Here is a 216,575-nt window from a genome sequence, read left to right on the forward strand (position 1 = left end):
ATTGCTTGCAGTATTTTTTTGAATTCTATTGTTCCGCGCAATTGTTCGGTTTGTCAAATGCCTAATGATGCCAGCGTGTTGGCATTTTGTTGGCATTTGAAATGCCATTTTGAGCAAAGGAATCCCCTTTTCTGGCATTTCAAATCAAACAAACGAAGCAAAACAAAGAGAAAAAATGACATTTTTGATTTTTTAAAGTATTTGCACGTTTTTTATTCAGTTCTTTCTATAGATTGTAAAATTTGCAAGATTTGCCATAGCCTAGCTCTACGGCAAAAAGTTTCAGTCTTAATGACTGCAGTTTTTGAGAAATTCCATGCTTTTCATTGTTTGATCTGTCAAAGTTGAACTTGAGGGAATCACCTTTTCAGTAACGACTCTAAAAAGACGATTCCTTAAATGCCATGACAGAAAATACAATGGAAAAGCTATTAAAATCGAATCCCTCGTGAGTAAATGCCAAATTACAAATGCCAGTTGGTCTAAACGAAGCCAAAAAACTCTTAAAAAATTTAAATAAATTACTTTTAAATTTGTAATGGCATCAAATAAGCTCTAATAATGTGTATTTTTCAACAACCAACATGCATGATTTGGTAGTAAAAGGCACAAAATCGTGAAAATATTGTCTCCCAATAGTGCCAATAAAGAAATTAAGTCCTCGCAAAATCTTTTTCGGTGATGAGCTCAACCGCGAATTTTAATCCCCGCGAAGATATACCCTTATCCCAAAGTAGTCAATTTTTTCAACATTTTAGATAAAAGCTTGTGATTTTTACCCACTCTTGCTTCTATATAATGATGATAACGTAAACCGAAAAACTTATTTATTATACGAGGGGATAAATATTGATCATTAAGATTGATTTCTTTTGTCGTTCTCTTATCTGAAATCATAACGACCAAAAACCAATGAAATTTCAGTCGTCCCAATGTTGGGGCAACTGACTAGTGAATCTTCCTGCGTGCCCAGGCAAAGCCAAAAAATGAAGTCTGCCAAACTATACCAGGTCACTTATCAAGGATATCCAGTCTATCTATATTAGTGGCCCCTGGGCTACAGACTGCCCTGCTCGTACCACAACCTTGTTAAAAACCAAAACGTATTTCCATAAAAAATATTAGTTTGTGATCAAAAGATTTTCTTGACTTGACGATGTGAAGTTAACACATTTCTGTCAGAAAAATGTAAATCACATTATTAAAAGTCAACATTGTATAAGTCTGTTGTTGTGGTGAAATTTGAAGCGAAAAACTGGCTATATATATAGTTATGATCCATCATAACATTCTTATGCTTCATAAAACAATATTTATCGTTAAGGTTGGAAAAAATCTCAAATTTTAATAAACGAGGGGTGATGGGGCTTATTTGCCGAGGGGTTGGGAAATGTACTTTTTTGATAATTTGCGAGGCTTATGACGTCATACAGCCTTAAGTCCTGAATTTTAGGACAAAATGTGCTCGATTTTAGCTTGAAACTTGCTTAGTATGAAGATTTTAAGTTCAATTTAATACAGCCTTAAGTCCAATAAATGCCATTTTAGAGCCTCTAGAGCAACCTATTAAAACCTCTTTTTAACCACAAAAAGATAACTATAATGTTCCCATAATATCAAAAGTATGGACTCTTGGCGTTATTTATTTCTTAGTTATCAGCAAATGAAACCTTTAAAGTCAATTATAGTCCGGGAGCCAAACCCAAAAAATGGCATTTTGCTTAACCCAAGATTCTACAGCATAAACTATACATTTTTGGAATCCTCAACTATCCTAGTTTTGGAAATTGTCGGTCCCCAAAGCTAACTCCTGGTCAATTTTTCATACTGGGCCCGAGTTTAGGGGGTACTTTTTACCCTTTGTAAGGATTTGTTAAGGAAAATGCCATTCAAGGGTGATATAATTTGCTGTATCTAGTCAATCAGTTGACCAATTGCTTTGAAACTTTGCAAACAGTTTCAAGGTAGGCTGATAATTATTTTCGGCAAAAAATTTTTGTGAAAAATTATTTTTATAGGTTTGCCTGGGGAAAAAAAGGGAAAATTTGGGTACTTTAACTAAATTTTGACCCTTTTTAAGTCTGGGACCTACCCAAACAACTTTTAATGAGACACAAACTAGGTGTTATGATAGACCTTGATGCAGTACATCAGAAAAATTTCAAACAGACAGTATTTAGTATTATTTCAGGGCTGCAGGGGGTAAAATTGCCCATTTTTATGGGTTTTTACCTTATTTGAGCAATTTTCACACTAATCACCACTTCTTGGTTATAACGTCATCAAAAATAGTTTTAACTTGATTTTCGTGTAATATATCCTGAAAGATTCCAATGCTGACTTAAAACTAACAAAACCAGGGTGCAAATGGACAAACCAGGGGTAAAAATGCCCATTTTAGGCGATTTTTATCGTTTTTGGACCTATTTCACCCATAAAGCGGTTTTATGGTGTACCAATTTTATTTCTGACCACTTAAACAAGGATAATTTTGTAGTAGGAGCAATGGGAAAGTTATTTGTGGTTTTCATTGTCTGTAATCAGGGTCACTTTGGGCAAATCAGGGGGTAAATACACCACTTATTGGTAGTTGTTGCCTGAATTTGGATGTTTTTATTGTATGGTAACCTCAAATTTATGATGAGATTGAAACCAGTTATATACCCTTCAGTCATTTCTTAGTACTTTTGTTGACAACTACACAAAATAATGACGGATTTAAAACTTAAGTTATGCCCAAATGATAACATTTATTTGACGTAATTTTGTCAGTTTTTGCTTTGAGATTCCACTATATTGCTATTCAGAGCTTCCCAAAATGGTCCCTGTATTGGTTTTTAAGTAGAATAGTTATTTGGAGCCTAATAATTTGTAAAATATTGTTAACTTGGGTAGAAATAAAAGTGCTGTGTCATTGTTAAGGCCTGCTTTGATGAAAGATTTTCTAATCGTTTTGTGAAAACAAAACTAACGGTCCTCTGCATACTCATAATGTACTACATACTCATAATTTGACTGATCATTTTTGTCGTTTTACTGACCTTTTATTAGTAGCTAGTCTCAAGATAATAATTCTACAAGTAGCTGGGACCATTTTGGGAAGCTCTGAATAGCAATATAGTGGAATCTCAAAGCAAAAACTGACAAAATTAAGTCAAATAAATGTTATCATTTGGGCATAACTTAAGTTTTAAATCCGTCATTATTTTGTGTAGTTGTCAACAAAAGTACTAAGAAATGACTGAAGGGTATATAACTGGTTTCAATCTCAAAATTTCATAAATTTGAGGCTACCATACAATAAAAACATCCAAATTCAGGCAACAACTACCAATAAGTGGTGTATTTACCCCCTGATTTGCCCAAAGTGACCCTGATTACAGACAATGAAAACCACAAATAACTTTCCCATTGCTCCTACTACAAAATTATCCTTGTTTCAGTGGTCAGAAATAAAATTGGTACACCATAAAACCGCTTTATGGGTGAAATAGGTCCAAAAACGATAAAAATCGCCTAAAATGGGCATTTTTACCCCCTGGTTTGTCCATTTGCACCCTGGTTTTGTTAGTTTTAAGTCAGCATTGGAATCTTTCAGGATATATTACACGAAAATCAAGTTAAAACTATTTTTGATGACGTTATAACCAAGATTAGTGGTGAAAATTGCTCAAATAAGGTAAAAACCCATAAAAATGGGCAATTTTACCCCCTGCAGCCCTGAAATAATACTAAATACTGTCTGTTTGAAATTTTTCTGATGTACTGCATCAAGGTCTATCATAACACCTAGTTTGTGTCTCATTAAAAGCTGTTTGGGTAGGTCCCAGACTTAAAAAGGGTCAAAATTTAGTTAAAGTACCCAAATTTTCCCTTTTTTTCCCCAGGCAAACCTATAAAAATAATTTTTCACAAAAATTTTTTGCCGAAAATAATTATCAGCCTACCTTGAAACTGTTTGCAAAGTTTCAAAGCAATTGGTCAACTGATTGACTAGATACAGCAAATTATATCACCCTTGAATGGCATTTTCCTTAACAAATCCTTACAAAGGGTAAAAAGTACCCCCTAAACTCGGGCCCAGTATGAAAAATTGACCAGGAGTTAGCTTTGGGGACCGACCATTTCCAAAACTAGGATAGTTGAGGATTCCAGAAATGTATCGTTTATCCTGTAGAATCTTGGGTTAAGCAAAAGTGCTTATTTAAGGAGATATAGGATTTGGCTCCCGGACTATTATCTCAAAATGGAAAAAATTGACTTTTAAGGCTGTCTTGAATTGACACGGCGAAGTGAAATCAGGCGATTAAGAGCAAAGTAAAAACCAATGTACAGAATGACCGTGAAAACACAACTATGAGTCAAAAGTTTGTATATTCACAAAATCGTATTTTGAGTTTGACTTTGACTTTTTAAAGACGTACATTGGTGTAGCAATGGAAAAATAAAAAGGACTATCGATTTATATGTTAAAACTTTGTAATATTTTGTAATAAGTCTGTATGATAGAGTACTTTCTGATATTACATGTTTTAAAAATCCGAAAACAGGCTCAGAGATGCTTAGGTCGAAAGCTTAATAAGGCTGAAAAAAATGCTTGAGGGATGCTTATATCCTAATACTTAATACTGCTTATATACTGCTATACTACTATAATACTGCTTATATCCATACTACAAAGTAGCTTATACTTTTTTCATAGGCTCGAGGTAATGCTTTAGCATATGCTTAATTTTTCTCCATATCTGAACCTAGATATGCTTACAAGTGCAATGCTTATAATAAAAAAAAACATGTATGGTGACAAAACACGCACAAGTTTTTTTATTGAACGACGTGACTCGATACTTTCTTCCGGACACCCTGTAGAATAGGAAAAGAACAGTGGATTTTAATTTGAATTATGTTTCAGATTATTATTATATTTTCATTAATTTATACGATTATCAGTTACAAAATGATACTATATTTACATAATATACATATACTGACAGAGTGCTGAGTCAGCATAACTTTCGAGTTGTTTGTAGCCCCAAATCGTCCTCCATTAACACTTCAACACGCATGCGCTAAAACATGAGAAAGTAAAATCAAAATAACTAATAACTCTATACAAATATAAAAGTGTATCCAGATATAATTGGCAGTGGAAACAAGAATGGTTGTAACTTTTGATATTGAAATATAATTGTGGAGATGTGGGAATTTTTTTTGCTTGTTTAAGAGGGTCAAAAGCGCTATGTTTGAATGTATTTTTGATTGAGAAATTCGCGATTTTTAGCGGTCAAATTTGCGATTAAAAAAATTGAGCTTTAATTTCTATTTATGCTAATAACATTTATTTTTACACCAGTGGTAGTTCAACCTTAGGTAAAGAAGGTCAAATTTCAAGGCAAAAGGAAAAGTCCTTCGGAAGATATGGAACCCGAAATACCTTTGGTAGCACTTTTCTGTGAAACATCAAATCTCCAACTTCTTACTAAAAACGGGGGTAGTATGTTCAGGTATGATAAAGCAAATCTTTACTCAAGCTTTGTGAACAAAAGAATAAGACAATTTCCTTACCTGTTCCTTGACCAGCGAGTCTTTGAACTTGATCCTAGTGGGAATGGGCGGTAAAAGACTTTGAAGACGAACCGCCTTAATGGCTGTTTGTTGTGTATAAATCAAATGGTTGATTTCTGCTGTCTAAAAAGAATAGAATGGGTTTTTTCTGTTGAGTCTTTGATTCGTCAATTACGATATTCATATCGAAAACACCTTGGTGTTTTCCAATAGTGGTAAATTTCAAAAAAATTTCTCTAGCTCGAATTTCTCAAATTTGTCACTACCGGCGAAAACCGATATATATATATCTCCAAAGCTTGACTCTAGAGGAGTCATTCACAGAATTCCCTAGGGAATTTCCCTTTGTCCACTTCTTGGAATAATATTAGTCCCTTTTTATGTTTCATTTTTTTTTATTTAGTATTTTCAACACTTGCTCTCTTGAGGTCAGATCTCTGATCTTCACCATATATATGTGAAGAAATTCAAAGAATTTCTGTCCAACTATCTTCTTTCAGGAGATTTGGGTGGCAGAGCAGCATATGCATTTCGTCCTTATTAGGACTCGTCAGCACTGCATACTGCACCCTGGCTAGGCAGATCGAATTGCCTAGCATCTCACGCCATAAAACCAATTGTGGCGCAGACTGAAAGAACAACGAAAAGACTGAAACGTAATTCCCAGTATAGTAATAGAAAGAAAATTTTCAAGAAAGACAATAGTTCTTTTGGGAAACATGACGGCCTATCGAGTAACAAATTACTCCACATACCTTACTTTTCCTCAGCCAATAAAAACGTGATAATTATCTTGTCTCTAGGTAACTGTTGTGGAGTAATTAGTTATTCAAAAGACCGTCGCGTTCTCCAATTCAACTATTATGGTTGAAAAGTAGCTAATGTAAATTCTCAGTAAAAACACAGTACTTGAAGTTTCATGTTGTACAAGCATCACACTAAATCAGTACTTAGATATAAGTTAATGCAATGAGGTTAATTTACAATATTTTCTGGAACATCAAAACAACGGACTCTTATTTCTGACCCTCATATCAAACAAAAGCGAGGTGGCTGGTAAGTCGTCTAAATAAGTTCAAATAATACTCACAGCTAAATATCTGCTTCTTTGAACAGGGTGAAGTTTCTGTAGCTGTCTTTCTGTGTATTGTTTCCAGTTCCTGGCTTGGAACTTCTCGTCATCTAATATGTCATCACGTTCTTTAGCCTATTATAAGAGCAAGATCAAAACTGAATTCAACTCATTTTGTTTTGAATACAATTTCAATGATTCTTCTTGAACACATAATAACAATCAAATTAATTTGAAGTAGCTTTATACCGTTGGAAAGATGATTTGAGAGGGAAATGAATATAATTCATGAAAAAAAAATGACACATGAAGGATAAAAAAAATTTTTTGTCTTTTTTATTAAAATTCTTCTTTTTCCTCTGAATAGTGAATAACCTGCCAAGGGTCTGATCAGATGACTAATTATACCATATAGATATCATAAATAATTTTTTTTTGAAATACATACCGCCATTTTCAGCGATCTTTTCCATCTAAAACTCTTTCAAAATGTTTCTAAATTGAAAGAACAGTAAATTTGCGGTTTGTTAAAAGTCGTCCCTCCTTAGAAAATAATAATAACACTAAAAACTTCCACAAACTTGCCCCGCTGCTCATTGAACAACACACTGCTTCTGATATTTTGCGTCTCCTTTGTTTATACTGATAGATTTTAGGGGGAAACCTTCTGTTCTCACTCAAATATTTCCCCTTTTAGTATTAGAAAAATAAAACTTCTTGTAATGGTAAAACCTATTCTGTTTGACGTCATTTTTGCCCATCATCAAGCATTTTTAATGGCAGGATAATTTAGTAATACCTTGATAGCTCAAATATCTTCTAATTTTTCAAATATTTCCCGTTTGAACCTGCACATAGTTTTATGTTTATGTTTTATGTCAGTCAGGAACAGGCAGTTTGCACCCTAACTGGGTTTTTCCAAATTGGTCTTTACTGGGGGTATCTAAGGCAGTCGCAATGGCCGCATTAGGTTCCCCTTTTAAGTAAATGTTTTTATAGGTTTTTTCGAAGCGTTATAAAGAAATGAGATGGGGCATTGACAGTGTCCAACTTGCTCTAAAAATTAAACAATTTTAAGGCTTTTCACTTCAAACTTTCACAAAATAGTTATTGCTATAGGAAGCAATTTGAATTTGAAGTGTTTGTTGAAAATGCTGACTTCAAGGAAGCTGCCCCTGGGGGGGGTACTACCCTTGTCGACTGACGGGGGTGCTCCGCTGAGGTTCGAAAAATGGACCCTACATGGGACTCGAAATTTGCGAAAAAAGTGACCCTGAATGGGACTGAAATTCCAAAATTTTCTCAAATTTTCTACTTTTTCCCCAAATTTTGCAAAAAAAGGCACCCTACGAGGGACTGATTTTTCTGTTTTGGTGTTTTTAAGACCCTACCTGGGACTCGTGGAGGTTAAAAAAGGTACCCTGACCAGCGGAGCATCCCCGTAACCCATCTTGCACTAGTACCCCCCCCCCCACCGGAAGCTGCCTAACTGAATAATTCTTACCCACATACAAAATAAATAAAGGGAACACTAAAAGACTTAGGTTAAGCAAGGTGTACTTTATTGTTCTGTTATTCTCTCTTTCATTTCTTAGAAAAATTGCTGATTGTGGATGAAAATTACGTCACACGGAATCGGTCTACAATATATCTGCCGTGATCTGACAAAAGGAAGTAACCATCAATTTTTGAAAATTCATATTTTTGCAAAAATCAACTCCTAAGAGTCCAGCTTGTGTTTTCCAGTAGTTAAAATTTCTAGTAAAAGACTTCTTTTTATCAATTCTTTTTGGACAAAAATTTCATTTTATTTTCTGACAAAAGAAAGTAAGTCACTTACTGAGATAGGAGCTTGCATCAGTGGAGGCTAACATGCTTAGCCCTCAAATGAATGACCTGTCTGGTCATTAAAATACAACTACGCAGATCCGCTCGCAGCTCTACTCTACCATTTTTGTTTTGATTTAACTTTGTATTTTAATGACCAGCCAGGTCTTTCATTTGAGGGCTATGCATGTTAGCCTCCACTGATGAAGTTATATACCCAATCTCACGGTACTTCTTTTTATAGCCTGAAAAATGAAAATTGATTGCAATATTTTGCAGTTTACTTTCTGACAAAAAGAAGTAAAACTTTAAAATTTTTAGCTTGAAAGAGCTTGAGTAGAGTAAAACTTGTGTAGATTTTTCCAAAATCAAGATAGTAAACTCCTTTTAACTCCTTCCTTTTTAAATTTGGCCATTGGAAACTTGATTGAGGTAACCTCCATCCTTCTTGTTGATTGCAAATACATCATCGCGCCTGTAGCTGTAGTAGTGTAGATGAGGGTGACTAAAAAAACTACCATCATCTGCTCTAACTTGGGACTATCTGACAAAACATGCATGGGACGGCAATTCGGCCACCATTTCCACCGAACCTCCAAAGTCATTTGATTTCATGAGTTAGGGGTCACTCACATATCGATTCTTCCCACGACTAACGTCAAATTGACGCGAAGGGGTGGGTGGGTTAGAGTCTTTGACGCTAAGAAATTTCACCAGAAATATCGATTTTTAATACGTTTATTCCGTGAAAAATGTTACTTTCCATATTCTTTTCCTCCTTTTACATACCTAAATATTCGTTCGCTTCGCTATTTTACAGAAATTTTAACCAAAACAAACGGCCTGATGTTTACGTCTCGAGTTCCTTTTGTTCAGACGGTCCGCACGGCCCGGTCTTTTTTTTGTGAAATGCGGCTTTTCTGTTGATTATGATTATGGAGATAATTAATTCCGGCAACTTTCTGAAAAAAGTTTAGAAATTATCTCCATTATTTTTTAAGGGGACCCGTCCATATTCATTTGACAACGCAAAACGTCAAATTGACGTTATCCTCTGAACCCCTCCACCCCCCACAGATAACGTCAAGCGATGTACTGATGTATACCAAAAGTTGTAGCCATTTTTCATCAAAGTTTTCCCGTTCCGTCGCAAAGTCCGTACTTGGTTGTACCCGTGCGTGTATGTGTTCTTTTAACTAATGACCTTTATTTAAAAAGAAATTAAAAGCTCCACTTGGCGCTAGGTCCGTGCCGTGCTTTAGGCGTACCACCTTCTTTGCCCACTTGTGCGATGTGGTTCGCTCGATCGCGCAAACAATGAAAATATGATGTAATGATATCATAGCGCGAACCAATGGGATTATGCGAGCAGCAAATTTTCATGTACTTCATACACGAATATGTTTTCGAAAGCTTATAAAGTATATGGTTGGTGGTTACAAATATCCGCAATTTTCACAAAAAGGTATACCTTTGATTTCTTATAACGTCAAACCTAACTTTTGAAACCCCCCCCACCCCCTCATAACGTCAATTTGACGTTTTGCGTTGTCAAATGAATATGGACGGCTCCCCTAAATGTAAACTGCCTGAGCAAGCCGTAGCGAAATTAAAGATGGCTGACGAAACAAAGATGATAGTGAAGGAGAAAATTTTCATCGATTTTTGATAATTTTTGAACTTTGACATTAAGAGGTAGGGGTGGGGGGGTTTTCAAATTAGACTCAATTTGACGTTAGTCGTGGGAAGAATCGATATGTGACCCCTTAATGAACGACGTACTAAAAAATACACAATTTCTCTTTCCATTCACAGTAAGTGAAAATACAGACCAGATATGCAACAGTCCCATGTTTCGACCAACCGTCCCGAAGTTAGAGCAGTTGACGGTACTCCTACTATAGATCTTTTTTCAAAGAGGACGTCCTGTTGAATAATTATGTAGTCCAGCCATAAAAGCAATGATAGAGCCATGTATAATTACTGTATCATGCATATTGTAATAATTATGCATGGTTTTATCATTGTTTTTCTGCTGGACTACATAATTACGAAAGCATCCAACGAGGACCTTTTTTTAAATATCTGTTTCCCAGACATAGCCTTCCTGGAAAATTTGATCTGTTGGTCGAATATTTCAAAAATCTTATTCCTAGAAATGAAGATCTGTTTCTCCGCAAAACTTAAATTTTTAATCTCAAAGTATCTTTCCTAGAAAATTTGATCTGTATCCACAATTATCAGAATTAAAATTTTGATCTGTTTTCCCAAATAGGATATCTGTTCCCCTCTCCTGGAAATTTTCATCTGTTTCCCTTTCTTTTTGTTATTGATATCTGTTTCCCCAAGAAAGTTCAATCTGTTTCCAATGCAATATCATCTTTTTTGGAAACAGATATCTGTTTCCCAATTTATTATGTTATCTCCTAGAAATATTGATCTGTTTCTCTCTGATGACGTCATCAGCTAGAGCGGGGAAACAGATAGTTTTAAGGAAAAGGTCTCTCCTAGAAAATCGGATCTGTTTCCCCATTTTTCAAAAAAAGCTCTCTCCTGGAAAAGGGAAACAGATATTTCGGGGAAATGGGCTCGTTGGCTGCTTCTGAAATTATTCAACAGGGTGGCCTCTTTGAAAAAAGGTCTATACCAGACCCCCGCGCTCGATAGGATCGATCATCGGAACGGCTCGATGACGGATCGATATGTGATCGATGGATTACTTATCGATCCGGATAGGAGATCGATAGAGGATCGATACTCAAGATTTTTTTAAGCTTATGATTAGTTATCGATCTATCATCGATCTATCATCGATCTTTTATCGATCTTATCGACCCTATCGACTCTTTCTAAAAATCGAGCTCTAATATTAATCGATCTTTCTCGCTATCGATTACCTATCGACACCTATCGATTACCTATCGACACCTATCGATTACCTATCGACACCTCTACCTGAGGACGGGGTGAATCGGATACCCGGGGTGAATCGGATAATTTGTTTAATCGCCTCTCATACTTTACTGACGATGTCTTTTTCCATTCTGTTTTCAGATCCCGTTCACTGATCGATCAAGCTATCGGAAAAATATGGTTTCGAAGATTTGGAACATGTTCTTCGGAAATTGAAGAAGAAAACCTTCTGATTTTCGGACCCTTTTTTGAAATGCCGAATAAGAAATAATGAAGCGACCGTGATTGGAGATTTCTTTGGCATTGTGTTCTACTAAAGCCAGTTGTACACAATCTTTGGTTCACTAAACAAAAAACAATGTCTATTCTTCGTATTTTCATTCTAAAGTTAGGGCGGAAAATTGTTCGCGTTAAAACGCGAATCGCCCATTTGCGCCCCATGTTGAAGGCGTTGTTAAGTGATACGGAACCGAGAAATGGAAAGTAGTTAATTATTGAATAATTAAAAAATATCAAATGCCGTCATCATGTCATTTTTAATTACTACTGCCACACTATCCCAAGAGGCTTGTTAGTGTTCAGAGTAGCTAGGAATAAATGTTCAAATGTTAATAGTCACTCATTATCCATTGTTGTTCATGTGAATACAATGTCTTTGTATATTTGTATAGTGATAATTTGGGAGTTTATATGTTATGTATTATTTTCCAGAAGAAGATAGTGGGAAGGGTAAGGCTACAAACACTTTACAACAGGATAAGAACGTTTGTTAAAGAAATGGACGCCTCGATCTCTCGTCCTTCCTAGGAAATGTCTTTGACGAAAGGGATTATTTCTAAAGGCTTGATAATGAGACATGGTACAGTATGAAGCAAGACATAATTTCCCGTTCGTTCATATGCTGTTCATTCTCTCGGAGGTCTCGCATCTCTGACTTAAATCATCTCTGACTCTGAGACAGGGGTGCAAATATTTCTGCAAGCGGAAATTGGAAAAAGGGGCAAAAAAGTATGACACGGTGGAGCCCCTTCCTAGTGGAACAATTGGCAATAAATAATCGGCCAGGTGAGAAAATATGCCCCAGACATTTAAGAACCCGAGAAATTTTTATTTTCTATATTCCTTACCATTTTTTTATCCTTCATTTTCCCAAAGGGTATAAAAGTTCTTATCGGGCACTGAGAGAGACAATGTTATAAAGTATTTTCTTTCGCTAAGAAAAGAATAAAAAGTACATATTTTCCAAATAAGAGCTTAAAAAGTTTGCTGCCAACTACGAGTATACTATGCATCTGAACATTGAATACCATATAGAATTAATACTGTCTCCTGTCTTTGTGTTCATGGCGATTCCACGCTTGTTCTGAATTCTTTAAGTGCCACCTCGAGTGCCACCGTAATACCCCTGTCTCAGTAACTCAGTGAAATTTTGAAATCGACCATCGGAGAAGTTATGAAACAAGTAAAACGTTACACACACCGGGTCTGTATTTGTAATCTCTTAATTCTCGCTGGAGTACGGTAAAATTCACTTTTAAGCATTATTCCTAGAGTAGAATTCATTAATAATTTTTTTTCGATTTTGACCGAGTTGACCTTGTTGGCGTAGAGGTGTCAAAATACCAACAGTTCTCCAAGGGCCATAACCTTTGATACAAATACTTTTGCTTGCTTCGTTTTTGTATTTTTGGAATCTTCCTTAAATTCTGCGTCGATCGGTAGGCAATTTGTACGCACTTAAAGAAGAACCAAGGCCAGTGGAGCCTCTGAAAGTCAAACTTTCGATGAAATTAAATGAAGTCAAATTTCTGAAAATGGCTTGACAGTGAACGTGTTAGAGTTAGGTCATTCTTTGTAATTTTTTCACCGGTTTCCATCGAGACGGGATCTGTGACCGGGTCACTGATACAGGGGTGTATCATACGTTTTCTGTTATCATTTTGTCGACAAATCTTAGAGTTAACTAGAGCGTTATTGATAATCTTCTCCCTCTCTCAAGTATCTAAGATTGTTCAGTACCACCTGAAATAACGGGGAAACAAAAATATACGATGATCAGGTTAATTTCTCTACTCTTTTTATCGGCTCAGCTATATCACACCCAGTATCGCTGCGTAACTGGAAAAAGTTAGCTTTCCATGGGGCATTAGTAGAAGTCCAGTGGATACTTGAGACAGGGGTATTCTATGGACGCTAAACGTCAAAACAACGTTCTTTTATAACGTCCGTAAAACAACGGGATATGTATTCGGGCGAATTTTCTATTAACTTAACCTAGCCTGTGAATGTGAAGAAATAAACAGAGGTGTGGGTATGCTAGACTCTTCTGGGATTAAAAGAAATACGCACCTGCTGGGTATGATATATTTCTGCTTTTAAATTCAATGATATCTATCGTAACCGCGGAATATAACGACCATATAACTAACGACCATGTGTTTGTTGACTCTATCGGTCGATGCTTCGATGAAAATTTGATATTTTCGTAAGTTTTCCAGTTTCTCTAATGTTCTTCTTTTTTAATCATTTATTTACTTCTCCCTTTTCATTTTCTCTGGAACGAAACGCAAGCGTTAGATAAAAAAACAAACTTGGATTTAGCTAATGTAGTCAGACCTTTCAGAGACGTTTTATTTTCTTACATTGCACTTTCTATCGTGCATTCAACCAACACTTTTCATAGCGCACACTAATCAAAATTTTATCATCAATGATACTAAACGTACTACCCAAGTATATATCCCTTAGGTATTACATTTTTATGACGCTCCATCTAATGAATAATTGCTTTGTGAAAATTGCATGAATTCAAATTATAACTTCGGCAAAACGTAATTTTTGAAATATGGTATTGCTCCACCACAAAATATAGAGAGACTTTGTTTATGTTCCGAATGGCGCCCGTCAAATTCTATCCACTTCACCCCGAAACGAGTGACTCGATTTTCTTGTATTCGATTGAAGATTGTTCCTCGTAGAAGAAACTTTTGAAAATGAAATTTCTAAACTCACGAATTAGACCTCACTCGTCAAGTTCTGCGGTATAATTAGGTGGTAGGTCTCGTCAAGAAGAGGCAATTTGCCCAAAACCTTCCAATTCTATCCGATTCACCCTGTCCTACGGTATCGATCCAACCAAAATATCGACCGTTTTTTTATATTGATTAATCGATGCATATCGATCTAATGGCGTCAAACCGGATTTACTTATCGGTACTTAAAATAAAAATTAAATAAGCTTATTCGAGGATTTACGGGTTCGTTCGATATATGATAGATGCATAATCGATTTATAATCGATGAATAATCGATGCATAATCGATTTATAATCGATGCATAATCGATTTATAATCGATGACGAATCGATTAACGATCGATGACGAATCGATTAACGATCGATGACGAATCGATATACTCGATTGAAATACTAGCTCGATAATGGATCAACGAAGGATCGATACTCAAGACTTTTTAATGGCTGGATCTTCCATCGATCTCCTATCCGGATCGATAAGTAATCCATCGATCACATATCGATCCGTCATCGAGCCGTTCCGATGATCGATCCTATCGAGCGCGGGGGTCTGGTCTATATGATGACTGACTGACGACGACTGGACTGGTAGTTGTTTGGCCGGGTCGGTGTGACTTAGAGATAAAGAAAAGGACTGCCTTTCGATATTGAGTGCTATAGTGTCTTTGAGGAAAATAAACTCACCTGTTTCTTTAACTTTAAATTGCCAATGCATCATTGCAGTAAAAAGAGCATCTCAGATCATCTCTTTTCAGCCGCCATCTTTAAAAAATTCTAAATCGAAAGTGGAATTTTGTTTATTTATGCTGACGACACGCTGACAACAACTATACCGGAATAAAGGGTGTTGTTCCGCTGTTTTGTTTCTCCGAAACTTTACGGGCACTTCTCAGCCAACGTAAAAAGAAGGAAACCGAAAAGGGCACGACGAGCAGCAAATGAGAAAATAATTTTTCCAAATAATAATAATAGCAAGAGGCAGTTAGAGGCTGCTGGCATCCACCACTAACGGACTGTAAATACCGAGCCAGCGCTCTCAAGGGTGTTTTTTTCCCATGCATGTATTCACCCCGGCCCGGGAAGTGCCCACTTTGTAAGCACAGAATTGGGTAGGGGGGGGACGTGCCTTGATCAGGGTCCATTTTTTAGGCTCTGAAGATATCTGACAGTGTCCCAAATCCGGGGGGGAGGTACTTAGGCAAAAATTTTGTGCTAGGTATGTGCGGACGGTAAGGGTCGGTCTTTTTCACCTTTTAAAGTCTCCTGCCGTGAGTATCACAGCGCGAATAAATTCGAGCTGTGAAGACAAAGTTTTTTTTAAATATTTTCTCTTTGAAAACTTGACCTCTGATACTCAGGGTAAAAGTCTCCTGGGTCGCAAAAATCGCAGAAAAATTCAAATTAGTCACTCTAAGAAGGGTCGAAAAATTCACGATATCTAGGAAATTTTTTTTATTTATAGTGAAAAATTGTAAAAGAGTCTCCCTACAATCAGTGCCAGAATATATTGGCACTTTTTGCCTAATATATAGTCAGGTAGAATAGCATAACTACCCAGACAAAAATGGAGTAGAGATGGAATTTTGCACAAAGGTCCAGGAACATGTCAGGAATCACCAAAAAAAAGCCTCACCCCAATGAAGATGGGAATACCCTCAAATCCATAATGGCGGACATGGTACTTTTTTCTACAATTAATCAAGAGGGGACCCTTGATAACTGATTTTTAATTGTTTTCAAATGTCAAAAATAACTAGACAGCGAGATTCCTCTCGATGAGTAGATAAAGAAAATGGGGTCACTTTTGAAATTTGGACCACGTGATCCTGAGATATGACCTCTAAAGTCCAAAAAATGACGATTTTGATGACGTCAGCATTTTTACTGAGATGGATAAATTGGTACTTCGACAAGCTCATCATGTAGCCCTGATCACGGGCTTTCAGAAATGTTTAGATCAGCCGTTGGCGAGATATAACGATTTTAAAATCGTTTAAAAATAAAACGCTTATTTTTGCTGAGTCAAGACTCGCCAACAGTTGGTTTAAACATACTAAACCATATATTTTTCTAAAAGCCCATGATCAGGGCTACATGACTAGCTCATCGACGTTCCAATTTATCCATCTCAGTAAAAATGCTGACGTCATCAAAATCGTAATTTTTTGGACTTTAGAGGTCATATCTCGGGACCACGTGGTCCAAATTTCAAAAGTGACCCCATTTTCTTTATCTACTCATCGAGAGAAATCTCCCTGTCTAGTTATTTTTGACATTTGAAAACAATTAAAAATCAGTTGTCAAGGGTCCCCCTTGATTAATTGTAGAAAAAAGTACCATGTCCACCATTATGGATTTGAGGGTGTTCCCATCTTCCTGGGGGTAGGGCTTTTTTTTTGGTGATTCCTGACATATTCCTGGACCTCTGTGCAAAATTTCATCTCTACACCATTTTTGTCCCGGTTTTGGCAGTTTATGACCTAATTCTACCTGACTAATATGTAATATCATTTTTCGAAAATTGAAGTTCGAGCGAGAAAATTTCAGGCCTTCAACTTGATTTCATCGATTATTTCGATCTGCTGGGAGGGATTTATTGGTTTCTAGGCTATATTGCAAGTCCTACTGGACCATTTTTGAACTTTTGGATCCTCAGATCCTAAGGTCCTTCTAAGTCTTAAGTCTAGCGTTAAAACTCAGAGTTATAACTCTACCCTTCGAACCTACTTTAGAGCACTTACAAATCGATTGTGGTTTCAAAACACCCCAGTAAATTTCCCTTTTGTGCCAAGTATTTTGTGACTGATTGTAAGGGTAAGGGATTTTTCAAAGATCGAAGAAAATTTTCAAAAAAGTCTTACTAAGGGTCACCTTTTCAACAAAAATCATTCTCTTTACTAAGGATCGGTTTTTGAAAGCCCCATACCCGCACATACCCCTCATCTGCCAAAACCCACAATTCATGGTGCTAGAATTCTAAAAAACTTTAAAATAGCCAAACTTGCAGAAATGTTGATGTGTGTTGATGACACATAGGAGGGGAAGAAAGGACCTTATTCGCAGCAATCTAAAATCTTACTAAAACGAAGTTTTTCAAATTTGTCAGTGGGTCCAATTGACCCTAAAGTGACTCTAAATGGGTCCAGGGCACTCAGCTGTGACTCTCGAGGCCAACCCTGACCCAAACTGGTAGTGACCCAATAAGCGACAAATACGTCATTAAAGAACGTCACAATACGTCACTAAAGAACGTCACATTTTCGTCTAATCAAAAAAATGGTTTAGGCCCTCCACAACCCCGACCGAAAAAGTGAGTCCACCCCTCCCGGATTATTTGAATTGGTTCTAGCCATTAAATATCCACTACCGGTTGAAAATTACGCATGCGCAGTATTATGAAATAAAATTGCGAGAAAGGTCCTTAGATATTATGAATCTTTATCGATTTTTTGATGACGTAAGCTACAATTGGCAAAAATTGATTTTGGCTTAAAAATAATGTATGTCATCAATTTTCGGAAGTTTTTTTTCCTTATAGTTGCATTTTCATAATGCTCCAATCCATGATATTCATGACGTAATGTCTTATACGGAAGCACCCTAAATAGCCAGGACGTTTTGCCACTATAGTTTTAGTGTTTAAAATTCAAAAATGTGGCAAACGCCCGGTCTTTTTTGGGTGCTTCCGTATAAATGTTACTTCAAGAATATTACAAATTCATAATATTCCAACACAAAATATTTCTCGGTTTTGTCATCATTCATAGTTTAAAAGAAAATTTTATTTCTGAAAGGAAAAAATGATTTTCAAAAAAAAAATTATTTACAAAGGGTCATGTTTTTCCTCACTTAAAATAAAAAAACAATAATTAGTTAGTCTACTGAATCTATCGTGTCCCTTTCAGGGATATTTTCTTCATTAATACACATTAGACATGCGCACTCAAATCTTTTCATATTTAAATAAAAATTACAAATTTGAAGTAAGTTTTTTGTATTTTTTTCCAACGATATTTACGAATTACTGACAATCATGGCTGTTATTGGTCAAGCCATCAGAGAAACTTCCATGGTTGGATACTCCCCAGCCGGCACACAACGTCAAAACAACGTCCATTTGACATTCATAACGTCCAAATAACGTTATTTGAACGTTAAAACAACGTTGTGTACCAGCTGGGTCTTCACTTCATCACTACTTTTCTACCTGCTTCTCACCAAAAATTCTTCTTTCACCGCTAAGATTTTGAGGTTTTAATCTTTCTGGCTCCTTCTCGCGATGCCGTCGAGTCGCGAATAAAAGGTCCCCGAACGAATATACCATGTCTCTTTTTCCGCTCGTAGCGACGCCATTTTCGTAGCATGTCCTGAAGAAAAATCAGAAAAAATGATGAAAAATACACATTGTTAAGGACGCAGAGGCAGGTTTGGCACTACGGTCAACTCTCTCTAATTCGGGCTTTATTATTCGAATCTTTCTATAATTCGAACTAAAATATTGGTTTCCTCAGCTAGAAATTAGTATAAAATAATTTCTGTAATTTGAATAGACATTTTTCTGTTAATTCTTCAAAAATCATCCCTATTTTCCAGAATAAAATATAGAGGTTTTTAAAGTTACATTATTTCCGCCATTTTGGAAGCAACGATTTGCTTCCATAATGGCGGGAATTACGTAACTATACTAAACATGAAAATCCTCTATAGGAAAACTGAACCAAACTTTTTGACAGTTTGAGAAAAAAACATTAATTCTTACCCTTCTAACAGAGAAAGATTGAGAAGCTTTCAAGAAACATTCTTTGGCGCCACGACATTTTCTCATATATTGCAGTTGTGAACTCAATTCCTTTTGAAAGTCAGCCGTCATGTTGTCAGCTTTATTGTACAACTAAAAAAAAAATGAAAATAGAATCAATACTTCCGTCCGATTCTGAGCCTCAGCCAATCAAGATAAAAGACAGAAAAAAAAATCCGTGGACTGTGGTCGAATCCTAAATCCCAGGCCTGACGGAACAACCGTAAAAATGGGGAGGCTGAGGGCTAAAAATGAGATAAAATTTGGTAGGAATTTGAGAAAAATATATCATTTGCTTAAAAGTGGGGATGCTGAAGTCTTCCCAGTCTCCTCGCTTCCACTGAGCCTGTCTACTTTCTTTAGAAAAGTAAAAAATTCATCTGTATATCACCAGTTATCCTCCATGGCCACAAAAGAATGAAGGACGAAGTACGCGCAATATTGAGTAGACTAGAAAGCTAGTCTGTTAATTAATCATGTCAGAGGGCGGGAACATAAGGCGGCAGGCGTTTGCTAGAATAGGAGCTGCTAGGACAACGAGCAAAGGTTGGTGAGAGGCTGCTGATTGCTGCTTTCAGCCCTTGCCGCCGCCGCCAAAATTTCTTCCTACGCTTACCTAACTCCTACGCTCACTTTTTCCGTGTGATACCGTTCCAGCCCGACTGGCGTGCCAGTCTAAATATTGAGAAAAAATACCTGATAAGGGTCTGTTTGCATATCGAAGTATTCCACGAAGCCTGTCCAATATTCACAGTAGAGGAAATTATGCGTGGAATTGATGGTTCTTAAACACCAGTATGTACTGTTCGCTGTGTTTGTGCATGCTACGAATTCTGGTCCTGGAAATATACAAGATTGAAAAAGAGTCAAGTCAACGAAGACAACTGGTATAAAAAAACATCGTTCAATGAAGCACTTTATCAGCCCTTTTTACGCTTGCTCTTATTACCCTAGTGAGCACCTCGTCAAATACCGGGATTTTTCATCCCCGTTTCTTAGTTAATTGCGTAAAAAAACGCGGGTGGCGTCTAGTATAGGCTATTTCACCCCCAAGGCTCCACTTTTTTCATATTAAGCCCGGCCCAAATTTAATTCCGATCGCTTACGCTGGTCCCTATTACATCAGCGACGAAATAATGTAAAAAAGGCTTGTCTGTAAACAGCCTAGTCAGTACCTTCCACTCAACCAATTTATTTTACTGATGGATGTGACACAGTTTCCTTCGTGAGCACTATCAGAATCATAAAGAAGTGAACTTTGGGACTGGGTTCAAGTTTACTATATCGTCCATTTTGGCCCTTGATGTGCATTTTGGTAGCCGACTTCGACCAATGACCAATTTCGTACCCAGGGCCACTTGTATCACTTTGTGATTTTACTGATGGAACGTGATACAGCTTTCGTGAGCGTTATCAAAATCATCAAAAGCGAACTAAGGGACTGGGTTCGAGTTTGGTTTGAGATTCAACACTTACCAGTCCAATAAGGGGGAGTCTTCCAATGTTTCTTACTCATTGAGAAACAATTCATTTTGTATCCTCTTCGCTTTTTGGAACTTTTCTTTCTCTCTTTCTTGATCTTCTGTTTCTTTTCACAAATACAAGATGAGGTTGTAGTGGAGTTGTTACTAACCGTACTTTCTGTGAAAATGAAATGGTAGAAAGTGTTGTGTTTAAAATACTGTTAAAGGTTTTGTTTTTAAATAAGAGTGATATCGTTTGCTTAGGGGCCGTCCATATAGTACGTACGCAAAGATTTTCCAAAAATTTGATACCCCCCCCCCCTTGTACGCAGAGAACAATAGAAATTATGTCATTTAAACAATAGATGTACGCTTTTGCTAAACCCCCTCTCCCCCTTCACTGCGTACGTACTATATGGATGGCCCCTTACTCAACAATTTTAATTTACTAGCTTTTTCACATTGGATCGACCCGGATGTGCAAGCAAAATTTGTCAGAAAGAGGAAAAGAAACACTTCTTTGCTTATATCAGCACAATATGACAATAGGTAGACACTGTCCTGATATGAAATATGAGTCTGATATAAAACGGGAACACTTATGGAAAATGAAACCTTTAACAGTGGTAAAAGCATTTTTTTGTCTCAGAGGAAAATAGACAAATTGGGCAAAGAATCTTTAAATTTTATAGAATCTTGCCGGATTTGGAAACGGAGAAGCTTCTCTGGCATGGAAATCTGTCTGGGACGGAAGAACTTTGTACACTGTTGTTAATTCTTATTTCACACGTTTTTTTTATAAGAACAAACTATATAAGAACATAAGACTTTCATGACCAAAACGTTGAGAACAAGTTAAGAACATTTTAAGGCTTTGTACTGTAGACTCTAAAATACCCAATTTCTTAGGAAACTGGACAAAAATGTTCAAAAAATGGGGAAAATAAGAACATGTTAAGAACATTTTTAGGCTTATAAAACTAAAAAGCTTCAAAATTTTTGGATGTTCTTATAAAAAAAACGTGTACTGTCAAGAATGAGACAAAAAGGAGGAACAAATATTCTTACCATCATTTTCTTTGATCAACAAATTAAACTGTTCTTCTTTGTAAATCTTTTGCGTCAATCTTTTCTCCAATTTTTTCTTAATATTACGATTTTTCGTCAACTTTTCGCGTTGTTTTTGCCAGTATTCCAACTCTTGAAGTTTTCTCTCGATCTGTTTGTCTAGCAGCATTTCTAATTTTCGTTTTTGTGAAATTGTTGCAAGTGTTTGGTTGATGAGGTTGATTTTCTGTTTTGCTGACGTCGTCAAATTTAATGGCTGACCTTTCACTGCTAGTGAAAAAAAATGAAAATGTTAATTTTATATACGGTTAAATAATAGCGAGATTATGTATCAGAGATATTCTACGGCTACGATTGCGGGGCTGCACGTACGGGTCGTCACAAAAGGCGACATGTCGTTGTCTACTTTGTTCTGTACGGGAAAAACACCAAAACACCGTATAAGCAAAGTCGACATGCCGTACGTCAAATATCGAACTTGCTTTCACCCGCCATTACTTGCCTTACTCACCATTTCCCTCGCCACTTTAACTGTAGCCGTAGAGATCTCTAGATACATAATCTCGCTAATAATATACAAAGGGGGTCTCAAACCCCCATTTAAATTTCATCTTCCTAATTTTTAAAATTTCCCGAAACCACACAGTGGCAGTTTAACAAACCTTTAAATACGCATAAAGCTAGACATTTCAAACCCCATATTTTATTGGACAAAGATACTCACAAAATATTCGAAAATCAAGAGCATGTTAGCATGTTAAGAACATTTTTAGGCTTAAAACTCAAAAAGTTAAGAACATCCGAAGGCTTCAAAAATTTTTAATGTTCTTATAAAAAAATTAAGGTGTACTTACCCGGTTGAAGCAATTCTTGTTTTGATTTGAGAATGTTCTTGAAATATCGGAGACCATGTCTTTTGATTCTTCGTTTTAATCTTTCGAACTGTTGTTCAAGTTGTTTCAATAATGATTTGACTCGATTCTCTTCTGCCTCGCTTAACGTTTTCTCTGTCTTCTCTAGAAGAATGAAAACCAATAAATACCTTATCGGGGAAAACTTCGTCGGGGAAAATTTTCGTCGGGAAAAATTTACGTCGGGGAAAAATATTCGTCACTTGCTGGTAGTTGGTAAACGCATTAAGGCCGGGGAAAATTTTCGTCGGGGAAAATATTCGTCACTTGTCCAAAATTTCGTCAATTTTCCCCGACGAAGTTTTCTCCGATAAGATAGTACAGTCAACTTTCTCATATTCGAATCTTTCTATAATTAATATTTGTCCCTTCCACTAGAGATTAGTACAAAATACTTTCTGTAATTTCGGTAGCGTAAGCAAAAGGGGCACACAATTTGTGTAGGAGAGCAAACTTTCATGACACAGTAATTATCTTTTTATATTATGAATAGAAAGTTACTGTGTCATAAAAGTCTGCTCTCTTACACAAATTTTGCGCCCCACCTGTCTACGCTACTGAATTTGAATAAGATTTTTGGCCCCTTGAAGATCGAATTAGAGAGGGTTAACTGTGAAGTCTATCAAAAGTTGAAGTCATTTTCAATTCCACTGCAGATTATTTTGATATGTAATAGGTTATTGAGGTTGAGCCAATCACGTTCAGTATTTGCACAAGCCTATTACATTTCCCGTTTGCGTTCGCTAGAAATATAACCTTATTACTAACCATCTCTTGTGCAGGAACATCGTTCGGTTTCACTCACTTCCACAGAGCATTTCTGAACATAGATCTGATTGCCGCTTGAGTAGCAAACAATTTTCTTCTCAGGTGTGCATGGGGGTTTAGGATATCCATATTTCAAACATAATTTCTGAATTTTACGCAGTGAGGGAAACATTAAGGTATCAACTTCTTGAGATTTAGTTTCGTTCAAGCCGACCGGTTTCAATTTTCTGAAAGAGATCGAATAAAATGTAAAACCTCATGAAAACCTAATAGTAGGGGGAAATTTGTTCGTTTTTTTGAGGTCGCTCAATTTTTTTAGTCAAAGCATTTGTTATAAAGTTTTGGAAGGCTAAGGGGTAGGGGAATCAAAATAACTTGGTTGCCAATTTTATTTCGGACACTTTGTGCGATTTTGTGTGACGATCTCAGGCAAAAATCATAGGGTCAAAAATTTATGAAAATTTTGGCTTGAGAAAACGGAAACCTGTTATATACTTTTGGAAAGCTCTCAAAAAATCAAGATTAGAGATATATTGCGAGTATAGGTGATTTCAGTACCTAACTTTCCAAAAATGCATAACAAGTGCTTTGACTAAAAAAATCGAGCGATTTTACAAATTTCCGTCTACTATAAAATCTGGTGCCAAGATCGATAATTAGTCGAGCTAAGGGGCTCACTACGAGTTTGATCGAGTTTGAGAGTGAAGAGAACGAAAAACCAGAAAATTAAATATCAGTTCCGCTCACGGTCGGGAAATTAGGAAATTTACAACTTTTTCCCCTTAGAAAATCGAAGTTTGACAAATTTGTCCCAATTAGGCTCGTAAAATTCATAATTCCTTTTTTTCAGATCACAGCCCTCGAAACCTAAAAACCCTTTTTGATTTGAAATGCAGGCATTGAAGATTATATTCAAAAACTAAATTATTTGCACACACGATAAACATACAAAAAATTATTACCCTCTTTCAACCAGAAACGAATCTTTCCATATGGGCTTCATAACACGCCTGATCGTAAAACAAAAATAAACTGGTTAGTGACATTAAAAGAGAATTGTGGTCAAAGCACGGTTTTTCGAATACGACGGAAAGTGAATTTTATACAGCAAATTAGCATATATTCTTGAAATGTTGATGAATTTTATACAGCAAATTAGCATATATTCTTGAAATGTTGATGAATTTTATACAGCAAATTAGCATATATTCTTGAAATGTTGATGAATTTTATACAGTAAATTAGCATATATTCTTGAAATGTTGATGAATTTTATACAGCAAATTAGCATATATTCTTGAAATGTTGATGAATTTTATACAGCAAATTAGCATATATTCTTGAAATGTTGATGAATTTTATACAGCAAATTAGCATATATTCTTGAAATTTGATGAATTTTATACAGCAAATTAGCATATATCTTGAATTTTGATGATTTTATGCAGCAAATTAGCATATATTCTTGAAATTTTGATGAATTTTTATGCAGCAAATTAGAATAATATTCTTGAAATGTTGATGAATTTTATACAGCAAATTAGCATATATTCTTGAAATGTTGATGAATTTTATACAGCAAATTAGCATATATTCTTGAAATTTTGATGAATTTTATGCAGCAAATTAGCATATATTCTTGAAATTTTGATGAATTTTATGGCAAATTGGCATATATTCTGAAATGTTGATTGAATTTTATACAGCAAATTAGCATATATTCTTGAAATTTTGATGAATTTTATACAGCAAATTAGCATATATTCTTGAAATTTTGATGAACTTTATGCAGAATTTAAAGACGGAAATGGCCCTATATACTTCATTATTGAAATTAGTAACCTTTTTTCTTTTTTAACTAGTTGAAAAAATGACCCTAAATGATGAATAAATCATCTGATAGGCTTGCACAACAAATGACATAAAAACATAATGATTCGATGGGCAAAATATTAAGAACAAGTTAAGAACACTTCAAGGCTTCACGGGCTACAAAAAGCCAAATTTCTTAGGAAATACTCGCAAAATGGTGAAAATAAGAACATTTCTCAAAAAAAGTTAGGAACATCCGGAGGCTTCAACAATTTTGCATGTTCTTATAAAAATGTGTAAGATGTTTGTCCTGGACTTGAAGGTGAATTCAAGCAAGACACTGAAACAAAGAGAGTTATTATGAAGAAAGTAATATATTTATAACAAACTTACCCATTGATGCTGTTATAAATGGTTCCGACGGCCACATCCATCAAACTTGTTCCGTCCATAATTTTGTTCGGTTTGGCGCCTGCAATGTCTAAGAAGGTCGGCGCCAAATCAATATTTAATGCAATTTTTTCTCTCCTGTTTTGGAAAAGAACATGTTTAATGACAATTCTGATTTCGTAAGAATAACTCGCTTCGGCCTTATAGTGTTAGCTTGATTCAAGATTCGAAATTGAGACCATTTAAAATTCGTGTTTTGGCCCAAATATTAAAAAAATTTTTGATTACGCCGAGGATTTACGATCCCAAACCTCTCAATTTAAATCAGCGCAGTTGACAACTTTAGGTACCTTTTGAACATTTTCGACATAGAACAATACCGTCGCTTGGGTTAGGATTCTACTTCCACTTTTCTAGCGGTAAAAAAAACAGATTCTAGGAAGTTGAAAAATAAGCTTCGGAAAGTTAGGCAGTTTTCTCCCTCAACACAAGATTTTCCGTACTTTTAGAAAAAAATGTCTGATCTTATGCCAGCTATCCCGGGAAAGCCAGTGGAATCTTAGTTCTAGAAGAGAAATCTGGGACGAGATGGAGTTTTTACAAGCTCTTATTTGATTTGGTTGGTCGTTAACCAATAATAAAACAACTTTTTTACTTTTTCTAAGGAAAGCGTTATTTTGATTACTTCAAATGACCAATTATTAAAGTATCTTATAAAAACTTCATCTCATCTGGGAAATCTTACTCTAAAATACGTAAATAAACTTACACCTCTCCCTTGGGAATTTTCGGTCCTCGCATGTACAATGGTATTCGAATATCGGATTCGTACGGCTGTGATTTCCCTTTCACTTGGTTAAACTGACCAAGGTGATATCCATGGTCAGATGAGAAAAACACATAAGTGTTGTGTAGTTGTCCTGTTTTCATTAACATGATGAACAGGTTTTCGATCGCATCGTCCAAAGCGAGAAGGGTGATCAGCCGTTTACGATGTAGAACATCGGTGAATTGTGACGTCACATTATTTAGAGGCGGCGTGTTTCGAATGATCCAATGTTTATCGAGTGAAGTGAAATTGTAGTTAGGATGCCTGAAATACAGGTAAAGAATAGAGAGTATGCTTCAAAACCTGGTTATTTGGAATGAAATGGGTTATAAGTTATCAATAAAATTTCTAATTATTTAAGAATTCGAATACTTGATTGATCAAATTTGACGCCCGCACGCCCGTCTGTCCGCCCGTTCAGACAGTCAGACGTATAACGGAAACCTCAACGTCCTCAAGATAATTTCGTGAAACGTTCGTGCATTAAATAATATTTTTGAGAGAATAAGGAATGTCGTTTAAAAAAGGAAAAAAATATTACAAATTTAATTTAGGAAATGACTTCCTCTCTATTATTAGAAAATGATTTGTGATGATTCATCATTGCGTATTGGGCCATTCCATTAAATTTCCATACAGGGGGGTGGACGAACCTTTTGAAATCAAAAAATATTTCTTGGAGATGTGTGGATACCTCCTGGAAAATGGAAAAATTCGCAAAAAGCCTTTGAAAAAATTCTTTTCATACCTTAAAGGAAAAATGAAAAAAACATTCTTTTAGACCCCCTGTAAATTTTTCTCAAATTACACCCTGGAAATGTTCGTCCATCCCTTTATTGATATAAAATGGAATGGCCCATTAAGATAACTTTGGCCTCTCTAAACCACTAGATATATATTATAAATATTGGACATGTTGAGTTTCTCTTACCCTATTTAAGCCTTTATATTTCATGGTTCAGCAGTAAAAACAACCATTATTTTAAGATATTATTTTGCTTCAAGGGCTCTAGTTTGTAAAAAAGCTCTACCTAGTATTTTTAAGACCTTTGCGTTTGAAACTCGGAAATAGGCGAGAAGAACCCAGCTGATATTTTTGTATTCCATAACTTTTTAAACGAGTGTCTGTAAAAATAAAATTACGTAGTTTTAGGCAAATGTTTAAAACTCTTATTGGCCCAGCGCTAAGCGAGTGGGCCTTTCATTTGCAACGTTCTGTTCGTACGTGTGTGTGTGTCTGTCCGTCCGTTTTGGTAGAAACGGCGCTTAAAACCAGTACCACACATTTTGCCGTCTGGATAGGGAAAAGCTTGCTAAAGTTGGATACTGGCTATAAAAGATATATTTTCTGATTCCGCGCTCCTTCAAAACAATTTTCAAAACAAAACAAGATGGCGGTCGAAGCGAGGACTGGAGGAGGTTGATTCATACTTTCTTGAACATTTTCTTTGCTTTTAGTGGTCAAGAGATTTTCAAATCAAAGAAATTTTGTGAAGGTTTTTCTTTATAAACCTTTTTCAACATTCTGCCATATCTTATAGTCTTTGCTCAAGTTTTCATAAAGTTTTATGAGTGAAATTCTACCTTAAATCACTTTCATTTTTAGTTTCTTGTTTTCAAAAAGACTTTATTTTTAGGAAATAATGGCTTCTGATATAGAAATAAATAAACTGAAATGCAGCTCATGTGTAAATTTGAATAAGATTGGAACTTTTTTCTTGATGCTACAGAAGAAAAAAGTCACTTCTGGATCTGTCGGTGTTAACAACGGTCAGTACAACAGTGGTGGGACGTGGTATGATTTTCAAACCCAACACATAATTATTTCAAGTAAACTGATTCTGGAATTTGGTAATGGACACTAAAATGGAGCTCATGTGTAAATTGGAACAAGATTGGAACTTTTTCCATGATGCTACGCGTGCGTGAAAATTATTTTTTCTGGATGCTGTCTCGATTGACGAAAGGTGCGGTGGCTTGATTTTTCAAACTCGACACAGAATTATTTCAAATAAGCTGATTATGGAATATGTTAATGGAGACTAACAAGATTGGGAATTTTTTCATGATTCTACACATTAAATAAAATGGTAATTTCTGGATCTGTCGCATTAAAACGGTCGGTCGGTTTCAAACTCGACTCACATCGATCACATAATTATTTAAAGTATGAAGTATATAAACTGATTCTGGAATCTGTTAATGAACACTTAAATGCATCTCATGGGTAAATTTGAACTAGATTGGAACATTTTTCATGGTTGCAATATGCATGAACAGTGAAAATGGTCATTTCTGGATCTGTCACATTAATTGTTAACTCGAACATTAACCACATTAATTTTATTAGCCTGGATATGCAGACCGTAAACTATTTCACCGTCTAGTTTCTGGTTTACCGTCTGGTCCAATTAACATGCCTGCAGGGATATTTCTCCCTGCATATGTGATTGCAGGTGAGTGCACCTTATTCGTTAAAAAGCGCCCACTCACTAAGCAGAATATTTGCGGGATTTTTTTATATTTTTCCAGTTTTTCTATGGGTGCGCATAATTTATGGAAAAAGCTGACCTTGTGAAAAAAGATAAACAAAATGAAAACACAGGTTCATTTCTAAACAAAATGGCTGCTGGAAAGTAGCCTTTATAAAATGTGGCTGATGTTTTGATAGTCTGTCAACAAGGGTTCACTCACAGGCAGTATCAAACAAACTGTACCCGACTTTTTTAGTTACACCGAAACTTTAGAAACTTTGTATTGTTGTTTTTTTCTGAAATTTTGAGTCTGGATACCCAGGCTAGAATTTTATTGGAAAGTTGAATGTAGCTGAAGACATTTTCGCGAGGGGGGTCTGCTGCTAAGGCCTGGTAAAATATTTTATTGGCCAAAGACTGACGTTACAGGCAAAAATGTAAAGGCAAAAATTGGGTAAAAAAATTGACGATTTTTGAAACTCGTACTCTTGGGTACCTAATAGCTGCCCCCCCCCCCGCAAATAAATTTTTCGAAAATAATTTTCTACCCAGGACATTCTTATTCCAACCCCCCCCCCGCTTATTGATCTTTGCAAAAATGTTTTTAATAGTTCCCTCTTTTGTCCTAATTCTGCTGTATTACATGTTTTTTTATAAGCATAACGTTTATAAGCATACCAAGACCTAAATTTGTCTAAAAAATAAGCATAATACAAGCATATTACTGAGCTTGCTTTTGAGGTGTGTAAGTGAAAATTTGTTTTTCAATTGCAAAACGTAATGACAAATCTTAGTGTCATTACTTATTTCCCTATCCTCATGTATAGCAATGACAGATTTTGGAAAAATTGGAGACTCGAATTTTTTGGAAAAATAAGCATATGATAAACATACTTCAAGCCTGAGTCTAAAATATCTCTAAGCATAACTGAGCTTGTTTCCCAAAAAACATATGCTTATAAAAAAACATGTAGCCTCCTTTTCAAAAGTTTTCCCCCACAGACATTTTTATTCAACCCCCCCCCACTTATTAAGTTTTGAGATTTTTTTTTTTTTCCACCCCCCCCCCCCCCGCTTATTCCAAAACCCCCAGCTATTAGGTACCCGAGGAGAGTATTCAACCGGATGAGCCTTATTCGCCTGTGTAGTCCCGGTTGGTAGGGGACCATTCAATAAAATTTCAAGCGTATAACCAATGAGAAGTACCGCGGTTATTTTGAAAATTTTTTTCCTGTCTTCACTTTGATCCATGTCAACGGGGTCATACATTTGCTGTTTTGTACGCTCGATTTCAACACGTTACTTTTCGCTGGGCCTTCACGCCCAACGGGCTTCTTGTTCTTTTTAAATGAACATGTTAAATTTTGTTGAGGCCCTCTGTTTTTATTTTGTTTCTTTTTTATATGATACTTTAAGCTTGAAATTGTTCTGATCTTGTTCTCATTTTCAGGGACAACGTTTTAGTATTTTTAAGGTTTTAGGCTTTGTATTATTGCTTCTTTGCCTCCTCTTAGATTGATTGAAATTAAACAATTCCAGGCTTGGTATTGTCCTTAAATTGTTCTTATTCTTGATGATTTTTTGAGCCCCGTTATTCTAATAACCAAAGTAAGGTCCTAAGCGAATTAACAGTCCTATAGACTAGTAACTAGTCGGTTATTACTTATAACCTTATAATAAAACTGTCAATCAAATAATGTAAACACTAATTAAATATTCAGCGCGCGTGAGAGAAAAGGAAAATAACCGACTAGAAGCTACTTCCAACGCCTTTTTTTCTTCACCTAAAATCGTAAGGAGAGACAAACAGATTTCTGTATGTCTGACCCGTGCAGGATTGCATTTATTTTTCGTTCTGTTTATTGCGTTTTTAGACATGCTCATTTATTCATATGTTCCCATGTTCAATGTTACTATGAAATATCATTTTGTCAAAAAAGTTGTATGGATTCTCAAAAACCTAAAAAAAGTTGTAAAATTAAACAACGTTTTTTGAGGGAAGTAGCTTCTAGTCGTTGAAATTCAGAAAAGAGACGCAACTTCACCCCTTCGATTCTTTTTATTTGGGGCTTGAATTTTTTGTATATGGGTCTGTTTTCAACGACTAGTTTACCGTTATTCTAATAACCAAAGTAAGGTCCTAAGCGAATTAACAGTCCTACAGAAAGCAGGTCAAATTTAGATTTTTTATCATTATTTTTTTATCACTCAAAAGGAGTTGACATATAATATATTTTTTAATTCACCCTATACAATTATAAAGCTCGGCAAATCTTTTTTTTATTTTGCGTGTTTTGTGCGACAAAAAAGTCGTGCTTTTATTTTTTAACGTTTTTTGACGTTTTTGAAAAATTATTAGCTAGTAACATGATTAAAACATGATTTTAATGAGTTTCCTTAATCTAAAGCGGAAGTCTGGGCAACACTTGAATTTGATTGGTCGTTCAAATTGAACACAATGACGTCATTCAGGAAATAGAGGCTGTAATGAATTACTCAAAACAGCGCTCTATTAAGAAATAATTTGTTTAAAGTAGTGGAAATTAATGTCATTACGGCGCGTTTGATTTTAAATTCCAAAAAATTGGGAAGCCTTTTGAAGAAATTTCTCGCAACGGATATTGGTTTTTGATGTTTTTCAGTTTTTCTATTTATGGTATTGGTATGAACGAATAAGCATTGATTAATTGAGCATTTAAAGGATTAAGCTATAGTATGGTGGAATTTCATCTTCAACGGAAGTTTCTCTCGGTGTTATTGAAGACTAATCGTATTTGTTGTCCTCATCAGGAGCATGCCTTAACAAAATTCTGTGACAGGGTCTGTGACACAGGGGTGTTTTAATAGTCTCATCAACATTTTATCAAGATGCCATGTCTGCTCGGACTTTCCTTGTTTATTCTTGGTTTTTCGGCAAACGGGCACCATGTTTTTATAAATTGTAATAAAATTACTATTTTATTCCCAAATTTTGAATACAATTTTCGTTAAAAAGTATTACCGTAAATTCACGGATTTGTTCGAAGTTTGCTCATTAAAAAAACTGAAATCGCTCATCAACTCGCTTGGTATATTAACGTGGGCTTGAAGTTTCCGAGAAAGCTAAGAACATTAATTCAAGGACGTCAGATTTGACCCCAATCAAAATCTGGTGGTCGAAATAGAGAGCATTAATTAAAAAATAATAATTTACCTTGGTGCTTTGGCGTCGGGGAATTTGTCATAATGGTGCGGGGCCCCGTCTTCTGGACCATGAGGGGCCGAATGTGAGACAACCATGAATAAAGGTTTATCGTTGGCTTTGAGGGAATGTTTTGTGAAATAGTCCATGCGTGCTTTGATCTGTGATGACATTCGTGAAGTAATCTTTCTTATACTCGTGATTATGCCTCTTCAATTTTCCGTTGATATTGAGTGTGTAGTTATAGAAACGACTGTTGCCACGCAACGCGTTCCAGTGGTCCCAACCGGGCGGCACTCGCCCACCATCGTAGTTGTTCAAGTATTTGCCGAAATACGCTGAAATTAAAACATACAATTTATTTTAATTTAAGCAGAAATTTTCCCCGATTTTTTTAATATCGGGAAAAAAGTTCCCCGTATTTGCCAAAATAAGCTGAAAAGAAAAATGTCAAATGATGACGAGTTGGGCGTGAATTTCAGGAAAACACGTTTTTTATAAGAATAAACTATAAAAAACACAAGGCTTTAGTCTGAATCACAGACCCCTATGGATATGCAGTCGACGCTCTCCAATTCGACGTTCTACTATTCGATACGCCCTATGTATTATTCGAGAATATAGGAAGTCCCTGTCAACGAAAAACTCTTATAAATTACGCTCCCTTATTCGATGAAAATCAGATTCCCCTTGAAAATCGAATTAGAGAGCGTCGACTGTTCTTCCTATATAAGAAACTTTTTTTTCGCTAGAGGATGAGCAGAAGCCAAATAAGGCTTTGATGGCCAAAATATTAAGAACAAGTTTAAGAGAGCGTCAAGCAAAGTCAAAACATTCTCAAACCGGTAATGCAATTTCCAATAACATTTAATACTTTAATTTGATTATACTTGGGATGATTGACAGTATGAAATTCCATCAAACCATAACAAAAAATCAAAGTATAAATTTATATAAGCAACTTTGGCCCTTTGAGTTTGAAGCCCCGAAGCGCTAGGCTAAAGAGGAATCAAGAAAAAGTAAAGCATTAAGTTTGACCCGCATTTAGAAATTTTATTTGAAAAACACGCGGGTCACTTGTTCTGAATTTCCCATCCAGGAGTTTTGGACACAGATTCATAGTTTTCACTTGATTTCTTTAAACGGCTATTACCCACAGACAGGTTTCCTGGTGTCGAAATCTTTCGTATACACCCGCTACTCTTCTCGCGTTTTGTGCGAGCCCAAAGGGCTAGATGTCGTGCTTTAAGCCATCACAGGCAAAAAAAATATTGCGAAAGATACTGTTGCTATTGTTTTCATAAACCCGCGAATCTTCTGATTGGTCAAGCTCTGAAATTGTAATGTCACGTGATCTAGGTAGGATTTCCTAACGAGATACGGCACACTTTTCAGCCAAAGCACGCCATCTAGTCATTTGGGCTTGATAAATCTGTGGTTTCGGATCTAGCACCTTCGGGTCTTTGAAATCAATGCTTGGGCCCTAAGCTATGGCACAGTATCGCCCAATTTCATCCTAATTTTCCGGTTACCGAAAAGCATGAAAATTGTGGAAATATTGACCATTTAAATGTGTGCTAAAACAGATAGAAAATTTAATAAATCTTAAGGTTGTTGTGTCGTAACTTTGTGCTTTCAAAGCATTGCTTATAGGACCTACCCAGTTGTCTATCAAAGAATTTTGACAGAAAATTTAAATCAACTGCAATAAGATTAAAAACGATTTAAGCTGATTTTGTTTTATTTTTGTTATAATTTAAAAAGACATTTCTGACAATAAGAAATAAGATTTTTTTTCTTGTGTTAAAATACTGTCCCGTTACGTCTAAAAAAAATCAGACATTCTGATTTTGTTACCTTGGCAACACACAACCAAACATTAACATCTAGGACCTTGAAAAAAATTAAAACTAGATAAAGACGAAAATTTGATTTTAAAGAATTTTATTTCTCACATAATAAATGATTTTCACTCCTGTTCCTTCCGCATATGAAAAACATCTCAAATTTAATTTTTACGAAAAAATAACAGTTTAATCTGATGAGAAATGACGTCATTTTAATTAAATCTCGATAAACCGATGAATAATACATGAGCCCTTTCCATATACCTTAAAGGAAGAAATTTTGGCGGGAATTTAATTTGGCGGATGGCCGAAAAAGTTTTTTAGATGAAATTTAATTTGGCGGATGGACGAAAAAACTAAATTTGGCGGGAATTTAATTTGGCGTTTGCTGAAAATTTTATCCTTAAAATGGCGTAAAAACAGCAAAAAAAATGCAAAAACACCTTAAAAGAGATCATATTTTCAAAAAAGTTTAATTTGGCGGGAATTTAATTCGGCGGATGGCGGAAAAAATAAATTTTGGCGGGAACTTAATTTGGCGGATTCTGGCCAAATCCGCCAAATCCGCCAAATTTTCTTTCCGCCAAAATTTCTTCATTTAAGGTATACATTTTGAGAAGTCTGTGTTTTTAAAATATCAAAATCTTGTCACAGTTAGCTTTCTCTCTAATTCGATCTTCAAGGGGAAAAAATTTTTCTTTCGAATTAGAGAAAGATTCGAATTATAATGAGTATTTAAAATGTTTTATCCTTTGATGAGAATCAGCTCGAATAACAGAGAGATTCGAATTATAGAAAGTTCGAATAAGCGAGTGTTCAGTGTATTTTGTTTTTCCGACAAAGATCTTTAAAAAGGCAGGGTAGCTTGAATTAAACTGTAGGGTACATCATTTGATGCAATGCGCTTCTTTGTGTTACCTATAGTCTGAAAAATCATCCATTTTTAAGGCACGCGTAATCGTGTCATCGTTTATGCTTTCTTTTATAAGAACATCCACATTTTCGAAGCCTTTGGGTGTTCTTAACTTTTTGAAGTTTTATAGGCTTTAAAATATTCTAGCCTTGTTCATTTTGTGAGTATTTTTATCCATTTTCGGGTGTTTTAATGTCCGGGAAGCCTTAAAATGTCCTTAATATTGTTTTTGACATTTTGGCAATCGAAGCCTCATGTTCTCTATAGTTTACTCTTATAAAAAAACGTGCATCGGCAAATTATACAGAATTTATCCGGTTCAGCTTAAAGCTAAACTTTAAGACCTATTTATATCTCAAATTTAAAGCACTTTTTCCTCGATTTTCTATTCTGACTGATGCTTTATGAAGGCCGGAAGTTTTGGTAATGCCCTGCTACGTGTTTATCAAAAGTCGGGGCACTTAAGATAAACTACTTTGCATAATATACTCTGTGTGTGGTCTCGGTCAGATGAGGCCGTCCGTAATATCATACTTGGCGCTTTTGGTGCTAACAAGAGTCAAAAATATGTGTTTTATCATTTTTGTGTACCTTATCGGGGAAAACTTCGTCGGGGAAAAGTGACAAAATTTTGGACAAGTGACGAATATTTTCCCCGGCCTTAATGCGTTTACCAACTACCAGCAAGTGACGAATTTTTCCCCGACGAGAATTTTCACCGACGAAAATTTTCCCCGACGAAGTTTTCCAAGGTGACTAACACAAGAAAATATTTTTTGACCTGACATATTCAAATCCAGAACTACTTTAAAATCAACATTAAATGATGACCTCCGTCAATACACTTTTTTCTACAATAAGAAAGTATATAAGAACATAAGGCTTCGATGACCAAAATTTTAAGAATAAGTTAAGAACATTTTAAGACTTTGTGGATTTCAAAATCGACATTAAGTGATACTCCTCTGTCGATGTTGACAAAAAATCTTACGATGTCACTTCAACTGTGATTTACTGAACAACAAAAATGCCAAATATTCAAGCCCTCTCAAAAATTCTCTTTTCGCATCAGTTTGACTGATTTAAGTGCATGACTAGGCCGGTAAAGTAAGCCGAAATGGTTTATAAACACAAACTCAAGAGTTTTGACTGTTTGACGTCAAACTATCAAGTTCATCAAAATGTTGCTTACATACAGTGTATAGGTTGACCTGGCTCAGCCCCTGACTATAAACTCCAATAGGAGAGGTGTGATTTATGTAAGGGGTTAAAAACAGGATCAATTATACTCGTAAGAAGGCTTCATCGCCAAGCTAGAGTTTTTGTTATATATCCTTACCCAACCTCGTCCCCGTGTATTCCATGCTTTATTTACGTAACTAATTGACACCAGATGATACCCTGGTGTCGGCTGATGCGAGTTCTCCCTCTCAGGGGGGACTAATCAAAACGATGGACAAAATTACGCAAACTAGCCACAATTCGCGAAAATCAATCCACTTAACATAACATTCTATATAAAGAATCACACTTACCGGTCTGGTAACCAGCTTGCTGCATGAAAACACCCATGGTCTCTTTTTCTTCTTTATTGATCCACCCAGGGCCCGAACAATTCTTATTATTGCTATGCACGTGATGATTATGGGTGTATCTACCGGTCAAGATCGAAGAACGTGACGGACAACACAGGGGCGACGTCGTGAAGGCGTTTTTGAAAGTCACGCCCTGTTGGCGTAAAAGAACGTTCGTTTTTCGCATGACGTCAGGCGAGCCTAACGTGACGTCAAGATCATCCGCCATTATGAATATAATGTTTGGTCGGTTACTAAGGTAGCCACGTTTAAATTTCCTGCGGCGACCGCGGCGTCCATCTGTGTTGGGTATGAGTAGCGCAAGTAAAACGCAGGTTATATATAAAAAGTTCGTTACAGTTTCGGAGGAAAATATCTTCATCTTTAATAAATGTTCTTTTATCTTCCAATAAGGATTTTCATAAAATCTCTTTGATAAGCTAAGCTGTGTGCTGGGACAGGTTATGGATGATTTCCTTTATGCGTGGTTCTTTCTTCTGCAAAATAAAGAGAAAGAAAGCGAAAATTAAGTCATGACGACGTAATTAAGACGACATTAAAGTGTCCTGCTTAACGATTTCATCCGTTGTATGAAATATGTAATGGCGAAGGTCAAAGCTATTATTAGACAGACAATACTAGTACTTCATGCAATTTTGCAACTTTCGCAATTGGAAATTTTGAAAAAAAACTTTGAAAAATAGATTGCCGATATCCGATGTCTTTACAGAACGAACATGTTGCTGGATAAGGCCGATACAGTACCTTTTATCCGGACGTTTTTCCATTCATCCAGAGTCTAAAAGTGTACTCAAATTCAATAATCTCAAAACTTAAGGCTTGGGGACACGAGAAGTTCTTTTCGCGTTGGTGCAATGCAACATGCTCCATCCCACCAACACAAGAAAAAAAGTGTGTGTCCCATGGTTTCTTTTTTTGTCTCATAGGACAAAAAGTGAGGGAAATGCCCAAACAACGCGCTAATTTTGTCCACAATGGAGCAAAATTGATTCGAATTAATTTTGCTCCAATGACCCAGAGACAAAAATAAAAGAAAAATAGGGTGGAGACACGAGAAAGCGTTTCAGGTTGGTGGGGTGGAGCATGTTGCATTGCCCCAACGCGAAAAAAAACCTCTCGTGTTCTCGTGCCTTTAAGACACCATAAGACAAAAAGTCAAAAAGTTTGTATAAGCATGGCCGTAGGTAAATCTGGAAAGTTTAACCGCGGGTTTCCATTCCCGCAATCTCCGAATAAAAGCGCTTTCAATGGAAGAAATTATTCTACTTCTGTTAAGCAATCAAAAATCCCAAAATCAAAAAAATATGAGTTCGTGAAAAGAAACTTTTTCTCTACTCGTGTTCAGTCCTTTCAAAACATAAACGACTTGACGCGTTGAATTTAATACATTGTAATCTTACAAAATGGAAATCGCATTAAAAGACATACTTTGTATCCTCCCCTAAGCCTTTCTGATATATTTTTGATGATGAATAAATCTCTATAGATGAAATTTGATTTTAGAATTATATCATTAGATGTTTAGCAAGTGTAGTTAGGTCTGGAATCGTTTATAATACGAATGTAATACAGTAATAATATGGGTGTTCTATGATAATTAATACGATAATTGTTGCGGGGTATGTATACCTTATCTGGGGAAAAAATGTCCGAGTTTTATTTAGTCGGTTTTTTTTCGTCAGGGAAAAATTTCGTCACCTAGAGGCATTTTCGTCACTTTTCCCCAACTAAAATTTCAAATTCGTCACTTTTTCCCGACGAAAATTTCAAAAAATTCGAATTTTGGTTGCGGTATAAGATTTCGGGTAAACTTTTTAGTCGGGAATAAAAAATTGGGTACAAGTTTTGGTCGGGTGATAAAATGTCGGGGAAATATTTCGTCGGGGAAAAATTTCGTCACCCCCTCAAAATTTTCTTCACTTTCCCCCGACATTTCTTTTCCCAGATAAGGTATATGATCGTTATCTAAGAACAAACTATATAAAGAACAGAAAGCTTCAATGGTCAAAATAATATAAAAACGAACGAACGAAGGCTTCAAAAATTTCAGATGTCCTTACAGAAGTAGCGAGTACCTCACTAAAAACCGGGATTTTTCATCTCGTTTCTTAGCGAGTTCCACTTTGACGATTTTCGAAAAATAGAAGCCTTTCAAGTGTTTTGACGCAAATTCGATTGTTTTGATACTGCAGGAGCTTCGAATGTTTAAAGTGACGTCAAAAAATCGAATGCTTGGAGCCCGAAAACATGGGCTCAAAACATTCGAAAAAGTCGCAAAGTGGAATAGACGTTAATTGCGTAGAAAAAACGGGGACGAGATGGAGTTTTTACAAGCTCTTATTTGATTTGGTTGGTCGTTAACCAGTAATAAAACAGTTTTGTTACTTTTTCTAAAGAACACGTCATTTTTATTACTTCAAATAACCAATTATTAAAGTATCTTATAAAAACTCCAGAACATCTGAAAAAACGTCGGTGACGTCCAGAAGATAACGTTCAAAAACGTTAAAAAACAAATAAGCGATCCACAGATATCAATCAATCAATCAATCAAATCGATCATCGATTTGAGCATAGATATAACATATAAAACAATCCATCGTTCAGACGTATAAAAAACAAAATCATATAATTGGCTCAATTTCAAAACGGTATGCAAGCAATCAAATTATCTTTTTCATGCTATGATACTAGAAGTAAAAACATTTTTTAATCAATAATCAAAAAAGATTTCTGATTCTCATGTTCTTATTTTCACCATTTTGTGAGTATTTTTGTCAATTTTCCTAAGAAAGGTCTTTTAGAAACTTCAACTTGTTCTTAATATTTTAGCCGTCAAAGCGTTATGTTCTTATATAGTTTGCTCTTATAAAAAAACGTGTATTTTGCAACGGTTTCAAAAAGGCTCAATACTAAGAATATTCCTATTTTGTTTATATAAACGGTCATAGAACTCCAAATAATTTGATTATAATTAGAAAAGATTTCTCGTTTCTGAACCACTATCTAAAATTTACCTTCAAATCCATCACAGAGTTAACCATTTAGTCGTTTCATAAAGCTAAACACTTCTGACTGTTCTTATAAAATTCTTATCAAAATATTTGATATCGCTAAATTGCAGATGACGTCATCGTGCACCAGACAAGATGACTGAGTGATGAGAAATGACACGAAAAATATACCGCAAAAAGAAGAAAATGACACAGACTGACCTTTCATACACTTTCTTTATCAACCCAGACGGCACACAACGTCAAAACAACGTCCATTTAACGTTCCTAACGTTCGAATAACGTTAGATGAATGTTAAAGCAACGCTGGGAAAATAAAACATTTCCAAGTTGAAGTGACACTTACAGAAACTTTTTGATTAACATTTAGCATACAGATACAGCTTCAGATGTGAATTCTTTAAAACCGGAATCTAGGAAGGAAAGTCGGCTTAAAATCTAGGAAACCAAGAAAAATAACACAGAAAGATTATCAAGAAGTATAAAAATCTCATATCAGCCCTGCCCATTCACTCAAAATTACTTTTACAACAAAACACGACGTTTTTAACAATACAGATTGCTAAATACAGTTGGCGTTCTATTATTCGATGCGCTCCATTATTCGATATTAAAAGTCACCGTCAACAAGAAACTCTCATAAACGACATTCTACTATTCGATGCGCTCCTTTATTCAACGAAAATTCTGCTACCTTGAAAATCGAATTAGAGAGCATCAACTGTAGGTAAAAAGGTCCATACATATTTTGGTGACAGAGTTATACCGAATCATTATATAACAAAAACCAAAGAAAAGATTAGATCAAAATCAAAGAAAAATTTAATCATCTGTGAAAAACAACAACCCAGCCCTCCTATTACCAGCTGGCACACAACGTTGTTTCAACGTTTATCTAACGTTCACAACATCCATATAACGTTAGATGAACGTTGAAACAACGTTGTGTGCCAGCTGGGTTACCAAACCAAGAACATATATAAGAGACTATCCATCAACAGAACACTTCGAAAAAAGAATTTTCCTTGTCAAGAATGTTTGAAAAATGACACTAATCAACATTTAATATATCATCCAGACACTTGCTTCCTATCACGTCCGCAAAAAAATACACAATAGAACAATTAAAATGACATCGATCAGTCAAAAAATAGAGAGAATGTAGAAAATGACAAAATTGACAGAAAAAGCACGCCTTCGTATGCCTTGTACTATTCCTTATAAGAACCTCATTTTGACGATTTAGAAATTTCATCTCAGTATTGGATCTCAGTATAGGATCCAGGTTCCCTTAATAACATTGGAATGAAAGATTTAACTTTCGAGCTTCATCGCGTCAGCCCCCCCCTCGCTAGTTGGGGGGTTACACCCTCCAAAAAGCCCAAAAAGACAAAAAGGGGGGTATGTTTAAAATCTTTAGGGGGACCTAATGTACTTGGGGGAGCTGAAATCTCATCATTTAACATGGGGGCTGAATACTTCATCTTAATGGTTGGCTTCAATTACTCAAATTTTCCCTGCAGCGCAATATTTTTATATGAGATGAGCAAAATATTTCATGTTAACCTTCGAACTGCAACACAATTTTCTAGCCTGGGACCTAAACCCAGGCTGAGGGTATGAGCTTCTTGTTTGAGCTTCAATTTGGTATTGCAGAAAATATGTTACTCTCCTGGGACAAGCGTCAATAAAACTGCACATCATTTAGCCTACCATCCACGCTTTAAATTCAGTTTCATATTTCAAAGGAATGGTACCAACTGCGCTTGGTGAGAAGGTTTTAAAAATTAGCGGTGCGTTTTATCATACGAAACGTTTCATGCCTTTTTATCAGAAAAAAAATAACGTAAGATGAGACTAGACTAATTTGAGACTAGACCATGGTGCAACGCGATGCGACAAATGTTGATACGGTGAGAATCACAATATATCATTCGATGATGATATCATAAGAATATTTAAAAAATAAGAACAATTTCTTTTGATGAAGCCCTGTAAATATAATCAACTCTCTCTAATTCGAACCTCTATTGTACAAGCTTTATGTAATTTGAACTGAAACCATGGTCCCCTTAGCGTTAAATTACTCTCTAAAATTCGAATTTTTCTCTAATTCGAAAGAAACTTTTTGGTCGAATTGGGGAGAGTCAACTAAAACCCACGAAAAATGAGCGCACCCCTTGCCAAGACAAATTAAAACATAAAACACCAGAAAACAAAGATTTAAAAAACATACAAGTTTCCTCTAACAAAACAAACAGTTAAAAGAGAAAATAGAGTGAGTATCGTGATCGCGGTTGCTAAATAATAATAAGTCTTTCTCTATAAACAAAACATTAAAAAAAAGAGAAGTATTTAAAACTGTCTGAGATCCGGTATTCCCTCTGTACAATCAATAAACTATTTTCTATAATGACTGTTGGTTTGGTTTGTTAGTTGGTTGGTTGAGAAACAAAACTAAAAACGAATTTTTTATAAGAACTACTGCAATACCAATTTGTTTTAATGTTCGATTTTTTAGACTCAAAAATAATCTTGAAGTGTTATCAAAAAAGCCTTAAAAGTAATTGCAATCCGTATACATTTTTGTAAATATTATAATCTAAGGCTCGTAATGTTCTTAATTTGTTTTTAGGGTTTTTGGCCAAATTTCAGTCTTTGTGTTCTTATGAAATTATTCTAGCATGTAGAACAGCAGGGCTTAGTAGACTTTTGTATTAGCTTGACATAAACTGTACCAATGGAATCTCATCATTATCCCTCCATTGTTTCTTTTGATTGTCTTTATGAATGTGGTATTACCTTTTGTACACGCTTTTCTTTATAAAAACAAACTATATAAGAACATTAGGCTTCGATGGCCAAAATTTAAAGAACATTTTAAGGCTTTGTAGACTCTAAAACACCCGATTTCTTAGAAAAATAGAGAGAAATTGTGAAAATATGAACATGTTAAGAACATTTTAGGGTTTAAAACTCAAACATTTAAGAACATCTGAATGCTTAAAATATTTTGGATGTTCTTATAAAAATATGTGTCGATTACAATATAAGCTAATGTGTAGAGGGGGTTGATTACAGTTAAGCAACGAGCTTTTAATCTGTTCTGCAAACAAAACAGTTCACAAACTCTCTGAAAAGAGAAAATCAGAGCCGGATAAAGAGGGTGTTCAAAATGTACCCACATTCATGATATTCATGGTTTTATACAGAACAACATAGAATGCACCCCTGAGCTTAGGGGGGCTAAACCATTTTTGCTTGATTTGGGGGCTGTATTTTTCAAAAAACACTGGGGGCTAGCTTGCTAGGGGGGGGCTGAGTGTTGTGTAATAGAACTGGAGCAGAGATGATCGGTTACATATATTTTAAATGATGTTAAAAATCTATGCTGTTGGGAAGGTTTTATACCTCTTGAAAATGTTTTTTGCCTGCGGCGCAATAAATTTATTGAGAATTTTCATGCAAAATTTCTTTGATATTTTGCTTTGTGAAGTTGGGGGCTATGTTTCTAGAATTTAGCCGGGGCTATTTTTCTTAGCCCCCCTGAAAAATGCTGGGGGCTGGACCCCTCTGCACACTATGAACAACCCAAAATGGCCCGGGCGTTTGCCACTACTAGTTTTATTGTTTGAAATTCAAAATTAGTGTCAAGCAAAACAGTTGATAAACTCTCTGAAAAGAAAAAACACAAAGGGTGTAGATTTATAATATATATAATAAATGCAGATTTATACCCAGATTCATGATATTTATGACGTGATGTTTTATACGAAAGTACCCGAAATAGCACAGGCGTTTGTAGGCTGTTAGTATCGATGGATTCGTGCGAGTTTGTAGAGGTCTGCGTCTCAGGCTAGGGCACCTTGACAGTTTCATTGTTTAAATTCAAAATAAGTGGTAAACACCCGGTCTTTTTTGGGTGCTTCCGTATAAGACATTACGTCATGAAGAACAGGTTAAGAATCTTTTTAAGCTTTAAACTAAAAATTTTAAAAATTATAGATGTCCTTATAAGAAAAAACGAGTACTCGACTTTTTCAGGGATCTCTGTTATATTTTTACGGCTACGATATCAAATTTCTTCGAGTCTAGGTTTTGAAGAACACTTAAAACGCTGCTATGTATTTTCAAAAATATTTGTCTCTGAAATACTCTTTCCAGCTCTTTTCAAGATTTCAATACTTAGGTCATACATACTTTTCATTCTATTTTCATTCTCGTAAAATATGTTTAATGTGTCATCATTAGGGCCAATACGTTGGTATTTGAAGTATTTTCATTTTGTCTAAAAGTGACGGGTCAATCTTAAAATAACTTGAAAGAAATTTCTTCTCATTTTAATTGAGTTGTTATTTTTTACCGCTGGTCAAAGTACGTGCGCTAAAGTCAAATTAAAATTGTTTAATTTTCAAACGCCAATATCCGCTAGCATACTTCAAAATGCTGGCATTTACGAGCGTTTACTAAAAGAACATTAGAAGCTAGAGAAATCATTGGATACTTTATTTTTATAAGAACAGTCAAAATTTTTTAAGCCTTCGGATGCTCTTAACTTTTTTATATTCAATCCTAAAACGTTCTTAAAATGTTCTTAATCTCACCATTTTGTGAGTGCTTTGTGTAATTTCCTAAGAGTTGAATGTTTCAGAGTTCTTTAAACCTTAAAATGTTCGTAACTCGCTCTTGACGTTGAAAGTTCGAAGACAAAAATTGAGTTACACAGTGATACATTACAAATATGGCATTGTTCTCAAATTATTCTTATTTTCCAAATTTAAGCATTTTCTTGCGAAAAAAAAGATAATAGAACAAGCAACATGCTGAATGGACCTACCTGGTGATCAAAATCAGATAAAAATAGGACAGCAAGAGAGTAAGAAAGTGTAATGAGCAGCTTGAATATAGGCACTTTTCTGCCCAAATTTGCTCAAAAAATTATTTTTTCGAAAATCGGGTTTCATCAGATTTTAAAGATTACCATTTTACATCAAAGTGCAAAAAATAAGAAAAAAACACCAAGCCAATCTCGAGAAATGCTCATTTTCCCTAAATATGACATAAGGGAATTTCCCCAAATAAGAAAATCCGAGTTTTACGGCCAAAGAAAATTTTCCGGAAAAAAAGGCTTCAGTCGTGTTTTAGAGAAACTTTCCTTTTATCTTTGTCCAAAAAATTTGAAAAAGCTAATGAAGCAATTTCACACAAAGTCCAGAAAACCCCATTTTTAGGCACATTTTGGCCCAAATTTGCCCCAAAAAATTATTTTTTGAAAATCGGACTTCATCAGATTTTAAATATTACCATATTACATCAAAGTACAAAAAATCAGAAAAAAATATCGATCCAATCGCCAGAAACGCTCTTTTCCCCTAAAAATGACATAAGGGAATTTCCCCAAATAAGAAAAACCGATTTTTACGGCCAAAAAAAATTACCCGAAAAACTGCTTCAGTCACTTTTTAGAGAACCTTGCTCTCCATCTTTCTGCCAAAAATCGAAAAACTAATGAAGCAACTTTGCACCAAGTCCAAAAAAAACTTATTTTTTAGTAGGTAGTTTTTGGGCCAAACTTGCGAAAATCCGTATTTTATGACGAAAAAAAATTTTCCGAGAAAACTTACTTCAGCCACATTTTAGGGTACCTTGCACTCTATCTTTCTGCCAAAAATCAGGAAAAATTAATGAATCAATTTTGCACTAAGTCCAAAAAACCTTATTTTTAGGTAGTTTTTGGCCCAAATTTGCCCCCCAAAATTTTTTTTCAAAAATCGGGCTCCGTCACTTTTTAGGCATTGCTATTTTGTATCATTGTGCAAAAAAATAAAAAAAACTAATGAGCCAATCCCGAGAAAAGCTTGTAACAGACGAACGGACAACGGTCAAATTAAAGGACCTTCCGGTAGGTCCAAAAAGATGATAGAATATAATACACACACTTTTCATGATATTAATTTCATCATTCTTTTTTGTATTTTTATTCAGTTTCCAAAGAAATTGAAAATTTCAGAGCCTGCAAAGTCAGCCTAAATGTTCTTAACTTCTTCTTGATATTTTAGTCACCGAAGCCTTATGTTCTTATATAGTTTGTTCTTGTAAAAAACGTGTAAACCAACCCAGAGCAATTTGATTGACTCACTCTTGAAGAAATGCCAAGAAAATAAAGACAGCATTTTCTGATCAAAGATTGAGCACATCCTTTCTTCCCTTATTTGAAGGAAGATTATAAGTCTCCAGGAAGCTCCTACGCTTTTCACCATTTTATGATTATTTTTGTTCGAGTTCGATTGTGTTTTAGAGTCCACGAAGTCTTAAAATGTTCTTAACTTGTTCTTAATATTTTGCCTATTGAAGCCTTATGTTCTTATAGATAAAAAAAAACATGTAATCTAGGAAGCTCCCTCCCTATCTAAATTGAGTACGTCACATCAAACATTATGAAACGCGAAATATGTAAATCACACGGCGTTTCAAACTCAATCAACGATTTCCAAATTGCAAGGTCATTGCCTTCGTCACGAACACGTTTTTTTTATAAGAACACACTATATAAGAACATAAGGCTTCGAGGCCCAAAAATTTAAGAACATTCTAAGAACATACTAAGGCTTTGGAGACTTTAGGACACTACACGTTTTTTTTATAAGAACATCTAAAATTTTTTGAAGCTTTCGGATGTTCTTAACTTTTTGGGTTTTTAGCCTTAAAAATGTTCTTCACATGTTCTTATTTTCACCATTTTGTGACCATTTTTACCTATTTTCTTAAGAAATCGGGTGCTTTTGAGTCTGCAAAGCCTTAAATGTTCTTAACTTGTTGGCCATCGAAGCCTTATGTTCTTATATAGTTTGTTCTTAAAAAAACGCGTACTAAACGGTACCAAGTCAAAAAGAATTCAAACAAAAAGTGGTTTACGATACGAATAAAACCAACAAAAACGGTCGGACTAAAAAAATGTAGTATGAATTTAACCTAACCCTGGTATAAACAACTAAAAGCAGGATCCACCCATTTATCAAGTTACTCCACAACCCAAACTCGAAAACAAAAGAGTGATCATACCTCACCAAAATTCAACCATTTTATTGAGCTAGTCATTAACAGACATAATGACGCATAAATTATGTTATTTATTGACATAATCATCGGTTAACACCTTACAGAGGGCGAGCGGTAAAAAGTGTGAAATGTGTTTCAAAGAGTAAAAGTGAGAACGCAGAAAATTGAGATAATTGCCAAAAATCCTTTGTAAAGACCGCCGAATAGGATAGGTGATGCCAAATCAAAAACACCATGGGAGCTTTTTTCTCAAATTTTTGAATACACATTTTTTTATAAGAACATTTCTTAATTCAACGTAATTCAGGATTTTGTGCAATTGTTTGATAAATTGGGTGTTTTCGAGCACATAAACCTTTGAGATGTTCTTAACATGTTCTTAAGTTATGTTGGCCATCGCAGCCTTATGTTGTTATATAATTTGTTATTATAAAAATAACGTGTATTTTCGTGTTATTTCGAAAATTTATGCGGTCAAACTTTAGTGTGAAAAACAATCAACAATCGAATGGCACTCGTTCAATATATTTCATTGACAGGCGACTCAGGCGACCATAACCCCCGGTTTACAAATACACAGACTTGTTAGTTTTACCAGTCTCCCAGGCCTTACAAGTAGTCAAATCTTTTACACGCTTTTTCTCATAAGACTATACTTTATAAAAATATTTATGATGAATTTGGCCTAAAAATTATTAATATGGTAGGAATACCACCACCATGGAATTTTGAAACTGAACCTAAGAATGCCAATATTAGAGCATTTCACAATGTTAAAAGGTTCCATGAAAATGCCAAATTTTTGCTTGCTTGAGGTATGTATTACATGCTAGATTTTGGCTAGGTTTGGATTTAAACCAAAGAATACCGTAAAAGAATATTTCAGGATGATTTTTCCCAAAAAGTTAAGAATATTCGTATGAATAAAAAACCCCGTTCTTATAAAAAAAGCGTGTATTTTTAAAAAGGCAACTAAACATCATGGCACTTTTTGGTCAAAACAAACGTTTTTTAAAAGGACATCAACATTTTTAAAATCTTTCCAGTTATTTCATTATTTTATATTTTCTTTTTATTTGTTCCAAAAAAATAGGAATAGCAGAGCCTAAACAAAAAATGTACTAGTTCTTTATAAAAAAGTGTATTCTTACCATTATCAAAACGTCCCCCATCTTGATGATATTTCACCAGAAATGTTCTTTTCATTGTTTCGTTTGTCACCAGTAAGAACCATCGGATGGCCATCTAACCACCATCTGAGGGATGAGATTTAGCAATTGTCATTTTCTGATGGTAGACTTTAGTCCCTTCAAACAAATATCCAAGCATATTTTATGTTTTATCTGTCTTTGTTATATTTACTTTTCTGTATTACTATGTCTAAAAGAAAAGAGACAAGATAAAAAAGTTCCTCGTAAGGTAGCTTTTTGCGGGGGTATGGGCAAAGTAGGTAAGCAAGTCTGCGACCACAGTCAGATGCGACCCGAAGACTTTTCTTTCGATAGCTAGCTACCCGAGGGTAGGGGAGGGCGCCACTCTTTCTCCATGAATTGCTCCACTAGCCTTGACCCTTCTCTTAATTGCTAAGCAGAGAGACATCAAGTACCATTTTGAGAATCTTTGGTATGACCCGGCTGGGGGTTAAACAAATAACTTTGCGCATCACAGCCGGATGCTCTACCACTGCACTAGGGCCGCATCATGGGGCAAAACAGGGCAAAAAAAAGATTAGAAAAGGTTCGCTTGCAGGCTAAAAGGACAATATTTTCTGCAAATTTCTCAGTCCTTTTTTCCAATCTAAATTATTATTATAATTTTGACAAAGGTCACAACAGAAAAGAAAGGGCAATTTTTAAAGGATCTCAAGATGTGGAACTTCCAAAGGGTGAAGAGATCTTTAGAAAATATTACCATAATTTTCCCATTGTTTTTTTTTAGAAAAACGTTCAAATAATATACTTACAATAATTAGTACATAAAAAACATTTGTGATAATTCAAAAACAGAAAAATACTAAAATTCATTTTGATAAATATCTACACCTTTGATATAAATGTGCTTTATGTGATCCTACCAATTTTTACCAAGGCTAAATATACCCTTCAAAACAAAATGGACCCTGCCAATATAAATACGAAACATATGGACCACAAAATCTGGCTTTAAAGATTCTATCTGAAATCAATCAAGAGCAAAAAAGGTTGCATAAAAATTCTTGTTTATGTTGAACTTTTTAAGGTTCAATAGCATTACAAATGAAATATCCACTTTTCAGAAAACTCCAATCAAAGATTTTACTTGGCCGGGATTGAAAAACTTGGTCCAGGGTATATAAAGGTTAGTGGACTGGACATGATTTTACAGTAAAATGCATTTTCTCTAAACACCCCAATGCCAAAATTCTTTCAAAAAGAAAAATTATACACCAAAGTCATCCGGGACCACCATTTACAGTTGAAAAAATGACCTTTAGAAATCATCTTTCAGATATCAACAAGGTTACTTTTCTCTTATTTCAATAAAGGTAAACCAGTTCATGATGCTGGTGCTTATCTCAAAAAAAGGCACTCTAATATACTATGGATCATGAGATTTCTTGTTGCATCTTCAACTCATCGGAGTATCATAGATAAGGTCGTTGTTTTTAGAAGAATACTAAATACTAGTGTTGCAACTAGGTTTTATGAATTTGAACGAAAATCATAATTATTTTGTGGTGTTGACCAAAGCTCTCTTACTAGTAAGACGGAAATCGCGTGTTTGCATCTCAACTGAGCAGATTTCTGTCGACAGACAGAAAAGTTGCAACACTGTGAATAAGCTAATACTGAATAAAGACTTCACCACAATATTCCATTCTTCAGATATCTATAAGGTCATTGGTTTTCCTTCTCTTCTTTTCTGTTCGTGGTAGACGACCTTCTTGGTGCGCACTGTAAACCTGTTGAAATGGACATTGGAAGATATTACTGGGTGAAACGTTCCTTGACCAAGTCAGTGATATAATCTCTATGACATCTCTGTAAACCTCTTAAATGAGATTGAGAGTTTTAGATATTGAAAGATATTACTGGGTGATAAGTCCCTTGACCAAGTCCGTGATATAATCTCTATGATTAGCATAAAGGTTCCTATTATAATTATTCTTTGTGTTCATTCAAAAGAAATTTAACTCTATCTATCGATAAAAAGCCGAATATATCAACGAACTTACATCATTTAGAAACCTGTTGATAGCTTCAGTATAACCTTGACATTGCCATGTTTCATTGTGTGTACCTGACTCAAAGGTTTCCATTCGCTTCATGTCAGACTCTGACGTCTAAAATGAAAATTAAACTTTTAATGAGAAGAAAACATTGGGCCATTCCATTAAATTTCCACACAAACCTTTTTCAAGTCAAAAAATATTTCTTGGAAATGCGTGGGTACCCCTCTGGAAGATGGCAAAATTTGCAAAAAGACCCTTAAAAAATTTCATTTTGTACCTTAAAGTGACGGTGGACGAACTAAAATGAGCCTTATTTACCCCCTCAAAATTGCAAAACTATCTTTTATCACCCCTGGAAAAATGAAAAAAACATTCTTTTAGACACCCTGGAAGTTCTGCTCAAGTTACCCTGGAAATGTTCGTCCATTCCCCTGTATGGATATAAAATAGAATGGCCCCATTCATGAACTTGCATGCTATATTGGAGGAAGACTTGGTGGTTTATCTCAAAGGGCCTAGACACGAGAAAAGAGGGTGCTCTATAAGCAAGTGCTTTTATAGGATAGGACTAAAGAACTAGAGAATTTCTTTTGAGGAAAGTGAAAACTTCAGGAGTTCTAGTGTTGCTTCATCTTTATTTATTCAACGAGGAGCTGCTTGAGTAGAGGTTTTCAGAGGCAATAGACTTTTGACTTTGGTTAAGTGTTAAACAGTCGAATAATCGAGTCTCCTTTTTACGGACGAAATATTTAAAAGTAGAATATAAATTAAGAGTAGAGATGGGTTTTTAGAGTGTTAAAATGAAAATAAGGCTTTAATTTAGTATTCATCTCTTACATTATAAAGTTTGAGCATGTGATTTGGAGGGACCAATTGATCAGATAATCCAGAAAGGAATAAAGTTGGTGTCGTTATAAGCCTTACTCGGTTTATTGATAGAAACTGAAAACAAGAAGATAAAAACAATCGATGATATATCGGTGATATAAACAATAGGCTCAGTGAACAAGACAAAAATTTAGCTTTGATAATTGAATAATGGCATCAGTAACAAAATTTCTGGTCCTTCGTGTAGATTAATAATTAACAGTCATACCAAGTAGCTTTTAAGCAAGTAGAAAAACATACCTTATTCTTATAACACCATTCAGGAAGCCCCTTCAAATATTTGAAAAGATATTTCGAAATTTCTGGGATGCTTGTAAAAGTATTTTCAACAATCACCGCAAAAAGGAAATTGGTATATTGTTCTAAGGCAGCAATATTAAAAGCTACAGCACCACCAAGAGATCTACCATACAAAATCAACTTCTGATGGTCAATGTCTGGCCTGCTTAACAAATACTCTAATGATGCAACACCATCTAATTCAAAACCTAAAAAAAAAACAGAAAATATGTTTATCAAAATGTTATTTAGCATCTATCAATACAAAATATTGGAAAACACTCAGGAAACCAAAAAGAAATTATTGCTAGTTTCATATGAATTCTTAATAGGTTAACCCTAAAACAATAGGAAGTCCCCACATACTCAAATGAATTTGATAAAAGACATCTGAGGAAAGAATTTAAAATGGAAAATCTAACTCATCCATAAGCAATACCTTTTTCACTGGGCGATCCTTCACTTTTCCCATAACCGCGGTATTCCAGTAAAAAAACATTACTCCCAGTATATGTATACAACAGGAAAGCATTTGATAACCGATGCCCAATGTTTCCTGCATTACCGTGGTACATAACTATAGTTGGTGCTATTGATAGTCTATTACTTGGTTGCTTCAAAAATATTGCATTTAGCGATACACTATCACGAGTTTGAATATGTAAATTTTCATAAGGGACTCCTAGAAGTCTTGGCGATTGCACATATATCCGTGAATTTTCTGGTTGATCAGGAAAATATAATAACGCATCTTGATAATGATAAAAAGCACCAACAAAAGCGCAAGTTAACAATAACATTGTTGCTATACCCCCATACAACCAGAACAAAAGAAAAACTAATAATAAGCCAATACTACATGCTTTCCAAAAGCGTATAATCAAAATAATAACCAAACGACCAATAAGTTGTATTGTTTTGAATCCAGTCTTTGAATGCAGGGATTCTGGATCTATAAGATCCTCCATATTGTAGGCTTGTTGTTGTTTTTGTGGTAATTGTCTTTATTTTGTTCTAGAAAAGAAGATTAGAGTTACTGTTAGTGCCAGTCAGGCTCTTAATTTTAAGTTTATTTGATTTATCTTTTGTTCTGTAGCGTTTTTTTGTAAATCCATTTAGAAGGGAATTTTGTATGTATAACGTTTATAATTGTCACTTAATTAATATTACTTAATGTCTCATGTGTATCAGTTTACGTCAATTGTATTGTGAATTGTAAAGCATTTTAGTATTGCTAGTCTATTTGTTATTATTATTACCATGATAGTTCTATGTTATGTTCTAAAACTTCAGTAAAGTAATGTTTGTCAGTGGGTTGTTTTTGCAGTTCAAATTACTGAGAATAAAACTCAAGAAAAGTAATAACACAAAGCAGTATAAGATAAAATATAAGAATATCTTATAGTATAATTTTAATTTCTAAATTATGGTCGACTTATATTTAAAAAACATTTAGGGATACCAAAGAAAAACTTAAAAGTATATAACTCAAAGAAAGACTATCTGAGTCATGAAAGAGAACCAAGCATCTTTAAAAAACGTAGATTTTACTTTTTTTGTTCATTATTTTGCTTGTAACAACATTATTATAATGTCAGTGAGTGTGTCTTACTATTCCTGCATTAATAACAATAACATGCATGTCTAATTTGTCATCCTTTTAACCATAAGGCGCAATCTTCTCATTAAACAAAGTAGAATCATTTACTATGGGGTGTGGAGGCTGTAATGTGTATTTCTTTTTTAGATTTGTTGTTCTTTTTAGCAAATGCAAGAATTGTAATGTTGAAGCCCTCGTGTATGTGAAGAAAAGAGGAAACATAATGGCAGCAAAGTAGTGTATCCACATGTGCATATAGCTGACCCATTAGCTTCTCAAATAAAATATATAACACTAAACCGGATTTTTATCTAAATATAACCTGCCGTGGTAGTTATTCATTCCGAATTTCTTAACAAAATATCTAGCTTGAAAGCAAGATTGCTCAGTGCTCATCTAAAGAAATAATCTACCTTTTCAGGATGCAATTATCATTTTGAATAAAATTTTTTAATTTAAAATAGTTTCGCTTTACACAAACTCAAAAGGTCTATTCAAAGCTGACTTGCCAACGTAGTAGGATACAATACCATTTTGAATCCAAAAAATAGCAGCAATGACTCTAATGATTTTTATTCCTATTCTAAGGGACGTTGTGCTCTGAGAGAAATTTCAGCGCATTTTGGCAGAAATGAGGTTTGACGGTTACAAATTTTTAGAGAAGAGCAGATTGCGATGGAGAGCGCTGAAATTTGGCATAGAGACCCTTGAGAATAACTCTATTGGCCTTCCAATAGTTTCAAATTCAAAAAATAACTGCTCTCCCCCACAAGAGCCCAACTTGTCATTTTGGCCGAAATGAGGTTTGACGGTTACAAATATTTAGAGGAAGCACACTGCGACGGAGAGCACTGAAATTTGGCACACACACCCTTGAGAATAAACTCTATTGGCTTCCAATAGTTTCCAATTCTAAAAGTAATCACAGGAACTTCAAAAAGCAAATTTGAGAATATCAAAGGTCAACGTAGAATATCAAACCAACTTCAACTTAATAAAAGGTCTAGCTATACCAAAAAAACTAGCTACTAGTCGCTGTGGAAACTGGTGGAAACCCTCTAAACTACTGTAATGTCAACATCCCTTTTGCCTTCTGATTTCGGCATCCTTTTTTGAGATTGGAATAATATATAGGAAGGTCTGGATCACTAATAAACAAAAGAAACTTTCCTCCCTGATAGCTTTACAAAAATAGTTTTCCATCAGCAATTTTGACCTTCAAATTTTATTCCTATCTCCCAGACCTCATCAATTGAACTTGTTGAACCAATCAAACAATCAAACTAATCGAACTTCATCAAACAATTAAGTTCCTTTAAAAAAATTAATCGAACTCTAAGATTTAAAAAAAAATGTGAGTATTCGATTTTAAAGTTTGATCAATAGATTGCGGTTTGATCAGTTCGATAACCCAATTTTGTTCGACAAGTTTGTGCCGCTCCACCACCATATATTAGCTTCTTCTCAATGCTAAATTCGAAATGTAAATTGGGAAATTACTTCCTATATCTGATTACACACTTTTCTTGTATCCTTTAAACACCAGACAGAGACGGTTTATTGGAGCAGTTTATTGGAGCGTAGTATTTCGTGGCCGCAGGCAAAATCGCAACAAAGGGCAAAATGGTGATCGCGTGCCACAGTAAAGTTTTTGCAAGTGAGGGAAGATACAAGGATTTAATATCATCGAACTAGTAATTGAACTTTTTACTGACCGAGCAAACTAATTGAACTCATTGCTTCTGAAATTGTGAGTGTTTGATTAGGTTCAATTAATTTTATTAATCAAACTTTAATCGTTTGATGGAGTTTGATTAGTTTGATTGTTGGATTAGTTTGACAAGCTTGATTGATCGGGTCTGGTATCTCTAAAGAAGAGGGTGTCGAAATTAGAAGAGGGATGTCAAAATTAGACCAACTTACAGTATATATATCTACAATCGATAGTCGACTCTTTAAGACACATCTACTTACTGAAAGTAATTTTTCTTCAAAGCTTTTCTCAAAAGTGAAATCAGCATTAAAAATCTGAATTTTTGAAGACACACATAGCTTCAGACGATGTCAACAATGTTATAGAACCTATTTTTGTAATACAACAATTGAATTTCATCGAACTAATCAAACGATAACTGTTCGATTAATGAACCAAATCGAACAGTAATCGGACTTTACCGGAAATTACTGTTCGATTATAGTTCCAATAACAATATATATAATTGTACTTCGATTTGCGAAGCGTCTTTACGTCACACAGAACAAAAGAAAATAGCAAAAGAACAAAGGAATTACCCACAGCTATCATTTCGCAACCATGGGGAATCGCAATTTTACGGAAATGGGAATCCTCATATCGAATAAAGCACCTTCTGAAAATTTCATTCTTCCCCATAAATGCGAAAATGAAAAACGAAGAAACTTTTATTTTCTACTGTAATTGTCTTTTTAATCTGCCATGAAATGTTATAAAATTCCTTATTGAATGACACGTTCTCCTACTACAGTAAAGAGGTTTAAAAAATGCTGTAGAAAAAAGAAACTGTGAAAATCGATTACAAAACTTACATCACAACCACGGAGTGCTGACTTTTAGTTTTAATGACTTGCTCTCACTTGTTTGGTTGCCGTAATAAAAAGAAAGTCATTATTGTGACCTTTGAACATGCTTTAAATTGAGGTTCTTCCACTGACTGGCTGTTTGTTTTACGGGGCGGGCGCCAACTACTTCTGCCCCACCCTGATGGCGCATTTGTGGCCACCCTGAGAACGAGTGGTGGTTGAGGTCTACGGAATTGAAATCCAACGCATCGAACAGTTATCAAACACAATCGAACTTTACCGGGATTGGTAATCAAACAGCTATCGTTCAATTAGTACGATGAAATTCAATTAGTTCGATTGTTCGACAGTCTATACTTAAACTCCTATATCAGGATTACAGGATTTGGAGTGCGGTCGATTTTACTTTCGTTTTCAGTGGTTTCACTTTCGATTTCAAGCCAACATCTTAGCAACAGGGTGCTAACCCATAGTTGGGTTTGTGCAAAAAAAAAAAAAAAAAAATAGAAAATTTTCCAAATCCCCTATTTCAATTGAACCATTAAAAAATGAAACTTTTCCATGTTTCACTTTTTTGCACCAATTCTTCAAAATGAAAATATTAAAGAGTTAAAGTTCTTCTTTTATTCAACAGCCCATCACAATGTGCCATATAAACAAAACTCAACATCCTTACAAAAGTTGTCTTTTTGATTTCCCAAACATTTGTCTTAAGCGTTCACTTCCACAATAATTTATGTCATTGCAGTTTCGGTCAGTCCACAGTCGGGTTCAACATATACGCGTGTTTTTATTCACGTGACCGAAGTGCCTACTAAAACAATCCGGGGGTAGGTAAGTGGCAAAGCAACACAGCAGAATATTCGTAAACTAAAGAAAATATCTTTTGGCATTGACAATTATAATATATCACATTATATTTCCTCAATTCAAAAATCAAAAATTCATTTTGCATTCACGAAAAATAAAAAAAGAATTAATATTACATACTAAGGCGCCCCCGTTTTTTACTCTTGTCTAATTTCCAATCTTGGAACACGCCCGTCCGCCCAATATCCACCCAATCAGCTTAAATTCACTTTAATTGTCCTTTGACTTTCAAAAAATAGTATTTAAAACTATGATGAATTTAAATTGCAAAAAAGAAAGTTTGATACTTCATTAGTGAAATATTCAATAAATTCCTAGTTTCAATTTTTAGTGGGCGTTTTTCTAGCGCTTCGTTTATTGCGCAATTTTTGCGTCACACAAACTTTCTTGGCCGCTTGTTATAATTATGCATTGCCAAATTTGGTTCTCCATTGTCAAGTCAGTATCGATCATGGTGACGTCACCTAAGCATAAAAAAGAAAGGATTTCGTCAGTTTTATGCATATATTAATTTGCGAGATATTCTATTCGCCGCGCGAGCGCACTTTTCGTAGACTAGTCGGAATACTTTCTTTTACTCGCGGGATTGATGGTAACTTTTCATCTTCATTATTTTTAAAATGAAGCACAGCCGAAAAAAAACGAAACTTCAGAAAGTTGCGTATTTCCAGTGAGTAAACGATTCTGACAATTAACAAAATTGATGATGATGATTTTTTTTCGGTCAGGCAAATGTCTTGTATTGGGGGTTCTAGTCTTGACCACTAAGCCTACGTGAGATTGAAGCGTTTGGGTAAACGAGACAAAACTCAAAAAAAGCTGGTGTTTTGAAGTACTTCCGTGCAATTGAAATATCGCTGTTTGTGACGCACTGTTCAATGATTTCTTATGGCACTTTGTTGACAATCTAACTCTCACATCAAATTCCCACTTTCTTCAGTAAATTGAAGATGAGAAAAAAACCTAAGCCTTTTATGATATAACTGATTGAAACAAATATATGAAGGGTGGAATTTTACAGCCGCTCTTCGTGCAAGGCACTGAGAGGCTATGGGTATCAAAAAGAAGGACCGTGTGAAATGCAGCAATCTCATTGTTGGAAACTTGATAAACTGCGAAGGAGCGCCAGGAAGCAATCAGTTTATAAGAGACCACTTTCGTTTTTGTTGCAGATTTTGATATATAAATTTCTCCCACAAGGATTACTTGTCAATGTGTTGTGTCAACTCGCCAGTATTGTATTGTTGTAAAGGGAAAGATAAAAGAGGTAAGTCTAGCCTAGTTTCTAATCCTGATGTAGGATTTTAAGCTTAGACTGTTTGATGGTTCGAACTGACATCTTCTGGGATAGCTATCAATCGGGTTGGCAAACGATATCATCCACCAGGATGCAACCTCTCTTATTTTCCCCATATTTTCTACTTTCCTATCTTCTATCCTGATTTTCTGACTTTCTCTAGTGTTTCTAACTGTTTTCTAAGTATTTTTCTGAAATTTTCCCGTACCGGTGAAATAGGTCTCCGACCCCGGCTCGAACCACCAAATCAGTCCTGGCAATTCGGGTCGGCATACGGCAAATGCCGAGGCAAAAGCTGACGTAAATTGGTTTATAGTGTGTTTGCGTCGGCAAAAAAAATGCCGAGGCAAAATTTTTCAAAAGACTTTTACTAAAAATGATAACTGTCGAAACAATCGAAGAACTACAAAATCAATTATAGATCTCCAGCTGTCTGCTTTTTTAAACACAATTTTAAATTTTAAATTGGGGAAAATGCTGAGGCAGAATCCTATTCTGCCGAGGCAAACAGCAAATTTAGCCATTTGCTTCGGCAAAAAAATGCCAAGGCCAAAATAATTGAATTGCCAGGGCTGCAAATGCAAGCAATCTTGGTTTACAAACCCAATGACTAACCGCTAGCGCCAACGAGACACAGCAGAATGCTGTCATTCACAAATACTTATAGTGTGTAATTTACAGACCTTTATTAAGAAAGCTCCCAACCCTACCGGTGCCCCAACAAGGATCCCTACGGAATCCTAAGTTAGGTCACAGGGTACGGATGCCCCTAAGAAGGCCTTCGGCCTTATATTGTGACTCTCGAGCTCCAACCCTAACCCTAGCCTAACTGATAATAACCGTACCCCCATCTAGCAGGGAGGTCGTCAGTAGTACGACACTTTCTAGTCCGACAGTAAAAATGTCCGACGTTGGATTTGACGAATGCGTCAACTTACTTTTTTGTCAATATTCCGACAACAATTTTGTCCGACAACGAGTCAAAAAAAACATATGAAAAACGAAATATGAATCGGAGGCACATCTTTATAAAAATCCAACGTTCCGGATTTTGAGGTTAGGCCCCTAAACCAGACTTTTAAATTTTGGGAAGCTTGTTAGGATAGGCTTTCAAGAGTCAAGAAATTGGATTTAGCTGTTTTTACGACCCTTCTTTAGTGATTTACAACCCTGGTTGGTCCTTTATTTCTAATTATGTCAAAATGCCGCCAAAATGATCTTTTATTAATATTATCTCTGTGAAAAACCCTTATTCAACATTCGACACTCTAAAATCTTTCGTTTTCGGACAAAAGTGACGTCATAAAAAAAGTCTTCCAAATTGTAAATTTATTTTAAAGATTCGGACTATTTCACTGTCGGACTAGATAGTGTCGGACTAGTGACATGCACCCGTGGCCCGTCTAGGTCCGTAGATTGAAAAATTTCACTTGCATCCTGCTCCTGGTGGATGATATCGTCTTCCAACCTATCATCTCAAAACCTATCAAAACACAAATACTAAGAGTAACAGAATCATTTATCCCACCTTCAATCTGTCAATACTTTCGTATAGCATGTAGTGTAGCATATCCAATAAGTTTTCAGGGCTGTTGTGGTGTGCCATTTTGGATTTTGGATTTCAGCAAAATTTGTAGTGTAGGAAGGCCCTTACAAAATCGTAGAAAAACATTAGTAGTGTGAAGCAGGTTTTAAGACTGGCGAGTGTGCGAGTTGTTCGACTAACCGCCAAGCTTTGTTGACCTATTATACCAGAGTAACTCGCCAAGCCTGCGTAAACAATGAGTTTTTCTCCTTTCGAAGCGTTTCGACAGGACAACAGAATTCGACAAGAACTCCATCGCCAGGGTATCTTTTTGGGCATCATTTTCTCTGTTCGTTCATTAAGTTATCTTTAGGTATGCCTACAATGCCACTAAGAGAAAGATATTATGAAAATATGGAAGATAGAAGAAAATCAAGAAGTAGAAGTATTATCGAAAAAGCATATGAAAAGCCATATCAACTAAGATCAAGTCACAAATATCCAGCTACAAGATCCAGCAAAAGATTGAGAAGAGGTTCCTCTGGTACAAGAACTTCTCGATATTCAGATGAAAAATGCATTAGATCAAAGGTTGGTATTTAAGTCTTATGTTTTGTTGTTTGATGTTTACTCCAGCTTTTTCTGATTTCCATGGTCCTTTCCAATAGCAAACATCCTGATCTGGAGTAAAGAAAAAGGAAGAAGAACTTCACCGTCTTCCTGTTTATGATTTTCCACCATTTTTTCATTCACATCATAGCAAAAGGTTCAATCTCAAAACAAAAATGCTTTTCCTGTCATTCCTGTATTTTTTGATGGGATTAACAGTTAGGGGACTCGTCCATATTCATTTAACAATGCATAACGTCGAATCGACGTTATCCTCTGAGCCCCGCCCCCACCCCTTCTCCCCCCACAGGTACAGATATTGGCAAGCGATGTATGCCAAAAGTTGTCATATTTTCATCAATGTTTTCCCGTCGCAAAGTCTGTACTTGGTTGTACCCATGCGTGTATGTGTTCTTTTAACTAATGACCTTTATTTAAAAAGAAATTAAAAGCTCCATCCACTTGGCGCTAGGTCCTTGCCGTGCTTTAGGCGTACCACCTTCTTTGCCCACTTGTGCGATGTGGTTAGCTCGATCACACAAACAATGAAAATATGAAGTAAAGTTATCATAGCCAGTTACATCAAAATGCCTCGAAAATGTCAATATGAAAATTGCGTAATCAGAGAACATATGTCTCGCTCATTATAAAAAGGCCGAGACAAACTTTCAATAATTGGATTGTAACATCGAGTTAAGTCTCTTTTGTTAAGTCACCAGGGGGTAAATAAAACAGACCTTGATACATTTATCGTTCCTTTCAACTTGACGATTCGTTTAAAACTCAGCCTCCTAAATATTTGGGGTAGGTAAAATATCTACAAAGAAATTCATACTTTTCCAACCCGGCGAATCTTTAAAAAAGAAGCAAACAATAAAATATAATTACCCTTTCCAAATAAACCTCTTCGGTGGCGAGCGTGGTCTACTCTGACGTAATTGTAAAATTTATGTGATGGGAGTTTGACATAGTAATGTAATGTTGTTTGGGGAATTATGAAGTTCTCTGGAATTTCGATTGCATTTATTGTCTTTTTTTTTTGCATCCTTTTCCGTGATTACTTTTATTTATATTTTTAAAGACAGGTAAGAAGGAATATTGATGTAACTGACAGTGTAGCTCTAAAGCTCTAAAACAGCATCTAATAACATGAAAACCAGAATATGATTCTTCAATGGGAATCAAAACTATAAAGTGCACTTACAAACATCAATTTGTCAGATCTAACAAAATTTATAACAGCACTGTCATCATTGACAATAAAACAAACAATATTCTGTCAAGAGCCTTGTAAACATTCCAACAACTTCCATCGAAATGATCTATCACAGCTCAGTCTACCATTTTAGCGCGGTCCGAGGATTGAGCAGAGAACTCTCGCAGAGCGCCCGAGCTCCCGTGCGGCGCGCACCGCGGGGATGGAAAACTTCAATCTGTCAATCATTTTCTCAAGCGAAGAGTGCGCGAAGCGATTCTAGCTTTACGATAGTGCCGCGGATCATCAATGGATAGTATTCAATTATCATTATCCCTTTATTTTCATTCCTAGAACTTTTGCAAAAAAAAGGAAAAATAGAAAAGTTGTATTTTTTACTGCTCTATTCACATACTGAATTTGAAAGATCTTCTATGTGGCGTTTTTTTTGCAAACTTCAAAAAACTGATTTTTGTCCCGCCTTTGCGGGATTTTAGCCCAAGTGCTTGAGTGCAGCATAGGGTACAAAGTCCAAATATGCGTTTCCCGTAATTTTTGTATGAAGAGTTAGGTCTATACTGACTGATGTCAAGCTTAACTTTTGAAAACCCCCCACCCCCTCACAACATCAATTTGATGTTTTGCATTGTCAAATGAATATGGACGGCTCCCCTTAGTCACACTAGGTGGCAATCACAAATATCTTTGTTTCACCGCCCGACCGACTCTCGAAAATTGAGTAGAATTGAGTCGGTGAGTCGGTAAATTTGTCAGACTTTTTCTGTCAATGATGTTTCCTTTGTTCAAAATTTTTATTATTGCCAATTTTTTGCGAGCGATTTCTAGCGCATTCGCAGCATTTTGACTTTGTTTATCATTACATGCGCCATTTTGGGTCGGAGAGGTCACACTGTTCAAAGGTCTTGATTTGAAACCACCCATAACACGTGGTTGTTTTGGCTGCTGACTGGCTGGCAGTTTCCTTTAAGAATACACTCCAAAAGGGATGATGGATGATGAAAACCCGAAAATTTTTTCGACCGACCGACCAACCGACTCACTTTTTAGGCCCAACGAGGACGCGAAATGAAGATATTTGTGATTGTAGCCCTACAAGGCAGGATCTGTTCAGTCAGTAACAATCAACTAATTTGTACAGTATGTTCAGTGCCTTATAAACACAGAAATTTCATAATGGTAGCCTATCTATCTATCTATCTATATATTTCATACTAAAAGGTCCTAGGACCCATTATCCGTACATTTGTTTGTTTGAAAAAATGAAATATGAATAAATAAATCAGAATAAAAATGAAATGTTAAGAGCAATAAAAACCCCTAAATTAAAAAAACTCTTTGCTGCAACAAGGTGAAATGAGTGTATTGTATTCACAATTTTGTATACAACCTTATGTATATGTAACCTTGCTACAGTAAATGTTGGATTCTGAAATAGGGCACAGATTAATTTTGATGAATTTTTTATCAATTTATCAATTTAAGGGTTTTTTCATACTTAAAGCTTCTGGAATTTACTCTTTACAGTAGCTCTAAAACATCTAAAATTACAATAAAGTTTAGAATGTTCTAATTTGAACATCGATGTCCCTATAAGGACATCAAAATGGTGACTTGTCTAGACAGTATCCTTATTGGGACAGTGTCCTAATTAGTCAAATGTTCCTGACTGCTGTTTGAGCGCTAAAAAACAAAATGAACCTTTTGCAAGACAGAATGCCATTTTGACTCAATTAATCAACGGTAAAAGCAATATCATAAGTTGGTCTAATGTCGACATTCCCTCTTCTAATTTCAACACCCTTCTTTAGAGATAGGAATAATAGGAAGGTTGGAATCGCTGATGGAAACTTTCTTTCCTTGGCAATCAGAGTGGAAAAAACTTTTTTCTATTAGTGATCCCAACCTTCCTAATACTCCTATCTCTAAAAAAGGGTGTCAAAATTAGAAGAGGGGTGTCGGCATTAAACCGAAACTTTCAATCTTCATAACTTCTGATAGGAACATTTTGAAGTATGTTCATGCTCTTTCCGCTTGGACCATCAGATTTTGATTATTTCTGAAAATATGAATCTAATTGAGGACGTCATCTGGCAGGTGGGCATGTGCCATAATTTGGTGATACTCTTTAAAATTAAGTTTTCTCTAAGCATAATCTGTGCCAATTATCCATTCCTTTGTCACCATCTGAAGTTTTCTTATATTTTTAAGTGCTAACAGACTTCAACTACAGTGGATCTCTTAAGTTTGAAAGAAAGTAGAAATCTCTGTTGACAAGACTTTAACCTTTAATTTAGTCAATTTTGAGGATAAGAATTCTGAATCTGAATGTTAATGTAGGAAAATTCATGATCATATTCTAAAAATACAGTGTCCTTTGCTGTCTTTGGTCCTTTAGTGTTTTTCCACCAAAAGAATTTCTTGATTTCAAAATTGCGCTTGGAGAACATGAATTGAGCTAATAGCCAATGTGGAATCATGTCAGTGAGTTTCCTATTGTTCTCTCACACTATCTCACAAGTTTACGCATACATTTAACAAATTAATGTATGTATGTAAAGCTCCTTCTTTCCACTTGCCTTAAGTAGGGAAAATTGGCCATGTTTAATCATTCACGCAACTAATCAAAAAACATATATGCATTTTTCGTATTATCAGACATGAGAATGCCTGTGTTAGTGTTGCATGTCATTGTGTGGTCTATGTATTCTACTATATAATACAGAAGAGAAGCCAACATGATAGTCGGAGAAGCACAGACAGAAAAACATCAAGAGATCTAAGCTGCAGTAGGACATCCCATTCCACATCTTGCAATAACAACAACAACAACAACACTCAAAGACGATGTAGCAAAAAATCTTCACCAACCCGACATGATTCAACATCCTCCAAGATAAAAAATGACGAGGAGGGACATCTTGTTTATAGAGTGGGAGATCGCCTCCACGAACGCAGATGTACTTAAATACCTTTTAGTTTGTTCGCTTCCCAAAACCATGCTATGCACACAATCTAATCTCAGGTTTAGTTTAACATCAACAATAAAACGAGTTAGATGACTAATACTAGTCCCCAATGACCCTCTGACAAGAGGAATCACTCTATTGGCAGCAAAATACAAGTTGAAAAACCTGTCACTAATTTGCTTGGTCTGAATTGAACTTCATTTAAAGGTGACAGTGACCAATAGGGGTTTGGATCTCAAATGGGTGGAATCTGGGCGCTTCTTTTTTGGATATATTTTTATTGTGTTTTCCTTCTTTATTTCAGATAAAATATACGGCCTTCTAGGAGAGGGAACATTTGGAAAGGTTTTGGAATGTCACGATCGGTAAGCATCATGATTTGTTATTTCCTTCTCAGAAATTTTATAAATGGATATTAAGACTTCAGGCATCTTCTTATTTTTTTAATAGGGGTTGCATCTTCGGTGGGGGGGGCTCAATTTGATTGATGTGAGATTTGTCTTTTACATAAAATGCTCACTTTCAGCATAACCACTTGTCCAAATTTGCTGAAACTTTGGCTACAAGCTTGTATTACCAATACCTAACACTTGTCAATAGCATTTTTTCCAATCACTACAGTATCCTAGGGCTGTTTAGGCAAAAAAGGGCAATTCTGGGCCGGTCTGCAAAATACACAATACAAACATGTGAAAAAAATTTACCCTCTGCCCCAAAAGTTCATGTCACTAGGAGTTTCCTAACAAAATTTTATCAAAAAAAGTTAGGCAGGAGGTCCTTTTTTCGGTATTTTGCAACAATGATGACGCCTCTCCCCCAAGATGCTTAAAGGGTTAATCTAAGTAGTAATTGTTGAAAAACCATTTGACAAACTATATTGAACTATGCAGATTATTTTCTTAATTCTACAATTATTCTAACTTTTTTTTGTAGAAAACACGATCGACAGGTAGCAATAAAAATTATAAAAAATAAAAAGAAATATAGAGAAGCTGCCAAACTTGAAATTGAAGTGTTCAAGCAACTAAGAAAAAATGATCCTGATGGAAAACAGTAAGTCCTGTCCATTTTTTTTTTTTTTCTTCCCCATGTTTTTTATTATTTCTCAAGTTTTAACATCTTTAATGGGGTAAATTCAGAAGAATGTATACTTACTGTATTACTTCTATTAAACGCCCCAGATATTATGTCCCTCCTAGAGGGGAGGCATTTATTTGAGGGGATGCTTATTGAAAAAAAATTTTCCAGTAAGGGGCATTTAATAAATTTGATAAAGGAGAGGGGACCTTTATTCAAAGTAATAGGGTTAGTAGTAACAGAAGTGTTACCATTTATTCTACTAGGTTGTCTTTGTTACAAATTGACCCAATTTTCACTCAACTATAATAACCAATAAGTATTTTGTGATAATTTCAAGTCTGTTGAATACATGACCAGTTTTTTGTAGAGGATTGATTGATTGATTGATTGATTCTTTTTTTCTAGCAATTGTATCAAATGTTATGGAACTTTTCGCCATGGTGGTCATGTTTGTTTAATATTTCCAAAACTTGGGAAAAGTGTCTTTGAATTTATGGTAGGTTAACTTCACTTACTTACATAGTTTGAATATATTTTTTTGTTTAACACTAAAGCATACTGCACAGTTCCGTTTCTGAAGCTTTGTTGTCACTTGAGCATGGGCGGCATTTCTCTGTAAACCCTAAGGAATCGTTACTGGTTAATTTTTGCATAGAGATTTATTTATATTCAATGATAATGTTAATGGGGCATAATGTAATCATTTCCTAAAGAAAATCAAATCCCCATGTTCTAAATAAATTTCTATACAATAGAAACAAGTAAGAAGCTTTGATTTAATGTTTTGAATTTTTAAAAACATCTTGTTTACAATTTCTTTAGAAAGACAATGACTACCAACCATACACATTGAAACAAGTGCAGCATATAGCATATCAACTTCTCGATTCTGTCTGTTGTAAGTTTTCTTCAAGGCTTGCATCTAAATCTTTCTCTTGAAAGTATTACATTTCAATACGTTTAGTGTTCGTTTTTTTCAAGTAGCTATCATTCCATCAATTAGGAGTGCTAGTTTTTAAATAATTTGCAATTGATTTTGAAAACCTGAAAACTATAACAGTACTTTTAATTTTGGTAATAAGAATTTTACAAAATTGCTGAAAGTTATTATGTTTATTTTTTCAGTTCTCCACAAGATCAAATTGACACATACAGATTTGAAACCAGAAAATATGTTATTCGTAAATTCATCTTCACGGTCTATATGGAGTGAAAATGCTGTAAGTAGGGGATGATAGAATTTGAAACAATTACCAAGCTTCGAGATTAGTGTGAAAATAATGTGGGCTTGGTGTCACCTAATCATCCCTATTCAAAATCTACCGAGTTTTTTTGTTTTTTTATGCATTCTTAGCCTAAAAAAGTAAAAGTCATTTTTAGTAAAAAAAATAAGATTTTTGTTTGTTTTACGAACCTTGATTAAGACCTATGGGAGAAGGCGAATGGTCATTGAGACTTGGAGGGATAGTGTTCTCAACATCAAGATACTAGATAGTAGACAATACTTCATTTCCTGCAAACCTCTGAAAAAATCTTCAATTGAAATATTTTTCTTCTTTCTTCAGCGTCAAAATATAAAGATTTTAGACCATTGTGATGTACAACTGATCGATTTCGGCTCCGCAACTTTTGAACACGAGCATCACTCAAGAATTGTTTCTACGAGGCATTACAGAGCTCCTGAAGTCATACTAGGTAGGTTCATACAGTCTCACAGTACACTTTTTTTATAAGCAAGTGTCTGCCTCTTGGTCAGGCTCAAGCATGCTTAAGCTTTCAAAACATCCAGGCATAGCATATGCTTATTATATGCTTATAAATTATTATGCTCTTGATTCACCCAACCCAATTTTTTATAAAATTTTGCTAACACTCGATTCAAATTAGGAAATCTGCAAATCTGAGCCTTTGTATGCTTTTAAGCGTTATGCTTATAATAAATATATGTATGTGATTATCATATTACAGACTTGTGGCTTTAAATTTTTCCTGATGCTTTCTTTCCCAAAACTTGAAAATAGTGTTATTTGTATTAGACTGGGTTAGCCTGGTTTTTACTTAATCTTATGTATGAACATGGGAATTGAAGTCATTCTCTTTTATTATCGACCGATGTCGAGCTTTATGCAAGCTAATGGTGTTTGATTTTAAGATATTACCATTATCACAGGTTCAATCATATGCGAACGTACTACCATTCCAAACATTCTTTCTACCCTTCTTTAGAATTGGGTTGGTCTTATCCTTGTGATGTGTGGAGTTGCGGATGTATCATCTTTGAATTATACACCGGTGATGCCCTTTTTCGTGTAAGTTCCTTCATACAGGAGACGTTAGATTGTATTTATTTTCAAATTTAATTCTTATTTCGAAATCTAGTTCTATCTATCTCTAATTTTCTTAGATTTGTATCGTGAGAAATTGTCTTAGTTCTACTCGGTCAAATTGGGTGGTTGGGCTTTTCCAGAAAAATATTTAATATGGGGGGGTGGAGAATATTAACTTTTTTTGGAAATTTACAATCGAAATTACCCCTAAACAAAGCAAGTTTACCCCCCCCCCCGGACAAGGCAAATTTTGTAGATTTTTCACTACCCCCCGGTAGTTCGATTGCAAAGATTGAGTGAAAATTATGTGACAAAAATCACACACAGTATTGCACAGTACTTAAAGCAGGGGGGGTCAAGCCGTTAGTACAAGACATCATGCCGGTTAGTACCGTGGTGGTATACCTACAAAATTTTCAAAAATCAGTTAGTACTTGATGGTACTAAGTGACTGCTAGGGTGGTGTCAAGTAAAAAATCTAGGAAAACAGTTAATACAAATGAATACTAAGTGCTACTTTTTTACCTTTTCTAGAAAAATATTAAAAATAAAATCCATGGATGGTTTTCCAAAAACTAAGAAGTTGATTGCATAATCCTAAGGATGCCTACAATTTTAAAATCCAAGACACAATTATTTTGGTTTTACTTTTTTCTTTTAGTTTCACGGCGTGTATGGGAGTTCATATATTTTGAAATCGTATAATGTAGTTTATAAAACAATTTATATGAAACTTACAAATAGTAATGACGCTGAAATTGTCCTTTTTATCTGTTTAGATTTGATAAGCTAAGTTAAATCTGTAGAACATTGAAGCTACTATTTTCTTGACTTAGATCGATTTTGAAATTGTAAAAGTTCGTAATCTTGTTCTTTATAAATCATGAAAAAGTATTTTTTTCTGCCTTGATTGAACGCTACATATTATGTTTATGTTTTTGGTTTACGGTGTTTCATTATTGTATCAATTGAGAAGTACTTCGTTATTTGAAACTCTTGTACATATATCGCTGTACAGCGTTGTGTTAAAATAAAATTTTTGATTCATTTTAATTCATCTACCAAATCAATAACTGTTTCAAAACAATTTTGGGAACATGGTTTGACAAAAAGTAAATATCACACTCTCGTTTGATAGGTTTTAAGGGGTGGTCCTTAGTGAATTTCCTTTGAAATCACTTAGTATATTTCATACTAACTGTCAAAGGGTGGTGGTGTGGCCTCTTTCCTCCAAAGAATCACTTAGTAGGCATGATGTCTTGTACTAACTGCTTGACCCCCCCCCCTGCTTAAAGTGTTAAAAAGGTTAAGATGATTTGACCCTTTGTTATTTGTAACGTTTTCCTGACTTTTCAAAGAGAAAATAGGATTTGTTGGTCAGAGACCAACAAAAAGTATTAAATTCTAAAAATGAAACATAAATATTTTTACAATACAAATCATCTATCCACAGACATGTGTTTCGTCCTTCCCAGGACTCATCAGTGCGGCTCGGGTAAGCGTGCATAGACTGACTGTTGTCACCAGAGTGCTCAGAGCACTAAGTGTTGAGCTTCGCATAATCGCTTGTGGTGAACGGAGAAGCAGAGCTTGCTCCTCAAAACAAATCATACATTTTTCTGTTCCTCTTTTAGACGCACGATAATTTGGAACACTTAGCCATGATGGAGAGAATATTAGGGAAATTACCAAAGAAAATGATGAAAGCTTCTGAGTGAGTGAATCTCATGTAATTTTACGTTTACGTGAAGGCCGACATCTTCTTCCATTTACTTACACAGCATATTTAAACAAAAGGAAAAGAACAGCTCTCTCCCTTTTCGGGAGAATATGAAACATTATGAGAAATTCTATTGTTTTTGTTTCGTCAGCATAGAGAAATATTATAAACATCGAGTCTAAGGCAAATACGTACATGCGGTTTCTCAACGGATTCATTATGCTTAATTTCCATACTAAAAATTACAGTCTTGTCGTTTTATTGATTTTTGTCATATCTATGTAAATTTTTATTCTTGTCCGTATAAAAGTTTTGGGGTACTGTAATTTATAAGGTCATGAGCTGTTTTTCTAATTTTGTCGTTTATTTTCTCGATTTTTTTTCAGTAAACAAAAATACTTTCGTGACGGAGTATTGGATTGGGATGAGAAGGACCATAACGGACAATTTGTCAAAACGAACTGTGTTCCATTGAGAGTAAGTTTTTCAAATCCTTAACTGCTCTTTTTGCTTTTTTTTGCAAGAGAAACCTTTTTTCAATAGACTTGCTTCGATTTACTTTAAGGGACTGCGTAAGATATTACCTTTTTAGAAATTTTCAATAACACGTTTTTTATAAGAACAGACCTTATAATGTAAGAACATAAGACTGTAAAATGACCAAAATTAACACGAACAAGTTTTAAGAACATTTTCTTATAATTTCTTAGGAAATCGCACAAAATATGGTGAAGATGATAACATTTTAAAAACATTTTTAGGCTTAACATTTTCATTTTCTAGAAGAATCTAACCCTGATCAAATACAATATACAGTGAATGTTTTGTAGTATCGTTGGGTTTTCAAATTGATCATGAAAAAGCGAAAATATCCAGTTTTCCTTCAGTTGGAGTCAATTGTATAAAATCTCTATTTTTTTTCTCAGGAGACGTTTAACTCGGACGACCGCCGTGCTACAGAAGAGCTTTATCATCTTGTCGACCGTCTATTAACTTACACACCTGAAGATCGGCTGACGGCAAAAGAAGCTCTCTCTCATCCGTTCTTCAGTGAGGATATCTCTGCAAGAAAGAAGTGATATCACGTTTTTTATTCACAAGAAAAATATTTTCGAATCACTTTTGTTGTAAAGAATTGTAAATACAGTATAGTATGCCTCCCATTCAATTTCTTTTATAGTTGAGTAGCTCACATGCAGAGTACACGTTTTTTTTTTTTATAAGAACACCTAAGATTTGGCTGAGCCTGGATGTGCTTATTTTTTTAGCAATTTTCAGCCTAAAATGTTCTTAAATGCGTTCTTAATTTTTCAGACTACTCTAAATCGATAATATGATACAAAATAAAGAGCACTTTAATTTGGCACAATTTGGACAATATTTGACTCTCGACTTTTGAAGATCCACCCCTAAATTCGGTTAAAACTGCTTAAAAAGAGGAAAAAATTGTAGTTTCTTGTCATTTTTTTCCAAACTGAGGCTGGGCATGTTCTTAACATGTTCTTAATTTTTCGACGAATTTCAGCCTATATGTTCTTATAAACTAGGTTCTAATAAAAAAAAAACGTGTACCTTGGTAGAAGATTTTCTATAGCTTTGTGGGTTTTGCAGACCTTGCATAAGTGCAACATTCTTGTACGGTTCAGGTCGAAATAAAACTACAGTTTACTTTCGCTAATTCGAACTAGAGCGGGAAATTTTATTTGTTCGAATTACAGAGAGACTTGAATTATAGAAAGTATTTTAAGAAGGTTTCTCCTGTACGGGAACTGGAATTAAGTTCGAACTATCTAGAAAGATTCGTCAAATGTTAAAGACTTTTCACAAAAAAATTTTCTTTCACTTGAAGTGGTCTGACGGTACTTTTTTTCGGTACACGCTGCATATCCTCTTTATTGTTTCACAACTTCGTTCCCTGTTTATTTTCCTCTAAAGAATCTTGCATTGTAACACGCATGCGTAATTTGTCGTTCTTTTAAACCATATGTAGTTAATTCCCGTGATAAAAAAAAGGAATGAATTCGTAGGGGTGGAAATTTGTCGTTCCATTTGTCTATTTTTAGTAAATGTAGGATCATTTAGATAAACCCTCTCCTGCGTCTTATAAGCTTTTTGATACTTACTGATAGCACCAGATAATTCCCTGGCGTCTATCATCAACGTAAATAAAGCTTGGACTACACGGGAACGAGGTTGATTGTTTCATAAAAGTAAAATATTTCTTTGTCCTCATGTTCCAATATCCTTTTTTAAATTATATAGAAAACTTGTTTGTTTTTATACTACGTTTTTCATACTACTATTTTCAATACAATGAAATGAGTGTATTATATTATACATTGTTATATTGAATGAATGAATAATTAGTCCAAAATATATTTATCCAAAACAAATCGCTCGCATTCGTGTCACTTTTGTCTTGACCCTTTTCTATGTCTTGACCCCTTGTTTGCGTTCAAAGTTTCGCCCGAGCTTTTTTGTACCAGAGCAGCAGACTCGTTCACAGTCCCTTGGTTCACTTTGATGATTCTGGTATTCAAAATATCCGTCTCTTCATAACTTATAATCTTCTTTCATTATGAAATTTAGCGTAGTAGTACTACAAAATTATGTTCAGAATATGTTGGCATTTCTGGGTATTTTAGCGTTTTGTAGAATTTAAACTTCGGGCGAAAATTACATTTTCAGGCTTTCTACTATTTCCATTTGGGAGTGGGTATAATGGCTTCCAGGCTATATTCTCAGCCTAGTCAGACCATTCACAAGTCGTAAGTCTGCTTCCTAACAATGAATTAAGACGCTTAAAGACTACTTGCGGTTTTAAATGAACCTTAACTTGTCTCCGAGTCTGGAGTTCCTTATTTTTCCAGACAGTTCAAAGATCCTTATCGAGTTCCTTATTTACTTAAATATCAGTGTAACTTCGGTAAATTTTCTCTTTTTGACACATTGAATATCGTTTCAGAGATATTTTATCATCTTTTTGTTATTGTAAATGTGGGTAAGTTCAAGTTTAACTCTTAATGTTCCTTATTAACTCGATTTCTTATTCTGAGCCTGAGCAGTTCCTTGACAATTCCTTAACTTTTGGACCATATTCAGCCTCAGGTTCCTTATAAACGTGTCCCTTATAATATATATATTAAAAAAACGTGCACTTACGGTTTTTAAATTTTGCAAGGAGATACCCTTTGTGCCAAATATTACCGAGTTTAAGTATTTGTGTTTTTTTGAGACGGAGACGGGAAACTTCTACCTTAAGTGGATAAATTTTAGCGGGGATTAAACTTTTACCCTCCTCGACTTCTGTGGGTCAGAGCTGCAAGTTTTTTTTCGAAATCACTTCAGTCACTCCGTCGCCCTCAAAAGTGAAAATACATAAACATAAACTCGCTATTATATGGCCAACATTGTAACACTTGTTTCGAGCAAAGTAGGTTTCCTCATCTGATCATCAATGGGTTGAAAGACTCGACTTCTGAAATGCACAGGTTACAAAATTAAAGTCTGAAGACAAATCACGCTTATACTCGAAATTTTTATGTGCTTGTTACATGACATTTATTTCTGACTGGTTCGAATTTATTGACACTAATAATGTTACCAGTCGTAAGTTGTAAAGCAAGTGACATGGGAATAAAATCACGTGAACTTTTTCGATTAATCACGTGTTTTGACTGCATGATATATTTGCAACCCATGTATTGCTTCAACAACTGAAGCGGGGGTATTTTTACATTTTGGTACTCTGTGAGACCGTTTTTGTGACCGCATTTCCAAAACTAATCTGTCTAATCCAGATGAAAACAAATATGTTGTCTGTTTAATTTGTTGAATTTGTTAAAAACATTTCAAACAACTTCTGAATACATCTTCAGCATAAGAAGTGTGCGGCCAATAATTTTCGAAAAGTGATTTTTCAGATGCTTTGAAAGTATGACTAATTTATTTCCAGTCGTCGCGAGTTTGCTAGATTTAAACAAAATAATTTTATTATAGCTTAGAAACTATAATTTTTATCTGGCAGCCTAATAATGTTTTTGAAGAAGATTATGTTCACGATTATTCGTAGCAAACTGAATTTTCATATTATCTTTGTGTTCATGTTTATTATTTTCATCACAAGATCGTTCCGGCGTTGTTTTGAAAGTCATACATCAAATGTACATCAAGGATGGTTTCAGGACATGACTTTTCAACCGCTAGGGTTTCAACGAAGAGAATTTAAACTGAGACAACAAAATCTCTTCAATCTCTTACAGCACGTTACTTCAAACAAATCATGTGATCAAAATGTCGTATTCCTATTGGCTAATCGAAATCAAAAGAGATCACATGACATAAACTATGACTTTTACCAAGATAGAGACGCACTTTATCTAACAGGTCGGAATGAGCCAAATGAAATTATTGTTCTCGAGAAATACCGTCATAAAAATTCAATCGGCAACCTGGTTTTCACAAGGGGCGTTAAAACCTCTAACAACATTCAGCAGAATGTAACACTCTTCACATTAACAGATGTAGAAACCGTCTTGAAAGCCCGATACAAATACCACCATACCTGTTTCTGGTACAAGAAATCTTTTCATCCTGTAATCAACAACCACACGCATTCGCTCCTTGAAATCGCTAGCCGTGACGTGAAGGAAACGATAGTATCAGAGCTAGGTTACTTTGTACAAATGCTTCGTCTGATAAAATCGAGAGAAGAAATCTGGATTTTGAGACGTGCTGCTAAAGTCGTTTCAGAGATTTTTAAAGAAATCATGAATTGGAAGTTTGATCAGATATCGTCTAAATACATTTCGTCTTATTTTGAATATCGGTGTAAACTGATGGGAGGTGAAAATATTGCTTTTAGTCCGGTAGTCAGCACTGGAAAATCAATTCAAAACAGACCACATACTTCAACGAATGTGAATAAAATGTTACTCTCCGGAGACTGGGTTATGTTTGATGCTGGATGTCAATTTAACGGGTATGCTACAGACATAACAAGGTCGTGGCCCATCTCCGGCCGTTTGGGTCCGGACCCGAGGTCAATGATTTATAGGATAGTTCAGAGCGCACATGATGAGTTATTGATGAGATGTCGTGTTGGTGTTTCCCTTGAAATGCTTCATGAGAGCATGTTAAACTTTCTTAGCGAAGGGTTACAAAGTCTATCGCTGATTCTGAAAAATCTTTCATCGAATGAGACACGGACTCATGTGCGGAAATTTTGTCCGCACTTTGTTGGACACCATATCGGATTAGACGTGCATGATACGCCTTCCCTACACAGTGGTATTCCGTTGCAAGTTGGAATGGTGTTTACGATTGAACCTGGTATATATATCTCACTTGGTGCGGACTTTGCTCCAAAAGAATACCATGGTATCAGCATAAGGGTGGAAAACATGATTTTGATGACCAGTAAAGGTGCTGAAGTATTGACGTCAGCGCCCAACCCAACGTTTTGAGATTGAATCTTTTTTTTTAATGAAAGGGCATCACTAATCATAACTTAATTATATTATTCATTGGAAACAGAAAATCTTTCACATAAAACATCGAAATTTAATTTTGAAATTTTTTTGACAATCTTGTTTGCAAGGGTTTGTATTAAAAATTGACGTCATCACAAAATGCTTGCTTTTGAGCTAATTCTACTAAGCTATTAAATATCTGGTGCCTTAGTCACTTGTATTTTGTACTACTTTCAACTCGAAACAAGGAAATTGAATTAATGAAGAAATTGTTATCACCAGCTCATAACTCAAAGATCTGTAGTCCAGTAGAATTATGTAAATTTTCACCAGAACCTGGACAAAATTCCCAACAAGCTAAAATTTTGCACAGAGGTCCCCAATAGGATACTTGACCACCAAAAAAAAAGCCCCATCGATTTGGACATGGGAAAACTTTTTACGGACGATTTAATTTCGGACACGTACGAAAATAAAACTTGAAAAAAAAGTTCTCAAAATATGCAAGTGTCATATATCAAAAGAAAGGTAATTTCAATACGAACAAAAAAGTTGCCTACAAAGAAACCTGAAAATCATCTCACAAAGATTTATGAGGCCTTAAAGTGGGTACATTATCAATAAAAAATAAAGGACAATCGGTCGATCGATTTTAGTTTCGTTTTTCAAGGACCTCAATCAAACAAATCAAAAATATTCCTATCATCGTAAAAGTCATTGAAGGTTTCGTTCTGATTTTCCTCTGTTGTTTCGTTTGTCGTGTCGTATGTTGCTTCGTGTATTGTTTCGTCTGGTATCTCCTCGTCGTCGTGATCCCTTTTAACCTGAGAAAACCATCAATATAAGAATTAAGAAAGAAGCTTTATTTACGCCCCAAATTTCTGGCCCTGCTAGACTTAAATGGTTATGGAATCTTACCGTTTTATTGTTACAATCCATGCCATGGCAATTACCGCACGCAGGCATACATGGTATACCATTTTTTCGGCAAGAGCAAAGATTTGTTCCACAAGGATTCTTAGAGGACATCTTGCATTTACATTTGATAATTTTGAGAATTTCGGGTGGCGCGACTGACTTGATGGTTCTAATTGGACGAAGACCTGTATCAGAGCCCTGCCAACCCCATTTTGTTGGGTCTAAGACGTTCTCATCAAGTTCTTTCCACCGAATCACCTAAATAAGTAACGAAAATGACATCTATTATAGTTCATAAATTGTTTGGTTTTGGTTTCGCACTTGATCAGCCAGAGGTCATAAAGTGATTACCTGGATGTGAACTCTGGCACCATGTTGCGTTGCAGCATCAGATGTGGGGGGCAATCGCTCAGGTTGAATTAATCCTTTGCAAAGCATCTCAAGGTATTTGTTGTATCTGAAGTGGTCGAAATTGAAACCAATTATCATAAAAATATCTGATACATATGGACATTTGAATACTTAAATGTTAGAATGGTTGCATTTTATTGTACATATTACACTGTTATGTAAACTATACCTTAAATTTGAAAGTGATTTATCATGATTTCCACCATATATCTCTCTGAAGGCTTCGATCGAGGCATCCTGAATTTGTTCCTTGGTCGATTGAGAGTCAGTAAAGACTTCAGATACTTCGCCCAAAATTTCTGATTTCTTGATTTGATTAACGAAACTGACTTTGGCCTTGCCACATATAGCAGATGTCGAGTCGCATCCAGTCCAAGCATGGATGAACAAGAGATGTTTTTTTTGTCCATTTAGTTCGTCTTGACAGCTACCAATATCCCAACACTTCTTTGCTCGTTCGGACAGGAACAAAAGTGGTTTCAGGTCTTCTTGCCAGTGATACGCCATCATGACAGCCACGTCAGTGTCATCACCTTCAGCTGGACCACCACCTTCAACTGGACCATCACCTTCAGAAGCTGAAGCAGCTGACCTCTTAAAGTTTGTTACTTCATCATATGAAACGGAGAAGCCAAGTTTAGCCAGGTGGTTTATGAACCATTTGGATTCGAAAGATCTATCAACATCTACTCCAATGCCAAAAGGAATTGGTGCCAACATTGACCTTGGTTTAGCTGATTGTGATATACATTGGCCAATGCTGACTTGCTTTAATTCTGATGGGATGAGCTCCTTTAATAGCCAAAGTAAACTTTCTGGGATCCATTTCTTCAAGTATTCCATGTCCGTAATCTTTTCTATGTCAGGATAGTGAGACTTGTTGGATGCCATTTATAGTTTATAGTTTACTAGTTATATTGCCAAAAGCCGTGTGTCTTGTGAATACGGGCTTAGTTAACTAGGCTAGGTTGGAGCTTGCCCAAGCACATTACAGGCAAAATTTAAAAATATCAATTTTTGCTCATAGACTTCTTAAAAAGGATTTTCAGACTTTTTCGTAATAATATTTTTTGTTCACTGGAAGGTATTCTTTCCAAAAAACCAAAAAATTTTGAATTTTGGCAAATTTTTATTTTTCGATGACGTCATCGTTTTATGACGTCATTTTGCCTTATTTCCTTTATATCTCCTGATATATTCATTTTCAGATATAGGTTGTGACCTTTTTCTTTATCAGTATTTCATGCTCTTTCGAATGAAACAAAAAATTTTCAATTTTGACGACCTTTTATTTTGGTTGCCATAGTAACCAATGACGTCAGTTTCCATGGCAACCGGTGGTCACACCCGGCCCCACCTCTCAAATTTTTATCTTCTACATTCAAGGAACAATATTCAATCACAAAATCCCTTTGCACAAGCTGCTGCACACGGGAAGCTTTTTCGCGACATAGTGGCCCCTACTACAATGGTGTCTGTTTAATTTGTTGAATTTGTTAAAAACATTTCAAACAACTTCTGAATACATCTTCAGCATAAGAAGTGTGCGGCCAATAATTTTCGAAAAGTGATTCTTCAGATGCTTTGAAAGTATGACCTTGGTATGACTAATTTATTTCCAGTCGTCGCGAGTTTGTTATAGCTATAATTTTATTATAGCTTAGAAACTATAATTTTTATCTGGCAGCCTAATAATGTTTTTGAAGAAGATTATGTTCACGATTATTCGTAGCAAAATGAATTTTCATATTATCTTTGTGTTCATGTTTATTATTTTCATCACAAGATCGTTCTGGCGTTGTTTTGAAAGTCATACATCAAATGAACATCAAGGATGGTTTCAGGACATGACTTTTCAACCGCTAGGGTTTCAACGAAGAGAATTTAAACTGAGACAACAAAATCTCTTCAATCTCTTACAGCACGTTACTTCAAACAAATCATGTGATCAAAATGTCGTATTCCTATTGGCTAATCGAAATCAAAAGAGATCACATGACATAAACTATGACTTTTACCAAGATAGAGACGCACTTTATCTAACAGGTCGGAATGAGCCAAATGAAATTATTGTTCTCGAGAAATACCGTCATAAGAATTCAATCGGCAACCTGGTTTTCACAAGGGGCATTAAAACCTCTAACAACATTCAGCAGAATGTAACAATCTTCACATTAACAGATGTAGAAACCGTCTTGAAAGCCCGATACAAATACCACCATACCTGTTTCTGGTACAATAAATCTTTTCATCCTATAATCAACAACCACACGCATTCGCTCCTTGAAATCGCTAGTCGTGACGTGAAGGAAAAGATAATATCAGAGCTAGGTTACTTTGTACAGATGCTTCGTCTGATAAAATCAAGAGAAGAAATCTGGATTTTGAGACGTGCTGCTAAAATCGTTTCAGAGATTTTTAAAGAAATCATGAATTGGAAGTTTGATCAGATATCGTCTAAATACATTTCGTCTTATTTTGAATATCGGTGTAAACTGATGGGAGCTGAAAATATTGCTTTTAGTCCGGTAGTCAGCACTGGACAATCAATTCAAAACAAACCACACACCTCAACGAATGAGAATACAATGTTACTCTCCGGAACCTGGGTTTTGTTTGATGCTGGATGCCAATTTAACGGATATACTACAGACATAACCAGGTCATGGCCCATCTCCGGCCATTTGGGTCCGGACCCGAGGTCAATGATTTATAGGATTGTTCAGAGAGCACATGATAAGTTATTGATGAGATGCCATGTTGGTGTTTCACTTGAAATGCTCCATGAGAGCATGTTAGACTTTCTTGGCGAAGGGTTACAAAGTCTATCGCTGATTTCGAAAAATCTTCCACCGAACGAGACAGGAACTCATGTGCGGAAATTTTGTCCGCATTTTGTTGGACACCATATCGGATTAGACGTGCATGATACGCCTTCCCTGCACAGTGGTATTCCGCTGCAAGTTGGAATGGTGTTTACGATTGAACCTGGTATATATATTTCACTTGGTGCGGACTTTGCTCCAAAAGAATACCATGGTATCAGCATAAGGGTGGAAAACATGATTTCGATGACCAGTAAAGGTGCTGAAGTATTGACGTCAGCGCCCAACCCAACATTTTGAGATTGAATCTTTTTTTTTAATGGAAGGGCATCACTAATCATAACTTATTGGAAACAGAAAATCTTTCACATAAAACATCGAAATTTAATTTTGAAAACTTTTTGAAAATCTTGTTTGCAAGGGTTTGTATTAAAACCCCGGGGGGGGGGGGGGCACTCAAGGTAAATGACCTACCAGACGTTCGGCCCTTAAGGGTAGGTTTTTCATAGTTCAGCTAGTGCACTGTAAGGGTAGGAAATTACAAAACTGCACTGAACTGCACTGAAAGGGTAGGAAATTGTGATAAAAGGCCAATTTTTTGGTAAAATTGGCACAAAATTGGTCAATTTTGGAGGAAAAATTCCACATTTTCTTGGAAAATTGCAAAAATTTTCGCCCTTACGGCCGAGCAATTTTGAAAAAGTGCACTGTAAGGGTATGATTTTTCATGGAAATTCACTGCACTGTAAGGGTCCGATTTTAGAAGCCAAATTTTGGGCCGAACGTATGGTCGTTTTCAGATCGAGTGCCCCCCCCCGGGATTAAAAATTGACGTCATCACAAAATGCTTGCTTTTGAGGTAATTCTACTAAGCTATTAAATATCTGGTGCCTTAGGCACTTGTATTTTGTACTACTTTCAACTCGAAACAAGGAAATTGAATTAATGAAGAAATTGTTATCACCAGCTCATAACTCAAAGTTCTGTACCTTATAAAATACCCTAAATATACTAAAATTCATGAATTGTAAAAATTTTCCCTTTTAAAAAATATAGCAATATGTAAAAGTTAACGGACAGTTGCGAGTACAACATGAGAAATATTTTACGAGTTCCGAGATTTTTTCGTACAATATTTTCTGAGCCTTTACTTTAGGCGAGGAAAATATACGGAAAAAATCCGGAGCGAGTGAAATATTTCTATATTGTACGAGGTCTGATAACTGCTTTATCGGTGACCCAAAAATGCACTTTGTCTTTGTTTTGGGAAAAAGAGCAGGGCACTTTTGTAGCAAAGTGACGTTAGATTGCTTCTACCGCTACAATGTAAAAACATATCTCGTCAATTTATATTTTGTACATGTAAAATACAAGATATATTGTACTCTTTTTAACCAATCAGATTGCAGATATTTTTTGATCGCCGATAAATTAATCATTCCCATGGTGTTCACGCCATGATCATTCCTCGAAATATCAAAATTTCACTCTCTAAAAGACCAAGCGTAAACCAAAAAAACATAATGGCAAATGTCATCTCTTGTCTGTGTTTACGAGAAGAAAAAAAAACCCAAAAAAATTTTTATGGAATAGGCGAGTGTGACGGCTCTTGAAAATCGAATTACAAAACGTCAAGTGTATTATTGACATTTTGTAGCTTTTGTCAACGAATTTCGAAATATAGATCTAACCTGTTGTCGAAGATGCGAGCTCTACTTCCGAGATAATTATCAATCCCCAAACTTCATATCTAGATTTTACCTAATTTTATGTCGGATGGACATGAACTACTAACAACCTCCCCCGAAAGAAATTTTAATAAAGTAATTTCAGTTAGTGTTTCTTCTTCTTCGGTCGTTGCTTAGCAGCTTGTTTAGGTTCATAAATTCCCAACCCAATGATCGCTTCACGAGCCACGTTATTGATTAAGCGGAAACGATCAGGACCTAAGAGAATTCCACCATACCATCGACTAACTACAATAACAATATTTTTCACATCCATAATTTGTAGTAAATGTAAGAGGCGGCCGCCCGCATTCACTTCGCCATCATCTGCGTAATCTTGTATAAAAGAAGTCTCATTCACACCAACTAGCCTGTACGCTACAATATTATGACTAGCCTGTGAAACTTTTTTATTCTGTTTTAGTTTCTTCAGAACAGCTTTAATAGTGAGGTTAAGTAAATCGGTAAAATCACGACGACGAACGAAAATTTAACAGGCTAGTGAGTTTCAACCAATCAAATTTCGTATTTTCACTAGCCTTATACATTTTTCGTCCGTCGTCGTGATTATCCTTGTATGCTTAACCTCACTAATATCAGTAAGTGTATGAACCACGGCTGAATGTCCTTGGAAAGTACTTTTCTTCAACGTGATCGTGTCGCTACTGTGAATTTCAGGGACTGTTTCATCCATAACCTGAGTCGAAGTCTCTTCTTCTTTTTGTGGTACGTCTTGCGTTTCGATTTGTTCGCTTGCATCCTCCTCACGCATAAGGTCTGTTAAAGCTCCTGGGAATAAATAAAAGAAATCTTCGTTTTTCAAGGTAAGATAAAGTGAAATCCTAAGATGTGCACCGCAATCATGACGACGGGTTGAATCTAGTTTTTTTTTATTATTTTCGAGCGGTGCATTTTTTAATTCTCGAGCTAGATTTTACTTGCAATCCGGCGTTTCTGTGAGGAACCTGACAAGGCATCTTTAGATGGGAATATACTTGGTATACTACAACCAATTTTGCTAAAATCTAAACTCTACCGCCACTTTCTTCCTGTAAACCGCCCTGACGCCCTGCATAGCTTATATATTTTCCCACGGTTACTGACCCTCTAAAACGGACGATAGCATCGTCAACTAGGACGGTGCTAGTGAAGAATCTCATCCAGCCGGACTTCCGTCTCAGACGGGAAAGTTGCAGTTCTGAGATACTGGCTTTGTTGATGTCCTCAAAACACAACCGTGAAATATAAAATGACCTACAAACAGAGCTTCTACTTACGTTCACGCTGTTTATCTTCTTCGGGTGATTCGATGAACAACTTAGCGCGTTCGTAGCGTTCGAAAAGATATTCACGTATTTTCTCAGTCCACATGTATAGCACGTTCGTTCCAATATTCTCTTGCCAAATGTTGTCCAGTTCATTTTGGAGTTCACCTAGCTCAGAACCTAAGAAGAATTGGTTTGGAAGAATTTAGTTGGTGAGAATGCAACATGGGAGATTTTTTATCCAAGGCTGTTGGTATCAATGAAGTATAAGCCCGAAGAGCTAGAATCGAATCTCCTTGGTAGGATTTGAAGCCAACAAATCCTACCAAAGTTGTGCGGCCTTAAGCGTTCCGTGTGGTTTTTATACAAATTCCGGATGGAAAGTAAAAATTTTCGCTATATTTCAAAAACAAACAAACAAACAAACAAAGAAATCGCTAAATCCAATTCGTAATAAAAAAATACGGCGTACAATTTAAGGTTTTACTTTTTCTTGCCTGAGAAAGGTTAAAATTCGATTCTAGCCCTTCCGGCTTATATTTCATTGGTTGGCATCCACTAACGGATTCGTGCTCCCTATACTATCTGCGGTTTTATAGAGGATTCGGATTCGGATTCGGATCCTCTCCGAGAAGATTGGCGGTTTTAAAAGTCCTAGCACAGGAGAGTGAACATTTTATCATGGAGGTTTAAAGAAAAATAGGAGTTTAATTTGTCGGTAATTGGTCGTTAAAGTCTTTTGATTTCTTTTATAAAATGTATCAAAAGAAATTCTAAGCTCGCCGGATGAAAAAAGACTCTTTAGTAGAACTCAAGTTTGCTCGGAACATTCTAACTATCAGTATTGAAGATATTAGCTTTCTAATATACGAGAATTAAATAAAACTTAGCCCCACAAAACAAGTTTATGTGCCATTTCGTTATCCGTTAAATTTTGTTTCGAAAATATATTTTCTTAAGATAGAAAATGGAAAGTTATTTATAAGCACACGCGATTTCAGAATCAATTTTTAGACAAAAAGTCGCTGGAGAATATCAAGCAATTGAGCTCACATTGAAGAAAACATTAACTGAAAAACCTTGTCATTTGATGAAGGATTGTCAAGTTTACAGGCCTTTTTTTAGTCAAAATATTTTCTTACATCAAAGTCAGAAACAATGGATCTCAGCTCATCTAATTTCTAAAACTGAAAATGGCCAATTAGATTTCACCAATTGACAAAAGAGCTCATTAAAAATGCACGATACATGAGATTATGATCATGCAAACCTCGTAACTTCTTCAATCGTAGGGCGAGCTTGGTTACAATAGCATACTTCTCCTGTTTTTCTTTGTACCTCCATGATTTGATGTACACTAATTCCGAAAATTATTCACATTTGGCGCAGATAGTCTAAGGTTACGTCACAAGAAAATCAGTCTAAATTCACTTTAGTACTTTAAAAATTTCGAAGAAATCGTCTCTCTTACCTTCAAAGCTAAGTTCAAATTTGTACTTTGCAATCAAGTCCAAATAAAGACTATAACATTTAAAAATGAGCAGACTAGAACATATACCGAGGCAACAATAACTAAGTAAAAAATAAGCACTTTACAAACCTGCTAGGCATTCAGTGTGTATTTCATAGAGAGGTGCTTCTTCACTTGGATAATTCTCTGGCAACAGAACAGAAACAGTGACAGCCCACCATTTGATGTCATCGCAACATATCCTCAAATCGAATGTATTTTCTCCTAATAAGGAAAAGTCTTTACCATATATGGAAGTCAAAGCTTCGATCTCATCTTTCTGCGATTCTTGATTTTCTGTCATTTTTTAAATTTTTTGTTTTTATTTTTCTAAATATGATAAAAATATTACATATAAAGTCAACATACCAATAAACTAAGTTTGTTATGAAGTCAAACCACAATCGAAATTTGCAAAAACTACTTCTAAATGCAGAATGAGATCTATGGGAGTACATTGTAATATTAAATACAGGTTTTTTTATAAGCAAGTGTCGGTCCCTATATCAGGCTCGCATTATGCTTAGCATTCTATTGTTTTCAAACAATAGAGCCATTGTTTAGGTACCAAAAACTGAGCCTGCAGATGCTTATAAACGTTATGCTTATAAAAAAACATGTAAATCTAGCATTAAAGAGAAAAATCCCTGAACTATAATTGAAATTTTCTAATCTTAATTTCAGGCAGTTTTAGCTTCCGAAGAATTTGCCGGGTCTTTTCAGTCAAGTAGTTTCTTCATTGAAATGAAATCATAATGTTTAAACATGGAATGAAATACAAAACAGTACAATCCATGATACATTGTACTTTCTTTCTAAGATATTAGTTAGTAGTTATATTCATATAATATAATATCATGTTACATTGTGTTATATGATGGTTATAATTGTTATGCAATGTCAAATATAATAAGAATATTGTGAGATGAGAAAGTCCGCATAATCTATGTAGTTACATCTAGGATGAATGAAAAAAATGACAGAGACAACAAAAAGAATTACCCCAATTTGAAGCTAGGATAGGATATAAAAAAATAAAATACATTAAACTGACGACATAACATAACATACAAAAAAAATTCTATACATTCGATAATATCAATAATAAACAATAATTAAAGTGTGTCATAACAAAACAAAAGTTATTGAATAACAAGTAGTGATGTGCATATATTACAAAAGTCATTTTGAGCAAAATAAGTGTTGAAGAACATCTAGAAAAGATATTAAAAAAAAACATCATCATATATTACCTTCATATTATGAGGAATCGAAGACAGCAAACTGTTTTAAGTGTTACATAGGGTGTCAAAATTAAAGTTTTTATTTAATTCTAAGAATAAGCTAATTATATAGCATTTTTAAGAAAATATAATATACTTTCTAAGAGTTTTACCTTGATAGCCAGTGGTTATCTAATCTTGTTTACCTAAATATTACAATTGTACAACCCTCTCTATTCTTGATATGTGTAAGTCAATATGAAGTCAATTTTCTAGCAGAAGCACCTGGAAAAACTGATTTTTTACAGATTTTGACCACCATGTTTCTATTTTTAGTAACAGAGAGGGGTCATTTCAGATGTTTCCGTTAGAAAAATGAAGTTATCAAGAATACTCTGAGCCACTACAACTTGATTTACTCAGAAACCAGACGAGCAGCATTCCAAGCATTTCGAATAATCTTCTCAACTTTTGGTGCTTCTGGATGGAAAAGCTCATGAGGTGTCGGGAAAGCTGATCCCGGATCAACTCTTTCGGCTGCTTTGTTATCCTTGTCATCCACAAAGAGTTGTAAGCGATATCGTTGACAGAAACAACAACACAGATGTTCTTCTTTTAATTCAAGATCTTTGAAGAATCGATAATCCATGTACTCGGTGGAAACTAAAACAAAAGAGATTCAATAGAATTTTGGTGATTGAAAAACAAAATAATGTAATCACAAATAGAGAGTTACTGTAATCGTGATTTAAAGACTTGAAGCATATCCAAAAAGTTACTTTCAATCCGAGACGTGTTTTGTACATTACCTCTTTCTGCGCTTGTTGATTTTTCAATTCCTTCTAACTAACTGAGATTGTTGGATCATTAAAAAATAAACCATTTACCTGTTCCGAAATGTTGTCTGCATGGAGGAACTTTACGATAAAAGACGCCTTGACCAGTAACCTTCCAGTAGACGCGACTAACACAACATGGACAGGTGTATCTTCGAACACAATGCCAACAATTCTTACTGTAAGCTGTAAGTGGAAAGAAAAATTTTCTCCGTATGGCAAGTAAAAAAACTAAACAGACTTATAGAATATAAACAGTTATAGAAAAAACTTTAGAAAAAATAAAAAGATTGAAAAACACATACTTTGTAATCAAAAAAATTCTAAAATAAAACTTTTAACAAAAATTTTCAGGTAGAAAGACATACCACATCCTTCGGCTGGTGTTTCCCCACTCCATAATGATGCAGTTGTTTCTAATTCTTTCTTCTTCTTTTTCAACAATTGAATCATCTCCAACATGTAAACACGGTCACCGATAGCTTGGATACCCATCTCTTTCAAATGATCCTACATTGTAGTAAGGAAAGGAAAATAGATAGCTTGGATACCCATCTCTTTCAAATGATCCTTCATTGTAGGAAGGGAAGGAAAATAGATGTCTAATTAGTGGTACATCTTTTTAGGGAAAAGATTAAATCTAAAACATGTGATTAATACCGTCAACTGCTCTAACTTGGGACGATTGGTCAAAACATGGGACTGTTGCATATCTGGTCTGTATTTTCACTTACTGTAAAATCGAAAGAGAAATTGTGTATTTTTTAATACGCCGTTCCTTAACTCAAATCAAATGACTTTGGAGGTTCGGTGAAATGGTGGCTGAATTGCCGTCCCATGTTTTGTTAGATAGTCCCAAGTTAGAGCAGTTGAGGGCAGTGGCGTGGTGGGAAAATTTCTCTGGGGTGGCCAAGGCAAATATGGCGCCCTTTTTAAAGATTTTTTGTTTTTGGCGCCCCTCTCTATACACTCATTATGAACACAAAAAAGGGAGTGTGCGAGCGAAGCGAGCCAGAAAATTTTGAGTTTTTGAGGTGATGAGGGGCGCCATTTCTGTTTTTTCATTTGTCAATCTTTCGATATGGGCGCCTGAAAAATCCTTCTTGGCGTCCCTTATTTTTGGGCGCCCCTTCTCAAAAGGGCTCCGCTGGGGGGCCTGGCCCCCCTGCCACCACGCCACTGGTTGAGGGTAACACATATCAAGGATATGGAACTCTTGCTGTTGATTTGACAAATGTTCTATGACAACAGAACATCTACAAGTTTCAAAATGGCTGGCTCAACGAGACCTACAGCGGACAGAATACATGCTAGAAAATTCAATTGGATGGTATTCTATCTACAGATGAAAAAGCTACAGCACTGTGGCATTCACAGATTTTCTAAATGGAGGGGGGGGGTCTGAAAACTATACTATGCATACTTCTCTTAAAAGCATCAGTGATTTTCCATTGATTTTATTTGCCATGAAGAGCTCATTAGCGTATGTCATGTTGACCCTCTCCAAGAAATTGCTGATCACTTCTTGCACACTCCAAGCTAAAAGAAAACACAACAGTCTAATTATCTATCTTCAAGGTTTCAGCCTCGCCCCCATATATCTAAAGGGCACCTAGGGGAGAAAAAGTTGACCTGACTATACAGCAAGTTCTTAGTATGCTCCAATCTGGAAAGAAGATAACATGCATGCCAGAAATTTTTTTGGCATAGCCTTGAATTGCGTTTTTGAGATCGAATGTCTATGCCAGATATATTCAACAAATGCCTTGTTTTCCATAGGGGTTTGTATTTTAGGGTGTGACAGGATTGAGCCTTTTCTAAATACTGTATTATATTATAACGGTTTTGACAAAAAAAAGAGACAGGGAAATGGTAATTTTGAAATAAGGCGAGACCAATTTGATTAGTTGTTTTACAGACCCAACAGACCTGAACAGACCTTCCTAAAACTTCAAAAATTGAAATAAAAATAAAATTGATTATATGGTAGTACATTTCTATTTTCATTGCTTTACAGACCGCTAAATTTTTAAAATTTTGGTAGTTGTTCCAAGGCTTTGAAAATTTTATGTTCAATTTTCATTTAATCTATGAATTCCAAATTTTTGCATCTTATTATTTTATATTTGGCATTTTTGTCAAGATGTAGTAGTTTTTGCTGCCTTGTTATGAGATTAGGTGAAATCCTTTTATTTTAATTTTTTTGCCAACCAACTGACTCTCTTTTTTGGGTAAGCTTAGCCTGTAAAACAACAAATTAATTTGGCCTTGGACAGTGACTCTGATTAGACTTATTTTTTGTTGGTATTCCTTATTATTTATTTTAATTTTCATATACCGGCCTCTAATGTTAACTCTAATGTCAGCCAAAGTTTTGACAGAATTTCAAACACCTGCTTCTTAGTTATTTTGCTTTTAAAAAGCAAAAAAGTTAAACTTTACCGTAAGTTGGTCTAATGTCGACATCTGTCTTCTAATTTCAACCTGTTTCGACATCCGTCTTCTAATAGACCTTTTCGCCTTTGCGTCCGCCATATTGAATTGTATGCAAAAATTATGGTTGCCGAATTGCCGTGGTGAAATTCCCTTAGAAAGTATGCAAAACATATGCAAAAAGAAAGTATTAAATAAAAACTTACATGCATAATTGGCATTATATTAAAGTGTAATCTTGTAGAAGAAAGATTAAATTTGCTTCTTTTGAAAACTAAAAACAATTATATTCACTCATCTCTTAGAACAAGCACTTCAAAAAACCATAACATTAGACATAAACTCAAACTGAAAAATCACCCGCGAAGGTAAAAAACAATCCTTATTCGGCTGACGGCAAATTATTCTCCTGGGAATAGAGCCGCCAAATGATCAAATCAAAACATTGATGAAGTGTGACGTCATAATTATTGCTTTCAGTTTGCGTGTTTTGAAAGTTTGATGTGTGTACTCCGTCTTCGTGGAATTTTTTAATGGCATGAAAACAGAATATGCAATGTCTTTAAGAACAAATTCCTAAAAGGCTTTTGTTGTTCTGTAAATATTTCCTTTTGGATTAAGAAATTCCATCTTTTATTGTTCTAATGATTATAATATTTATTTATAAGATGCTTTGTTGTCTTTTTAATCTTTGTGTAAACTTGCATATGTTTTGCATACTTTCTAAGGGAATTTCACCACGGCAATTCGGCAACCATAATTTTTGCATACAATTCAATATGGCGGACGCAAAGGCGAAAAGGTCTATTTCGACAACCTTCTTTAGAGATAGGAACAATAAAAACTGCGGAAGGTCGGAATCGCTAATTGAATTTGATTAGCGCAATGAGAGGAAAAAATCTTAAGTCTATCAGTGATTTCGGCCTTCCTATTATTCCTATCTATAGAGAAGGGTGTTGAATTTAGAAGACAGATGTCGACATTAGACCAACTTACGCGTGTAATTACACGCTTATCGAAATTGTTCTGGAACGGGCGGTAAGCGGTAAGCATGCAATTGCACCCTTTATTATTCTGACACGCAATTCCTTCCGAAAGCTCTGTTGAATTTCAAAAGCCTAGGGCATTTTACTCAAAATTTATCGTAGAAGAAGATTGCCCGTTAAACCATGCCTTTGCCCGAATTAGAGAATTCTGATCCCCTTGAAATCCCTAAGCAATTTCAACCGGGGCGGAAGCGGGTGTAAATTATAACCATGCAATTGCGCGCCTACGCCCTCGGAACATAAGCGTGCAATTGAGAGGATTTCCCAGACTGTACGTAGACATATGCGCTGTTTTTGTGGTATAGTGGTCATTGACATGGTTGCTGCACAGGCAACTGAGGTTCGAATCCCATTCGCAGCGGTTAACTTGGCAAGTGAATGAACCTTCGCCCAGGTCAACCCAAGCCATGTGAGGGGAATTGGGTAGTCAGTTCAACGTGCTGACAGGGCGCTAATATTGAAAGCATCTTTGCAAAAATTGGCCTCAAGCTCAAAGCTTCCTGCGACTCAACCAAATAGAAATAGAAATAGAATGAGTAGAGCTAGTCAGAAAAGCTGCCAGACCCAGACATCAACATGTGCAAACTTAAGATTATCTAATTGCTATAATATTCTCTAGTTATTTTCCCTCAGAAAGAATCAGTACTTAAAAAATCAGGCTTTAAAAAGAAAGGAATACCTGCTACTTGTGCTGCATCCAAATTCACAACATAATTCTCAACTCCTGAAGTTTCAGTTGGTTGACTTGTTATCACTCCAACTTTCTCTTCATTTGGATAAGATGTCCCTTGGACGGCGTGGTATTCTTCTTTTTTTACTTCAGTCATTTTGGTATATTGTGGAGAAACTGATCCACTTGCAGCCATTGATTGATTCAAGCTGGTTGGTGTTGCTGGTTACGCTCCGTTTGATCTGACTTGACGGGTTTTAATCTGAAAACTATTTTAAGGTCTGTTGGCATGTGATGTTTTTGAAGTTTATTTATACTTCTATTTGCAAAGAAACTAAAGTCAATCTGAAAAAAATAAACAATTGATCCGGATAAAATCTATAGCTTTTTGGAAACTACAATGAATTTCTGCTTTTATGAAAAAATATGAAAAGAATGGTAACTAAGTACAATGTGGAAAAAAAGCGTTAAAGATTTTAAGACCGTACCATGTCGCGCACAGACTATAAAAACAAAAACGCCTCCTACTTCTAGTCTAGATGGTAGTACTTCGTTTTTCTTGCAAGCTATTGTTTTTGATGCTCAGTCTATTAGAGATCGGGGTAGTAATCTCTCAATAAAGTTGGTGCATAAGCTATAATGTCTAAAACCAAGACCTCTTTTATGGGAATAGTCTACTTAGAGAACTTCTTTAGCCGGTGTGGTCTGTAATTTGTTTACTACGGATCCATTAAAAAATAAATAAAATGTCAAAAAAATGAAAATTTTCTGAGAGGCACAAGCAACAAGAGAAAGAAAGAGAAATCAAAATTACATTCTTCAACATTGTTCAAACATTAAGAGTATTAATGAAACAGTGGCATTTTGATGCATAAATATTGAAGTAAGTAAAGATTAATTGATAACAAATTGATTATTATACCTTTACTGTCTTTATCTCGAAACACAAAAATGTTGGACATATTTTTTGTATGCTTCTTTTTCCCAGCCTGGAAACGGTGCACATCACAATATATTCAGTATGAGCATTGATCTTGGGTCTGAGTGTCTGTTAACTGTTAAAGGATGTAAAGTCAGCATCATTTATAGTATTTTAAAAGGCAAATGAGCAATACCAGACATCCGCGCTCTCGATAGGATTCAGACGTAATTAATCGAACAGTTCGATTACCGAACTAATCGAACTTTGACGGCCCCTGGGGGTCCCGGCCGAGATCCCGGGGGGTCAAATTGGCAGCCTAGACTAATGTTAATTTTTCTTTCAGAAAAAAGACTATAATTTGTTTACCTTTATTCCTGCAGCTTCCCAACATCCAAGCTCTCAAACATCACAAGCCAAATGAAATTACTTTCGATTTCCCATAGAAATTATGCGATGAAAAATCCGGGGGGACTTTTTATTTCCGAACAAGTTATCTTTGCTTATAACGAAATATCACTTTTCAATATATTTGCTAAATATAATGTTTGATTACAAAAATACTTTACACTGTATTTAAAGTTTGAAAAAGTCGACTCTACTATTCTACTTAGCTCTTTGCTTTCATGTCTAACCCCCGTCTCAAAAGAAGTCCCAGAATCCCGAGATTTTTGCAGTTGGGCGTTCAAAACAAAGGCGTTTTTATTTTTCCGCCCACTTACGAATTTTTCTTTATAATAGGCATTTAAAATATCAAATTTAAAAATAATAGTATAAAACCTTATTTTCTACCGTATAGTATTTCTTCTAAAACGAAAAAACAAAATACACTAGAAAAATAAAGAATTTACGAGTGTTTTCAAGCTACTCAAAATGAACTTTCATTCGTCCGCGTCATCGAATTGTTGTATACGTCAAGATCTATTGTCAACCATTGTCCAATCCCGTAAGCGATTGAAGTGCCGTCAGTAATAATCTAAGAAGAGAACAATATCATTATGACATCACACAAATAAATTACGCTGGGAAAGTCCACGAGGACAACATGCGGTCTTAACATTTTTCCCTCGCAAGTTTGGGGGGAAAACGAAAGTACTCTATATTTTACGCATGGGTGTAGTACCCACTTAGTCGAAGTGCTTGGGGGTCAACAAACAGGGAGTGACACAAATAATTGACAAGGTAAAGTTCAGTTCTTACAACTATTTTCTTCTTCTTCATGAAAGACGTCTGCACTCTCTGCCAAGCTTGCAACTAAGAGGCTTTTGCCTCGCTCAACATAAACCTATCAAGGTAGGTCACTACACCTCTCCTTTCCTTCGGGTATTTACATATGTACAGTGCCTTCGCTATTGGCGGTTCTCAGTCCAAGGCATAGATTTTATATACATTAATGACTACTTTATAACTCGTAGTCATCAAGATAACGTGGCGCTTTTCATCGTCTTTTCAGTCCTGAATTTTTACGGTCCACGTCCTCAACGTCTTCCATCTCACTCTCTCCTTCTCGATACGGAATCGTGTCACTTTCGCTCCCCGAAGATGTGTCGTCAACGGGGCGGTCGTCGGGCAATGGTGGATTAATATCGTTATCATAGCGACGATGACGAAACGGAAAATCATCATCCGAGTCGGCGTCGACGTAATTTCGTGTTGGTGCGCGTCTGAAAAACGGATCGCGCTCATGGACTTTCTTGAACTTGTTTGCTGCACGGGTAACAAATTTGCCTTTCGATGTTTCGGCGGTGAGCATATAACCTTTCTTTTTCACCACAGTCAATGGTGATGGGTCGAAAGGAGTCTTGACGGTAGACTTCTTTTGAGGGCGAAGGACTTTGTCCCCTAGGTCGATGTCGATGGGCTTCGCGTGTCGTCGTTGGTCATGGTATTTGGCCATGGCGGCCTTGTAACTTGTATCTTTCTCGAGAACGGATCGATCTTGTTCCTTCTTTTTCATCATTGGAACAGAGGTTGCAATTTGTCGATTGAACAACAGCTCTCCGCTGGTGACTTTCCAGTGGGCTGATGAGAGGAGTCGCCCGTGTACGAAAGAAGATATCTGGGAACCGCTTCTTTTGGGTCCTTGTGTTCGACATAGGCGGTGTGGGCTACCTTCTGAAGCATCTTCATGAAGTTTTCTGCCAGCCCATTCGACGAAGGTTGTTCTGGTGTAATCGGCTGGTGTTTAAAAACCTCGCTTCTTTGCGTAATTTGTAAAGTCGTGCGAGTTAAAAGGCGGACCATTGTCCGTCTTGACCTTCTCTGGATGCCATGATTGCCAAAATTCGGTCGAAATGAGGTTACCACCGTGTCGGCGGCGGTAGAATCTAGCACAGCCACTTCTGGAAATCGAGAGTATTCGTCAATGAGAAGCAGGAAATAGTAATCTTTGGCGATTGGGCCCTTGAAGTCCGAGGCAATGTGTCTCCAAGGTCCTTCTGGCAATTCGTCGTGATGAGCGGCTGATGCTTTTGTTGAGGTGTGTAGCGGCTAAGCATGCAGACAAGATTGTACAAAGTTTCTCCACAAGCTTGTCCATGTTGGGAAACCAAACTTTCGATCGGAGATAACGCTTCATTTTCGATGCGCCTTGAATGCCCCTCATGAGCGAGAGAGCTATCACGTCAGGCTGGCAAACTTTCCGGAATAATGAGTCGTTCTCCTCGTAAAACGACTTGTCGTGCAACTGAAAGTTCGTCGAATCGACTACGTGTCGGAACGGCTGTAAGTCGTTTGCATTCTTCGGAATGTATCCTTTCTCAAGGATGCAAAATTTCAAGCGGGCGAGCTGGTCATCGGCGTTCGTTGCTTTTCGAACCATATCGAAGGTCATAGCGTCGGGGATATCGTCGTCGATGATAGCATTGATGTGGAAGGTTTCCTCACTGGCTTGCATCTTCTGTTGTTCAGTGATGGGCAATGGATGTCGACTGTTGTAATCTGTCGGATTGGTGCTTCCCTTTTCATACTTTACGGTCATACGGTACTGTTGTAACTTCAATCGGTGATTCTCGATGCGAGCTGGGGCTTGTCTTCGTTGATTATTGTACAATGAGACCAGCGGCTCATGATCAGTTATTGTGTCGAATTTCATTCCGTGGAGATACATTCGGTTGGTCGTGACGCCGAAAAGGATAGCTAAGCTTTCACCCTCGATCGGAGCATAGCGTTGTTCTGTCTCTGTTAGCGATCTACTCGAGTAGTTGATTGTTTTGTAATGTCCAGTATCGGGTTCCTTTTGAAACAATGTGGCGCCAATACCCTTCGGTCCTCGGTCAACTACAAGCTTCGTCTTTCGATCGGGTGCCCAGGGTGCTATTACTCGGTTGCTACATAAACCCTCTTTCAGTTTGTCGAATGCGTCCTGACAAGCTTGATCCCAGTGGAATGGAACTTTCTTACGCGTTAGATTTCTTAACGGTGCTGTAATGTCACTGTAAGTCTCTGGCTCTCCAAACATAAAGAGGGCGTTATATTGACACATCTGCAAGAAACTTTTTACTTCCGCTGCGTTGGTTGGTGGTGCGAGTCTGACGATAGTCTCTACTTTCGATGGATCTGCAGACATACCTTCGCTGGAAAACTTATACCCAAACCAAATAACTTCTGGAGCACTCCACACACATTTCTCTCGTCTAAGTGTTAAGCCGAGGGATTGTAATCGATCAAGTAGAGCACTCAAATGGAGGTCATGCTCATGCTGGGTCTCTCCGTAAACTAGCAAATCGTCTTCAATCTGTTCCACACCAACGAGGTCTACAATACTTGCCGCAAACGCTCGTGGAACTCTTGACTGGCAGGTCCAGCACCCATGACAAGACGCTTAAATCGGTAGATGCCTTCGTGCGTGTAAAAGTTTGTAAGTTCTTTCGATTTCTCACCGAGTGGCATTTGATGAAAGAATGTTTCATGTCCAGCTTGTGAAACTTTGGCGCCATTAAGCTTGTGACGCAAGGAATGGACAGTCGGTACGGGAATATGGCTTTCTTTGATGGCAATATTTGCGTGACGCATGTCTAAATTCATGCGAATCTGCCCGGATGGTTTCTTTGTAATGACAACGTTCGAGATCCAGTCGAGGTTAACACTTGGGTCTAACGGGCCTTCGATGATGTCATTGTCTCTAAGTTCTTTGAGATGGCTCGTGACTTGTTTTCTGAAAGCGAACGGTATCGGCCGCTCCTTCTGTATCATTGGTTTGATCGATCCGTCTATATCAAAGTTTATTTCTGATTTATTGAACTTGCCGATTCCCTCAAAGATAGGTTGATGTGTCGATGATTTCAGTCACTGAAGTTGGGACTTTCTCTGGTTCGTTGATGTGGTATACTGGCGTTTCCGGATCATTGGCGTCTCTGCGGCCTTCTGGGTGAATCTCCAATACACCGAGCTCTAACGATGCTTCTAAACCTAAGAGCGGTTCCGTGTGGTTTCCTTCTATCACGTAAACGAGTTGCTCGGCTGTTGCCCACTGCTAGTGGTCAGTTCGATCTTTGCCCTACCCTTCACTCGCAGCAGGTCTTTAGTACCATACGGGCGGAGCTTCACTTTCGATTTATACAGTCTGGTCGTGTTGGCAAACTTGCGAAAGTCTTTTTCTGGGATCAGAGTCTTTCTGCATCCGGAGTCGACTCTCATTTTCAAACACGTACCATTGGCTTCCACATCGATCATTTCAATTTCATTTTGGTCATTCACCAGAGGGATGAAGTTCACGGTCAAATGCGACCCATCAGTTGTTCATCGTCCGAATCACTCGATTCGTCAAGGGCATTAACATCTGTTTCTGGTGCACCAGGACATACTGGCGATTTGGCAAAATGGTGCTTCTTCTTGCAAATCATTGCAACGTTTCCCTTTGCGGGACACTTTCCTTTTGAGTGGGCTTTTCCGACGTTCATATCCGCAAAGTCACAAATTTTTGGGGAACTTTCGGTTTGCTTTCCCCTACCGATCGAATCTCTCGTGATGTTCGTTTTCGGTGGGTCTGGTCTTCTTGGTCCTCTTCTACTGCCGATCCAGTTAAACATTCTCTGTTTCTCAATGTTTTGCGCTTTGTGTCGATGATGATTCTAGCGCTATTCCGTATTTAACGAAATCATCGAAATTTGCACCCCCTCCGCGAGGGCATGTTTCCTGAGCTTATTGTTATTCGTCTGCATCGTCATGGCGTCGCGAGCGGCTTCTTTGCATGTAGGGGCGAATTGCATAGCTTTGCTTGATCCAAAACTTGTGTACCATTCGTAACGCATCTGCCCTTTGGCATCTCGTTAAAAAGTTTAAATACCGGGTAACTTCGTTTATCTGTCCCTTTAAGGAATTTCGATTTTGTCAATTGCGGCTGCTATTATCTTCTGTCGTCACCTTTCCTTCGTTCTCGAAAAACGTTAATCATTCGTCTCCACCCCAGAGTTGCAAAGAGCTTCTTTTTCTTACTTCGTCAAGTCCTCCGTATCAAAAATCCTGTTTGCTCTCTTGATATATTTATCGAACGAATCGAGGCGGCACCCGCGTCTTTTGGGCGTTTGAAGTTGGGAGGGCGAATAGAGAGCGCCTCTGGCGGCCACTTGGATTTGACTTATCGAGACAATGGTGGTTCGATCGGAAGAGCGTAACTTGGAATTTTTCCGGGAAAACTCTGGAAACTACAAGAGTCATTTAGGTTGTTGATCATCTGGAACTGGGTAACATAAGTCTATTCGTCGCCAATGTAGTACCCACTTAGTCGAAGTACTTGGGGGTCAACAAACAGGGAGTGACACAAATAATTGACAAGGTAAAGTTCAGTTCTTACAACTATTTTCTTCTTCTTCATGAAAGACGTCTGCACTCTCTGCCAAGCTTGCAACTAAGAGGCTTTTGCCTCGCTCAACATAAACCTATCAAGGTAGGTCACTACAGGGGAAGTGTAAGAAAGATTTACAAAATAGAAAAGTTTTGTTTTGGGGTAAAGAATCAGTATTGTGAATTTAAGCGAGTTTCTATTTTGCAATTTTTCTACAGAGCCAAATAAAGATTTTTTCTATTGTTCTTGCTCGATTGCCTCTAACGATAAGTTCCGTAGTTATGAGGTTATCGAGACAAAATGTGACGAATTTGCGCGGAAACGAAATTTAACATTAGTCTAGGCTGATTGGTGCCTACTGGTCAGAGGGGGATGTGAGGGTACACATCTGCACCGTTGGGGTCCTTCAAAGTTCCTCAAAGTGTTGTTAAAAGCTGGCAAAAATTACGAAAAATGACCTCCTCAAATGAGACTGCTACACCCCTTTCTCACCAGAAAAAATTGCCGGTGAGCAGCGGTGAGACCAATTGAGGCCTCTACAGCCCTCCACAGCCCCCCAAAGCTCTTCGGACCCCTTCGGATACCCTCTGCCTTGCTCTCCCTCAAATCCAGCACCCTCCATCAGTGCTCCAAAGCCTTTAAAAAGCTTGGAAAGGCTTGAAAATTGGTCCAAATTGGAAAAAATGACCTCCTTTATTTGGGTACCACCGTTGACGGCCCCTGGAGGTCCCGGACGGGGTTCCGGGGAGTTCGATCGGTGCCCACTGGTCAGAGGGGATGTAAGGGTACATGCCTGCACCGATGGGGTCCTTCAAAGTTCCTCAAAGCGTTCCTCATTAATCGAACTTAATCGAACTTTGTATTTTGAGAAATTTGTGAGTATTCGATTAAAGTTCAACAACCGAACTTAGTCGAACATTAATCGGCCAACAAAGTTCGATTAAAAATACCGTTCGATTGGTTCGATAAATTACGTCTGGTAGGATCGATCATCGGAACGGCTCGATGACGGATTTATATGTGATCGATGGATTACTTAACGATCCGGATGGGAGATCGATAGAGGATTGATACTCAAGTTTTTTTAAGCTTATGACGAATTGATTAACGGTCGATGACGAATCGATTAACGATCGATGACGAATCGATTAACAATCGATGACGAATCGATTTACTCGATTGAAATACTAGCCTGATAATGGATGAACGAAGGATCGATACTCAAGACTTTTTAATGGCTGAATCTTCCATCGATCTCCCATCCGGATCGTTAAGTAATCCATCGATCACATATCGATCCGTCATCGAGCCGTTCCGATGATCGATCCTATCGAGCGCGGACGTCTGGGCAATATGAGGCCCTCAGCATCACGACACAACCCTCGACATGGCCCGAGAATTCTCAGGCCAAAACTTTTATTGGAATTCGCGTAAAGCCCGAGTATGACCCGAGCTAGCCCGAGAATTCTCGGGCCACACGCGGGCCACACGCGGGGCACGCACGGGCCACACTCGGGCCAATTTTTTGGAAATTTTTTCTTCGTGATTGTGTGATCAGAGGTCAGAACATGATCGTGATTTGAAAGATTTTGAAGCCGTGATGCGTGATTTGGACTTTTTTGAAAGGGATTCGTGATCACCCAATCTTTTTGCTCATTTTCATGATCGTGATTGAAAGAAAAAAAATTGCATGCTAGCGTGATCAGACTTACCCTTTTTTTTGTGGGTCATTACATATCACCTTGAGTTGGAGCTGAGTATCGAGTATTGAAATTCATCATATCACCAAATCTAATTCTACCCGAAATACTCATTTCATTATTTTACATCTGTGCGAAATTAAAATTAAATCTCGGTTATAGATACCGTATTTCCTCTTTTTAGCGCCGCCCTCTAAGTAGCGCGGCACCTCTGAAGGGGGCGCTTTTTAGAAAAAAGATAAAGAAAACAGCCAGAACTAACAGATTTTTTGAAATTCTATAAAAAGGTCTAAGTTCCTGAATAGTTTTACTATGTTCTGTGAAAAAATCATAACCATCAGTCAAATACTCGTTCATCTATTTAAGATTGAAGACAAAAATTTGCGAAGAAAAATAAACCTTGAGCACAAAAAATGCTTTTTAAAACACTTTTTTCCACCGTAAAACAAATAACTTTTACAGACTTACCTTCCTCAAACATTGAAGAAGCCTCTACTAATTAAAGTAAATGAGATAAGATAAGATAAAACCTTAAAATCAACCAGAATTTACAACCTTTCGTACAAAGCAAAAGACGTGCTTTTCTCGCCGCCATCTTGTTTAAGAATGAGAATTCTAGAGAATTCCATTCGGTTCCAGCTCCCGCGGTCTTTTTTCATCCAATCAGATCGCGTGACTTCACTTTCGCTTTCTCTAGTCCAATAAGACTGCGGGATTTGAGTCATGTGACATCTCTATTAAAAAAACTCGCGCGAATTAAAATAGAAATACAGGGGGTCACACTACTGGCTACAGGAACTGAAAGCAAGCAATTAAGGCCAATATTTTTGGTTTTTCTGAAGGACAAAAGGTACAGGAGGCTTTACCGAAAGAGGGATAAGGCTGGGACAATCTATTTAAAAGATATGGACAAAAAAAGGCACTTTTTTGGGTGATAATTAAGATTTTACTTAGAAACTTTAATTCTCCTACCCCCGTCTCGCCCCCCTGATATGAGCAAGGCAAGGGAACCATGTTGACCACCCCTACTGAAAAAAATTGGAAAAAGCTGGTTTTTGACTGTTTCTGATCCTAAAGTGCTATTTTTGGTAAAAAGCTATGCAATTTAATTTATGTTTGGATTTCTAGAAAGCTTACCCATTCATTGTCAATATATTTTTTATTTGAAAGTAATCTCTTCATGGAATAAAAGATATAGTCAAATCTTGTAGGGTCATTTTTCAAAAAAATTTTGCCAAAATTGATTTTCGCATTTCGCCATTTTACCCTACGCAAACGCACGTCCCCACGTGTTTAAGATAAAAACTGCAATTATTGCTCTTTTTGGAAATTATTGCCGAAAACGGCAATTTTTTCAACGGTTAAATGCTGAATCAGCAGAAAAATAAAAATTTAAATAAATGAAAATTGCCGTTTTCGACAATTATTGCCGTTTTTGGAAATAAAAGTTGATTTTATTATTGAACACGTGGTATTTGACACCCTCGCGATAAGTAGGCCCACTGTGCCTCGTTTAGTTTTGTTATCAACTGGTTTTTGTTGGAAATGCAGATAGCAAAATTGAGTCATATGTAAACAAATTTACAACGGGGGTTTTGTTATCTCTTTCTGGCTATGTTTCCGCATCGATGTAGGATCTTTTAACATATTATTGTAGAACTTTTCATGTTAATGAGCAACGAAAATTGAAAAAATCACTTAAAAATCCGAAAAACCTTTTTCTTTATGCAATTTACTATTTTCAAACACCTCTGACATCTTTGCCCTTAAAAGGACAACACATTTTGCTGATTCAACATTTCATTATTGAAAAAATTGCCATTTTCGGCAATATTTGCTGAAAAGAGTAATAATTGCCGTTTTTATCTTAATCACCCAACTGTCTATTTTTTAGCAATTGATGTTGAAAATCTTCATTGATATCATTAATTTAATTATTTATTTTAATTTTAATAGTCATTCTTATGTAATTATTATCATCAAAGCTCTTTTCAATGATACAATGTTCAAAAACATATATATGCTCTATATTTTATTTGTTTCTCCCGCCATGTGCGTCTTCTCACTCGCTTGCTATCGAAGACCAAAACAGTGCATTTCTCTGTTCATAACTTCTCATGAAATTGTCTTGCAAAAACATGAAAAAATTGTAACAAGCATGAACAATAATTGGTTTTGAATTATCTATTTCACCAGAAAATTACTCTTGAATGTTACAGATTGATCTCAATAATTCTTTAACACATTCACCTTTTATTAATGTATAGTGATCATTGTTTTATGGGATAATGGGAATTAATTTTAGCATTTTTAGCGGTTTTTCGTCAAAATCGCAAAAAATTTTGAGAGTTTTAAAAACCGCGAAAATTAATTCCCGTGAAATAAAATGTTTTCCAATTTTATTGAAAAATTTGAAAAATCCTAGGAAAACGAAGAAATTGTCCAAAAAAGGGCAAAACCGCAAAAATTAAAACCCGCAAAAATTCTAGTATGAAAAAAAAAAAACGCAAAAATTAAAACTCGTGAAATGCAATTTTTCGGATTTTTTTTTTTCGACCGCGTAAATTAGTTCCAATAAGGTGTAATGTTAATGTATTTATTCTTTAAAGTCGAAAAAAAAAGTGTACAAATCTGTACTAGCTTTAAAGCTAATGAAGTTCGACTACCTATTTACATAATGAATCATTCATCATCATTTGTAGAAGAATAGTTTACATCATCTGTGATGCCCAATTGCTGACGATCTTCTTCTGTAGTGTATTTTTGTTTATTATAATCTGATATATTTGTTTGACTTTGTAATTTTTTAATGATGTGTAGTTTTTGTTTATTGGGCTTCCTCTTAACGCGCCAGTTGAAGTCTTTATTGTTATTGCCTTTGTTAAGTTTCTTTGCTTGTACACGTGCATCTCCCTTTATTATTTTCCGTTCGTTGATTGTGAAATCTCCTGTGATACTTACCTGAAAGAAACAAGTTTCTTTCAGCATGTGTAAATTCTTCATGATAAGATCTTTGTCATGCTGACTTTGCCGGGTGACTTTAAGGAGGACGGCCATTCTATGTTTTTCTGTTTCCTAAGCTTGATGAGTAATAATTATTTCCGGAACATTGATGTCCTCCAGGAGTTCTCGGAACCAAATTTTGTCATATTTTACTCTATTTTCTTCTTCTTCCTTATCTGGCTGGGCCTGAATATTAGTTATCTTTGTGCTTTTTAGTAATTTAGGCTTATGTTTTCTTTGATGTCTCTGTCATTATCTCTGCTGTGTGATTAATTTCCTCCTTTATCATGCTTCTTGTCTTTTCCTCCATTTCTTGTAGTTTTCCTGCCAGAAAAATTTTGAGATCATTTTTGATAGAATCACAGGTTTTGGTGTTGGTGTTGACCTCGTTGTTCAGTTTTTGTATGACGTCGTCTTTCTTTCTAAGTTCATTTTGCATCATATGTTGAGTGTTTTTTCCCACTTTATTTCTTAGGTTCTTCGTTATTCGGACGCAGTTTGAACATAAGTAATGATTGTTATAGGATGTCACGAATATTTTTTAGTTGATACAAAGGTAGCTGTGTGCACTCATAATGAATTGATCTTTTACATTTTTTTGCATTCTAAGCGATCCAGGTTTGTCATTGGTACATCTTGACGACCTGCAAGTTGAGTATTTTCATGAATTTTGATGTTTTTCCAGGTTTTTCTTTGTTTTCAGCCATTTTTCGAAGAGCGTTTGCAAAAGCGTCTTATCTAATTGACGTCAAATAAAACTTGGCTCTGCTTGAATTACAAACTTACCTGATGGAAGGCCTAACAGGTTAAATTTTTCTGACAGTTGAATTTTCTTCTTTATTACTCTGACTCTCTTTGGTTTGGATAATGAGTCCTTAAAAGTACCTATTTCTCATTTTGAATGTTGTTATTTTACCAAAGCAACAGTTAAAAAAGCATTATTTTATGCTCCATTCAAAGCACTTAAAAATCACTTGCGGTTTTAAAGTTTTGAGGGAATTCCCCTTTTGCCTAATATTTTGGCGCCGATTGTCTGAGGAAACTCAAAAATGCCAAATTCTGCTCTGCAGAGGGTCTAAAATTACGAGAAATGCCAAAAGAATGAAAAACACCCCTTTTCGGACCCTTTTGAAGCATTTCCACCAAGTCAAAATCATTTTCTTTGAGAAATTTTTCATTTTTTGAAATGGTCTCATTTCAGAAAATTTTGAATTTTTTTTCACTTTTTTAAGCTCTTGAATCGTTAAAAGGGACATTTTAAACCAGAAAATTCTCTTTTAAGTTAAAATTAGACCCCCATTAAATGTTTTGGATGTCTAAATCTCGAGATAATTCATTTCAAGGTGGGCAAATATGCTGAAAAACTGCTGACTCAGCAAAAAATATTGATAATTTTCAATACTTATTAAACCAAAATACATATTTACTGTCATACATTCAGGGGTGATGACTGGTGACGACGTATGTATGGCCTTTAGGGCTGTTTAGGGGCCTGTTTATGCCCAAGAAAAGTCTCTCAATATAGTCAATCAATCAGCTTCTAGTTGACTTCTTTTATTAGAATTAAAAAAACTGAATATTTGAAGTTATATTAGAAATGAGAAATATTTGAGAAAGTGAAAAAAATTCAGAAAGAAGTATTTGAAAAGATAAGAGCATTAAAAAAAATGTAGATGAAAATCTGAATATAAAACTTTCTGACTTCTTGATCTCAAATTGTTACCCCCCCCCTTATTTTGCTTTTAGCTTCCTTCAATACAATGCAATAACTGGAGAAAATCTTTCACTGAACAAAAAATGCTATCAACAACAACAACAACAACATCAAGGAAACGCTGAAGAACTTAAACACAAATAATGTGAGGTAAGAATACTTTATAGTCTTTTCACCAATACTCCTCTGCTAGGAATATCCCTTCCCTTGAGTCTGCCCTTGATTTGTTGTGGGTCTCTGATTTTGAAAGAACCTCACCCAAGAAAGTGTCAAAAGACGGTGTTGCTCAGTAAGGAGTCACTAACGTTAAACCAATAAGCGTTGGTGATAGATAATCGGCGGGAACTCTCCATTGTAGCTTTCTTTTTCTCCATTGTAGCTCAGAATATCAAGAAACGCTACACGTCTTTTTAGATAAAAAATTCTTCGAAGCCTTCGGACGTTCTTAATTTTTTGAGTTTTTAAGCCTAAAAATGTTCTTAACATGTTATTCTTATTTTCACCATTTTCTGAGTAATTTGTGCATTTTCCTGAGGAATCAGGTGTCCTTATCAATGTTCTTAAAATTGGCCTGGCCATCTAAAGCATTATGTTAGTTTGTTCTTATAAAAAAGTGTATCATTCTAAAGTATTTGTTTTGCTTGCATCTCTACTTATTCTAATCTGTAACAATGTTACCTTTTTCTGATATTTTTGTGTTTTTTTTTCTAAGATGAAGTGCCATAAGAATGATGTCATGTTTTCTTGTGGCCTTCACTCTGTTTGATGAAAGTATTTCTACAGTATTTGAGTTGAGAAGCTGTTAAAGGAATTGGTAGATTGATTCTTGTTCCCTTCACTCTGTTTGATGAAAGAATTTCTACAGTATTTGAGTTGAGAAACTGTTAAAGGAATTGGTAGATTGATTCTTGTTCCCTTCACTCTGTTTGATGAAAGAATTTCTACAGTATTTGAGTTGAGAAACTGTTAAAGGAATTGGTAGATTGATTCTTGTGCCCTTCATTCTGTTCGATGAAAGTATTTCAACAGTATTTGAGTTGAGAAGCCCCAGAATTGAAAGGATTGGTAGATTGATTATGGTTATTTGTTGGGATTTACCAGACTTTAAAGGTTTTATTTTTAAATAAGAGTGATATCGTTTGCTTACTCATGAATTTTAATTCGCAAGCTTTTTCACATAAGATTGACACAGTTGTGGAGATTGTTCAGAAAGAGGAATTTTTTGCTTGTATTAGCATAATATAACAATAGGCAGATACTGTCCTGATATGAAATATGTGGCTGGAAAACGGGAACAGTTATGTAAAAATCTGGGATGTACCAGACTTTCAGGGAAAGAAGATTTTAACTAAAGCTCTAAGCTGGGTCATTGTTTGATAAAAGCAATTTACAGTATTTGATAATTGAGGAATATAGATTGATATGATTATTTTGAAATTATGATAACTTTTTAATTATGATAACTTTTTGGTTAACTTTGTGTTTAAAATGTTTGTTTTTTTCTGCTACTTTTTTGGAAAAAGTAGGATTTAAAGTTTAGGATGTACTTAAAGGGGATTAAGAAGATTTTGCAATTTAAAGCTTGATGAAAGCAATTTACAGGTGCAACTAAAATATAACTTAAAATGCAGATTGATGTGCTTTTTCGTTTCGAAACGATACAGCTGTCGATGAACATCGAATTATTCGATTACCGAATCAATCGAACTGCACTTAAGTTTACTTATTTCACTCTTGAACCTCAATTGAAATTAACTCGGGAAATCGGATTTAAAAAAGTAGGGCATTATTCCAAGCCTTCCTCTATTTTTAGATATATTGGTGAATTTACTTTAGCGATATTTTTCTAATAGTTGGATGTGAGAACTTTATAAGTTAGTTGAATTTCTCAAACTAAATCTTGAGATCTTGAGTCGAATCGTATGAAACTTAACGAGACTTTCAATTGAATCAAATCATCTTTTATTTTCTAGTCAAAAATTGTTTAGTCTATGTGACTATCTGATGTTTTGGATTCTTTGTTTGGCGGTGTTGTATGAATTTTTTACTGTAACTCACTTGTAAAAACGTGCGATTTAAGTTTCGAAAAAGAAGCAGAATTTGTCAAGAATAGAAGTACGTAGGGATGTTTCTGTCCTTCCAAGTCTCGGGTAAGCGAGTATAGACTGATGTTGTCACGAGAGTGATCAAAACACTAGTATTGAGAAAGTAAAGTAGTAAGTAAGTAAGTCTGCGACCACAGTCGGAGGCGACCCGAAGGCTCCTCTTTCGATAGCTATCTACCTGAAGGTAGGGGAGGGCGCCACTCTTTCTCCCTGGATTTCTCCACTTACCCTTGATCCTTCTCTTAGTTGCTGAGCATCAAGCAGAGAGGCATCAAGTACCATTTTGGAAATCTTTGGTATGACCCGGCTGGGGGTTGAACCCACAACCTTGCGAACCGTAGCCGGATGCTCTACCACTGTACTACGGTTGGCTTTGAGAAAGTACAGAGCTAAGTAGAGTGTGTTTAAAGATTCTGATGGACACAGAAAATTGTATCCATTCCATTTGTGTTTTCGTTTTTCATAGTACTACAGTACAGTTTGGGGTCGATCTTGGCATTTAGTGTAAAATACATTTTGATGCTACTGCTGGCTAGATATAAAAGTTCTATTGTTTAGAAGCCCCTGCAGTGCACCTCGATCTATATCACTTTCTGATGAACAATGAAGCGATCTTAATAACAAGCTTAATTAAAGTAATCTTAATGTGGAGATATTTTAATTTTCTGAGAACTTTTTTCATAAGTAGAGACTTTCAATCTCTCTTAAGGTACGCTTTCTTTGTACACGTTTTTTTTTATTATAACACCTAAAATTTGACTGAGCCTGGATATGCTTATTTTTTAGCAGTTTTCAGCCTAAAATGTTCTTAAATGCGTTCTTAATTCAGACTACTCTAAATCGACTATATCATGCAAAATAAAGAGCACTTCAAATTGGTGAAATTTGGACAATATTTGACTCTCGATTTTAAGAAAATACATCCCTAAGTTCGGCTAAAACTGGTTGAAAAAATTGTAGTTTCTTGTCATTTTTTTCCAAACTGAGGCTGGGCATGTTCTTACGATGTTCTTAAGTTTTCAACGAATTTCAGCCTCAATGTTCTTATAAACTGGGTTCTAATAAAAAATAAAATGTGTATTTTATATTATGGTTAACCATCTTTGAAATATTAAGTTTATGGTATCAGAAAACCTTTTTTTTATTGCACAACAATTTCCCTTTGTGTTTTACACTTACAAAAAAAATTGAAATCCTATACCTCGATGAAGGAATCTGAAACGCATTAAAAATCTCTACAAAGGAGAGTCGAATTTTTTTTATGATTAGATCGTTAATGGGGGTACTTATTAACATGAAGTGCACTCCTTTCTCTCTTGTCTTTACATTGTATCATTTTTTTTTCTTGTAAACAGTAGTGTTTTATAACTTGCATTGCTTGCCTCACTCTTCCCATCAAAACAAAATGGTAGACATTGAAATGGATTTGTGTTTATGTTTTAAAATTTGCTCCTGTTTTATTATCATTTTCTTCTTATTTCGTGTTGCTATCACATGATACCATTATTTTGGTGTAGAGACCATGAATTCAGTTTCTTACGTGTAAAATGATAACAAGAGTTTAGTTTGTTTATATTATATGTTTATATTATTGTGTTATCTGAAAGCTGGCTTTTCTTCTAAAACTGTATGTCAATATTTACTGATTGAACTAAAGTGCAACAAATTTCTGTGGAACGTTTTTTCTCTCCTCTACATTTTTTTGTGGGTTGAGTTGTTGTTTTACATGGTAGAAGAATTTTAGTGATTTTTAGTAATTTTTAAGGCCATGAAATTATTTTCGAATAGAGTTTTCACGTTTTATCTCTCCTTTATATTTTTGTGGGCTGAGTTGTTGTTTTACATAGTACATAGAAGAAATTTAGTGATTTTTAAGGGCATGAAATTCTTTTCGAATAGAATTTTAACGTTTTTCTCTCCTTTAAATTTTTTTTGTGGGTTGAGTTGTTGTTTAACATAGTAGAAGAATTTTAGTGATTTTTAAGGCTATGAAATTATTTTCGAATAGAGTTTTAACATTTTATCTCTCCTCTACATTTTTTGTGGGCTGAGTTGTTGTTTTACATAGTAGAAGAATTTTAGTGATTTTTAGTGATTTTTAAGGGCATGAAATTATTTTCGAATAGAGTTTTAACGTCTTTTCTCACATTTACATTTTTGAGGGCCGAGTTGCTACAGTAGAAAAGTGACTTTTAGTATTTTTAAGGGTTTTTACTTGTATGTATTCAAATCGAGTTTTGTCATAAGTAATAAATATGTCATACAGAGTAACAGTGACATGGAATTGATAATATAAGAAATACTCAATTACGGACATTCTCTTTTCATGAAAGTTCTTATCTCACACGTTTTATTTTCTTATTAGAACCCAGTTTATGAGAACATTGAGGCTGAACGCATTTAAGAATATTTTAGGCTGAAAACTGCTAAAAGAATAAGCACATCCAGGCTCAGCCAATATTTAGGTGTTCTAATTAAAAAAAACGTGTATGACATTTTGTGACGTTGTGAAAAACAGATCAAGTTTTCCTTGCAATTTTCTTAAATATGTTTTGAGTAGAAAAAGATATAAGAACTTTAAATTTCAATAAATAATTACACTATGTTCCTTGATTAATTTGTATCCATTGATGTTTAAAAATGTATCTTTTTGTAAATTTCTAACTGTAATGAAATTGTTTTTAAGTCAATAAAAACCAAATTTTCTCTGCACAGTAGGCCTTGTACTAAATTAACAACATGATGGTTGATAAAAAATTTTTTCTTTACAGTAAACGGTTTTTTATAAGAACATCTTATTGAGCTTCAACTTAAGCCTAAAAATGTTCTTAGAATGTTCTTAATTTCATTTTGTGAGTATTTTTGTGTATTTTCCTCAGAAATTGGGTGTTTTAGAGTCCATGAAGACTTCAAATGTTCTTAACTTGTTCTTAACGTTTTGACCATCGAATCCTTATGTTCTTATATAGTTTGTTCTTATAAAAAAACGTGTAATTTGCAAATTAATGTATTGAATAGTATCAAAACAGTTGCTTTCAATGTGTATTGTACTTGTATAAAGTAGATATAGAGATGATAACTTTTAAGTCATATTTTTGGCATATTTTTTTTTCAAGTATAGCTTGGATAATTGTTTATAAATACAACGTTAAAAAATCTTTTTGACAAAATTCGAAATCATTTTTCTCGGTGAATTTTGTGAGTATTTTTTCAAAGGTATATGAAAGTATTCTATAGCAATTCTTATTTATGTCAAGTTTACTCTACCAAGGTTTTTCTGACAATAATTTGACCTCTCCATAACTCGAACCCGCACATTTTGTTCGAGTTAAAGAATTTTGAGTTATGGAGTAAGGTTTTTAGTGCATTGTTAACTGGAAGGAACATAAACATTTTCTAGTTAAGGAGACATTCGAGTTATAGAGGTTCGAGTTAGAGAGACTCTACTGTATCATTAAAATATCACCATTTTACTGTACACGCGAGAAGCGAGATTTGACTTTGTTTGTAAGTAAGTGTGAGAGACTGAGAAAGATTATAGACATCATAAACTCTAAAGTGTTTATAGTAACACGTCCTTTGATTGAACTACAATACACATTTTTTATAAGAACGTCAAAAATTTGAAACCTTTGGGTGTTCTTAACTGTATGGGTTTTAGAGGCCTAAAAATACTGTTCTTATTTTCAGCATTTTTTAGTATTTTGGTCTGATTTTCTGAAGCATTGCATGCTTTGTAGTCCGCAATCCTTCAAATGTTCTTGTAGAATGTTCCTAAGTTTTTAGCCTCAAAGCCTATGTTCTTATATACTTGTTATATACACAAACATGTTTTCGAAAGATGGTTTTCAGAAAGAAATGTGTAGTCAAGTTTTTCGTCAGTGTTTCTGTCAGATTAAGTTTGTTGTCTTTTGGGGAGTAAAGTTTCAGATTAGATAGATGGCATTTTGAATCAAACAATTTGCTCTGTATTATCTTTCCAACAAGCAAAGAAGATATCAAAAGCATTAATTCTACTAAAATAATGTGCTTGGCGAAGTAATGAGGCGACTATTCTTCCAAAAATATACACTCCTTTTATACTATGCTCATGATTCATTTTGACCTTTCTTTGTGATGCTTATTAAACTTTAGAGAGCGTTCGAATGTTTTTGAACGACGTCAAAGTGACTAATCACTTAAGTAGTATACATCTATTCTCATATACTTTTTTATAAGGCCTTCAAAAACTTTTGAAGCCTTTGGATGTTCTTATTTTTCTTTGATCCATCTTCCTAAGAAATTGGATGTTTTAGAGCCTTTTTGTATTCTTAACTTGTTCTTAACATCTTGGCCATCGAAACCTTGTGTCCTTATATAGTTTGTTCTTATAAACAAACATAATCTAATAAGACAAGTTACCTTATTTGTCACTCATAAACGTAAGAGTATTAAAATATATTTTTCTGATTTCTCAATGAGTAAGTAATAGTATGGTTTACGCTCTATTTTTTAGTTTTTTAGTTATTAATTAACGAGTGGTTATTTTATGAGAAGGTTTTCACTAATGAATCTTGAACCTTTCTAAGGCAGGAAAAAGTATTTTGCAACGTACTGTATTTAATTTAGCGGTTTTCTTTGTTTTCGAGCGGAAAATTTTACTTTCAATCTGTCATTTGTATAAAAACCACACGGTCCGCTCAAGGCCGCGCAACTTTGCTAGGATTTAGCTGCTTCAAATCCAATCTAGGAGCCATTCGGGCTATTACTTCATTGGTCTTCACGTCAGCTCTAAATAGAGGAATGAAAAATAGTGTTTGAGTGGCTTGTGGGTATATAGTAGAGTCTCCAGAAAAGAGTCTTTAGTTTTAACTTATCTGATTGTACACAAATTCTTTATTTCTACGTGAAGGGATGTCTGTGAAGCGTATTGTTAAAGACACTATTTTATATACCATGATTAAAAAAAAATTAAAACCACAAAACTTTATCATTTTAGTTGCAAGAAAAAATATATGAAAAGACACGAAAATTCAAGATAATTCATACAGGTTGGATGTAAATGTATGAATACTTGAGCGAAAACGTTTCATAAAATTACAAATTTGAACGTGAATAAGTTGATGGTAATTGGTTAAATGAATAAAATACCATCCGAGGGAAACAACGATTCCCCACGGATAACAGATGTTGATAATTGATTTCCCTACCATCTTCAACCATTGGATCGTAAATGCAAAGTTTATCGTCAACCCTCACTGTTGCGCAGCCATCTCCTAACATCAATCACCAGCAAATGTGTCGACAACCACTCCATCATATTCCCCATGTGGATAAATCAACTCCACATGGGGAAACACAATTTTCAAGTAGAGAAGAACCATCAATAGAGACCACACAGACTTCTCATAGGGAGGCGACAAATTCAAGCATCAATATACATCAGAGTTCACCGACTAGGGAATCAAGTAATTCCTCGCCTAGGGGATCAACTAGTTCACCGCCTAGGGGATCAAGTGATTCACCGCCTAGGGGATCAAGTGATTCACCGCCTAGGGGATCAAGTGATTCACCGCCTAGGGGATCAATTGATTCACCGCCTAGGGGATCAAGTATTTCACCAGTTGATACTTCGATTCCCTTTCGAAGAAGATGTCTAAATGAATCACAGACTCCTCAAGCAGGTGACCAAATTCCACCTCGGGAAACTTCAAGTTCTTCTGCAGAAAAACCTCAACCAAAAACCTCGAAGGATTCACACATAAGGACAGAATTTCCGTTCAGGAGGCGATGTTTAACAGAACCACCTGATTCACATCGGGGAAAACAGCGTTCTCCAAAGAAGCAAACAAAAACTTTTCCTCGGGAAACAAATTTTTCAGACAGTGTAGTCAAGAAAACAGATGTCCCTTTTCGGAGGCGGAACTTAGTGGATTCGAAGTTTTCAAATACGGACCACATGAACTCAGGAAGTATAGAAACTGATTTTTCCCATAAGCAAACATATGCTCCAGCTGTGGAAACGAATCCTCTGCGGAAAGATCCCAAACTAAGACAAACCGATACTTGTCAGGACACACAGATATCACCCAGAGAAACGAAAACTACGAAAAGCGAATCTAACAAAGGATCAAAATATTCACATAGGGGAAGAAAAAAATCCCGAGGGGAAAGCAAACAATCCCATAGTGGATCAAAACATTCCAATAGGGAAGCCAAACTTTTACATAGGGAATCACAAGACTTGGATAACGGAGATGAGGTTGTGTTTGAGCGAAGACCGAGCGTGTATTTACTGTTGGAACCGGAAACTATTTTATTGTTTCGTTTGGCAGGCATGAAATTGAAACCTGCTCAGCAGGAACGTCTGTATTGGAATTTGTTGCGACTATTGAACTCTCTAGAAAACGAAGAAAAAGGTTTGTTCACAGATATTGGGCTCTTGTTCCAGTAGTTATAGTTCGTACCCTACCCCTCCCTCTCTGTTAAGGTGGCGATTTTTTTCCCGCATCAAAAGCCCGGAATTTTAGATAACAAATTCCCAACCCCCTGGAATCCTGGGTCTAAATGACCCCCTATTTTTTCACTAGCAAAGTTAGTTCTTGCTAGTATTCTCATTTGAGCTTATTACCTAAGGTAATTTGACGCTACATATGATTTAAAATGTCGTTCTATACTACTGGATGTCATCTATTCTGATATTAAATCCTCCAACATTCTTGCTCTAAGGGCCAAACAGAATTTGTTCTATGTTTTTTACAATAGTCTTAAACTTTCCGGTTACCTAGGCGGGCGGGTGGGCGGTATCTCAAAAATGTTATGATTTGAAAAGTAGGCTTGTTCCGGGTGATGTTAGAAAAAGAACATTCTAACATGATGCCCACAGGTGTCGTGCTTTTATGGTTTTCCGCTGGCGTTTTGCCCTGCATATTATAATCGTTATAGTAGGCAAAAAAAAACGGGCAGTTGAAATAATCAAAAGGACAAGAACCAACAGCAAAATGACGACTACTGACTAGAACAATAATTACGAGTTCAACACCCTCATTTTATACATTTAATAACGATATTACATAGTTTCTACCCCCCTACATTTAGGGGGGGGGGTCTTGGGTCTTGGGTTTTGATGAACCAAAAGCAAGGGGGGTGTTAAAAGTTTGACTTTCCTAAGGGGGGGTTGCCAGTTAAGGGGGGGGGGTCTTCTTACCTAAGGGGGGGGTCTTCTTAGATAAAGGGGGATCTTCCTTGAATTATGACTCTTGTACAATCGTTTCATTTATACTGATTTTCTAAGGGGGGGTGTGAAGTTTTAAATGAATTTCCTGAGGGGGGGTTAGCACTTAAGGGGGGGGGGTCCTCTTACCTAAGGGGGGGGGGTCTTGACCCCTCTAAAAACTATGTATTAATTACGAGTCTTTTGATAAATCTTCAAACCTAATTCTCGCCGAAAGTTGGAGTATTGATGTTTCACAACAAGACCGAAATTATCACTTCACAAAAAGTATATTGAAAAATTCCAATAAAATCTTACAATCAATAACATTAACTCCGTTCTTTTTTTCAATACAGCAGTGAATCATTTAATAAAGTCATTATTGGACTCAAGTCACTTCAAAATAGCCTGAATGTTTGTCTTGCTAAGAGCTTATTTGCTCTAATTTCTCGCTACATTTAGTGTTTAATTAAAGCTCGGTTTACACCAGACATGTTAAGACAGGGAAGGCTTTAAATATTTCCTCCCATCAAACCTGTTAAATCAACAGAACTTTGTGCGTTGCGTCACACAAACTAACGACTCTAAGACATAAGTAAGCTATTCGTTACATTAAGTATAACCTTACATAGACTCCTGTCTGGTGGTACGGGTTACAGCACTGCGGCCATAAATGATCAACTTATTCGCGAGGCTTTTGCTTTTCATCTAAAATATATATTTGAAATCTGAAAGGTTCAAATATTTTTAAAACTGTTGTTATGATTTTCTACCTACAGAATTTTTGTTTCGTCATTCATTTTCGCAATCTTTTCGATTATTCATAAATATCTTTCCAACGTTGTATATCTTTTTATTACAGCATACGAGGGTGCTGAGTAAATGTTAAAAAAGTTAACATATAATGTTGAGACGAACTTTAGTGACTGCGTCCACTAACCTTTATTATATCCCTGGACAAAGTCGCCATCTTTGATCAGAGTTTTTTGAAAGTTGTACCCGCAAAGAAGCCATTGCAATGTTAAATATTAACGTTTAACGGCGCCTTATCATCAAAAGTACAAGAAAAGTAGATCTAGCGCTCACGATGCATTTACACCGCTATTGAGTAGTCTGTTACCATTAGGGAACCACTTTCGAAAAAAACCCGATCAAAGATTTTGCTTTGCCGGGGTTGAAAAACTTTGTCCAGGGTATTAAAGGTCAATGCCCGGCTGGGGGCACTGGGTTTGCGGACTGACGGTATGTGCGGGCCAAAAAATGGCTTTTAAAATTGCAGTGCAGCAAAAATCAGTGAAAATCATACCCTTAGAGTGCATTTCCCCCCAAATTTTCGATCCCTTTCGTGCAAAAAATGGTCAAAATTCTAGCATTTTTGGTCAAAATATCTAGATTTTTCAAGAATTTTCTGAAATTTCTACCCTTACAGTGCATCTCTAGTTTTTCCGACCCTTACAGTGCATATTAAACATATTGGAAAAGGTACCCTTAGGACCCGCACATACCCGTCGGTCCTTTTGCCCAGCTGCCCCCCCCCCCCCCCAGCTGCGGGGGGTCAGTGACTGTATCAACCTACAGTATCCAGGAAAATTTCGGTCTCGTTTCTATGAGATTATTCCTTTACAAAAGCTGGTCATCTACTTGCTATAAAATGATTTTGTCAAAAAACCAAAAAAAAATCAGATCTGATATGTTATTGTAAACAATACTTCTTATACTCTCTCTCGATCGATTTCTTTTCATAAGAAATTTTAAGAACATAGACGTCGCTTAGAATGCGAGGTAATACGACTTAATTATATTGCAATCACTACGGTACACTCCGTATCTGCCCATACAAAACCTGATTAGATTAGACTTTCCTGGTATCCGAAGAAAGGTCAAGTTTTTAAAATGATATAAAACAATTTCGAAAGCAATATTCTCATACTAAAATCATCATTTTTTTTACAAAGTTGTTATTTTTACGTTGTAGGTTTGGTTACATGAGAAGCAAGATTTTCTTTTCGTTTTTTTTTATAAGTGAGTGAGAGAGGAGGTTGACGTTCTATGAATCTAGATTTTAATGAAAAAAACGTGTTGATGTATATAGAGTGACCTTTCACTGTTCCAGTGTTATTTTTAAAAGTCGCCATGAATAAAAAACGTGAGACAAATTTAGCCTTCAAAAACAGACGTTTAACTCAAGCCAAAGACTTTTGGAAACTACTCGGTATGAATAGGTTATGCTCTACTTTGAATAAATATTTTGTTGAACTCTTTGTTTTTGGAGAGATTTTGTTGAGCTTCTTCAGGAAAGAAGATGTTGATGGATTTAAGATTCGCTGATTGGGCCTTGAGAGACAACAGTTCCAGTGAGATAGAATTTTTTTTTGGGTGCTTTGGATTAAAATCATTTTAATCGTTCTTTGGAAAGACGTGAAAATGATTTGCCTTTTTTTATACTTTGAAAGTCAAATTTTTGAAAACCACCTTTCATCCATAAACGAAATATTTTTAGAACTCAGACAGTTCCTATTGGCTTAAACCAAACTTTTTCATTAACCATAGATACAATACAAGGATAGATCTTCTGCTAAAAAGGAAAGAGAAAGGCATTAGGAGGAATGTACTCAAAGTAACCTTTTACCCAAATCAGATTTTACTGCATCAAAATCAGAACCTTTTCACTCTTGTATATTAATACTTTACTACAGCTGCCGTCGATTCAGACCTGGTGTTAAAACAATCGAGAAACTTATCTTACCTTTTCTTCTGAAAATCAATTCTCCATTAAGTTCAGTATGAATGTTCCAAATTCCTTACCTTGAAAGTTGAATATGAATGTTGGTCCAAGCAATACTTGAATAATGTTTGTTTTCTACTTGGGTTAAATCCAAAGGGAAAGCATAATGGGCTTTTCCAGAAATAGTCCGTGCCCCCCCCCCCTGTTGAGGATATCGGATATCCAGGGGGTTAAAAATCTACAAGGGAGCGGATATGTATCCAGGGGGTAAAGTGTTTTTTCAAGAAAAAAAATACGATATCCAGGGGTAAGCATCTTATAAGAGAGGATATCCAGGGGGTTGAGCATATTTTTAAGAGTGGATATCCTCAACAGTGGGGGTGAAAAATTTTTCCTGGAAAAGCCCAATGATTAACCTAACTTACCTGGTGTTTGACAATATTTTAACCAGACATTTATGTATCTGTGTTTCCATAGAGATGACGACATCATACAACCATGGATATGAGGCTAAGAAGGATATCAAACGGAACGATACGTTTGATGGTGGAGGATATGGTATCTTCTGGGATGAATATCATTCTATTGAGCAGAGTCATCCACCTTCATCAAGCATTTCTTCAGCAACTTCAAATACCACTGGTACTGGTGGCTCAATACCACCAGATTCTGAAGATGGAATGTCTAGTGGTGAGAGTTTTAAATTTCATACGTTTTTTTCTTTATAAGCATAATGAGCATATCTAGCTTAAGATATGGCAAAAATTTAAGCGTTGCTAAGTATTACACCCTGAGCCACTGACCTCAAACTATTTGACTGGATAGGGCTACCCGCATATAGGAAGCGCGTTCAGTTTTATCGCTGACTAGTCCGCCATCTTATTTTCAATTCTGGTCTTCAACAGCCCAATTCGAATGTTTTTAAATTCGAATGTTCGAAAATCTAAAGTAAATTGGTGGACTAGTCGACTTCAAAACTGGAGACACTTTTACATGTATATCCTTATCAGCATTGCACTTAAATTTAGCTTTAGATATGGCAAAAATTACCCTAAGCCTACGGAAAATGTTTTTTCTGATTTTGGCTGTTTTTTTCCTGGGATTATACGGATTTTGAAAATTTACTAAAAAAGTTTTTCCGAATCGCTAGTACAGTCACTCTGCCGTCCTCCACACATAAACTCGCTAGTAACATATCATTCATCGCTGTCAAATACTGAAATCATTTAAAGGGATAATCAGATGGTCTGAGATATTTTGCCTATAAATAGCTTCTAGGATTTTAGGAAAAATTTCTAAATTTTTCGGTGTACTTATTTTCCTAACTCAAGTTATACCACTTTGAAATTTTGAACCTTTGCTTGAAAACAATAGAAAAAAGTGTGAAAAGTCCCTGAAAAGTCCCATTTTTCGAGATTTCAAATTGGCATAACTTGAGTTAGGAAAATAAATACACCGAAAAATTTAGAGGTTTTTCCTAAAATCCTAGAAGCTATCTGCAGGCAAAATATCTCACACCATCTGATTATCCCTTTAATAAGCATTCTACTTCTTCTTTTTCCATGACAGATAAAAGCGAACGAGAAATCCAATGGCTGAACGACGTTGGCTTCACAAACATTGCCAAGAAAATCAGAGGTATGTTTTTTATTCATTTTGCTAATGCCTACTGTAAATGCGAAAAAACAACCAATAGCATACCGCAGTGATTTTAAAAATAGGCATCAAAATTACAGTTTGTCCGAGTTTTAATCCCATCATCCTTTGCATTAATTGTTTTTGCAAGTCAATTACACTTATTGACAATACAAAAGTAATAACTTGCACGCATTACAAATCAAGATGAAAAGGATTGTGGGAGTGAAATTCGGTCAAATGTTGAAAGTAATAATTATGACGTTTGAATAGCGGTGTACTGTTTTAGCTATAAGCCCCATATGCTTATATAATCTCTTATTTAGGACTTGAAGCCACTGATTACCTACCTAAGTTGTGCGGTACGCGTGGTTTACACGCAAATGCTAGATTGTGAATTGAAAATCGTAATTAATGAATTTTGCCACCATATTTCTAAAATATACCACTCGAAAACTTTCAGAAATTTTCTATCATGAATAAGGTTAAAGAATCTTTAAAGGAGCATTTTGGATTTATTTTTAATAGAGGAAAACCTATAGAGGTTTGTTCTTTTGTTGAGTCCAGTTATTTCTCGATTTGCTGTAGGGGATATTGCCTCTACATATCGCTTTCATAATGGTGGAAGTTACGTAACTTATAGCAAAACATTAAATGCTCTCCCTTTTCCATTTCACTGCTTTGTCTTCAACTAAATTTAGCAGATGCTTGTTTTCCAAAGAATGCTTATCTCACTTTTCCTTCTCAGCACGCCACGAGATCGATCAGAATGACGACGAGCTAAAGATTATCGCTGCCTCGCTCACCCGGGCTCAGGCGAATGCTGTTCGAAGGAGAATCGATTCACTAAACGAGGCAATTCGTCAACGCAACGTGACTGAACCGAAGAAATTACCTAGCTACAGAGCTTCTTCCACTAAACAAAGGCGGCACGTTAAAGACATCTTCCAAGGGAGTAAACAATCTGGGAAGAAACTGTAAGTGAATCGACTTATTTGTAGCGTGTTATAGTTAAAATTCTTAGTTGTCATTTTTTTTTGGTTCAACCTATTAAAGGTTTTGTTTTTTAAATAAAAGTGATATCGTTTGCTTTACTCATCAATTTCAATTTACAAAATTTTTCACATTGAATTGGCACGGATGTTGAGCAAGATTGGTCAGAAAGAGGAACAGAAAAACATTCTTTTGCTTAGATCAGCATTATATACCAATAGGGAGACACCGTCCTGATACGTGTCTGATAAGAAACGGGAACGTAAGAATAATTCTTCCCTAAGAACAAAAACAAAAATATCTTTCTCCATCTTTAGATGAGAAAAATCTGTTTTTTTTAAGATATACTTTTTACTTTGACTGAAATTGTTTTGTTCGAAACTTCTTTTGTTCGAAACTTCTTTCAAGGTTAAAAGACGGATCATGGATCAAGCGGAATGACCCCGGCGACAACGGAACTCAAGATACGGACGATTTAAACGACGGACAACCCCCTGTTGTACCTCCAAAACCTAGAACAAAGCGCCATAAACACAAAAAATATAACGACGGTATTGTCCAGTTTAGAGTTTAAATTTTTGGGCCATTTAGCTTATTTATATACAAGTTAGACTATAATTTGCTAATATAGCCTAATTTGCAATAGCTCCTGACATGTATACTGTAGTACAATTAAGTAGGAAATTGTGTAGGAAATTAAGCTTCTCCTTTTCCTTGCTTTAGTTTTTTAGCCTTCATCATGAAACCTTATTGTAGGAAAAGTCCTATCCCTGACTTTATCTCCCCTGATAAGATGTATTATAGGCACCCCCCTCGGTTGTGGGGGGGGGGTGGGGTTGAGGGTTTTCAGGTTGGTGGGGGTGGGGTTTACCCTACGAAGGGGGATTGTAACCCTAAAAAGGGGCATGGTAACCCTAAAAAGCAAAAGTTGGGGTAACCGTATGAAGGGGGTTAACCGTATGAAGATGGGGGTAACCCTAAGTAGGTGGGACTACCCTATGCAGGTGGGGCACCTTTTCATTTGGGGGGTTGGAGACTTACACCATATAGTCTAGTTTATCTTTTTTTTCAGAGCCATCATTTGACATTGAAGATGAGAATATTTCAAACGGTCAAATATCACATCATCCGCCCCTCGATGATCCGTCAACGAGGGTGGAAACGCCTTCTCAACGCCCGTCAGAAGACACTACGCCACAACACGATAATTTAGTACGAAGGACTTCAGCTAATAATTTGATTATAATGAGTGGAGAAGAGCGAGAAAAATCTTTTTCCTCTTCGATGGAGAGACTCAACGATAGTCTTATAAATGTCGAATCAAATGAAAGCCATAATTTGAAACCACATAAAAATAGCAGCATTAAAAAACGTGAAACGTTCGACAGCGCTTATTTAAGAAGACCTTCACAGGAATATTCCAATAATAAGAACCACTTATCAGCGCATGATGCTGATTCAGCAAAAGTTCGGCGTCGTCATAGTGACGCCCCGATCGGTAGCCGTGGCAACCAAGAAAAACGGTTAGTCGTCGTGGATAGTACTTATATTAACGTATCTACGGTCGGTGACGGATACACGTCGAAACTCATAACGCCGTCCGTCAAAAGCGGGAAAAACGGACCACCTTACCGGGAAAGATCATCCGAATCGGAAAGTAGTATAACGAAATATAAAACTGATCATGATTCGTTGAAACCTTTTGATTCGTCCTCACTAGACGCTGCACTACCGCAAAACGTGTCTTCGGAGCACAGTCTAAATATTGTACATAATACACCAGAGGCTAGTTCTGATTCTTTGAAGATTGAACAATTACCGAAAAGTATTTCTAATTTAAGTTTAAGGAGTAGTAATAGTTCTATACCAAGTAGTTTGTCGGAAGAACATTTACCGAGCATCCATACCGACGATTTGTCGCCTTCTACCGAGAATTCACCGACGGTTACCGACGGGAGTGCGCTTTCGAATAAACGAGAAAAGAAACATAAACATAAACGTCATCATAAAGAGAAGAAAAAACATAAACATAGAAAACATCATAGAAATGAAAAAGATGATCCAGTATTAGACATTTTAGCTCAAGAGACAACGTCATTTGAAACTACGACAACGACGACAATGTCAACGCCGACGTCGTTAAAAATGACGGTTTCGCCGACTTTAACGACGCATTCGAGTGACGATAATAAAAGTATAGACAGTATGGAGAGTTTAGGCTCACAAGAAAATTTCAACGATTCTAAATACCTCTATAATACGAAACCAAAAACTGTGAATTATAGTAGCTCTGATTCCAATCGCACGACTCCTGAAAAGAGCCTGGATTCACATCTAGGTTCGATGTCGGATTTTTCGACAACTCCGAGGACTCAATCACCGCAATATCTGGAAGGTGACGCTAAACTGGTAAGGATCCTCCCAGTTGGTACACAACGTTTTTTCAACGTTTATCTAATGTTCACAGCGTTCATATAACGTTAGATGAACGTTGAAACAACGTTGTGTGCCAGCTTGGATTTCTTTCTCTTTGATTAAATTCGTGATATTCGTGATGTAATACCGAGCTTATGTATGTGTGCTTTTCAGCGACGGAGACGGTAAGGTTCTAATTTGGCTAGATCCTGACCAACTGAGGACGACGGTAAATAAACCGTAAAAGCCGTCCTCGATTTTGCAGGTCAGAAGTGCGGGTTTTTCCAAATCGCTTCAGTCACTTTACCGTCCTCAAAAGTGCAAATACATAAACTCGCTAATGTTTTATACTGAAGCACCCAAAATAGCCTGGGCGTTTGCCATTAGTTTTATTGTTTGAAATTCAAAATTAATGGCAAACATCTGGATTTCTGGGTGCTTCCGTTGACTACATTACGTCGTGAATATCAAAAATTGTGAATCTCTTTTTGGATTTGCAGTAGCGTAGACAAGAGGGAGCAGGATTTGTGTAGGAGAGCATATTTTTATAACACGGTAAATGGGCTATTCCACAAATAGTCTGTACCCCCTATGTTAAGGAGGTGTGACGTTCAGGGAGATCTGGAAAATAAAGAATCTGGTCTGGTTTTTCGACTGTACAAATCCAGGGTTCACAGTTACAATAAAGTGAAAAATCCAGGGTATGTGTATGCATGCATGTAATAGTTTATTTCATGTTGACGAAAAGGTTAATAAAAGTCAACGCTACTTTACAATTAAAAAAAGCTAATGTTTTGTTGACAGCTCATCGTCGCTGCTGCTGAGACTAGATATTGACAGCTTTTGGTTAGCAAAATTTTTGTTTGGTTTTATCAAGCGAAGGTTATCTGTTCTGGAACTTCCTCTCATACGCCAAATGAAATCACCATCACATTCGGAGTTCCATTTCTTAGCTTTTTCGCACATCTCTTTAATTTTTCTTCTTTCATTGTTGGTGAAATCATCGGTGATGCTTAAATGATATCCAAGCCAAGATGCCGATATCTTTGAGCAGATCCTCAATTTCCTTTTTGTCCTCTTCTTGATCTTTTTCTTTCGTTTCTTCAATTTGTTCAGGGAGTCCATGAATTATGATGTTTCTTTTCCTTGATTACGCACGGAGCGAGCGTTAGCGAGCGGAGTGCGACTCTTTTGGCAAAAGCGCGGGAAAAAAAAGCTGATATGCGGAGTGATAAAATCGATTTTTACCCTTTTTCAGCCTCGTTTCCATTCAGACTTTCGTCGTCGTGTGCAACTGTCTTAAGTCCCAATAAGGAGAATTATCGCCTGTACCCGACTGTCTGTTGGAAGCATTACGTAATGGATTAGCTCCGGCGTGAAAAACAGTAGGATGTTTTTCATACGACGATGAATACGTCATTTCTTCCAGAAACGTCGCTGGAAAATATAAGTATCCTTCTCGATCGGGAAACGTCGCTCGGTTCGGAAGCGTATTGTTGATCGGACCATACTGCCTTTTAACAGTCAAAACAAAGATGGCGGCAAAATAAACAACTGGTTGCTACCGCTCTTTCGCTATTTTTCTTTGTTTTTTATGCTTTAATGAGTTGAATTGGATCATGATTTTTGTGTGATTGTTACAAGAAATGGTTGATGATGAAGTTTTCTTATTATTCCTTCCTGAATTTGATGTTTCGTTTGGTTTGGCATGAGAGATGATGCAATCTCTTCTTGAAAAACAGGATATTTTATCCGGTCGATATTTTATCAACTTTCACAACAAACTAACTTCAATTTTGCCCATATATTTACACAAATTCTAACAAGGCAGTTGACTGAATATTTATGGATAAATCTGACCATGCTATATTTGAAAAATTAAATACTTGTGACATCAAAAAAGTTTGAACTCACTACTTTTTTATGATGGTCAGATGGTAGATGCGACACCCAAGGAAATGGTTGTGGTTGGATATGAACTGGTTAGCTTTAATGTAAAAATTTAAACCCAGAGCAAAATTTACTGATTGATGATTGATGTTTTAAAAATGCAACGTGGAAAACTTTTGGTTGTGAATTTGGACATTTTCTTGCATGTGCGTTTAAAACGTGGAAATTCTTGCTGTGAATTTGGACATTTTCTTCTACGTGCATTTTAAACGTGGAAAACTTTTGGTTATGAATTTGGACATTTTCTTCCACGTGCGTTTAAAACGTGGAAAACTTTTGGTTGTGAGTTTGGACATTTTTTTGCACGTGTGTTTTTTAAAACGTGGAAACTTTTGATGTGAATTTGGATATTTTCCTCCACGTGCGCTTAAAACGTGGAAAACTTTTGGTTGTGAATTTGGATATTTCTTCCATGTGCGTTTAAAACGTGGAAATTTTTGCTGTGAATTTGGACATTTTCTTTCACGTGCTTTTAAAACGTGGAAATTTTTGCTGTGAACTTGGACATTTTTTCCTCTTGCGTTTAAAATGTGGAAAATGTTTGTCTTTAACTTGACATTTTCTTCCACATGCATTTAAAAAATGTAGAAAAATTTTGCTGTCAGGCAAAATTAAAAAAAAATGTAGCGTTTCCGGAATGCGGGTGAAGGAAAAAAGCTTTGATGCGGCCGGCCAGAAAAAAATTTTTATTTGATTTTTTTTATGACTTTAATAATATATAAGATCATTGAAATAGAACTTTAACAATAACTTTTATGTACAAACAGTATGAAGTAAGCCCTGAATATACTAATGTATCAACTACTAACTAACAAACAATTCGTGATCTACAAGTGGGAATATCTAACCAAACTACTTTTATAGCTTAAATGCTCCAACTTGATTTTTTTTATAATGAACTATACTGTATATAGATGAACCCATGGCTGTGGCCAGATCAGAAAATTATTATTTTTCACCCGGTTGGTTTCCAGAAACGCTACATTTTTTTATTTTTGCCTCAATTGAAAATTTTTTCAAGCAATATTCTGGCATGAAGACTTTTTTTTCTTTTTGGAAATTTTGGAAATTATGATTGCCAATTATGTGACATTTTTAAAATGCCTTCTGCTAGGGGAATTTTTTCCTTTCGGCGTTCTTTCAGATTATGAAAATGTTTCCCAGTATAAATGAGATTATTTTTCTTCTTTTGCATTACACTTTTTTTATATAAGAACCAGTAAAATTTTTCTGAGCCTCGACTGTTCTTTTTTTTTTTTTTGCACTTTGAGCTTCTATCATGTTCTTATTAATAGGATGTAAGTCAGGTACTTTAGAAATCATACCCAATTTTTATTACTTTGACCCCTAAATTGAGTGAAATTGAGTAGTTTCAGGCTCAGCATTTTTCTTCAATTGTTCTTATTTTTTGGCGATTTTGAGCCTTATAAAAGTCTTATAAAATTGTTCTTATATTAAAAAAGTGTATGTTTGAAATTATGAAATTGTTTCCCTGTTTTGAAAGTTTTTTACTTTTTGACATGCATTTCAAAAAATATAACTTTTGGATGCTATAATTTTTTACCTTTTTTTTCAATATTTTTTATATTTTACCTTTTCTCCAATATTTTATATATTAAACCTTTTTTCCAATATTTTATATATGAAAGTAGATGCAAAATATTTCATCTATTTTGAAAATATAAATTTTCCTTTGGTTTTCTTATTGTAAAATATTCTCAATTTTTGATGAACAAGATCAATTTTTGTAGATATACATGATTTAAGAAAACGAGAAAAGAGAAAAAGTATTTTAGTTTGAAATTTTAAGATATTTGAGTTAAAAAAACTTCAAAAAAGCAGTTTGTTTTGAAAATAAAATATAAACTTTCTTTTGGTTCACCAGAGTTTGTACATGTTTAAAATGCATTAATAGAAATTTTCCTTGCTCCCGTGACGATCATGAAAATTACCAAAAAAGGTTTGTTCACCATGCAAATATCGCGAAAATAGCCCAAATCATGCCTCGAATTATTTCCCGATCACGCATCACGCAATCGGCTGGGTACAACTTTTTAAAATTTTATCATAAAATGGCTAACTTTCTCATTCCCGGGAAAACATACCTGCCCCGTCTCCGGGATCTTTTTTCTTCTAGGCGTCTCCGGCTAAAATCGGTGTTAAATCTACTTTTGTGGCGTTTTGGTCCTTTTCTTTTACACTAGCAATCGGAAAGTTTCGCTGGGAATAAGGAAGTTCTACGGTATGTAGTGTAAAAAACCTTTCGCTTGCGAACACGAGATTTTCGTATCGTGCGTAACCCCTTTTACAATTGATTTGATATCTCGTTTTTCCTCTCCTCTTCTTTTTGTTCCGCATCAACAGATTTGTTGATTGAGTTTTTTGATTTCGTCGTCTTTCTTAGCAATCTCCTTTTGCATCATATGGTACGTGTTTTCTCCGATTCTACTTTTTAAGGATTTCGTTATTCGCACACAATTATGATATTATACGTGTTAGCGAAGATTTGCAGTTGGTAAAGTGGCAATTGTGTGCACTCGTAATGTACCATACGTTGACAGCTACGGCGTTTGAGTCGATTTTGATTTTCGTCATCAATACACGTAACAAGGGTGCATGTTGCAGTTGTGTTTGCTGCTTCACTCGGTAGATCTTCTTTGAGTTTCCACCATTTTTTGAAGTGTGCTGCAAAACACGTCTTAACTAAGTGACGTCGAAAAGAAAAGTGGGTGGTCAGTAAAACGGGGTCAATAATCCAGGGTGGTCCAAAAGGTACGAAACAAATCCTAGGGGGGTCACCTTTTCCAAAAAAGACCTCCTTAACATATAGGGGGTAAGATTTTTTTCTGGAATAGCCCATTATCTTTTTACATCATGAATAAATAATATTAGTGTCATAAAAAATCCTCTCTCTCGTAAACGAACTTCGCGCTAATCTTGTCTACGCTACTGATTTGATTATCTAGTTTCTGTGTGTGTGATCAATATTACAATGCTTCAACTTTGCCATTATTGCGTATTTATAATATTCATGACGTAATGTTTTCTACGGAAACACTCCAACGGTTTTTGCCAGTAGTGGCAAGTTTTTTCTCTGGCTTAGATTCCTCAAGTTTGCTACTACATGTAATCCCCGCCATTATGGAAGCAAACGTTCGATTTACGTACGGAATTGCCTCTACAGATTCGAACGTTTGCTTCCATAATTGAACGTTTGCTTCCATAATAGCTGAACAAAGTCTCGAAAATTTCATTCATGTTTTTTTTCAGTTTAATAGAAATTTAAAAAAAAAAGAACTTTTCACTTTTTACGAATAAACAATTTTATTTTTCTTCACAGAATGTCGGAGCCGCGTCATCACCTCGTGTACCCCCTGAACGATCTCCACCACAAGAAGCGGCGCTCAACACAGGACCTACTTTTCCGAAACTTCCGGTAAGTTATCAGTAGGTTCGTCTTACAATTCCTTCATTAATAACACGCATGTGTAATTTATCGTTCGTTTGAACCACATGTAGTTAATTCCCGTGATAAACAAACAGAAATGAATGATGGGTGGTATATACACAGTCTCTTTCAGTCGGGGTTGTGGACGGCCAAGTATGAAATTTGTCGCTCTTTTTTGTCGTTTTTTATGAAATTTGTCGTTCTTTTTATCTATTTTTAGTATGGCAGGATTTGTTAGATAGACCCCCTCTTATCGACTCAGGCTCTCGTTTCGATGATAAGAAGCACAGTTGACCCTCTCTAATTCGATTTTCTAGAGAAATATGATCGAATTGTAAAGTGTCTTTTATAAGAGTTTCTTATTGACGGTGACTTTCAATATTATCGAATAATGGAACTGTACTCTGGCGAACAGAATTTCGCATAAATTATCTTAGGTACAACGACTGCGTCGCTTGAAAAACCATTATCAGGGTAATTAAATAAATCCCTCGAGTCTTAAAGTGTTACTTTTAAATATAGCCTTGAAAGCTCTAGAATGTGTAAGTCTTAATAATATATAAAGTAAAATAAAGTGTTTTACTTTTTTAATAGAATCTTAAAAGCTGTAAATTTCTAATTTTTTTTGGACAGTGTTTTTGTAACTTTCAATGTCCTTTAATTTTAGAATTTCACGTTAACGAAAGAGGAATTGGGTCTGACCCACATAGGAGACCTCTCGGAACCTGATATGTCGATCACGCGCCGTTTAGCTCTTATTGAATTGACTGCTCTTTTTGATCAATCTGGCGTCCCAATCAAAACTCGACGAAAACCGAATGTAAAGTTAAAATTGAAAGGTACGATCACTGTTTTTTTTAGCGATGGTCGCCTTAAGATCTCAGACGTCAGCGCTTGGTTCGGAACCCCCGTCCCCGTCCCCGTCCTTTTTCCTATTTTCGTTCAGTCTATATAGACGAGCCGACTGGTTGTGAACCCTGTAAAAACAAATTAAAAGATTGTCTGAAGATCCTAGATTATTGGACTATCGACTGAAGACAAATTAAAATACGACACGAATAACCCCCTGCCCCTCCCTGGACTGGTGTGTCAAGGCAATTATATTCCTTAAACACTTTAATCATACTCCAATAAAAGGAGTACAGCTCGGTGGGTTGCCTTTATACATCACATATTCGATGTGTCATCCACGGGGGGGGGGTACTTGGGCAAAAAGGGGTAAGGGGATGTTGGTCAAGGTAGCTCTTTTCACCTCCAGTCCCATGTAGGGGTTGTGTATATGTATAAGAATTGCGAAGCGATCCAGGCTAGTCACTTATTCGCAAGTTGCAAGCAAAATATTTATAGGGTCACACACTAGAAATTGCAAGTTAAAATAGATTCATAATCAATTCGTAAATGCATAACCCCGCGAAATCCTAAGAACTGCTCAGGTTCAGGAAGACCGAGCCTCTTTAGAGATACACTCAAACACTCAGGTTTACAAAAACACAAAAACACCAAAATAAAAAAATCAGTCCCTCGTAGGGTACCTTTTTTGATTGAGATTTTGGGAAAAAAGTAGAAAATTTTGAGAAAATTTGCGAGTTTAATCCCATTCAGGGTATACCTCATTCACGTCCAACATAAAAAGAAAAGGTATCAGACTAAACTTGCTTTCTCATTCTTTATAGACAACGGTACGTTTGGTGTTCCATTGATCACGCTCTGTTCAAGAGAAGAATCAAAACACAATCCGAACGTCAAAGTGCCCAAGATCCTGCTACAGGTTTGTTGTGATTGTTGGTCTATACCACTGACCTTTATATAACCCTGGACCAAGCAATATCTACCATCTTTGATTGGAGTTTTTTTTGGAATTGGTACCCGAGGAGAAGCCATTGCAATGTTAAAAGTTAACGTCTAACGCCGCTACATCATCAAAAGAATTCGAGGAAAAGTAGACCTAGCGCTCTCGATGCATTTACACCGCTATCGAGTAGTGCCGCCATTAATTCCGATCAAAGATTTTGCTTGGCTGGGATTGAGAAGCTTGGTCCAGGGTATATAAAAGTGAGTGGTCTATGCCCAGCTGGCACACAACGTCTTTTCAACGTTCGTTCACAACGACCATATAACGTTAGATGAACGTTGGAATAACGTTGTGTGCCATCTGGTAAGAGTGGCGCATGCGCACTATTCCTCCCAGGATTGCTCCAGTTACCATTGATCCTTCTCTTAATTGCTGAGCATCAAGTAGAGAGGCATCAAGTACTATTTTTGTATGACCCGGCCGGGGAAACCCATGACTTTCGCATGGTAGCCGGATACTCTACCACTGTACTACGGTCGCTTTAATGCACATTGTTTGGGCAGGGTGAACGTCATAAGAAACGAGAAGGTTTTCAACCAATGACTAGTTTTGAATTGACACTATTAACCTATGAGACGACGAGAATTCTTTTTTCTTTCAGCTGATTGGTTACCTTGAAAGGCATGGTTTACACGAGGAAGGATTACTTCGAGTACCTGGTTCAGCTCATCGAGTGAAGGTAGGCCATTCTTTTGAATCGTCAGGAAATTTATCATTTTATCTAAACATCTGATGTTGACGGTGACTTTCAATATTACCGAATAATGCGGAGTATCGAATAGTGGAACGTCGAAATCATTCAAGATGGCGAATTATTTTGCTTTAAATAGCCAAGGAAAAGCTATATCTAAAATCCCCACCGTAATATTTGGCACAAAAGGAGAATTCCATCAAATTTGAAAACCGCAAGTGATTTTTAAGTACTTTAAAGTACGGTTGGAAAGTAGAGTTTTAACTCTGAGTTTTAACATAAGACTTAAAATTTAGGACCTTAGGATCTCAGGATCTAAAAGTTTAAAAATGTTCCAATAAGGCTGAGAATATAGCCTGGAAGCCACTTAACCCCTCCCAAATCGAAAAATCCAATGAAACAAAGTGGAAGTACTGAAAATGCAATTCTCGCCTGATCTTTAAATTTTGAGAAACGTTAAAATACCCAAAAGTGCGATCGATGAAAGTAGAGATTTTCTCAAACCAATAAGGATAATAAAAATAATGATATTTATCCTTTATTTTCAGTTGATTCGTGAAGAAGCGGATAAAAATCCAGATTTGAGCACTCTGGAATGGGAAGGACGAAAGATGACTGATATTGCCACCTGCTTCAAACAATTCCTAAGGTATGCTACCTTAAGTGGATAAATTTTGGTGGTTTTACCGGTCAAATTGAATTGCCCGTCCGTCAAAAGTTTTTTTATTGCCAGTCCGCCAAATTAAATACCTGCCAAATTTTACAAATTCGGCCATCTGCCAAATAAAATTTTACTATTCCCTATTGCTAGGTTGAATAGGGTGTGGGTCTGTACTAACGTCGTTTGACATCGAATTTTTCAAATTTCAAAGTTTCACCACTACAAAAAGAAAAGCTATCATATCATCGTATCATTTCTTCCTTTGCAATGCAAGGTTGCAAAAACCATCAACATTCACATTTTCATTAACTATTACGCCACCCACCCATAACACCAATACCCACCCAAAATCGCAATCTGGCCAACTGCCAAATTAAGTACGCGTTAAAATTAGTACACTTTAATATTCATGATATGCAACACTGGAGAGTCTTCCAAGAATTTTCAAAAAGTCTTTTTCTATTGTTCAAGTGACGTATTAGGTTGAACTTTTTGAAAATTCTCAGAAGACTCTCCAGTGTAGACGATAGTGTTGCATATCATGAATAAGAAACTCTTTGGCCGATCGATAAAAAAGTTAGCAGGAAAGGTGGTGAAAAATTTACATCAACACGTGCCAACATCTACAGCTCAGAAACTTCAAAAACAAAAACCTCGATTTTAGATAACAAATTTTATCCAAATCTAGCTTGTTTCTAGTGTTTACGGATGACACGTTCTTTAAACATATTTTTGATATGCCTCAACTCAAGATGACGTCATTTTCTTTTAAAAAAAGCACGAATTTTTACAGATTTTGACCACCTTGTTTTTATTTTCAGTAACAGAGGGGTCAAATCCCGGCGTTTAATCCCGGCGACTTTCGGGTGTTTCCGTCAGAAAAATTACTTACGAACATTAAGAATATTTCTTCGACCATTTCTATTTTTCACGAAGAATCCGCCAAATCTCAATATGTATTTCTTTTTTCTTTTGTTTCCATAGAGATCTTCCAGAACCACTACTGACGTACGAGTATCAAAACACGTTCACCTCAGTCGCCGGTAAGAGCTCTTTGCTCCAAAGGCCATTTCACAGTCGAAATGGATCATGGGTAATCAGGACCGATCGCGCTTCCATAACGGGTTTCTGTTGGCCAGAAGCAATAATCTTCAAAAAATTCAAAACTTTGGACCGATAGTAAGTCGTCATTAGCGCGAGTGGTCCTGATTACCCATTACGCTTTGCGACTGTGAAAATGACATGTTTTTTTAAAAGATCGGAGATACTTAGATCGAGTGATTGACAAGACTGAAAAATTCTTGCAGGATGCTTATATACTAAGCAAAATTTTAGAAAAATCCGAAAATCCAGCCAAAAACAGCTAAACAAAAATCATCAAGGTAATGCTTAACAAATGCTTAAAATGTTTACCATATCGGAGACTAGAGCTAAAATAAGTTAAAAAAAATGATAAAAAAGATATCTAGTTTGTTAGCCTGGTACCTGATAAGTTTCTCTCATAGGAGGTCTTAGTTCATTCCAACGCTATGGTATTGGTATTTACTTGATAAAATATAAACACCATGAAGAATGGTGATTGATACTGGACATGTATTTTTCATGGATAAATTTATTGACAACGATGAAAGCTAGCTTGTAAGTTGACTAAAGTCTACTTCTAACTGAACTTTGCTTTCTGACGATTTTGATGGCGGTGAGTCTAGGGAAGTAGACTAGAGGATTTCACCATCTTGGAATTTTTCACATTCACTTTTTTTTTCTTCTAGAAATTCCGGACCGTAAAGTTCAGCTTCAAGCGTTGAACCTACTTGTTGTCCTCTTGCCGCCTGTTCATCAGGAATGTCTCAAAAAGTTACTCGTTTTCTTGAATAAGGTAAGTCAAAGGTTGCTGTTTAGGTCGTTACGCTTCTACCAAATGTTTCAAAAAAATTAAATCGAGGGATGGATCATGTTGCATTGCCCCAATGCGAAAAAAACTTCTCGTGTCCCTAAGCCTTTACATTCACTCAATGAACGGTTCCTTTCCCTCAGGTGATAGCCAACGAGTCGAGCAACAAGATGGGTTTGAACAACGTAGCCATGATCATGGCCCCTAACCTTTTCTTTCAAAACAACGCCAAGATCAATAAAAATGAAGCAAAGAAAGCCGCCGGAATGACAGACGTACTTCGCATGCTCATCAAGTATCAACTCATTGTTTGGACGGTAAGTTGCCATAGTTACCGAAGAATTTTAAGTCATAAAGTTCAGCCCAAGGAAGTAATCCAAATGGAAATTTTGAAATCCCTTATCCGCGAAATTTCTTTAAACAAAACTAACAAAGTGTCAAATAAACTACTTTTTAAATGTTTATTGGCATCAAAGAAGCGCTTATAATGCGTAATTCGAAAACCGACATGCACGATTTTGCAGTAATGATGCGGCTTCGATGGCAAAAATGTTAAGAAAAAGTTAAGAACTACTTGTAGATAGAAACCTTGCCCACTACAAGAAAAGCGTCAATCTCATGTTTGCAAAGTATTCAAATCTCACTTAACCCTTCCCAAATCGAAAAAATCCAATGAGATTAAACTGGAAGTACTGAAATTGCGACTCTCGCCCGATCTTTAAATTCTGAAAAACATTAAAGTCTCCCATTAAACGCTATTAATATATTTAAAAAAGTATACAGGTTTGTCAAGATATTTTGAGCTTAGGGTCAAAGCCTTTTTTAAATCATTTTGTTCTATTGGGGAAAGCTTAACTTAAATTTTTGTAATTATATAAGATATATGGTGAAGGCTTAATATATATAAGTCAATCAAAAGCTGTGTTAAAAAACTTTGACCTAAAAAACGATAATAAGTTAAGCATAATATGTTGATGATTGTAAGCTTGACGGGTAAATAACGCGTGAAGAGCATAATGCGTTCTTCGTGGGTGGGAATCGATTGAATTCATTTTGTATTTTTCAATCTCACAGATACCATCCTTCATGGTCAGCCAAATCCGATTCCTAAACGAGGCTGGTGCCAAGACTAAAGACCCCAAAGCTGTAAGTATGTTCGTTCGTTCGTTCGTTCGTTCGTTCGTTCGTTCGTTCGTTCGTTCGTTCGTTCGTTCGTTCGTTCGTTCGTTCGTTCGTTCGTTCGTTCGTTCGTTCGTTCGTTCGTTCGTTCGTTCGTTCGTTCGTTCGACGTCTTTCTAATTTATGTCTTAGAAACAACTATACTCCTTTATATTTTGAGGGATGACTGATTAGTCAGTAAAAAAACGACATCTATCCTTTTTTCATGATATAGCGTCGAAAGGGGTGAAAGTTGTTCTTTCTTTTGTTTAAAAGTGCTGTGTAAGCAAAAAATAGGAGATTTGTTAAATGATTAGTCCTTGGCTAATACTTATACCAACCAATCAACTTCCTTTATTGTTTCCTTTTAAGTTGAGCAAGATCATCAAAAGACGTCGTTTAGATTCGCCCTCTCATCTCCTGAATCCCGCCATCAAGATGACACGCCCTGGTGGCGGGGGCGGTAGCAGTGGCGACGAGTTGGAGGATTTCGATGAATCGCTTATCATCAGAGTCAGAGGTAATTGATGCTCTTTAAGTTTGATTTTCCCTTACACGTTTTTTTATATAAGAACAAACTTCATAAGAACATAAGGCTTCGATGGCAAGAATGTTAAGAACAAGTTAAGAACATTTTAAGGCTTCTCGGACTCTAAAACACCCGATTTCTTAGGGAAATGGTTTAAAAATGGTCACAAAATGGTGAAAATAAGAACATGTTAAGAACATTTTTAGTCTTAAAACTGAAAAAGTTAAAAACATCCGAAGGCTTCAAAAATTTTGGATGTTCTTATTAAAAAAACGTGTATTTGAAGCTTGAGCTGTGCACATCCTTGAAATAGTTTTTCACACTCAAAAGACCCTTCCACTCAGCAAGATTTTTTGAAGTTTCTATAAGATACAGAACAACCTTTTGACGTCTCTTAACCTGGTAAAGACAACCTGATCCCCTGAAATAGTAGTAGTTTTTTTGGATCTCAGACACACTTTAAAAACGAGACAAATACTCATTTCAAAAACTTCTCTATCTCCACGAAAACCATAATTCTCATGGTTTTCACAACCGTAGCCCCAACATTAAACAAACAAAGCATGGCAATCCAGCTCTCCACTCAAACCACGGTCGCTGAAGTCGTCTCCAAATTTCAATGGCAACGTCAGAAAAGCAATAAAGAAAAGGACGAAATTGACACAAGCCGTCTGCGAATCAAACCACGACAGGATAACGAATTAGCTTTGGTTGATTTGTATTTATACGAAGTTGGTGGGAATATAGGTGAGGAATTCTTCCTATTTTCTTTGTCGTACGGCGTTCTCGGTCAGTTCTTAAGCACTTGTTTACAATCAAGATCGTAATATTTGAGAAAATCTTGACATCTTATAGCCACAAAAGATTGGGTAGCGCTCTAACTTTTGTTGGGAGGAAAGGGTTTTAACTGAGCTTGTACGCTAGACTTAAAAGTTTAAAAATGGTCCAATAAGGCTCGGAATATAGCCTGGAAGTCTATGGAGCCCTCCCTAATTCAGATATTCGATTACATTTAACAGATAGTTCAAAAGCGACTTTCTTGCCAGAACTCTCTAATTCGAATCTCTATTATTCAAATCTTTTTGTAATTCGAACTATTATATTGGTCCTCTCAGCTGGAAATTGGTTTAAATTACTCTCTGCAATTCGAATCTTTCTCTAATTCGAAGAAAATTCTTGGTCCCTTAAAGATGGAATTTTATTTGTGCAGTGATTTCTAGCTTAGGTTAGGGCCTATTCCCAATATGGAAAGGTGTCTGTCTGTCTGTCTGTCTGTCTGTCTGTCTGTCTGTCTGTCTGTCTGTCTGTCTGTCTGTCTGTCTGTCTGTCTGTCTGTCTGTCTGTCTGTCTGTCTGTCTGTCTGTCTGTCTGTCTGTCTGTCTGTCTGTCTGTCTGTCTGTCTGTCTGTCTGTCTGTCTGTCTGTCTGTCTGTCTGTCTGTCTGTCTGTCTGAAGATCGAATTAGAGAACCTGAACTGTACTTACTTTTCATCTTTCTTCTTTTAGGTGAACGAAGGCTTGATTCTTCAGCTTGCATATCCGCCATTTTGCGGGAAAATCCTAACGCGGAATGGGTGTTGAAAAGTGAAATACGGCGGTAACATTACGTAACGTATGACGTCGTCAGATGACGCGGAATGGGTGTTGAAAAGTGAAATACGGCGGTAACATTACGTAACGTATGACGTCGTCAGATGACGCGGAATGGGTGTTGAAAAGTGAAATACGGCGGTAACATTACGTAACGTATGACGGGCACGCAGAAAATGTGGAGAGGAGTACATGTGAATTTACTGTGACGTATTGGAATATCTTTCCTATCGTCAAGAAAATCGACAGACCAACTTCAGAAATTACATTAACCTCGTTCATTGCGTATTATCAGCTTTTTGACTCTTATAGCGCTAGATAATACCCTGGCATTGTCTGTTTTTCGAACACGTAAGATTACGTAATTCAAAAGCAAAACGTCAGATTTCATTTGCACTGCAGTGTAACTATGTAACGTCAGCTTTTTGGACCTACCTGGAGGTCCTATAAATTAACCTGTGTTCGTCCGTCCGTCCGTCTGTCCGTCCGTCCGTCTGTTACCAATTTTTCTCAGGATTGAATCATAGGAATCTTTTGATTTTTGGTACAAAGGTGCAAAATGGTATTGGCCAAAATGTGACGGAGCCCGATTTTCGAAAAAAAAAAATTTTGGGCAAATTTGGGCTAAAAAACGGATAAAAAACGGGTTTTTTGGACTTTGTGAAAAATTGGATCATTAATTTTTTCAGATTTTTTGCATGAAAGTAGGCTAACATCATTGGTAAAAGATGGCTCAAGCAGATTTTTGCAAAAAAATTTTGTTGGCTTAAAAAACGCATGTTTATCTATAAGAATCACTATTAATAAGCATATATCAATGTTCTTAGTCAAATTACTCAATTTTTTTATGAGATAGATGTTTTTTTGCTCATGAGGGCTTACTTTTGAAGAATATGTGTGTTTAGACAGGAAATTTTGGTTGTTTGGCATGGTTTTATAAAAAAACTGACCAAATTCGATATTTTTTTATAAGCACATTATCAATTACTTAGGTATTAGCTTTTCTCGAGATTGGCTCTTTCATTCTTTATGATTTTTTGCACAAAGATGCATAACTGTAAACCCTCGAATGTGACAGAGCCCGATTTTCGAAAAAAAATTTTGGGCAAATTTGGGCTAAAAAACGGCTAAAAAACGGGTTTTTTGGACTTTGTGAAAAATTGGATCATTAATTTTTTCAGATTTTTTGCATGAAAGTAGGCTAACATCATTGGTAAAAGATGGCTCAAGCAGATTTTTGCAAAAAAATTTTGTTGGCTCAAAAAACGCATGTTTATCTATAAGAATCACTATTAATAAGCATATATCAATGTTCTTAGTCAAATTACTCAATTTTTTTATGAGATAGATGTTTTTTTTTTGCTCATGAGGGCTTACTTTTGAAGAATATGTGTGTTTAGACAGGAAATTTTGGTTGCTTGGCGTGTTTTTATAGAAAAACTGGCCAAATTTGATATTTTTCTACAAGCACATTAGCAATTACTTAGGTATTAGCTTTTCTCGAGATTGGCTCTTTTTTGCACAAAGATGCACATATCTATAAACCCTTGAATGTGACGGAGCTCGATTTTTGGAAAAAAAATTTTTGGGTAAATTTCAGCTAAAAAACGGCTAAAAAAAGGGTTTTTTGGACTATGTGAAATATTAGATCATTGTATTTTTCAGATTTTTTGCATGAAAGTAGGTAAAAGATGGCTCAGGCAGATTTTTGTAAAAAAAAGAATTTTTCAACTCAAAAAACACATCTTTATCTATAAGAATCACTATTAAAAAGCATACATCAATGATCTTAGTCAAATTACTCAATTCTTTGATGAGATAGATGTTTTTTTTTCCTCGCGAAGTCTTGAATATGAAAGAATATTTTGGTTTCTAAACGTTTTTTTATAAGAAACAAACGACTAATTTTGATAGATCGTCACTATTTGTGTTCTGAATGATTGTTTACAGTCATGCTGACGTAGATATCAATTATATGTGTTAAATACATAACCAGGTAGGTCCATAAAAGTATCACTTGTTTATGACGTATTGTTTTGAGAAGTTTCCCCTCTCAGAGAGGGGACTCGCATCAACCAACACCAGGGTATTCTCTGGCGTAAATAAAGCCTGAGATACACGGGGACGAGGTTGAAATTACATAATTTTTCAAAGATCCTTAAAACCGAACTTTTTGAATATAACAGAACAGTGATGGTCCTATGAGCCATCATCAAAATGTTATTTTGACAGATGGAAGAAAATTTATTAACACTCGCCACGTTGGAGAGGAAAACGTCTTAATAGTGGATTTTGAAGTCTAACAAGACGTTAGGGCATAGCCCTAAAGTTTTTCACTTTTTCGGTTTTTTATAACCAGGAAACCTTCGCTGGCTCGCGAGGGCTGAGGGTTTCCTGGCTATGTTGTTTAGTACTTATATGAATAAGAAAAGATTTTATAGAATTTGTATGGACTCTATTTTATCAGATTTTTTTTATAAACTGTTTCCTTTTCGTCCAGATATCTTGAAGGGATAACCAATTTTTGTCTTTCATTCTCAAACGAGTCAGTTCAGCTAATTCTGGGCTAAACTGGGTAAACCCATTGAGTTTCAAGTCCGAAGGGTAGAATCTTTAACCTCTAACCTTTCTCAGACAAGAAAAAGGGAAGCCTTAAAAAATGCGCCGTATTTTTGACGACAGATTGAATCTAGCAATTCCTTTGTTTACGATTGATATTTTAGTTTCAATCTGTCATTTGTGTAAAAACCAGGCGAGCCGCTCAAGGCCGCTCAACTTTGGTAGGATTTGTCGGCTTCAAATCCTACCAAGGAGATTCGATTCTAGCCCTTCAGGCTTATACTTCATCGAGTAAACCTTCTTACTTAAGCCATAGTCTATTTTGAGAATGAGAGAATGAGAACTAGGTGGTTATCCCTTAAATAGGTATTAAGATATCTAGAGAGCAAATATAACTAGGTTTCTTGTCTCTAAAGTAAAGAGAAAAATTGTAAAAAAAAGTGAAAAGAAGAAAACTAGCAGCTCTTTATTTCAAAATTATTTTAAAATTTGTAGGTAATTTATAGCTTTTATAATTAATTAAAATTTTGTTAATTGGATGATTTTTTAAACATTTGTTTTTCAATTCTTGTTACCTTTTTTCAAAAGAAATCTAGTCCGTCCGTGGCCAGGTTTTGTTTTTTGATCAAGTTGATGCCGTTTGATTATTGACACGGATGTGGAGCAAGATTAGTTAGAAAGAAGAAAGAAAAACATTTGATTTATCAGCACGAAATCGAACACAATATAACAATATCCGGCCTGATATGAGATACGTGTCTGATATGAAACGGGAACACCTAAAACCTTTAAGTTTTATTGGAAACTAAGTATTTAGTTGCAGAATCTGATCTGTAAAATACCTTTTTCTTTGTTTACTTAACATCGTACTCTTAGGTGCCAAATAAACGCCCCCCTCTGCTTGTTAATTTTTTAATTTTTTAATTTTCACCCCAGACCTTATTAGGACCCCCCCCCCCCCGTTTATTAATTTTTAAGAATATTTTCAGTTGTCCAAATGAAGGCCCCTTTATTTTGCTCCAAATAGCCTGATTTTAGCCTATATCTACCTTATTTTTGGGTATTTTTAGAAGTACAGTTTCCAACCCCCCGGCAATTAGGTCCCCGCAAAGAGATAGAAATTTTCTATTTTCTATCTCTTTGGTCCACGTCCCCGTTTATTAAAATATTGAAAATTTTCTTTTTGTTTATCGAAATTAATTGAAAACAAAACTCTTAAGATATCAAAGACGACAAACTGTCAATCAAAGTTATCTATCATTCAACTCTTTTTTTGATTAGCAGATTTTTTGCTAAGTTCGGAAGCGTTTTGTGAGCCTGATTCGCATCCCCTATATCAAAACTTATCAGAGAGGATGTGTGCAGCCTAAAGGGGGCTGGCGACTATCAAATGTCTGCAAATCGCAGTCTTAACTATTTCAACTAGAAATTTGTACTCCATTTCTTTCAGAGTTCATTTCGTTTTATTATTGCCTCTCTCTTTTTTATCCTTTTGTATATTGTAATCAACGTGTAAGAGCTATTAACGCACAGGCACAGGATGCGACAGGAGGATGGGATCGAAAGTCGTAAATTTATGCATAGATTTGTTACTCTACTCGGGAGTTCTAGGCTCCTCAAAACTTGGCCCTGGGTACCTCTTAGTGCTTGTTTGGGTCCGGGTCATCAGGGTCGAGAAAAGACTACAATCATGGACTTTAATGTTTGAGAACATTGCCAATGGGGGGAAAGGGGGGAGACAGCTTGTAATCCTTTCTGTCTCACAATTTTTGACCTTGATTGTAGATTGCCGTATGACGTAATGTTTATCCATAATAATGGTAGATCAAACTGTGAGCACTTTTTGATAAATAAAGAGATCACTCATCAAATTCATTGTCAAAAAGATTATACTCTCCCGCGAGCTATCTCGTTATTTATCAGAATATCAGGGAGCACATGGCACAGGAAATTTTTTATCGAACTTTTTTTATGATTTTTTACTTTATTTATAGTATCAATTTGGAGAACGAAGAAGCTACATTTGAATCGTGGATTGTTAGTTTTGTTACAGCATCAATTGCAGCCTGAAAAAGAAGGTCATTTTTGGTGGTCATCAGTACAGCAGTCTGACAGTATATGATATAAATTTTATACATATTTTCCGCTGTAAAATTTGACAACGCTTCTCTTTCATTCATGGCTTGGCAGCAGGTTTTAGGTGCCCCCTAAGAATTCAAGTGACCCCTAAGATTTAGGTAACCCCTGGTTGCCAAATATTTTAGGTGACCCCTAAGCCAATGACACCTCAAATTTTTTCGAAAATCCTTTTCATTCAGACAATCAAACAAATACAATAGTTAGTTTAGCTTATTGCTAAATAGAATAAATGCCCTACTAAACAGTTACATCAAAATGCCTCGAAAATGTTGATATGAAAATTGCGTAATCAGAGAACGTATGTCTCGCTCATTATAAAAAGGCCGACACAAACTTTCAATAATTGGATTGTAACATCGAGTTAAGTCTCTTTTGTTAAGTCACCAGGGGGTAAATAAAACAGACCTTGATACATTTATCGTTCGTTTCAACTTGACCATTCGTTTAAAACTCAGCGTCCCAAATATTTGGGGTAGGTAAAATATGTACAAAGAAATTCATACTTTTCCAACTTGGCAAATCTTTAAAAAAGAAGCGAACAATAAAATATAATTACCCTTTCCAAATAAACCTCTTCGGTGGCGAGCGTAGTCTACTCTGACGTAATTGTAAAATTTATGTGATGGGAGTTTGATATAGTAATGTAATGTTGTTTGGGGAATTATGAAGTTCTCTGGAATTCCGATTGCATTTATTCAGGTTGATTTTTTATGACTTCTAATGGTACTTTTTTTAACGAGTTTGATTACTCTGTTCTCACACTTATGTCTTTTTTTTTCGCGTCCTTTTCCGTGATTACTTTTATTTATATTTTTAAAGACAGGTAAGAAGGCATATTGATGTAACTGCTAAAGAAATAAGAGATAAGCTAAGTACTGAAGGTTCATGCCAGATTATCAAGGTTTTGTAAGTCAGGGTGCAAATCCCTTGCCAGACAGATTTTTTATCTAAAGTAATGCAACAGAATTAAAGAATTTTTACAGATAATATATTAGTTACCAAATTTTCAGTTTTTGAGCATATTGCTTAGATTGGGCGGTTCAAGTCCGTTATAACCCCATGTGAACGACATGGATTTTTCGTAACAATTTACTTTTGAAAAACTTCAGGATTTCCGTAACATTCAAGATTTTTTACGGGAAAATCTTGTATTTTCAGAAATTTGGCAAGAAAATAGAGCATATTTTATGGATTTTCCAATACATATGACTAAATAATGAGGAAAAATCCTGGAATTTCCGAAATCTTTTTCAAATTTCTCAGGATTTCCAAGTAAAAAAAAAATCCCAAAAACCCTGTCGTCCACAGCTGTGGTAATGCAGTCTGGGAAATCCTCTCAATTGCATGCTTGTGTTCCGAGGCCAAATTTTTAAGCGTGTAATTACACGCTTATCGAAATTGTTCTGAAACGGGCGGTAAGCGGTAAGCGTGCAATTGCACACTTTATTATTCTGACACGCAATTCCTTCTGAAAGCTCTGTTGAATTTCAAAAGCCGTAAAAATGCCCGTTAAACCATGCCTTCGCCCGAATTAGAGAATTCTGAACCCCTTGAAATCCCTAAGCAATTTCAACCGGGGCGGGAGCGGGCGTAAATTATAACAATGCAATTGCGCGCTTACACCCTCGGAACATAAGCGTGCAATTGAGAGGATTTCCCAGACTGTAATGGTTTTTTTCTGGAACTGCCCCTCAGGCCAGGGGGGGGGTTCCAGCGATGTCTTTCAATTTGTTTTTCAATTGTTTATCTTTATGATACTATTGATAGTACAAACATAGTCAGAAAATCTGCGGTATACTATATTCACTTTCTTATTTGAATGATGGCGCTGCGATAGTTTTTCTCCCCCATCAGAATTAGTAAAGGCAAAATATAGTTGAGCTCCCAGCTCCTGTCCTGGAGCTGGACTAGTATGAACATTAAAATATACATGCAAGTCTGGGAATAAAACTATCCTATATTGAGGATTTCTAACTCATTTCCAGTAAAGTCTTAAAAACCTAGTACAAGACTACCGTGAGTGGTCCTAATCCGACAGCCCTGCCTAAATCTGATGGGGTCTTTCAAAGATACAAACTAAAATAAAAGCAAACCTTTCTCTGTGACGCATGTATCAATTAAACTGAAAAGTTTGATACATTGAACTAATTGAACCAAAACATTGATTGCTTCTTTATACAAAACATAATTTTTTATTAAAAAATTGTTAACGTTTTAAACTCGAGCAACGGATTCAGAATAAATAGAGGTAATTATTATTACAACTCACACTTTTTTTTATCACATTAATTGACATCTTGACATTTTAGTCATCTTGTTAGATGTTTTGTTTCATGAGTTCTTGCAATATAGTTTATTATTCAACTTGGAGAGGGAATCTTTGTAAACATAGAATTTTTTTTCATAGCAGTTATTTGGAGGGTCTGAGTTAGGCAGGGCTGTCGGATTTAAGACCACTCACGATAGTACTTGAACTGATTTTGCTATGCTTGTGATTTTAAGAAAAATGCTAACTTGCATCAGTCAGGCTAGCTCTAAAGCTCTAAAACAGCATCTAACTAGCCGTATTGTATAAGGGTTGCGAAGCGATCCAGTCTCCACCCCAATTCGCAAGTTGCTAGCAAAATAAGAGACACTCTAAAAATCCCTCTAATAAAGCCGCTATAGAGACAGGGTCGTAAGAGCCTTAATACCAAACACACCACATAATCCACGGCGGCACAACACCCGCCGCTGCCAGCGCATCACTCTTTTTTCCTTCTAGTTATTCTAGTGTAAATGGTGCCTTATAATAAAATCGAATGATATTCGTCGAATGACCAAACATTTTTATTCAAATCACGAATCGTCTGTCGAAATCATCAAAACATAAAAATTAAACAAAAACAAAAATGTACAAAGATGGTTTGTTGGTTCTTGGGTAGTTTTGATTTAATTCTTGACAAATTCGACATATTTGATTACCTCCGTACTTCTTTATCATAGAATATCCACTTGATTTTGCAAGCAAGGTAAGTTTCGTTCTTATCTGATATATTCCGATGGTGGATTAGCGGCCGCCCACGCTAAAGCTCTAAAAGGAGCGGGCCAATTTCCCATCGGAGAGGAATAATAGTCGGCCTTTGATGTGCCGCATCCTCAGTCAGGTTCAACAGTCCTTGCCCGTAAACGTAGAAATATTTCAGTTGGACCCGCCAATCCTCGAAAACGAGGGCTGGGTTACCAGACCTCCCGCTACAAAATTTTTGACACAGTCTCACAAAATTCCGTAATGTAAACCTTCCAGATGTTGAAAAATTTCCCGACCTTCAGAGCTTTAGGTTGGAAGAAAATTTCACCATCTGGGTGCCAGATAAGTTTCGTTCACTAAAAGAGCACTCCTTCCGCCCGCGCAACTTGCAAAAACCTCTCATTGATTGACCTTATTTGATATATGATACTTGCTGTTAATAAAAATCGAGGGATAATGAAGATCCTTTCTGTCACCGATCAAACTAATTTTTTTTCATTTAACAGCAAAATAAACATTTAAAACCGAAGAACCACTGCTTAGATTGCTTAGATGCGTGCCGCCCGCGCAGCAATCTGATCAACTTCAGATTCTAAGTCCGTGTTTCGGCTTCCGGCAATTTTTTTGTTGTTCACTGTTAGGGTACACCATTTTAAAACGGCATTTTTCTCAGTCCTAGCTACCAAACCGAGAAAGTTTTCGTGGCTTTAAGCCAAACCATTCAAGGTCATTTTGATAAAATCACCTGTTTGAAGATGTGATTTATATAGCAAATTTTCGCTTGGGATAGAAGTTAAAGGTAAGTGCACAATATAGCAAAACTGCTTCGCTCATAAATTCGCTTCGCAATAACATGAAAACCAGAAAATGATTCTTTGACAGTTATAGTCACACTAGCGTCCCGCCGAAATGCGTATCAAAGATTAATGCTTCGAAAGCGCTATATCGTTTACCTGACTCAAGCAAAAAATGCGCCTGGCGCTTTTAAATGAAATTAACGTTCTCAAAAACTATGAGAAATTGCCTAAAATTTGAGTCATAGATGAAATAATTTGAGCCAAGCCAACCTTGAGAACTAATTTGAAGATCAACTTCCCAAGAAAAAGATCTACGGAGGAGACGGAACCCACCTAGATCCGCGCGCTGCCGGATAGGCTATTTCCCGGAAATTTTGCCGGACCTCAAACACTGACCCATTTACATGTCAGGAATTGTTTTACTTTAGCATATAAACTAGGCCTTAAAAATCGAAGGGCTGTCTCAGGAATTGAATGACAAATTTTGGTTGGTTGATTTTGTTGATTTTGGCTGCTGCACGTTTCATCTTGTTTCAAACTTTCAAGTTTTAATTAATTGTCTTGCGAACTAGATTCAGGTAACTCTCATCCTTGTTGTTGCAAATACATCCTGTAGATGACTGATGTTGTTTTTTTCTGAAAGCTAGATTTCCTAGTGTGACTAACTGTTTCATTGGAATCAAAACTATAAAGTGCACTTACAAACATCAATATGTCAGATCTAACAAAATTAATAACAGCACTGTCATCATTGACAATAAAACAAAGGATTTTCTGTCATAAGTCTTGTAAACATTCTAACAACTTCCATCCAAATGATCTGTCACAGCTGAGTCTACCATTTTTAACACAGAACGCTTGCAGAGCGCAAGAAAATTAAAAAAAAATTTAATCTGTCAATCAACTTCTCAAGTGAAGAGTATGCGAAGCGATTCTAGCTTTCCGATAGTGTCGCAGATCATCAGTGGATATTATTCAATTATCATTATCCCTTTATTTTCATTCCTAGAACTTTTGCAAAAAAAAGGAAAAATAGAAAAGTTGTATTTTTTACTGCTCTATTCACATACTGAATTTGAAAGATCTTCTATGTGGCGTTTTTTTGCAAACTTAAAAAAAACTGATTTTTGTCCCGTCTTTGCGGGAATTTGGCTTAAGTGCTTGTGTGCAGCATAGGGTACAAAGTCCAAATATGCGTTTCCCCTAATTTTTGTATGAAGAGTTAGGTCCATACTGTCAGTGGAGGCTAACATGCATAGCCCTCAAATGAATGACTCAGCCTAAATCCAATCTTTCAAAGATACAATTTTCAACAATGAAATGCTGAATCAGCAGAAAAAAAAAGTTAAAAAAGTAAATAGACGAAAATTGCCGATTTCGCTACTTCAAAACTTCACTATACTTTGCCAGGCTGCATCATTTAAGGCGTGCGATAGCACGCTCACACCTCTGCACACATCTAAAATACCTAAGGAGTGTGATCAATCACACCCCATAAATTTAGATTCCACTACTACTAAAAGTTGTACATAGCACTCCTTATCACACGTCTAAATAACAAAAATTAAGGTTTTAGGAGTGTGTTTGACCACACGCCTAGAAATTTCAAATGATAAAGCCTGCTTTGCTTTGTCTAATCAAGGATAATTCTAGGTTATTCTTTGGACAAATCAAGAACAAAACAAAGTACACCTTGGGAGCAAAAATCCCTGGATATCAGGGGTAAATTGGAATATCCAAAGTTTGTCCTTGATTTTACTTACAGTAGCTTAGATTTACAAGATTGGGCTGCTCACAGATTGTACCTATTTTTTTTCATTACTCTTAAAAATTTAGGGATAATCCAGTTCACCCTGGTTATATCCATAGTGTACTTAGTTTTGTCCTTGATGATTTGAACCCTGGTATGCTTTTATAGCTAGTGTTTTTAAATTGTTGTTATATATACTTACTTCTTGATGCTTTTTGTCTCAACAATCATCCAATTTGGGAAATCCGATGATTGACCATGACTTTGATGCTATATTTGAATCAGCTCTCCTAATGCCTATAAGAGGAAAGTATTTTGGCAGCATAGGCTTGCCGGGTAGTGAATTGAGACAATGGTCCAATTGATGTTTAAAACTAGTTTTGCAGCAATTTCTGAGGTTATGGATGGACTTTGGGAGGGTATTACTCTCAGGTGCCTAATAAAATAAACGTGGGGGTACAAATAAAAGTAGGGGTTGGAATTTTTTCAGAATTTTAAGAATTGTGGGGATCTTAGTAAGCGTGGGGGTTGGAAATTTGATAATTTTTTGAAAATACCCCTAATTATTGGAAGCAAGAAGATGCACATATTTTGAGTGTATGTAAAGTAAAGTGCAGTGTAAAGACGCGACTTTGAAATTAGGTGTCCAATGAAAAATACTTGACAAGAAATTTCTGAATTTTAATAAACGTGGGGGTCCTAATAAGGTCTGTGGGGGTTGGACAATTTTCGAACACCTCAGAGTAGTCTGGTACGATGTTCTGACAGGGAGTCTCTCCATATGTTTTTTTCCGTATGTTGACCTCTTTTAGATAACATTTTCTGTAAACTAAAACTAGTTTTTCTCTGGTTTATGGTAACTGAATTCTGTTGTCAAATTGAACAATCAACTGATATAGTTGGTGGTCTTGAATGTTAATGAAATAAGAATACCTAGCTCATAGTGTCCTCCCCCCCCTGGATTCAGGGGGAATGGGTTTTGAGGTCAAAAGGACGTATAGGGGGGAAAGAATTTTTTTGAAGCCAGGGTGGGGGAAAACGAGGGGGGATTTGATGAAAATTCAATGAAATTCAAATGAAATTTCATTCTAGGCATGGGGGGACTCACCAAAATCAATTCAAAATTGAAAAACATCTGGTTTTATGAGATGATGTTGTGATCAAGAATATCAAGACCTTATTTTCTTAACACCTTTTTTCTATTAATGAATAGTAACATGAGAACTAAAAAATAGAATTTATGCTTGAGGGGGGGGACAGAGAAATATTTGGAGGCAGGGTGGGAAAAATGAGGGGGTATGGAAGATTTCCATTCTAGGCATAGTGGGAGAGATCCTGAAGGTACAGGTCAATAGACCTGCGAAATATATTGCTATAAAATAAAAAAACAAAAAAATAATACCCAAAAAAATTTCAATATATGTACTGAAATCAATTGTTCCAGGTATAGTTGAAGTTTTAGACTTTGAACCCATTTTTTTTCATTCTCAAGAGCCATTCAGAAATAAAGATAAACAAAAGAAGATTGTTATGGATGAAGTGGAAAATGCTGAAGTTCTTCTACAAGGTTCAAATAATGTGGAATTTGATGTAGAAATAGCATTACGTGAAGAAAATAACAATTATCTTAACAGTGCAGAAGGAGGTATTGCTGAAGATTTGGCCTTCATTATGCAAAACGCAGCACTTCATGACGATAAACCAGTTAAAGTTTTGAACATTGCAGATTATAGTAGTAGCAGTGATTCTGATTCTGACGGTGATACCACAACGTCATCATCGTCTGATTTGGAGATTGTTGAGAAACCGAAAAAGCAAAAAGTCACAATTTGCATCATCAGTTCTGATGATGAAACCATGGAGACAGAACAACAAACTGAGACCAACAACAATAACAAAAAAGAAGAAAATATTGAAGACTGTTGCAAATATTTGATGAAGGGTTTAGTTGAGAAAGTTGTACGTGAAGAAAGACGAAACAAAGGGAAAGATTCTGATGACTCTACCGATGATGAAAGCGAACAACAATTCATTACTCAAGATGACCGGTATTTGCAGTAAATTCCCTTATTCTATCTTCAGACCTTGATGTGACAAATATGTTTTGCTATTACAGTTCTTTTTTTTGTACTTTTCTGTATGCTCATTTTGGAAGATAAATTTAGAGACCGTTAATGGTTTAATAGTAGTATGCAGGGTTAAAGCAAGGATCTGTCAATATCTCTTCTTTGTTATACTGTTGGCAGAAGAAGGACCAGGTTACAAACACATTCTTTCTCACAATTTCATGAAGTTAAACATTTGTCTTTTCTTGCAGGGTGAATTTGGCTTCGATTGTTAGCAGCGAAGAACGAGTTGCTAAAGAAATACCAAGAGTTTTACATGAAGTTCTTCCTGAGGTAAAATATAAATAGACGATATCGGATTTAGATAAATGCAATGCATTCTGGTTTCTAGGGACTCTCAAAGGAATTATAATAGATCAATTATAATAGATTATAATTCCTTTGAGAGTCCCTAGAAACCAGAATGCATTGCATTTATCTCAATCCGATATCGTCTATTGGCAGCTGGTTTTAGTCAACAAATTTTTGATAAGTCTTGTAAAGTTTGATCAATAGCACCAACTAATTGGCAATTTATTGTGTAATAATTAAATAGTAGATATATGAATACTGACTAAAACCTTATTATGACCCAAAAACATTGAAATCTACACCTAGGCTAATTGAAAGTACTTTCACTCTGAATAACAATAAAGCTCTCTTTACACCAGGAACTTGAGGTCGAAGAAGAAGAAGTGGAACTATCTACTGAAGATACACTTGTCTCTATTGGCGTTGTCTCTGGTGTTGTCGAAAAAATGAGTACGTGTTCAACCCTCTGTTTTGAGCTGCTTCACAATATTGTCAATCTGTATGTCAAACATATTTGATACATCTCTTTCTCACAAGAAACCTAGCACACAACCAATTTTTGTATTCTATTTTCAGTTGTCTTGGAAGCCAAAAAGGATGCACCAGCTCTAGATGCTGACACTGCACTTTTTCTCAGCAAAGATAAATATCTTGGAAAAGTAATTTATTAGTTTTGTAGATTGAATTTTATTAACAATAAACCTTGGTACACTTCGAACGTTTATCTGATTAGTAATTCTTAAAATCAAACTCCCATAAATTAAATCACAGCTAAACTAATAATAATGTAATACTCCTAGAATCATCAAAATGATTTTCAAATATGCCCCTAGATGCTACCCTCTCAAAAGGTTTGAGATTTTTAACAAATCTTCTTCCCAAAGTGATACTTTAGGTTTCTCATTTAGATATTTTTAGAGATTTGATCTTATTACTTCTTTGATCTTTTGAAATCAAATATCCTTTCATTTTTTAGGTTTTCGACACGTTTGGTCCAGTAAAGACACCATTTTACAGTATTCGAGCACCATCCAAACTTGACTGCACTCAAATTGCCAAGGGAACAAAAGTTTTCTTTGTCCCATTTAATCAGAATCTGACTCGTTATATTTTTGTCGAAGAATTGAAAAAGTATGTTTTCTTCTTGAGTAATTCATAAACTTAGGGTTCAGAGTTTTACTTTCAAGGGAGTGGAGTGTATTGAATAGTAGAGCGTCATTTAAGACAGTTCCTTGTTGAAATTGACTTACACTATAATCGAAAAATGGAGCAAATCAATTATCGAATAGTATAATGTTGAATTAGAGAACATCAATTGCAAATTGTCAGCAAGAGACCCACATGTACACCAACCAAGGGTGCATACCATTTAGCCAAAAACCCAAAAAAGTGAAACAGAGGGTTTAGCAAACGCGTTGATTCATTTAAAAGTTTACCTAAACAGACGGTCAAAGCCAACAGTCTTTTTTCTGTGTTTTCTTTGTTCGCTAAACCGAGGGTTTACCCAACAAACTGCACCATTTGATTTTTTGTTTTGCTAAACCATTTTTCTCACCAAGCACTACACCTTGTTCACGCTAGTTCACTAAGCGCACGCATGCATAAGGCCTAAGCTTTAATGTTTTCTTCAGCTAGGCTACCATTTTGAAATTGGTTGCTGTGACTTCAGGCATTCAAATTCAAAATGGTAAGCGGAGAAGTGTAAGATCCGAGAAATCGAATTAGCAATGCAATAGCTTCTTTGTCTAGGTAAACAAACCCAAACCATTTGCAGTTTAGTGAAACGGTTTGAGTTTGTTGGTTTTGAACATTAAAAGGTATGCAACCCAAGAGAACACACTTTTTCCCATCTCATTTTTATCAAGTGACCATTTTTATTAACCCACCAAAATACAAGCACATAAAACTACTAGGTCTGCCATGGCAATCAACCCTTACTAAAGTCATCTTCAATTGAAATGATAAGGGATCAGTTGATGGACTTTCATTTCCAGGATTGCAGATTAATGCTTGGTAGCCCTAGAATTCATACTTTTTGGACCTACTCCGGTGGAGTGGAGGTCCTATGAATTAACTTTTGTCCGTTCATCCGTTCGTTCGTTATTAGCTTTCCTCGTGATTGGCTCATTAGTTTTTTCTGATTTTTTTGCACAAAGATGTGTAACTATAAACTCTCGAATGTGACGGAGCCCGATTTTCGAGAAAAAAAATTTGGGGGCAAATTTGGGCCAAAAAACGGCTAAAAGCGGGTTTTTTTGGATCATTAAATTTTTCTGATTTCTTGCATGAGAGTAGGGTACCATCATAGGTAAAAGATGGCTCAAGCAGATTTTTTCAAAAAAATTTTGTTGGCTCAACGCATGTTTATCTATAAGAATCACTGTTAATAAGCATACATCAATGTTCTTAGCCAAATTACTCAATTTTTTGATGAGATAGATGTTTTTTTTACTCACAAAGTCTTGAATATGAAAGAATATTTCAAGAGCATGAAATTTTGGTTTCTAAACGTGTTTTTATAAGAAACAAACAACTAATTTAATAGATTGTCACTATTTGTGTTCTGAACGATTGTTTAATGGTCACGCTCACGTGGATATCAATTATATATGTGTTAAATGCATAACCAGGTAGGTCCATAAAAGTATCATTTGTTAAATTTTTATAGATTGAAAGGATCTGATGCATCTTGGAAGAATGACTGCGAGCCACCTCCAGAGGTTTGTCTTTGAGTGTTAATGCTCCTGTTATCATGTTTGTTAAAAAGTTGCCAATCTTACCACCAACAAACACTTCAAAGCTAATCTTTACAAATATGAAGCTGCTGGCTAATCTTGCAAAAGCAATGCAAATAATTTCAATTTTCAACGGATGCGTCTCGAAGAGTACTATCGAATACAGGTATAGTTTGTTGAGGTACCATTGCTAGATCTTGAGATATTTGCATTTCAAATTTTGCTGATTCAGCATATTTGAGCGATTTTGATGGTTTTTTGCTGAGTCACCAAAATTTGAAATGCAAATATCTCAAGATCTAGCCATGGTACCTAAACAAACTATACCTGCATTCGATAGTACTCTTCGAGACGCATCCGTTGAAAGTGGTTTTGAGTGCTGAAATTAATTTTTAAAGTGACGTCAGCATTAAATATGACGATTTTTCAGCCATTATGGCTATTTTCTCAGGGTCTGGTTGACCAAAATTTACAAATGACCCCATTTTGGATGTCTACTCTTCAAGCTCTATCAGATGGAACCATCAAAATTAGCTGTTTAAAAACCTTTAAAATTGACATTTTTAATGGGTCACTGCTTTTTGCTTAGAAAATCGCCTTTCACTCTTTGGTCCATAACTTTTTTTCCCCATTTTCCCCCCTCGTTCGCTCGTATTGGACCTAGCTTTGCTCGTTCCAATACGTCGCGAACTCGGTCGATATTTTGCCAAAGAGACCGGCTTTTCGGTTAATAATCCATAAGCATTAATCTAACCTCACTTTGCCAGGAAAAAGTATCCATGAGCTTAATAATCAAGCATAAAAAGTACAGTTCTTTTGGTCACTGAAAAGAACTACTTTATTGGAACTAATTTTTGCCGAAATTGATTTTAGCCTTTTAGCACAAATTTGAACCCACAAAATACAATTTTTTTCAATTTTATTAAAAATTTGAAAAATCCCTACGAAAATGAAAGAAATTTGTCCAAAAAAGGTCAAAATCGCGAAATGCAATTTTTCTGATTTTTTTTTCGACCGAGAAAATTCCTAGAAATCCATTTATTTTGTTGAAGTTTCATTTAATCCTCTCCTTTCTCCCAAGTTGTTGGATTATTCAGATGATGAACAAGAGAGAGAAGCCAAGAAGAAAGGAAAGAACAGAAAAAGACAAATGTAACAAATCTTTTTTTGTCTTCTACTTAGCAAAATTTATGTTCACGGTCCAAATCCCCGCTCCTTAGAATGTTGCTTTCAGTTCATGGATAGTCAATCCGGCTGGCCGTGAAAGTAATCAAAAGACTGTCTTAAAGTCCTAGATTACTTGGCTATCCACGTAGAATATCTCCCATTAACATGTACTGTTATACGACATATTCATGTCCAAAGTTCAATGATCTTGTTTACTTTCACTTTCACCTTCATTTTGTTGTTGTTTTCATCCAGGTATGAACAGAACGAAGAAAACCAACAGAACAGCAAAAGTAAGAATGGGCTATTCCAGAAAATTTTTGTACATGTGGGGTAGAGGTTATATTGGATTTTTGTCCGGGGATGGTGAAAAATCTGCAACATTTGCCTTGTTTTAGGGGCAAACTTGCTCTGATTAGGGGTAATTTTGAATTTCAAATAAATTTCCAAAAATGTTATTCCTCCACCCTCCATATTCAATTTTTTTCTGGAAGGGCCCAAAGCAAATCAACACCAAATCCTTTGTCATATTCCTCTCATGTTTCTTTATTGGAGAGGACTTTCCTTATTATATCCAAACCAAACCTAGTAATTCTAATTAGAAGTGAATGAATCCATACACATCCTGGATATCGTTTTTCTTTTCAAAAAGTACTCTGAGGCGCTCCTTAGATTACAAAGGTTTCAGGCTCATTACTGGGCGGTACTCTCAAAATTTAAAGTATTAATTCAAAAGACATCTGAAAGGAAAGAGCACTACCCTAGTTTTTTTTTTGCAGTTTTTTAATATTTACTAATTAGAGCATCTATTTTTATGGCTTTATTTTTCATAATAGATGTTCCCAGGGAAAGAATGGCATCTTGAGCGTCAAATTATGGCTGTACTAGTAAACTAAGCTATATGGGGATTGGAGTGGAGCTCTTTAGAGGGCGCTAAAATTAGGATACTCAAGAGACACGTTTTGAAGTACTTGAAATAATAAAATAAAAAAAGTTGTAAGCCACATAAGCGTGTCTTTGCCCATCCATTGAGAAGTACAAAGAAGTTTAATAAATGTTTTAAGATTTCGAATTGAAATTTTGAGACACATTTTTTACTTTGACACGATAACTTTAATTTCTTTTTCTAGAACAACCTTCAGCATCAACTAATCGCAGACAACGAAAAATGAAAGCTATCGATCTCACAAAACATGGGAACCCATTACTGGATCATGCACGTCTAATGAATGATCCAAGAGCCAACAAAGCGGCCGCACTGACGCCAAGAGAACCACCACGACAACAGGAAGTTCCTCTTTGCGACGTCATGCCCATCGAAGTTAATGATTATGACAACTCAAAGATTATGCAAGAATCACGCTTAGATTACGTGTCTCCCTTACACAAAACTAATCCTAAACCAAAATGGTCTAGCAATGACAACAACAGTTCAAGAGGTAGAGGTCGTGGACGAGGCACTGGACCATCGACGCAAAGACAAGGGTCATCGTGGAACAGACAAAACTCTCACGAACAACAGCAGCAACCGAATTTCAACCCCAATCACCAACAAAACACTAATTCACAACCACCTCCTCCTCCAAATGGTCCTCACCAGTTCCATCATCAACCAAATTATTCTCAACCTCCTGGGAACCAATATCAATATCAGCCACCATATAATAATTCACAACCTCCTCCGCCACCACAGAATTACCAATGGTCTCAACAAAATTCCCAACAACCTCCTCATCAAATCCAACACCAAAATCATTATTCTCAACCGCATCCGAACTACCATCAAAATAACTATCCACCACCACCAAATAACTGCCAGCCCCCAAACAACTATGGATCTGCGCAGAGTGGTACACAACCACCCCAGAGCAACTTTCAGCCACCACCAAACATTCCCCAACCTCAAGATAAACCACAAGCACAAGCTCCTAAAGAAAATTCTCAGCCACCAAATGAATCTCAGAAATCGAAAAAAGAAGTTCGTCATCAGTACAATCCGTCTCAAAATCATCCTTTGTTGCGTCATCAATCAACTGGTGAAAAAGGACCAATGAATGACGAGGGACCTCAAAGTCATGGGCCCACTTCGCATCCAAAAAACCAAGGTCCTAATCTAAATCAAAGTCAAGGTCCTAACCAACCTCAACAAAACCAGTTTCCGAACCCGCCCCCACAAAATCATGGTCCGAACCCACCCCCACAAAACCAAGGGCCCAATCCACCTTTGAAAAATCATGGCCCTAACCCCCATCAAGGTCATGGTCCTAACCCACCACCACCAAACAACTATCAAGGGCCGCCTCAACACCAACCTTACCACCCTCAGCCACAAAACAACTTTGGACCACCGCCGCCGCCTCACCAAAACAATGGCTGGAATCCAAATCAAAACAACCCTCCTTACATGAACCAACACCCGCCCAATTATAACGCCCGACCTCCTCAGCCACCCAATCAACAGAATGGAGGACCAGGCTATCATTACAACTACAATCAACAAACCTATCCGAACCAGGGGCAGCCATCAAACTGGAACCATCAACAACCGCCTCCAAATGGGCCACCCAATCAACATCACAACCAGAATTATTACAGCACTCCTCCACCTAATCAAGTACCACCACCACCCAACCATGGACAAAACTTCAATAACCAGAACACTTTTCAAACACACCTTCCACCAAATCAAGGACCAAATTTGAATAATCAAAACGCTCCTACACAAGAGCAAGGTGTAAGGCCCCAGCCACACTACCAAAACCAAGGTGCTTTGTATAATAACCGAGGGGAAGTGACAAACCCTAAGAAAACTACTTCTTAAGAACTTCCAAAGTCGTTTTAAGATGAAGTCAGTGAGTCAGTGTACTCCTGAAAGAGATTGACGTGTATTTGGATGGATTTAAAAAAGTTCCCTTTTGGAACTCTGTACAATGTTTTGTTTTCATGGATGGGGAAGTTTTTGATTGGAGCAATGAGTATCTTTCAACTCTAATTAGTGAAATGTGCTATAAAATAGACGTGGTAATTTGCATTTTTTTTGTATCTGGGATTTCTCAGAAACGCAAGGTGGTATTTACAAGAGTTTTTTTTTCTTAACAAATATTAACATTACTCTTTAAATTCAAACCATAACTTTGATTGATCATAATTAATTCATTTGTGTCATCTCCATGTGGTTTTTGAGGTTTTTTTGCAACCATTTTGTCAAACTGACATTTTGCAGTTTAATTGGTCTGTTTACATTACTTTCCGCGTTCGCCGGTCCTTCTACTTCTTGTTTGTTTGCGCGAAACTTTTTTATGACGTAAACTTTTTGACGTTTTTGTAAGGTCATTGGTCGGTTGAAAAATGAAGCAATTCCATTGGTCAAAATTGACGTAAAGGATGAATAAAGTAGAACTTCCTTCTACTTCTTGTTTGTTTGCGCGAAACTTTTTTATGACGTAATCTTTTCTTCAGGCAAAAAAAGTTAAGAAAAAAACTGTCGCTCATTTCGCGCGAAAGTGGAGTCCGGCCTTTAGAAATTCCACTATTTTTTGACCTCGCGATCTGATGTACGTCTGAACAGAGGAATGTAAAGAGATGGAAAAACAGCTTTTTTGATTACACAAAGTTCAACGATCACTTCTATTGAAAATTCTATTGTAAAAATGTTGATTAGGTCATTAAATGAAAGTCCAGAAAAGACGGCTCGCCATACAAATCGGACGGTTTCTACATGATTTGACGATAAAAATGAAAATTTGTTTTTCCTTTTTTGCCGATTACTAGTTCAATTTTTAAGAATAAGGAGCAATATTTTTACTAATGTATAGCAAAAGAAATTCTTAACGCAATGATATTAAATTGGTTCTTGTAAAACTGTCAGAAGTCGAGTAAAGTCAAGATGAAGTTATAATTTTCTCGCGCTCTAGCTTTCCATATAATGATGCGGTCATAATGCGGTTATATCAATAGAATCGCTAGGAAATTCTGAGCAAGAAGATGTACGTACCTTTTCGTATAGGAGAGGTGTACCCAAAATATAAGCCCTAAAAGTTTGCGCATAATCAGGCTTGAAACAAAAGAATTTTGTCACAACACGCTAATTATGCAGATTTTTTATAGCGACAACAAAAGAAACCTATTTACTCGACATAAACTCCCTTAAGGGCAAGAGACCTGGTATATGACGAGCCGTTTTTCCATTGTTTTCAAGAAGCTGTTTTTCCATCTCTTTACATTCCTCTGGTCTGAATAATCATTTTTGTTGCTAAAAAGTATGTGGACATTTTGAGCTTTCATTTTGAATATTAGGCATCTGGTTGCAGTAAGCTTTAGTTCTAACGTGTGAAAACCAGCCTAATCGGATCTATATGATTTCTATGTACGTGGTTTCCACTTGCTTTGTTACGTCTTAATGTTCTTAAGATTTTTTATACCTTAAGTGAACTAATTTTCGTGTTAACTAATTTTCGTGATACTTTTTTTACCCCAAAAACGCGAAAATTAGCTCTCGCAAAAATTAGTTCCCTTAGGGTAATATATGTTGCTTTTTAATCAGTATCTCCGTAGCAGTTCTTGAAATCTTAGGTACAGATTGTTTTTAGGTCTTAGCTAAAAAGGTTTTTTTCTTATAAAAAGTGTGTATAGAGGAAAAAACGCTATTATATTACCTTACTTAAGTGGTCCTCTTAATACCATCAACTGTCATGTTCGATTCATATCAGTACTTTTGTTTACTCTAAGTTATGCTGTTTCGCAATGCCAAAATCATGAGTCGTTTTTAAAAGGTCTTAAGAACGAAAATTCGATCTTTGAATAAATACACTTGTTTTGACTTTACGTTCGCTCATTTTTAATATAGATAATGCTTTCTATTCAATTTGTTTGCTTTATTTTGTTGTGTTGTTTGAAAGTCATCGTTCTCTCGTATTTACCATGAGTGGTTATTGTCTCTGTTACGAAGTTATTTTTTCATATGGGTATGTCTCTATTTCAATTTACTTAAGGGATTCTCGGATGGTTCGAGTTTTCGAGTTTTTTTTGTCTGTATATTACTTCAATGTTTTCAATGATTCTGAATAAATCCTTCAAATCTTTTTTTTTCTAACTCTTTTTCCAATGTCAAGATATTAAAGTTACAAGTTTTTAACTTTTACCAAGAAAGCATTTAGTATTTCAACATAAGAACCCTGTTCGAACCCATTTTAAAAGATTTTAAATTGTCATATCTCGACATTGTAAAAGGGTTAAACAAGAAGATGCGAAGTTTTCGCTCAGGACTATAGAAAAAAATGTGCAGAAGTAACACTAACTTAATGAAGTAAAACCTGTCATAAATCTTTTCAATATAGACCGAGGAGTTCTGGGGGGCACTAGGTTAGCGAGAGGACGGGTTAGGGTATGTCCCACAGATTTCTGTACAGTTTGGAGTGCTAGATGTCGTGCTTTAAGCTCTTCCAAGCAAAAAAATGTGAATATCGCAAAAAAACTTTGCTGCCATTGTTTTCGAAAACCCGCGAGCTTCTTATTGGTCAAGCGCTGAAATTATATTATAATGTCACGTGACCTAGGTAGGATAACCTAACCTCGGTATACTTTTCAGCCAAAGCACGACATCTAGCCCTTCGGGCCTTATAAATCTATGGTATGTCCGAGGCAAAAATCGAAAATCGACTCTTTCAAGCTTTTTTCACATGTACGTAAAATTTTACTTTAGACCTTACTGAAAATCGTTCGTAAGGCTGTCTTTTGGGAATTTCCCCTCCATTATGTAGAGTTTTTGTTGATTAAGAGGGTCTCAAAACTCTTTGAACGTAAGCAAACTTTACATAAGGCCTTAAGACACTACGCAAGTTTAGGGAAATTCAAGGTCTTAAGTAAAATTTTACGTACATGTGAAAAAAGCTTCAGAGAAAAATTTTTGAAATTCTTTTGAGACCCTTTGAGAGATTATTTTTAAATTTTAGGTGATTTCTCTACTGATTTCAGTCTAACATGTGTTTTTATTTCACTTTTAGTGCCTTAAAAATAATAATAAAAACTACAAAGAAAAATTCATAGAATGGTCAAATTAAAGATAGGAATCATCGGAGGAACTGGATTGGACAATCCAGAAATTTTCACCAACAAAAATGAAGTAAGTGTAACCACACCTTACGGTGCTCCATCATCAAGCCTGATCACTGGCCAACTTCACGGTGTTGACGTGGTCTTACTTGCGCGACATGGACGTCAACACGAGACAAATCCTTCCTCCATCAACTATCGCGCGAACATCCATGCGCTTAAAGAGATCGGTTGTACACACGTGCTGGCAACCAACGCGTGCGGTTCGTTGCGCGATGAATATCGTGTTGGAGACCTCATTATTTTGGATCAGTTCATTGATAAAACCTTCAAGCGTGAATGTACATTTTATTCAGGGTACGAGGGCGGACCGAAGGGCGTTATGCATATCCCAATGGGACACCCTTTCTGTGAAGACACACGAAAATGTATGATTGAGGCAAGCAAAGGATTCGGTTTCTCTTTCCACGAGAAAGGCACTATTGTGATTATCGAAGGTCCGCGTTTTTCTACGGTAGCCGAAAGTAAGATGTTCCGTTTATGGGGCGCCGATTTAATCGGAATGACGACAGTTCCGGAAGTCTGTTTAGCCAAAGAAGCTGGACTTTGTTATTCTGCAGTTGCCATGGTTACTGATTATGATTCTTGGAAAGAAGATGAGCCTCATGTCAGTGTGGAAATCGTGGGCCAGAGGCTACGTGATAACGCTGAGAAAGCGACGAAAGTTTTATTGAAAGCTGTCGAGTTGATAGCGCAACGTGATTGGGATGACGTCATTAAACGTCATAAAGATGTCGTTGACGGTTCAGTTATGTGAATCGCGAAGAACATTTCTTCTATAAAGGTTTCGGCAATTTTTAATACCGAAATTTTCTTTATGTGGGCACTAGGATATATTTTTTGTACGTCAATTGTAGAATGATTCAAATTTAGTCAAATATCGTTTAAATTATCGAAAGTCCCTATGAAAAATAGGGCAGAGAGGCACAAGTGTTTATAATGAGATACACTTTTTTATGTACCATGTACACAAGGTTTCGAATACCAAACAATTAAGAACAAGCTGAGAACATTTTAGGGCTTAATGGACTTCAAAACACTCAGTTTTTTAAGTTTTCACAAAAATACCCGCAAATTGGTAAAAATTAAGAACACTTTTACGCTTAACTCAAAAAGTCGAGAATAAGCAATTTCGAAAAGAACGCCTTGTATTATTCTGTACTGTGCTGTGATCCATATCTGATTGGGCTTTTCCAGAAAAAAATTTTACCCCCACTGTTGAGGATATTGATTTTTCGAAGTATCGAACCCCCTAGATATCCACTCTTAAATATATGCAACCCCCTGGATATCCTCTCTTATAAAGATGTTTACCCCTCGATATCGTATTTTTTTACTTGAAAAGACACTTTACCCCCTGGATATCCACTTTTAAACAAAAATTGTTAACCCTTTGGATATCCGATATCCACGGACTATTTCTGGAAAAGCCCATTACTCAATAACAATAACAATAACACTAACGGTTTCTTTGAGGTCTTTGAGGTCGTTACTGTTCTTTTCTGTCCGCATAGTTTGATAAAAGATGATGCAAGAAAGTTCGAAGATCAGATACACGTTTTTATTTAAGAAACTAGTTTTACCAAGAAGCCTCAATGTTTCTTAAGAAATCGGCCTTTTGAGCCTTAAATGTTTCTTACATGTTTCTAAGCTTTGTCAAGCTTAAAAGACGCATGTCGATACAATAGTCTAATAGACTAATCTACGGTACTTTCCTATTTTCTACATTGATTTTCTGACTTTCTCAAGTGTTTCTAACTGTTATGTAAGTATTTTTCTGGAACTTTGCCTTGATTGGAAGGTTCTTAAAAAAACCGAAATAAAAAATGTTATTTTCTCATTCTCAGCTTCAGCATGTTTCTTAGACGTTTTTTAGTTCTTAGGCATTCTGAGCCTCATAGTTCTTAAAAGTGTGTTTCTTAAAAAAAACGTGTAGTTCTCTCTAATTATAGTAATCTTTGTGTTTTTTTTTCATTCTAGAGAAATGAAACAAATTAAAAGATAATAAAAACAAATTTGGAATTCATAATGCTGGACACTGGCTCTCAGAGGCTAACAATTTGAACATGGAACATTGAGTAGCTGGCGCACAACGTTGTTTCCACGTTTTTCTGATGTTCAGGTAAAATATTTTTTGAATCTAAATTTAAAAACGAAGAAAAACTTAAAATATTACTTTCAAATCTTTTTCAAAACTTTTTCAGATGATAATATTCGCCGGCTCACGAACAAAGCCTGAAAAATTCACAGAAAATTAAGATAAGAACAGCCAAGCATGTGTTAAAATTTACTGGCACTTATAAAAAGAGCGTGATTTAAATTTTAGTTTGGACACGTGACGCTTTTTTATAAGAATCAATAAATTTTAATTCATACTAGGCTGTTCTTAATTTTAATATTTTAATATAAGTAAAATCTTCAATCTTAGGAGATCAGCATTGTTTAAAACTTGACTTGTTTTTTTCGGTCCTCTACCCGCAGGTCTTGACCTTGGAGCGCCTTGAGGTTTGCATATTTTCATACGTGTGTTATTTTCCTCATTAGTACCAGGTGGTGCTGTCAGGAACAATAGCAAAGCAAAATCTCTCAGCAAGCAATTTTTTATTATGCCGACAAGTCAGTCCCATACCCTATATTCGTTTCAGATTGACGGTACATGATGGAGTATGAACAATGAGCGCTTTAGGTGGACCCAGTCAACCAGCAACCACCACCGACCAGGGCGGATCTGGTCAACCAGCAACCACCACCAACCACGGCGGACCTGGTCACCCAGCAACCACCACCAACCAGCGCAAACCCGGACTTAAACGAAGATATTCATGCCAGGGCGGACCCGGTCAATCAGCAACCACCACCGACCAGGCTGGACTCAGTCAACCACCAACCACCACCGACCAGGGCGGACCCGGTCAACCACCAACCACCACCAGCCAGGGCGGACCCATTCAACCAGCAACCACCACCAACCATGGTGGACCCGGTCAACCAGCAACCACCACCGACCAGGGCGAACCTTGTCAACCAGCAACCACCACCGACCAGGGTGGACCCGGTCAACCAGTAACCACCACCGACCAGAGTGAACCCGGTCAACCAGCAACCACCACCGACCAGGGTGATGCTGACACTTGCGTTCGGCATGCAATTGCGAAAGCTATCACACAACATGCTCACGACTATAAGAATTATGATTTTAAACTGGATTATGTTCTTGGTGTCACAGAAAATATCAATCGAACAATTGGCTCGTTGTGGCCGAGTGCGTATGACGGATGGTCGTTTCACGCCATGGACCAAAGGGAAGTTGAATGTGGAAAGAACAAACATTATTCAATAACGACAAAGGTCGAAAAGATATCAAAAGGTAAAATTGGGTTTTCAAGTGGCAGGAACTTTTTAGCGGAAAGAACATTTTGCGATTTTATTTTCCAAATATAAATTTGAAAGATGGGCAGTGGTGTGTTAACGAATAAAATACTGTTTAATTAAATAATCAGTGAAGCCTGCCTATGTGTTTAGATGCGGTTAGAATAAAAGTCAACTGGTATGGCGCGCCGAATTACTTTTTATTACCAACTTTTTTTTCGACATCAACTTTTTTTTTTCGACACCAACTTTTGTTTTTTGACATCAATATTTTTCTGATACCAACTTTTCGTTTTTTGCGACCAACTTCATGTTTTTCATACCATCTTTTCTCCGACACCAACTTTTTTTCGAGACCCGCCGGATACGAAACTTCTTTGGTTATTGTCTCGCCCACCCAACCTGATTAATATAATGTGTGTCTGGGGCTTTAACAAATTGCGCGCCATGTGAAACTTTTCCAGATGGAATTGAAAAAATAGAAAGCCGAAACACCAGCATGAACACTGACTGACTTTAGGACGAAGTCTGGAAGTTTGTTTTGGTCGAAATTGAAGTCACTTCTTATAGTTAAGTACTTTGTGTTTTACTTCAAATTTGGTTTGTGAACTTCAACCCTGTTTAGTACTTTTTTTTGCTTAGAAAAGCTTAAAGCACTCCATCTAGCCCTTCGAGCTTTGCAGAAATCTGTGATCGGATGCGCATGTGCATGTATTTACCGCTATATAATATATAAACGTAAAGGCCTTTTTACACTTTGAGTAATCAACGTTAGCAGGTAATCGAGACATGAGTTAGTATCGGAAAATAAAAGTTTGTAGGAAGGAAAAAAATGGTATCAAAAAAAAAGTTGGTGTCGAAAAAACAGTTGGTAATAAAAACTAATTCGGCGCGCCATAAACTGGACCCTTTCTTTTCTTTTTGTTCCTTCCGAAAGAAACAATTATTGAGTAAATAGTCAATCGTAACTCTGTTTTAAAACTTATAAGTTATAACTCTGGATCAAATCAAGATTTTTAGATCGCGATTTTACCAAAATTAAATCCAGTAAGTTTTCCCCCACTTTGACTGAAAAAAAGTTTTTTTGACAAAAAATCGGGAAAAGGTTGTCACATACCTTCATTTCTGCTTTATCATGTATTGAAATATGTTTAGAAAACTCATCAAATTGGAAGGAAGCTTTGCAGCAGCTTGAAGAAAGACATATCAAGGAAAAGGAAAACGATGAGGAACAAGAAGCACCAAATAAGCTTGAAAATATCGGTAAAAATACTAAAATGATTCTTATACCGGGTGTGCCAAAAAGTATACAGGGCTATCGAGATATTATGAGCTTAAACTCATGCTCAGAATTATGTTTAAGTGTTTAAGTTCTTTCACGATTTTAGCTTATAAGCGTCGCTATGCTTATTAAAAAACGTGTAGTTGGGAGGTTCTCGACTTCAGTTGAGCTAGAATCTGACTGATCTGTCTGTCTGTAACCTCAAAACTTTGGGACAGGCTGGAGTCTTCAAAAATGGTTGGATGTGGCTGAAATTCGACACACTTGTTCCATGGATGAATGTTTTTTTCTTTTTGCAAAAATTTAGATTTTTGGGGCCTGGGGACAAGTTTTCGCCAAAACGAGGCTAAATCTTTAAAGCAGCCTGGAGACTTCAAAAAGGTTGGATTTGGTTGAAATTTGGCACAATTGCTGCTTGGGTGAATACGCTCTTTTTTTATAAGCTTACGGGAAAATCTGGCCGAGGTTCAATATGCTTTTAGCGAAATCTCATTTTCAGCCTTAATTTTTCTTATTTATATGCTTAGACTACGTTTTTTTGATTTTCTTTGGGTCCATGGAAATTTCAAATTTTTAAGTAGGAGCATCGATTCGGCTCAAAACATTACAGTTTTTTTGTAATTTGGCACTGCAGGCGAAAATCTTTGGTCTAAGAAAGCTAGAACAGCTTTAAAAGTAACCCTAAAAAGGTCAGCGTTTTAGAAAAGCTGCACTAGTTTTTTGCATTTCAGGATAAAGGTATGCTTAGTATTATGCTTATTTTTTTACCAAGTTTGAGCTTATGAAAAAAAGAGTGTATGTGGGTTTTTTTAAGACCTGGGCACACAATTTGTTTTTGCTACAACCGGGCCTAACCGGAATAATTTGAGGCATCTGAAGTATTGAGCCCAGTGCGTCGCGCACGTTCGACTATGTTGCTAAGGTTTTGCGGTAATTCATATTGTTTGATTTTGTGCTTACGTAATTCACGTAATATTATCCTCCACATTGTCCGATGATGGGAGAAGAATCTCTCGAAACGTAGCTTAACGTAAATCTCGTGATCCAAGCCACGATAAACTTCCAATATGAATATCACTGGGTCAAAAAACGCAAACTTATTTAGATTATTTGAAGTACTTTAAGGTTACAAATTTTCGTTGGAACTAATTTTCGCTTTTTTGTGGTTTTTCGGCAAAACTGCGAAAATTAGAAACTATGAATTACAAATTTTGCCATTTTTCATCAAAAAGATTATACCCCCAGGAAAATAAAAGTAAAGGTGTCTTGAATAAGACAACACCACGAAAATTAATTCCCGCGAAATGCGATATTTTCGATTTTTTTTTTCGACCGCGAAAATTAATTCCCACTGAAAAATTAGTTTCTGCTAAAAGATGAGTTTTTTTTAAGGTATGCATTGTTCTCTGTGCACTTCTTTTTGCTGCCATGGCATTCTTTCTAATTGGACTAGCTCCCTTGGCAGCTGAGAAAAGAGCCTAATTAGACCGAATAGACTTTAATAGATTAATCATAAGATTTTATTTCATATTTAATAGATCGTGAGAAGATGCTGCCCTCCAGTCGACCTAAACCCCCGAATGGACCACCTCAACCTACACCGACAGCCTGTAAGCAAAATCTTTGAACAATTCTAGACAACAAAATGTTAGCCTTATCGAGAAGCAATCCTCGATCATTCTCAACCTTAGTTGAGCTAGAATCAGGGGGGGGTCAGGATCCCAGATACCAAACTCAGGGCCGGGATTTTATTTCAAATTTCAAAACGTCAAGCTGGTATCGACATAGTATAAGAAAGCCGCGGCTGGAATGATAACATCTGAAATTCTGTCGTATTTGATGACTATTTTTTGATCAACAGATCAGTAATGTAGCATCTTTAATGGTAAATTTTATTGGTTTGTCGTTAATACTTACTTCTCAGTGTGTTTTAGACATAAATGATATACCCTTGTAATACACTTGCATTCAAAATTATTGTAAAGGAAAGATACAATAAGAATTAAACCAGCACAAAATGGCTGTGTGAAAGAGACTTAAAAAATACAACAAAAAAAAGCTCCTCTTTCTCTCGCCACTATTTCAAGAAATCTTTTCGAAATCAATGAAAAAGTACAGCTAGATAACTGTGAAAGGTTCAAGCCGCACCTTCAAACTTTATCGTTCAAACTGCCAGAAAGTTGTCATCTTGAATATAGTTCAATAATTCACTTGGTGAAAAACCATTTTCCCATAAAATACCCTAAAATATGCCAAATTATTAAGTATTCTATTGGTACCGATCAAAGATATCGACAGTAAAAAAAAATTTTGTGAGGAAACAAGAGACGGTTTCAAAAACTTTACATAATAAACGAGCATCTGATGTCTTAAAACTCGAGACAAGATAGACCAGCAATTAACTGAGAAGATAATGTGGTACATATTTCACGGGGCTTTCTTATACTATGTATCGATACCAAAATGAGGGGGTGGGTCCCCCTTTTTTTTTATTTGCTGAATTTGAATTAGTATCTGACTTAAAAAAGTGTATAATTTATTCTTGCTAGATAAAAACTTATTGGAACGTTTACACTATTTACCCTGATCCCGTATAAAAGTTTCTTAGTTCTTTATTAATAAATGTTTTTTAACTTTGCGGCTCTCAATTCCTTCAATCAACCAAAATTCATTCAAAACTAGAGTTGAACAAACTGAAACTTTTTTAGTCGTGGTAAAATTTTCTGTACATAACGTTCATCATATAAGCTATGTTACAAAGACTCTAGGCGGTGCCTGATGCAATGAGGTTTCATCTAGTCTAGTTTATCAACTATTTTTATGAATTTGATACATTTTGCCAATTTAGTTCAAGAAACTTAATTTTCGTTGTGTTAGAATGAGAAAAACTTGTTTTCATTTTCAGGAGTTTAAAGTGTGGTACATAAAATAAGTGATTAATAAGAGGAATGTTCTTTGAATAAAAACATCCACATATTTTGTTTAGCGTCCCTTGTATGCAGTGTCCTATTTATATAACTTCTTGCATTTTTACTGGTTGCCAATTTAGGGGGGTGGGTCCCCCTTTAGGGGGTGGTGGTGTCTACTACTTTCAAATCTCGAAAAGTCAGGTTTTTGGGCCCTGGGTTGGTATCTTGGACCCTGACCCCCCTGCTAGAATCTGACAATGTCTGTATGTCCGTCCGAAAACTTTGGGGCAGCCTGGAGATTTGGCACACTTGTTCCTTGGGTGAATATCTGAGGGTGTTTTTTTTCATTTTTCGAAAATTTTGATTTTTGGGGCCTGGGGACGAGTTTTTCGCCAAAACGAGGCTAAAACTTTGGGGCAGCCTGGAGACTTCAAAAATTGTTCGATTTGGCTGAAATTTTGCACACTTGTTCCTTGGGTGAATATCTGTGGGCGCTTTTTTCAGATTTCAAAAATCTTGATTTTTGGGGCCTGGGGACGAGTTTTTCGCCAAAACGAGGCTAAAACTTTAGAGCAGAGCCTACAGGCCTCAAAAATGGTTGGATTTGGCTGAAATTTGGCACACTTATTCCTTGAGTGAATATCTGGGGGTCTACAACTAGGCCTATGAATAATTTGAAGCCACTGAAGTTGAGCCCAGTGCGTTGCGCACGTTTAACTATCAATGAATTCAAATGGCTTATTCTTTGTTGCTTGAAAAGTCTCAATGACGTCATACCCTTTCCAAATTCATGAATATGGCCCTGACGATTTCCTTAAAATGTTTTCTCTTTTAGACGATGCCAACCCAATGTACGTATTAACATATTACCCAAACAAAAAAGAACACCATTGCGTTTTCGTGAAATCCGTCGTCAATGGTTATTTCAACTGTCTGAACAGTTGGGGTAAATTAGAAGCAGAACCTAAAGTCCTTACCACAGAGAAAGGGAACAAACTATGGAAAATCGCTCTGAAATATGATAAAGCAACCAATAGTCACAGTGAGTACAACACCTTAGCATAATGTGGAAAGGGGTCTGATCCCCCTCCTTGGCATCCTCCTCAACCTTTAAAAATGCCTATCCTCCAAGGATTTTACTTTTTGATAAATAACGCGAGATTGCTCACGGAAATTTTTTGACCTGCATCCCGCGCGATCGTATTTAATCGCCCGTGAGTGTACGCTCTGTCTGCTGTATATGGGTACACTGTATGCAAGAACAAGCTCCTCTCTTCAGTCTTTTAAGAGGCAATCTATATTAAGCTGACCTCGACCTCGACCCTGACCCTTGAAAAAGGCCGACCCTCGACCCTTGGAAAAAAGCCGACCCTCGACCAAAATACAATAAACCAAGGCTGAAACCGAGGCGGGAAGGTCAGCCAATAGAGCTTAGCTAGATAGATTTAATAAGTGGGTTAACAGATGTAAGAGATGTACTGAAACAGAGTAGACTAAAAGTTGAAAATGTACAAAATGTGATTGTAACTTGTTTAAATTATTAAAACAAAGCCTGCGAGGTATCCAACCCCCCCCCCCCCCGAGGAAGCTCAAAGTATACTTCTCTTTAGCATTGTAGCACTGTTTCTATGACATCAAACAATTAAGCTATAGTTCATTACTATAAAATAAAAGAGAAACATAGTGTAATTAAACTTTTTGTTAATTTCATTCCAGTCAGTTATGATACATTTTTTTTGTTGGAGGTAGACAATATCCATATCTGACCAAAGTGGTTATCTAGAATAAATAAGAAAATTGCCAAAACGTCAGAACCAATAAAAGATCCATCAATATTATACATCGAAACTGTACTTTTTGTTTTACTTGATAAAAACGCCAATAACACTTTAAACTAAAAGCTACAAACTTTACACAAGCGCAAACTCCAGAAACACAATTTGCATCAAAAACTTTGCAAAAACGTAGTTCATATTTATAACATTTCAACAGGAACTGTATTTTGGTAGACTTGGTCAAATTACAGAAACCATTTGTCAGTTGTCTGCAAGGCCAATGAGGTACGTAAAAACTGACGCTATTCCAGTCAAAGCCAAAATTGAATCATAGGAATCATCTGATTTTTGGTACAAAGGGGCAAATGGTGGTGGCCAAAATGTGACGGAGCCCGATTTTCGAAAAAAAAAATCTTTGGGCCAATTGGGCCAAAAACGGCTAAAACGGGTTTTTTGGACTTTGTGAAATTGGTCATTAATTTTTCTGTTTTTTACATGAAAGTAGGGTACCATCATAGGTAAAAGATGGCTCAAGCAGATTTTTGCAAAAAAATTATTTGGCTTAAAAAACGCATGTTTATCTATAAGAATTACTATTAATAAGCATACATCAATGTTCTTAGTCAAATTACTCAATTTTTTTATGAGATAGATGTTGTTTTTTTCTCATGAGGGCTTACCTTTGAAGAAATTGTGTCTTTAGACATGAAATTTTGGTTGCTTGGCGTGTTTCTATGGAAAAACTGGCCAAATTCGATATTTTTTTATAAGCACATTATCAATTACTTAAGTACGTTAGCTTTTCTCGAGATTGGCTCTTTCATTCTTTATGACTTTTTTCACAAAGATGCATAACTATAAACCGTCGAATGTGACGGAGCCCGGTTTTTGAAAAAAAAATGTTTTAGGGCTAATTTGGGCCAAAAAACGGCTAAATAACGGGTTTTTTGGACTTTGTCAAAAATTGGATCATTGATTTTTTCTCATTTTTTGCATGAAAGTAGGGTACCATCATAGGTAAAAGATGGCTCAGGGAGATTTTTGCAAAAAAAAATTTGTTGGCTCAAAAAACGCATGTTATCTATAAGAATCACTTTAATAAGCATACATTATGTTTAGTCAATTAACTCAATTTTTTATGAGATAGATGTTTTTTTTTTTCTCGAGGGCGCACCTTTGAAGCATTGTGTCTTTGACTTGAATTTTGGTGCTTGGCGTGTTCTATAAAAACTGGCCAATTCGATATTTTTTATAAGCAATATCATTACTTAGGTATTAGTTTTCTCGAGATTGGCTTCTTTCATACTTTATGATTTTTTGCACAAAGATGCATAACTATAAACCCTCGAATGTGACGGAGCCCGATTTTCGAAAAAAAATGTTTTTGGGCAAATATGGGCCAAAAAACGGCTAAAAAAAGGGTTTTTAAAATATTGGATCGTTTTGATCGATTGATTTTTTGCATGAAAGTAGGTAAAAGATGTGTCAAGCAGATTTTTGTAAAAAAAGAACTTTTCAGCTCAAAAAAACGCATCTTTATCTATAAGAATCACCATTAATAAGCATACATCAATGTTCTTAGCCAAATTACTCAATTTTTTGATGAGATAGATGTTTTTTGCTAACGAAGTCTTCAATATGAAAGAATATTTCAAGAGCATGAAATTTTGGTTTCAAAACGTTTTTTTTTTATAAGAAACAAACGACTAATTTTAATAAATCGTCACTATTTGTGTTCTGAATGATTGTTTAACGTTCATATGCTCACGTAGATATCAATTATATATGTGTTAAATGCATAACCAGGTAGGTCCATAAAAGTATCACTTGTTAAACTTTAAAACAATGTTAAATGAAGACCAGATGGATCTGTTTGTTATGACTGTGCAAGTTGTGACGAGAGTGTGCATGTTGTGTAACTTGACGGTATAATTCATTAAATTCTAGAAACCATTTTTCATAGCTTTCTGCAGTCCGCTTTCTGCAGTCCGCTTTCTGCAAAGTCTGATAAGAGATATGTATAAACTGTTATCGCCATTCATTCAATTCCATCATTCAGTCAAAACGTGGGCCAAGGTTAGAAAAGGTTAGAAAAACACAATCTGCGTCCGGAACTGCGGAAAAATATTTGATCAATTTCAAAAGAATTCTGTATATAGTAATATTTAATATTGATCAATCCAAAGACCATTGTCATAATTTTGCAAGTCCAATAATTAGGAGATGTGATGTCATCATTTGGTTCCCGTCATCTACCGACCCTGATTTACGGCAGCAGGTATAGTTGGGAGTCAGAAAGTTTTTCTGCTTGCTTTGCTGGATTTCCACGTCGACCTCTGCACGCTCTATGTTTACAAGTTTTTAAATCGAAATAGCGAGCCGCTGCTAATGGGAGAAACCGAAAACCAGTTTATCCACGGTTCTCAATTTTTTAATTCGGATCAGTCCCCAGGATTCCCTTTCAACAAGATGTAGCTGCTTCTTAACAGAAAAATATTTTCGACCGACCGACTGAACGACCCCCACTTTTTAAAGTAGAAATGACGGGAACCAAACAATTTTTTGCGATTCGCTTTATCAAACACGTCCAAGTCCAAAAAAGCACGATTACATCCCAGTCTTTAGCAAATTTAGACAGTAGCTGTGCTTTTGAAATCATTATCAAATTCCAATAACATTATAACACCACCAATCCCCCCTAGAGGCAAACAAGAACAAGACGACTTGAAGTCGAAAATTTCGCCAAATATTTGCAAAAAGTATGCTAAAATGCTGGCTCTGAAAAAGCTATTAAGAAAATTACGAGGTGGATTAGAAAAAAAAGGTTTAGGTCGAGTCATGAGAAATGATTCGGACACGGTCATTTTTTATAATGAATAAGCGAGGCTGAACCATATTAAAACTGCTGCAACCAGTGGTCCCATGTCTACCTTGTAAGAACTAATTACCTAAAAGTATATCTCCAGCTATCAGAAGTGATTTGATTTTTATAAAGTATATGCTTATAAGAAAAATAAATGTGCTCAAATTGTGCGTCATCCCTATTGTTTACTTTGTAAAAACTAATTATAAAAGGTATATCACCGTGTTTCAAGGGTTATTGATTAGATTCTTATAAAGTAAATGCTTATAAGAAAAATAAATATGCTCAAATTATGCACTGTCCCCTGTTTACTTTGTAAGAACTACTCTCGGGTACCTTATAGCCGTCCCCCCGCTAATTAATTTTCGAAAATTTTCCACCCAGGACATTCTTACACGCCTTTTTTTTATAAGAATGGTGTAAATCCATTTCATCATGGATATTCTTAACTTTTTTGGGAAAATCATCCTAAAATATTCTTACAGCATTATTAGGTTAGGATCCTAATTCAGACTAGATTTACCCTTGGCGATATCACTTAGTGCCTTGCGGGGGGAGGAGCTATTTATTTTTTCTGTGTTTGTTTTTGTAAGTAGTATATGTTCGTAAGTGTAATGTAGCTTCTCAAAATATATTAAAAAAAAAAAAAAACTAGATTTAACATTTAGTACATACGTCTCAAAAATTCCATGATGATGATATTCTTAGCATATTCTTAATTTTTTGGCCATTTTCATCATGGACATTCTTATAAAGTGTATTCTTATAAAAAAAAGCGTGTATTCCAACCCCCCCCCGGTTATTAATTTTTGGGAAAATGTTTTTGAAAGTTCCCCCTTTTGTCCTAATCCAGCTGCATTAGCCACCTTTTCAAAATTTTTCCACCCAGGACATTTTTATTCCAACCCCCCCCCCGCGGCTATTAGGTATCCGAGAGTAATTACCGAAAGGTATATTTACCGTGTTTTAAAAGTTATTGATCAGATTCTTATAAGATAGATGCCTATATGATAAATAAAAACACCCCTGTCTCTGTGCCCCAGTGGGTGTTGATTACCCAGTGGGGTGAGAATCAAAAAACCTGAAATTCACTGGGATGAAAAATATTATTTCAAATATTGAGTGGGGTGGCGAAAATTTCCTTGACATTCACTGGGGTGAGAAAGAATTTTTTGCATGAGCTAAATTTTGGTTAGCCAGTGTGTTAGACTGTATACCACTCAATTTTATCGTGTTTTAACGATAGAAGGTTTTGGCTCACTTTTGGTTTAGTGCTAGTAAAAATCTGCTTCTTACATGCTACTAAATATCACTAGAAATATCATCTTGATCAGGTGGATCTACTCTTACACTGTAACAGCAAATGTAATGAGGTCTGGGGGAAGGGGGCTATAGAGGAGCAGTACGTTATATCAAATTTTAAGAACTCTGGAACCTAGCAATGTTTAGTCAACATGATTTAAGTAGAGGTTTTTCTTTCAGTATCAACGCATATGAGAAAGCCTCTCGAAAATCTTTCAGGCTATAACCTAGCTTTAAAGAAAGAAAGGTACAAGTACAACTGTGGTTTGCGCTGACAGAAATTTTTGATTTTCAACCCCTCTCGTTTGGCATTTTCTACGTTTTAAAATGACCATGACAATGACCATAGAGGTCGGGTTAAATACAGTTAATATATTGAAGTGGAACATTTGATGGCGAGCGAGCGAAGCGAGCAGATCTTTTTGGCTTTTTTGGATATTTCACATTTAAAGAAGGGGAAGGAGAAAATTCTAGTGGGGTGATTTTTTGAAAGAAAAGTTCTACTAGGGTACGTTAAAATAAGAGCATTTCGAGTGGGGTATGTGTAAACTTTTTATCATTTTCAATGGGGTGTTTTTTTACTACAACATTCCAGTGGGGTGAGTGATTTGTCCAGTGGGGCTGAAAAATTAACCATTTTTGGTAAAAAATTTCACTGGGGTGGCCAGTGGGGTGGATCCCACTGGGTCACAGAGGCAGGGGTGTATAAAATGTTCCCGCACATTATGCCATCCTTTGTTTACTTTGTAGGAACTAATATCTGAATAGTATATTGTCCTACCATCTAACTACAAAGCTTTTCAACCAAATCCTCTTTATTTTAAACGCATAACAAGAGCCGCAAAGATGCGGATAAATATTTCCTTTACAAATGTTAAAATAATAATTGATGTCCTCAAAAGATTTCAAAGTGCTTTACATCTCAGATAACATCAAGCAACACAAGTCCCTAAGAATTTCAAAATTCCATTTATGTTATTGCCAGTATTTACAGGATTATTCATAAGATGACTGTAGGTTCAAAGTAGAGTAGAGCCAAGTTGAGTGTTGTTGAACACATCAAAAGACCTGATTATATAATTATTATTTTAAGCGCTGATTTCCAGAAATATTATATAGCCAAAAAGGTCAAATATTTAAAATGAAAGAATGACAAAAAGGAGAATATTTCACAGTAGGAAACCAAGAAATTTTAATATATTTTCAAAATAATGAGAAATATTTGCATTATACTTTCATATATAAAATATTGTAAAAAATATAAAAATTTAAAGTAACTTTTGGAGTTTTTTGAAATAATGTACGTGCTAAAAAGTAAAAATATTTCAAAACAGGGAAACAATTTCATATTTTCCGACAGAATGCAAAAAAAAAAAATCTCATTTTTATATACTGGGAAACATTTCATAATCTGAAAGAATGTCGATAAAAAAATTCCCCTACAGAACCATTTTATTTTCCAAAAGCATGCTGCAAGAGCAAAAATGTCACATACTTGGAAATCAAAATTTCCAAAAATGTCAAAATAAAATAATTGTCCATGCCGGAAATCACTTGAATTTTCTTCATTTTTAAATGCATGTGGAAGAAATGTAATTCACGACAAATTTTCATGTTTAATGTACTTACCGTCAACTGCTTAACTTGGGACGATTGGTTGAAACATGGGACTGGATATCGGGTCTGTATTTTTCACTAACTTGTTAAATCTCTTTGACAACAAATTTGTTTTGATAACTCCACCAAGTTTTCAATCATACTTCCTTTCATAACATGTCCGATAACTTTACATAGGCGACGATTGGAGAATAGAGAACGCATGCTGCCTAACCCCCTATCGCCCGATGGGATTACCAATAACGCGTGTTAACTTCCGCGCGAGTGATGTCAAACGCTCCAGCGTTTTGCCATTTTTCATACACCGTTCATTAATCAAATCAAATGACTTTGGAGGTTCGGTGAAGAAATGGTGACCAAATCGCCGTCCCATGTTTTGTCAGATAGTCCCAAGTTGGAGCAGTTGATTGTAAGAAAATCTCCAAATTCACGACAAAAGTTTCCACGTTAAAACACACGTTGCAAAAGATCTCTAAATTCACAACTAAAGTTTTCCACGTTTTAAAATGCACACGGGGAAAAATCTCCAAGTTCAAGAAAAATTTTAATTGTACATGTGACGTGATTTCAAATTATTTACATCCATATTCAATGCAATAAACCTTTTAAGAAGTATAACATAACATTCTTCATATTGGGGCCGTGGTGTTCCGGATCCGGTATCAGCTTTAAGATTTGAAATTTATAACGCAACGAGTTTTCACTAACTGTCACTACCCCAGTTAATTCATTGTTGTAGATAAAAAACCAGGGAAATTCAATCATTAACCAGTCATTTTGCTCCATTTAAATTTTTTTAGCTAAAATCAGTTCATCAACCATTCCCATTAATTGTTGCATGACGCATTGCCGTTGGGTGCAAACTTTTTCATATTGCAAGTAGTCTAGTATTTTTCAGTTAACATGGTCAGATTTATTCACGTCACTTGCCTTCGTACAATTATGCAAATACAAAAAAATGATAGTGTGTTGTGAAAGTTGATAAATGTCCTGTTTTTCCAAGACCAAGAGATTGTATATCTCTCATCTAGCTCATTCCAAACCAACAGAATGTAAACGAAACATCAAATCCAGAAGGGAATATTAAGAAAAGTTCACTATCGACCATTCCTTGTGACAATCGTACAAAAATCATGATCCAATTCAACTCATCAAAGCATATAAACAATAAACCAAAGCAAAGATTCCCAAAAGTTGTTGTCTATTTTCTGCCATCTTTGTTTTGACAGTTAGAAACAAAGCAGTATGGTCCGACCAACAATACGCTTCTCAAACGGCCGACGTTGCCCGATCGACAAGGAGAATAGAGCGCCGTACGGATATTTACCACAGACGTTCCTCGGAGAAATGACGTCTTCCGCCTCGAAAAAAGAACATCCTACTGTTTTCACCGCCGGAGCTTGATTTAAAAAGAGACTCATGTACAAACTCACGAAATTGACCAAAACCGAGCGTTAGACTTGGAGGAGAAGAAGAAGGAGAAGAAATTTTACCGTTTTAACAAATATTTCCTATATAATAGGAAATATTTAATAACCACTCTCTGTTTTTCATTTACGCATGTCAAGTAGAACATTCATAAGAAAGAAAAAAAAGAATAAAGTGTTTGTTTAAAGTACAATGAAGATGAGCAAATAATATTAATGATATTTGAATTGTTTCAAAATTGTACGTCTTATATTTATTATTTTTCTTTTTGAAAAAAAAAACGACCACAATATTTATGCATGGTAAGTGTGAGCGAGGAAAGGTAGAAAAACAAATCAAATTTAGTGAGTTTGTCCACCGTATCGAGTACTTTCGTTTTCTAATTTTTTTTCCGATGACACCAACACCGCCGCCGCCGCGAAAGGCTATCGTAATTACTTTCGCTAGGCGAAATTAAAAATATGTTTTTATTGCAAAAACTAATAAAAAGCAGCAATAAAAAGTATCAGAAAATTCAACATAAACAAAAACTTGAGCAAACGGCTTTAAAGCTTCAAAAGATGTAGAAAAAGAATCCCCTTGATGAAAATCATGTGTTTGATTTGCCGAGTTAGAAAAATAAATGATTGAAATTGAAGCTTGCAACAGATTTACACTGGAAATACTTTGGTACAACACTGACTTTTATCACATCTGACTTATCGCTTGAGCCGCCATCTTGAAACACTACATTATAATCTGTAAAAACAACGCACGCTAAAAGTACCCAAAAAGTTAACCCGATCGGAAGAAAGTTTAGAAATCAAAGTGAGATCGGGAAATCGGATTTTTTTTTGCCGTCTTATGATGATGGAAGAACCGAATTTTACATATTTGAATGCTCAGCTTAGGCTGACCAATAAAAAGCCGACCCTGGGTAAAAAATGCTTTAGCGACTTTTATAAGAATTCTTTTGAATGAATATTCCATAAACTGATTATTAGAACACTTAAAGAATACTTTAAGAATAGTCGTCAGTGTGGGGGGGGGGAGAGGAGGATGAGATCATTCTTCACAGGCCCCCTGCTTTTCTGCTTAATTTTTAATATTAGGATATGTCAACCTCATTTTAAAACACTGCAAAAAACTACGCAGGGTCGGCTTTTTATTGTATTTTGGTCGAGGGTCGGGTTTTTTCCAAGGGTCGAGGGTCGGCCTTTCTCAAGGGTCAGGGTCGAGGTCGAGGTCGGGTTAATATAGATTGCCCTTTTGAGACTTTAAAGGAGATTGTGTCCTAACCCCTCAGAAGGTATTTTCTAGTTATATAGGCACTAGCGGGGTTTACAGCCCGTTTGGCTGTAGTCCCCCCTTACTGAATTGACTGAATTGGAATTAGCCTCCGTCTCGGAAGAGGACTGGGCCCGAATTTGCGGACGTTTTCACAGTTTCACTTGCGTTTTCGGCTATACGGCAGCGTTTTCAGGCAGAAAGCAGAGGAAATCTGTGAAACTATGGCAGGGAATGCTATCCTATTTTTCCAGTGTTTCTCAAGATTGGAGCAAGATTATTGTTCTAGAAAGTTCATAAAGGCCTAATAGTCTCAGATTAGTATGATTTCATCAGAAAAAACATTTACACCAAAGCTCCTTATTGATATATAAAGGCTATGTGATGTCATTCATCAGAACAACTTTAACATAAGGGACAAGGACAGTCAAGAAGTCTACTTTGTTGAAAATTTGCACAAAATACTTAGAGAAAATGATACTATGGAAGCCCATTCTATACTCCTAAATGATAGTTGAAAGATCGGCAGTTGAGAGGGTTGATTAAAATAGAAATTAAAGCACACAAAGGTATACATATATATTTGTCCAGAAAGAACTGAAAAAATACTACTGTAGATGAACTAAACTCAAAACTAAAACTTTACCATAAATTTACATTACGACAATTTAAAAATCGATCTTTAATATATAGCAACAAAGAAAAATTATGGCTCAAAGTTTTAAAAACAGAGCTAGTCAGAGCTTTAATTCAGAGGTATAGAGCTTTCAAGATTTGAAAACAGACACTGCATTGGTTTACAAGACTAGAGAAAGATGTCAACCATCCAAACGGTTTTTTCGATTCATGAAAAAAATAAAGTATTTATCAAAAAAAGGTTCTCTTTTTATTTTGGTGATCAATTCCAATAAACAATCATAATAACAGTTTTTTGAAAACCATCCCACAGTGTAAACATTATCAACCAACAAAAAACCCACACCGCCAAAATAATTTCTATCAACAATTTCTTTTAAAATGTTTTTTCCAACATTCTGATACCAATCATGACTGGAAGCATCATGTGTAGAGTGACTGTGTGGCATTCATTGCCAAACAAAACTGACGCCAAGCCAAATCTGTCAATTAAAAATTTCCATGAAAATTATAATCGAATCGAAACTTATCTCGTAAAATACTTTTTTCAACATTCTGGAGGTGTTTTAAGTTAGAGGTATCATATGTAGAGCCAAACAATACATAAAAAGTCATTTGCTATCCCATTTGCCATGAGATATATGAGTCAACAAATCAAACAAAAACCAACAAATCATGTATCTTCACTTTCATGTCACATCGTGTTTATATGGGGGTAACCAGAAATCCAATCCACAAGAAGAGCCATCTTCCTTTATTATAGAGTGTTCCAAAACTATTGGTAGGTTGTTTAGAAGTAAAGAAACCCACACAGTTTGTTTTATTTTAAAGATTTAACTTGAAAACAAACTTCATCTTTCCAGCAGAAACTCACGTGTCAACCTGCTACATAACAATTCTCGGTCGGGTCTGCTACTAACATGTAATAGTTTTATTATAATCGAGTTTGAGAATCCGTAAGGAACTTGTAACACATATTATGTGTATAATTATATCAGTCGACTTGAATCATGATACATTATTTACATTTTACTGGATGCATTTTTGCTGTGAAATTATCCGCAAAATTCGCTGACCGCGTTTCGAGACGGGAGCTAATAAGAGTCATGTTGGAAATAATCTAAAATCATTTTATTAAGAAGTTAATACCCTGACAGGGTAAAATTATATATGTTCATGGCAAATAAAAGTATGGTATGTTTAAACATGCTTGTGGCCGTCAAGTGGCTGAGTGGAGGCAATGAACTGGCAAATACGAGGAAATCATTTTTGAGAGTTCGAATCCTATACTTGCGTTGAAGTTTGTGTTAGTTTGTCAGCATTGACCGAACTTTTTCTGGTTTTATGAGCTCTTATAGATATTTTTGAAAATTTCCGTTAAAATTTTAAGAAACAAATATTTTCTTAAGTAGTGTCACCTCAGTACAGTGTGACTCAAGTACAGTATTTCGAAATGGATCAGATTGGTTAGCGGGTGGAGAGTCAAGAGTCATGAAACACTTCTCTTGAAAATACAGTATTTCAAAACTTTCAACTAAAAAAGATGCATAAAAATCGACCTTCGTCTTTTTTTGTTATCTTATAAACACTTTTTTTCAGAACCACAAGTGAAAAGAAAAGCAAAACTGACTGAATATCTTGCTAAAAAACGATTGACAGGTGCGGGTTTGCTTGCGTGAGTTTTTAGAAATTCCCGTGAGCAATCTCGTTATTTATCAGAATGTAGAATTTTGGACAAAAATAGCTAATAGTACGGGGGAATTTGTAAAATCACTCGATTTTTTTAGTCAAAGCACTTGTTATACATTTTTGGAAAGTACAACTATGTCTATAGAGGAGTCCGAATTTCAATGTTTCCAATTTTTTTTCGGACACTTTGGTGTGATTTTCGGACAAATATGACGGTTTCATGGCCATAAAATAAATTTTTTACCCTAATTTTTCGCCTTTTTTCGACTTTTTTGAAATGTTTTAGAATTTAGACCATAAACTTTTGATCTAGTTGACCAAATTTGACAAATGACCCCTCAAAATTTAAGTTTTTTCATCCTTCCTCTTTCCAATGCAAAACGAATTGATTCTTTAACAGTCCCCAGAACTCAAGAAAGTTCACTCCAAAGAGGGGAACTTTTTCCTGGGACACCCGGTAGTAAATCAGGTTTGCGAGGAAACCAGAAGAAATGTCAGAGCAAAGTTCGAAAATCGACTCTTTGAGAGACTGAATTTCGACGTTTTTGCGACGCTTTGAAAACTATTTTCCAATTTTTAGCTCAAAATTACCAGATTTTTATAAACCTTTCAAATTCAAAGTCATAATTTTTTGACCATTTCAGAGACTCAATTTACTATTTTTTTTGTACCGTATTTTGTACCCCTTTGAGAGACTTTCGAGGGTTTAAAAAGTGATTCCCACATTTTCAAAGGGTTGATAATTCCCCTTGGATTTTGTAAAACGAATTTTGAAGTTTTCCTCTAAGCAAAGTAAACACCGTTTTATTGTTATACACGTTTTTTTATAAGAAAAACTATATAAGAGCTTAAGGCTTCGCTAGCCAAAAACTTAAGAACAAGTTAAGAACATTTTAAGGCTTCTTGGACTCGAAAACATCCTATTTCTTAGGAAAATGGTCAAAAATATTCACAAAATGGTCAAAATAAGAACATGTTAAGAACATTTTTAGGTTTATGGCTTCAAAAAATTTGGATGTTCTTATAAAAAAACGTGTAGGTAGGTATCGATTTCAAAATAGACAATTTCTAAAGGGCAATTGTGTTCTTTGTCGGCTATTACAATCATTGGTTTAGTTTAATCTTTTTATAATAGATTATGATAATTTTCTTCATGTTTTTTGTTTTTTCTAAAGCTGATTTTTACTGCATATTTTTATATAGCCTGTGTTGAGGTAGAAAGTGTTTTTTGATCAAGTCTAGAAGCCTATGTTTTATTAAAAACTTTATTAAAAACAATCCACAAAAACAAGAACGAAAAAACAAAAAAAGAGATACAATATGGCTCAACCCATTATTTAACAAAATAAATTCATTTCTTCAATTTCTATTGTCTGAGAAACTCGAGATATTGAGCTTCAAAAAGCGCAAAAACTGGACAAAACAGCTGCTTCTGGCTGAAAAAAGCACTGTTTTTACGGGTTGATATCTCGAGTTAGGTACAGAAATCACCTACTTTAGGCGTACAAACTTTCGCTAGCAGAAACTTTCGCGATTTTCGCGAATTTTGGCCCTTTTCGCGAAAGTAAATGTCTTTAAAAATTCTAGGAAAGGCATTCGCGAAAGTTTATGCTCGCGAAATCTTTTGACAAATAAGAAAATCTGTAAAACTTCAAACTTTGATTAAAATATAACTTTTATGGCTTTTTTAGCCTGCTAAAAGACTAATAAGTGAAAGGACAAATTTTTCAAGCCAAACCTAGAAGTATTTGTCCCTCTAAGCTATTTTTTCATGTGAAAATTCTCAATTTTACATCTTGATGCGCGAAATTTTATGCTCACGAAAAATATTTTCCGTTAAATTCGCGAAAGTAAATGTCGTGAATTTCGCGATTTTTCGTCCTCGCGAAAGTTTCTGCTCGCGAAAATTTGTACGCCTAAAGTATACTTGCGTTGCAATATATGCTCTGATCGCCGAAAACTAAACCTATTGGTTAAAAAGTTGTAGATTTTTTTCTTATAAATTTGACGCTTATAAAAAAAATGTTTTCATTTTGAGCACAATTCCATTTTCTGAGATCATTTTCTTATAAAGTTGATACTTAATTAATAACGTTGAAGTCCAAAAAAGGTGAAAGTAATGGCAAAAACTATGAAGGGGGTAGGTACCTTATCGGCCCTTTTTACGCCGGCCCTATTATTTAACGCCGGCCCTTATTACGCCACAGTCTAATTTTGGGCTTACGCCAATTAGGGCCGTTAATAACGCCAAAAATTTTAAAGATGGCTACTTATGCTTCAAATTAGTAAATAATGTTTAAAATTTACATTAAAATGTCATGTTTCGGTAGTAAATTGTTGAAAATTCCATTCAAAATCACTGATTTTCGTGAGGCCTTAGATATGGAGTAAAACAATGGGTAATTTTTGTCTTCGAATCCTAAAATCCTTTAAATTGAGAAATAATGATAGAAAATTAACGCCACTTTTAGGTAAAAATTGCAAAATCTTGGCCCTTTTTACGTCGGCCCTTATTACGCCAATAATGGCCGGCGTAAAGAGGGCCGATAAAGTACTATTGATGTTAAAGATCGTGTTTTATATTTCTGTGCAGAAATTTAATTACATATTTTGCGCAGCTCGAAATTACATTTCTGCGCAAAATGATTACATATTTGCGCAGAACGAAATTACATATTTGCGCAGAATTTACTTTTTTGCGTAAAAAAGACATATCTGCGCATAACAACATGGAGAATTATCCATGCTTAACAAGAAATTGAATGAAACTTAAGCAATGTTTTGTGCTACTTTTTTAGGGCAAGAAAACGCCAATCCAACGGAAGATTCGTCGAGGCGAGAAGACAGGAAAGACAAGTCTGAGGGGAAGCAGGAAAATACAAAACCAGGTCAGGACTTAGACACTACCTTGCAATGGATTAGACCCATTGAAGTCCACAGCAAAGGGGGCAGAACCTACGAATTTTCAATAAAATAGCTTAAAATCGCTGAAAAAGTTCTATTATTAAGCGTTTTTAAGCAACAAACGTAAAAACGCGTCCTTTTAAGCGAGTGAGCTCCTTCCAAAGGCTTTAATTAAAGTCTATCCGGATATAGTTGGCAATGGAAACAAGAATGCCTGTAACTTTTAATAGTCAAATATAATTCCAAAAATATTTTTTGCTTGTTTTAGAGAATCAAAAGCGCTATATTTGAATATATTTTTTGTTGATTTTTGGACCTACCTCCGGGTACCCCGGTGGACCTATAAATTAACCGATGTCTGTTCGTCCGTCTGCTACCAGCTTTTCTCAGGATTGGCTCATTAGTTTTTTTCTGATTTTTGGCACAATGATGCAAAATGGCAATGCCCAAAATGTGACGGAGCCCGATTTTCGGAGAAAAAAATTTTCCGGGCGAAAATGCCGGAAATATGCCGGAAAAACTGTTTTTTTGGCATTTTCTCGAGATTTTATCATTATTTTTTTTTGATTTTTTGCTCAAAGATGCGTATTAACAATGCCCAAAACATGGCCTAGTCAGATCTTTGAGAAAAATTTTTTTCTGACCGAGAATACCGGAAAACGCCGTTTTTCTTGATTTTCATTGGACTTTTTCCTTATAATTGTTTTTTTTTTCATTCAAAAACATTATTAATAGCAATGCACACCATCAAGCTTGTTTCAATTTTCAATAAAATTGATTTTTGAAGCCGGAACTAATTAAAAATCGCCGGAACAATCTATTTTCGCCGGAAGACAGTATTTCTGAATTTCTCGAGCGTACTTTATATTTATTTATGAATTTTGCACACTGCTGCAAAAGACAATACCTAAAAGGTGACAGAGCCGATTGTCAAAAACTTTTTTCCGCCAAAAATGCCGAAACACGCCGGAAAAACTGGTTTTTGACATTTTTCTCGAGATTTTATCGTAGTTTTTCTGATTTTTGCTCAAATACGTATAACAATACTCCGAAACATGCCGATTCTGATTTTTGAGAAAAAAATTTTCCGGCCGACAATGCCGCAATCGCGCCGTTTTTCTGGATTTTCATTGGACTTTTTCCTTATAATTGGTTTTTTCATTAAAAACATTATTATACAGGGGCTAACCATCACATGTTTCAATTCAATAACATTGATTTTTGAAGGCGAAACTTTTTAAATCCCGAACAACCTATTTCCCGGAAGACAGTATTTCTTAAATTCCTCGAGCTGATTTAATTGTTTTATGAAGTTGCACCTGATGCAAAATGACAATACCTAAAATGTACAGAGCCGATTGGTCGAAAAACATTTCTTTCCGTCCGAAATGCCGGAAATAGCAGAAAAACGGATTTTTGGACATTTTCTCGAATTTGCCCTTCATAGTTTTTTCTATTTTATGCAAGAATGCGTTGTCGAATGCCAAAACTGGCCGAGTAGGATTTTGAGAAAAAACTGTTTGCAATTTATTGATTTTTTTTTTTGAAGCTTTGTTTTTTTTTCAACAAAAACATATTTATAAGAATGTCCACGATTAAGCAGGTTCATTTTCATGAACTGATTTTGACAGAACTTCCAAAAATCGCCAGAACAGCCGAGAATCGCCGAATTTCTTGAATTTCTCGAGTTGTACTTGTATTATTCTGTATTTTCATACTATTGTTGTCATTTTTCAATTGTCTTATTACATCACTCTTCAGGTAGGTCCATTCAGCATGTAGCTTGTTAGCGGTTAAATTTGTGATTGCAAAAATTGAGCTTTTTTTTCTTTTTATACTATAACGTTCATTTTTAAACTAGTGGTAGTTCAACCTTAGGTAAAGAAGGTTGTTGAATTTCAAGGCAAACGGAAAAGATATGGGACCCGGAATACACCTTTGTAGCACTTTTCTGTGAAATATCAAATCTCAAAATTTTTACTAAAAACGGGGATAGTGATAATAAAACAGTTTTCAATCAAGCAGACCTACTTTACAGTGCTGTAACTTTTTATCTATAAAAGATACGAATAATCGGATCACATATTTGAAATCAGCAAGGTTCAAATATTCTAAAAAGTTTCGTGTCGTGGTTTTCTAAACAAATGAAATCTTCATTCTTTTATCTTAACTTTTCTTATTAATTTTTAAAATTTCTAAACATTTTTAACTTGTTAGATTGATCACCTTATAACTATCCCTCCAACGGTGCATAGCTTTTTGGACCTACCCCGGTGGAGGTCCTTGGACCTACGCCGGTCGAGGTCCTATAAATTAACCTGTGTTTGTTCGTTCGTTCGTCCGTTCGTCTGTTACCAACTTTTCTCAGGATTGAATCTTTGATTTTTTGGTCAAGGTGCAAATGGTAGTGGCCAATGTGACGGACCCGTTTTCGAGAAAAAAAATTTGGGGGCAATTTGGGGCCAAAAAACGCTAAAACGGGTTTTTTGAACTTTTGAACATTGGATCTTAAATGTTTTTCTGAGTTTTTGTATAAAGTAGGGTCCATCAGGTAAAAAATGGCTCAAACTGATTTTTAACAAAAAATTTTGTTGGCGCAAAAAACGCATGTTTATCTATAAGAATCACTATTGATAAGCATACATCAATGTTCTTAGTCAAATTACTCAATTTTGTTATGAGATAGATGTTTTTTATTGCTCATGAGGGCTTACTTTAAAGAATATGTGTGTTTAACTGAAATTTTAGGTTGCTCGTTTCTTATAAAAAATGGCAATCGATATTTTTTATAAGCACATTATCAATTACTTAGGTATTAGCTTTTCTCGAGATTGGTTCGTGCATTCTTTAGGATTTTTTGCACAAAGATGCATAACTATAAACCCTCGAATGTGACAGACCTCTTTTTTTGAAAAATAATTTTTGAGGTAAATTTCAGCTAAAAAACGGCTAAAAAAGGGTTTTTTGGACTTTGTGAAATATTGGATCATTGTTTTTTCTGACTTTTGCAGAAAGTAGGTAAAAAAATGGCCAACAATTTTTGTAAAAAAGAATTTTCAGCTCAAAAACCGCATCTTTATCTATAAGAATCACTATTAATTTAAGCATACATCAATGAGATATGTTTTTTTTGCTCAGGAAGTCTTGAATATGAAAGAATATTTCAAGAGCATGAAATTTTGGTTCCTAAACGTTTTTTTATAAGAAACAAACGACTAATTTTAATAGATCGTCACTATTTGTGTTCTGAATGATTGTTTAATGGTCACGCTCACGTAGATATTAATTATATATGTGATAGATGTATAACCAGGTAGGTCCATAAAAGTATCACTTGTTAATATTGCATTGATATTGTCAAAAAAGTAAAGTGTCTCAAAAGTATACTTTTGAGATATACTTTAAATGGGCTGTATTATAAAACAGAAGCCAAAGGGGGGGGGTACTAGGGTTGGCGGATAAGGGGTATGTGTGGATGGAACCTCCAAAAACCGACCCTTAGAGGGACTGATTAAAAATTTTCTGATTTTTACGATCCTTAGAGAGACTTTGAATCGTGGAAAAAACGACCCTCACCGTCCTAAAATACCCAGCACCCATTTTTGCCTAAGTACCACCCCCAGCAAGCAAGTCGAGCAAGCTCTGCCAAGCAGGCAAAGCTGGAGAAAATTTTCTATGTAGCGGGTAAGGTAATTTTGGCCTAGAGATCCTGGAAAGTCAATCGATACGTCTTCAATAATGCAAATTTTTATGCATTTTTGAGAAAACTCCTTAAGTGTATAGTTTATAGGGTTTCCAGGGCTAGATCTTGAGATATTTGAGTTTGAAATCCTGCTGATTCAGCAGAAAAGGGCCAAAAAACGCTGAAAAACACTGAGTCAGCTAAATTTTACGAATAACAAAGAATACCTTAAGTGGACAAATTTTGGCGGAGATTAATTAATTTTGTCAAAATTCGCCAAATTAAATCCTCGCCAAAATTTCCAAATTCGGCAATTCGCCAAATTAAATCCCCGCCAATTTTTTCATTCTGAGCTTCAACAAAATACCTTAATAAAAAACACTTTTTTTGTCTTTTGCCAAATTAAATCCTCGCCAAAATTTCCAAATTCGGCAATTCGCCAAATTAAATCCCCGCCAAATTTTTCATTCTGAGCTTCAACAAAATACCTTAATAAAAAACACTTTTTTTGTCTTTTGCCAAATTAAATCCCCGCCAAATTTTGCAAAATTGACTATTCGCCAAATTAAATCCACGCCAAAATTTATCCACTTTTAAGGTATCACAGGAAAAAAATCTTAAAATCCCAGGCCTGGGAAATGACCATTTTCGGGGTGGGATTTTTTTTAGTCCTGAGATTTTTTAACGATTACATATTTCGATTAAATTTCGGGGGTGATTTTGGCAATTTCACAACCCTGGGAAAATTTTTATGCAAACTTTCCCATCCCCAAAAATGGCCATCATCCAGGCCTGGGATTTCTCGGGTTGTAAAATGGTCATTTTCGGGGTGGGATTTATTTTTCTAAAAATCAGAGATTTGAAAACCCACCCGGAAATAGGCATTTCCCAGGCCTGGAATTTCTTGGGATGTAAAATGTACGCATGCGCAAGAATTTTTTTTCAAAACCACAATTTAGTTGAAAGTGTTCAGCTTGTATCTAAACCAAAACATTTTATGGTTGTATTCGGTCAGTGTGTAACACAAAACTAAAGTGAGGCGTCCCGCAAGGGCGGCCTCATTCGTTCGCAATGGACTTACGTCGCATGGGCTCAGTGGATCGGTGAGACGGGTTTGAGGTCATTAAGTTGGCTCTCAGGTGCAGCTCCGCTGTTGTGACAAAAGTACCGGGATTCTCAAAGTAGCGCAAGTACATGTCAGAACGAATGGAAGATATCGAGAAAATGCTCACAAATTGATCAAATACATTTAACAATTTATTAAACTTAATTCAAAGTTTGGTAATTCAAATTCTCAGGGTTGGGAAATTTGGAAACCCCAGACGTGAGAAATCGTCATTTGACACCCTGAAATTTGGAAAACCTAGGTCTGGGATATTGCCATTTTCCAGGCCTGTAGTTGTTTCACTTTTCCAGGGCAAATCCCAACCCCAAAAAATGGCCATTTTTTATAGCGAAATGGCCATTTCCCAGGCCTTGGATTTAAAGATTTTTTCCTGTGAGGCGAGACCAATTTAATTTGTTGTTGTACGGGCCCAACCGACCCTACTTTTGCTAAAGTCAAAAAAATAATAATATTGAATTTCCACTACAATATATTTTACACACTAGTTACACGCTTTTTTTTTTATAAGAATAGTGTACTTTGACTGAGGGTCAAGTATTCTTAAGAAATTGCCAAAATTGAGGGTGAAATATTCTTAACGTATTCTTATTATTTCAGAGAAAACAAGAAATTGAGAACCCTAGAGAAGGAATCTTTGATATTTTTCATTTACTAGTTTAGGGTAGCATTATTTTGTAGCATTTGTTTATCTTTCATCCATGTTTATTTTCACACGAAACGTAACACACACAAAAGAAAGTACAATATCTCTTTTGTTAAATTATCTGTATCACTTTTGTTTTACCATTTTCTGAAAAATGACAGTCTTATTCTTATCAATTGACTAAAACTCACCCTGGAGGGTATTCTTAGGGTATTCTTACGATTTGGCCAATTTTCACCCTAATATTCTTATAAAAGGTATTCTTATAAAAAAAAAAGCGTGTATTTGTAAGAATCAAATTTGAACAAGACGACTCAGAGTCGAAAATTTCGCGAAGTATTTGATTATTCATAGATGAAATAATCATATTAAAAACGACCGGGGAGTACTAGAATTGGAGAATGTCAATCGGACCTGAGAAAAACTGGCTCTAACAGAAAATAAAGTTACCCTTACAGAGACAAGGCGAAAATGTGACTCTTAGAGCACATTTTCAAAAAAATGTCTAACCTTCTAGAGATTTTTATGACTTTTCAAGTTTTTCGTACCTTAAATAATTCAGAGACTTGGGAAGGTCAAAAACCAAACCTTAGCATCAGCACATACCTGGCACATATTTATGCCTAAGTACCCCCCCCTGTCACCATTAATAGAATGCAATAAATGGAACGGGGCTAGAGCTTTATTGTCACCAAAATGTGAACTGTCCCAGTGTGGCCAAGTTACATATCATATCATACCAATATCTTTGACTATTTACAAAAATATTAAAATGTTTACACCTTGTAGATAAATCAAAAAACATAGTTTCTCAATATTTCAAAATTTTAGCCACATAGATTGTTCACCTCTAATATATTATTCCAATTCTAACGGTATAACTTCCTACTTTAGCATAACTTGGTGCTGAGAATTAGTTTGAAAGGTAATTAAAGTATCTAAATCTACATACTTTTGAGACGACAGACTTCTCTTTAATGACAGATACATAATATATACTATCTCAATAAAACAAAATCAAACACAATCAACTTTGACGGGCATTTATTTTGCTGATGCCTTTAAAAAATAAATATAAAAAGAATTTAATTTTGCCATTAAGGGCTATTTTTGGCAAAATATTGCTATTAGATAAAAAAAATAACTGTTTCAAGGCTCGAAAAGCACAAATTTGGAAAATGACATAAATATTGTAAATTTGATAGAAATTTTAAGGCCAATTTTTTTTCTGCAAAAATGTTTTCAAATTTGATTGACTTCTATTTCTTTTTTTGATCAATAACCAATCAATTTGTTCCAATATTCGATAGGTATAATGAAGCCTATTAGAAAATGTTTGAGTATTGATCATTGATTGGATTTGAATGATTGATTAAACTTGCAACCGTTAAATAATCAATCTGGATTGATCATCTTAGAGCCAATTATTGAATAATCGATCAACTAAAATGTAATCGAGCCTTCCTTAATGTCATAATTAGCATATAATGAATACCTATCAATTACTGTACGTTGGTCTAATGTCAATATCCCCCTTCTAATTTCGACATCCTTCTTTAAAGGTAGGGATAATTGCAAGGTCAGAATCGCTGATGGAAACTATTTTTCTTTGCTTAGCGATCAGAGAGGAAAATACCTTTTGTCCATAAGTGATCCCAACCTTTCTATTATTCCTATCTCTAAAGAAGGGTGTCGGGACTAGAAGAGGGATGTCGACATTAGACCAATTGATATCCAGTGTTATCGATGTGTCATCGATTGAAAATGAATCAATTTTCTTGAGTGGGAGTCTGGCACTGTATAAAAAAGTTTGTCTTTTGAGTTCTTATATATCTGACCAATCAAAACTCAAATCCATTGTACAGTACAGTATTCAATCAAAGCTGATACAAATTTTCCAGTAAGATTTTGATATAGACTTCAACGACAGTCTTGCCGTTTTCCCTTGCATCCATTTGGGTTGACCCGGGTCAAGGCTCATTCACTTTCCAAGTGAACCGCTTTGAGTGGGAATCCCAAACTTTGACGCCTGTGTAGCAACCAAGGTCCAATGACCACTATCCCACGTACCCGGGGGGGGGGTACTAGGGTTGGTGAATGAGGGGTATGTGCGGACGGGACCTCCGAAAACCGACCCTTAGAGAGATCAAATTTTAGTGAAAAAGTGACCCTTAAATTTCCTACCCTTAGTGAGACTTTTTTGTAATTTTTTCTCTCAAAATCAAATTTTTTTTCTAAAAATCGTGATTTTTCCCACCCTTAGAGAGACTACTTTGAAATTTCCTGATTTTTATAACCCTTAGAGAGACTTTGAAAGGTGAAAAACCCGACCCTTACCGTCCGCACATACCCAGCACCTATTTTTGCCTAAGTACCACCCCCCCCCCCCGGGCCCACGTACTAAGCGCTAATCCAACCATGCCAGACTCTCAATCGATACAATTGATAACTTTTTCCAATCGATGACTAATCGATAAATAATCGATGGATTGGATATTGTTTGATATCGATAATTGATAGACTGATTTTACAGGAAGCGCGATTGGCTATCAATTGTAATTGTGATCGATTTTCCATCGAGTTATTATAAAGATGTTCGATTGATCACAATTGACAGCAAATCGATTAAAAAACTAATCTATTATCAGTTAGAATAGTCTCGATTATCAAAATCAATCGACATCCAATCAATCGGTTGGTTATAAATTAGCCATCGATTGACTGAGTCTGGAAAATGACAATCAACACATCGCACCTAATTAACAAACACAAAAGGTAACTTCTATCACTTATAGATTGACACCCCCTGCTATGAATTCTTCTGTGAAATACTAAGTAAACGATAATCTTTCTTACAACACAACCTAATCAAATATCAACAAATAATGCTACCTGTAAAAATGAAGATCATACCTGTCTGTTGTGTTGTCTGTATTGTTATGTTGTTGTATGTAGAGAGATGTTCAAGAGCAACTCTTTAATTGTAAGATTCCTATCACTTTATTGGTGCATATTTACTAACTACACAAACATAAAATACTATGCTAAAAGAAATATAAACCTCTTTAAGTACTCTAAAAACACCAAAAACATGATAAAAATACAAAAATCCAGAGCAAGTCTGACAGCATGATCAAATCCGCCATTTAAAAAATCGAGCAATGTTTACGAATGCTTGGTTCCACCTACCTAGCACTTGCGGACTGAAATCATTAAATTTTATCTTAGCGAGTGAGTCCATATTTTAGACTTCGAGAATGTTCTAGAACTACTTTCGTTTTCTAATTTTTTTTTCCGCACCGCCGCCGCCACCACGAAAGCCTATTGTAATACTTTCGCTATGCGCGAAATTAATAAAGCTGAAAATAATTCAAGAAATTGGAAAATTTAGAAAATCAACTATTCCATACACTAAGATTTTATTATGATCTGCATCGAAGATAAAAAAAGTGAATTTTTTTGGAAAACATTTTCGGTACTTTACCAACCCTGATAAATGAAAAATTTATTCTTATTTTACCGACCGACCGACCGACCCATATTTTGCTAACGATCTGCCCGTAGAACAACAAATTAAATTAGTCTCGTCTGATATCTTTAACATAATTTCTTGTATGCTCATTTTAGGCTCTCGTTGCTTAGATGAAGTCCTTGATCATATTTCCAAAAAACTGACTTTCAAAGAATCGAAGAAACTTCTTCGAAACCTTCAGATCGCTGACGGTGATCCTAATAAAGAAGTTTCAGAAAAATTGGAAGACGTTCCTTGGTTCAAAATCAAGAATATGCTTGAATTGTTGGGAAAATATGAAATCATTGACCATATCAAAAAGAACACTTTCATCACTCAAGGTAACAACTTGATTTGATATAAGTTTTGCAAAAATTCATCGTAAAATTAATACCCTTGATGTATTTTCAAGGTGGTTACAAAGACTGGGCTCTTCCAGAAAAAAATGCGTACATTGGGGGTGGAGGATATATTGTCCGGAGAGTAGCGAAAAATCATCAAAATTTACCTTATCCTGGGGGGTAAATTTGCTCTGTCCGGGGGTCAACTGATGCTTGTCCGGGGGGTAAAACCCGTTGTCCGGGGAGCCAAAAGTCACTTTGTCCGGGGGTAAATCACTGAAAATGTTATATCCTCCACCCCCCCCCCCCTCATATTCAGATTTTTTCTGGAAAAGACCATTGTTACTATCTGACCCACCTATCTAGCCACAATAAAAAAATGCTCTTATTGTAATGGGATAAATTTTCGCGGAAATTAAATTTCGCGGATGAGGATTTTCTTGATTTTTAGTGGGAGTTTAATTTCGAAGAAGGGCCCTTTCCCAATTACCAATAGAGGAATGAGTAACACCCAAATCCGGGAAATGCACCAAATTTAATCCCCGCGAAAATTTATCCCACTAAAATGCACGTCCGAGTTAACAAAACATTTGCAATTTTGAAAAGAGTTCTAATGTTTTAAATAGAACTTCATGATTTGAAATGTTCAAATTTCAAAATGATGTTGAAATTTTCACCAAAGCACTTATTTACACATAAGCCATTCCTAAGGCGTTTTCGAATCATTTGAGATTCGAGATAAGCTGCAACCTTTCTGTAGTGTTTTAGCATTTAGGCCATAGCTTTCTGGACCTACCTGGAGATCCTATAAATTAACTGTTGTCCGTTCGTCTGTTACCAGCTTTTCTCAAGATTGGATCATTAGTTTTTTCTGACTTTTGACACAAAGATGCAAAACGGCAATGCCCAAAATGTGACAAAGCCTGATTTTCGAGAAGAAAAAAAATAATATGCCGGAAAAGCTGCTTTTTTGGCATTTTCTCGAGATTTTATCATTAGTTTTTTCTAATTTTTTGCTCAAAGATGCAAATTAACAATGCCCAAAACATGGCCGAGTCCGATTTTTGAGGAAAATTTTTTCCGGCCGAAAAGACCGGAAATATTCCGGAAATCGCCGTTTTTCAGGATTTTCATTGGACTTTTTCCTTCTAATTGGTTGTTTTTTCATTCAAGAAAATTATTAATAGCAATGCCTGCCATCAAGCATGTTTCAATTTTCAACAACAAGCCGAAGCGGCATGAAGGCCCAGCGACATAGCAATAGTCGAATGTTTGTTCGCAACGCGTGCACTTTGTACCAGAAGTCAAAGTTTTGAAAGTGCAGTAATTTTCGCGAGGCAATTTGTTTCAGAAGTAATTTAATTTTAGCGGGACTTATTTTCGCGAGCATTAATTTTCACGACTTTCGCGAGAAGAACGTATTTCTTTCGATCATTCATAACAAATACCAAAGGAAAGAACGGAAAACCTATAAATATTCAGGCTATATTCATGATATTCATGACGTAATCTTTTGTACGGAGGAACCCTAAAAAGCCGGTTGTTTGCCACCAATTTTGAAATTATAACAATTAAACTAGTGGCAAACATCCGGATGTTTCCGTATAAAAGATTACGTCATGAATATCATGAATTCAAGGTAGCGCAGATTTCAAACCATAATCTAGGCACACTGTCCAAATTCCATTAAAAAAATGTTTAGTTTAGCGTCCGTGGTTTATCATATGTAATTAAAAATTTTAATGATAATTCAATACATTTCACAACTACTGAAAAATGTTTTTAGAGTTGGGGTATGTATGAATGTTTTTAAAATTTTGAAAACAGCAATTTTAATTTTTTTTTTCATCCTCCGGTCCGAAAAACCATTTTTATATGTCCGTAGAGGGGGGTGCCCAGTGCACGAACGGCAAACTTATTTTTCACTTTTCTCACTTACTTTTGGTTTTTACATAAATCCTTTTTGACCATCTCGTAAACAAGCTTGAAGTCCTTCTTTCAGTTTGTTTTCACTTTATTTGAAAGCTTCTTCTTGGAATAATAAGTCGTTAAAGCGAGCGCTATTCGAACCCAGTCCGCGAACGAGGAACTAGTTCGCGAACGATCTTTTGAAAGAAAAAATTAGAGCTCTGCTCGCAGGTAATACTTTAACTCTCTTCTGAGATGATACAGGGGTATTTGAACTTTTCAAAACCATGCGCTTTTTCACTAAAAAAGCAAGAACTTTAGTGTTTTACTAACCTGTTTATTTTTGTAAATATTTTCTTGTCGTCCATTTTTTTGTTTTCCTTTTCAAGTTTTGCTCATTGAAAAGCGCGGCAATGTAGTGTCTTCTTTTTTAATTGAGATCGCCAGCGCTTTCGAATGTTTTGACGTTGCAATGTCTTCCATTTTGAATATGGTGTTCGGATCGTTCGCGGACTGGAACCTTTTTTATATCAACTACTGGTGATATGTTTCTATTGATTTTGAATTAATGAGCTTACATGTTTCAATGAAATTTTGTGTGATGGAAGATAAAAGGTTTTTAAAAGAGGAAAGTCATTTTCAGAACTCTTCTTGCGCAAATTTTCTTATAAAAAACATTTTCTCTCGCAATCAGCCATATTTACAAAAATCCCGAATTTCGTGATTTTTTTACTTGGCCTCGTTCAAAATCGGTTTGGTGTTGTTCTAGTGCTCCGTTTATTTTAATTTTTGGAGAGATTGCAAGGAATAGTTTGAGGATTCTATTGCACAAAGGAAGTTCTATAGAAGTTTGTTTTTGGTTGTTTTTTTCAAGTTCAAAGACGCTCGTTCGTTAAACCAGAAAATAAACATTGTACTTGCCTTATCAACATCAGGCAAAAAAAACAAAAAAGATTCTTTAACTTGGAAGATGAAAAACTGTATGACACGCGAGTTGCACTGTACAAATATCTTGACCAGGCTTAAGACCTCACCTCTGGCTCTACATATGCTTATGAGTCGTTAATTTTCTAACATCATACAGTATAGTTAATCTAAGGTGAGCTAAGGTTTGGGGAAAAGTGCAGAGCTAAGATTTTGCCAAAAAGGTAGAAACATTAAACTCTTTTGTAAACACAACATGATGTAGTATACATCAAGTTTTTAAATATGAAAGACAAGTTATTTAAGTGTTATGCTTGTAAAAAAACATGTAATTGAACAACAATAAATGTACTATTTGAACAACAATATAAATGCTATTTGAACAACAATAAAAATGCTATTTGAACAACAATAAAAATGCTATTTGAACAACAATAAAAATGCTATTTGAACAACAATATAATGCTATTTGAACAACTATTTGAACAACAATAAAAATGCTATTTGAACAACAATAAATGTACTATTTGAACAACAATATAAATGCTATTTGAACAACAATATAAATGCTATTTGAACAACAATATAAATGCTATTTGAACAACAATAAAAATGCTATTTGGCAACAATAAAATGCTATATAAATGGAACAACAATATAAATGCTATTTGAACAACAATAAAAATGCTATTTGAACAACAATAAAAATGCTATTTGAACAACAATAAAAATGCTATTTGAACAACAATAAAAATGCTATTTGAACAACAATAAAAATGCTATTTGAACAACAATATAAATGCTATTTGAACAACAATATAAATGCTATTTGAACAACAATAAAAATGCTATTTGAACAACAATATAAATGCTATTTGAACAACAATATTTGAACAATAAATGCATTTGAACAACAATAAAAAATTTGAACAACAATATAATGCTTGAACAACAATAAAATGCTATTTGAACAACAATTAAATGCTATTTGAACAACAATAAAAATGCTATTGAGCAACAATAAACAAAAATTGCTATTTGAACAACATGCTATTTAAAATTGAACAACAATAAAAATGCTATTTGAACAACAATAAAAATGCTATTTGAACAACAATATAAATGCTATTTGAACAACAATAAATGTACTATTTGAACAACAATATAAATGCTATTTGAACAACAATAAAAATGCTATTTGAACAACAATAAAAATGCTATTTAAAAATGCTATTTGAACAACAATAAAAATGCTTATGCGATTGAACAACAATAAAATTGAACAACATAATAAAATGCTATTTGAACAACAATATAAATGCTATTTGAACAACAATATAAATGCTATGCTATTGAATGCTATTTGAACAACAATAAAAATGCTATTTAACAACAAGAAAAATCTATTTGAACAACAATAAAATGCTATTGACAACAACAATAAAATGGCTATTTGAACAACAATAAAAATGCTATTTGAACAACAATATAAATGCTATTTGAACAACAATATAAATGCTATTTGAACAACAATATAAATGCTATTTGAACAATAATAAAATGCTATTTGAACAATAAAAACATATGAACAACAAAAAATGCTATTTGAACAACAATGCTATTGAACAACAATATAAATGCTATGTGAACAACAATAAAATGCTATTTGAACAACATATAAATGCTATTTGAACAATAAAATGCATTTGAACACAATATAAATGCTATTTGAACAACAATATAAATGCTATTTGAACAACAATTAAAAATGCTATTTGACAAACAACAATAAAATGCTATTTGAACAACAATAAATGCTATTTGAACAACAATAAAAATGCTATTTGAACAAAATATAATGCTACTATTTGAACAACAATAAAAATGCTATTTGAACAACAATAAAAATGCTATTTGAACAACAATAAAAATGCTATTTGAACAACAATAAAAATGCTATTTGAACAACAATAAAAATGCTATTTGAAACACAAATAAAATGCAAAAAATTATGAACAAACAATAAAAATGCTATTGAACAACAATAAAAATGCTATTTGAACAACAATGCAATTTGAAACAATAAAAATGCTCTATTGAACAACAATAAAAATGCTATTTGAACAACAATAAAAATGCTATTTGAACAATAAAAAATGAACAAAAAACTATAAATGCTATTTGAACAACAATGAACAACAATATAAATGCTATTTGAACAATAAACATGCTATTTGAACAACAAAAAAATCTATTTGAACAACAATATAAATGCTATTTGAACAACATAAATGCTATTTGAAACAACAATAAAATCTATTTGAACAACAATAAAAATGCTATTTGAACAACAATAAAATGCTATTTGAACAACAATATAAATGCTATTGAACAACATAAAATGCTATTTGAACAACAATAAAATGCTATTTGAACAACAATAAAAATGCTATTAAACAATAAATGCTATTTGAACAACAACAACAACAATAAAATGCTATTTGAACACATTAAAATGCTATATTGCTAACAACAATAAAATTTGAACACTGATTTGAACAACAAAAAAATGCTATTTGAAACAACAAATAAAAATGCTATTTGAACAACAATACAAAATAAAAATGCTATTTGAACAACAATGCTATTTGATAAATGCTATTTGAACAACAACTAAATGCTTAACAACAATGAACAACAATAAAATGCTATTTGAACAACAATAAAATGCTATTTAACAATATAATGCTATTTGAACAACAATATAAAATGCTATTTGAACAACAATAAAATGCTATTTGAACAACAATATAAATGCTATTTGACAAATGCTATTTGAACAACAATAAAATGCTATTTGAACAACAATAAAATGCTATTTGAACTTTAAAAAAATTTGAACAACAATAAAATGCTATTTGAACAACAATATAAATCTATTTGAACAACAATATAAAATGCTATTTTTGAAATGCTATTTGAAAACAATAAAAATGCTATTTGAACAACAATTAATAAAATGCTATTTGAACAACAATAAAATAATGCTATTTGAACAACAATAAAAAATGCTATTTGAACAACATATAAATGCTATTTGAACAACAATAAAATGCTATTTGCAACATGCTATTTGAACAACAATAATAAATGCTATGAACTATTTGAACAACAATAAAAATGCTATTTGAACAACAATAAAATCTATTTGAACAACAATAAAAATTTGAACAAAGCTATTAACAATAAAATGCTATTTGAACAACAATATATGCTAATGCTATTTGAACACAAAATGCTATTTGAAACAACAAAAAATGCTATTTGAACAATATAATGCTATTTAAAATTTGAACAACAATAAAATGCTATTTGACAACAATAAAAAGGCTATTTGAACAACAATGCTATTTGAACACAATAAAAAATGCTATTTGAACAACAATAAAATGCTATTTGAACAAAATAAAAATGCAACAACAATAAAAATGCTATTTGAAAAACACTATTTGAACAACAAATGAACACTATTTGAACAAAATATAAATGCTATTTGAACAACAATATAAATGCTATTTGAACAACAATAAAAATGCTATTTGAACAACAATAAAAATGCTATTTGAACAACAATATAAATGCTATTTGAACAACAATAAAAATGCTATTTGAACAACAATAAAAATGCTATTTGAACAACAATAAAAATGCTATTTGAACAACAATATAAATGCTATTTGAACAACAATAGAAATGCTATTTGAACAACAATAAAAATTAAATTTTAAAACTATTTGAACAATATAAATGCTATTTGAACAACAATAAAAATGCTATTTGAACAACAATATAAATGCTATTGAATGCATTTGAACACATATGCTATTTGAACAACAAATAAAAATGCTATTTGAACAACAATAAAAATGCTATTTGAACAACAATAAATGTACTATTTGAACAACAATATAAATGCTATTTGAACAACAATAAAAATGCTATTTGAACAACAATAAAAATGCTATTTGAACAACAATAAAAATGCTATTTGAACAACAATATAAATGCTATTTGAACAACAATAAATGTACTATTTGAACAACAATATAAATGCTATTTGAACAACAATAAAAATGCTATTTTAACAACAATAAAAATGCTATTTGAACAACAATATGCTATTTGAACAACAATATAATGCTAAAAATGCTATTTGAACAACAATAAAAATGCTATTTGAACAAATATAAATGAACAAATAAAATTTGAACAACATTAAAATGCTATTTGAACAACAACAATATAAATGCTATTTTGAACAATTGAACAACAATAAAAATGCTATTTGAAAACAATGAACAACCTAAATGCTATTTGAACAACAATAAAATGCTATTTGAACAACAATAAAAAATGAACACAATAAATGCTATTTGAACAACAAATAAAATGCAATGAACAACAATATAAATGCTATTTGAACAACAATATAAATGCTATTTGAACAACAATAAAAATGCTATTTGAACAACAATAAAAATGCTATTTGAACAACAATAAAAATGCTATTTGAACAACAATGCTATTTGAACAAACATAAATGCGATTTGAACAACATTATAAAAATGCTATTTGAAAACAAAACAACAAATGCTTTGAACAACAATATAAATGCTATTTGAACAACTAAATGCTAAAAATGCTATTTGAACAACAATAAAAATGCTATTTGAACAACAATAAAAATGCTATTTGAACAACAATAAAAATGCTATTTGAACAACAATAAAAATGCTATTTGAACAACAATAAAAATGCTATTTGAACAACAATATAAATGCTATTTGAACAATATAAATATTTGAACAACAATAAAATGCTATTTGAACAACAATAAAAATGCTATTTGAACAACAATAAAAATGCTATTTGAACAACAATAAAAACTATTTGAGAACAAAAATAAAAATGCTATGCAACAAAAAAAATGCTATTTGAACAACAATAAAAAAACAACAATATAAATGCTATTTGAACAACAATAAAATGCTATTTGAACAACAAATAAAAATGAACAAATTTGAACAACAATAAATGCTATTTGAACAACAATATAAATGATTTGAACAACAATTTGAACAACAATAATGCTATTTGAACAAAATAAAAAAATTTGAACAACATATAAATGCTATTGAACAACAATTTGATTTGAACAACAATAAACTATGAACAAATGTAAAATGCTATTTGAACAACAATAAAAATGCTATTTGAACAACAATAAAATGCTATTTGAACAACAATATAAATGCTATTTGAACAACAATAAAAAATGTGAACAACAATAAAAATGCTATTTGAACAACAATATGAAATGAACAACAATATAAATGCTATTTGAACACAATAAAATGCTATTTGAACAACAATAAAAATTGACAACAATAAAAAGCTATTTGAACACAATAAAATGCTATTTGAACAACAAAAAAAATAAAAATGCTATTTGAACAACAATATAAATGCTATTTGAACAACAATAAAAATGCTATTTGAACAACAATAAAAATGCTATTTGAACAACAATATGAACAACAAATTTGACAACAATAAAACCTATTGAACAACAATATAAATGTTGAACAATGAACACAATATAAATGCTATTGAACAACAATATAAATGCTATTTGAACAACATATAAATGCTTTTGACAATAATATAAATGCTATTTGAACTTATTTAATAAAAATGCTATTTGAACACTATGAACAACAATGCTATTTGAACAACAATGATGCTTTGAACAACAATAGAAATGCTATTTGAACAACAAAACAATGCTATTTGAACACTAATGCTTGAAAAACAAAAAATAAATGTATTTGAACAACAAATAAAATGCTATTTGAAACAAAAAATGATATTTGAACAACAATATAAATGCTATTTGAACAACAATATAAATGCTATTTGAACAACAATATAAATGCTATTTGAACAACAATAAAAATGCTATTTGAACAACAATAAAATGCTATTTGAACAACAATATAAAATTTGAACAACAATAAATATTTATTAAATGCTATTTGAACACAATATAAAATGCTATTGCACAACAAAAAAACAAATGATATTTGAACAACAATTAAATTGTATTGAAAAACATAAAAATGCTATTTGAACAACATGCTATTAATAAATGCTATTTGAACAACAATATAAATTTGAAACAATAAATGCTATTTGAACAACAATATAAATGCTATTTGAACAACAATAAAAATGCTATTTGAACAAGAATAAAAATGCTATTTGAACAAGAATAAAATTACTATTTGAGCAATTAAAATTTTTTTGGTCAACAACAGAAAAATGTTTATAATCCTTATAATGAATGTCCTAACGATGTTCATTAAGTTTCTTTCCAATAAAAAACAGTATATTGTAATCAATTCAACCTTATTGGAGGATAAAATGATTAGCAGGGTAACTGTAATTCTTTTTTTGGCCTCACCTTCGAGCCTGCTTATTCTTTAAAATTTTGATCAATTTTGCATTTACTTAAAGCTCAAATTACAAGAGAGAAGAGTATTGTTTGCAACTTTATCCACTAAGTAAAGATTATAATGTAAAAGTCGTAGGTTAAAATCAACTTTGGGAGCTATCAAAACGCAATTAGAAGCTTAATAAAATATAAAGATTTCATGAATACTACCTTATCTGCCCTTTTAACACATTTATGCCCTTATTGGCGTTATTTTTTCGTCGCTGGCGTAATAAGGCCAAGCGTTAGAAGCACCTATTAAAAAAAAGAGTCGATGTAAAAAGGGCAATAAGATATGTCATATCATAGAAATAAACACAAGACAAAAGTAACATAATTTTCATTCAAACAACTACTGGTCATCCTTTATTCATGGTTAAAAGTTTCATCATTCAAGTTTGATATTTCATCATTTAAGATTGATGTTTCATCATCCACGATTGGTGTATCATCATCCACGATTGATGCATCATCATCCACAGTTGAAGTTTCATTTATCTCAACTCTGTTCACAATGCCTGACACTGCAGAATAGTCAATGTCAAATGTATTTCCCATCAAATAGATCTTTACTTGATCATCTCCCATTTCGGGAAGATGTTTTGGTTGTATATCCAATTTTACTGTTCCTTTGCCCGTGTTTACAACTACACACCAATATTTTTGTTGGCCAAGTGTTGATAGGCCTGATGTTCCACGACAGTGTGGTGCAGTACAGGTAACTTCAGCTTTTTTCTCATCAAGTCCTAGACAGTCAATCCGCTCTCCACAAAATACACATTTTACAGCGTGATTAAGCTTTATTCCAACAATGCAACATTTCACGAGTTTAATGATATTTTCATCCTTTTTTGGTTGTTGGAATTCCAGCAGAGGCTCTTGAAATTCTTTAAAAGACGTCATGCTACTCGTGTGTACTTCGATTTCATTGTTCCAATAAGACTTTTTCAGATTGTAGAAAACATATGTGGCTTCATCTCTTAATAAAGAGGCATATTCTCGCCAAAGTACAATTTTGACGTAGTTGGTTTCATCACACAAGTGTCCTTTGCAAATATCAACCAGGGATCCTGACACGTTGACTTGCTCAATTTCTTCTAACAATACTTTTCCAATAACATTTACATCGGCAGCCAATGGAATTTCATTGATAATTTGAGATATGGTATGCATCTCTGCATTAAACTTGGGTTTGAAACCCAGTTTTTCGTGCTTAACTGATGTGTTATCGGAGATTTTTATCGTACCATCTGGGTATAATGCATGGTTAGTAATATTAACTCCAATGTCAATAGCATCTGCCTCTTCAAAAAGACGCCGCTTTTGATGTGAATAACAAACAGCTTTCATCATGCTACCATCTTCTAATTCTATACTCATTTTGAAGTATTGTTTAAAATTCTTCGAAATTCTTGTTGGTGACATACCAAATATAGCCTATGATTGTTGGTGCTGCATCACCTGGGAAATAAAGAATTGGCAGTGACCATTAATATCTTAGCAACAAAGATTTACGAAGTTACACTTATATTTTTATAAAATGATAACAATCTGAGATGTAGAACATTATGTGCAAAAACTGGTTTTAGTATCAGGCTTATAGGTTGAATTGTTCAAATTGTGAACAGTCGGTCAAACTTTGCACACAAATGTACCCCAGCATTTATAGTAGATTCTATTTTGAAGTGGTGCCACCCCTAGTGACGCCCTAGCAACGGTTTTTGCGGTTTTTAAGCTAACATTCTAACCTACGAAAAAGTCAAAAATTTAAAGTCGTTTAATCCCAAAACCATTAATACCATTCGAAAGCTCTCGAAAATCGATATTGAAGACTTTCAAGCAGATATGGTTGAGAAATTTTAAAAACGCGTTCGTTGGAAAGTTATTTTTCCTTGAATCTGACAAGGTCGAGAGATTTATAAAAAGCGGATATGGTCGATTTGGCATCAAAGGTCTTTAAAAAATCAAAGTTTTGACAACAAATCAGAGACGGTCGGGTGACGGGAACCGAAGAATTTTTTACGAACGGCCCTTATATGTACAAAACTGACAAACAAACAAGAAAAATGTCTTACTTTTGTTAATATGACTTGCTGAAGAACTTGCTGCTTCTTCCATTTTTGAGAATTTACGCTTGGACATGATTGTATGGGATCTGGCAAGGTGATAACCTATAGTTAGAATTATTTTCAGTTAACAAAAATTCAACACTTTACATACTTTGTTCGTCAAGATGAGTTGTCCAATGGCAATGATTATAAAATATTCATACTTCAAAATCATATAGACAGTTAAAATACTGTTGAAATAAAAGACTCATGTCACTTGTGAAATGTAATTCAATATTCAGACTCGATGAAAAATGAAATGTTCAAGACGTACTCACTTTGTAAATGCTTCAGTGTAGGATGACCAGTGTTTCTTGTGATGACCAGTGTTTCTTGTGATGGTATGGTGAAGTGACTGAGGCCGTGCGTCGTGTTCGTGTTAAATATAAAACTTCTCCCCAAACCAGAGGCCTGGGGAAAGGTTTTAGCCTGTTCCTCCTATATTTAGCCTGCGCCGAAAAGAAGTATTAAAGCCACCCGGCGCCCGCCTCCGCTCTCTGGGCGTTGTTAAGCCGGAAGATAACAAAAGCGGCGGGCGAAAAGAAGTGGCAGTCATCAGAAGAAAGTAAGAAAGAATAATAACAATAACACAAGTCAATAATTATTACATCAATTCAAACGGAACAAGAGGGTAAAATTGGTGTTAATTTTATTCTTACTGCTTCGTGATCGGAATAATAAACACTATGAATAAGCGTAGAAATATTAAAGTCTTTGTTTAAGCTGGAATGAATATATGCATGGTCTATTAATGAACCGCTGATATGGGTGGGTTCTTGAACAACCATTTCATATTCTTGCAGATATGTCCTCAAAAAATTGCTTTCTGCCGCAAAATAGTTTTTATTGAAGTCTCCTAAAATTATATGCACTTTTTCTACCGTATCCATTAAATGTCGAATCATGTACAATAAGTCGTTATTTTCTAGCTGGTTTTGACGATAAATTAAAATTATATTTAAAGAACAGTTTATATTTACATTTTTGAGACTGATTAATGTCCCACCCAGTATGTGAATAGTGTCTAATACTTCAATATAGTTTCTGAAGGCAATTGCTGTATTTGAATATTCGTTATCAGCGACGTTTGTAGATAAACTAAATGATTCTAAAGAATTTTTAATTCCGTTTGTATCAGAGTTCTCAGACATTTGTGTTTCCGTCATACATATCAAACAACTTGCGTACAACTTTTTGTCAGATTTTATATCAGCAGCGTGTTTTCTAAGAGACCGCACGTTCAAAAGACTTATCACGAATTCATTTGCATCACATATTTCAACTTCTCTTTGAAGGGTCATATTTTCCCTCATATATTCATATTCTGTTTCAGCCCTTAGATCGCATTTAATAGCATTTCGGTTGAAAGCACCCATCAAGTAAAGTCCTTGCAATGAAGTAACACGACTTAAAGCGACATAGACCTGACCAGCCTTGAAACATTTTTGACCAAATAAGTCAAAATTAAAAACAATTCGAGAGAACGTCTTTCCTTGTACCTTATGAACAGTACATGCCCACGAAAGCATTAATGGAAATTGAATTCGTTTAACAGAGGGATGTGGTCTGTCAGATTTTACACCAAACTTTTTTTCAATTTTTTCAATTGGTACTAAATCATTTGTCCGACCATAGCTGTCATTATTTTTTGCTTTTAGACCAATATCATGGCTTTCCATCTTCAAGTAAATCCTAATAACATTTCTTTCGTTATCTAACTTGATATACTTGATAACTCCAATTTGCCCATTACAAAGTTTATCCTCCACGTCGATATTTGATGTTAACATTACTTGTGCATCAAGTTTGAAAATAAATTTATGAGCTAAGCCTGCTGTTTGCATTTGGCTTCGTCGATAAATACCGTTAGCATCTGAGGTGCTTATATTTTTAGGAAATTTATCTTGAGATACAACCTCAAGCTGTTCACTGGGTAGTTCATCTAATTTAATTTTATTGTGCGCTTCAACTGGTTTATTCTCTGCCCATAGGTGAATAGCATTCATTGGGTAGTCAGAACAGTTCTCTTTAACAATTCTTTGATCTAAAATTTCCATATCCTTATCAGTGGTTATACCTCTCCGAATATTATTTAATATGTCAATAAATACTAGATCACCTCTTTGTCTCATGACTTCGGTGAGTTCGACTATTCTGAAAAGTCTCCAGCAGTGATCGATGTTTAGTAAGTCGTTTGGAAAAAGTGAAAAAATTGGTCCACCTTTAATTGGTGGTAATTGATAAAAATCACCGCCAGCTATTATGGATTTTCCAGCAAATGGAATATTTTCACTACAACCTAATATATCACAAAGACGTTGATGAATATGAAGTAAATGATATTTCGAAACCATCGATATTTCATCAATTATGATTACCTGCAACTCTGAAAATCGCTCCTGAAGATTAGATTTAACTTTGTCGTCGAGATTAGGAATGTGTTTAGAATATTCATGACCGGGAATAAAACTGAGTGTTGAATGAATAGTCGAGCCAGCTACATTAACTGCCGCAACGCCAGTGGGTGCCATTACAAGTAGTCTTTCTTTTGAAGCATCTCTTAATCCATAGCTTAACGCCTTCTGTAGATAAAATTTGATTGTGTTTAGGGTGTATGATTTACCACAACCTGCGCTACCAGTTAGGAATATATAGAAAGGCGAGGGCTCTTCGACCCTGTTTGTTCTTAGATACTGCGATGATTTCCTACTCCATCGTACTACAAAGTCAAAGAATTCTCTTTGTTTTTCATTAAGTGATTGAATTCTCTTACTTAATTCATCATCTGATATCAATGGATGAATTGTTAATGAAGAAGATCCACCACGATAATTTAGTTCACCATTTTCTTCTTCATTTTCTCTCTTCTTCTCTGACATGGTCATTTTCTTGTTCACCAGATATATCAAAACCTCTTGGATTTTCATTTAAATTCAACATTGCTTCGTCGACAACATCGGCAAAAGGTTCAAAAACAGCTTTGTTTCTATTTATGACCTCGACTACATCAGAAGATGATAATTTTTCCATGTAAGTTCCAGAGGTAGTATCTTTAAGGTCCGCTTCATTTCTAAACGGATAAAACAAGAAAAGCAAATGATGCGCGTACTGTTCTGGCTTTTTTTCTCTACTTGGTACATGATATCTCAATACGTTTTTCGTTTTCCGTAATTTCAAACGATCTTTACTTGACATTAAAGGGACCGAGTTTGGCAATGCAAAGTCTGCAATCTCTGTGATATCCATTTCCTCCATAATTTCAGGTTGATAATCGTTTTCTTCTTTACTTTTTGAATCTAAATGATAGTTAGCTAAGAATTGTGCGTAGCATAAGGTATCCATTGCAGCATATCTGCCATTTTTGAAAGTTCTGTTTGGCCTATCAATGTATCTATCCAACATGTTCTTTTTGAAAACATTCGTATCGTCCTCATCCATGTTTGAAATTTCTTCTTTGCTCTTACATACGCGATAGCGATTTTCTGGCAAATTACTGTTAGCAAAAATAACCCCGGGTGATGTTTTTCTAAGCCAAATTTCAGGGAGCACGATAGAGACAGCTTCTTGAATCGACATTTCTCTGTGTGTTCTATACGCTCTAGAAACAGATTTCATTTTTTCTTTAAGAGTATTGTTTGAGTCTACAGCTTCTTTTGCTGCCTGTTTCATTGCTTCTGTGGATTCATCCTCTGATTTTGAAGTATAGGCACACATATAGGACACGCACCTGTGATAGTCTAAGACAGGCTGTATATCTATATTCGCCTCCCATGCAATTAGTCCTTCCTCGAAATAGTTGTTTGTGAAGCATGCAGCTGGTGAACGTTTGTAGTGTATTTGATACCCTTTATCGGGCGAAATTGCAAGATACTTATAATAGTTCTCTTTCGATATCCTTAACCCTGTCAGTATCTCGTCTATTGTTTTTGGTTCTTTATAATTCTCCTTTAATGGGTCGAGTACGTTGTTAGACCTTGGGTCAAAATTACTATCAATATATTCCTTAACTGGGGTAAGAATATTTTTTCTTTCTTTCAATATTTCATTTCTATTTTCTAAATTTTCATCTAGAGGTATAGCAACTAGTGTTCTTTCTGTAAAAAATCTGCCAAAATAATACCTGCAAGGCTGGTTTTTATATTTTCTACACGATTTTGAATGTCGATGGGTTTGATAGGTTTTAACTAATTCATATAATTCACCACTCCTTTCATTTGGTAGGTCACATTTCACTATTTTTTCAATATACTCACAATATTCAGCAATAGTTTCAGCAGTCAATATAGGAGCGTTTTCAATCCATACAAGGCAATGTAAGTGGGCGCTACCTCGAACTTGAAACTCGATTCTAATAGCGTGATTCTTTAACTTTCCTCCTAATCCTCCTTTTGCCACAATATGTTTAAAGAAACATTCTACACGATACTGAAAATGTCTTGCTAATACAACTGGATTAGATTGGAGAATTTTAGTTCGCTCCATATAGCTTAAATTTCTTATTTGCTCTTCAGTCATTTCTATTCCCTTTATTTTCTGGATAATTTCCACTAAATCAGACCATCTCAGATCAGCACATGACAAGGTCATGGAAAATGTTGGTAAACCTAATTGTTTGACCATTGCAAGTACTTCAAAAAGAAATCTTTTCCAATATGCCGGTGTACCTTTCAAATTGTTCATAAACCTATATGCGTCATCATTAGCGACGAGATTGGAAATTGTTTCCTTAAAATGTTGTGTTAGACGTCCAGCAGTCAATCCTTCTGTTTGAATCTTTTTTAAAGCCATTGTAATGCTATTGTTTAGGTTTATATGTTGCATTAGCGATTGTGCGTAAAATATATAGTCACTATCTGAAGAAAATTTTGCAGAATAGTTTAACAGTCTCTGATTGAAATATTTGCAAGGAGTCAACTTTTCTTTTCTTTGGTGTGTATATCCAAATCTCCCAGTCGGAAATAGATAAGGGTGGGCAAGCATTTCACAATCCTCATCACAAATTATAGGCAACGGTACTTTATTTTCCCCTGGAGCGATCATTACGTTTGAATCGTCAACAACATGATGAGCTAATTCTGGTACAAACACTGTTTCTGAAGCGGGGATGCGAAAATGATCTAAAGGGTTTACATCTTCTTCCTCATTTTCAATCGTTTCCATATGCTCGATATTCCCTTCATTGACGAAATCAATTTCGTTGTTGTCCTCGTCCTCCTCCTCCTCGTTATTGATCGTGTTTGTCCAATACCTCGGTATCGAATCTACATTAATTTCAATGTCGGCATATAAGGGATTATTATCCTTAAGGTAGGTCAAAATCTCTCTGACAAATTGTGGTCTAACTGGTTCAAAATAGACATTTGACTTGAAACTCAGTTTTTTTTTTAAGGCAACTCTTACAACGCCGTTATTATCCATTCCACGAGGCAAAATATTGCAGATATCATCCGCCTTTATCGGAACGTTGCAAATTGCTCCTTTCATCTTTGGAGCTTGTCCTTTACTCATGATAGTTATTTTCTTGAATAAAATACGCTTAGCGATAATGACTCTTTCCAACTTCCGAATATCTGAATACCTTTCAGGGAGATCCAAAATTTGCAAATCATTCGCCACTGCTTGGCATGGTATTTTACCTTTCAAAAGCTTTTTGTGGCATGTATTGCAAATATATTCTTTATTATCGAAACTAAGAACACGATATAAAAATATGTTTTCATCGACAGCACAATATTTATTTATATCGAAAAGAACCACGGATACCCTATAAAGGAGTCGGTTACAGACCACGCAAATATGAAACGGTCCTTTTCGTACCTCTTTTTTGAATGTGTTTACTCGACGCATGTTACTAGCTGTTTTTTCCCTGGTACGACCAGCTCGAGATTTAGATATTGTTTTATTTTCAGGTTTATTTGGGGGTTTCATTTCAGTATCATTTGTATTTACACTAGCACTATTTTGCGAATGCTCTAGAATCCTCTGTTTAGGTGGTTTAGGATCAGGGTACGAGACTTTGGTTTTCTTAGAGCTGTTTTTTTTCCTTTTTGTCAAAATACGAAATTTATCGCTAATTTTGTTCAAAGAATTGGAAGGAATGATAGGTTTTACGTATTGGACTTCAACAGCAACTGAATCTTTTTCAAACTGATCCAAGTAAAAGGTTTTTAAATATTCTTCAAGATCATATTTCGATTTAAATGCGAGCAAAACAGAAGTTCCCGAATCATCGTGATTGCACATCCCATTTGTATTACGGTTATGCGAATCAAAGACATAGTAGAAGCGCTCAAATATAAATGCTGTTCCATTTCCACAGGCTAAAAAAATGCCACCGTCGTAACCAGCTGGTATACTTATGAAATCGCGACTATCTTTATTAATTATGGCGACGTCTACGGGGGTCCGCTGAAAATCAATTTCACTATCTTCAAGTCTTAATGAAGAAGGTAACTCATCCATGGCAATGTATTCGTCGGTATAACCTAAATCTGTGTATAGATCATTACCAAGTCTAAGAATGGCGTCTAAGTCATTTTGCCTCCAATACCGTAACTTTTTTATATTAGAGTATAATAGAGCAGAGGTGGCCATACACATACATTGCGTACCGGCTTGAGGACCAAATATATCCGAATTTCCTTGATGAAATGATGCTTGCTCAACTTTATGGAAATTAACAGGTCCAGGGTTCGTTTCAATATCACCGTATGTCACTAGTAGTGTGGTTAAGAAAAGAGCGGCGGCTAAAATTGGTGCAGGTTTTAAGATTCGCGAGAAACCTTTGCTCGAAATCGCGGAACCTATTCTTAAACTTCGAGTTATTGAACGGAGGTCTAATTGTCTAGTTCCATTAAAATTTCCTATGGATGAACGATATGCCTCGATAGATATCATGACGCTAGAAACAAAATAACGTTGTGATGAATAAATTTAGACAAAGCTATCAATCTTTATATTTGTTCTTATCCAAGAAAAAAAATTCTATAATAATAACAAACTGAATAATTCGAATTAGTTGAGTAATCCAAAATATAATCCGAATATCATCCAAAATAACAGCGAGAACAGATCTGATCGAATCGAGTAATCCAAGTATTCCGAGTAAGCTGAGCAAACGAAATAAACTTTGTAAAGTCTGAATTGATCGTATAATCTGAATTGATCGTATAATCTGAATTGATCGTATAGTTAATCGTGTAATCTGAGTTCGTCGTTAATCGTGTAATCTGAGTTCGTCGTTAATCGTGTAATCTGAGTTCGTCGTTAGTCCAAAGTCTGGCCCACAATTGAGTGGTCCACCCTTCCACTTAAGAAAAGTGGGAGGTGACCCTGAATTCTAAAAAAAAAAATATGTAAAATTTAACACGAGCTTCAAGGGCGAACATTAGAGGAATCTTTTCCTTTATGTAAAATATGTAAATTAATAAAACCTTCTCCTGAGGCTAATGGTGTATCTCTGTTCCAACTGATAAACGTACGCAAAATCAACCAAAGCAGCTCAGTTTCTTGAATTTTTTAATGGCAATATCAACAACTAGAAATGTCATTAACATAAATTTGATTACCTTAAAGGAAGAAATTTTGGCGGATAGAAAATTTGGCGGATCCGCCAAATTAAGTTCCCGCCAAAATTTCTTTTTTCCGCCATCCCCCAAATTAAATTCCCGCCAAATTAAACTTTTTGAAAAAATGATCTCTTTTAAGGTGTTTTTGCATTTTTTTTGCTGTTTTTACGCCATTTTTAAGGATAAATTTTTCAGCAAGCGCCAAATTAAATTCCCGCCAAATTTAGTTTTTTCGGCCATCCGCCAAATTAAATTCCCACCAAAATTTCTTCCTTTAAGGTAGCAAAAACTAACCTGGTTGCAAAAACCACTTCAAAGACTTTATCCAATATCACTCCAGGCATCTGCAAAAAATGAAAGTAATAGGCTGATAGATAAAAACATTTGCTCGTATTAAAAACAAGTATATATGCCAGATCGTAGACACTTAAGCTGTCCTAGGCCTAGATCATAATAGTATGTGCCTGACTTGTACATAAATCATTTATAAGGATAACATTACATTTCCGTTAAGCGGGCGGGTTGTGTCATATGCAGACATATTTTACATCATAATGATATGTATGCTTATCCTGGCTAACCACTAATGTTGGATAAAGGTAATACGAAAGAAAATTGGATAAATATAAATGTTATGAGTTAAATACTAACTAACCTGGTTATAAAAGTATAACTTCTGAAAAGTCGTTATCCTTGAGAATCAAATGTCTCCACAGGAATCTGTAAAAATAAGAAAATGTAGTCTGATAGATAAAAAAACATTTGTATGTTTTATTGAAAAGACAGAAAAATATAGGACAGGTAAAAAATGATTGGTAAAATTTTGGTAATAAGGGCAAGGGGAAGGGGTCCAAAGCTTATCAACCCAATGCTGATAAAAAAATATAAAAAAGTTTTTTGTCAAGGAAATATTCATCCAATTAAAGTAATGAAAACAATTATCAATTGTTTTACAACAAAATATTGAAGAAGTGACATTACTTTTAGAACAGCCATAAATTGACGTCAAAAATGTTAAAGGCTGACTTATATACACGCACCAATTTTGTCCTGCCAATTTTTTAAAAGCAAGCTCAAGCAAAATCTTCCCTATATGCAACAACTTCCCTGATTTTTGTCGTTTTCGAAGCAGAAAAGTTGTCTTTATTGCCTCTGTGCAATTCTTTATATTTGATTTGATTTGATTTTAAAATTTGGTTTGAAAATAATGGAAATAATGAATTTTTTTTAAATAATGAAAAAATTTAAGCGGTAGTTCAAAGAGATGCGGGCGGGTGTTGGTAAACTAATAAGTAACTTCCCTTTGCCTAGCGTCCAAACAATTTTCCATTGTTTTGATTTTAGCGACCGCGGGAAACTTCACTCTTTCTCGTAAAAAATTGGTAGGTAAAAATCTGGTTCTCATAAGGAAACCTAGCAAAGAAAAAATTTCCCGGTTTTTTTAATAACGCCTGAAATAGTAGAGGGAATTTTGTAAAATTGCTCGACTGTTTTGTTAGAAGCACTTGTTATACATTTTTGGAAAGCTAAGGGGTAGGGGAATCGAAATTACTATGTTTCCAATTTTTTTTCGGACACTTTGGTGTGATTTTCGGACAAATATGACGGTCTCAGGCAAAAATCATAGGGTTAAAAATTAATGAAAATTTTAGCTCGAGAAAACGGAGACCTGTTGTATATTTTTGGAAAGCTCTCAAAAAAATAAGATTAGAGATATATTGCAAGTATAGGTGATTTCTGTACCTAACTCGAGATATTAACCCTTGAAAACCGTGTTTTTCAGCCGGAAACAGCTATTTTGTCCAGTTTTTGCGCTTTTTGATGCTCAATATCTCGAGTTAGGTACTGAAATCACCTATACTTGCAATATATCTCTAATCTTATTTTTTTGAGAGCTTTCCAAAAATATACAACAGGTCTCCGTTTTCTCGAGCTAAAATTTTCATTAATTTCTAACCCTATGATTTTTGCCTGGGACCGTCATATTTGTCCGAAAATCACACCAAAGTGTCCGAAAAAAAATTGGAAACATAGTAATTTCGATTCCCCTACCCCTTAGCTTTCCAAAAATGTATAACAAGTGCTTCTAATAAAACAGTCAAGCGATTCCAAAAAATCGAACAAAATTCCCCCTACTAAAACCCTCTCTCCCAAAGAAATAGTAATACATTTTAAGAACAAAGTTGTTTCTTCTGAATTTTTTGCGCATCTCCGCACCGGAAAATCAGTGAAAAATATGATGCGGGCGGGCGACGCGAACAGAACGATTTTTGGATGGCTTCCTTATAGATTTGTTCAATTAACACCTTTTGGGTATTTCTTCTGCTAGGTATGGTACGACCCTGCCAACGCACCAGACAGTCGGGTGTTGGAAGCTCCGTTGCCGGGTGAAAAAATTTCTAAATTTTCTAAAACACCCGACAAACGACACCCGACAACGCCTTAGAGGGCGTTTGAAGTTTTTCCGCCCTATAAAATAAGCTACTCTAACAAAAATTTAGATCACAAATTGAAAAACCAAACAGCTCACTTTTAATCAAAGCCCTGCAATTCACCAATTTGATTGGATATTTATCCCGAGCCAAGATGGTAGACAAAAATTCTAGAATATTCAAACGATCACAACAGGATTTGTTTTCAATGTGCATGGCTGCAGTTCAAAAATTTTTCAAAGTTAAATCCAGACGGTGTCAATTGATCGAATCAAACGCCGAATCGAACGCCGAATCGATTGAATGCAATCGAATAATTGCAATTTGATTGTCGAATGCAATCGAATCGCAATCGAATATTACCCAGGATTTGCCGTTCGATTGCTTCAATTACGTTCGATTGAATCCGATTACGTTCGATTGATTCATTTGTATAAGATTTTATTTGCTATGGTACGGTACTTAAGCGCTCGGCCGCCCACGCTAAAAAGCCCTAACAGAGTGATTCAATTTAATTTAATCCCTGATTTAATCACAATCAAACTCATCGAGCATAATCGTAATAGAAGAACGAAATCGCAGATTAAAATGAATGTAATTGACAATCAATTGAACCAATCGAACATAGTCAACTATCAATCGAACCATAATCTAACCTTACTTGAACGTAATCGAATACATTCAAATATTACCCAGGAATCGGCTGTTCGATTGAGATTCATTTATCTTCGACAATCGAATCGCAATTATTCGATCGCATTGGATTATGTCCGATTGTTTCGATTGCGATTTTTGTTCGATTGACACAGTCTGGTGTTAAAATGGATTCTTTATTCTTTTTATTGAACCTTCGAGTCTTTTAAAAGTTTGATTGGCTGGTTTTCATTAGTCATTTTTCATTTGGAATAAGAGAAGCTTCAAAGTGTTATAAACAGCCAGAGCACCCAACAAGTTTGCGCTCGACTGTCAGGTGTAAAAAACTCAGTTTTGGCGCCTGAGGTTTTTTGAGGGAAAAAAATAAAGTCTTTAGGTTTTGAGCTTGCAGAGGTTGTCAGGCCAGCCTTAAATCAACAAAACCTTGACCTCAAGAAATTATATACACCACAATAAAAAAACGTAAAAGGAAAATGACAAACCTTGATACTTTGTGCTTGTGTGTGATTTCTTTTCCATCCTTTGTGCTTTGAAATGAAAGGTTTTAAAACCAACCCCTTTGAACATTGAAAAGCTGCAGCCAGGATAAAGAAGTTGTCTCTACTACCAATGCAATCCGATATAACAGTAGTTGAATATCGCACGGATAATCGAGACAAATAGCCTGAATTCGTTAATCTATTGCGCGCACAGGCTCCGACAAAACCAAAATTTTTTCTATCAGTTGCTTTTTGAAGGCCCACTTGCGCTGCGCGGCTGGGCCAATAAAATTGAATTTTGAAGCCGGAACTATTTTAAAATCGCCGGAACAACCTATTTTCGCCGGAAAGACAGTATTTCTTGAATTTCTCGAGCTGTACTTTAAATTTTTTTATGAAATTTTGCACATTGATGCAAAATGACAATACCTAAAATGTGACGGAGCCTGATTTTCGAAAAATAATTTTCCGGCTGAAAATGCCGGAAATATGCCGGAAAAACCGGTTTTTTGACATTTTCTCGAATTTTCATCCTTAGTTTTTTCAGATTTTTTGCAGAAAGATGCGTATTCGCAATGCTCAAAACACGACCGAGTTCGATTTTTTGAGAAAAATTTTTTTCTGGCCGAAAATTCCGGAAATCGCTGTTTTTACAGATTTTCATTGGATTTGTTTCTTATATTTTTATGTTTTTTACACAAAAATATTAGGTACAATACTTACCATCAAGCATGATTCAATTGTCAATAAAACTAATTTTTGCAGCCGGAACTTTTTATTTCTTTTTTCCCCTACTCCCCTTCCCACTCCCCCATCAACAATCAATGATGAATTTTTTGCATTATGCATTTTCGCTAAACGCTATATTTTCTGACTATTTTTTTCATTTTCCTCCTTATTGCTATCTAACTTTCGTCATCAGGTAGGTCCATTCAGCATCCAGCTTGTTATTTAGTAGACCAAATTTAACAAATAACCCAAAATTTAAGTTTATCCTTCCTATTTCGAATGCAAATGGCTTGATTCTTCTTCATAGAACTCGAGAATTAGTAAATTAGTAAATACGTAAAGTACGAAGTCGTTTGTATTACTTATTTTTGGTTTTGGACCTGGTATATATCTTCAACTAATTGCTAGTGAACATTATACATGTTATGATATTTGTATGCTTGTTTTAGGTCTACGAGCTGCTTCTAATAACTTACGTCAATACTACGTAAAACAATTGAAGGATTATCACCTTGATCAACCGTTATCTCCATACACCGAAGATACAGTCAACGTAAAAAGAGAGGATGTCTATATCGATCTCGTTGTGTTGCCATCATCAACCGTTGATAAAGAATGGTCAAACTCTGATCGTGCTGCTTTGAAAGAACAACAAAAAATACCAAAAGCAGCATGTACAAAAGATATCGACCAAATACTCCCGTCAGACGATGAAGCTGTTTATGTAAGGGGGGTTGGAGGAATCGGGAAGACGACTCTCCTAGACATGTTCACTTATAAATGGGCAAAAGCGGAAATTGACAATAGCACTGAGAATGCTTTCATCTTCAAATTTACGTGTCGTGACTTGAACAACACTTCTGACAGTTTTAAGAATCTCGAAGAACTTTTTTGCAAGAAATTCCCTGAAGTGTTGAAATTTGTTTCATTTGATGATCTGAGGGAGATTTCAGATAGAGTCCTCATAGTTGTGGATGGCATCGACGAGTTGAAAGATTTGTATTCTTCTGAAAACTCACCAGACAATCTGAAACATATCGTTTTCGATTTAATTGACCCTAAATGTCATTGGCTTCCCAACCATAAAGTCATCGCCTGTGGACGACCGAAAGCTATTGAGTTCGTCAAAAAGCAACTTCCCGTGAACTCCAAACGTAAAAACATTGAGGTGTGCGGCTTCGACGACGAAAACATTCGAAGATACATTAACAACTTCTTCGGTGGTCGGCAGAGAAAAGCAGCTGTTCAAGAAATAATCAAAAACTCGTATGACTTACGAATTATGGCGCGTGTACCTGTGTTCTTGTACGCTATATGTCAAGTTTACCAGGAGGAACTTATAACAACTAAGATTAACACGCAGACAGAACTTTACTTCTTTACAACGCTAATTTTCATCAGAAATCATTTCAACAAACTATCACCATCCTGTGCAAATTTGATGGAAATTGTGAATGACAAAACTGTCGCTGAAGTGTTGCTTTGCTTGATGGAGCTGTCTGCAACAACTTATATGCAGAATAAGGTGGTTTTCCAAGAATCAGACATCAAATCGTTCCATCCTTTAACACTGTTAGAAGAAACTGGATTGTTATCCAAACATTCATCGAACCTGTCAAAACCAATGTTTCAGTTTCGCCACCTCTTTCTGCACGAATATTTCACAGGACTTCACATTTCCGTTACCAAGGATATCACACCGTTCAACGGAAATAGAGAGTTATCAAGTTGTAAACCGACCATTTTGGGAATTCAACGCATGCTAGAAATGAAAGAAAATGAGCTTTTCTTGACACTTTACAACCAATTACAAAAAATTTACCAATCGCGAACACCAGAAGAAGCATCCTCAAGAGAGAAAATATTTGATGAATTTGTGGGCAGCTTCCTGAAAATTCCGTATTCTATGAGAGAAAACGCTGCAACACTATGCATCGACACCGGACATAGTGATTGTGTTGAATTTCTTACGTTGTACAAAGAATCACGTGACAACCTCATCCCGAAACCGTTTAAATCAGCAAATATCGACATTCAAAGCTACCAATACAAAGACGTTCGAAACATTGTCAACTTAATTAACGATTTGGACATTAAAAACATTAAAAATTTTGATGTGGAGAACCCATCTTACAATGAGGATGAATTGTATTTGATTTCCTTGTCACCGTTAAAAGATGAATATGAGATGACGATCGACATTGATGATCGTACACGGTACTACTTCTGCAGTCAAAGGAAGCTACATATAAAATCTACCTTTCCTTCATTAAAAGAAATATCAGATATTTTGCTACAAAAGTCAACTTCGTTTGCTGTTCGAACAGAGTCTTTTATAAACAACAGTGATGAAGTAGTTAACGTAACAAATCTTTTACGTCAGTTGTCATCATACAACAAACCGATCGTATTGGAAACTGTTAAAATGAATAGTCGCTACGTCCGAGACTTTGTCAATTTGATAAAAGATTTGAACATTCCAAACATTGGCGACATTAGTATAGAACTTCCATCATACAATGAAGATGAAAAACAGCTCATCTCTTTATTGGTAGGTGAAAAATATGAAACGAAGGTCGAATATATATGGAGGGATAGGCCTTTATTTAACTGTAAACGAGGAAAATTAATTATACGTTGTCTCTGTTCCTCTCTGAACGAATTACAAGATGATTTGTTACAAAAGTCAACTTCGTTTTATGTTGCGTTTTATGGTGACATAAACGACAAAATTAGAGTGACTGATGTTAATAATCTCTTACGTCAATTGTCAGCATACGATAAACCGATCACATTGTCATATATCGTTATCAAAAGTCGCTATGTCCGAGACTTTGTCGATTTGTTAAAAGATTTAAACATTAGAAACATTGTTAAAATTCAAATTCAAGATCTATCATACAGTGAGGATGAAAAACATCTGATCGCTTTGGCATCAGGTGAAGAATTTGAGATGAAGATTGTGATTCCCAATACTTTTGGCAAATCACCTTTGGAATGCGAACCAGGGAAATTATATGTACATGCTCGCTTATTTTCTTCATTCATGAAAATACCAGACGATGTGCTGAAAAAAGCGACTTTATTTTTCCTTGAAGTACAAGACAGCGATGCATTGACTGAAAATGAAGCAATAAGTATCATACGTAGGCTCGCATCATACAACAAACCGATCACATTAAAAGGGGTACGCTCACCAGCGTTTTATTGCTGAAGAAATGTGAAGTGGTATGTGCGGAGGATGTGAACCGACTCTTTTAATGAGCGAAGGAGAAGTTCGATCGATTCTCGAGAAACATGATGATATCAACATTAAAAACATCTTCAAATGATTAAGTATTTCTTAATTGTTGGACTCGATATTCGACGTATATGTTACTCACGTGTTATGATACCAGGTACATATTTTTCCTTTATACATAGCCAACCAGATTGCTAAGGCTCTAGCCCCGAAATGGGCTCTTCCAGAAAATGTCCGTACATGGGGGTGGAAGATATATTGTCCGGGTAGCGAAAAATCATCAAAACTTGCCTTGTCCGGGGAGTAAATTTGCTCTGTCCGGGGGAGGGTCAACTGATGCTTGTCCGGAGGGTAAAACCCGTTGTGGTTTTCCGGGGGGGGGGAGGGTAAATCACTGAAAATTGTTATATCCTCCACCCCCATATTCCATTTTTTTCTGGAAAAGCCCAATTAGTCAATTTAGTTTTACTACCTCGTGAAGTAAACGCTTTTTGAAAATCTAAGCATGACAAACGAACATAACCTTTTGTTTAGAAGTCTGACGTCCTAACCATTCCTCCTTGCTTTTGATAACTCGTTAAAGAATAGGATTTGAAAAGTAGCTTCGAAAATCGAAATACCTTAAGGGAACTAAGGTCTGTCTCAAAAGTATGTGGACAGATTTTGCGTATCTGGATAAAAAGTGACAGCCCTTTGAAGTAGACCTAAAACGGCCAAATATGACCAACTTAACTTCATTTTTTCCATCTTTGTTTGTCAATTTTTCAAATATATCTGTTAGCAAGGATTTATTGATTTATTATACACTGGATATACAAGTAACAGATTTTTGCCAATTTTTCGTGTACTAGCTATGTCCGCAGTAATGATATTATTGTTCACTCTCCTTCCCTCATTAAATGATTTTTCGAAGCACTTTTATTGCATTTCTTATCCAAAATCACTCATCCAATTCCCAAAAGAGACTTAAAACTTTCCTGTGAGAGTCAGATTCTTCCACTTAATTGCTAATTATAAGTCGTTATGACGTTTCAAGCTGTGAGAAAGATGCAAAAGACGTGTTGTGTATAAGAAATTTAATGTTGACACCGGAAATTTTCAAACTTTAACCTCAAAAAAACCACCTTGCCACCACGTGCCTCCAAAGGATTTTCATACCACAGTGAAGGGAAGACACTTAAGTCTTATGTATGTTAATTTCAGCTCTTCTGGGGACAGTCTTGGAAAGATATTTCCCATTGAAAATTTCGTGACACTATAAGCATTTTGTCTGAATTTCTTGTCTAATGATGTTTTTCTCACATTAGATTTCACAAATGTATCCAGCTTGGAATGCTAGACTTACTTTCAAACTTTTTTTTTCTGCAAATGTACAAAAAGAAAGAGCTAGAGAACTTTTTAAAAATAAGACTGATAAACATTTTTAAAAATCAGATATCTTCGAGCCGCCATGACAGTTGTCCTTTGCGGACAAAGCTAGAACATCAATTGTTTTCTGAAACAATGAAAATACAGAGTCTGCTAAATCACGCGCCTCACGCACCCTATATTTTTCACGCGCCCACGCGCTTCGCACGCCTTGCTTTTTCACGCGCCCAAATTTTTCACGTGCCTTAATTTTTTTCACGCGCCCTTAAATTTTGACGCGCCCATATTTTTCATTATAAGCGTGTGAAAAATATGGGCGCGTGAAAATTTTAAGGGCGCGTGAAAAAAATTAAGGTATATTTTTACAGCGTCTTTGTTCTATTGGATTGAAGATAACAATTATAAATTAATTCTACCAGGAGATAATTTCGTTCCTCTTGCTTTATTACCAATTTATATCACATTTTGTTTTCTATTTTTTACAATTCTTTCGAGCTAATCCTACCATCCTGGTCTCTATAGTTCTAATTGTTTTAAGTATAGTAATTTTTAGTACATAGGGTTTACAATCGTGATAGTGATGAATCAAATGTAAAATGAATTTACTATTTTT

The 216,575-nt window shown here is 35.4% G+C and overlaps 13 protein-coding genes across 16 annotated transcripts; 7 read left to right on the forward strand and 6 right to left on the reverse strand.

The window, feature by feature from the left end:
- Positions 1-4,901: 4,901 nt before the first annotated feature.
- LOC136813832 (uncharacterized) lies at positions 4,902-15,217 on the reverse strand. Its single transcript, XM_067070319.1, has 5 exons — positions 15,096-15,217; positions 7,086-7,132; positions 6,656-6,772; positions 5,566-5,688; positions 4,902-5,069 (listed from the first exon to the last, which is right to left on the reverse strand). Exons 2-5 carry the CDS (start codon positions 7,089-7,091, stop codon positions 5,004-5,006), a joined length of 312 nt encoding a protein of 103 aa, XP_066926420.1. The 5' UTR covers positions 7,092-7,132; positions 15,096-15,217; the 3' UTR covers positions 4,902-5,003.
- Positions 15,218-18,171: 2,954 nt separating this feature from the next.
- On the reverse strand, positions 18,172-36,921 carry LOC136813833 (putative extracellular sulfatase Sulf-1 homolog). Its single transcript, XM_067070320.1, is given in 14 exon segments — positions 18,172-18,491; positions 18,585-18,778; positions 19,171-19,302; positions 19,906-20,048; positions 20,686-20,850; positions 21,741-22,010; positions 22,595-22,756; positions 23,420-23,646; positions 24,382-24,429; positions 25,625-25,759; positions 26,391-26,714; positions 32,118-32,254; positions 32,256-32,443; positions 36,401-36,921. Coding segments are annotated over 13 exon segments (2,481 nt in total). The 5' UTR covers positions 36,822-36,921; the 3' UTR covers positions 18,172-18,491; positions 18,585-18,649.
- Positions 36,922-48,446: 11,525 nt separating this feature from the next.
- On the reverse strand, positions 48,447-51,956 carry LOC136813834 (protein ABHD13-like). The gene is made up of 5 exons (XM_067070321.1): positions 51,351-51,956; positions 50,873-51,120; positions 50,582-50,686; positions 49,748-49,855; positions 48,447-49,474 (listed from the first exon to the last, which is right to left on the reverse strand). Exons 1-5 carry the CDS (start codon positions 51,877-51,879, stop codon positions 49,394-49,396), a joined length of 1,071 nt encoding a protein of 356 aa, XP_066926422.1. The 5' UTR covers positions 51,880-51,956; the 3' UTR covers positions 48,447-49,393.
- A 7,101-nt stretch (positions 51,957-59,057) lies between these two features.
- On the forward strand, positions 59,058-69,844 carry LOC136813835 (dual specificity protein kinase CLK2-like). Its single transcript, XM_067070322.1, has 12 exons — positions 59,058-59,353; positions 63,310-63,544; positions 63,858-63,918; positions 64,487-64,606; positions 65,039-65,129; positions 65,456-65,531; positions 65,759-65,853; positions 66,199-66,328; positions 66,860-66,942; positions 68,595-68,674; positions 69,067-69,157; positions 69,607-69,844. The coding sequence occupies exons 1-12, from the start codon at positions 59,138-59,140 to the stop codon at positions 69,757-69,759; spliced, it is 1,431 nt and encodes a 476-aa protein (XP_066926423.1). The 5' UTR covers positions 59,058-59,137; the 3' UTR covers positions 69,760-69,844.
- A 2,771-nt stretch (positions 69,845-72,615) lies between these two features.
- LOC136813946 (xaa-Pro aminopeptidase 3-like) lies at positions 72,616-74,145 on the forward strand. Its single transcript, XM_067070457.1, has one exon. The coding sequence runs from the start codon at positions 72,715-72,717 to the stop codon at positions 74,143-74,145; it is 1,431 nt and encodes a 476-aa protein (XP_066926558.1). The 5' UTR covers positions 72,616-72,714.
- A 651-nt stretch (positions 74,146-74,796) lies between these two features.
- On the reverse strand, positions 74,797-76,371 carry LOC136813947 (uncharacterized). Its single transcript, XM_067070458.1, has 4 exons — positions 75,650-76,371; positions 75,421-75,526; positions 75,070-75,327; positions 74,797-74,975 (listed from the first exon to the last, which is right to left on the reverse strand). The coding sequence occupies exons 1-4, from the start codon at positions 76,369-76,371 to the stop codon at positions 74,826-74,828; spliced, it is 1,236 nt and encodes a 411-aa protein (XP_066926559.1). The 3' UTR covers positions 74,797-74,825.
- Positions 76,372-77,174: 803 nt separating this feature from the next.
- On the forward strand, positions 77,175-78,659 carry LOC136813948 (xaa-Pro aminopeptidase 3-like). The gene has a single exon (XM_067070459.1). The coding sequence runs from the start codon at positions 77,175-77,177 to the stop codon at positions 78,603-78,605; it is 1,431 nt and encodes a 476-aa protein (XP_066926560.1). The 3' UTR covers positions 78,606-78,659.
- Positions 78,660-79,924: 1,265 nt separating this feature from the next.
- On the reverse strand, positions 79,925-83,133 carry LOC136813836 (protein IMPACT-B-like). Its single transcript, XM_067070323.1, is given in 3 exon segments — positions 79,925-80,821; positions 81,310-81,477; positions 82,898-83,133. Coding segments are annotated over 3 exon segments (1,065 nt in total). The 5' UTR covers positions 83,112-83,133; the 3' UTR covers positions 79,925-80,138.
- Positions 83,134-83,598: 465 nt separating this feature from the next.
- Positions 83,599-89,392, reverse strand: LOC136813838 (uncharacterized). The gene is made up of 5 exons (XM_067070324.1): positions 89,025-89,392; positions 86,290-86,405; positions 85,235-85,376; positions 84,918-85,052; positions 83,599-84,693 (listed from the first exon to the last, which is right to left on the reverse strand). The coding sequence occupies exons 1-5, from the start codon at positions 89,209-89,211 to the stop codon at positions 84,446-84,448; spliced, it is 828 nt and encodes a 275-aa protein (XP_066926425.1). The 5' UTR covers positions 89,212-89,392; the 3' UTR covers positions 83,599-84,445.
- Positions 89,393-89,727: 335 nt separating this feature from the next.
- LOC136813839 (rho GTPase-activating protein 7-like) lies at positions 89,728-136,080 on the forward strand. Of its 4 annotated transcripts, XM_067070329.1 has the most exons (19): positions 89,728-89,898; positions 102,169-102,286; positions 114,636-114,848; positions 115,728-115,796; positions 116,542-116,770; positions 117,195-117,337; positions 117,859-119,195; positions 124,492-124,587; positions 125,267-125,438; positions 126,273-126,367; positions 127,053-127,130; positions 127,691-127,791; positions 128,788-128,846; positions 129,573-129,679; positions 129,838-130,011; positions 130,769-130,840; positions 131,225-131,372; positions 131,922-132,128; positions 132,887-136,080. In XM_067070329.1, exons 3-19 carry the CDS (start codon positions 114,638-114,640, stop codon positions 132,979-132,981), a joined length of 3,393 nt encoding a protein of 1,130 aa, XP_066926430.1. In that variant the 5' UTR covers positions 89,728-89,898; positions 102,169-102,286; positions 114,636-114,637; the 3' UTR covers positions 132,982-136,080. The 4 variants fall into 4 exon arrangements, with proteins under 4 accessions (XP_066926430.1, XP_066926426.1, XP_066926427.1 ...); XM_067070325.1 differs by lacking the exons at positions 89,728-89,898; positions 102,169-102,286 and adding an exon at positions 109,224-110,639; XM_067070326.1 differs by lacking the exons at positions 89,728-89,898; positions 102,169-102,286 and adding an exon at positions 113,432-113,645.
- An 8,632-nt stretch (positions 136,081-144,712) lies between these two features.
- On the forward strand, positions 144,713-152,801 carry LOC136813840 (bromodomain-containing protein 4-like). Its single transcript, XM_067070330.1, has 9 exons — positions 144,713-145,273; positions 145,543-145,624; positions 146,002-146,092; positions 146,219-146,301; positions 146,619-146,773; positions 148,311-148,362; positions 149,459-149,529; positions 149,800-149,837; positions 150,675-152,801. The coding sequence occupies exons 1-9, from the start codon at positions 144,756-144,758 to the stop codon at positions 152,363-152,365; spliced, it is 2,781 nt and encodes a 926-aa protein (XP_066926431.1). The 5' UTR covers positions 144,713-144,755; the 3' UTR covers positions 152,366-152,801.
- A 2,747-nt stretch (positions 152,802-155,548) lies between these two features.
- Positions 155,549-156,585, forward strand: LOC136813841 (S-methyl-5'-thioadenosine phosphorylase-like). The gene has a single exon (XM_067070331.1). The coding sequence runs from the start codon at positions 155,591-155,593 to the stop codon at positions 156,410-156,412; it is 822 nt and encodes a 273-aa protein (XP_066926432.1). The 5' UTR covers positions 155,549-155,590; the 3' UTR covers positions 156,413-156,585.
- Positions 156,586-157,633: 1,048 nt separating this feature from the next.
- On the forward strand, positions 157,634-214,660 carry LOC136813842 (uncharacterized). Its single transcript, XM_067070332.1, has 8 exons — positions 157,634-157,777; positions 158,301-159,022; positions 160,180-160,287; positions 161,845-161,916; positions 164,051-164,257; positions 178,590-178,679; positions 187,774-187,998; positions 211,803-214,660. Exons 2-8 carry the CDS (start codon positions 158,329-158,331, stop codon positions 214,565-214,567), a joined length of 4,161 nt encoding a protein of 1,386 aa, XP_066926433.1. The 5' UTR covers positions 157,634-157,777; positions 158,301-158,328; the 3' UTR covers positions 214,568-214,660.
- The last annotated feature ends 1,915 nt before the right edge of the window (positions 214,661-216,575 follow it).

Source organism: Clytia hemisphaerica, unplaced genomic scaffold (genome assembly GCF_902728285.1).
Source record: "Clytia hemisphaerica strain Z4C2 unplaced genomic scaffold, Clytia hemisphaerica genome assembly, whole genome shotgun sequence".
Classification (NCBI taxonomy): domain Eukaryota; kingdom Metazoa; phylum Cnidaria; class Hydrozoa; order Leptothecata; family Clytiidae; genus Clytia; species Clytia hemisphaerica.

Coding starts and splice junctions, on each gene's coding strand:
- LOC136813832 (XM_067070319.1), bottom strand. Junction 5,689..6,655: donor AAAGAAGCAGATATTTAGCT/GTGAGTATTATT, acceptor TATTCTTTTTAG/ACAGCAGAAATCAACCATTT. Junction 5,070..5,565: donor ACTCGCTGGTCAAGGAACAG/GTAAGGAAATTG, acceptor CTCATGTTTTAG/CGCATGCGTGTTGAAGTGTT.
- LOC136813834 (XM_067070321.1), bottom strand. CDS start 51,879: ATGGAGGATCTTATAGATCCAGAATCCCTGCATTCAAAGACTGGATTC. Junction 50,687..50,872: donor AATGGTGTTATAAGAATAAG/GTATGTTTTTCT, acceptor TCTTGTTTTCAG/TTTCTATCAATAAACCGAGT. Junction 49,856..50,581: donor ACATGCTCAAACTTTATAAT/GTAAGAGATGAA, acceptor TTTTCATTTTAG/ACGTCAGAGTCTGACATGAA.
- LOC136813835 (XM_067070322.1), top strand. CDS start 59,138: ATGCCTACAATGCCACTAAGAGAAAGATATTATGAAAATATGGAAGAT. Junction 59,354..63,309: donor AAAAATGCATTAGATCAAAG/GTTGGTATTTAA, acceptor TATATAATACAG/AAGAGAAGCCAACATGATAG. Junction 66,329..66,859: donor AGCTCCTGAAGTCATACTAG/GTAGGTTCATAC, acceptor ACCCTTCTTTAG/AATTGGGTTGGTCTTATCCT.
- LOC136813946 (XM_067070457.1), top strand. CDS start 72,715: ATGTTTTTGAAGAAGATTATGTTCACGATTATTCGTAGCAAACTGAAT.
- LOC136813947 (XM_067070458.1), bottom strand. CDS start 76,371: ATGGCATCCAACAAGTCTCACTATCCTGACATAGAAAAGATTACGGAC. Junction 75,527..75,649: donor AAATCACTTTCAAATTTAAG/GTATAGTTTACA, acceptor CGACCACTTCAG/ATACAACAAATACCTTGAGA. Junction 75,328..75,420: donor GTGCCAGAGTTCACATCCAG/GTAATCACTTTA, acceptor TTACTTATTTAG/GTGATTCGGTGGAAAGAACT.
- LOC136813948 (XM_067070459.1), top strand. CDS start 77,175: ATGTTTTTGAAGAAGATTATGTTCACGATTATTCGTAGCAAAATGAAT.
- LOC136813838 (XM_067070324.1), bottom strand. CDS start 89,211: ATGGCTGCAAGTGGATCAGTTTCTCCACAATATACCAAAATGACTGAA. Junction 85,053..85,234: donor AACACCAGCCGAAGGATGTG/GTATGTCTTTCT, acceptor TTCCACTTACAG/CTTACAGTAAGAATTGTTGG. Junction 84,694..84,917: donor CAGACAACATTTCGGAACAG/GTAAATGGTTTA, acceptor CTTTTGTTTTAG/TTTCCACCGAGTACATGGAT.
- LOC136813839 (XM_067070325.1), top strand. CDS start 109,454: ATGCAAAGTTTATCGTCAACCCTCACTGTTGCGCAGCCATCTCCTAAC. Junction 124,588..125,266: donor CTACTTTTCCGAAACTTCCG/GTAAGTTATCAG, acceptor CTTTAATTTTAG/AATTTCACGTTAACGAAAGA. Junction 132,129..132,886: donor CGAAGTTGGTGGGAATATAG/GTGAGGAATTCT, acceptor TTCTTCTTTTAG/GTGAACGAAGGCTTGATTCT.
- LOC136813840 (XM_067070330.1), top strand. CDS start 144,756: ATGGATGAAGTGGAAAATGCTGAAGTTCTTCTACAAGGTTCAAATAAT. Junction 145,625..146,001: donor TACATGAAGTTCTTCCTGAG/GTAAAATATAAA, acceptor TCTTTACACCAG/GAACTTGAGGTCGAAGAAGA. Junction 146,093..146,218: donor TGGTGTTGTCGAAAAAATGA/GTACGTGTTCAA, acceptor TTCTATTTTCAG/TTGTCTTGGAAGCCAAAAAG.
- LOC136813841 (XM_067070331.1), top strand. CDS start 155,591: ATGGTCAAATTAAAGATAGGAATCATCGGAGGAACTGGATTGGACAAT.
- LOC136813842 (XM_067070332.1), top strand. CDS start 158,329: ATGAGCGCTTTAGGTGGACCCAGTCAACCAGCAACCACCACCGACCAG. Junction 159,023..160,179: donor GGTCGAAAAGATATCAAAAG/GTAAAATTGGGT, acceptor AAATATGTTTAG/AAAACTCATCAAATTGGAAG. Junction 164,258..178,589: donor TAAAGCAACCAATAGTCACA/GTGAGTACAACA, acceptor CTACTTTTTTAG/GGCAAGAAAACGCCAATCCA.